The sequence below is a fragment of the Microcebus murinus genome, chromosome 22 (genome assembly GCF_040939455.1).
Source record: "Microcebus murinus isolate Inina chromosome 22, M.murinus_Inina_mat1.0, whole genome shotgun sequence".
Classification (NCBI taxonomy): domain Eukaryota; kingdom Metazoa; phylum Chordata; class Mammalia; order Primates; family Cheirogaleidae; genus Microcebus; species Microcebus murinus.
The window spans coordinates 6,751,298-6,976,788 of record NC_134125.1 but is presented as its reverse complement, the minus strand read 5'-3'; the positions used below and the strand labels follow the sequence as shown (position 1 = coordinate 6,976,788).

The window sequence follows — 225,491 nt, the reverse complement described above, 5'->3', positions numbered from 1 at the left end:
TCCTATACATTGCTTCTTGTTAGTCCTCTGGAACCACTCTGGACAAGGTTAATCCGTCATCTGTGTGAGATCCCTTTGAGTGTTTCAAGATATCTATTGTGCTAAAAGTCTCTTTTCTCAGTTAAAAAAGAACAGCTCAGGCCGGGCGCGGTGGCTCACGCCTGTAATCCTAGCACTTTGGGAGGCCGAGGCGGGCGGATCGCTCAAGGTCAGGAGTTCGAAACCAGCCTGAGTGAGACCCCGTCTCTACCAAAAATAGAAAGAAACTAATTGACCAACTAAAAATATATATACAAAAAATTAGCCGGGCATGGTGGCGCATGCCTGTAGTCCCAGCTACTCGGGAGGCTGAGGCAGTAGGATTGCTGAGCCCAGGAGTTTGAGGTTGCTGTGAGCCAGGCTGACGCCACGGCACTCACTCTAGCCTGGGCAACAAAGTGAGACTCTGTCTCAAAAAAAAAAAAAAAAAAAAAAAAAAAAAAAAAAAGAACAGCTCAGTCCCTGAGCTGTTCTCCCCATGGCATGAGTCTGCAATCTCTCAGTACCTTTGTTGTTCAATTCTAGAGGTGCCCGATACTAAGCACCAAAGTCTGAGCATGGTCTTGCAGTGAAATTTTTCACTGTCCACCTTTGTTCTGGATCCTTTCCCCTGCATGTTGCTGCTTTATGTTAACAATCAACTTAAAACTGAGTCCTTTAAATATAAACTGCAGTCATGTTAAATCTTCTCATCATGTACTTGCACTGTTGATTTTTTTTTTTTAACCCAGGGACCAAACTCTGCCTATAATTGAATGTTCTTGTACTCATTTTTGAGAGTCTATTCTGGTCTTTTGGAGTCTTCATCTTCAAGCATTTTAGCCATGCATCCCAGCTTTGGGTTACATACAAATTTGATAAATGTGACTTCTATATCTCTATCCAATAGAACTTCTAGACATTCATTTCAGATTGAAAATAACCAATAAACTGTATTTAATTGTTCAACTGTTATAAATCAACTCGACTACAAGTCCCAAAGTCAGTAAAGTGAAAATCTTATAAGGTACTTCCTGCCTCCTTATTTCCCATAATACTTTATTATATAGTGTTGGAATAGATCATTCTTCCTTTGGTTGAGCAACTGATGTAGTCAATTTGACTTAAGGGTCATGCTATATGAAAAATACCTGTTTATGTACTACAATCAGAAATGGCACAGTAAGATGTGTACACTGAGATAGTGGTGAGAACTAAGGCTGTCCAACCAAGTCACATCTGTCATCTCTGGGACACATATTTGTTGAGTAGAATGATGGGCAGGATTGTCTGTACTATTTAAATTCTTTGTCATTTAAAGTCACCTAAGGTCATTCTGCAGACATTAGTCTACTGCACTATTATGTAGCCCACATTTCTCTACTTTGTCCTTAAGAACTTACTGAGAGGACTACAGTTCCAATACATTGTCTACAACAGTCTCCAAATCCACATTCTAGTGATCTTTTCATGGAAATGTGTTCACTTGGGCATGGCTTGTGTTACTGAACACACACTAGCCCCTAGTGACCACCAATTTTCTACATGCCCACAAACCATAACTTATGAGACTTTGCCAAAATTAACAGAACATCTTTTCTAGAATCTGCTTTCCCCCTTGTGCATTAAATAAACATTCTTTTGATAGTTGAGTATTAAAAACCCAATTTCCTTTTTTATTTTATTTTATTTTTTTTGAGATAGGGTCTTGTTCTGTTGCCCAGGCTAGAGTGCAGTGGCATCATCATGGCTCACTGCAGCCTTGAACTCCTGGGCTCAAGCGATCCTTCTGCCAAGTAGCTGGAACTACAGGTGTGCGCCACCACACCTAGCTAATTTTTCTATTTTTTGTAGAGACAGGGTCTCGATACATTGCTCAGGCTAGTCTTAAACTCCTGGGCTCATCAATTTACTATCTAATGCTTATAAAAAGAGACTTATTAGAAGTATACTCCAAATTCAGAATAGCTAGATGCAGGCGCTCAAAGTCACTGGGCATCTCTTGGCACTGTCTCTTTCCTTTGCTTTTTATTCTCAGGCAAGCTCTGTCCAGGCAGCAGACACGGCTCCCAGCATCTCCAGTTTACAATTCACTAGTTTAGCACTTTCGATGGAGAGAAAGACCTTAGATTTTCTCCGGGTCGTGTGCCCCTCTCTGGAAGCAGAGACTGTGGTCAGTCCCATCTAAATTGCATGCATCCAGAGTGGGGAAGTTGCTCCCTACAGTAATGTTTTTGATTGACATGTCCCAGCATCACCCAGAGGGCTTCTGAAAACACCTATTGATGGGCAAGAATTCTCACTCAGTAGGTCTGGGGTGGGCCTACTGGATTTGCATTTGCATTTCTTTTTTTTTTGAGACAGTGACTCGCTTTGTTGCCCAGGCTGGAGTGAGTGCTGTGGCGTCAGCCTAGTTCACAGCAACCTCAAACTCCTGGGCTCAAGCGATCCTCCTGGCTCAGCCTCCCAAGTAACTGGGACTACAGGCATGCGCAACCATGCCTGGCTAGTTTTTTCTCTATATATTAGTTGACCAATTAATTTATTTCTATTTATAGTACAGATGGGGTCTTGCTCTTGTTTAGGCCGGTTTCGAACTCCTGACCGAGCAATCCACCTGCCTTGGTCTCCCAGAATGCTAGGATTATAGGCATGAGCCACTGCACCTGGCCTGCATTTGCATTTCTAACAAGTTCCAAGGTCATGTTGATGCTGCTAGTTCAGGACCTGCACCCTGGAAAATAAGGCCCCAGATGAAAATCCTGGTGCTGTTATCAGAAGGGTCTGCTAATGTAAAATCTTCCAAATAGAAGATATTCACTTCAGAGGAAAGTCAAAGATATAGCCACTTTGCAAGAAGCAGAAATAACTAGCACAGAACACTGGAAACCTTGGTTGAAGGTGCTCTAGATTCTTCCATTGCGGTTTTCAGTTTCATCTGCCATATATCCGCACAACCTCCCCTTCGATCCTAAGCTCCTACCACAATGAACCCTTCTCTGTTCTTCTGAGCCTCTGCTCAGGCTGTTCCTTCTGCCTGAATCTGCCTGGTGAACCCCTGTCATCCTTTGAGATGAAGGCTCAAATTGCACCTCTTCCTGGAAGCCTTCCTTGATAGTGGCCTTCTCCATCACTTCCATCCTCACCACTCCAGAAATCAGTTGCCATTGGTTCTGTGTCTCACATGGCACTTTGTATATTATACAACTCTAGTATAGTAACTTCAGTTTTCCTCCTTCTTCTCTGGCTGGTCCTTTTCAACCTTCTTTTCATGTACCTCTTCTATTTAACTTTAAATGTGAAGTGTCCTGAGGCTCAGGACATGGTAGTCTTCCCTACCTACAGTCTTTCCCTGGGCCTATTGCTTTATACCCCAGCTACATATTGATGACATGCACATTTGTGTGTCCAGACTCACATATCCAGCTGTAGACCTGCCATCTCCACTCGACTGGCTCATGGATTCACATGCGAGGGTGACAGGAGGGGGCCAGTATTGGTGATCACCTCCCTCTGAGAAGTGAGCCAAGGATAAAATGGAACCATGTGAATATTCAGAGCCAAGAAGAGCAGCATTTGGGGCAGAGGGAATAGAAAATGGGCAAACACACATATGAATAATACTTTCTTTCTTTCATAGCACTTATCTCCCTAAATCACTTGCTTATTGTCTGTTTTCTTCCCCCAGATTACAAACTCCAAGAGAACAGAGATCACAGGCACTTAGAAGGCGCACAGTAAAAAGTTCTTGAATAAATGCATGATGATTATTTGCATTGAGGACCTTGAGTGCTCCCTTATTTGCTTTGCGTACTCAGAGCCTAGCTCAGTGCCAGGCATGCAGCATATGCTCAGTCAATATCTACCAAATTAATCAGTGAAGCCCAGTACTTCCTTTGCAATTACTGCTCTGAAAAAAAAAAAAATGGTTGCCATCTTAAAAAAAAAAAAAAAGAAATAAAGATGAGAAACCCATATAGCATTGCCAAGCAAAGTACTGTGGAATGGTTCTCAAAACCATAGCTCCCTGATGGGATAATGTAGTTTAAATATAGCAGCTATTTTTCCCTCCAGTCGGTTTGTTCTTTGATTTTTGTGGAAAGATTTCAAAAGTTGTTCTCAGCTGCCCTTCTTCCTCACCCCCCAAGGTGCTTAGACCTTAAACAGTGAAATACTTAAAATGCAGAGATGACATGGTCTCCTGAGCCTGCTAGAAAAATGAAGAGTGATTAAATGCAATTTGAATTTTAAATGATGAGATTTTCTGATTCTCCCATCCCTGCTTGGTGCCAGGGTGTTGCTCTGCAGTAGTGGCAGCAGCCTTGAGCAGGTCGAGTTTCAGTCTGGCAGAAATCCAAGGACGGTGCATGCAGCGGATAGGGTTGCTGTGGACAAATTCCTAGAATAGGATCTTTGTTCCCAAGCTGACCAGCTCGCTCCCTTGATGTCCCACAATAGAAAATAAAGGGGGGGTGGTGGAGGCATGTTTAGGTCTCTGATTGTGATCCTGCTGTAGTTACCTGATAGTTCACAAAAGATCCCAGGAGGTTGGCTGCCCTCCCAAGTCACCTTGTGATTCTCTCCTGATTTCGGACCGAGAGAGCGAGGGGGACACTGTGTATCCTAAGAGAAGCATGTCTGACATGCCCGATCCGTTCCATCTGGGAGGACGCATCACGAGCCCCATCTGGCTCCAGCGTTCTGCTGAGGCTGAGGCTGGTGGTCCATGGCAGCACACCCGCGCCTGCTCCGTCCCTCCAAGCCCGCTCATCTTTCATCTTCCCCTGAAAGAAACAGTTCATAGCTTCCCCCAGTTGCAAGACTTCCCCTCACTCCCTAGCCCTTGCCTTCTTCTTTGCAATCTCCTCTGCTCTTTCCCCAACCATGGCTTCTCTCCCAGCCTTTTGCAGATGTCAGATCCCTTGTGAAAGTCCAGTTCTTTCACCTGATCTTCCTGCACCGCCCACAGCATGTCCTGATTTGGAGACAGATACACCCATTGTAAGGTCCTGTCCTGTGTCTCACATGCTGGAGTCCAGAGATACAAGACCACTCTTCCCCTTCTCTTAGCTGCTCCCCATCTCAAATTGTGGTAGAGCCATGGCCTCTTCCTTGGCCTTGGAGCTTAACATTTAAATCTTCTCAGGTGGGTCCAATGTGCATGGGTGGGGGATGGGTGGAGTACAAGAAAGCAGAGGCTTGGCTGGGGACGTTTGCAAACACTAGACGTTTCTCTTCCATGACTCATCAGAGGAGAGCAGTCCTCCCTCTTCCTGGAATGCAGCAAACCCACGGCCAACTCCTACCCCCACCCAATCCCCAAAAATAAAACAACCCACACCTAGAGCTTTGTCCTCAGAAATCAGATTTCCCCAAAGATCTAACATGGCAACTTGGGGAGGGGAGTTAGATTCTCTAACCTGAGGAGAGAGAAGGGGCTGCAGTCACAGCACATGTGTCCCTAGGGTGGGTCTTTTCCACAAAGTGCCTTCATCCCCTTCCCTCTTCCTAACCTTTCTGTTATACTTAGTAGCTTCCTAATATAAAACCTGGGAGATAGACAACCTTTGGACCATTCCAGCAACGTTGGATTTCATTGGTACATAAAAGCGTTCTAGAAAAAAATAGGCTGATGCAGATAAAAAGAAAGGAAAAGAGATAAAACAGAAGATGCCATTTATTAGACATACACTTGCCATGCATACATTTGCCAGGAACTTGTCACATGTTGTCTCATTTTATCCTTAGGACAAGGTAGGTGTTGTTATCATTCCTATTTTTCCAGATACTGAAAGCTGATTCTCAAAGAGGTTAAACCATTTGCTGAAGTCACACAATTAGAAATCACTATTCAGTAAACATTGTTGGGGATAGAAGATTATTTGTATGGAGAAGAATTAGCTTGGATCCATTCCTTACACCATGAAATGCAATAAATTTCCTATGGGAAAGAGAGTTAAACATTAGGGAAAAAAATCTGTAAAGCAATTAAAAGAAGCAACAAAAGCATATAGGTGTGGAGGAGAGAGAAATTTCTCAGTAGTTCAGATATAGAAACACTTTAAATCTGCATAATAAAATGTTATAAAACAAATGGAGAGAATATATACATGAAGTTTTAGAAATAAACTAGATGTTTCCTGAAAAATCTTTTAATGCTAGGAATCTGTGATTCTGGAGAAGCACTCAAAGAGAGACACATACACACAAAGATTTTGATTGCAGCAAATATCTCCTTGGCTGGTCCTTGGACCAGTTTAATTTTCTGATCCCAGGAGAATGAGTTCAAAGAGCACACAGGAACTCCTGTTCTACCAATAATGTTTTATTTCTAAATGGTAGGTATATGGGTGTTTATTATAACATCATTGTACTTTTTTTCTGTGCCTGAATTATATCTGAATTTTAAAAAGAGAGAAAATTATGAAACCTCTATATACTCAATAATGCTAATGGATGTGTTTTTTGTTGCGACATTAAACCAAGTGGTTATGTTTTGGGAGGGCTGGGCCTACTCCCCACTGTGGTAAGGAGAGAGGATATTTCTGAGTCCCACTGAAGTGTAGCCTTCTAGAGGGTGGGGAAGGGACAGCTGTTTCATTCCCAGGATGTGTCCCCGAGAAAGAGAGGCAAAGCAAGGTTATGGCCACTGAAAGCTGCACGAGGAGGCTTCCACCACCAGCAGTGACCTGAGCTGGAATTCTGCCAGGACAGTGGGATTAACTTCCCAAGTGCTGGCCAAAAAGGGCCCCGGGATTTTTATTTTTATTCGTTTTCCATTACAACTGCACAGCAACGCAAACAAGCCCCACAACAATGTGAGCCACCAAGAGTCATTTTCCTTTGCTGGGTGCCATCTCAATGCCCACACATCTTGCTGACCTCATTTTACAGAACTTTTAAAATTGAAAGTTTGATTACCTACTGCCCTACCAACAATGGGAGAAAGGCATTATGATTGCCCAATTAAAGCAGGGTGCTTTAAAGGGGAAATAAAACAAGATGTGCACACAGAGCCCAGTGTACCCAGGAATAATTTAATGAGAAGTCAGAGGAAATCCAAGAAAAGATGGGTCTAGGTTCCCTAGTCCCCCAAATTAGGGGCCCAAAGGCACAGAGATTGGACAAAATCTGACTGCAAGCAACTAAATGTCAATTAAAAAGAGTCAGGTGGGGAGGGAAGGGAAAGGGCTTAGTATTATACTTTCGAGCCAAACTTCAGGCTCATGATAATCCTCAGAGAGGATTTTCCACATGTCCCACAGTAGGTGGGATTTGTCCTGTTCTTCCAGCTACATGATTCAATGTCATCACAGTCTTCAAAACATCTCTTGGAAATTGTGCAAAAATAAATTCAGAGAATTGTAGCCACGAGGTAATGGCTGTATGATCTTAGGTTAGCTACTTAACCTGTGACCCTATTTTCTCATTTATCAAAAGTGGATAGTAGTAGAGTCTACCTCATGTAGTTTTCATGTAGGTTACATGACAGATTACGAGTGTGAGGTGGCTAGCACACACCTGGTAGAAGCTGCAGAGAGACGTCATGGACACCTTTACCTTAGGCTGATCTTAAGGCCCAGCCTTCCTAAAACATAATCCACTGGGTTTAATCTCACAACAACAAACACATCCATTAACATTATTGAGGATATAGAGGCTTCATATCTTCCCTCTTTTTTTTTAGTGAGATATATTTCAGGCATAGAAAAAAAGCACAATAATATTATTATGCAATAAATAACCATATACCCATCATTCAGAAATAATTGGTGTACATTATGGGTACACCAGGGTTCCTTGTGTGCTCCGTGAACTCATTCTCCTCTTTTCTTCTCCACTGGTAACCTCCATCCTGAACTTGGGGTTTATCATTCTCATGAATATTTATTTATTTATTTTTTTTTTTTTGAGACAGAGTCTCGCTTTGTTGCCCAGGCTAGAGTGAGTGCCGTGGCGTCAGCCTAGCTCACAGCAACCTCAGACTCCTGGGCTTGAGTGATCCTTCTGCCTCAGCCTCCCGAGTAGCTGGGACTACAGGCATGCGCCACCATGCCCGGCTAATTTTTTATATATATATCAGTTGGCCAATTAATTTCTTTCTATTTATAGTAGAGACGGGGTCTCGCTCTTGCTCAGGCTGGTTTTGAACTCCTGACCTTGAGCAATCCGCCCGCCTCGGCCTCCCAAGAGCTAGGATTACAGGCGTGAGCCACAGCGCCCGGCCTGAATATTTTTATAGTTTTACTACATCTGTATAGATCCATAAACAATTACAAAACTGTATTGTTTTGTATTTTTCAAATTTTGCACAGACCTCACTGATTCTGTACCTATCCTGCATCTTGCTCTTTTTACTCACCTTTATGGGGTTTTTTAGGTTTATTCACATAGATACATGTATGTAGCTCCAGTGACTTCCTTTTTGTTGCTTTATAGTTATATACATATTTAAAATAAACAAGTAAAACATCACAGAAAAAGCTGAAATTCTCATTGTTCCCTTCCCTTGTGTCTCTTTTGTAAGTAGTTTACAATGTTAGGTTTCCCATATAAAATCAAAGTTGAAATTTCCCTTTATCTTTCATCCCCAGAAGACTTTATTCAGCTCTGTTTGGTTTTCTCCTGCTTCCGAAATTGATGAGACTTCTTTTAGGGCTGCCAAATTTTACATCACAGGAGCCTGTGAATAGTGTGTCCTGTGATAATAAGGTCCCACCCTCTCTGTCTCCCCACCTGTGAAGGCTGCCCCTACCTTAAAGACAGGGGAGGCCACTTTGCCACGGGTCTGGCACTGTGGGGGTATTGGCGGATGACCATTTCTCAATTGTCAGACTTTTGATAGAGCTTTAATATTTAAAAAGAATCAAGCAAAACCTGCAGGTCAGCAAGAATATTTCCTGCACCCACCTTTCTCTCCCATTTTCCATTAGGAATGTTGTAGTTATACTGTTCGTAAAGACACAATGGTGTGAATGCCCAGACATCTGCATATCACCCTTCCTTTTGGCCCTTCCCCTGAGCTACCTCAATCATTCCAAAACTTTAGTTTGCCTGAGCGTTACTGTATAAGGTGATTGTTTATACTAAATCACATATAATGTATATCGTTGGCAATCTAAGGGACTTTCAAGGGTTGTGTTGTGGACATTTTTGAGATGAGCTTTTGCTTTATCACCCATTCTAGTCTCAAACTTCTGGGATCCCAGTGGCTGGGACTACAGGCACAAGCCATTGTGCCCAGCTAATTTTTAAAGTTTTTTTACAGACAAGGTTCAAGGGTTGTTTTGACTGTAGTTAATTTTCACCTTAGTCATCATATATGAGGCTTCCACCCCAAGATTTTCTTTTTTTTTCTTGAAAACAGTCTCACTCTGTCACCCTGGCTAGAGTGCAGTGGTGTCATCATAGCTCACAGCAACCTCAAAGTGCTGGGCTCAAGCAATCCTCCTACCTCAGCCTCTCAAGTAGCTGGGACTTCAGATGCACACCACTATGCCTGGCTAATTTTTTTTTTTTTTTTTTTGAGACAGAGTCTCGCTTTGTTGCCCAGGCTAGAGTGAGTGCCGTGGCGTCAGCCTAGCTCACAGCAACCTCAAACTCCTGGGCTCAAGTGATCCTTCTGCCTCAGCCTCCCGGGTAGCTGGGACTACAGGCATGCGCCACCATGCCCGGCTAATTTTTTTTATATATGTATCAGTTGGCCAATTAATTTCTTTCTATTTATAGTAGAGACGGGGTCTCGCTCTTGCTCAGGCTGGTTTTGAACTCCTGACCTTGAGCAATCCGCCCGCCTCGGCCTCCCAAGAGCTAGGATTACAGGCGTGAGCCACAGCGCCCGGCCCTGGCTAATTTTTTTATTTTTTGTAGAGACGGGATCTTGTTCTTGCTCAGGCTGGTCTCTAACGCCTGATCTCAAGTGATCCTCCTGCCTTGGCCTCCTAGTGGCTCACAGGTGTGAGCCACTGCACCTGGCCTCACCCCAAGATTCATTGCTGAGGCAATCCATGCATAATTAGATTCAGTTCCTTTTTTTGTGCTCAAAAATGCATAATATAAAATTTATCATCTTAACCTTTTTGTTTTTTTTTTTTTTTTTTTTTCCAAGACAGGGTCTCACTCTGTTGTCTGGGCTACAGTGCAGTGGAATCATCACAGCTCACTGCAACCTCCAACTCTTGGGCTCAAGTAATCCTCTGGCATTGACCACCCAAAGTGGTAGGATTACAGGCATGAACCACCCTACCCAGCCTTAACCATTTTTAAATTTATAGTATAGTAGTATCAATTATATACACATTGTTGTGCAACTGATCTCTTGAACTTTTTCATCTTGCAAAAGTGAAACTGTATATTTACTGAACAACTCCTCTTTTCTCTCTCCCTTCAGCCCCTGGCAACCACCATTCCACTTTGTTTCTAAGAGGTGACTACTTTAGATACATCATGTAAGTATAATCATGCATGTATTTGTCTTTTTGTGATTGTCTTATTTTACTTAGCAAAATATCCTTAAGTTTCAACCATGTTGTAGCATATGACAGGATTCCCTTCATTAAGTGTGAATAATATTTCATTGTGTGTATATATCACATTTTCTTTATCCATTCATCTGTTGATGAACATTTAGGTTGCTTCCATCTCTCAGCTACTATGAATAGTTCTGCAGTGAACATAGGGGTGCATATATTTCTTTGATATATTGATTTCATTTCCTTTGGAAATATACTCAGTAGTGGGATTGCTGGATGATATGGTAATTCTATTTTTAATTTTAATTTTTTTTTAGAGATGGAGTCTCATTCTGTCACCCAGGCTGGAGTGCAGTGGTGTAATCATAGCTCACCCCAAACTCCAGGACTCAAGTGATCCTACCACCTCAGTCTCCTGAATAGCTGGGACTACAGACATGAGCTACTATGCCTGGCTAATTTTTGAATTTTTGTAGAGACAGAGTTTTGCTATATTGTCCAGGGCTGGTCTTAAGCTCTTGACCTCAAGTGATCCTCCTGCCTCGTCCTCCCAAAGTGCTGGATTTACAGGCATGAGCCACCACACTCAGTTTATTTTTAACTTTTTGAGGAACCTCCATATTGTTTTACATTCCCACCAACAGTGGTGCCCACCTCCTTTGCTACACTGTCTTGCCCCTAAGTTTTGCCCCCTCACCCCAGTTTGGCAAGCCCACCTTTCACCTTTGCTCTGTCCTGTGATTCAACTCTGGTTACACTAGGCGCTCGGGGCTCTGGCAGCTCCACCCTGCCCAGCCCCCATGATCAGGCCTCCAAGGGTGATTCCAGATGAGGTAGGCCTCCGGCACAGGACCCAAGTTCCCAGTGACAGAACCAACCAATTCCATACCAGCTATTTTTCACTTTCTAAAACTGGGAAGCATTACCACTTGTTTCTTATTTTCCTCCTCTTTCTTCTAAGGAGGGAGATGTAACTGTCAGGTGGAGTCTGTCGACCTCATTCTGTCATTCTGTTCTTGAGTCCACTGAAAAGGGTAAAACTGGTGCTCAGAGGCCCAAGTGCACAGAATCTAAACTGTTTGTAGAAACTTCTCGGTTCTCTTGCTCCTCAGGGTTACCTGTGGCTCCAAGGTTCAACAGCATTGAGCTCTTAAAGGGGAAGGCACAGAGTCATGCACAATTCAGTTCCCAAGACACAGAAGATGCAGCGCTTGCTCAAATCTTCCCTTTACACGCCACGTTAGACTAGAAAGTTAGAGTCTATTTCTTTTCTGTACAGCAAACGAGCTGGCTCACTGCCAGTCCTGAGCTGGCGAATCCTGAATCATCTTCTACCCAGGGTCAGTCCTGCACCTGCAGCTTCCGTCCCACCTGTGCCTGTCTCGTTCTGCTTCAGCCAGAGATTTGATCCATTAGTGTCCAGAGGTCCTCCTTAGGCTTGTGGGGGAGGGTGGCAGGTATGGAGGGAGGCGCAAAGACCTTCAAACATTCTTGCCTGCTGGAAGCTGACTTTCTAGTTTCAGTGAAGGATAGAGTTGAAGACATAGGAGAATGAAAAGGTTCTAAAAATTCTGATTTACCTCTCAGCCCAAGAATTCTTGAGCCAAGTACTTACTAAGGCTATGTCTGCTGGAAACATGGGCAGGCTGAAACCTGTATCAGTGAACTGACCTATTCTCAGTCAACCCCAGAAAAATAAGGTGTCATCCCTAACGGCGGTTCATTAACCTAATTTACCTCCATGTATCCTAAGTTTCTACCAAAAAGACATCCAGCAGGAGAACTGGGAATAGAGAAAGATAATGGGATAATTGCCTCCATTGATCTTTACCTCCATAAGAAGGTAATAATATATTTACTGAGTCCCTTTCCTCTGAATCTCTCCCCATCTTGGTTTACCCTATACACATCCTGGTAGCTTAATATTTTTTAATGGCTTTTATTATAGGCCGGGCGCAGTGGCTCATGCCTATAATCCTAACACTCTGGGAGGCTGAGGTGGGCTCAGAAGTTCAAGACCAGCCTGAGCAAGAGTAAGACCTCATCTCTACTAAAAAAAAAAAAAAAAAAATAGAAAGAAATTAGCTGGACAACTAAAAATATATACAGAAAACATTAGCTGGGCATGGTGGCATATGCCTGTAGTCCCAGCTACTTAGGAGGCTGAAGCAAGAGGATCAGTTGAGCCCAAGAGTTTGAGGTTGCTGTGAGCTAGGCTGATGCCACAGCACCCTAGCCTGGGCAACGTGAGAGTCTGTCTCAAAAAAAAAAAAAAAAAAAAAGCTTTTATTACAGAAATCCTCAAAGATGACAAAAGTGGGGAAAATAGTATAATACCCCCCTACCTACCATTACCTGACTTCTAAGAACCCTGCCTGAAGCAGTACCCTATACATATGTTCTGTAGCAGCTAGAATGATCTGGGAATTCCTAAATGTACCAGCTGCATTTCCATGTCTGTGCTTTTGCTTGTTCCTTACCCCCTGCAGGAAAGTCTCCTTCCAAGAGGTCATTGTTGAAGTCTTACATCTTCCCTTCATGGTCCACCTTGAGTAGCTGTCTCCAGAAAGACTTCCTGGCTGCCTTGGAAACCCTCCCCTGAATTCACATCATGCTGTGGGTGACCACTTACTTGGCCTTCAGCCACCTTTATCTTGCTGACCCCTTAAGAGTCAGAGTCATGGCTGCTCCATCTTTACTTCCTTAATTATTATTATTATTATTTTTTGAGACAGACCCTCACTCTGTTGCCCGGGCTAGCGTACCGTGGAGTCAGCCTAGCTCACAGCAACCTCAAACTCCTGGGCTCAGGCAATCCTCCTGCCTCAGCATCCCAAGTAGCTGGGACTACAGGCATGTGCCACCATGCCCAGCTAATTTTTTTTTTTTACATATATATTTTTTTTAGTTGTACAGCTAATTTCTTTCTATTTTTTTAGTAGAGATGTGGTCTTGCTCTTCCTCAGGCTAGTCTCGAACTCTTGAGCTCAAACAATCCTCCCACCTGGGCCTCCCAGAGTACTAGGATTACAGGCGTGAGCCACCACACCCAGCTTATTTCTTTAATTCTAACTTCTGCTCTACTCAGAGAACACAGTCTTGTTGATGACACTACTGAAGCTCTCCTAGCATAGGCATAAGTGGAGTGCCATCTTTAGTTCTCTGATGCATTTCATAATTCCTGTCCCTTCACAAGCACCAACATTTTCATGGTGTAGAACACACTTCCACACCCCTGGTGGGCTGGGACACGAGACATGCCAGAATAACAGAAGGGGGACTTTTGAAATGGGACTCATAACAGGGAATAGAGTTGAAGACACTATCTTGACGTAAAAACACACAGGAGTTATGCACATCAGGAGTCTGAGTGGTTAATGTACTTTGTCCACTATATTGCCAGAAAAGTGGGTGTTCTCAAAGGACTCTGTTGATCATTAAATGATAGCATATTTAAAGTCATTTAGTACAATGCTTAGCACAGAGTAAGTACTCAGTAACAAAGGGAAAAGGAGGGAAAAGAATGCCCAGATGAGCAAGTAGGCATGTCATTCATCTTGCTATACTATAAATACTACAAGCTTTTAAAAAGCTGTAATATTATTTTTCCTCTTACTGGTCAGGTTGCATCCTGAAGAAACAAACAAACAAAACAAAAAATCCAAAGCCTAAAGGGCTAAATATTGAGAAGAAACTTTGCATCTGTATTAATTAGCTGGAGAGATAGTAGGTGATATTTAGATCAACAAGTGAGATTGAGGGGCTTAAGAGGCCTTTGAACCAGCATTGAGGGAATTTGCCAAATTGCTAAACTTGAACATATCTTCTCACAGCTCCTTAGGGCTCAGAGTACTGGGCTCAAAGTCCAAGGCCTGCACACACACGCAAGGGTGGAGTCTAGCAGGAGACCCTAAATAAACCTGAGATCTAAACAGGTTAAACCCTCAGTGCACGGTTAAGCTGTAAAACCATGTTTCCCACAATGTACACTGGGAACTGTGAGGAAAGTGTCTCTGAACTTGGCATTTTGTGAAGGAGGGTGAAAAATCTCCCCAGAGGATTTGTAATTACATGATATTCTTCGTTTTGGTTTGTAGCTTCAAATCCTATAAACTAAGCAGATCAGAAAACCCTCTTAGACCCAGTCAGTGCTCTTTGATCTCCTGTATCTTTGGGGAGATTTTTCCTCCCTACTTCTTTGTCTCTTCCAAATGTTTTGAGACAAGGAGAAATTCACTGGGGCAGTACTACAAATTAAAATCCCAAAATAAAAAATACAAAACATAAAAAAAGAGTCTGAAGAAAGGTCTTACTGTCCAGTCCTGAAGCCACTTCCCTAACCTGCAGGGCTCTGAAGTCCTCTCTGCTTCCATCTAGGGAAAACCTGATGAAACTGAATGTCCAACACCCGGACCAAAGATGGAAGAGGAAGAAAGATCCTAAGTGGAGGGGTAGGGTAAATGGGGGCTAGTGTGGCTTAGGAAAGACCATAGAGTTTAGGAAGAGCACACTGGGAGGTATGGCCTGATCTGAAGCCTGGGAAGGAGGCATTAGGGGGTCCTGGAGCAGCAGGTGGGGCAGGTGATTGCAGGGTGGGAGCCCCCCACAAGGGGAACGCAGGCTGTGCATCCAGGTAGGCAGCTGGAGCCAGATGTGAGTGCAGTGACTAACCAGCTGGCACCTGACTCCCCTCCGCACTGGGCTGCACCTTCTGCCTTTCCACAGCCCCAGGCAGAGGATGGGGATCACACACCCTGTTGGAGATGACAGTGCATTCCTCCCTGGCTCAGCGGATCACAGGGCTCTTCAAAGATGGGACCCCTGTCAGAAACCCAGCAGGCAGGGCCCCTGCCACCTCAGCCATGGGGCTCATGAGAAAGCGACTTTCTTTTTCTGGCCTCCGTCGCATTCTCACCTCCCCTGAGAAACAAAAGGAATTTAAGTTTTCTGGGAAGGGAAAGCAGAGGGCATGGGCCTGTTGGCTCTAGCTTGGTTACTTCCAGAATAAAACTATATGAACTCCAGAAAGGCCTGAGATTACAGGTTGGAGCTTCAGTTTCGACAGAGGGAAATCTTGAGCTCTGACCTTTCCTCTGAGGTGGGGCAACTGTGCCCAAGCCTCACAGAATGGCTGGGGGGAGCGGGAGGAAGGAGGGCCCAGAGCAGGGACACGGGTCCTCGTGAAGATTGAGGCTCTGTGGGATATATTGAATCCGAAACATTCTTCCCCTCACCGAGGAAGCCCTAAAATAGCTAGATCCAGACTGAAACACAAAATCAACAGAGAGAGAGAGAGAACCTGCAGGAATGACAAAGTTATTCTCTGTGATCTCTGTGATAGTCACTCACAGATCTACAACTGACTAATTAACACATGAAAGAAAAATTCAATCTCACTAGTCATCAAGGAAATGTAAACCAAATCAAAGAGATGGAATTTGCTACTAAACAGAATTGCTTTTAAAGAGGATCTTCTTTTGCACATGCTGGTGGGAGTGCAGTTGGCTTTCAGGAAAGTCACTTGATAACATGTAAAAAGACTTTTAACACATTAATTGCCATGTGAGTTGTATTTAACTCATGCTAGTTTTGAGTCTGAGGCCTTGTGAAGCAAAACCCTGCAGTTGGTTAGTGAAAATCTTACTTGTTGATGTTCTTATTGTTACAATTAATATTGACAATCTAATTCTAAAAATGTGGATTGCATTGCATATAATTAACGTACAGAAAACAACAAAAAATAACATTTTCATTAAATTAGAAAGGATCATTTTTTTGAAGTTTTTATTCTATTTTCATAATAAAACACTGTGGCCCCAGGGAAGAAAATGTTTTTCTAGTGTGGCAGTCAATGTGTTAAAAAGGATGACTCATAACTTCATTTCAAGGAATGATGCTAAAGAAATCACAAGAGATATAAACAAAGATGATTTTATGCAAAGATGCTAATTGCTTCATTATAGTAGAAAAAAAAAAACCCAAAGGAAACAAATATCCAAAAAAAGACAATGGTTCATTATGATAAATCCATACTGGAGAATATTATGTAGTCATTAAAAATGGCCATTGGTATACACAATATGATCTAAAAATGTACATGCCCATGTTGTGAAATCATGTAGGAATTTTATTTTAGTTTATTTTTTGAGACAGGGTTTCACTCTGTCACCTAGGCTGGAGTGCAGTAGCAAAATCATAACTTACTGTAACCTTGAACTCCTGAGCTCAAGTGATGTTCCTGCCTCAGCCTCCTAGCAGCTAGGACTACAGGTGTGTATCCCCACGCCCTGCTAATTTTTAAGTACTTTTTTGTAAAAACAGAGTTTTGCTATGTTGCCCAGGCTGGTCTCAAACTCCTGGCTTCAAACCATCCTCCTGCATCTGCCTCCCAAAGTGCTGGGATTATAGGAGTGAGCTACCATGCCCTGCCCATTTTAAACTCTTGGGGACTTAGGACAAGTTCTTTCTCATTCTGGGCTTCACTATCCTTATCTGTAAATGAGTATCAGTATTGAGCTTGGGGAGTTGCTGTGATAATGTGATAATGCAATAATGTATGTAAAGTGCTTAGCAGAGCTCCCCGCTTATTATAAGACTAGATAAATGTAAGCAGTGATTATTTCATAATGGACATGCATAATTTTCTAGTAAGGGAAAAACTCCAATTCATGCTATTGTAAAATAATATTTCAGCAGAAGTTTTGATGAACTGAAACACAAAAATAATAAATATAAAAGCAAAACATAAACAATGAATTTGTATATAATCCTACTTTGCAATGTATACATAAATGTACAAATAGAGGCAAGCATTTCAATCACAGCTAAAGGATGTGCCCTTAAATACTACCAGTAGTTAAATTGTAGGTTATGGATGATTTTTGTTTTCTCATTTATACTTTAGTGTATTTTCAAATGTTTCTACAATAAACACTTTCATAGTTTTTAAAAATAAAACTTTTGAAAAGATCTGGAATCCAGTACAGGGAGAACACAGAAAGGGAACCTGTGACCTCCAGACGTAAGTGGCCGCTCTGCTGGTGTCATGCTCTGCAGAAAGCCGAGTCACCTGTTTGGACCAGGGTGTCCTGTTAAATATATAGACCAGGGTCAAACCAGCTCACGAGGCCCGATGGCCTTGGCAGACCTTTCCGGGGAGTGGGCACTCTGCCACCACAGTCTGTATCTTCATGAGATAATGCATGTGAAAGCACTTTGCCAAAGAGAAAAGTCTATCCAGATAGGTCTGGGGCTTATTCTGGAGAAAGGAGGCTCTCAGGGCACATTCCATTAAGGAAGTTCACATTCCACCTCCCCCTCCAAACTCTTCTCGTTGACTCTCTCCCCTAAACAGGAATATATTTAGCAACCCTATCTAAATCCTCTTCTTTCCCTTAATTTAATTAAGGAGCTAGGGGAACAAGGGATGGAGTGGGGAGTGAAGAGAGAGGGTGGTCGGGCTGTGGAGAAGATTAGAGGAGCTGAATGTGTATCTCGGGCCGGGTGATGACTGAGTGTGGACAGGACAAGGGCCTCCTGGTACTTAGTGCAGAGGCACAGAGGACAGAGGGAGGGAACACAGTTTATCACAGAACACGCTTCTCTGGGAGCATGAGAATTAAATCAGGGAAAGTCAAGCTTCCCGGATTAACCAAGAGGATTGGGGACATTTCTTAACAGAGGTGCTGGCTTCTTTCTGAGTCTCTTCCACCTCCCCTGAGCTTTAGGGTCTTTGGAACCTTCAGAAGTTCCAAGAGGCTACATGTGTTGAACACTTGCTGTGTGTTAGGTACTTTCATTCCACATGTATCAATGAATTTGTTCTTATGAAGTAATTTATTTTTATACATGAAGCTGATGCTCAAAGAGATGATTTTGCCCAAGAGAAATAGTGCCTGGGGAAACTGGGGTCTCAATCCAGTTCTGCCTGATTCCACTGTTCTCCCTGGCAAATATTATCCTCAAGAGAAAAATAAGAACAGCCAATATTGATTGAGTCCTATGTGCCAGGCACTGCTATGTGTCTTACAAATAATGTTATTTCATTTTTCCCCCCCACAGAATATCAATCTGTTGCCCAGGATGGAGTGCAGTGGCATGATCATAGCTTGTTGCAGCCTCAAATTCCTAGGCTCAAGTGATCCTCCTGCCTCAGCCTCCCAAGTAGCTGGGACTACAGGAACATACTACCATGCCTGGCTAATTAAAAAAAAATTTTTTTTTGTGGCTGGGTGCTGTGGCTCTCACCTGTAATCCTAGCACTCTGGGAGGCTGAGGCCAGAGGATCACTGAGGTTGGGAGTTCAAGACCAGCCTGAGCAAGAATGAGACCCCGTTTCTACTAAAAATAGAAAAAATTAGCTGGACGTGGTGGCACACGCCTGTAGCCTCTGCTACTTTGGAGGCTGAGGCAGGAGGATTGCTTGAGTCCAGGAGTTTGAGGTTGCAGTGAGCAACTGCACTTTAACCAGGGTGACAGAGTGAGACCCTATCTCCAAAATTTTTTTTAGAGACAGTGTCTTGCTATATTGTCCATGCTGGTCTTAAACTCCTGGCCTCAAGGGATCCTCCACTCTCAGCCTCCCAAAGTCCTAGAATTACAGGTGTTAGCCAACATGCCTGGCCCATTATTTCATTTAATCTTCAAAATGTCCCTATGAGGTAGATACTACTAATAACCCCATTTTACAGATGAAAAATCTGAGTCTTAAACAGCTGAAGTTATAGAGCTGGTAAATGGCAAGGAAGTAGGGACCTGGAGAGCCTGGGAGAGCAAAGAGACATAGGGTATGAAGCATTCAAAACAAGTAGGGCCCCTCTGTTTCACTCTTCTTTCGGAAGAGTGTCTCTTCTGATACTCTGGTTGCTCCACAAGGACAGGAACTTTATCTTGTTTATCCTGTATTCTCAGCCCTGAACACAATGCCTGGAACAAAGGGAATGTTTACTGCAGGAACTAGTGGTACCTGACAGATTTGGCTAGGCAAGTGTCTCTGCTGGGGGCCAACTTGGTGAGGATTAAGTGAGACATATTTCTCTAGGGATTTCCAAGTCCAAAATGTCACACTACTGGGCTTCAGAAAAGGCTCTATTGGCAGTGAGGATACCTGCAGGAGGCTTCAAAGGTGACTAGGACCTTGACGTTAGGCAGACCCAGGGAGAGGGATCCAGCTCCCCACGTAGGCATGGATTCAGAGCAAGGTGACAATGGGGGGTGTCTGGTACATATTCCCCACTGTTTCCTTCCACAGGGACATCTCAAGGACATCTCCAAACCATGGGAGATAAGACATATTATGGGAGATGGAGAATGAGAGGGTGGGTAGGTAGTGAGTATCACCTGGGTAGCTCATAAGACAGGAGAGAGGAAAAGTGGGAGATTAGTGCTTGAATTAACAGGGACCTAAGATTCTTCTAGAACTATACTTGAAAGATTAAAGGGCAGAAATTTGGTCTCTTTTAGAGAAAAGGACTAATATTCCTCCAGGAAGAGAGATCAGGCTTCATAAGAGTCGCTGATTAATAAATACCTGACTGCCTTACAGTCTACTACAGCTTTAGACTGAGTATTCGGGCTTCTCTTCCCTCTATAACCAGTGAGGAAGGCTTCCAAAGGGCAGAGAACAGAAACCACCACCGAGTCCCTGGGCCAAGTCCAGAGTTTTTCGGACTGTATTCGGAGAGCTGCAGCCTTTCTCTGCTTCCTGCAGCAGTTCTTGGTGTCTTTATGTGAGCTGCTTATTAACCAGGGCTATCAGGACACTGGGAGGGGAGAGCTGGTGCCGGTTGCCAGTGAGTATAATTTGGAAACACAGAATAGGGCAAACCCATTGTGCGTAGCCTATGTGACACAGAGGGGCAGCCTGGCAGGATGGAACTAGACTCTGGGCACCAGGCTGGAGCAATAGACTGGAGGGTCCTGTGGCCTGCGGGGGTAGCCAGGAGAGCCAGGGGTCTACTGCCAGCACTGCAAGCCCTTAGAGGAGTTCCATGCCCAGGGGGAGGGCACAGTGAATGGCTCTGGGGACAACCAGAGGCATTCTGGTTAGGTTGGGACAAGGTATTGGATTGACATTGCCTTCTAGAACAAACGTAGGGAGATCTTTCCATTCTGTAGAAACTCCTCTACCACCCTCCTTTTCCAAAAAGACTACTTTTCCAGAAAAGGCTCCAAATAAAATACCCCAATCCCAGGCTTCCTCTTCCCTCTTCTGTACGTTGCGGATGGCAGTCCCAATCTACAGAATAAGTATTGATAGATTCACCCACCACCTGACCCTGACCCCTCAGGGTCAAACCAAGCAGAGCACACATGGGCCCTGAGAGGGTACCTGACACCAGGCCATGGAGTGGCTTCCTGCTGCCTCTAAAGAAATCTAGATTAGCTGGGCTTCAGCTGGACTGCCGTGTTCTATGTCTTAGGTTTCCAGTTGGTACCAGCTGCACTGAGGGGAAATGGTTGAGGAAGATCTCCTGTTTGGCCTCTTTCCACATGGAGGATGGCTAAAGGAAGAGAGGGCTTAGAGCTGCTATGCTAGTACTGATGTCTTAAAAATGATGGTATAAACACAGCCACAGAAGTCAGCCGAGGAGCCCCTGATGGGGACCAGAGAAGAAATGTCCTGACTTACCCTTCAGCCCACGCTCTGCAAACAGAAGTGACCTAGCCCTCATCTATCACCTCAGAAGCTAAACAACTTCCTCAGATGGCCCCATGGGACATAAATCAAGAGGGCCCTAGCTTCTGAGAAACCTGTACACAACCACAGCCCTCAGAAATACTTGTCCTCATAGTCTTTCTTCCTCTCCTTTAAGAACAGGGTGCTAGCAAGTCATAATTGCAGAGGAACATAGCAGATCACCTTAAGTATGTCACTCCACTTCTCTGAGCCTTGGTCCTCACCTACAAATGGGGACAGTGAATAAAATAAAAAAAAAAAAAAACAAATGGGGACAGTGCTCTCTCTACTTCATGGGTTTGAGGTGGAAAGTGAATGATATAATTCACGTAGTGCTTAGTATAGTAGCACGATGAATGTTAGCTGCTACAATATCATCATTTTGGTGGCTGAAGGCTATTCTAAGGTATAAAGAAGAAAAAACGACACCACTTCTGATACTGCTCCCAAACAAGAAGGCTGTGGGCTGGAGCCTCAATGATTCATAATGTCCAAGCCGTCTTCCTCCTGCTCTCTCACGCCAAGTGTATGCCAGACCTGGTTACACTCGGCAACCTCAGCGGCCTCCAACTTGTCTGAATTCTCCCAGAGAATCCCAATGGCTACTTAGATCTGCTGTGACAGTGACAAATTCAAACACACTGGGGTGGCAGTGAAATGCAGTATAAGAAATAATCACAAAGAAAGTTTGTTCAAATTCTAAGAATGCCCAAAGAGCTGTGGTTTACACAGAGCTCGCTTTTTCAGACAGACAGGAGGGCTAGCTTAAAAATTCTTTCCTTTCATACATATTTCTGTGATAGCATCATAACATTCATCAGAAACACGTTTGGCTCCCCGCTGAACAGGTAAAGACAAGACAGCTTCTCTGTTTTAAAGCTATGCCGAAGCTTTCGTTGCCACTCTGATGTGCAAACCTTCCCTGCCTGGGAATCAGATCTGGGGTAATGGGTGACCCAGCAGGCACAGAGATGACAGATTCCTGCCTAATGTAGCAACGCCAGGACAACCTGGGGCATGTGGCGTGGCAGGCGCCCAGGCACAGGCAGCCGTAAGTACACCAACCTTTGTCCCTGTTTGCTCTTGGAGAGGGCAGGCCGTGCCAACACTGCACTCCCCTTGTGGTGCCTCTGCCTGGAGCTCCTGGCTAGGCCAACATTCTCGGGGACCTGAGGTGACCTGCCCTGGGTGGGTGGCAAGCAGAGACCTCTTCAGATAGTCAAAGGGGGTGCCCTGGAAACTCTGGCACGATACAGCAGGCGCGGGGCTTAGAGACGTGTGTGTGCTCCCACCCCAAAGGAAATCTCTTCCCTTCTGGCTCCTTCCCAGCTGAAGGCTTATCATTAACTAGCCATCTAGAAAACTACTACCTACTCAGGCATCCTTCATTCAAACCACTAAGGGGCCCAAGGACAGCACCCCCAAACGTGAGCAGGGTTGCTTTCTTTCCTCTTTCCAGCCTTTGTTCTCTGGGGCAGGGAAGCGCTCTGTTTTCAGCCTTGCTCACTGTCAAGTAAGTGGTTGTCTTGAGGAACCTGTGTGTTCGCTCTTCTGGCAAGGTTACCCAGTTCTCTGGTTCCCTGGGTGGGGCAAAAATAGGGTAACAGAGGTGGTAAATTCTCTTGCTTGTTTTTTCTTTTGTTCTTAATTTCCCAGAATGCGCTGCTGGGGCTTGAAGCAAGTTGAGCCTGAAAAGCAACTTTTCTTGGGAAAAGTTTCAGGGTTTTCTTTTTTCCTAGGAAGCTAGGCCATCGTTCCCTGTCCCCTTCACCTTATGGAGGGCACCGCTCTGCCGCTTCCCTCCCAGCTGGCAGGAGAGCTCACGGAGGTCAGAGAAAAGCATCCTTCCCTTTCACAAATAAACAAATCCAATCCATGTGCTAGAGGACTTAGGGTATATTAATAGCCAGATATTTTGTTTTCCTATTCTGGTGCTTATCCTCTTCCACTAGTATGAAAGATAAGAGAACACAAAATGTTCTCCACCAGCCACCCTTCTCCCCTCCCCCAGGGAGAGGCAAGCTGGGGGCGTGAGCTCTTCTGTTTAAAGCCATCGCTGATGTACAAACTCTGAGAAAATAGACTTAAAAGTTTATATTCAGTCTCTCTTGGCTACTGTTGCTGCTCAGCAAAGAAACTCTATATTGTTTAAATCCTCCAGGCAAACGGGTTGCAAGGCAACCTTCAAACAATAGAAAATACCCAAAACTAAAAATAAAGGCAGTAAGAGATGGAAGGCATAGTGGTGCTTTGGTGAAGTAATTCCAAAATTGGCGCAACAGACAAGGCTGTTAACTAGGCTGCGGTGATGTCACACAGGCCCTACTGCCTGCTTTCACCCTTATCAATGGAATTTCTTATAATCCAGGTATTTGAGTTCCTCTTCTTTTTATTCCTGGACTCTTTTCAGCAGTCATCATCCCCTTTTGGAGGTCAAAAGGCCTGTAATTTTGGGCCACCTCCTGACCTAAGGCAAGTTCCAAACACCAATCAATGTACTTACCCAACTGGCTCCTAGCTGACAATGACTAGAACTCCTATTCTTGAGAAATCTTTAGAAAACCAAGAAAGGACAGGGCTGGAGCCCAATTAATCATAGGGTCCTTACATGAGGAAGACAGGAGGGCCAGAGTTAGGGAGGAGATTTGATGATGAAGATAGGTTGGAGTGACGGGCTTTGAGGATGGAGGAAGGGGTCACAAGCCAAGGGAGTGCAGGTGGCCGCTAGAAGCTAGAAAAGGAAAGGAAATGGATCCTCCCCTAGAGACTCCAGAAAGAATGCAGCCTTGACTTTAGCCTTGTAAGACCCACTTTGGACTTCTGACCTCCAGGCATGTAAGATAATACATTTGTGTTGTTTAAGCTACTAAGTTCATGGTAATTTGTTGCAACAGCAACAGGAGACTAATACAATAGTAAACAGGAGAACCTGAGGCACTTCCAAAAGGATAAGAAACCTACAGTTAGCCCTTGGGCACCCGGTACTCCAGCACTGCCAGGAGATGACTGGGAAGCCACAGCCTTTCCCACTGCCCTCCAGATATGTGATATGCTTTATCGCAGACAGCAGGGGGCTCTGAACCAGCTCTCACAGACCATGGCTTCCTTTAACAACAAACACTAATCAATAAAAAGGCTGGGGTTTTCTGGTTCACAGAGGGGCAGGCCGATCATGTATTATCCAAGAGGCAGCCTTGAGCGGCTGGGACCTTGTTTTCTCCCATAACCCGTGGCCCATCCCAACTAGCATCACTCCATGAGAGAGCAGACTGGAAAGGAAAACTAGAAGAAAGAAAAATAAATCACCTCCACCCCCTACTCCAGGTTGCTGGCCAGAAATTACTAAAGATTCTTTTGAACATCTCTGGAAGGAAAGACGTAAGGCATTTCAAGGTTCCCTTCTTTTGTGAGCAGGTTTCCTTTCTGTCACTCTATTCTCTGTTCAAAGGTTTTCTAAGGACTTATATAAGACAGACTAGGAAACCCTATCTCAACCAAAAAAAAGAGAAAAACACAGGATTTGCCTATTTCCTTGCCTCTAGAAGCATAAACACTTGAAGATCATAATTTACTCTGTTCTCAAGACATTTCCGACACAAGAACCATCAGTCCCATTTTATAGTTTGGGACCCTGAATTACAGAGAGGGCAAGCACTACGGACACAGAAACCCCGCAAATCAGAGTGATTCACCCAAAGCAGAAAGCTGCTCTTCTGACTCCTAGAGTGGTAGTGACCTGTGTTCTCCTGCTTAATCTCAGGCTCCTGAGAACCAGGTCAGTAGGGCGTGGCCTCTAGGTTGGTGGTCTCAGAGGAATGCAGGGATATAACACCATTAAACCTGTCATCACAAGACAAGCTACTGACGCCCTAGTGGAAAGATTTTCCAGATCAGAGCTTTCTTTTTTTCTTTTTTTTTTTTTTTTGAGACAGAGTCTCACTCTGTTGCCCAGGCTAGAGTGAGTGTCGTGGTGTCAGCCTAGCTCACAGCAACCTCAAACTCCTGGGCTCAAGCAATCCTTCTGACTCAGCCTCCCGAGTAGCTGGGACTACAGGCATGTACCACCGTGCCCAGCTAATTTTTTCTACATATGTTAGTTGGTCAATTAATTTCTTTCTATTTATAGTAGAGACAGGGTCTTGCTCTTGCTCAGGCTGGTTTCGAACTCCTGACCTCGAGCAATCCGCCTGCCTCAGCCTCCCAGAGTGCTAGGATTACAGGCGTGAGCCACCGCACCCGGCCAGATCAGAGCTTTAAATTGCTCTGTGTATCTGCGTGTGTGTGTGTGAGAGAGAAAAAGAGAGAGAGAGTTTGGAAGGGACTTAGGGAGGAGAGAACTAAGCATTGGCCTGGTCAAGGTATCTGCACTCTACTTTACATTAAAAAACCCACAAGGAGCTTATATTTCTTTTCTAGCATCAATACAAATCTTTTTCTTGCTTCTCTCTCATTCATCTCCACTGCTCTTCCCTCCCCTTACTATTCTTCTAAGAGAGCCTGGAATCTAACTTTAGGGAGCAAAGCTAATAGACTCCCCAAAGTCACTGCCAGGGGATGGAAGTGGCTTATATGGAATAGCTGCTGAGCCTTTAGAACCAACAGGGCCCACAGCTCTGCATGAATGCCAGTAGCTAGCTCCATACTGTCTACCATCGCTGCTGCCCTTTCACACAGAGGGGGCTCTGTAGGGCCAACTTATTTCTGGCCACCCAGATTTTTGACTCTTAAAGACTAAAAGGATGCCTTCCTGTTTTCTTCGAGGTATAAAGAGAGGGGAATGGATTGATCTGGTTGCAAATGATATTGTGGGGTCTTAAGTATTTAAAAAATATAACAGACTCCTAATAGGGTTGTGTACCAGTGGATGTAGAAATTAACTGACATTGTCAGGGAACTCCCTTAAGGGCCAAGAGTGGGCAGAGCTGCATTATAGACCCTGCATCTCATCAGGCAGAGGGCAGAAAACAGCAGCTGACAAAGGCAAATGCAATGGCCCTCAAAAGCTGAATGGAGGAATGTGATAAAACACCACTACAGGGGTCCAAAGATGCCAAGACAAGGTGAAAGGAGGGACTGATGGGACATGGCATTGGAAGACTGGTTAATGCTTTTTAACATTAACATTAGTGCTGCCAATGCACTCAGGCTTGGGTTTGGTTGACTATCCCTACACTTTATACTAGTCTTAAACTAAAAATGATCTATGCCCTGGAATGCCCTTCCCTTACACCATATATCTATGCACGCACAGGTGTAATAGATAAGATAGGAGAAAAGGGGTGTTTATTATTGGTAAGAAGTGGGAAAGGAAGACTGGGACCCAGGGCAAAAGATCAGATGGAAGAGTTGCCCCAAACCTCTTTATAAGGTCAAATTCTGAGAAGAAACTACTAAGAATCCAAAAATAATAAGGTCAGCCACCTAAAGGCAGACACATCATAAAAGATGTGTAGCTGAGGTGACTGTGACCTTTCAATTATGGGGCTACCTTCTACCCACCCTTCAGGTCTTTGTACACATGACAGCTAGTGCTACTGCAATCCCGCAGGCGGTGCACCTCTACCATGGGTGACCTGAGAAAACTGCACATTAATTACTCTACTACCCTCTAATTAGACTAAAGAATGTGTATCAACAAATGGAGAAATGGCCTGTGAGATACTGACAAAAGGAGAACCTCCCCCAAGAATTTGGCAGTTTATATAGCTTTACACAAAGACAGAGACATAATTTTCCTGGTCAGGTTGCCAGCCACAGCAGAAACATACTTACATACTTAGAAATAAAAATACCTTAAGAGTCTGCAAGCCGGGCGCGGTGGCTCACGCCTGTAATCCTAGCTCTCTGGGAGGCTGAGGCGGGCGGATTGCTCGAGGTCAGGAGTTCGAAACCAGCCTGAGCAAGTGCGAGACCCCGTCTCTACTATAAATAGAAAGAAATTAATTGGCCAACTAATATATATAGAAAAAATTAGCCGGGTATGGTGGCGCATGCCTGTAGTCCCAGCTACTCGGGAGGCTGAGGCAGGAGGATTGCTTGAGCCCAGGAGTTTGAGGTTGCTGTGAGCTAGGCTGACGCCACGGCACTCACTCTAGCCTGGGCAACAAAGCGAGACTCTGTCTCAAAAAAAAAAAAAAAAAAAAAAGAGTCTGCAGCTACTTTCCAGGCTCCCTGTAAGAGCTTTTGATTACCAACTGGGTGTCTTAGATCCTTTGGTAACAGAAAAAGAGATAGCTTGGGAGCCAGATAGAAATATTCTAGGTCCTAGGATCTAGATTTACGAAATTATTTAATATTTTTTATTGCAGTAAAATATGCATAATATAAAATTACCAGTTTAAGTGTAAGCTCAGTGGCATTAAGTACATTCACACTGTTGTGCAACCATCACCACCACCCTAGATGTGCAAGATTTTCAGTTAGACTTTGTAAAGCAATGATCACAGCAAGGTGTTTCCCTAGGAAGATTCTGCCTGCACTTCCTTCATGACATCTCTCTCAAATTGTAATACCCACTAAAAAGGTACCAAAAGGCCCTCTGAGCTCAGAGTAGTACCACGCTGGCTCACCTACTATGCCAACTCTGCACTGCACTTTCTTTTCAGGCCCCACCGTCCCTACCACTTAGCAACCATTTCAGGGCCAATCCAAATCTGAACCAGCTTCATCAACTCCTCTAATGTTTCCAAAAGTCCCTCTCCCTCAAACATACTTGTCCCTTTTAGTTTCCCTGGGTAATTGCACATTTTAATATGTAAGTGAAAAGGAACAATCCCGAGGTTGAGGGTAAAGGTTTTTAACCTTGGTGTGTGCTGGTTCCACAATGGAAAGGTTTCCAGAGGATGACCCCCTGGGGGGGGTACTCCCTGGTCTGGAGGAAATAGGAAGCTAGGAGAAAGATTGTTGGGGGAGGGGGAACTGAAGGGAGCACAGAGGGGTGGAGGAGTGAAAAGACCTACATGTTCCTGATTCCCAGATCTTTATCTCTATCTCTGACCTTTCCCTGGAATGCCAGGCTCCTAGATGTAGCTCCTACCTGGCAATTCCTCTCAGACGTCCAATAGGGCCTTCAAACTTAGCATGAACAAAGCAGAACCCTTCCTTTGACCCACCTCACCTAAATCTGCTTCTCCCTTAATCTTTTCTAACTCAATATGTGATAACATCTGAAAGTCATCCTTGATTCCTTTCCCTGACCTCCTACTTCCAGAAAATCTTATTGACTCTACTTCAAATACATCCTGAACCTGTCCGATTTTCTTTATTTCTACTGCTATTGTCCCAGTCTAAGCCATCATCTCTCACCTCTCTGTAAAGACCTCCTCCACTGAGTTCCCTTCTTCCATTTTACAACCCCTACACAATCCATTGTCATGTAAATAGTGTTTGATAAGGGACTTGTATACAGACTAAAGAATTCTTTCAATTCAATAATAAAAAGATAAGTAATTCAATGAAAAAGTGGGCACATGCCAGGTGCAATGGCTTACACCTGTAATCCCAGCACTTTTGGAGGCTGAGGCAAGAGGATCACTTGAGGCCAGGAGTTTGAGACCAGCATGGGCAACACAGCAAGACCCTGTCCCTCCAAAAAATTTTTTAAAAATAAAAAAAAGTTGGCCACGTGTAGTGACATGCACCTGTAGTCCTAGCTACTCGGGAGGCTGAGGCAGGAGGGTTGATTGAGCCCAGAAGTTTGAGGCTACAGTGAACTACAACTGCTCAATTACACTCCAGCCTGGGTGACAGAGATCCTGTCTCACACCAAAAAAACAAACAAACAAAAAAAACAAGGTGGAAATTAAAAAAATGGGTAAAGAATTTGAATAGACATTTCTCCAAGTAAGATACAAAAATGGCCAATAAGCACATGAAAATGAGCTACTGGGGAAATGCAAATCAAAACTACAATGAGATACTACTCCACACCTATTAGGGTGGCTATAATAAAAAAGGAGGACAATAACAAGTGTTGTTGGCAATGTGGAGAATTTGCAACCTTCACACTTTGCTGGTGGGAATATAAAATGGTACAATTGCTTCGAAAAAGTTTTGCAGCTCCTTAAAAAGTTAAACATGGAGTTACCAGATGAGCCAGTAATTCCACTCCTAGGTACATACCCAAGAGAACTGAAAGCATGTCCACACAAAAACTTGTACATAAATATTCATAGCAGCATTATTCATAATCGTCAAAAAGTAGAAACCACCCAAAATGTCTGTCACCTGGTCAATGCATAAACAAAATGTGGCCTATCTATACTTTGGAATATTATTTATCCATAAAATAAATGAAGTGGGAAGGAAAACCTGACACACTCTACAACACAAATGATATGGATGACAAGGTTCTTGAGGACATTATGCTAATGTTAAATAAGCTAGTCACAAAAAGACAAATACTGAATGATTTCACATACATGAGGTACCTAGAGTAGTCAAATTCATAGAAACAGAAAGTAGAACGGTGGGTGGCAGAGGATGCAAGGAGTGGGAAATGGGGAGTTGTTTTTTAATGGGTATACAGTTTCAATTTTGCAAGATTAAGAGTTATAGAGATTGGTTCCAAAACAATATGAAAGTACTTAACACTACTGAATTGTACACTTAAAAATGGTTAAGATTGTACATTTTATGTGTATTTCACCATAGTTCTTTTTTAAAAAAAATGAAGTAATTATACATGATACGATAGGGATGATCTTGGAAACAGTATGCTAAGTGAGAGAAGCCAGACACAAAAGCCTATATATGATATACTTCCATCTACATGAAATTTCAGAGGAGATAGATCTATAGGGACAGAAAGTAGGTTAGTGGCTGCCTAAGGCTGGGGGACTTGGGGAATGGAGAGTGACTGCTAATAGGTTTTTTTGGGGGATGGTGAAATGTTCTAAAAGTGAAGGTAGTGGTGGTTGCACAACACTGGAAATATATCAAAAACCACTGAACTGTATACTTTAAATGGTTGAATTATATGGTATGTGAATTAGCTCAATAAAATTGTTAAAAAATTAAGGTAGGAAGACTGAAAATGAACTTTGATTCTTCTTTAAAAATACCATTGCTAGGTTCTGTGACCTAACAATATCTACAGCTGCCCCTTGCATTCTTTTAATGAGCTGTGGAACCTGAGGCTGTTGCTATGACAGAATAGGAGACAAGTGTTATTCACAGACAGGAATACAGCTAACTCAAACTAAATCGGTTAGGAAGACCACTGGCTTGAAGGAAAAAAATAACTCAGCATCAAAGATATATTACAAAGTATTTCAAAAGCAGTTATAATAGGTCAAACACATTTCTAGAAAAACAACTAAAAACCTTCAATACACAGGACTTGCCAAAAGCCTTTAAGGCCTTGGCATCATATAGTTTTTCTTACACCAAAAAGTCCTACATTGTTTAATCACTTTATAAATCTCTCTAGAGTTTTTTTTTTTTTTTTTGAGACAGAGTCTCACTTTATTGCCCAGGCTAGAGTGAGTGCCGTGGCATCAGTCTAGCTCACAGCAACCTCAAACTCCTGGCTCAAGCAATCCTCCTGCCTCAGCCTCCCAAGTAGCTGGGACTACAGGCATTCGCCACCATGCCCGGCTAATTTTTTGTATATATATATTAGTTGGCCAATTAATTTCTTTCTATTTATAGTAGAGACGGGGTCTTGCTCTTGCTCAGGCTGGTTTTGAACTCCTGACCTCGAGCAATCCGCCTGCCTCGGCCTCCCAGAGAGCTAGGATTACAGGCGTGAGCCATCTCGCCCAGCCTCTCTAGAGTTTTTGACAAAAGAATTTGGAAAATGAAATGTGCATTTCAATTTGTTTCTCATCATTCTTTATTTGATCATGCTTTGGGGCATTAAAATAGACAGTATCTGCAAAGGTGATTAAGAGTAGAACAGGCTAACACCTGTAATCCCAGCACTTTGGGAGGCCAAAGGGGGAGGATCACTAGAGGTCAAGAGTTTGAGAACCACATAGTGAGACCCTGTCTCTACAAAAAAATAAAAATAAATTAGCTGGGTGTGGTGGCACATGCCTATAGTCCCAGCTATTTGGGAGGCTGAGGCAGGAGGATTACTTGAGCCAGGAGTTCAAGGCTGCAGGAGTTTAAGTGTCACCAATACACTCCAGCCTGGGCAACAGAGTGAGACCCTGTCGAAAGAAAGGAAAAAGGAAAGGAGAAAGGAGAGGAGAGGAGAGGAGAGGAGAGGAGAGGAGAGGAGAGGAGAGGAGAGGAGAGGAGAGGAGAGGAGAGGAGAGGAGAGGAGAAAGGAGAGGAGAAAGGAGAGGAGAAAGGAGAGGAGAAAGGAGAGGAGAAAGGAGAGGAGAAAGGAGAGGAGAGGAGAGGAGAGGAGAGGAGAGGAGAGGAGAGAAAGGAGAGGGGAGGGGAGGGGAGGGGAGGGGAGGGGAGGAGAGGAGAGGAGAGGAGAGGAGAGGAGAGGAGAGGAGAGGAGAGGAGAGGAGAGGAGAGGAGAGGAGAGGAGAGGAGAGGAGAGGAGAGGAGAGGAGAGGAGGAGGAGAGGAGAGGAGAGGAGAGGAGAGGAAGCAAGAAAGAAACCAATCCTGTATTCCATGCTCTGACTGTCTAAAGGAGAATCAGATAAGGAGGCATACCAGGCTTGTGTCTTTGAATGACTGACTGACCCTATGTGCTAATCATTTTACTGTTCCCTCAGTGTTTATCACACCTTCTCCATATTTCTGTTCTGGCTCACTAATCTCATCTCCTGTTTTACATATGTGTATGTGCATATAATAATTATATACAGATACATATATACACATGTAGGTATATATATGTAAATACATACACACAAATGTATTTAAGAGAATGTGTGTGCGCTTCTTTTTTAAGGTAGAGGATCCCTCTATCTTCCATGCCATTAAGAGATCACAGAGCTTCCCACTAAAAGACCTATTGGCTCATAGGAAATCTCATCCAGTTTGAGACCTGGTAGCGACAGGGCAGTGTCAAGGAAAGAATGTTAATGATTTTTCCACTAGCTGATCCGTGGCAGAGGGGAGTTCAGTCCACTGAATATTTATATAGCACCTTGATTAAAAGAGCTCAAAGCAGTACTCTAGGTAGCTAAATTATAACTTCATTTTTATAAACTGCATATTTTAAACAGAAAAATCTCCTTTACCAACCTTCATTATTTGTTAAAAACAATCACAGGATAAATATCACAGAAAGAAGATAAGAAATAAAACTGTAAATGGTGATAATCTCTGGGTGATACTATAGGTAACTTTATTTTCAGTATCATTCAAAATTTCTAAAATAATTTTTATGGACTTCTTTTAAATAGAGAAAAATATACATAAGAAACTAAAAATGGGGCCAGTTGAGGTGGTTCATGCCTGTAATCCTAGCTCTCTGGGAGGCCGAGGCGGGAGGATTGCTCGAGGTCAGGAGTTCAAAACCAGCCTGAGCAAGAGCAAGACCCCGTCTCTACTATAAATAGAAAAGAAATTAATTGGCCAACTAATATATATAGAGAGAAAATTAGCCGGTCATGGTGGCGCATGCCTGTAGTCCCAGCTACTCAGGAGGCTGAGGCAGGAAGATTGCTTGCACCCAGGAGTTTGAGGTTGCTGTGAGCTAGGCTGACGCCAGGGCACTCACTCTAGCTTGGGCAACAAAACGAGACTCTGTCTCAAAAAAAAAAAAAAAAAAAAAGAAACTAAAAATGGGCCATAAAAACTCAACCTCACTCATAATTTTAAAAATAGAAATTAATTATTTAAATCTATCATATTGGCAAGGTTACTATAAAGCCAGTTTACCTAGTATAGGCAAGGGGACAGCAAACTAGGTGTCATATTCTGCTGATGCCAATACAAATTGTTACCAGCTTTTTGGAGGGCAATTTGGCAATCTATTACAGTTTTTAATGAACATACTTTTAAACCCAATAATTCTACTTCTATAATTTTTTTCTTAGAGATATATTTGCATAAGGGTATAAAGATATATGTAGAAGAATGTTCAATAAGAAACTTGTTAATTAAATTGTGCTATATGCTTACAGTCCAATACTCTGCAACTATTAATGCTATATGTACTTATTAGACTTAGAATTAAAAAAGATGCAAAACAGTGAATATAACTCCTTTTGTCTAAAATTTAGAAAGGATATAAATGTTTATTTGTGCTTGTTATACAATTATAGCATTTGGAAGAATATTCCAAAACCTAATTAAGAAATATCTCTGAGAAGTGAGAAGACCGTGGTAGGTGAGGTCTTTTTATTTTTCTTTTTTTTTTTTCCTTTTATTTCATCATATTATGGAAGTACAAATATTGTTAGGGTTACAAATATTGTATTTTTCTGATGTAATATTCTTTTTTTTTTTTTTTAAGTTGTTCTCTTTAGGGTAGTATAATATTCTTTGAATTGAAAATATATTGAGCATGTATTTTTGACAGGTTTTTTTGGACATAATTCACTTAACACACAATTCACCCATTTAAAATGTTTTTGTACATTTATACATTCAGTGGTTTTTAGTACAGTCAGAGTTGTGCAATCATGCCCACAGCATGTATTTTTTAAAAAATAATATTTTGAAAGATGCTCCAAAAGTGAACTCACTGGTAAGAGAATGTGTGAGAGAAGATCAGAATAAAGTTTGAATAGTAAAGTGATAAAACATATAACCAGGAAGGAAAAACCATAAACAGAAAGAACAAAAAATGATAGGGTAAGAGACAGAAAAAAACCCGATTTTTAAAATGAATTTTTTTTTTTTTTTTTTTTAAGGCTGGTCAAGTGGAGCAGTGGGAATGGAGAAGGAACAAAGGAATCTGTAACTGGTTGTGATCAATTAGTTGTAAACACCACTGCACTCGGACCAACCTTTAAAATGAATTTTAACTAGGAACATATTAGATATGTCTCCGTTAAATAAATATGTCTGGATTTTGTAACAAAAAGATCAAGGTAAGATATATGGGCATGATAAGAAAAAGAAAACTCTTGATTTGATGGGACTGCAAATATACTATCTGGATAAACCACATTCTATGTAAATTTGGAGATAGTTGGATATGAATTTCATCTATGGAAGACACAGATAACAAGTGTTTAGAGAACCATGTTATTCTATAATTGCTAGAAATCTCTCCTGTCTTAAGAAGGTTGACAGAGAGGTACTTACTCACAAGCAAAGAATACTTATTAAATATTTATAAGAGTACCTGAAAACATAAGGAGAGCTGTATAGAGAGAAAGGGCTCCTGGAACATACTTACAAACTTAACAAGCACAAACCATGCAGGAATAGTCTTGATTCTTTGGCTCAGAGTTTTGTATATGTTTTTAGAAGAAGGATGAGAAAACATACTTTGGAAAACAAATGTTTTATGAAAACACTCAGCAAGACTCACATTTAATCCATTACTTAAAATAAAATTACCTTTCCTCTGAGAAATTTTCCGCATTAAAATTGTCCTTGAGTACCAGAGATCTTAGGAACATTTTGTAGAACATCATCTTATTTTTCTTTTTTTGTATATATATATTTTTTGAGACAGACTGTCACTCTGTTGCCCAGGCTAGAGTGCCATGGCGTCAGCCTAGCTCACAGGAACCTCAAACTCCTGGGCTCAAGCAATCCTTCTGCCTCAGCCTCCCAAATAGCTGGGACTACAGGCATGCGCCACCATGCCCGGCTAATTTTTTCTATATATATTAGTTGGCCAATTACTTTCTTTCTATTTTTAGTAGAGATGGGGTCTCACTCTTGCTCAGGCTGGTTTTGAACTCCTGACCTTGAGCAATCCGCCTGCCTTGGCCTCCCAGAGTGCTAGGATTACAGGCATGAGCCACTGTGCCCGGCCTATATACATGTTCATATTTTCATATACATATGCTTTCATATACATTTTCATATACATACGTTTCATATTTTTTTTTTTTTTGAGACAGAGTCTCGCTTTCTTGCCTAGGCTAGAGTGAGTGCCCTGGCGTCAGCCTAGCTCACAGCAACCTCAAACTCCTGGGCTCAAGCAATCCTCCTGCTTCAGCCTCCCGAGTAGCTGGGACTACAGGCATGCGCCACCATGCCCGGCTGATTTTTATATTATATATATTAGTTGGCCAATTAATTTCTTTCTATTTTTATGGTAGAGACGGGGTCTCGCTCAGGCTGGTTTTGAACTCCTGACCTTGAGCAATCCGCTCGCCTCGGCCTCCCAGAGTGCTAGGATTACAGGCGTGAGCCACCGCGCCCGGCCTACGTTTCATATTTTTAAAAAACACAGTTCAAAAGTTGTATAGTTGGAAGAGTCTGACACCAGGAAAAGCAAATTTTGCTGCTTATCCGGTAAAATCTATTAGCTTGGACAGTACATGATCTTATTTACTTAATTAGGGCAGTTGGTAACTTTAGCAATTGTTCTAGTTCAACATCATTACAATAATGGAAATGTACACAGGATAGCCACGCCCATGCAAAATCTGTTTTTATAAAGGAATAAATGTCAGATTAAAAATAAAGGTCATCAGTTTTTGAGTTAGGAAACTACAAAGTAATGCTGGTGCAATAATTTATAACAATTAAAAAGTTAAGATCTGTCTATCATCTGATAGGACAGGCCATCTTTAAAAGTATGTTAAGTGGTAACAGTTTTAAAATCTGTTGACTATCTGGTCAAAAATCACTCACCTTGTGGCTAATAATTGAAGTAATACTTGGTACCAAATCAAACAACAAGGAATTCTCAAGAACAAGCTATCCTTTAAAGGATTATAACATGGTGTGTTTATTTATTTCCAACATGTGTATGTTTGCATGTGCATGTGTGTAACACACCATTTTATTGGGAATTAATGAATTGCATAGGCTGGAGACTATTGCTAACAACATAATAATATCTATAAATGCTCTGATTGCCTATAACATTTTAGGAAAACATATGAAAATAGAAAACATTACTATCCCTGTTAATATGCCACATCGACAATCATCAGACTATAATTCTTGTGTATTTGCTTAATAATAAAACTGTCCTATCAAAAAGGTTACCTAAGTCTTGTCCTGTGACCATGACAACAAATTAAAAATGGAACTGCTTACACCTCCAAAATATGCAAAATGGTAAATGAAAGGATGCCACTTTAAAGACAGTTAAAACATCCGTCTCCATGAGCTAAATGTAGATACAGCTGGAAGCTAACCTTGGCATTCAGGCTGATGTTAGACTAGCAGGACTTCTATTGTCATCTAGACAGGTGGCAATAACCTTAGAAGGGGATAGCTGAGCCTCCAAAGTCTTCTTTTAGATCTTACATCAAGCTACAATGAACTCTGGCTTCAAATGAAATTCTGAATGCCAGAAAGAAAAAGCTGAGTTAACTGCTGGTTGTTTTTTATTTCTTAGATAATAAAATATTTTAAAAAGCAAGGATAGCTCAATTTAGATTACAAAAAGGCATTCTGATGAAAAGCAAATGTGTTTCTAAATGTATTTTGAAGTAGATGGTTAGAAAGCTAATATAGAGTTTGTGGGCTAAATATATCATTTCTTTCAGAGGCAGAACATATTGCTGGGAGAAAAAGTCCTCTATCATAGGACTTATGGCACATAGTAACTAAAATGTTTTTCCATTTGTTGAATTTTCAATGTTGGGGAATATTATTATTCAGTAGACCCAAGAGAAGTCCTAAATTGGAAAAGCAGCTGAATCCAAGGTCATCTCTCTTGTTTCCAAATATATCTTGAAACAAATGCAAGAAGGGCACTTTGCTGAGTGTTATCTGGACATATATAGTTTCAATCAAATTCTTCAAGAAGTGTCAGAATAAAAGTTGAACATTTGTTTGACACTGCCAAGTCACTAGCAAGTGGGTATCTTCAAGGGTTGAGGCTCTTCTTAGCAACTTGGCAATTATTACAATAAGTTTTTTCCTACTCTCAAGAAAAAAAATCATGCACAGTGAAAGACCAGCTTTGAATTTTTTCTCACATTTTTTAAAATATAGGAAATCATATAAACTTATAAAAAGTCTCCCAATAAAATATAACTTTTAAATATTCTGTTTCTCAGCTAAATTCCTTATCCTCATTATCAAATCTTTTTCACAAATATGAAAATGTTACATGTAACAAAAAAGTGATGGTATAGATTATACAGTTATAAACTGAATCAAAGAATAAAATGTTAACTCTTTGAATTAGTGTGAAAAATATCCCCCAAACTACAATGAAACAAATAACTGGTTTACTGCCTATACTGCTCTTCTCTGTCACACACAAAATAAACCAAACTTAGTCCATCATAGCAGTCTTCCATGAGATGATCATTTGTCATTCTCTACAAAATAGTGACTCTCTCTCTCATTTCCTCAATAGTCCAAAGGGCTATTTAGAATAAGTCCAATTATTACATACCAACAGACAATGATTCACAATTGTACCAACTCAAAACCTTCAGCAATTTTGTCTCCAACTCCCTTACTCCCTCCAGCCTGGCCTGGCTTGTACCCTAGGTTACTCCCTCTCGGGGCTTCCTCTTCTCCAGGAGCTCTTGCTCCCTCTCTGAGCCAATTTCTACTCAGGCTTCTATAAGAGGTTTAACTTGAATCTTTCTTCCTCTACCCGGCTCTAATAGCTCTAACCTAATGTGTTTTTTTCCATTTGAATTCCATTAGGATTATTAACTCTACCACCCATTTGGCCTTTATTGCATTCCAGACAACTGAATTGAAACTTTTAGAGACGCTAGACCCCAAAAAGATTACAGTGCTACTCCACACGGTATGTAATGAAAAGAAACAAAAACTCAGCCATAAAATGAGTTTAGGGAAGTCTAGTAGAGTTCTGCTTTTTCTAATGGAAACTTCTTTTGATTTTTAAAATACTTTCAGAAAATCTGAAATGCACCTGCTTGCTTACTGGCTAACCTAGCACTTATATAAATTGCTTTAATTGCCGGTTACATTTCTCACCTTGATAACTGAATTTTTTTTTTTTTGAGACAGAGTCTCACTCTGTTGCCTAGGCTAGAGTGCCATGGTGTCAGCCCAGCTCACAGCAACCTCAAACTCCTGGCCTCAAGCAATCCTTCTGCCTCAGCCTCTCAAGTAGCTGGGACTACAGGCATGTGCCACATGCCCAGCTAATTTTTTCTATATATTTATAGTTGGCCAATTAATTTCTTTCTGTTTTTAGTAGAGACGGGGTCTTGCTCTTGCTCAGGCTGGTTTCAAACTCCTGACCTTGAGCGATCCTCCCATCTCAGCCTCCCAGAGTGCTAGGATTACAGGCATGAGCCACCTCACCTGGCAGATAACTGGACTTTAAACTCCTTAAAAGTGGCAGCCATGCCTTCTTCTGCTCAATATGTTTGCTACAGAGCTGAAAACAAGAAAAGGAGGCAGTGAATCCTGCTGGTTTTACTCTTCCTCTCTCATGCTCTTCCATTCACCTACCCATATCTTACCTATCCTTCCACAGCCAGATCAATTCCCATCTCTTTGATGAAGCCTCCTTGACGCTTCTTTGACCTTCTAGTCTTCCCTAGATCTCTGAGGGAACTTCTATGGCACCATAAAATTTAGCATTTGGTTATTAGTTTTTGATATGTTTACTGCTGTTTAATGTATTGCTAGTCCTGTTAACAACAGGGGTCTTATCTTACACTTTCACTATACCTTTCATACAGTCTGACTGTCCAGCACATTCAGAGCACAAAATCTTGGCACACAGTAGGAACTCCTTCTCCACCTCCCCCACACCCGTGTAACTTACTGAGCCATACTAGACTTGTCATTTCCTTAACATGCCACAACCTTAAATGCCTTTATGTCTTTACCTTCCCCTAGCCTATCAAAATCTGAACTTACCCTTACAAATCTAGCTCAAGTCCCACATTTTCCATTAATCTTTCCTCAATGCCCCTGTCAGAATTATTTGCTTCATCTTCTAAGCTCACTGTTCTTTATATACATAGCAATTATTTATTTTTGTGGTAAAACATTTGAGTCTTAGACTATAAAGTCTTTAAGAGCAAAAACCAGGTCATGTTCACTTTATATTTCAGCACTTAGCACAATATCAGACACACAGAAGGTAATAAATATTTGCATACAAAGAAATAAATGGATTTCTAATTTTATTCTCTGTAATTAATAAAGTATTATCTTGCTAATTTCTTTGATTTAGAGAGAAACTGCCTCTTACCAAGAAGAAGAAGCCTGGAGAAAAAAAAAAGAGAGAAAGAAATTGCCTCTTGGCATTTTCATAGAGAAAAGCAAGAAATATCTATAAAATTGTTCAAAAGATTCTGGATTTAACTAAATTAAATAAATTTTATAGTTTTACCTAATATTTTATTGTATTTCAACCTTAACCCTTTGCACTCACTTGCTTTTTTCTCGATTCCTTTATTTTAGTCGGGATTTAATTTTTTAAATACCCCAGATTTTACAAAGTGCGGCAGTAGAATAAAAAACTGGAGTTTCTTTTCATACAAACTTATTTATTTGGATTTTTTTATATTTCAAATTATTGATACATTCAAAGAGTAATTTTAATCTCTATAATTTCTGCTGTGTAGAGTCACACTTGACATCTGAGTGCAAAGGGTTAACGTTTCATTGCAGCATTGTTCATAAAGTAAAAACTGGACTCAATCTAAATATCTGGCAATAGGAGACATGCATGATTTTAACACTTTCACAAAAAGAGATTTAAATTATCACCTATAAAGCTTCAGTTTTTTCTGTATATAAAACTATTTACTTAACATTTACTTTCAGTATAATTCTATCATTTGGTTGGTCGAGCTTACTTTTTTTTTTTTTTGAGACGGAGTCTCGCTTTGTTGCCCAGGCTAGAGTGAGTGCCCTGGCGTCAGCCTAGTTCACAGCAACCTCAAACTCCTGGGCTCAAGCAAACCTTCTGCCTCAGCCTCCCAAATAGCTGGGACTACAGGCATCCGCCACCATGCCCGGCTAATTTTTTCTATATATATTAGTTGGCCAATTAATTTCTTTCTATTTATAGTAGAGACGGGGTCTCGCTCTTGCTCAGGCTCGTTTCGAACTCTTGACCTCGAGCAATCCGCCCGCCTCGGCCTCCCAGAGTGCTAGGATTACAGGCGTGAGAGCCTGGCCAGAGCTTACTTTTAATCATTTAGTAAAGTTTGTTCTTCAGGTATAGCAAGCAAACACATTTTTTAAAAAGGTACTACAAGTTTATAATAAGCACTAAAAATAATTTCACACCATATTATAGTTCATAAATGAACAACCACCTGTTTGTATAGATACAACTGGCACATATATGAGTCATACCGCAATATGGCATAGTAGTTAAGAGCAGAGGGTTTGGATTCTGGGTGTGCCATAATCATTAGCTGTGCAATATGATAGAAGTCTCTCTGTGCTTGCTTCCTCATCTATAGTGTAGGTTTAGTTAATAGTAGCTAGTTCGTAGGATTATTGTGATAGTTATGTTAGTTCATATACATAAAGCACTTCAGACTGCCTAGAACAACTGGAGTGATTGAACCATCAACATCATCATCATCATCATCATCATCATTACTGAGTTTCAGGGAAGAAAATTTGTTAAATTCTGCTTTGCAGAATTAATGTTTACAAAAAGTCCTTTCTGTAAGTTTGCTTTGCTTTCAGAACCAACAACTAATCAGGCTGTGCTCTGATAATGGAATAGGCTCCCTCACGAGGAGTGAGCTGCATTGTGGGTACACTACTGAAGCTGGAAAGTGATTTCCTACAAGCCCTACAGAACTGATTTCTGCACCATAGAGAGATCGAAAGAGATCCCTCAAAGGTCCCAATCTAATAAATGATTATATGCATCACTCTGAGGTTCCTTTCAAGCTCCAAAATTCTATGACTATTTAGCAGATTACCATATACAGAGTTAAGAAGATGACTGGCCAGGAACCTGCTATTAATATTATACTCTGAACTGATAATATGGAAACTTATACTTCCACTGAAAACCAGAAATCTTTAATTTATTCCTGTGCTCTGAATAGTGAATTTCCATAGCAGTAAACCAAGTTTGGTGACTCAAGCCTCTCAGCAATTCTAGAAAGGAAATTGTGAAATTATTGGTGTTTGCCAAGAAAGTAATTCCAGTTTGCCAAAAGAGGGAGCATGGGAGCAAAGAGCATATGTTTGTCCAAGTATCTAAAAAAATACTTGGATTCTGTATTTTTTTTTTTTTTTTTTTTGAGACAGAGTCTCACTTTGTTGCCCAGGCTAGAGTGAGTGCCGTGGCGTCAGCCTAGCTCACAGCAACCTCAGACTCCTGGGCTCAAGCGATCCTTCTGTCTCAGCCTCCCAAGTAGCTGGGACTACAGGCATGCGCCACCATGCCCGGCTAATTTTTTCTATATATATTAGTTGGCCAATTAGTTTCTTTCTATTTATAGTAGAGACGGGGTCTCGCTCTTGCTCAGGCTGGTTTGAACTCCCGACCTCGAGCAATCCGCCCGCCTCGGCCTCCCAGAGAGCTAGGATTACAGGCGTGAGCCACCGCGCCCGGCCTGGATTCTGTATTTTACTTTCTAGTTTCTTTTGCACGGATAGGGTAGGACTACATAATAGTTACAGTTAACTTTTCTCTTTTTAAGATTATGTTAAGGCCAGGAGCGGTGGCTCTCGCCTGTAATCCTAGCTCTCTTGGAGGCCAAAGTGGGCGGACTGCTTGAGGTCAGGAGTTTGAAACCAGCCTGAGCAAGAGTGAGAGCCCGTCTCTACTATAAATAGAAAGAAATTAATTGGCCAACTAATATATATATATAATTAGCCAGGCATGGTGGCACATGCCTGTAGTCCCAGCTACTCCGAATGCTGAGGCAGCAGGATTGCTTGAACCCAGGAGTTTGAGGTTGCTGTGAGCTAGGCTGACGCCATGGCACTCACTGTAGCCTGGGCAACAAAGCAAGACTGTCTCAAAAAGAAAAAAAAAAAAAATTGTTAAGACCGTAGGGTCAAAGATCAAAATTACACAGAGAAACTGGATGTGGTGGCGCACACCTATAATCCTAGCATTCTGGGAGGCCAAGGTGGGAGGATCACTTAAACTCAGGAGTTAGAGATCAAGCAGAACAAGAGCAAGAACCCATCTCTACAAAATATAGAAAAATTAGCCGGGCCTGGTGGTATGTGCCTATAGTTCCAACTAATTGGAGGCTGAGGCAGGAACCCAGAAGTTTGAGGTTGTAGTCAACTATGATGATAAGACTGCACTCCACATGGGGAGACAGAGCCAGACTCTGTCTCAAAAAGAAAAAAAAAAACACAGATAACTTTTAATGATCCCATTCTCTCCTCCCCAGACAAAACATTCACCTCATGCCTGGCTGCCACACACCAAGCAGCTATAATTAAATTGCTCTCATTAAAAGGAAGGGAAGTGGGAGCTAAGCCAGTATGAGTACAGAAATAATTGCATATTTATGGATAATGGCTATAAATTCTCTCCTGGCTATAATGGATTGTCTAAAAAAGAAGGATTTGTTGAACATAAATACTTCTCACTTCACTACTACAATGAAGTTACTGATAACCAAGCTTAAGGAAAGGTAATCATCAGGGTGCTATCTTACCCACTCCCTAGGGCCAAACACTCCTTCATGCAAAGCAAGAGGAATGATGTAAGCACCTAGAACCCTTTGTAGAAACAAGTCCTTTACTCACACTCATTAGTCACTAAGATGTATGCTTATGCAAGACAAGGTATCTATCAGACACACATCTGCATACAAAAGTCATTTTTTCAATACAAACTTTGCCTCTTTGTAAAGGCAGCTATGGCAGGTTACCCATTTGTGCATATTTTTAAATTCAATTCAGAAGAATTCTGTAAATTTATACATATTTAGTATGAGCAACATATTCAGCCTCTTATTTATTCAAATGACCAGAAAGTACTCTGTACTATATTAGCTTAAAAACTTAAGAAACATGCATGGAAAATACAGAGCTTAAAACTTTCCAAAAAATTTATAAATTATATATACTAATAATTATATTAATAAATATGACATTTATATTTATTTGATAGTTTAATGAAATGGCTTCTATTATTATTCATGTCTGCTGAATTAAAGCAAAATGATAGAAAATATTAATCTAAAGAAAAAAGTAGGTGTTCTGTAATTTCTGGTTTGATTTCCATATGTCTTTGAACAATGTTCTAAGACCCTTCTGGTATGTTCTCCATACCTGGAAAATACATAGTCTTGGATTCACTTGTTAATAGATTTATAAAAGAAAATTTCTTGTCCTATTATAAAATTCTTCTTAAAGGACAACCTTTAAAGTTGGATTGTTTCCTGAACAAATAAAGAAAACAAGATAAGCAGTGGCTTTTTGAAATTTACAATTTGTACAGTCAGTCCCATGCAACAGCTGGCAACACCAAGTCCTTAGAAGAAGGAAATCTGTGAACACAGAGACTGGTTTTACAGGCTACATTTTTCTCCTTTATTTGGGCCATCACATGAAAGACAAATTATTTTCCAAAATGATTAAGTACTCTCATCATCAATTAGCCAGCAAGAGAATAAATCCTGAAGGAAAAATGTAATAAGCTCTTCTTCTGTAAGTGCCAGCTGCCAAAAACTGTCATGGTTGGTCAAAGCTTTTTAATGTTCCAATCAAATCACAAAATGAGTGGAAAGTCACTGCACAAAACCCATTAAGCTGCATTACTAAATGTCCAATGTTATATAAAAACTATAAATAACTTTGTACTTTTAGGGGTTTTTTTAAATTTGCTTTCCTTGAAGTAATAATGATGTTCTGCTTCAGTTAATAAACTAATTTTGAAGCTGCCTTTGTATTTAATACACATATTCTTTCTGTATGGAATAAAGACGGCAAGCAATAATTAAATCAGTAGAATTATAAGTATTCCTTGGCATATATGTCATTAACAATTTAAAAAATTTAGAGGAGCACCAAAAATAATGAAGGGCTAAAAAAAAAAAAAAAAAAATGATCACCAGGCTTAATAATCGTGTGAGTTGACTTTCTGCTGGGAAAATAAAATGCTGTTTCTTAAAAGGGCTCTAGTCTTTTTCAAATATTTGCAAAGGAATTCATATTCTGGTTAAAGGAGCATCACCTACTACTGGCTTAAAAATAAACCAGTAGCCAAAACCACACAAATATATCTATCTCAATGTCTAAAAATACTGAATTAACATGGGTTTGTTTCTACATACTAAAACACAGCTTTTTCTTTTAGTGCATAGTCAATCTACTAGTTGATCTAAAGGCACAAATGAGAATGCTAGTAGCTGATACTTGCCCAAATAAGAGGATAAAATAGGCAGATCAGATTCAAATCACTTGCTAACACTGAAATTCTTTTTTTCTTAAAAAAATTTTAAAGACGTTTCTTTATCCACTTTTCTGGTAAGTCCACTTCTTCCTTGGTCCAATGGATCCCATCTCTTTTTGCTATAGCTGCTAGATTTACCAATAATCTCTAGCCAGTCCTAGGTTCTTTGATCACAAAAAAACTTTATAAAACAAGTTTTCAAATAAAAATTAACAGTAGAAAACACATGGGATCAAAGAGATCCACGTTTGCATATTTTGCACAGGGTAGAAACAAATTTCTTCTTTAAAAAAAAAAAAATTTTTTTTTTTTTGAGACTCACTCTGTTCCCCAGGCTAGAGTGTCATGGCGGCAGCCTAGCTCACAGCAACCTCAAACTCCTGGGCTCAAGCAATCCTACTGCCTCAGCCTCCCGAGTAGCTGCTGGGACTACAGGCATGTGCCACCACACCCGGCTAATGTTTTCTATATATTTTTAGTTGGCCAATTAATTTCTTTCTATTTTTAGTAGAGACAGGGTCTTGCTCTTGCTCAAGTTGGTTTCGAACTCCTGACCTTGAGCAATCCACCCGCCTCGGCCTCCCAGAGAGCTAGGATTACAGGCGTGAGCCACCACGGCCGGCCTAAAAAAATTTTTTTATGATAACTAAAAAGAGCTAGCCTAAGACTGACACGCTAACAATTTGAAATTTGAGTTTCAAGTATAAAGACAAGATATTTTGAATAATATACTGAAACTAAAATTAAGCAAAGCATAGTATATGAATATGAATTTAGTATCTTTAAAGAAAAACAATGAACTCCTCAAGTACCCTGTCAAAATAAAGGAGAGGCCGGGCGCGGTGGCTCACGCCTGTAATCCTAGCACTTTGGGAGGCCGAGGCGGGCGCATCGCTCAAGGTCAGGAGTTCAAAACCAGCCTGAGCGAGACCCCGTCTCTACCAAAAATAGAAATAAATTAATTGACCAACTAAAAATATATATACAAAAAATTAGCCGGGCATGGTGGCGCATGCCTGTAGTCCCAGCTACTCGGGAGGCTGAGGCAGTAGGATCACTGAGCCCAGGAGATTGAGGTTGCTGTGAGCCAGGCTGACGCCACGGCACTCACTCTAGCCTGGGCAATAAAGTGAGACTCTGTCTCAAAAAAAAAAAAAAAAAAAAAAAAAGAACAAAATAAAGGAGAGATTGGAAGCACTTTGAACTCCTGAATTTTATTTGGAATCTTGTGTTAACTTTTTAGTATATGATAACATCTATTTTCTATGAAAATTTTTTATTTAAAATTAGTCCCCAAGACTGTATTATTCAATTTATTTTATTTTTTTTTTCTTTTGGCCAACTAATTTCTTTCTATGTATTATTCAATTTATAATAAATTTTTGGTTAAAATAAGCAATAATCCTTCAATTTAATGTAATACTAGAATATATTTACTTTATAAAGAATAAATTTTTGACATAAAACAACTATACAAATTTTAAATAAACAGCCATGATATATGTACCAAGTTTTATTTGCCTTTAAATTATACAAATAGAACAAATTTGTTATTCAAAATATTAATTTTTTTTTTTTGCATTTTACAGAAGAAAAAGAAACTGAAGTGAAACTGTAGGAATTGCTGAACTTCAGATAAATGTTTCTTCAAAACAAGAGATATTAGTTCCTAAAAGATTCCTCTAAAGTTAAAAAAACATTAAGAAAAACATTAAGCCATTGGGTTATTACATTTTTAAAAACTACATGCTTCTTAATGGACATATGTTTACATTTACAGATAGTAAACTTAGCCTCCTGTCTTGTAAAACTCAGAAGACACCACTGAAGTCTAAACTAAGCAAAACAATGAAAGCCTTATTTTAAATGAAAAAACTTTAAACTCTAAATCTACCTTAACATTATTTTCCAAGAAGTCTTAATAAAGAATACCTAATCTGAAAGCAAAATGTTTTACAAATCACTTTCAAGAAAAGAAATATATAATAGGATCATGCTTATAGTTAGTAGTATCAACTAAAATTCTAAACAATGACATAAGAATTCAGAGTATCAGCCGGTCCTCTCCTCCCTCCTGAATTACCTGACCAATGGAAGTTTGGCTTTGTTGTTTCAGAAAGCACTGTTTCTTACATTCCATCAATTGTTCAAAATCACGCCACATTTTTGCTTGTTTCATATTTGGACCATGACTTTCTCGTACAGCTTTTTGTTTTTCCCGAAGCGTCTATCATAAAAAAATTAAGAATAATTAAATCTCAGTTACAGGGATTTATTTCTATTGCTAGAGTCAGAGGAATATGGTATATTTTATACATTTGATGGATAATAGTTAAATAAACTAGATTCTCCTACAATGTATCAAAACTAAGATTATAAAAGTTAATTAAATTTAAGTAAGATGTAGAACAGCTTGAAGTTTAAGAGAAGAGAAAAATATGAAGGAAAGGAACAGGAAAAGATAACGGGAATCAGAAAAGTAGAACAGTATCATATTGTAGAAAAAAGAATGTAGATTTTGGAATTCAGAACTCAAGTTTTTGTTGTATTTTTTTATTTTTATTTTGAGACAGGGTCTCGCTCTGTTGCCTGGGCTAGAGTGCAGTAGCATCATCATAGTTCACTGCAACCTCAAACCCCTGGGCTCAAGCGATCCTCCTGCCTCAGCCTCCCGAGTAGCTGGGACTAAAGGCATGCACCACCCTGCCCGGATAATTTATTCTATATATATTTTTAGTTGGCCAATCAATTTGTTCTATATATATTTTTAGTTGGCCAATTAATTTGTTTCTATTTTTAGTAGAGACGGTGTCTCGCTCTTGATCAGGCTGGTCTCAAACTCCTGACCTTCAGTGACCTTGAGTGACACACTCCTGACCTTGAGCCTCCCAGAGTGCTAGGATTACAGGCGTGAGCCACCAAGCCCAGCCAGAACACCAAGTTTTAACCTTGGTTTTGTCACTAGCTGTAAGCCAGGCACCTAATTTCTCTGGACCTCAGTTTTCTCAAGTGTCAATTAAGGCTAATAATAGGGGAAAATAAAAGTATCTACTTGATAAGATTATTTTTTCACATGATAGATACTAAAATACTTGATAAGCTATCATTTGTGATGCATGCTATTAGTATTATTAAATATTATATTCTATCCTGAAGCAGTGCATACTCTATGTATTTCTAAATAAATCAAATTATAAGCGTATATTCTTCAGGGAGAAGGCTCAGTGATTTAAAAAAAAAAAAAGGCTCATCTATCAGTCAGTCCATTGCCAGAGGAGTAAAACATAGTTTAAAGTTATAAGAAATCAATAAAATTTAAAAAAAAAAGTTCACTATTTTTTTTTTTTTTTTATGTTCACTTAGGTGTTGAAAAAAGTTCACTATTAAGTAGGCCAAAATCCTTAACAGAATTGTTTTTATTAGCAGGGTGCGGGGGCTCACGCCTATAATCCTAGGACTCTGGGAGACTGAGGCAGGAGGGTCGCTCAAGGTCAGGAGTTTGAAACCAGCCTGAGCAAAAGTGAGATCCTGTCTCTACTAAAAATAGAAAGAAATTAGCCAGACAACTAAGAAATATATAGAAAGGCTTAGCCAGGCATGGTGGTGCATGCCTGTAGTCCCAGCTACTTAGGAGGCTGAGGCAGGAGGATTACTTGAGCCCAGGAGTTTGAGGTTGCTGTGAGCTAGGCTGACGCCACGGCACTCTAGCCCAGGCAAGAGAATGAGACTCTGTCTCAAAAACAAAAAACAAAAATGTTACACTGGAAGGGGGAAAGAATTATCTTTAAACTGATTTAGCAATTAAGCTTGGGTCTTTGAAAGGATTCAAAGTTTGATTAGTATTCCCATACATACAGCATCCATCTAGATACCTTTAAAAATAAAAGAAAAAGAGAAATGTTTTTATATGAAAAAAGTACAACACTTAATATGAAATCTTTGGATGAAAGTCAATTACTGACACTCATACCAAGTCCTAAAACTCTAAACATCTCTAGTTAACATATTATACAAATGAATGTTTACAACTTGATTCAAATATAGGCTTTCAAACATGAAAATTATTTTTTTTCTTTTGAGTATGGTGTGTCATCCCATACACGGAATAAGGTACACAGAATTCACAATTTCTCTGATAAATGGAGAAATCACCTTTGAGATGTTTTCTTTTGATTTTTTAATTTACTCTTATTAATATAATGTTCATTTGTTCACAATGACAAAGAAGGAAGAGATGAAGAATTTTTAGAGAAATGTCTGATTCCAGGTTTGGGATAGGAAATGTTCAATATGAGCCCAGAATTTTGTTACACTAGAAAATAAAGAAGCCATAGAAGTCTACTAGGGTTGTTTCAAAAGGATTCAAGAGCTGACTTCAAGAGGCTTCCACTTGCCAAAGATAGGTCAATTTGAGCACTAATGGAAATAATAATCACAATAGATTGAAACGCATAAGATCTGTTCAAGCCTGCAGTCATAAGATACTTTAGAAGGATGACAAAGAATCAACTTATTATTTTGAAAACCAGTAAATAAGTGAATCAAGCAATTATTCTTCCTTTCTTATATGAACTATACCTCAAGGTAACTATTTGAGAAGAAGTTGCTCTTTATAGAATTATGGTAGCCAATAAATGAAGAAGTGAGTATCAATGACTATCTACATCACAAAAAGAGAGCCTCCTGATAGAAGCACGTACTGCTACCCATGAAGCATTTTTGCCAAATATCAAAACATATTTATTTAAGCTTCTAGATCTAACTATCAATTCATAGGATATACTGGGGACAGAAGAACAGCTAATTGACACCACAGGGATGCCATCAGGAAAGTTCAGAATGTTGAAAACCCAACAGAACAAATGAACAGGTTTTTTTCTTCCAACAAATTGTAAGGAAAAAAGATGGAGGAATAATCTAGAGAAAATGAGACTTAAGAGATGTATAGATTAATAACAATGTAGGGATTCTTACAAGGATTCTGATTCAAACAAAGAAACCATTAAAAAAATCACAAGACAATTGGTGAAGTTTGAACATGGACTGGATATTGAATATTCTGCAATTATTGTTAAATTATTTTTGGTATGATAATAGTATTACGGTTTTGTTCAAAAAAGTCTTTGTGATACATACTGAAATAGGATCAGATAAAATAATAAGATCCGCTTAAAAATAATTTGAAGTAGGTAATGAGACTGGTCACAAGTTTAATTATTCAAGTTAGTGATGTGTACAGATGGATTAAGTTACTTTCTCTAATTTTTTTCCTCTATTTTTTATCTAGTTTTGAAAATTTCCATAATAAAAAGCTTTTTAAAAAAGTCTACAATAGCCAAGCATGGTGGCTCATGCCTGTAATCCTAGCACTCTGGGAGGTCAAGAAGGGAGGATCATTTGAGGCCAGGAGTTGGAGACCAGCCTGAGCAAGAGCTAGACAGTCTTTGCTAAAAATAGAAAAAATTAGCTGAGTGTGCTGATGTGCACCAGTGGTCTTAGCTATTTAGGAGGTTGAAGCAGAAGGATTGCTTGAGTCTGGGAGTTTGAGGTTGCAGTGAGCTGTGGTGATGCCACTGCACTCTAGCTAGGACAACAGAGAGAGACTGTCTCCAAAAAGAAAAAATACAAATAGTGGAGAATATATTAATATCTATTTTATTTACCAATTACTCCATTGTTTTTTATAGCATTTGTTTTCCTGGAGATCACTTTTAGAATATTATTTACAGATTTCTAGGAGGCTAAGCTAATTCAGCTTCTGTATAAAAACACAGACATATGTATATTTTTTATAATGATTCAAACCAGAAAATGTAAATAAAGATAAAAAATTTTACCATCACCAATTTTTTGAGTCAGACCAATAGCTAAACTGTACGAATGCATTAAGATGGAAACAAAGCCATATTTTTTCATTTCCATTAATAATGGACAAGTTTTAATAAGTATATAATCATTTCTAGGTTGCAGACTCAAGAATATTTGAACACTGAAATTAGACACCCATTTATAGATAGGTTTTTTTATTTTTGTTTTTTCAGGCAGGGTCCTGCTCTGTTGCCCAAACGAGAGCGCAGTGGCACCATCATAGCTCACTGTTACCTCAGACTCCTGGGCTCAGGTGACTCTCCTGCTTTAGCCTCTTGAGTAAGCTGGGACTACAGGCACATGCTACCACATCTGGCTAATTTTTCCTTCTGTTTTTTTTTTTTTTTTTTCTCTTCTTGCTCTTGTAGGGATAATACTTCTTCTATTTTTTGTAGAGATGGGGTCTCACTCGTGCTCAGGCTGGTCCTGAACTTCTGGCCTCAAGTAATTCTCCTGCTTTGGCCTCCAAAGTGCCAGGGTTACAGGCATGAGCCACTGTACCTGGCTACATAGGCAATATTTTAAAAGAAAAATTGCAGCTAAACAATCCCTAACTATGATGCTACAGACTTAGCCCTCCCATTAGATAACCTAATAAGTAGGCTGGGCGCGGTGGCTCATGGCTGTAATCCTAGCACTCTGGGAAGCCAAGGTGGGGCGGACTGCTCAAGGTCAGGAGTTTGAAACCAGCCTGAGCAGAGCAAGACCCTGTCTCTACCAAATATAGAAAGAAATTAGCTGGACAACTAAAAATATATATAAAAAATTAGCTGGGCATGGTGGCGCATGCCTGTAGTCCCAGCAATTCAGGAGGCTGAGGCAGTAGGATTGCTTGAGCCCAGGAGTTTGAGGTTGCTGTGAGCTAGGCTGACGCCACGGCACTTTAGCCTGGGCAACAAAATGAGACTCTGTCTCAAAAAAAGAAAAAGAAAAAGAAAACCTAGTAAGTAAACTCAATTTTCTTTCTTTTTTTTTTTTTTTGAGACAAAGTCTCACTCTGTTGCCCTGGCTAGAGTGCCGTGGCATCAGCCTAGCTCACAGCAACCTCAAACTCCTGCGATCCTCCTGCCTCAGCCTCCTGAGTAGCTGGGACTATAGGCATGCGCCACCATGCCTGGCTAATTTTTTCTATATATATTAGCTGGCCAATTTATTTCTTTCTATTTATAGTAGAGACAGGGTCTCACTCTTGCTCAAGCTGGTTTCGAACTCCTGACCTCGAACAATCCACCCGCCTCAGCCTCCCAGAGTGCTAGGATTACAGGCGTGAGCCACCGTGCCTGGCCAGTAAACTCAATTTGCAATCGTGAACCTAAATAAGAAACAGAAAAATATGGTGTATATTAAAGCATGGTTAGGCTTCACTATGTAATATGTACTTAAAATCACTGAAAATGATCTTAGAACTCATTTAGGAAATTTAATTTTTAAATTTTTTGTCTACCTATTTCAGTTTAAATTTGAGGAAAAGAACTCTAAAGAAGTTAAGGGGCTTGTTCAGAATTATAGGCCTAGGACTGAAGCCAGGCCTGTAAGACTGGTCATCTTTCTTTTACTGATAGAGGTCTTTTTTTTTCCTTCTAAGAATGACAAAGCTGGTGTCTTTAAAATGACTGTCAAAATGTGTTGTTTTATGAAGTCTATTAGCATAATTAATTAGTTGGTCATTTAAGTCCTGATGTTGTCAAGGCCCTTACTACACCATTTCTTCCACAAGTGGCTCAAAGAACTGAGAAAATAATACTCAGTCATACTCTCCTGTTTCAGTAGCTCTCAGACAGCTCTGGCAGGGAGTGAGCTAAGTATCACAAGTAAGGTTTTTCAATTGTTTATATTAAATGAATCAATGGTTGGAAAGGGCTTAGATCACTGCCTGGATCATAGTAAGAGCTTTGTGTTTATTAAATAAATGAATAAATTTATAAATATCTCATAAACAGAGATATCCAAGAATCATCTGAAAACTACAGTACAGAACATTATCATAAACTGTTATTTAAAACTAGCTGATTTTGTTTTCCTTTCAAAAATCCATTGTACCTTTATTTCTATAAAACTAAATTACTAAAAAAAGGTCTTCATCTTTGAAAAGAATTAACCATTTCCCCTGTAAAACCTTCTGAAAAGAATGACAATGTCATTACCATGTGCAGTACGGAAAATATGAATTAGTTACACATTTAAAAAAATAAGTAATAATTCTTACCTTTCCAAGGTTTTCTTGTTCAGCAATATTTTTGGTATACTGTTCCCTAGGGAGTCAACATAATGATTTACTTTCAATTTATTTCAGTTGATTTGATCATACAACTAAATTATAAATCAATATACCTATCTAAATATATTAGGCAATGTAGTTTAGGTTACTGGAGTCAGAATGAAACCCATTATCAAATACTTTGTCTTTCCCTATCTGTCAGTTCTTCTAGTAAATAGTAATTTAAGGGAAAAAAAGAAGCCAAAACATTGCATAGGAAATTAAGAGAATTAAAAAGTTAAGCACTATTTCTGGTTAATTTACCCTTAAAACAATGGCAACCCATTTGCTTAAATTACACTTTGTTTTTGAAGAAGTTTACAGAAAGGGGAAAGGATAAATTTTTTAAAAAAACATTAAATAACATCTAACCTTGCAATTCATTTTAGAAAGTCATTCTATAGAAAAACGCCCAAAATTTAAACATAAAAGCAAAGACTATTTACTTCATCAATGCTTATAATAGTGAAAATCTACAAATAAACTAAATGTCTATAGATGGGAAATGTTTAAGTAAATCATGGTATATTCATTCAAAGGAATAATATAGAGTTGTACAAAAAGTGCGGTGAGGCCAGGCGCAGTGGCTCACGCCTGTAATCCTAGCAGTCTGGGAGGCCGAGGTGGGCGGATTGCTCGAGGTCAGGAGTTTGAAACCAGCCTGAGCAAGAGCGAGACCCTGTCTCTACTGTAAATAGAAAGAAATTAATTGGCCAACTAATATATATAGAAAAAATTAGCCAGGCATGGTGGTGCATGCCTGTAATCCCAGCTACTCGGGAGGCTGAGGCAGCAGGATTGTTTGAGCCCAGGAGTTTGAGGTTGCTATGAGCTAGGCTGATGCCACGGCATTTACTCCAGCCTGGGCAACAGAGTGAGACTCTGTCTCAAAAAAAAAAAAACAAAAAAAAAAAACGTGCGGTGAATCTATAAATACTGAAGTAGAAAGAATTCTAGATAAATTATTAAGAGAAAAACTGCATATGTAGTTTAATCTTACTTCTGTATACACATATACACGTATATACACACATATGAAAATTTCCCATGCATTGGCTAACACACACATGTATACATACACAGATATGTTAGCCAATGCATGGGGAAAGAATATAGCATAATGTACAACAAAGTATTAATAGTAGATGTTTTTTTGGCCGGGCGCGGTGGCTCACGCCTGTAATCCTAGCACTCTGGGAGGCCGAGGCGGGCGGATTGCTCAAGGTCAGGAGTTCAAAACCAGCCTGAGCAAGACCCCGTCTCTACCATAAAAATAGAAAGAAATTAATTGGCCAACTAATATATATAATATAAAAATCAGCTGGGCATGGTGGCTCGTGCCTGTAGTCCCAGCTACTCGGGAGGCTGAGGCAGGAGGATCGCTTGAGCCCAGGAGTTTGAGGTTGCTGTGAGCTAGGCTGACGCCACGGCACTCACTCTAGCCTGGGCAAGAAAGCGAGACTCTGTCTCAAAAAAAAAAAAAAAAAAAAATAGTAGATGTTTTTGAGTCATGACAATATGGACAGCATTCAATCTCTGTGCACACTACTTCGTAATGGTTACTTTTTGTTTTAGGAAGTATTTCTTTTGTAAGCTAAAAAACAAAGCAAAACAAAAATTTTAATGTAGAAATAAAAAATACAAATAATATTGTATTTTATCTTTAAACAAAATTATAACTATATTTTAATACAAGACAAAAAGTGAGATTTAGAGTGGGTGACATGTTAAGGACAAAGAGTGAAGAATGAGGACAAAGAAACAAATGACAAAGAAGGTAAGAGAGACTTTAGACCTTATATTTGGGTGGAAATAGACTGTTTTATCTGTATAAAGCTACATTTTAGCATTTAAGAAGAAATCAAACAATACAAAATCAGGAATCTAAGAAACCATAAATCACAAAAGAGAAAGTATAGCTGCCTGAGTGAAAGAAAATGAGGAAATTATACAGAAAAGGGAGGTAAAGGATTAGAATAGAGAAAATGGCAATCAAAAGTATCTGAAGTCCTTACAGAGCTGAAGTGAGGGTAGAATCTGTGCACAGGAATGAGAGTGAAGGGGAATAAACATAATCCTGATGAACCTTTGTTTTGCCTTTTTAAAACTTATAACACTAAGTCAAACTGCTTGCCCTTCCAGTTGTCCAGTGAAAAACACCTAGGAGGATGTAAATTATATTTTTACTCAAGAAGAATATATAGTTATTATAGCTTAGATAGCCTTAAATAATTCATTTATTAACTCACATCTGAGAAAAGTCCAAATTGTTTTAGAATTTCCATTTATATAAAAATTTCTCAAGAAACCAACAGGGTCAATATATATATATATATATATTTTTTTTTTGAGACAGTCTCACTCTGTTGTCCAGCCTAGAGTGCTGTGGCGTAAGCTTAGCTCACAGCAACCTCAAACTCCTGGACTCAAGCAATCCTACTGCCTCAGCTTCCCAAGTTGCTGGGACTACAGGCACGTACCACCATGCCTGGCTAATTTTTTATATATATATTTTTAGTTGTCCAGCTAATTTCTTTCTATTTTTTAAGGAGAGACGGTCTCACTCTTGCTCAGGTTGGTCTCAAACTCCTGACCTTGAGTGATCCGCCCGCCTCAGCCTCCCAGAATGCTAGGATTACAGGCGTAAGCCACCATGCCCAGCCAGGCTCAGTATATTATATATACTAAACCCTAATTTTGGGGGGGAAGGCAGGGCAAAAATAAATAAATAAATAATTAATCCTAATTTTTATTTATTCAACAGATTTATTCAAGGTATAATTATAAAGCACCTGTTATGTACCCCCTAGGAACTCATGCTACAAAATCTCCAAAACACTGCTGCATATGTTATATTGAACTTGATCTTATATGTATTATTCTCCTTATTCTATAGATGAGGAAGTGATTTGCCCAAAACTAGGAATTAGAAAAATTAGGTTATAACAAAATTTTATTAGTCTCTTTCTGGTATTTTGAACTAAATATGATGCCTCTTACAATAAAATTGAAATTTCTAGATAATCTTTCAAAACCAAACTAATTTCTTATATCTTTGGACTTACCAGGAAGTACCATAAATATTGAAAATGGAATAACAACATTTTAAGCATGTTTCAGTGAGTTTAGAATGTAATTAATTCTATTTTATTCATAATATTCTTATCATGTACTACTATAACCATGACACAATATGTTTCTAAAGGAAAATATTGGAATGATAAAGATTTATAATGATTTTTAAAATTTTAAAGAATATCTGGCTAGAAAAGAGATCAGAAAATCAACAGTTTAGTTGTAATTATTTCCTTTACTAGTCATATGGATAACTCTGGATGAAATGAAACTTAATTTCTGAAGTTTCTTTATTTTTCATTTATTTATTTATTTATTTTTTTGATACAGGGTCTCCCTCTGTTGCCTGGGCTAGAGTGCAGTGGTGTCATCATAGCTCACTGCAACCTCAAACTCATCGGTCTCTGATCCTCTGTCTCAGCCTCCCAAGTAGCTGAGACTATAGGCCCAAGCTACCATGCATGGCTACTTATTTATTTATTTATTTATGACCAATTTTTAAAATATTTTTTTGCTCAGGCTGGTCTTAGACTCCTGGCCTCAAGTGATCTTCCCAAAGTGTTGGGATTACAGGCATGAGGCACCACACCCAGCCCAAACTTTTTCTTTTTCAAGAAAAAAATTAACTTTTCTCATTTCTTAGCATTGACCACACAGAATGATTTGAGCAGAGTTTACATTCAATGAAAGAATATGAATAAGTACATTTTTAGTTTAATATGTTAGAGTATTAGAAAAAACACTTCTATTTATAGAATATTTTCAGTCTGGGTTGCATTCTAGTACATTACATTAAAAAAATTCACAATCTGCAAGACACTCTATTTCTTAGATTTCTTTTGTAACATAAATGTATATGCCACTCAAAGTCTCATCTGCAATCTAGAATAAATGTGAAATCTACATTTTTTCTGAGTTCTTACTGCATGGTAAAAAGCGTAACATTTGAATTATGATGGGAGAAAAGAAAGCTTGTCTTGTTCAATTACTGCATTTTATCACAGCTAGCAATAGAAATGCTTTGGTTTTTTTTTCTTTTTCTTGCTCGGTTGCCAGGGCTGGAATGCAGTGGTGTCATCATAGCTTACTGCAACCTCAAACTCCTGGGTTCAAGCAATTCTCCTGCCTCAGCCTCTGAGTAGATGGGACTTCAGGTACACGCTACCATACCCAGCTAATTTTTTTATTTTCTCATAGAGATGGAGTCTCGCGTGCTATGTTGCTCAGGTTGGTCTCGAACTCCTGGCCTCAAGCAGGCCTCCCACCTCAGCCTCTCAAAGTGCCAGGATTATAGGCATGAGCCACTGTGCCTGACCTATAAGTGTATTTTTTTAAGGCAGGATTTGATTTACTACATTATGCCACATGCTAGAATTACAAAAAAAAACCCCAAAATCACCACACACATACCAAACATTATTTACATACCCTTCTCATTTTGAAGGCTGAACACTACAATCACACAGTTTCTAGATAAAATGCAGTCATGACAGTGTACAATTAACAGGAAGATTACTAGAGTTGAAGCCATGTGGGACTTTAAAAAGGGATCAACTCCTGTAATCCTAGCACTGTGGGAGGCCAAGGCGGGTGGATTGCTCAAGGTCAGGAGTTCGAGACCAGCCTGAACAAGAGCGAGACCCCGTCTCTACTAAAAATAGAAGGAAATTAACTGGCTAACTAAAAAAAAAACCATATATATATAAATTAGCCAAGCATGGTGGCACATGCTTATAGTCCCAGCTACTCAGGAGGCTGAGGCAGGAGGATCGCTTGAGCCCAGGAGTTTGAGGTTGCTGTGAGCTAAGCTGACGCCACGGCACTCTAGCCCAGGCAACAGAAGTGAGACTCTGTCTTAAAAAAAAAAAAAAGGATCAACTCTTAATGCTTATAACAAAGTAACTATGAAATTATATGTATTCCCAGGGGTAGAGGGAATGAAGAGTTATTGCTTAATGGTTTTAAGAGTTTCTATTTGTGGTGATGAAAAAGTTTTGTAAATATATAGTGGTTATGGTTGTATATTATAAATGTATTCAGTGCCACAGAGTTGTATACTTAAAAATGGTAAAAGTTATTAAGCCAGTCTGTTGCAAAAACAAACAAACAAACAAAAAAAAAACAAAAAATGGTAAAAGTGACAAGTTATATATATAAATATATATAATTTATATATATTATATATAATAAATATATATTTATATATAATTTATATATAATAAATATATAATTATATAAATATATAATTATAATATAATATATAATTATATATATTATTAATTATATATTTGTGTATATATATAAAATATATATATAATTTGTCAGTTATATATATTATATATATTATCACAATAAAAAAAGCAAGCAAGAATTAAAACTATAAGTATTCTTACTTAGCACAGCCGGAATATCTAGAAGATGTTTAGTAAGATTTAATAAGATTTAGTCCTAAATAATATCTTAGTGTCTGCTTTTTAAATACTCTAAATAATTCTATCTTATTTATAAGATTTCTATAGGTAAAAACATTAAGTGACTCAATATTAAAACAATGAAATTACTTGCCTAATTGCCTTTCTTTTTTCTTGCTGATCGGAAGAGACATATACCTTCATCTCATCAATAGCACGACGAAGTTGAACTTCTAGGTTCTGAATGGAAAGACTTAAGTTTTAAGGAAGTATTTGATACAGAAAAATCTCAGAAAAATTTTTGATCCACTTTGTCTTACCTTAATCATACAATTTGTATAATGGTATCTACTTTCTTCTTGAAGACATTCTTCACGAAGTCCTCTAACTTCCTATAATATATAATTTTAAATGAATAATATTATTGAAAGATTAAGACAGATGCAGAGAGAATGACCTTTAATGTACATCAGAGTCATTTCCTCTTCTGTAATTTTAACCTTGTTTTACTCTGGCAGATAGGTTATAATCTTTTCCAGAGAATACTCATATTACCCTAAAGCCTGCAGATTTAATTATCTATTTATTAAATACCTACCGTGTGCCAGCACCGTCCTCAGTGTTGGGGACATAATAGTGGACAGGTCTCTACTCTCATTCAATTAGAGTAAACAGACATAAACAAATAATGAAGGTTATTTTAGATGGGCATAAGTGCAATGAAGAAAATTCAGCATAATATGATAGAGAGACTGGGTGGGCCAGGTTGGGGAAGAGAATGGAGAAACATGAGATATGGTGATCAGGGAAGACCTCAAAAAGGTGGTGACATTTAGGCTGAGATCTGAATGATGAAAAAGAGAAGGCAAGGCAAACAGTTAGGGGCAGAGTGTCCCAGGCTGAGGGAAGAATATCTGCAAATGCCTGGAAGTGAAAACAAGCTGGGTCTGTTTGAAGTTCAGGAAGAAGATCAGTATGGCTGGGATGAGGAGTGGAACACATGAATATGAAGTTAACGAGGCAGGTGGGGCCTTTAGACCATAAGTTGGAGGTTAGATTTTTATTTTAAGTGCAATGCTGCTCTATGGAGAATAAACTTAGGGAGGGCAAGAGTAGAAGCAGGAGAGCAGGGAGAAGGTTACTATGGAAGTCCAGGCAAGAGATGATGGGACTTGGACTTTGGCAGTAGTGATATGGATGGAAAATTCAGTGTGTATACATTAAGTTTCAAGAGATAAAGATCTCTGGAGCTTAGGAGACAGGTTTGGGAGATGATAATAAAGATTTAGGAATCTTCTGACGCTAGTGTAGTGAAAATGTATATACATATGCCGCTTTTGCTAATTTTTTTTTTTTTTTTTTTTTTGAGACAGGGTCTCACTATTTCATCCTGGCTAGAGTACAGTGGCATCATCAGAGCTCACTGCAACCTCAAACTTTTGGGCTCGAGTGATGCTCCTGCCTCAGATTCCCAAGCAGCTGGGACTACAGGCATGCATCACCATGCTTAGCTAATTTTTTAATTTTTTGTAGAGACAGGGTCTTGCTCTTGATCAGGCTGGTCTCAAACTGTTGACCTCAAGTGATCCTCCCGCCTCAGTCTCCCAGAGTGCTAGGATTACAGGCATGAGCCACCACACCCAGCTGCTAAATTGTCAAAATAAAAACTTCCTTCTTACCTGTTCTAATTTGGATCGATTGCTTTCGAGGCCCGCTGCACAGCTATCATACTGGGATTTCTTTTCATCACACTCCTGGGTTAATTCCTAGCATGAAAAGGGCAAATGACAGAATAAGTGAAAAACAAAGGCCTAAAGTGTGGCTCTGAAACAATGTACGCCCTCGTCAGACTTGTAACTTAACTCTAAGCTTCTTGGCATACTTAAGAGTTATTTATACAACAATCAGACATTTGAGAATTATGACAGATGAAGGTGCTGATAATAATAATAGCTACCATGTATTGAACTGTGTGCCAGCCTCTTTGTTAGGAGCTGGGGATACAGCAGTAAACAAAACAGCCAAAAATTCTTCTCCTCAAGTAACATTCAGATAGGTAAACAGGCTACTGAGAGCTATTACGGGCAAACGCAAGGTGTTATAGGAACACATAGGACTCTCATGAACGTAACCCAGGCTTGGGGATCAGTGAGGACAACTTCCTGGAGAAATTGATATCTAAGGCTAAGCATGAAAGATTAGTAAGAATAAGAATAGTTAGGGGAAAGGTGAACAAAGGAAGAGAGTGGGAACACCATGTAAAAAGGATTGGAAGCTAGAAAGAACAATTAAGATTTGCTCTGATTTGGCTTAAAAAAAAAAGAGAAGAAGAAAGAAGAAAGAAGAAGAAGAAAAAGAACAATTAACTTACAAGTAGTTTATTATGCTGCAGTATGTCTGGGAAGTGGTGAGAGAGACAGCTGAAGGCTTAGGCAGAGGCCTAATAAGAACAACTCATAAACCATACTAGGATGTTTGAACTAGACCCTTGACAATAACTAAATCTCACAACAGCCCCTTGAAGGAGGTATTAATGATCCCATATAATGCTTTGAGAAAGTTCAAGGAGGCCAAGTACCTTGTCAAAGATGATTCTGCTGGAAAAGGGCAGAGTCAGAATCTGAGTTCAGGCTGTTTACGTACTAACATACTAACTTCTAATGTAATGTTTTAAATGAGATAATCTGAAAATCTCTTGCTACAAACAGCTAGAAATGCTAAAAGTACAGTCACGCGCCACACAATGACATTTTGGTTAACGACAGACTGCATATATGATGGTGATCCCGTATGATTAAAATAGAGCTGAGGCCAGGTATGGTGGCTCACGCCTGTAATTCTAGCACTCTGGGAGGCCGAGGCGGGCAGACTGCTCGAGGTCAGGAGTTCAAAACCAGCCTGAGCGAGACCCCGTCTCTACTAAAAATAGAAATAAATTAATTGACCAACTAAAAATATACATACAAAAAATAAGCCGGGCATGGTGGCACATGCCTGTAGTCCCAGCTACTCGGGAGACTGAGGCAGTAGGATTGCTTGAGCCCAGGAGATTGAGGTTGCTGTGAGCTAGGCTGATGCCATGGCACTCACTCTAGTTTGGGCAACAAAGTAAGACTCTGTCTCTAAAAACAATAAAATAAAGTAAAATAAAATAAAATAAAGCTGAAAAATTCCTATCACATAGTGACATTATAGGCATCATAATGATATAGCACAACACATAATTCATGTGTTCGTGGTGATGGTATAAATAAACCAACAGTGTTGCTGTTTATATACATGTACAGCAATACAATTATGTACAGTACATGATAATGAAAATAAACAACTATGTTACATTTATATACTTACTATACTATACTTTTTATTGTTATTTTAAGGTGTACTGCTTCCAATTGTAATAAAAAAATTAACTGTAAAACAGCCTCTGGCAGATCCTTCAGAAAGTATTCCAGAAGAAGGTATTGTTATCAAAGGAGATAACATCTTTGTGTGTGTTACTGCCCCTGAAGATCTTCCAGTGGAACAAGATGTGGAAGTGGAAGCCAGTGATATTGATGATCCTGATCTTGTATAGACCTAGGCTAATGTGTGTGTTTATGTCTTAGTTTTTAATAAAAAAGTTTAAAAAGTAAAAATAAAAAAAAATTTTAATAGCAAAAAGCTTATAGAATAAGGATATGGAGAAAGAAAATATTTTTGTACAGCTGTACAATGTGTTTATGTTTTAAGCTAAATATTATTATAAGAGTCAAAAAGTTAAAAAATTACAGTAAATTATGTTAATTAAAGAAAAAAATTTTAATAAATTTAGTGTAGTCTAAGTGCACAATGTTTATAAAGTCTACAATAGTGTACAGTAATGTTCCAGGCCTTCATATTAACTCACTACTCACTCACTGACTCACCCAGAGCAACCTCTAGTCCTGCAAGCTCCATTCATGGTAAGTGCCCTATACAGGTGTACCATACTAATACTTACTATTGTGTTATAATTGCCTACAGTATTCAGTACAGTGACATGCTGTACAGGTTTGTAACCTAAGAGCAATAGGCCTTACCATATAGCTTAGGTTAGTAGTCAGCTATACCATCTAGATTTGTGTAAATACACTCTATGTTGTTTGCACAATGATGAAATCACCTAATGACACATTTCTCAGAACATATCCCAAAATTAAATGATGCATGACTGTATCTATAAATGATTAGTAAGGTAGAGCAAAGATTCTTTCAAATCCAGAGCTAAACTGAACTCTCAAGGAAATAAGAGAAGTTACCAGGACCGAAAACAAAGGATGACATTGTGGCTACTATTGATAAAAGGAGTTGAGAGTGGTCAGTCTTGATAACAGAGTGATTTTAACGTCCAGGCAGAGCTGCCGAAAAGTCTTAGCCTGTGCAGAGTAGGAAGTTAGAACTGAGGATCCTGCGATAAATCCAAGCTCAGTTCAACTTGGGAATTAATGAGTAAAGGGTTAACACCAGCCTGAGAATGACCTTGGTTGCACACAGCAGTTTCCTTGGTAACAGGAGGGTTAACAGAGATGAGTAATGTATGTGCTGTCTTTGTTGTGTGGGACTACATCTAGGTTGGAATGACTAGGATAGCATAAAAGATTTCTGGAAAAAAAAAAAAAAAAAGATTTCTGGGAAAAAGGGGCCACGGCTTTTATGTATCAAAGTGACCTACAGACACCCAAGGCTCTCAAGGGTGACAGTTATATGCACCCTAAGTGGGAGAAGGGGCAGCAGAGGCTATGTACTTAGGTAGCTACTGGGCCTGTCAATGACATGAAGATGCTATAGTTGATAAAAGCCATTTTTGGCCTGGAGTCTGTTGGCCAAATTGATCAGTATGCAGTATGCAGTATTACTGCAGAGGTAAATGGAAAAAAGAGGCTTATTGCCAGGCAAGTTTGGAGCTTGAATTTATCCTACCTACATGGTATAGGAACTCCCAAGCTAAGACAGTAACTTAACATTAGCTCCAAGCTTGTGATAGTTCTAAAACACCTGGCATGGCAGAACAACTGCAAAACCACTTTGGAGGGAAATACCCTCTATCCTGACTGACAAGATTCAAGAGACAAAACCCTATTGGTGCAAACGCAATTGCGGTTTTAGCACTATGGACAATGCCATCTGATATTGGAATATATTCTTAAATAAATATGGTTACATTATATATCATTTTAATGCGAATTTCTCTTTTGTTTTTTTGCTAATGACTGATTACTTGATGTTTATTTTATATTTATTTTATTCTTTTCTCGTTTTTTTGAGACAGAGTCTTGCTCTGTTGCCCGGGCTAGAGTGCTGTGATGTCACCCTAGCTCACAGCAACCTCAAACTCCTGGGCTCAGGCAATCCTCCTGCCTCAGCTTCCCCAGTAGCTGGGACTACAAGCATTCACCCCCATGCCTGGCTAATTTTTTTCTACTTTTAGTTGCCGAGCTAATTTTTTTCTAACTTTAGTAGAGACAGGGTCTTCCTCTTGCTCAGGATGGTCTTGAACTCCTGAGCGTAAGCAATCCTCTGTCTCCACCTCCCAGAGTGCTAGGATTACAGGCATGAGCCACCATGCCTGTAATGTATTGTATTGCAGTGTATTTTATATTTATTTTACACCATGGAAATTATGTTAGACAAAAAGCAATTCGAGTGATTTTCTTATTTGAGTTCAAAATGGGTCGTGAAGCAGCAGAGACATTTGCAACATCAACATTGGAGTTGGTCCAGAACTGCTAATGAACGTACAGTGCAGTGGTAGTTCAAAAAGGAGTACAAAGGAGTAGTTCAAAAAGTAGTACAAAGGAGACAAGAGCCTTGATGATGATGACTGCAGTGGCCAATCATCGGAAGGTGACAATGACCAATTGAGAGCAATCATTGAAGCTGATCCTCTTACATTTAGAGAAGAAGTTGCAGAAGAACTCAATGTCGACCATTCTAGGGTAATTTGAAGCAAATTGGAAAGGTGAAAAAGCTCAATAAGTGGACACCCTAATGAGCTGAGCAAAAATAAAAAAAATCGGCCGGGTGTGGTGGCTCACGCCTGTAATTCTAGCACTCTGGAAGGCCGAGGCGGGTGGATTGCTCCAGGTTGGGAGTTCAAAACCAGCTTGAGCAAGAGTGAGACCCCGTCTCTACTATAAATAGAAAGAAATTAATTGGCCAACTAATATATATAGAAAAAATTAGCCGGGCATGGTGGCGCATGCCTGTAGTCCCAGCTACTGGGGAGGCTGAGGCAGCGGGATTCCTTGAGCCCAGGAGTTTGAGGTTGCTGTGAGCTAGGCTGATGCCACGGCACTCACTGTAGCCTGGGCAAAAAAGCGAGACTCTGTCTCAAAAAATAAATAAATAAAAATAAAAATAAATCGTTGTTTTGAAGTGTCATCCTTTCTTCTTCCTTTTTTTTTTTTTTTGAGACAGAGTCTCACTCTGTTGTCTGGGCTAGACTGCTGTGGTGTCAGCCTAGCTCACAGCAACCTCGAACTCCTGGGGTCAAGCAATCCTACTGCCTCAGCCTCCCGAGTAGCTGGGACTATAGGCATGTGCCACCATGCCTGGCTAATTTTTTTTTCTATATATTTTTAGTTGGCCAATTCATTTCTTTCTATTTTTAGTAGAGACGGGGTCTCACTCTTGCTCAGGCTGGTTTCGAACTCCTTACCCTAGGTGATCCATCTGCCTCGACCTCCCAGAGTGCTAGGATTACAGGTGTGAGCCACCACACCCAGCCCATCTTTTCTTCTTGTATGAAACAAAGAACCATTTCTCGATCAGATTGTGACATACAATGAAAAGTAGATTTTATATGACAATTGGCAACAACCAGCTAGCTCAGTGGCTGGACCAAGAAGAAGCTCCAAAGCACTTCCCCCACAGCCAAACTTGAACCTCAAAAAGGTCACGGTCACTGTTTGGTGGTCTCCTGCCAATCTGATCCACTACAGCTTTCTGAATCGGGCGAAACCATTACATCTGAGAAGTATGCTCAGCAAATCGATGAGAGGCACAGAAAACTGCAATGTCTGCAGCTGGCATTGGTCAACAGAAAGGGTCCAATTCTTCTCCATGACAACACCCAACAGTATGTCCCACAACCAACACTTCAAAAGTTGAATGAATTGGGTTACAAAGTTTTGCCTCATCCGCCACATTTACCTGACCTCTCGCCAACTGACTACTACTTCTTCAAGCATCTTGCCAACTTTTGCAGGGAAAATGCTTCCATAAGCAGCAGGATGCAGAAAATGCTGTTCAAGAGTTTATCAAATCTTGAAGCATGGATTTTTACACTGCAGGAATAAACAAACTTATTTCTCATTGGCAAAAATGTGTTGATTATAATGGTTCCTATTTTATTAATAAAGATGTGTTTGAGCCTAGTTATAATGATTTAAAATTCATGGTCCATGCTGGGGGATATGGCTCACACCTGTAATCCTAGCACTCTAGGAGGCTGAGGTGGGAGGATCACTTGAGATCAGGAGTTTGAGACCAGCCTGAGCAAGAAGGAGACCCCGTCTCTACTAAAAATAGAAAAATTAGGCCGGGCGCGGTGGCTCACGCCTGTAATCCTAGCACTTTGGGAGGCCGAGGCGGGCGGATTGCTCAAGGTCAGGAGTTCGAAACCAGCCTGAGCGAGACCCCGTCTCTACCAAAAATAGAAATAAATTAATTGACCAACTAAAAATATATATACAAAAAATTAGCCGGGCATGGTGGCGCATGCCTGTAGTCCCAGCTACTCGGGAGGCTGAGGCAGTAGGATCACTGAGCCCCGGAGATTGAGGTTGCTGTGAGCCAGGCTGACGCCACGGCACTCACTCTAGCCTGGGCAACAAAGTGAGACTCTGTCTCAAAAAAAAAAAAAAAAAAGAAGGAATTGAAAAGACATAGTGAGAAAAAACAGAAATGAAAAAGTCACTGAAATTAAAAATTAAGTGGATGGAATAAACATATGGTTAGACACCACTGAGGAGATAAAATAATGAACAAGAAAATACAGCTGAATAAATTGCCCAAAATTCAACAAAGAGAGACAAAAAGATGAAAATATGAAAGTGGGGTTAAGCAATAATGAAACAGAATAAATATGTCTAATATATATCTAATAGGAGTAGCTGGAAAACAGACTGGAAAAAATGGGGGAGGGAATATATTATGTAGAATTTTCCCAGAATTCATGGAAGACACAAAACACAAATTCTAGCACACACAATCTAAATCTGTGTGCTAAAACTAAATCTACACTTAGATCACAGTAATGAAATTTGGACAACACCAAAGAAAAGGTAAAAAAAATTAAAACCAATTATACAGAAGATATTACCTAAAAAGAAATGATAATTAAACTAACAGTAGGTCTTTCAACACAGTAGGAGAAAGCAGTGAAAATAGTTTTTCCAACTAAACTATTATTTAAGAAAGAAATAAAACGATGGTTTACTTATTGTTAACAATTCTTTACTGAGAAAACTATTTTTAGAAACCACACAAAACAAGAAAATTGAATTTCAGGAAAAAAGGAAACTGAATCCAGAAGTAAGAAGTTAAAATACAAGCAGCAACGGTGAGAACTGCTAAAAATATCGGTAAATCTAAACAGGAAATGATTATACAAAATAGTAATCAGAATAGCAACAGCCACCATGACAACTACTTTTTGAGATGTAGCAATAATGAAATAAAATGCCAGAGGATAACATACATGTAAGGCAGGAGAATTAAATTATTCTAAGGTCCCTGTATTGTTGGGCAGATGCTGATTAACTTTAGATTTTGTTAAGTCAGGAATATATTAATATGTATGTGAAACCTCAAGAGTAAATCATATCATAATAGAAGTAGAAGATAGAAAAGGAAACAAAGAAGAGAAAGTAAACAGGACTAGTACAAGTGATGGTAAAAAAGAAAGAAAAAGCACAGTAAATATTATGTACAAAATAGAAAAAAATCCAAACGTATCAATCATCAGAGTTGACAAAGCTCACCAATTAAAAGATAGATTCTAAATCTAGATATAAGAAACCAGACCCACACAAAGTCCAGCTATATGCTATTTATGAGACATATATAAGACATAAGTACATAGAAAGTTGAAAGTAAACAGAAATAAAAAGATATACCAAGCAACACTAATCATAAGAAAGTTGGCATATCCACTGTAAGAGTACACAAAATAAGACTCCTAGGCAAAAAGCATTCTATATTAGGAATAAAGAAAAATTTTTTAAAAAAGATAAAACATATAAATTCACCAGAAAGGGTTTTTTTTAAACGAGGAAGATTTTTTTCCTTTTGATGTTATAAAATACATATAACAAAATTTATCATTTTAACCATTTTTAAGTTTACAATTCAGTGGCATTAAGCACACTGACAAGGTTGAGCAACCATCACTACCATCCATCCACAGAAATCTTTTCATCTGAAAAAGTTTTACTGAAACTTTCTACCCATTGACAACAACTCCCCATTCATTAGGAAGTTCAGAACAACACATTTAAGAAGCCTGATCTGATGAACACATGAAGAACCCTGTACTCAACAACTAGAAAACACACATTCTTTTCAAGATCAAAATCACTAAAAATATTAGGGTGGCCTCAGATCTCCCCTACACGTAACTCTAAAAGACTGTGGAGCTATACTTAAAAAAATCCTCAAGGAAAGAATGCATGACCTGACAGTCAAGCTGTCACTGAAATATTTAAACTGTAGAACATTTAAGAACTCATCAGAGAATATTGTTTTTATGAGCTTTTTTTTGAGGACTCAACTAGAGAACAAATTACAGACAACCCAAAGAGAAGTGAGACAAAGGGCAGTGAACTGAGTGGTAATGAGCACTGGACCTAATAATTACAGGTCTAGTGCTGAAAACAAAAGTGGGAAATAGTGTAGCCGGGCATGGTGGCGCATGCCTGTAGTCCCAGCTACTCGGGAGGCTGAGGCAGGAGGATCGCTTGAGCCCAGGAGTTTGAGGTTGCTGTGAGCTAGGCTGACGCCACGGCACTCACTCTAGCCTGGACAACAAAGTGAGACTCTGTCTCCAAAAAAAAAAAAAAAAAAAAAAGTGGGAAATAGTGTAATAGAACAGAATCTAAATGTTACACACCCTAACAAGGTAGAAATGATACAACAAAGCCTGCAGGAAGGAGAAGAAGAAAAGAAGGCGGAATGTAGAATAAGTAAGCTGGTTTCCTCATTTTTTTAATTGCTAGAGGTGGATGGGGAGAACATCAAAGAATATCATTTAAAGCTAACAAATCAAGTCATGGTATAGGCATATTCAAAGTATAAAGGCAAACACTAAGAAAGACAATACTATCAACTAAAATCAGGTGCTAGAAGGAGAGGGAAGGGAGGGAGAAAGAAAAAGAAATATACAAATTTTCATTCTAGCGGGGGTGACAGAGTGAGACTCTGTCTCAAAACACAAAACAAAAGCAACAATAACAACCCCTACCCCCAAAAATCTCCAACTAATTTCATCACTTTGGGAATTCACAGTGGGAATTAATAGAACAGATACTATCGAAAGAAACAGATGATTAATGATAGACTTAAAATGGCTAGAACAAAACCACATGTCAGAACACACACAAGTACGAAGAAGGAGAAGAAGATGGAGAAGATTTCTTACAGGCTTTAAAATCAAAAGCCAAACATAAAATGATATCACTAAAATCAAATATGTCTACATATCAATAAATATAAACAGGCTACACTTATCTACTAAAATAAGTCTTTCAGATGATATCACATTGGAAAACCTAATGCAAGATCTATTCAAGAGACAAAATATTTTTTTTAAAGTATAAGATGGGCAAAAAAATGTACAACAGGAATATGTAAATAAAAGAAGCAAATATTTTGATCTCAGTATCAGTCAGGGTTGGTTCTAGCTGCACCCTGCCCACCATAGTTCCCCCAAAGCCAAAAAGTCTCTGTTAGAAAGTGAAGCAAAGATGTGGAGAACAAATTTAAGGTAGCTACTAAATAATTATCTGTTCATTAATTCCCAGGAAACTTCTAGAGGATACAGAAGGAACTATTAATAGTCATTACTTCTAGGGAATGTGCTGGGGATGCAGAAAGAGGAAGAATTTCTCCTCTTTCCCTTAAACAATTCTGTACAGTTTTAATTCTTGCTAAGAACATGGTTTTCTATTATAAGAAAAAGTGATCAATAAATAAGAAATATTTCAGTGAAACTAATAATTATCAGACTGTATATTCTAAAATATAAGTATTTTAATTTTTATATAATTAGCAATTATATAACTGTTCCATTTAATTACATATAATTTATAGAACCACTAAGAAAATAAATATGAAACTTTTCAAGATGCTATTCAAATTCTAGATGATTGTAAAAGATTTAGATAAATCTAAATTATACATCTTGAGTTGTGATGCTCTAATTTTCAAACAGCTGTTAATATTCAAATTTAGAAAAACATGCCTGTACAATACAAAGGAAATATACTAACACGTTACGATAAAATTTCCTAAACATTTAAAGGTTATCAATTAAAGTAAGAAATGAAAAGTATTTTTTTTTGAAACAGAGTCTCACTTTGTTGCCTGGGCTAGATTGCCGTGATGTCAACCTAGCTCACAGCAACCTCAAACTCCTGGACTCAAGCGATCCTTCTGCCTCAGCCTCCCAAGTAGCTGGGACTACAGGCATGCGCCACCACACATGGTTAATTTTTTCTATACATATTTTTAGTTTGCCAATGAATTTCTTTCTATTTATAGTAGAGATGGGGTCTCACTCTTGCTCAGGTTGGTTTTGAACTTCTGACCTTGAGCGATCCACCCGCCTTGGCCTCCCAGAGGGCTAGGATTACAGGTGTGATCCACTGCACCCGGCCTAAAGTATTTTTAAATACTCCTGCTCTTTAAAAATAAGATAATGCATTTTGGTAGTTTCTTTTTTTTTTTAATTTTTAAATTTTTTTTCACACATCACACCTGGGAACATTTTGGTAGTTTCAAGTGTTAAATACAGTTAAACAAATTAAAAAATTAGTAGTATTGAAAATAGAGAACTGCTAATGTCAAATGGTAGAGGCTACCTAATCTGGATTTGTGGAAGGCACTTACCTTCCAACAGTTTATCTTTAAAACAGTGGTTAGAATTAGCTTCCAAGTAATAGTATTTCATCACTTCTCATAAGCTATCGTAGTTTTCCCCACACTATGCCTCTCAGCAAAGCAAGTTCATTAATCTAAAGTTAACTTGTCACCACTCGTGGGCAGACTTTGAGCTTTTACCTGGCCACAGAAGAATGTGACTTCATATTTATAGCTCTAACATGCATATGATTGATTTAAAATAAAAATCTTATCTGGTTATACTTGAGATTTCAGCTTAAACTGCTTTTTCTCCTTCTCTCTCCTCTCCAATAATTTACAACAAAATAAGTAACACAAATTAAACAAAAACACTTATAGGTCACATTATTACTCTCTTTTGCAGAATTAAATCAATAATAATGATAATAATTTGTTTTCTATAATAACCCAAATAAAATATTCAGGATTCTAACTAGTACATCTGAACAAGATAGAATACTAAAAGTATCATAAAATCAAATGCACTTACTTGACATTTCTGACGCAACTGTCGTAGTTCTTTTAAAACTGGAGCTAGAGCTGACTTCTTCTCAGATACCAGTGAATTCAGTTTTTTTACCTGTCATTTAAACAAAAAACATTAATGCCTACAAAAAGAATTCAAAAGAATAAAAATACTACATGCATGAAGATATTTACTGCAGTGTCAAATATAAGAGTAAAAAACTATAAATTAGCTGGGTGTGGTGGTGTGCATCTGTAGTTCCAGTTACTCCAAAGGCCAAGGTGGGAGGACTGCTTGAGCCCAGGAGTTTGAGGCCAGCTTAGGCAACAGAGTGAGATCCCTGTCTCAAAACAAAACCAAAACCAAAACCAACTATAAATTATTTCAGTGCCAAACAATAGGGAAGTGATTTAGTAAATCTTGATTCCTCAGCAAGATGGAATACCATACCATTTAACCATTCAAAATGTCAATTATCAAGACTAAAACATTATGGGAAAATATTTATAAGCAAACATCAAATTAATAAAATAAATTATAAAGTTGCCTGTATACAACTATAATGTTGTATTATATTAATATAAAAATAGATAATTATGTAAATTATAAAAATATACATAAATATGGATACAGTGATATTCAAAATATTAATACTTAATAATCCAAATGGCATAAATAGTGACAAATCAGAATGGACAACTGTCAAAGAGATGAATAGGGTCTTAGAGGCCTTTTCTATATAATACATGCTAATCTTTTTAGGAGTTAGACTGTGGTGAGATCTAGAGAGTTCTGGGAAAATGGCCAATATGGATAAGGCAGTGGAAGGGGGTACTCTCTGAGGGTCTGGGGCAACAACTATATACTAACAAGTAAAGAAAGATTTCAATATTTTAATACCTGGTGAAAATGTACCAGTGTATTCTGGCCTTGAATATGGAAAGATATTAAGGACATACACAAAAATGAAATAATTTTATTAGAGTGGTATGACTTGGGAAAATTTATTTTTTATCATAAATATTTCTTCAATGTTATATAACTTTTACATATTAAAAAAACACAAATACATAAACTATTAGAAGTTGACAACAACCTTATTAGAAGGGAAAAATTCAAGAGACTGATAAAGACAGATGAAAGATTATAAAGTAAATAATGTGCAGAAATGAAAATTTGAATGTTTCACTGAAAATAAAACACATAAACCACTTGTCTTCTAGCTACACAATAAAAGAAAACTTTAAAAAAATGTGTAATCACCATTTCAGACATGTCATCCAGTGTTCGTCCTTTCATTTCATCAACTTCACTCTTCAGTGCAGACACTCTTTCTAGCTCTTCTTGGGTGTAACTATATCCAGATATACCCTTTTTCTCCTCAATAGTTTGCTATAAGTAAAGAATAAAAAGCTCACAAAGTGTGCATCAAAATCTTGCTGGTTTCCATAAGAAGTATATAAATTTCATATACAACAAAAAAGTTGTAAATAAAATAAATTAGTTTAGAAATCTAAAGGACAATCTTCATTGATTTCAATTATTATTTCATTCAATTACACGTCTTTATTTATTTTTTAAATTAATTAATTAATTTTTTTATTTCGGCATATTATAGGGGTACAAATTTTAAGGTTTCAAAAAATGCCTTTCCCCCCTCCCCTACACGTCTTTATGTTATAAAACTATACTAAATTTTACTATGGTATTTTCAGATGCATAAGAAATATTTCTAATTTAAATTTTTTTTCCTGAATTTTCATTTTTAACATTTTCCCCCCCACTGGCCAGGAAACAAACCTGGGCCTCCCACATGAAAGGACCTAAAGAACTAATTATAGACTTTATAATAATGCCAAGTACTTAGTACAGAACCTAAAACACAGGACACACTCAATAAATATTTGGTAAATGAATGAATTCTCAAGTGATCATTGTACTTGCATTTGCACTCATCTAATATTTATTATATACTTAAATGTGCCAAGCACAATTCTAGGCACCAGGTATACAACAGTGAACAAAACAAGGGAAAAAAATCCTTTCCCTCACAGAGCTTAGGTCTAGTGGGAGTAAATAAGCAATATGTAAATAAATAAATTAATTAAATACATGTAGTGTGAGGAGAGAATGGATGGAGTTGGACTCTTAAATCAGAAGGTGGTTAGAGGTGATTCTGAGAAGACAACATCTGAGCAAAGCCCTGAAGGAAGTGAGGGAGTGTTCCATACAGATGCCTAGGGCATCAGCAAGTACAAAACTATTACCTGTCTGGCCTGCTCAAGAAACAGCAGGGAAGCCAGCGCAGCTGAAAATGCAGTGAGAATGAGGTGGGGTGAGGGAGAGATCATATAAGGCTCAGCTGGTTTGCTAGGATAGTCTCAGTGTACATCTATTGTCTTTTGTGCTCTCAAAAGTGTCCTCATTTAGATGATAAATTTTATTTTATTTTATTTTGAGGCAGAGTCTCACTCTGTTGCCTCAGCTAGAGTGCCGTGGCATCAGCCCAGCCCAGCTCATGGCAACTTCAAATTCCTGGACTCAAGTGATCCTTCTGCCTCAGCCTCTCGAGTAGCTGGGACTACAGGCATGTGCCACCATGCCTGGCTAATTTTTTACTATTTTTGGTAGAGGGGGGGGTCTTGCTCTTATTCAGGCTGGTCTCGAACTTCTGAGCTCAAACAATCTGCCTGCCTCGGCCTCCCAGAGTGCTAAGATTACAGGTGTGAGCCACTGCTCCTGGCCTACATTTGCCTTTCTTATCCATTGCTTTAGCCAGCACTATCCAAGGTCTCAGAGTGCCTATTTACTGATGTGGAATCCCACATATCACCTCAGACCAAGGGACCTTCATTTTACCACATACCACACCATTAGGAAAGCTGACAACCTGATAGAATAGTGGAACAGCCTTTTGAAGGTATAGCTAAGGTCCCAGCTTGGAAATAAGGGCCTGTGAAAATGGGCTCTATTCTTTAGGATAGAGTATATAACTTAAACCAATGCCCATTATATGGTGCTGTGTTCCCAACAGAATGCCTGGGTCTTGAAACCATGAGATGAAAGTATAAACGTTACGACTCACCATGATCACCGCTGATCCACTTAGGGAATTATGCTTCCCTTCTAGACAACTTTAGGCTCTGTGGGTGTTTATGTTCTGGTTCACAGAGTGGGCATGCTTCCATCAGAAGACACATTAAGAGGGTCTCTAAATTTAATGTTCTGACTACCATCTGGTCACTTGGGTTCCTCATGCCAAAAGACCAGAAGGCAAAGAGAAGAGTCATATTGGTAGGAAATCATAAGGCTATATAGATGCTTCTATATAATGGGGGCAGAAAAAAATATATTGAGCACTCATATGATCCATTAGGGCATATATTGGTACTCCCATGCCCAGTTTTAGCTATAAATAGGTAAGTATAGCAACCACAGCCTGAAAAGGGTGTGGTTACTAGAGTCTCACATCTCTCAAGGACGAGGAACTGGGTCATCCCACCAGTAAGTCATCTAGACAAGAGGAGGTACTAGCTGAAGGTGGGGGAAATCTAGACTAGATAGCACACGAAGGAGACACTGTCAGTTATATCCTTGGGACAAAATATGGCAGTGAGTTTCAATTTGTCTCAGGTTACTGGTAGCTGGTAAACCAGCATCCTGATGATTTCCCCATGGGTGAAAGAAAAATAAAAGCCAAACCAAAAAAACTCAGAGGAACTGGCATCCACAATGAGAACAACTCTGCTCTTGGACCACTCTGGGTTTAACACATTTCTAACAACCAAGGCACAAACACATAAGGAACAAGCCTGGAGGCAAACTTCTACACAGCACCTTCCCTGGATATTTCTTTCCAAAGCTCCATGGAAGTGGCTGACTAGAGTTCTGCCCAGGCTGGGGGCGGAGGCTCACACCTGTAATCCCAACATTTTGGGAGGCCCAGGGGAGAAGAATGCCTGAGCCCAGAAGTTCAAGATGAACCTGAGCAACATAGTGAGATCTCATCTCTACAAAAATAGAAAACTTAGCTGGGCATGGTGGTGCATACCCTTAGTTCCAGCTACTTGGGAGGCTGAGGCAGAAGGAGCACTTGAGCCCAGGAGTTTGAGGTTGCAGTGGGCTATGATGATGCTATGCTACTGCACTCTAGTAGCCTGGGCAACAGAGCAAAACCTTGCCTCCAAAAAAAAAGAAAAAATTTAATTAAATTAAAAAATTTTAAATAAATAAATAAATAGAAATTTCTGCTCAGCAGGCCATGATAAATAAACATTTTACAGTCACTCTCTTGGTATGATAATTTTACTCATATTAAGTAGCTAACCAAAAGAAAAACCTACTTGGAATTCAACTTCTATTAATAACCACAAAGTAAACACACATAAAAAAGTCAGTGCTTACTGCTACATTAAAAATAAATGAATCAGTTTACATGATATCTCTGTAATTAATCAGAGCAAATTAATAATTTTATGATTTTTCCAGTAAAAACAATGACCTCAGTATAAAGCTGTAACCCATAAACCTCTTGGCATTTGTATTTATAGCAGCCCAAATAATACCGTATTACCAGTTGATGTTGAATATTCTTATGACGTTGCTTAAGAAGTTCTTCAGTCCTCTGCAAGAGACCGAATTCAGCTTTAAATTCAGCTATTATTTGATGCTTCTTTTTGAAAACTGTACTCTTGCTTCGAAGTTTACTGACATAACGTTTGAACTGTAAAAAAACACAATATGTAATCTAATAAGTAGAAAAATAGTAGCTAAATAACATATACCTGTATAACCTCAATGCATCATTCATCTTTATTTCTGGAAAATGTGATAAATTTAAAATAGTTGACACATAAGATGCTTATTATCATAAGCATCTTTGAATAATTGAAGATGCTTTGGTATAACTGACGATGATTAAGATTGGAAGGGCAAGCTTGGCCTTAGATATTCTTTTTTTTTAAATTTATTTCAAAATATTAAGGGGGTACAAATGTTTTAGGTTATGTGGATCATTTTTGTAATGCTTGAGTCCTAGCTATAGGTGTGCCCATCACCCAAATAGTGTTCACAGTACCCATTAGGTTGGTTTAGTCCCCTCTCCTCCCCCCTACACTCTGGTTGCTTTTCACTGAGTTTTACTTCCTCTCTGTGCACATGTGCGCTCATTGGTTAGTTCCAATTTAATAGTGAGTTCACGTGGTGTTTGTTTCTCCATTCTTGAAATACTTCATTAGGAGAATGATCTCCAGTTCCATCCAAATTGTTGCAAAAGGTATTAATTCGTCTTTTCTTTTAGGCTGAGTAGTATTACATGGTGTACATATACCACATTTTATTAATCCACTCATGAATTGATGGGTACTTGGGTTGATTCCACATCTTTGCAGTTGTGAATTGTGCTGGAATAAACATTCGAGTACACGTGTCTTCTTGATAAAATGACTTTTTTTCCTTTGGTTATATACCCAGTAATGGGATTGCTGGATCAAATGGTAGGTCTACTAATCTTAGTCTTTTTGATGCCCAGTGTTTCTTAAAGCTAATTTAGGGGAGAAGGTTAATAAACAATTTTATAAATAATAAACGTCATGAACATATTACTGAAATTTTAGGAAACAAAAAAGTAAAAATACACTCAAAGCTTCTATCTTGACACAAGCTCTATTACCACGTTAGTATTTTCCCTTCTAAATTTTAAGGCTAATTCTAAGGTCAGTAATCTTAAATTGTAAGGTAGTAAAATGGGGAGTACAGCATTTTTAAAATCTAATTTTTTTTCTTAAAAACTTGATGGATTCCTGAGTATACAAAGAAATTCATTTAAAATATTAAGAGTAAAAATTCTTCACATAAAAATAATATTCCAATTCCTAGTTTAGACTATCCTTCAAAACTTGACTTAACCTTTGAAAGAACTGAAGAACACATTGTTTTATTTATTTATTTTTTTTCGTGGACGAGGTTCTGGGGCCCCAAGAGAGGGGGCCCCAGAAGTCGCCCTACACATTGTTTTAGAGGAAGGAAATGTAAGACATTTTTCTATTCATGATTAAGTTAGTTTTAATGTTAAGGAATCTAGCCCCTACACTGCAAATTTTTAATGGCTGGATTACAGAAACTGTTTCAAAAATTTAAGTCATACCAATGTATCTACATCTCTAGCAACTTCCAAATTTTCCTTTTAAAGAATAAATGTGTAAACTTGACATAACCACAGACTAAGAATCCCTAGAGTAACTATTAAAAGTGTCCTGGGCAAAGTGCCCAAAATGAATTCAACCCTGCTTATTTGCTATCCTCTATAATACTGAAGCAAATTTCCCCCCCCTCTCTATCTTGCTGTGCTCAGAACTATTTTTAAAAGCTAAATGCTATAGATGTTTTTGGTGAAAGAACAAACCTTCAAATTACTCAATGTGCTCTATGCTGATTGGTTATTATTTGATATTCATTGTGCATATTACTTAAAAGGAAGGGGTAGTTAGGGTAAGATTAATCACAGTTCCATACAATTAAGCAATAGGTGGCCACCAAAGCACTAAGGGCTCTACTACCCCAGAATTAATTAGAAAAAGACAACACGTTATTAATGTTTTTCTTCTACTGGAAGTTTCTTCTACATATCCTTTTGCTTTTAGGTTATTTCTGTAATATACAAACAACAAAACAAGATGAACACTTTGAAGCTAAATCTTCTGACACATTTTCCCCCTCCCCCCACCACTTCTCCCCCATTCTGACACATTCTTAATCACTTCCATAGGACGTATTTCCAGAAATGGTCAAAAGAAACATAGGCATCTGATACATTCTGTCAAACTGCCTTTCAAAAGGCTATTTATAATACTTTCATAACTATCAATTTGATAAACAAGCAAAATAGTATCTTACTTTTTATTTGTATTTTTTATTAGGAAACATCACTTTTTCATCATGTTTACTGTGCATCTATTGGCAATTAAATAAAATGATTTGCCTATCTTTGGCCCGCCTTTTACTGGGGTATTTGTCTTTTTCTTGTGCTAACTTTCTGCTCTTAGGAATCCTTTATATACTCAAAATTACTTTTGTATCTCAAAGAGATCTCAAAGAGATTTTATGTTGACTATATCTGTTAATATTTATTGTATTAGACAATAAAACTGAGGAAGTTTTAAAATACAAGGAAACACAAATGCACATTCCATTAGCTGCCAGAGCAATGGTATGATCACTAATGAAGCCTCTGGTAACCTCTGTTGTACACTCACATGAGAATAAGAGTAAAAACTGCCCTCCCCTTCTCTTCTCTTCCTGGTTCAGAGGGGTCCAGAATGGTGGTTCCAAAGGCAGGCAGTAAGGAGGATCGGGAGCTGTATGGAGGTGCCTGCCAGTAAGGTTTGGGAACTGCATAGAGGAATGGGACAGAGGGGCCAGAAGTCTTCTAATAGATTTTGCAAAACTATCCTTCAAAAGGCTATTTATTATACTTTTATAACCATCAATTTGATAAGCAAGCAAAATAAATAGTATCTTACTTTTGCATCATGCAGAGAGGTCGAGGATGTAGGGTAATGAGGGGGCTTGGGGAGTCAAGCTGAGGTGTGGACCAGTAGGCTGGTGACTGTGGACACAAGGCAGTAGCGGAGTTATGGAAGTGCAGATCAGTGGACTGAATGGCTAAGGATGTGGAATGATGGGGTTGGGGGCTGAGGAACCACATGGAGGCACAGGCTAGCAGGCCTGGCAGTTGAAGACACGGATGGGTGAGGCCGGAGTGGGGAGCCATAGGCACAGAGGGTGAAGATGTGAGTTGGTTGGGCAGGAGCACAGAGTTGGTATGGAGAGGAAGAAACCAGAGTAGTTGATAGATTGGTTAAACTGAGCAAGTAAGCTAATTGAGCAAATAAATAAATACAATATAGAAAAAGGGAGCCAAATTTCTCAATGCCAAAGAAGATATTTTAAAACAAGCAAAGGGGTTAAGCCAGAAAGAATCTTGAGGTATGAGGTACTGGTTAGAACCCATAGTTTTATAATATATGTACACAGATAGATACAGAAATAGTTACAGATCCATATGTGAATGCAAATACATAATACACACACACATACTCACACATATATACACATATGTCTATCCATTTTTATACTGAAGGAACTAGCCAAAATACTAAGAAAAGAAAAATAAATTAAAGATATAAAGATTAGAAAGAAAGAAAATTCTTCTTATTCCCATTTAATACTATAATCTTTATGGAAAAATTAAAAAGAATTTAAAGATAAATTATAATTAAGAGAATTTAGCAAAGTTAACAGCAAAAATCAATTGTATTTCTATATGCACACAATAATTAAAAGATATAATTTTATAATTATATGAAAAAAATATGACCCTAGCCAGGTGTGGTAGAGCATGCCTGTAGTCCCAGCTACTTTGGAGGCTAAGGTGAGTGAGATCATTTGAGCCCAGAAGTTGGAGACCAGCCTGGACAACACAGCAAGATCCTATCTCCATAAAAAAAAAAAAAAAAAAGTGAGCCTGAAATAAATCCAACAAAAGATATATAAAACAGAGAAAATTATAAAACTTTCCTAAAAGACCATCTAATAAATGGAGAGCTATTACATTCATGGATTGGACAACTCTATGTCATACAGATGCCCATTCTCCTCAAATTGGTCATAGATTCAATTTTATCAGAATTTATGCAATTCTGATAAAAATTCCAACAGAGTTTTGAGTAGAACTTGTTCAACTGATTCCAAAATTTATATGCAAGGGCAAAAGACAAGAATAGCCAAGCTACTCCCTAAAAAAGAAGAACAAGGTAGGGACAGGGTGGCTGTAACTTAGCAGATATCACAACTTATTATAAAGCTGTATTAGGAGAGCACAGCCATCAGATAAACAAATTGACCAATGGAACAAGATGGCAGGTATCAATCAGCCATATATCCAGGAAACATGATTTTTGATAGAGATGGTGCTACAAATTTGAGGGAAAAGAATGGGACTTTTCAATTGATGGACCCCTTACTTCATAACATATAAAAATCAATTCTAAGTGGATTATAGACTTGTTGAAATGTGAAAGACACAACTACAACTTTTTTAGAAGCCGGGCGTGGTGGCTCACGCCTGTAATCCTAGCACTCTGGGAGGCTGAGGCGGGCGGATTGCTCGAGGTCAGGAGTTCGAAACCAGCCTGAGCAAGAGCAAGACCCCGTCTCTACTATAAAAAAATAGAAAGAAATTAATTGGCCAACTAATATATATAGAAAATTAGCTGGGCATGGTGGCACATGTCTGTAGTCCCAGCTACTCGGGAGGCTGAGGCAGAAGGATTGCTTGAGCCCAGGAGTTTGAGGTTGCTGTGAGCTAGGCTGACGCCACGGCACTCACTCTAGCCTGGTCAACAAGCGAGACTCTGTCTCAAAAAAAAATAAAACTTTTTTAGAATATGGGAAAGTATCATTATGATCTGAGGATAGCAAAAGATTTCTTAAGAAGAAAAGGCCATCTATAATAAAGATGTTTGAAAAAAAAATAGAAGAAAAGGACAAACTGAAAAAGAGATGACTTAGAAATTGGACTATAATTAGAACTTTTGTTCATCAAAATATATATTAAGATAGCCAGGGATGGTGGCACATACCTATAGTCCCAGCTACTCGGGAGGCTGAAGCAATAGGATTGCTTAAGCCCAGGAGTTTGAGGCTGCTGTGAGCTAGGCTGAATGCCACGGCACTCTAGCCCGGACAACAGAGTAAGACTCTGTCTCAAAAAAAAAAAAAAAAAAAAAAAAAAATATATATATATATATATAAAGAGATTACAAATATAAGTCTCACAAGTTGGGAGGATTTATTTGCAACACATTAAACTAATATAGGATTTATATCCAAAATATATAAATTAAACTTATAAATTAATGACAGAAAGGCAAACAATCCAACAGAAAAACAAATAAAATACTTGAAAGAATACTTCATAAAACAGACAACCGAAAATGGCTAATAAACAAATTAAAAGAAGCTCAATCTCATTAATAATCAAAGTATTGGTTAAGACATAGAGGAAGTAGAATACCTATATACCATTGGGAAAAGGAGATATATAATTTAGAGCAACAGTATGGAAAATAACTTGGCATATATACTAAAGATGACATTATACATACTCTGTTCCATCAACTCCACACACACGAATAGCAGGGCTCCTCAAATTATCTGTGGTAAAAGACCAGTTTTTATAAAAATTTTCTAATCATTTGTGGATTGGATACTTTTGTAAAGTAATGAAAATACTAAGATTTAGCAAATGATTATATATGTTTTTATTTTTATTTTATTTTTATTTATTTTATTTTTTTTTGAGACAGAGTCTTGCTTTGTTGCCCAGGCTAGAGTGAGTGCCATGGCATCAGCCTAGCTCACAGCAACCTCAAACTCCTGGGCTCAAGCGATCCTCCTGCCTCAGCCTCCCCAAGTAGCTGGGACTACAGGCATGCGCCACCATGCCTGGCTAATTTTTTCTATATATATTAGTTGGCCAATTAATTTCTTTCTATTTATAGTAGAGACAGGGTCTCGCTCTTGCTCAGGCTGGTTTCGAACTCCTGACCTCAAGCAATCCACCCGCCTCAGCCTCCCAGAGAGCTAGGATTACAGGTGTGAGCCACCGCGCCTGGCTAAATATGTTTTTAAATGCTTTCTCTCAACTTATATGGTTGCAGATCAGTAACCAACAGTTTGTGGACTGTAACTAGTCTTCAGGCCACACTTTGAGTAGCACTGCTCCAGGGGAGAGCTTTTTAAATGCAGTACACCATGTGCCATTATATTATGGGTGTTCCAAGACATTAAGATATTAATCCACCCAGCTGTTGCAGTAAGTAGCTGGACAAGATATTATAAAGAACTCCTGGCCAGTCACCCTTAGTTATAAGCAACTTTGTTCTTTTCCCCCAATATGCTGAACAACTATCACTTTCTTTAAGTGTTCTGTTGTGAAAAAAGTTAGGAAACACAGCCCTGGAGAAACTCTTGTTCATGGTCACTGGGAGACATGTATAGGAATGTTGACAGAGCAGTACAATAGCAAAAAACTGGAAGACAAGTCAGTAGTAGAAAAGAAAAGCAAACTGTTGTATACTCATACTATATATGTATGTATATATATATACACACACACATATATGTATATATACATGTATATATAGTGAAAACGAATAATTATAGGTTCAAGAAATAAAGTAGACCAAAAAAAAGCAACAGAAGAACACAACACACAGGATATACTTCCTATTGTTTTTTTTTTGTTTTTTTGTTTTTGAGACAGAGTCTCACTTTGTTTCCCAGGTTAGAGTGAGTCCCATGGTGTCAGCCTAGCTCACAGCAACCTCAAACTCCTGGGCTCAAGCAATCCTTCTGCCTCAGCCTCCCGAGTAGCTGGGACTACAGGCATGCGCCACCATGCCCGGCTAATTTTTTCTATATATATTAGTTGGCCAATTAATTTCTTTCTATTTTATAGTAGATACGGGGTCTCGCTGTTGCTCAGGCTGGTTTCGAACTCCTGACCTCGAGCAATCCGCCCGTCTCGGCCTCCCAGAGTGCTAGGATTACAGGCATGAGCCACCATGCCTGGCCTTCCTATTGTTTAGGAAAACAAAATAACATATTGTTTAGGGATAGAAATGTGTGGCCCAACAATAAGAATGATAAATACAAAGCTCAGGATGGCAGTTACCTCTGAGAGGAGTGGAAAGAGGATAGAATGGAGAGGGGCACAAAGGCAACTTCAAAGGTTCTTTTTCTTAAGCTGGTTGATAAATGTATACATGTTCATAATATCCTTATTCTTTGCTTTTCACATATGACACACCAACATACACACACACACATACATATATATAAAAACACATTTTCATCTACTAAGAATACATTCAAAAAAATCAAACATTTTGAAAAGTAAATAGACATTAAATAATTAAAGAACCAATCTACAAGGTCCTAAATCTAATAAGAGCTCCAGAAGAAAACAGTAAAAAAAAAAAAAAAAAACAAAAAGGGGAAATAATACAAGAAAATTTCCCAGAACTGAAGGACATAACATAAAGTTCTAAATTAAAAAGCCCAATAGAATGTTCAGCTCAATGAAAAAAAAAAAAAGAGTTATACTTTAGGCTCATAAATCTTACAAATTTAGAAAGTCAGAGATAGAGGATTTCCCCCAAAAAAAGTTTCAAGAAGAGGTTAAATAACAATAATAACAATAAAAGATCATATCCAATGACTGGGAATCACAACAGCCTCACATAGCTACATACTAGAAGAAATATAGAAACATACTAAAAGAAAACAGGATAATACCTTCAAAATTCTTAAGGAGAAAGAATTCTTTCTCCTTAAGAATTGATTACCCTAACTACCAATGATGTATAAGGGTAGAATAAAGACAATTTTAAATATGTAAGATCCTCAAAAATTTATCTCTCAAGCCCCCTATTTCTCAGGAACATTCTCTATTAAAACAGGGAAATAAAGCAATAATATTTTTTAAATAGTTAAAGGAAAAATACTTTTTAAAATAGTATTTTAAAGGTATATCTAAAAATGTAAAGAAATATTTTAAAACTGAAATTTAAAGGAATTAAAAATAATTTTAAAGGAACTTTAAAAGAATTTTTAAAGAAAAACAAATTTCAAAATATATATTTAAAAGAATTTTTTTTTTTTTTTTTTTTTTTTTTTTAGACAGAGTTGCCCGGGCTAGAGTGCCATGGTGTCAGCCTAGCTCACAGCAACCTCAAACTCCTGGGCTCAAGCAATCCTTCTGCCTCAGCCTCCTGAGTAGCTGGGACAGGCATGTGCCACCATGCCAGGCTAATTTTTTCTACATATTTTTAGTTGGCCAATTAATTTCTTTCTATTTATAGTAGAGACGGGGTCTCGCTCTTGCTCAGGCTGGTTTCGAACTCCTGACCTTGAGTGATCCTCCAGCCCTGGCCTCCCAGAGTGCTAGGATTACTGGCGTGCGCCACTGTGCCTGGCCTAAAAGAATAATTTTTAAAGGACTAATTTAAAAAATATTTCTAAAGAAATTAAAGTATAATTAGATAATAATTTTGAAGGCAAAATAATTTTTAAAGGCACAGGGGATAAACAACAAATCCTTAGAACATTAAGGAAAAAGTTTCTCATAGTGAAATCAAACAATTTTGTCATTAAAGTTAACTACAAAGGCTTGCCACTCAGCAATGATTACTAATCATTTATACCAATATACATTTGTAATCTAAATTTGTCATTTATGAAACAGCAACCATCATTTTAGATCTGAGATCAAAAAAGATTAATGCTTTATGGTTTGTGCCAGTTGGTGCTGAGTGAGTACTCAACTGTGTGAAGCTCTAATCTTTATCTCTGCCAGCATTTGGTTTTGGTAATGGACTAATGCTTTATAGTGCTAGCTTCCAGCTTCAGGGCCAATTTTAAAGATTCAGCTCCTTTGTGATGAAAATGGAATTTGACAGATGTTCTTCCTCTTTTTATCTACTTAATATGTTTAAAACTTTAAATAGTAATGATCAAAACCTGAGCTAGTTTTTTCAAGGGATGGGGAAGTTTATTTCCCTAAGGATATAACCATTTATGAATTCTTTTCAAGCTTATCTGGAACACAAAAGAAATACTGAATTCCAGACATCATTCTTGCTATTTACATGAAAACAAGAATCTCTACTCCTGCTCCAAATTTTCTACCTCAACATGTGGCATGAAAATTATTTTCAGAGGAATTAGCAGTAAGGACTTAACAAGATTACCATATAATAAGTACTTCACATATTTTAAAAATCACAAAGAACTTCTTTTCAAAGCATTAGGAAATCTATAGAGAAATGAATACAACTCACCAAAGTTCAGCAAGTTACAAAAACTAGACTAGAATGAACACTTTTGTCCTTGAATCCTGTTACTCAAACATCCATGCTATTTTCCATTTTTTAATTGAATATCTTTGCAATCAATCATTTCATCAAATGATTTATAAGCATAAAAAACTACAGGAATAGGCTAGGGAAGTGAATCATGAGATGAGATACCACCAATTGTTTAAGAGAAGTATGAATATGCCCAAAAGCTACATTTTTTTTTTTTGCCAATTTTTCAGTGTCTTGTATTCTAGACAGAACTTCAGACTTGCAGAAAACCTGAAAAGGCCATCTTTTCATGTCATGCCCCAATAAATCATTTGGATTCCCTGAAGACTGGTCTAGAACTGCTCTTTGTTTTAAGGCAAGAAAAAGTGTTTCAAAGCAACTTTTGCTATTTGCTAAAATACAGTCTTTTCAAATCACCTGTCATAATTAGTGCCACATAAATATACATACAAATACTATTCTAACCTTTTCCAGCCTGTTAGTGTTACATTTTCAACTTTAAATTAGAAAATCTCACCAAGCCAAGCATAAACAACGTAATTACCTACATATGGTAGTGACTAGTTAACTACTTATTCTTTTAAGGGAGTCTATAATAAGCAATATGATATATACTGGTAGAAATCTGTCTTAAATGAAACTTGTGGCACAGGAACATCCATCTGTGAAACACAGTTAATCATACCATCCAAGGTCTCTGTGCTTCTATTATAAATCAAATCACCACCACACAGCTGTTACTATCTCTAATGGGTGTTTCAACTGCTGTCCAAGCAGTTAACTTTTCAGGAAGGAAAAAAAAATCTATGAAAAGTTTTAAAATTTGGGGTTAAAATCGTGGCATTACCTATATATATTACATACAGTATACACTACTTCTATTACAGTGAACTGAGCCAAATTTATTTAATTCTGTTTTGTTCCATCTCTTGGGAAATTTTGGGGGCCTCAGGTCCTGCTATGAACTCTAAAGGGTACAATGTGATTTGAAAGATTCTAAAAATATCACAGGTTTGCCTGGGCTCACTTAGAAGGGTGGATGATTCAATTACAAGTGTCAAAACTTGATTCCTAATTTTTCGGGACCTGACAGCTGCAGCAAATCTTGCCAGGATTCCCTTATCTTCATTGTGCTTCTCTTTGAAGTATTTAAAGACGATTTCATAATCTTTGCAATTTAGCTCTAGGGTTTCTATCGGTAACTGTAGAATGAATTGGTTCGCCGTTTTTAAAGCTGTTTATAAATGTTATTTCACCATGCACATTTTTAAAGTAGCTATAACTGCAAAACAGCTGAGCTTCTTGTAATACGGAAGAAAACAAAATGGACTATATACACCCCATAAACCAGGGGTGACCTTTCAATGCATGAAGTGCCAATGGAACCTTAACCAGAGGTTCATCTGTTGCTATAAAAAAGCTCCTACCCAAAAGGCATGCACTCATTTGAATGACAGCTCTGGGAAGGGTACTAGCACTGCATCATTGGAGATGATTTTTTTGTTTGCTTTTTCCAATTATGGAAGCAGCCTACTAAGAAGTGCCAAGATATTTTTAATATTACCACTTTTCTCATGATAAAAACATATCTAGATTAGATAATACACTTTCATTCAAGTTTTCTATACTTTTACCAAGTGCCTGGTACTAAGTAAACAGTGGTGAACAAGAGATACCCATGCTACCACGGAGCTTACTGGTTTCTTAGGGGAGGGAGAAACTGAAAAAGTGATCCTTAATGTGCAGTTTGTTACAATACAGAAGAAAACTGCGCTATGTGATACATTTCAGGACTAGGGTCATGGGTGTGGGCTGGGTATGCTTTCTGGAGGAGATGTTACTTAAGCTGACATCTTTCTGTTATCTTTTAAAATGCATACTGCTTTCGGCGTCTGCAAAGGCTGGGAGGTCCCAGCCCGGCCGAAGACGTTGATCTCCCCGTTCTACGACCTTCATTGTTCCCTGTCCCCAGTTCCCCTCAATAAAGTGTTTTAACCCCCCCCCAAAAAAAATAAAATGCATACTGATCACAGCAACCTTTCATTGATAACCCAGAGTCATATTTGTGATCACTAACTATTATACTATGCCATAATAATATGTTTTTCTGTCTCTTCTCACACTAAATTCTGCATAATGTATATTGGGTCATTAAATATGAAATGTCCGATTTCTCATCAAAAGTGTAGTTTATTATAATCTCAAACAAGAAGCAGCACAATTAATTAAAGTCTTAACATGAACCTAAACTATTGACACAGTTTTGCCATCTTAACAGTAGCTTGTTTATACCAGCAGCAAAGAAGCCTGGAGAGCAAGTGGGGATGAAATCACAAAAGGCGTTTTCCACAGCTTGTTGAGAATTGAATATTTCCTTGCAAGAAGTGGTCCAAAGTCTGGAAAAAGTGGTAGTCAGTTGATGCAAGGTCTGGTGAATAGGGTAGATGACAACAAGAAATTCCAAGTTCAGCCTCTGTAGTTTGAGCAGCATTGTTTGTGCAACTTGTGGTCAAACCTTGCAGAGGACTGGCCTGTCTCTGTTGACCAATCTCAGTTGCTTAATCACAAATATCGTCATCATTTCATCCAATTGGTTGCATCCACTATAATCATATGACTAGGTTTCATGAAGCTGTAGTGGATAATATCAGTGCTGGACCACCAAACAGATACTATTAGCTTTTTTTGATAAATATTTGGTTTTGGACTGTGTTTCGGTATTTCATCTTTATCCAACCATTGTGCCAAATGCTTGTGATTGTCAAACAGAATCCATTTTTCATCACACAACAATATGATGTAGAATTGGTTTACCTTTATGTCATGACAGCAAAGAAAGGCAAGCTTTGAGACGATTTCTGATACTCATTTAATTCATGTGGAACCCATTTATCTAGCTTCTTTACCTTGCTAATTTGTTTCAAATGGTCCAATATTTTGGAATAGTAACGTCAAATCTTGCTAATTCACGCATAGGTTGAGATGGATTGACTTCCACTACAGCTGTCAGCTCATTATCTACCTTGGTGTCAGGTTGTCCTAGTGGCTCATTTTCAAGATTAAAATCACTAGAATGTAACTTCTTGAACCATCGACAGACTTCCTATGCACTCATTAGCTACATTCTTCCCAAACACTTTGTTGATATTTTGAGCTGTCTGTGCTGCATTGGTTCCACAATGGAACTCATATTCAAAAATAACACGAAATTTTAACTTATCCATGGTTTCACAAAAATTGCCCTAATAAAAATTTGAAAGAAAACCACAAGCCAAAACATGCATTTGAAAGACTGAGGATGTACCTTTATGGTAAACATAAAACAAGAAGTGTCAAAGTGAAATAAATGTCAGAGATATCAACTGTCAAACCTAGCACTTAAGAAAATCGGACATTTCATTCTTAACCTAATATTTCTATGTAAAAAATTTTTAAATTCTCCATAATATGGAAAAATTAGATTACTTAACATTAAAATCCTACTCAATATTTGGAGTTATCATAGCTTAGAATAACAGCAATAATTTGCACTTATAAAGTCCTAAGAAACATCCACATGAGGATTCTAACTAGACTCTACCATCAAATCCAGTTAAAAATTAAAATTTGGTTTCTTGGCTGGGCGTGGTGGCTCACGCCTGTAATCCTAGCACTCTGGGAGGCCGAGGCGGGCGGATTGCTCGAGGTCAGGAGTTCAAAACCAACCTGAGCAAGAACCAGTCTCTACTAAAAATAGAAAGAAATTAATTGACCAACTAAAAATATATATACAAAAAATTGGCCGGGCGCGGTGGCTCACGCCTGTAACCCTAGCACTTTGGGAGGCCGAGGCGGGCGGATTGCTCAAGGTCAGGAGTTCGAAACCAGCCCAAGCGAGACCCCGTCTCTACCAAAAATAGAAATAAATTAATTGACCAACTAAAAATATATATACAAAAAATTAGCCGGGCATGGTGGCGCATGCCTGTAGTCCCAGCTACTCGGGAGGCTGAGGCAGTAGGATCGCTGAGCCCCGGAGATTGAGGTTGCTGTGAGCCAGGCTGACGCCACGGCACTCACTCTAGCCTGGGCAACAAAGTGAGACTCTGTCTCAAAAAAAAAAAAAAAAATTTTGGTTTCTCTTGTAGGTGACAAAATATATAGAAAAATCATAGAGGGAGATTCATATTCACTCACATTTTAAGCCAGTGATTCATAATAAGTACTCAGAAATTATTATGGTAGAAGAGACTCTAGATTGATCATTTAGTTCAGTGCCTTTCAACCCTTTTTTTAAACAGTGGAACTTTATTTTCAAGCAAATTCTTATGTGGAACCTCAATATATTATTCAGATAAAGGAGAACTAATGTGGTTGAAGTCAGAAGAGGGGCCTACAACACTTCCCAATTGTCCACTGGCGCATGTCTTCAGACCCCAAGTGCTCCTCTAACATAGTGTAGAAACCAGTGGTAAGAATTTCAAGCTTGATGGTAGATTGAAACACACATCCCAGGATCTCCCTCCTATTCAAAAATCCTTCAAAGTAATAGAAAGAAATGTACATACCACCCCAAATCATCAAATATTTGAAGAAGAGCAATACCATGAAGAAAGTTTAAACTCAAAGAACTAGCAGTTATTAGCTATAACTGTTTCTGTTATCAAAGCAAGTATAACTACATTAGAATATGTTAAAATATCTTTAATTATTATTTTTAGAAATAAGTAAAAGCATAATATATCTAGAAACTATTAGATGTACAACTGGAAATTAAAATTTTTACCATTGAAATAAAATGACTGATGACAACATAACAGCTAAAAATGTAAATGAGGAAGGTGGAAGATTATGCCAAAGAATTTATCCTTATTGGAATGCAAAAGAACAATGAGATGGAAAATATGAAAAATTAAAAGAAACAGAGACTACTCAACAACAAAAGACAAACCAATTAAAAAATGGGCAAAGAACTTAAATAGACATTTCCCCAAAGATATACAAATGGCCAAAAAGCACATGAAAACAGCATTAGTCATTAGGGAAATATAAAATCAAAACTACAACGATACCATTACACACTCATAAGGATGACTATAACAAAAAAGAAAAAGGAAAATACGTGTTGGCAAATATGTGGAAAAATCAAAACCCTTACTCACTGCCGGTGAGAGTGTAAAATGGTATATAGCTGCAGTGGAAAACAGTATGACAGTTCTTCAAAAAGTTGAACATGAAATTATCATACGACCCAACATTATTCTCCTAGGTATATACCCAAAATAACTGAAAACAGGTACTCAAACAGATACTTGTATGCCAATGTTTACAGCAGCATTATTGACAATAACCCAAAGATGGAAACAACCCAAGTGTCTATCAACAGATGAATGAATAAACAAAATGGGGCATATAAATATACTGGAATATGATTCAGCCATAAAAAGGGATGAATTCTGATAACATGCTTCAACAAGGATGAAACTTGTGCACATTATACTAAGTGAAATAAGCTGAGACAAAAGGATAACTATTGTATGATACTACTTATATGAGTTATCTAAAATATTCAAATTCATACAGACAGAAGTAGAAGTTACCAGTAGCTAGGGGAAAGAGGAAATGAGAAGTTACTGCTTAATGGGTAAAGAGTTTCTTTTTAAGTTTTGGAAACAGTGGTGATAACTATACAACAACATTGTGAATGTAATTAATGTTACTAAATTATGCACTTATAAATGGTAAACTTTATGTTACATATATTTTACTACTACACACACAAAAAGTTAAATATATACCTATGCTATAATAGTCATTACACTACTATTTACCTAAGAGGAAAGAAAACATATGTCCACGCAAAGACTTGCACACAAAGGTTTACAGCTTTTTTATTTGTAATAGACAAAAATTGGAAACAGCCCAAACACTCATTAGTAGATAAATAGGTGAATGGATAAACAAACTGATAGTTCCATATGATAGAATATTAGTCTGCAATAAAAAAGCATGAACTACTGATATACACACAACATGAATAAATCTCAATTATTCTGAGTGAAAGAAGCCCTACCAAAAATGAGTATATATTATGTGATCCCATTTGTGTAATATTCTAGAAAATGCAGTAGTTGTTTTGAGGGAGCATAGAGGAGTGGGAGAAAATGGCATTAAAAAAACTTTTGAGGTTGATAGGTATGTTCACTATCTTGATTATGGTGAGAGTTTCATGGCTATATTACCAAATTGTACACTTTAACCATATCCAGTTTATTGTATATTAATTATATTTCAATAAAGTTGTCTGAGAAAAAGTGGGGGAAACCTTCTGTGTGACTAAGACACCATATACAAAGAGACAAATGACAGACTAGAAGAAAACAATTGCCCCGATTAATATCTAGAATATATGTAAAAATAGGATAAATTGATAAGAAAAACAAACATTCAATGCAGTAGGGAAAAAAATGAAGAAAAAATCAACAGGCAAATGATATAAGAAATAAATATAAATGACCAAATATAAATCTCACTAGTAATTAGGAAAAATTAACATTAAATATTGTGAGAATGGCAAAATTGAGAAGTTTGAGAGGATTAAGTGCTAGTGAAGAGTTTTTTTTTTTTTTCACTTTTTTTTTTAATTTTTTTTTTCACTTCTGGCGTATTTGGCTATAGTGAAGAGTTTTAAGTAAAAGGAAACATACTCTTGTATACTCTTGGTTGGAATAAATAAGGTATATCCATTCTATGGAATACCATGTAGCAGTTAAATGAAAAGAAGTACATGATAATTATTATTATAACTAAATGTGATAGTATTGTTTCCTGTAAGCCAGGATTATCCCACTTTATAGACAAGGAAACTGAGGCAAACAGGAGGTAGATAACATGTTAATATTGCACAGTTAACAGGTGGCAGAGCAGGGATCTACACCTGGGTCTTCTGGCTCCAAAGCTGATGCTCTTAACCTCTACAGAAGAGCCTCTTTATTTACTGACATAGAAAAAATCCCCAAGACATGTTATTAAGAGCAAGGTGCATAATACACACAGTATTATACCATTCATATTTTCTAAAAGTCACAAAACAATATTATCTATATTTGTATCTATCTCCAGAGAAAGGAATGAAAGAATATATAAAACTGGTAGCAATGGTTTTCTCTCTGAAAGGAACCCAGGGACTAGGATGGGAGGTAGGAAGTAGTCAAGGGGAACTTTTGTCTTATGTGCATTGTTTGACTTGTATACCATGAGAATGCATACAGATATTACTTGTATAATCAGATTTTTTTAAGATTAAAAAACCCACAGCATTGATCCAACGTTCTTCTACTCAATGTACACATTAGTTCTAAAATGTCCCTCATCCAGCTTGTTAGAATATTTTAACACATTAATTGCCATGTGAGTTGTATTTAACTCATGCTAGTTTTGAGCCTATGGCCTAATGATGCATATGAAGACTCAATTCCCTCAAAAAAAATTCAATAACTATGTTCTGAGTCACATACAACTCAACTGGAGTGCAATTTCAAAATTGATTCTAGTGCAACGTGAGTTGCATATAACTCATGTACAGAAAACAATAAAAAATAATAAATTTTTCATTAAATTAGAAAGGATCATTTTGTTTTTGAAGTTTTTATTCTATATTCATCATTAAACACTGTGGCCCCAGGGAAAAAAATTTTTTTTCAAGTGTGGCAGTCAATGCGTTAAATTGGTATAGTACCATACTTCATCAAAGCAGCCTACTCCTTTACTGAAGAAAGCTTAAGTGGTAGAAATTTTTCCTTATTTTTTCTTTTTTTGAGACAGTCTTGCTTTGTTGCCCGGGCTAGAGAGAGTGCCGTGGCGTCAGCCTAGCTCACAGCAACCTCAAAATCCTGGGTTCAAGCAATCCTGCTGCCTCAGCCTCCCGAGTAGCTGGGACTACAGGCATGCGCCACCATGCCCGGCTAATTTTTTCTATATATATATTAGTTGGCCAATTAATTTATTTCTATTTATAGTAGACAGTGGGTCTCACTCTTGCTCAGGCTGGTTTCAAACTCCTGACCTCGAGCAATCCGCCCACCTCGGCCTCTCAGAGCGCTAGGATTACAGACGTGAACCACCGCACCCGGCCAAATTTTTCCTTATTAGCAAACAAATATTTCTTTCTAACCACCATCCATTGGGCCTAATTCTGGCTTCTTGCAAACAAACAATAACAACACTAATCCATCTGTGTTGGGGGTCCCAAAGACCAACCTGTAGGCTCAAGGATTCACTAGGAGGACTCAGCCAACTCAGCATATAATCATACTCTTGGCTATGACTTACTACCCTGAAAGGATACAAAATAAAATCAGCAAAGGGAAAAGACGCAAAGGGTGAAATCTGAAGGAAACCAAATGCAAGCTTCCAAAAGTTCTCTCCTGTGCTATCACACAGAACACACTTAATTACTCCAGCAATGAGTTGTAACAATACATTTGAAATGCTGCCAATCAGGGACACTCATCAGAGACTTAGTGCCCAGGGTTTTTACTGGGAGCTGATCTTGCAGGCACATTCCACCTAGCCTATACCAAAATTCCAGACTCTTAGAAAGAAAGCATGTGCTCTACATAAACCATACTCTCCATACACTTCAGGCACAGAGAGCCATTCTTATCAGGTAATGGTGGGAATCCTTCCAAAATTCAAGTTCCCAGCTGCCAGCCAAAGGCCAACCCTGCAAGCAGGCCTTTCTAGGGACAGCAATCTCAGGCCTCCTATATTAACTCTTTTCTGTACACTACCCTTTCTATAAATAAGCCTTTAAACATTTATTGTATCTTCGTTTGGTCTTTTCTTCCTCAGTTAATACATAATCAATTCTTGCTATGACAGTTTCCACACTTTTCATCCATTTTAGTCACCCTTATCTGTGACTCTGGCATGACTATATCTCTCTTAAAACATGAAGCCAAAATGTAAAATAATATCCAGGCATAATTTGACCATAAAAAGGATATTACATTTTTATTAATGTAGCATATTTTATTTGTTTTCTAAAACTGCATTACTCATAGGTGATGTGTTGAGTTGGCGGACAAAACTTGAATTCTACCATATTATATTTATAATCTCATTAATGTCATTTTCTTTGTTTAAGCACAGTGCTCCTGCCTACAAGATGATTTTGAATTGTAATTCTATCATCTGTTTCAGGCTGACTAGTTTTTCTAGTTTTCTGTCAAGGGCAAATTATTGAGGTTTCTAGAGCCCGACTGCCTCAATTAAATCCTGGTACTACTACATACAAGCAATGTGATCTCAGGTAACTCAGGTTAAACCTTTTATGTGCCTCAGTTCCTTAATTTATAAAAACTTATGAGTACATTGTATTTATGAGTATAATAAAATAAATGAGATAATGTATATAAGAAGCCTAGTAGGGTGTCTGGCACACTATAATTGCATAATAAACTTTCATTATTATTAATCTTAATTATTGATAAGAATAATAAATAAACCAGGATCAAGGGCAAAGCTCCATGATACTTTTTTGTGCATATTTCCTCCCAGAGATGACATCAATCAAAGTTTTTTGAGACTGTCGACTCAACCAGCTTTATACTTAATTAGGATATACTTAAAATCTAATATAATAACTTTTAAGATATAAAAAACAGTTAGATATTCATTATTATCAACTTTTAGTTATGTTAACAAGGTGTAGTCTCTAAACTCAGCCTTTCTATCACCTACCAAATACTGGTATGAAAAGAAAGAAATCAAGATAGACTAAATTGGCAAGAAAATGTATCTCTATCACTGAGAAGATAATTTCCACTGTTCAAGAAATTCGTACCTATGTCAGTACTTTTGCAGGATAACAGATAAACACATGCCTGGATTATTCCTGTTAATAAAATGTTAAAATTATAACCAAAATATAATGAGGGGGAAATAAGCATTTTTAGATACTTCGTCTTTTACTAATAAGGAAAATCAAGGAAATACTAATTTAAAAAGCCTAACAAAGAACAAATGCCTAGAGCACCTGTTATCTGCAATCAGAAGACATAAAATTCTTAGACAAAATAAAACATCTAAAATAATGTTACTGGCAACAGGAAGCATCCAAATACATATTTCATTATCAAACTTTAAAAAATGCTAACAAGCCGGGCGCGGTGGCTCACGCCTGTAATCCTAGCTCTTGGGAGGCCGAGGCGGGCGGATTGCTCAAGGTCAGGAGTTCAAAACCAGCCTGAGTAAGAGCGAGACCCCGTCTCTACTATAAATAGAAAGAAATTAATTGGCCAACTGATATATATATAAAAAAAAAAAATTAGCCGGGCATGGTGGCGCATGCCTGTAGTCCCAGCTACTCGGGAGGCTGAGGCAGAAGGATCGCTCGAGCCCAGGAGTTTGAGGTTGCTGTGAGCTAGGCTGACGCCACGGCACTCACTCTAGCCTGGACAACAAACCGAGACTCTGTCTCAAAAAAAAAAAAAATAAAAATAAAAAAATAAAAAATGCTAACAAGACCTCTAAAAAGAAAATGACAACGGAATATAAATCAATATATATATCTAGAACTTGTTACATTTATCCTCATCAACAACACAGTCATGTTCCCAAATTTTTCCAAGAAAATACTGAGCAAACAACTACATATAGAATGAAGTTTTACATCCAAAGAAATGGCTATCATACAGTTTCTAGCAAACTCACATTTCTAATTAATGACTGCTCATAGTGTAGTCCTATTTAGAGTCAAATATGAATACTAAAATTTATCCATTCCAATAGCACCTTGGAGTTGTCAGAGTAACACAGTTTTCTCTTAGGACCACAGCTATAGAAGTATTCATATTTTGGTTCAAATTCTTGCTCTGCAACATACTGTGTGACTTTGGGTAAGTTACTTAAATTTCTTGTTTCCTTAGTTACAAAATGAAGATAATATTTACCTCATAGGCTTTCTGAGAGGATGAATTAGGATCGACTGTGTGATAACAATATAAAATTTACCATATTAACCATTTTTAAGTATATACTTCTGTGGCATAAAGTACATTCACATTATTGTACAACTATCACCAAGCGTATATTTTTAAAGTGCTCAGATTGAGCATGTAGTAACTGCTCAGTGAATGACAGCTAAAATAACTCTCATTAATACTATCTTATTCCATCATAAATCTGTATAAATTATTTATCCTGAGCAGAAATGATTTTATATTTATTTTTACTAAATTGCTCCCAGTCTTGGAGATGCTGGTTTCAATTCTCAAACTCTTCATTCAACTGAATGACAAAAATATATAAATATTAAGAACTAGGGCCAGGCTCGGTGGCCCATGCCTGTAATCCTAGCACTCTGGAAGGCCGAGGCAGGTGGATCGCTCAAGGTCAGGAGTTCAAAACGAGCCTGAGCAAGAGTGAGACCCACTCTCTACTAAAAATAGAAAGAAATTAATTGGCCAACTAAAATACATAGAAAAAATTAGCCAGGCATGGTGGTGCATGCCTGTAGTCCCAGCTACTTGGGAGGCTGAGGCAGAAGGATCACTTGAGCCCAGGAGTTTGAGGTTGCTGTGAGCGAGGCTCACACCACAGCACTCTAGCCTGGGCAACAGAGTGAGACTCTGTCTCAAAAAAATAAAAATAAAAAAATAAATAAAAATAAAAGAACTAATACACTGAGCACTTACTATGTGCCTAGTGCTATTCTAAGCAAATTACAGGTACTAACTCAATTAATCCTCAAAATAATTCTAGGTAGTAAATAACTAGTAACATTCACATTTTACAACTTAGTACAAAGAGGTTAAGGAACTTGCCAATGCCACCAAGCTAATAAATGGCAACATCAGGATCTGCACTCAAACGACCAGGTTCTAAAGCCTACACTCTCAACTACCCCACCATACTGCCTCTTACACACAAAGTGACATACCACTCATAGGAATGGCTACTTTATATGCCAGATGTTATATGTTCACTGAGCCTTTGAGTTTCTCAGAAGCTTTTACATCCATTATTTCATGTGTTTTTCCTAGAGACAATGAAGAGCAATCCACCCCAGACAAACCTCAGAAAGGTTAAGAATTTGTTCAAGGCCAATAGACCTTGGAGAGGTCCTGGATACCCACCTGGCCACTTATTAGCTGGGTGAATCTATAATCTCCCTGAGTGTCACTCAATTGTAAAATGGAAATGATAATAATACCTCTTGCAAAAAGTAAATAAGTATATTTGTAAAGCATCTGGTACAGAACTTTGCATAAAAATTGCTCAAAAAATGTTATCCCCCTTTCTTCATTCTACATGCGATTCCTGGAGTAGTATTCTTTCCAAACACCATGCCATTACCTCTCAATACCTTCCCATCAACTGTGCTAACACATGGGGAGCAAAGGACATGATTTTCTGGTGTTTACCATGTGATACCGAATCAGAAACCCCAGTGAAGTCCAGCGATATTATGTAATTTTAAATATAACAAACTTACTCCCTTTTGTCCATATGGCTGATCACTTTATCAAATAAAAAATTAAATTGGTCCACCAAGATTTGTTCTTTATAAAATTATGCTTAATGTTCCCCAATACCTTCTGTTCTTCTAGGAAACTGCCAAATAATTTACCAAATGATTTGTTCTAGCTGCCAACCAGACATTGTTCAAAAATCAAGTTGATCTTATCATTTCCAAAGTTATCTTTTTCCCCTTAAAAAAAAAAGTATGCTTTGTTCTGTCATTGGATACTTCCCCTATTCACCATGATTTCTCACTAGGTTCTTTTCCCTCACATATGCATAGAGGGAACATCTAATACTGACTTAATAAGCCTATTCATGCCAAATGTGGCCTAACAATGAGTATTTCCTGACAATTAGGCAGTGTTTTCTTAAGAAAAGATAAAAATACTAGGAGATAGTATGGTCTCTTTTTTTTTTTTTTTTTTTTTGGCTTATGTCCATGTCTTTAGATTTTTTTTTTTTTTTTTTTTGGCTTAAGCATGGTCTCTGATAAAGCAAAATTGCTATATAATTAATCTTTTTCCCCCTGGATAGCATGCATGTCACAAAGCACACACTGTTGACTTCCAAGTTTAATTTAAAACACACTCATGTCTTAAAGCAATCTGGAAGTGATTGTTGAAAGCCAAAGGAATTTTTCAATCAAGTGCTGACTTCCTAATATCTACTACTTCTCCAACAAGCTAAAAGGCACATTGGGAGGCTACAATCCGAAGCACCATGGAGAAAAGTGGTACTGAGGTAATAATTCATTTGTATTTGGCTCAGTGAAGGTTCACTGCCAATTTGTAACAGTAGGGATTCAATAACCTTTCAAAGCCAAAAATGAGGATTGGACAAGAACAGCTCTTCAGAATAGCTTTTGCTGAGGTCTAGCAGTTAACATAAAATTTTAAAAACCTGTACGAATTGGTAAATTACAGGCAATGTTTAGGAACGAAAATATGACCTATCACTTGATTTGCTAAAAAAGCACTGAGCTAAAACAAGAAATTTTTCTTCATTCATTCACTCTCTGTTGAGCTAATTCTATGAAAAAAAGATGGGGAATTATATTTCTGGTACTTGAGTTTAGCTATCTATAAACAACATTATTTGTTTTATTAATCTTATGAGTCTGAAAGCAGGATAAATGATACAAAAGCCATTAAAGCATTGTTCAAAATTTAAAGTATGTAACAATGCAAAACATAATTGTATTCTTTTAACTTGTAAGCATTTATGATAAGGTCATTTTAATCATGTCAGACCCACTGGCCAAATATATACTACTGACAAAGTAACTTCATGATGGTATTTTCTTAGTTCTCTATGGAAATAGATTTATCAACAAATATAAATCTTTGTATTATCTGTTAGTTCCTACTAATTTTATTTCTTGTTTCTTTCCTTTTTTTTCCTGAGACAGAGTCTTGCTCTGTTGCCTGGACTAGAGTGCAGTGGCGTCATCATAGCTCACTGCAACCTCAAACTCCTGGGCTCAAGCAAGCTTCCTGCCTCAGCCTCCCGAGTGGCTGGAACACAGGTGTGTACCACTGCATCCAGCTAATTTTTCAATTTTTAGTCGAGATAGGGTCTTGCGCTTACTTAGGCTGGTCTCAAATTCCTGACCTCAAGTGATTCTCCCCACTCGACCTCCCAAAGTGCTAGGATTAACTGGCGTGAGCCACTGCACCCAGCCTGTTTCATTTTTATAATTTAATACTCATAATAAATAAATCCAATATAAATTCACTTAATTAAATAGTGAAAATTTAGAATATAACATCTCATAAAAATCACTAAGATATCTGCCATTTTATATTAAAAATATCTCAGTATAATTGCAAAAGATCTTTCTTTTCAGTTTTATATATATTTACAAATCTATATAAATAAGTTTTTAAAAATAAGATTAACTTCCCATTATTCAAACTAAGCAAGTCAAACACATTAATGGTTTCAAACAAAAACAACACTCACACACTTGTCCTATGAGATACCTCAACTTACCTCATCTCCCTTCAAAACTTCAGTACCACCAAATTCACGGGTCTGATTTGTCTTTAATGACACTTCTCTCTCTAGGCTGGTTAACTTCTCCTTGGCCTCCTGAAGTTCCTCAGCTTTTGCTTCTTTTTTACGAGAAATGATTGATGCCTAAATGAGCATTAAATATGAATGTAAAATAAGGCACACAATCAACTTTCTATTATCTTGTGAAGTTATCTATAATATAGATTTTACTGAGTTAAATTTTCAATATCAGCTTGGCTTCTCCTAACCAATTCCTACTGCCCACCATCACCAATTATGTATTTAATATGAGCATACAATATATATTAAATATTCACCTAAAAATATTTTGGAAGACAAAAGCCCTGAAAATGTAGAACATATAAGCAGAAAAACAAAAATGTGCTAATAATGAAAATATTAAAGTCTTCTTAAGTAACACTCAAATACTAATGAAAATACATTCTAAGTAAGTAAATAGAAGCTAACACTAAGTCTATTGTTTTTTTGCATGGTGAGTTTCCTTTCATTGGAAAAAAATAAGACTGCTTTTTTTTTTTTTTAGCCTTTTAATTTTTATTCCTCAAAAAAGGTTCATTTTCTTTTCTTTTTTTGTTTGTTTTTTTTTGAGACAGAGTCTCACTTTGTTGCCCAGGCTAGAGTGAGTGCCGTGGCGTCAACCTAGCTCACAGCAACCTCAATCTCCTGGGCTCAGCAATCCTTCTGCCTTAGCCTCCCGAGTAGCTGGGACTACAGGCATGTGCCACCATGCCCGGCTAATTTTTTGTATATATATTTTTAGTTGGCCAATTAATTTCTTTCTATTTTTGAGACGGGGTCTCGCTCTTGCTCAGGCTGGTTTCGAACTCCTGACCTTGAGCAATCCAAAGTGCTAGGATTATAGGCGTGAGCCACCACGCCCAGCCAAGGTTCATTTTCTTATTTAGCTTTCTGGCTTTGTGCTTGTGCCTTCAACACCTTCACAACGATTTTCTGTTCCTCGATAAGGAAAGCATACTTGATCCTGTCACGAACACATTTAGCACACATGGAACCACCATAGGCCCTGCTGACACGTTTTTTTGTTTTAGACAACCTCATAATTACTTTAGGTCTCATAGCACGAACCCCTTGAAGTCTACCTGGGCACACACCACATGCAGATTTTGGTGCTTTCCCAACCTTCTTGGTATAAAGGTAAACAATTCTATTACCTGGGTGTCGGGACTGCCTAGTTTTGTTAGAGGCTGTATTGTAGAAAAGCCTATGGCGATATGTCAAATGTTGGACCATTTTGAGTGCAACTTCGGAGGAGCAGCCAGAATCTGGGAGTTTCCAAAGCTAAAAGAAGGGAACCTGATCACCACCAGCCTCCCTCTTGCTCCTCTTACCCCTATGCTAGCTCAAAGTACTGTTCTAAGAGCTCTCGGCTCCTGCAACACCTCGGATGACAACCAATTGTAAAGAGACTAAAGATGAGGGGAAAAAAATAGTTCCAAGACTGCTCTATTGTCAAAACAACAACATAGGTCGTCTTACTGAATCCAATATATATATTTCTAAAGTGAAATGTTATTACATCTATTATATTTGTGGCACTCTAATAAATAAAATGCAAGTTCAAATCAAACATCTGAATCACCAGAATCACACAAATGTTTACATAGTTCACATGGTTCTTAGCCATGAATACAGCATTTTATATTAGAACTCGCAACTCTTGGGAGATTTCTTTTAATGAACTATGGCTGCACTGGTTTAAGAAAAACATCAGCCAAACTGCTTTCCTAAGCAAAATGCTATAAATATTTTTTTCAGGTTGGGTGGAGTGGCTCATGCCTGTAATCTTAGCACTTCAGGAGACCGAGGTGGGAGTGTTGCTTGAGCTCAGGAGTTTGAGACCAGCCTGAGCAACATAGCAAGACCAAGTCTCTACAAAAAATACACAAATTAGCTGGGCACTGTTGTATATGCCTGTAGTCCCAGCTACTGGGAAGGCTGAGGCAGGAGAATCGGCTTGAACCCAGGAGTTGGAGGTTGCAGTGAGCTATGATGATGCCACTGCACTCTAGTCTAGGCAACAGAGTGAGACTCTGTCTCAAAAAGCATTATTTTTTCTTCAAACAAATTTGATAGGAGAGGAGGAATATCTACTGCAAACCCTTAAAAAAATTCTATTGTCCTTCCTGTTTAAAAAAATGAAAAGATAAGTGATGATAAAGAAATGTTTCACTCTATAGCTCCAGCTTAAAAAATGAAGAAGGAAAAATAGAGAACCAGAATTATACAGGACTTAATGGTATACTTCAATCATAAAATAAGTAACATGATAAAAATAAATAAATATAAACCTCAGCCCAAAACTAGGATCTTATTTAATAGAGAAACATGACGGTATTTCTCACTAAAGTCAGGAACATAATAAAAATGCCCACTATGGCCACTACAATTTAATATTATATTGATGGTATTAGCTAGTATCATTAGACATATGAGAGCAATTAGAAGCATAAGAATTTGAAAGGGAAAATTGGAATTTTCATGTTATATAGTCATGTACCTAAAAAACCCAACAGTATCAATGGAAAAACTATAGAAAACAAATTAATAGCTTTCATAAATAAAATAAGTCAGAAGACATAAAGAAAGAAAAGGCTCTCATAAAAGCAAAATAGAAAGCAAAATATGTAAGCATAAATTTTACATGAAGAGTTCCTAAATTTATAAGAAGATGACATTCTAGGAAGATGGTGGAGTAAGAAGTACCAGGAATTGTGTCTCCACATAATTAACAATTATACTTGGCAGAATCTGTGATGTAACTATTTTGGAATTCTGGAGTCTACTGAATGCTTGCAACTTCCAGTGGAAGGCTTAGACAGTAAAGGGAGGTAAATTTCAATCAATTTCAGCCCTTAGCACAATAACAAGTATCCATCCTGCATCCCAAACCCATGCATGTGTTCCTGCAACAGCTTGCACATGGGTTTTTAGAACAAAAGTAGGCAGAAAGGACCTCGTCCTTCAAATACTGGGAATCTGTCAGGATTGCTGCTTCTGATCACAGAGGCACAAAGAGGGAAGGCCATTGTTGCTGCATCTCCTGGAAGTGACTTCCAGGGGATTTAAAGATCCAGTGTTGTTTCTTTCTTCTCTTCATTTTTCTCAATTTCCCTTTTCAGAAGTTAGACATTAAAGATCAAGACATTAAAAAACACTGCATGTGGTGGCTTATGCCTGTAATTCTACCACTCTGGGAGGCCAAGGCAGACAGATTGCTTGAGCTCAGGAGTTCGAGACCAGCCTGAGCAAGAGAGAGAGACCCTGTCTCTACTAAAAAAATAGAAAAAAATTAGCTAGACAACTAAAAACATACAGAAAAAATTAGCCGGGCATGGTGGCGCATACCTGTAGTCCCAGCTACTTGGGAGGCTGAGACAGGAGGATTGCCTCAGTCCAGGAGTTTGAGGTTGCTGTGAGCTAGGCTGATGCCAGTGTACTCTAGCCTGAGCAACAAAGTGAGACTCTGTCTCAAAAAAAAGAAAAAACAACTGCATTTATGGGGAAAATTAGAAAGTATCTACACATGTGTAGGGAAAGGTGCAGGTTCAGAAAGGACCTGAAATGGCTTTAAGTGTACACTTCAGGTTGATCCTTGGCACAGTCTCTAATAATAATCAAAAAACAAAAACAAAAATAAAAAATACCCAACTCCAGGAAAGAGAAAGAATCTGATTTCCAGAGTTACCATATTATTAGATTCAAATGTCTATAACAACAACAAAAAGTCACAAAGCACACAAATAAACAGGAAAATATAGCACAGTCAAAGGAAAAAATAAATCAACAGAAACTGTTCTTGAAAAAGATCTGATGGCAGATCTACTAGACAAAGACTTTAAAACAACTGCCTTAAAGATGGTCAAACAACTAAAGGAAGATGTGAAAGAATTTAAGAAAACAATGTATGAACAAAATGAAAATACTAATAGAGAAAACCTAAAAAGAAAACAAAAAGAAATTACGGAGCTAAAAAGTATAATAGTGAAATAAAAATTCACAAGATGGATTCAAAGGCAGATTTGAATAGGCAGAAGAATCAGTGAACTTGAAGATAGGAAAAGGGAAATTATTGAGTCTGAGGAACAGAAAAAAAAATACTGAAGGGCTGGGCACTGTGGCTCGTGCCTATAATCCCTGTGACTGCAGACGCTGAGGCAGAAAGATTCCACAAAGCCAGGAGTTCAAGGCCAGTCTGGGCAACATAGTGAAACCTTGTCCCTAATAAAATGAAAAAAATTACCTGGGCACAATGGCTCACACCTATAGTTCTGGCTACTTGAGAGGTTGAGGCGCAAGGATCCCTTGAGCCCAAGTGTTCGAGGCTGCAGTGAGCTATGATTACATCACTGCACTCCAGCCTGGGTGACAGAACAAGATTCCATCTCTAAATATACATACACACACACACACATATATATATGTACATATGTATATAAAAAGTGAACAGAGAAGAAAGGACATGTGGTATACCATCAGCCAACCAGCATATGCATTGTGGAAATTCCAGAAGGAAAAAAGAAAGGCAGACAGAATATCTGAAAAAATAATGTCTTAAAATTTTTCTATTTTTAGTTGTTTGGCTAATTTCTTTCGATTTATAGTAGAGATGGGGTCTTGCTCTTGCTCAGGCTGGTCTTTTTTTTTTTTTTTGAGACAGAGTCTCACTCTGTTGCCCAGGCTAGAGTGAGTGCCATGGCATCAGCCTAGCTCACAGCAACCTCAAACTCCTGGGCTCAAGCGATCCTCCTGTCTCAGCCTCCTGAGTAGCTGGGACTATAGGCATGTGCCACCATGCCTGGCTAATTTTTTTAATATATATATATATTTTTAGCTAGCCAATTAATTTCTTTCTATTTATAGTAGAGATGGATCTCGTTCTTGCTCAGGCTGGTTTCGAACTCCTGACCTTGAGCAATCCGCCTGCCTCGGCCTCCCAGAGTACTACGATTACAGGCGTGAGTCACCGCACCCGGCAAAGCATATTATTTTTAACTCTAAAGATTATAAGCATTTTTATTTATACCACCGATGGTAAGCTTTCACTTAAAAATAAAATTCCACTGTAATCCTAGCACTATGGGAGGCCGAGGCGGGAGGATCACTCAAGGTCAGGAGTTCAAGACCAGCCTGAGCAAGAGTGAGGCACCGTTTCTAATAAAAATAGAAAGAAATTAATTGGCCAACTAAAAATATACAGAAAAAATTAGCCGGGCATGGTGGCACATGCCTCTAGTCCCAGCTACTTGGGAGGCTGAGACAGAAGGATCGCTTGAGCCCAGGAGTTTGAGGTTGCTGTGAGCTAGACTGACACCATGGCACTCTAGTCCGGGCAACAGAGTGAGACTGTCTCAAAAAAAATAAAATAAAATAAAAATAAAATTCCACACTGATAAACACAAAAAGCTCTATCATAAGTTGACTATGTTAAGGAAACTAAGCACCATCAGGTATATTGCATTTCAAACTTGAACATGTGCCTTTTGTGGCTTTACCACTAATTCTCTGTTATAATCTTAACAATGACAGAGCATTTACTCTGTACTTTCTTCTTACTTTAAGACTATAGATAACACATTGGTGGTTCACCAATGAGCTAACAGATCTAAATGTGTGGGCCAAAAGAATGTTCTTACCTGTTGCCTATATAGTGAGAGTTTGCTTTCAATTGGCTCGTTTCTCATCATTTTCTTTTCAATCAGCTGATTGATCTGTGTGTTTATTTCATTTATCTAAAACCGTATGAAAGTAAAAAATGTTAAAACTCTCATTATGATTACACAAACTGAGTGACATCTGGCCAAACCCAGCTTTTTTTTTTTTTGGCATATTATGGGGGTACAGATTTTAAGGTTTCAATAAATGCCCATTTCCCCCCCTCCCCCCACAAGTCTGAGTCTCCATCATGACCATCCCCAGATGGTGCACATCTCACTCATTATGTATGTATATACCCGCCCCCCTCCCCCCTCCCACCTGCCCAATACCCTATTACTGTAGTACCTATGTGACCACTTAGGTGCTGTTCAGTTAATACCAATTTGCTGGTGAGTATATGTGGTGCTTGTTTTTCCATTCTTGGGAAACTTCATTTAATAGTATGGGTTCCAGCTCTAACCAGGAAAATATAAGATGTGCTATGTCACCATTGTTTCTTAGAGCTGAATAGTACTCCATGGCATACATATACCACATTTTATTAATCCATTCTTGGATTGATGGACACTTGGGCTGTTTCTACAGCCTTGCAATTATGAATTGTGCTGCTATAAACATTCGAGTGCAGGTGTCTTTTTTGTAGAGTGTCATTGGATCTTTTGGGTAGATGCCCAGCAATGGGATTGCTGGATCAAATGGTAGAATCACTTATATCGCTTTAAGATATCTCCATATTGCTTTCCACAGAGGCTGAACTAGTTTGCAGTCCCACCAGCAGTGTAGGAGTGTTCCTCTCTCTCCACAACCATGCCAGCATTTATTGTTTGGAGATTTTTTGATAAAGACCATTCTCACTGGGGTTAAGTGATATCTCATTGTGGTTTTGATTTGCATTTCCCTGATGATTAGAGATGTTGAGCATTTTTTCATATGTTTGTTGGCCATTCTTCTGTCTTCTTTAGAAAAGTTTCTGTTCAAGTCCTTTGCCCACTTTTTAATGGGGTTATTTGATTTTTTCTTCCTGATTTTCGTGAGTTCTAAGTATATTCTAGTTATCAGTCCCTTATCGGATGCATAGGATGCAAAAATTTTCTCCCATTCTGTAGGTTGTCTGTTTACTTTCATGACTATTTTTTTGGCTGTGCAAACCCAGCTTTGAATTTACAGTTCTTACCATCAATGTTTTGATGGGAAAACCATTTGCTTTAATGTTATGGATTGTCATGATTACTTTTAGAAAAAATCTATATTTCATGATACAATTTGATTACTGATATGAATTTTACCACCCATGTCTAAATTATCCTCAAGTATTTTACATGAAATATTTATACATTATTATCACAAAGATGCTTTTCAAAATTCTGAAGTTATCCCCTCACCCAGGTCATAACTTTCAAGTCACCACAAGTGATAAAGTGAATCTGCACAAACATTCCAAGGAATTTAGTACAAGGTATTCATGAACCCAGCTGAGAGTAGACATGGATGACATCTAAAAAGCCTTCCTATGCTAATGATCTGTGATTATTTGATAGCTATCAATTATCCTGATCATTAATCTAAACTTCTCCAAAATGTAATAAAACTGAATAGATCCAACAGAAACATACAGTCCCTTAACAAATAATTCTATGACATTAAATTTGAGCCAATTATGACTTGGATATCTAATTTTTCTAAGTAAATTAAAAGACTAAAATGGTCAGAATTATATAATTAAATGTAGTGGCTATTAAGCACATATTAAATACATTAAAGAATTAGCAAGTCAAAATTTTCAATCAATTTTCGTGATAGCTGTTATTTTTAAAAATATATACATCTGGGCCAAGCGCAATGTCTCCTGCCTATAATCCTAGCACTCTGGGAGGTGCACGCAAGAGGATCACTTGAGCTCAGGAGTTTGAGACCAGTCTGAGTAAGACTGAGACTTTGTCTCTACTAAAAATAGAAAAATTAGCCAGGTATGGTGACCTGTGCCGATAGTTCCAGCTACTCAGGAGGTTGAGGCAGGAACATTGCTTGAGCCCGGGAGTTTGAGTCTGTAGTGAGCTAATGATGATGCCACTGCATTCTAGCCTGGGCAACAGAGCAAGACTGTCTCAAAAAAATAATAAAAAATAAAAAAATATATATATATCTGATTAGGATTTTAATTCTAGGGAACAAATTATTATAATATGATACCAGGTTTTAGTGAGCATTACAATTAAGTTTAGTAATTCCAAAGACTAATAAAAAATATTAGCTTTAAATATAAAATTGTTGGCCAGGCACAGTGGCTCACGCCTGTAATCCTAGCATTCCGGGATGCTGAGGCGGGAGGATCGTTTGAGCTCAGGAATTTGAGACTAGCCTGAGCAAGAGTAAAACCCTGTCTCTACTAAAAAATAGAAAGAAATTAGCTGGACAACTAAAAATATACAGAAAAAATTAGCCAGGCATGGTGGCGCATGCCTGTAGTCCCAGGTACTCGGGAGGCTAAGGCAGGAGGATTGCTTGAGCCCAGGAGTTTGAGGTTGCTGTGAGCTAGGCTGACACCACGGCACTCTAGCCAGGGCAACAGAGTGACTCTGTCTCAAAAAAAAAAAAAAAATATATATATATATATATAATTGTCATAATATTATACTTAGAAATAAAAATTAAAGACATTTAAAATATTTAAAAATTTTTTCCTTCATCAGACCAGGCCTCTAAAAACATAAAAATATTTTAAAATTTGCCATCTAAATGATTATATTAGGAAGACATAAACTTATGAGTCAATTATATGCATTAATTTATATATTCAAGTTACTAGGCTTTCATAACATCATGTGGATTAGGTATAACATAACATTCTGTAACTCCTCATAAAGGATAACTCCTTATAAGAGTTGTCAATTCTTAGCACAGGTTAACTTAAGAGTCAAGAGTGGGACACTATAGAAAGCAGTTTACATAATTTTTACAGGACTGGGGGTGAGATAAAATTGGGAGCTATAAAAAGATGATTGTCACTTACTTTAGATTCAAGTTCAAGAAGATCAGAATGGCCCATAGCTGGTTCTGAAACCACTTTTTGTAAAAAATGCAATTCCTTTTTCTTGTTCTCTAATTCTTTAGGAAATTTTTCAGTTACCATATATGAATTAAATTTTATCTCCTCCTCTAGCCTCTTCATTAGACCTTTAAAAATAAAATAAATATTCAGCCCAAAAGAGTATGTACAGTTATATTCTATATGCTATTTTAAATATAAGACCTGGATAGTAGTAGGGCCTATCTGCCAAACATTCTTTATAGTATCTAGCATAGTACAATAAAAGATTGGCCATTAAAATCTTTTGATGTTAGGATGATAATGAAGCACAATTTGCATGGAATAATATTTAAATAATTATAGAAAAAGTGATATTATGACCTTTCCAAATTACAACCTAATTCTTTTATATCCCACAATATTCAAAAATAACATTTGTAGGCCAGGCGTGGTGGCTCACACTTGTAATCCTAGCACTTTGGGAGGCTGAGGCGGGAGGATTGCTTGAGCTCAGGAGTTCGAGACCAGCCTGAACAAGAGCGAGACCCCGTCTCTATTATAAATCAAAAGAAATTAGCCAAACAACTAAAAATAGAAAATATTAGCCCAACTAATAACAAAAAATTAGCTCCTAACTACTTGGGAGGCTGTGGCAGGAGGATTGCTTGAGCCCAGGAGTTTGAGCTAGGCTCTGAGCTAGGCTGACGCCATGGCACTCTAGCCCAGGCAACAGAGTGAGACTCTGTCTCAAAAATAAAATAAAATAAAATAACATTCGTAGAGCCAGATACATTGTTGGGTCATATTTTGCCTTCTAAGTATTTAAAGAAATCCATGAACCAAATAACAACACTTAAATGAAATCTAAAAATCTAAGCACTTTTATACAAATGGTCACTTATTCTTTTTCTTTTGTGATACTTTGATGCAATTTATATATCTGTTCTAACACTTCACAAATGGTAATTCATTATCATTTGTCAACTTCAAACCAACAAAGACATCACTAAACGTACAATCAAATTTTAAAAAAGACAAAGTATCCATATTCATAAATGTTTTAAGTTCTCCAAGTTTTTGTATTTTTTATTTTGTAAAGTATTAATTTATAGTTAAGGGGCAACTTAAATTATACTTTTTAAATTATTATTTTCTTATTTTTTCAGATGCATTATACACACACAGATTTTCAGTGAATAATGGTTTTGTTATAAATTCCAAGAGCTTTACAAAGTTTATTTCAGATCTTTCCATTACACACTTACAAATTCTGGCATGACTTTTTAAAACTCTGGGTTTCCGGTTTAAGTAATCTATGCACATAGATTGCATAATAAATCTGGCCCAAAGCCTCAAAATTATTTTTAGTTCCATTGTGCTAACCATATATTAACATGTAAAATTTTATCAATTACAAATTCATAAGTTTTTTGTTCATTCCTTCAATATTTCTACTTTTTTCAGGATTGGAGAAAGGAAGAGAAGGCAAAGTGTTGAATGAATCACACTATAATTAGACAGTCATTCCTATGTGGTTTCTGATTAAATCTACATCTTGGCTTCTTTGGCTATTAGATAACTAGCTTTTTCATCTTCGGGTTCTCAAATATACCTCATGTAATTAGAGATACATGGAATCAAAGATTAAAATGTTTTTTAAAGATTTTAAGTTCTTAAATAATATTTTCTCTATTTTAAAAAATGTTTATAACTCTAGAAAATACAAACTGATACACAGTGACAGCATGACCATGGTTGCCTGGGAAGGGAGAGAGGGGCAAAGAAGGCAGGAGTGAGATGTTACAGAAAGGCACATGGAAATGTCTGGGGCTGATGGATATGTTCATTATCACTGGTTTTGCCATTGTATATGTATGTCAAAACTAATCAAGAATATACTTTAGGCCGGGCGTGGTGGCTCATGCCTGTAATCCTAGCACTCTGGGAGGCTGAGGCGGGCGGATTGCTTCAGGTCAGGAGTTCGAAACCGGCCTGAGTGAGACCCTGTCTCTACTAAAAATAGAAAGAAATTAATTGACCAACTAAAAATGTATATACAAAAAATTAGCTGGGCATCGTGGCGCATACCTGTAGTCCCAGCTATTCAAGAGGCTGAGGCAGTAGAATTGCTTGAGCCCAGGAGTTTGAAGTTGATGTGAGCTAGGCTGATGCCATGGCACTCACTGTAGCCTGGGCAACAAAGTGAGACTCTGTCTCAAAAAAAAAAAAAAAAAAGACTATACTTTAAATATGTGCAGTTTATTACATGTCAATTTTATCTTGATAAAGTGGTTAAAAACAGAGTTTCCATCAAATTTTAAATTCCCTTAAAATATTAACTTAGACTTTGAAAATTAGTCATGTATTTCTATGCAAAGTTTTTAAAACATTTATCTTTCAAAATCCTGGAGAAATTAAATATGAGGTCACTAAGATGAAAACTTTTTTACTAAAAACGCTTTGAAAACATTTCACCGATCCTAATCAAATGAGTGGCTTCTTTTATGTAATAAATCTCATGAATGTGTATAATACAAAAATAAATTAACCAGTGAATGTTTTATAATGCTATTACTCTGCAAAAACACAAATTACACTGTAAAACTTTTTTATTTAAGTAAATAAGCTTTTTCATAAGCCTTTTTGTTAATAAAAAAACTTAGACCCCATTAAACTAAATACCTAGATCAATTAAACATCTGTTTAATTTACTCTTTTCATAGCATGCTGAATACAACCCTTATGACTTTTCCACTTCCCAGAAAGATGTCAACAAAGCAGGAACACTTTAACCTCCTGTTCCTGTCCACCCACAAAATACACGTATCACAGAATATCTTATGTTTGTCTATACTTTCAGCCATTTTTTCCTATTTTCCCCTTCTACCTGTAGAAAAAGATAATTTTCTTCCCATCAGGGCTTAAGCTCTCTACTCCCCCCTTCCAACTACTTAACTGAATATTTATTAAATGCCTGCTATGTATAATTTAGTGTTTTTTAGTGCCTGGAAATACAAAGACCAATGATGACTTGCTGACTAGCCTGGAGTTTAGTTGAGTAGAGTTAGACATGTCAACAATTGACATATTGTGGTAATTGTCACAGAACATTCACAGCAATGTATGCAGAATAATGGAAGCACAAAGAAATCTTCTCCTCCTGAATCTTCAATCTCCATTTGTCTTACTCTTTCCTCCAGCATATAAATACCACTGCACCACCACCCTCCCTCAATCTAGACATGGTAATGTCTTTCTCATTCATACCCACATTCCCTCTCTTGTCTTCCTTTCAAAGACAAGGGGTCTAAGGGGTCAAAAGAAGCCTATCCTTTTAACTCAACTTCTCACCTATCATTTGCTCAGCCCACTACAATCAAATTCTTTCAGGTCGCTGTACCTTGGCATGGAATGCCTGCCATTCCTTTACCTTTCCAACTTTAACTCAACTCAGTTGCCACTATGTCCAGGAAGCCATCTGCTCTGTGTTAGAGTTTTGTGCTTTGCCTCTTTGTTCTCATAGAAGCCTATGCTGGGCTCCATCAGCATATTCATCCCCCTGTATTATAACTGTCCACTGCTTGTCATTGTTCCATTACACTGTGAATACTTTAAATTATTAGGTTATTAAGTATGAAATGTCCAATTTCCCTAAGTACTAAGACAGTTGATATCGCTGACATTTCACTTTGACACTTCTTGTTTTATGTTTATTGTGAAGGTACAACCTCGTTCTTTCAAACGCAGAGTTTGGCTTGTGATTATCTTTCAAAGTTTTTTTTTGAGCAACTTTTGTAAAACCATGGATAAGTAATAAATTCATGTTATTTTTGTATATGCGTTCCATCATGGAACCGATGCTGCGCAGATAGCTTGAAATACCAACCAAGTGTCTGGGAAGGATGTAGCTAATGAATGCACAGTATGTCAATGGTTTGAGAAGTTCTGTTCTGGTGATTTTATCTTGAAAATGAGCCACGTGGGCAACCTGACGTCAAGGTAGATAATGATGAGCTGAAAGCTGTAGTGGAAGCAAATCCATCTCAACCTACGGTGTGAATTGGCAAGATTTGACGTTATTATTCCAACAACATTGGACCATTTGAAACTAATCGGCAAGGTAAAGAAGCTGGATAGATGGGTTCCACATGAATTAAATGAGCATCAGGAGAAAAATCATCTCAAAGCTTGCCTTTCTTTGCTGTCAAGACATAAAGGCGAATCATTTCTTCACTACATTGTTACATGTGATGAAAGATGGATTCTTTTTGACAAATCACAGCATTCAGCACGATGGTTGGATAAAGATGAAGTGCCAAATCACAGTCCCAAACCAAAAATTCATCAAAACAGTTAATGGTGTGGGGCAAAAGAAATATATGTAACCTAAACATTTGTACCCCCATAATATGCTAAAATAAAAAAAAATTTAAAACAAAGTTAATAGTGTCGGTTTGGTGGTCCAGCCTGGTATTATTCACTACAGCTTCATGAAACCTTGTCATTCAATTATATCGGATGTCTAGTGCAACCAACTGGATGAAATGATGAGGATATCTGTGATTAAGCAGCTGAGATTGCTCAATAGAGACAGGCCAATCCTCTTGCAAGATTCGACCACAAGTTGCACAAACAATGTTGCTCAAACTACAGAGTTTGGACTTGGAATTTCTTGTTGTCATCTACCCTATTCACAAGACCTTGCATCAACTGACTACCACTTTTTCCAGACTTTGGACCACTTCTTGCAAGGAAAAATACTTAATTCTCAACAAGCCATGGAAAACGCCTTTTGTGATTTCATCCCCACTGGCTCTCCAGGCTTCTTTGCTTCTGGTATAAGCAAGTTACTGTTAAGACGGCAAAACTTGGGCACATATTAAGACTTTGATTAATTGTACTGTTTCTTGTTTGAGTTACTACAATAAACTATATTTTTTATTAGAAATCGGACATTTCATATTTAATGACCTAATTAAATACCTAATTAAATGAAAGATACAGCCCAACAGCAAAAACAATTAAAATGGGAAAAAATTAGTGTTTAGAATTAAGGAAATGCTGTATTATCGGTCTTTTTTGTTTTTGAAATGGGGTGTCACTATGTTGCCCAGGCTGGCCTTAAAGTCATAGACTCAAGCAATCTTCCCACCTTAGCCTCCTGAGTAGCTAGGATTATGGGCTCATGCCACACTGTACCCCATTATCTCTTTTAACAGCTTTACTGAGATACAATTTACATGCCATAAAACTTATCCATTTAAAGTGTATAATTCAATGTTTTTTAGTATATTCACAGAGTCGTGCACCATCAGCACATTCAATTTGGGAACATTTTTGTCAGCCCCAAAAGAAACCTTCAGGCTAATTAGCAGTTACTTCCTGTCCCTCATTCTTCCTTCCCACAACATCCCAGCCCAAGGCAACCACTAATTTGATTTCTATCTCTATGGATTCACTTATTCTGGACATTTTATATAAATAGTATTATACAATATGTGGTCTTCTGCGACTATGTAGTTTCTTTCACTTAGCATGTTTCTGAGGTTCATTCATGTCATACCATGCATCAGTACTTCATTCCTTTGTTGTGGCAGAATAATATTTCATTGTATGGAAAGACCACATTTTGTTAATCCATTCATCAGTTCAGGGACATCTGGATTATTTCCATTTGGGGGCTGTTATGAATAATGCTGCTATGAACATTTGTGCTCAAGTTTTTATGTGGACATATGTCTTCCATACTCTTGGGTATATACCTAGGAATGGAAATGCTGGTTCATATGGTTATTCCATGTTTAACATGTTGAGGACTTACCAAACTGTTTTCCAAAGCAGCTGCATCATTTCACATTCCCACAAGGTAAGAGGGTTCTAATTTCTACACATTTCCATCAACACTTATAATTGTCTGTCGTTTTTGTTATAGTCATTCTAAGTATTATATCTTATAGAACTTCACAGATTACTTATATAAAGATGAATTAACCCTCTATCAGCTGAATATTTACAGTGAAATATTTTTCCAGTACAAATGAGAGTTTTGCACTCTCCTTCAGTTTGCATGGACTCCCTTCTGATGACCAAAAATACTTTTTAAATGCCTAGGATGGGTTTCGTGGTGTAATCTGGGCTTCTAGAACAGATTATCCTCTGCGTAAAACTAATGTAAGAACAGAGCCAGGGATACACACGTCCTTTGCACTATTATTCTACAAACCAAAATATCAAAAACACTCAGTTTTAAAGGTTCAGCATTTTATTATTTTTCTTTAAAGCCCTGGCTTTAAAACAATGATTCACTTTTTCTCCATTCATCTTCACTACATCCATGTGAAGTACTTTATACACACACACCATAGAGCCTCCCTGCATAATTGTTATCACTACCTTCAAATTCTAACTGAATAACTGGACAGGAATTTTTTAAAACCGCAAGTGAAGGCTGGATGTGGTGGCTGATGCCTGTGAGCACTCTGGGAAGCCGAGGCAGGAGGATCGTTTGAGCTCAGGAGTTCAAGACCAGCCTGAGCAAGAGCGAGACCCCGTCTCCACTAAAAATAAATTGGCCAACCAAAAATATGTAGAAAAAATTAGCCAGGCATGGCGGTGCATGCCTGTAGTCCCAGCTACTCAGGAGGCTGAGGCAGAAGGATCGCTTGAGCCCAGGAATTTCAGGTTGCCGTGAGCTAGGCTGACACCACGGCACTCTAGTCTGGGCAACAGAGTGAGACTCTGACTCAAAAAAAAAAAACTCCAAGTGAAAACCCAAAGACATCTTCATCAGGGCTCTCCTCCAGTTAGGAAATGATGTGCCAAAATGGTGAGATATCACTTGATGATAATTTATTCCCATTAAATGATTGCTTTTAGGAAGATTCTGATTTAAATTAATATTTTCTAATCATCAAATCTTATAATAATTTCCACTTACTTTCAGGCTTTGCATCTGCTGCAGCATGGCGCATACTTTTCAGCTGGTTTTGTACCCTTTGCAATCTCTGCACTGCATGAAATAGCTTTAAGATACAAATAGATCCATCACTTGTTTAGTCTATTAAAGCTTACCTCTCACGTAGGCAAGCAACAGAAAATATAAGTTCCATATAATTCTTATGACATAAAAGGAACACATAATAAGAGCCAAGAAAATTACTATATTAAACCCAAAATGTAACTGGTTCTCTCAGTATATCTTTTCGTGTAAATGTTTTTAAAAAGCTTTCAGATATTTTTTCTTTAGTTATTTATTGAATTTGGTGATTAAGAAAAGTACTTGTTAAAGAAATATACAAACCAGGCTTTTCTTGTTATAACATAGTTTTCTTAATGCTAAGGAATGTTAACATTCTCACAGTGAAGTCTCAGAATCAGAAATTGATACTAAGTAACCATTCAGGGCATAAGCAATGCAGCTTACTTTTAACAGTGAAACTACTACAATATCAAGTCAAATTCCAATAGAGGCAAACATCTAAACTGCCAATTTAGAAGAAAATGAAGCTATTGAAATATATATATATATATATATAATTATTTTTTTTTTTATAGAGACAGGCTCTGTCACCCAGGCTGGAGTACAGTGGCATGCTCTCAGCTCACTAAAACCTTGAACCCCTGGGCTCAAGTGATCATCCTGCTTCAGCCTCCTGAGTAGCTAGAACTGAAGGCACATGCTAGCATGCCCAGCTAATTTTTTTATTTTTGTAGAGATGGGGTCTTGCTATGTTGCCCAGGCTGGTCTCTAACTCCTGGCCTCAAACAATCCTCCCGCCTTGGCCTCCCAAACCATTGTGATTACAGACATTGGCCATCACACCTGGCCTAAAAAAATAAATAAATAATAATATATATATATATATTATTATTATTATTATTATTGGAGATAGGGCCTTGGTCTGTTGCCTGGGCTATAGTATAATGGCATCATCATAGCTCATCACAACTTCAAACTCCTGGGCTCAAGTGATCCTCCTGCCTTAGCCTCCCAAAGTGCTGGGATTATAGGCATTAACCAATGCATCTGGTCTGAAATATATATTTAATGTATAAGTCTACCTAGATTTTTAATAAAAGTAATACTTTCTGACCAAATTTTGTTTCTTTAAGGCAAAGTTTTAAAATGTGAAGTGTGGGCCAAGCACAGTGGTTCATGCCTGTAATCCTAGCACTTTGGGAGGCCAAGGTGTGAGGATTTGCTTGAGGCCAGGAGTTCGAGACCAGCCTGAGCAAGCAAGATTCTGCCTCTACAAAAAATAGAAAAATCAGCCAGATGTGGCAGCATGTGCCTGTAGTCCCAGCTACTCAGGAGGCTGCAGCAGGAGGATCTCTTGAGCCCAGGAGTTTGAAGTTGCAGTGAGCTATAATAACACCACTGTACTCTAGCCCTGGCAACTGAGCAAGACCCTCGCTCAAAAAATAAAAAAAAAAGAAATAAAAAACAAACAAACAAAAAAACATGGAGTATGGGTGATTTTAAGCTTTTTCATGAATTTTTATTTGCCACTGCAATAAAGAGCACTACAATTAGTAAAATAAAAAGGATGTTCTTATAGCCCCCAAATCTATGGACATCTTTTAGAGATTCTAGAAATTTTATTAGCAGTTAATAATCTTACTGCTTAACACTATAATGAATCTTCTGTAATGTTGGAACATGAGCTAAGATAGGCCAAAAGACAGTGTGTAGATACATATAGAGTATAAACCCAAAAGGTTACGGTATTGTTGCATTGGTGCCACAAAATACTTCTCTTAATTAAAATAATATTCCATCATGTCAACAAAGGGAAACATTTCTACAATTCTAAAACTCTTCTTTCTTTACATCTGAATTATCAGAAGGAATTATTTCTTTCATTCTAAGAATATAAACTTTTATGTGGATACCTGATTCTTTTGTTCCTGTTTCTGTTGTACAAGAAATTCTTCTCTCTCTTTCTCAACTCGAAGTTGCCTTGCTATTTTAAGCATCCGTTGATGATTCTGAACTGTCTCCACCTACGGTAAGCGTATAAGTAGTACATGTTACTGTCAGGTTTGAGAAAAAAATTAGTATGTCACATGACTCAGACATCCACTTATCATTTCCTTTTGGTAAACAGTACTTCCTAGAAATGACAGTAAAGCTCTAGACTCCAGGTCCTTAAAAGTTTTGGGCTACTTGCTAGGGAGATTCCCTTTCTGTCAGTGTTATTTGAGTCCATTCTCGGATGTACACTCATGCCTAGCTTAATCTTTATTTGCATTCCTAAATCTCTGCAAATCCTTGGGACACGAGGCCAAAGTCTTACAGTGTTAATTCTTGCCTTACCCTTTTCTTCAAACGTTCAACTCTCTTAATGAGCTGATCCTTTTCTTCTTCCATTGCACTGATATCCTAAAAAGTAGTAAAGAGGACATTATAAGAAAAAGTATTCTTAGTCTGTAGGATTCTTATTTTGATTATGAATCTACCAGAGAATATAACCAGAACATTAAGGAACAAAGATCCTCTTTTGGATGAAGGTCATTTCTATTTTTCTCCCAGGGCTCTTTATGCTGGGTAATTTTTTTTGCAGCTTAAAGTTCATCTAGAAAAGCAACTAAAACAGGTTATAACGCAGCAAGGTAAAGCTGCCAGCCAGCACATTTGCGTTTTGATTCCAAATATGGGCACATGATTTTTCAAAATCTTCTATAATGGAAAGAGTGCAGGTTTAAATACATGAACAACAGCTGCTGACATCCCATCTGCTCTGTTAAATACCAAACCACATATTCTGCCAATTTTCCATCAAAATTATTTTTAAGACTATGGTGTTTTCAAGACAGAAATTTGTGTCTGGTTTTGCCACAATTAACCAATTCCTCTCTGAAAATAAAGACTTCAAAAATAAATTACCTTCCTTTTAACCAGCTCCATAATATTTTGTAATGAAAACAGACAAACTTTAAAAATCCTTCCTAAACCGAAAAAACTAATAGCCTAACTACCAAAAGTGATATTAAAGGTAAAATATACATGGTAGTCAGTATTGATAGAATTTTGGACAATGGGCACTCTCACTCACTACTGGTAGCAATGTATTTAAGAACAATATTGGTCGGGCGCAGTGGCTCAAACCTGTAATCTTAGCACTCTGGGAGGCCGAGATGGGAGAATTGCTCAAGGTCAGGAGTTTGAAACCATCCTGAGCAAGAGCGTGACTCCGTCTCTACTAAAAATAGAAAGAAATTGGCCAACTAAAAATATATAGAAAAAATTAGCTGGGCATGATGGCACAAGCCTGTAGTCCCAGCTATTTGGGAGGCTGAGGCAAGGAGGATAGCTTGAGCTCAGGAGTTTGAGGTTGCTGTGAGCTAGGCTGATGCCACGGCATTTACTCCAGCCTGGGCAACAGAGTGAGACTCTGTCTCAAAAAAAAAAAAAGAACAATATCAAAAGTCTTAAAATAAATGTTCATCCCTTCTAGCCCAGTAATTCCACACTTGGGAATGTGTCCTAATAAAATATTCATGAAAAGTCACAGACTTCTCCATAAGGATTCTTATTTGATGCTAATTATATCTAAAATCTGGAAACGACCTAAATGTCTGAGAATTTAAAAAACTACAATACATAATACAATGAGAGTCATTAAAAATTATGCAGAAGAATGTTTAATGACATGAGAAAAAGTCATGATATGACATTACTTGAAAGAAGCAGATTATAATACAAAGAAAAATATTTAAATATGTTTACCAAATGTCAACAGTAGTTATCTCTAGAGCATGAGATTATGAATGAATTCTTTTCTATTTCTTGTTTAATCATGTTTTCTAAATTTTCTGCAAAGAATATGTTTAAGAAAACTCTGGGCCGGGCGCTGTGGCTCACGCCTGTAATCCTAGCTCTTGGGAGGCTGAGGCGGGCGGATTGCTCAAGGTCAGGAGTTCAAAACCAGCCTGAGCAAGAGCGAGACCCCGTCTCTACTATAAATAGAAAGAAATTAATTGGCCAACTGATATATATATAAAAAATTAGCCGGGCATGGTGGCGAATGCCTGTAGTCCCAGCTACTCGGGAGGCTGAGGCAGGAGGATCGCTTGAGCCCAGGAGTTTGAGGTTGCTGTGAGCTAGGCTGACGCCTGGACAACAAAGTGAGACTCTGTCTCAAAAAAAAAAAAAAAAAGAAAACTCTGGTAATAATGAATGAAATTATAATACAAATTTTAGGTTCTTTTATCATTTTTGTTTACTCACAGGACATACTGGAGGAACACTAGATGGACATCTATCATTCTTCTTCCATAGTATCTTATAAGTATTTATTTATGGGTCTTTCTCCTCTACTAGATCTGAGAGTTCACCTTTCATTTCTAATATTCAACAAACTTACTGAGAGCCTACCATGTGACAGGCACTGGGAATATAGTGGTGAAGAAGATATATAGACATAATCCTTGTCTTCATGGGGCTTAAAGGTATTTGTGAAGACAGACATTAAATTAGAGTTATTATAATGAATGTTATAAAACAAAAAGAATTGGGGGAACTAAATCTATCTAGGGAATTGGGAAAGGCTTCCCTAAAGAAGCAACTTCTAATGTTCCTGACTGGTAAGAAGATAAAGATGGCATTGATAATTCAGGAATTCTAAAAATTAAAAATCCACACAAGTCAGTATCAGCAAGTGTTTGGGAAAATAATTTAAATGCCTGGTAAGAATGTAAAAATATTTTCTGGCCTGGGCGCAGTGGCTCATGCCTATAATCCTAGCTAGCTCTCTGGGAGGCCAAGGCAAGAGGATAGCTCAAGGTCAGGAGTTCGAAACCAGCATGACCAAGAGCGAGACGCCCCCCCCATCTCTACTAAAATTAGATAGAAATTAATTGGCCAACTAAAAATATATAGAAAAATTAGCCAGGCATGGTGGTGCATGCCTGTAGTCCCAGCTACTCGGGAGGCTGAGGCAGAAGGATTGCTTGAGCCCAGGAGTTTGAGGTTGCTGTGAGCTAGGCTGACGCCACGGCACTATAACCTGGGCAACAGAGTGAGACTCTGTCTCAAAAAAAAAAGAAAAAAAAATACTTTCTGGAGAATGTTAAGTTTAAGTAATAATACACATCACAAGTCCTAAACATTTTCATATAATTTAATAAGCAATTCCATTTCTAGAAATTTATTCCAAGGAAATAATCACAGATAGGCAAAAAATTACATAGAATTTATATACAGCATTATCTATAATAAAAAATGAAAACAAAAAACCAAAAATGACTATATTATGGAATATTATTTGGTCATTTAAAGTCAATTAAAGTCATATCATAAAAAGATAGCAATGCAAATGTACTCACAATAATTAAAAAAGCAAGACACAAATAATTAAGAATAGTGTGAACCCAAGTATATATACAAAATGTTAATTAGATAATTTTTTTCTTCTTTGTTCTTTTCTGTATTTTCTACATCTGATATATCTATGTCAGATAAGGACTCAAAATGTAACCTTTTAAAATCTATGCTAGTAGTCTACATAGTACGTAAGAACTCACTATGAATGTACCATGGCTTCATTAATTTCCTCAGTAAACAACTACCAAATGTTCAACAAAAGAAAGTCTGCCATTTGCTATCACTACTCTCTACGCAGTCTTAATACTCATACTGAATTAACTAAAAACAAAGATATATTATTATTCTAATCCAAAAAAATTATTTTCTTCATTACCCTTCTTATTTCTGCTGTAGAAAATCCAGATGTCTTGAGCTGTTCACATTCTTTATGCAAAGTTTTGAAGGCCTCCATCAACTCTTCATACTAAAAGAATTAAGTTAACAAATTATAAACTAATGTCTAGAGCCAGTAGGGTTTTCTTGATCAGGTTATCTATTAACTTACATGATTACTTAAGTCATTGTTAGAACAGCATTAAGAACACATCCTTAGCCGGGCGTGGTGGCTCACTCCTGTAATCCTAGCACTCTGGGAGGCCAGGGCTGGAGGATCACTCAAGGTCAGGAGTTCGAAACCAGCCTGAGCAAGAGCAAGACTTCATCTCTACTAAAAATAGAAAGAAATTAATTGGCCAACTAAAAATACGTAGAAAAAATTAGCCAGGCATGGTGGCGCATGCCTGTAGTTCCAGCTACTCGGGAGGCTGAGGCAGGAGGATCGCTTGAGTCCAGGAGTTTGAGATTGCTGTGAGCTAGGCTGATGCCACTGCACTTTAGCCCAGGCAACAGAGTGAGACTCTGTCTAAAAAAAAAAAAAAAAAACAATATGCATATTTATTGGGTCTCTGCTAAATGACTGGTTAAATGTATAAGTCATTTTATATATATATACACATATATATATATATATACACACACACACACCTCAGATAGGCTTCAAGAACAAATATGTCTTCATTGCCATTAATTCTTTAATTAGATGAGCATATTTAGTAAAAAAAAAACTTCCTCCAGATAAATTAGTTTTTATCAAACTTATTGATGGAGTAGGGTAGGGAGGAAAAAATATTTCACTTTTTTTTTTTTTTGAGACAGTTTTGCTCTGTCCCCTGAGCTAGAGTACCATGATGTCAACCTAGTTCACAGCAACCTCAAACACCTAGGCTCAAGCAATCCTTCTGCCTCAGCCTCTCAAGCAGCTGGGACTACAGGCACATACCACCATGCCTGGCTAATTGTTTTCTATTTTTGTTAGAGATGAGGTCTCACTCTTGCTCAGGGCTCAGGCTGGTCTGGAACTCCTGAGCTCAAGCTACCCTCCCACTTCGGCCTCCTGGAGTGCTAGGATTATAGGTGTAAGCCACCGTGCCCGGCCTAATATTGTCTTAAGATATCAATATTGATTTTATTTTCCATGACTGCCATGTCCAGCCAAAACAACAAAATACATGGATAAATAATAAAAGGATACAACTAATTGTTGTGATTCAATCCAAATATTGAGCAACATATAGAAGCGACTATACAAAATTCTGGAGGAAAACAAAGATGGGTAAGACATGACACCTGTCTGTATGGACCTCACTATTTATTGGGAAACACAGATCAATAAAGTATACATGGCAAACTGGCACAAATCAGTCTATGTAAGTACAATTAAATAAAAGCACAAAATGCTAAACAGAGGCACTTTTTTTTTTTTTAATCAAAGTCCTTTGAAATCTAAGCCTGATTTCCCTCTTTCTACAGTATTTGACTAGCAATATGCTTTGGGATTCCAGGACCAGGAACTATATCAGCCAGAATCCTCAGTAGTCAACACCTTTAAGACCTTACACCATTTTCCTCTCCCAAAAATGGAAAAAAATAAATAAATAAATAAAAATAAAGAGAAAAAAAAAAAAAGACCTTACACCAGAACCCAATGTTACTGCAAAATTCTAGTGAGAAAAGTGTGCTGGATTTCAAACTCCCAAACTTCTTTCTACTCTCTGCCTGACTAGAAAATCCTTTGAGATTGCAAGCCTAGTTTCTTTGCCTACTTCCTTGCAGGTACTCACATATCTGGACTTGTCTGGAATAAACAATGTCAATTTATATCATTTGTCCTGGGGTAATTTTTATGACAGTCTGTTTCTCTCTAACTGGATGACAAATTATATAGTCACCATATTGATCAGCAAAGTGCTCTGCAGACTCAAGCCCAGGAATCCTACTTACCCACAACTACTAAGTAATAAATTCTTCTTTTTTTTTTTTTTTTTTTTTGAGACAGATTGTCACTCTGTTGCCCTGGGTAGAGAGCAGGGGCATTATCATAGCTCACTGGAACCTCCAATTCCTGGGCTCAAGCAATCTTCCTGCCTTAGCCTCCTGAGTAGCTGGGACTACAGGCATGCACCATGATGTCTGGATAATTTTTTCTATTTTTAGCAGAGACTGAGTCTCTCTCTTGCCCAGGCTGGTCTCAAACCCTTGATCTCAAGCAATCCTTCTGCCTCAGCCTCGCACAGTGCTAGGATTATAGGCGTGAGCCACTGCGCCCAGCCAAACTATTCTTAATATGGGTGGGGGTGGGGGGGTTCTATTCACACACTCCTATCACTAAAATGGTATTTGTAAGTAAAAGTTATTATTTTAAGATATGACTACAGTTGAACATTAATTGATACTGTTTTACCTTCTGGTGCCACCCAAAACTACAGAGATATCAAATAAAGAGAGATTAACATGTATTTGAATATGTGTACCTTGAAATCTGTTACAGATACTTTCAATATACCATTTATGTATTTGTACCTGTTTATTGGTGTCTGCTACTGTTTCATCCTGAAGAAACTCACTTGGTACCTCAAGTTTTATTAAAAAACGAGCTAAATATGCTCTTTTCTTCAGTTCAGTAGTCCTCTGAAGAAGCCAGTGGAGCACTGGGTAAATTACAGGTTTGCTTCCAATCACCAAACCCTGACGAAAGGTACTCCTAGAAAATGAAGATACATACACACACTTATCGGTAAACCTTGAAAAGAAATAATAGTTACCCAAAATCTGATTTACAATGTCCTGATTGCCTTCTATAACTATTTAAAAAAGATAAGCCCAAGGCTTTTCTAAAGTCAATCTGTATATTAATTAGAAAATTAAGGCCAGGCGCGGTGGCTAACACCTGTAATCCTAGCACTCTGGGAGGCCAAGGCGGATGGATCATTTGAGTTCAGGAGTTCGAGACCAGCCTGAGCAACCTATAGTGAGACCCTATCTCTACTAAAAAAAATAGAAAGAAATTAGCTGGACAACTAAAAAAAAAAAATATATATATATATATATATATATAAATATATATATATATATATATATAAATAAGCCAGGCATGGTGGCCCATGCTTGTAGTCTCAGCTTCTTGAGAAGCTGAGGGAGGAGGATTGCTTCAGCTCAGGAGTTTGAGGTTGCTGTGAGCTAGGCTGACGCCACGGCACTCCAGCCAGGGACAACAGAGTGAAATCTGTCTCAAAAAAAAAAATTAGGAAAATTAGGTCCTAAAATATCACTGAAGTATCTAAGGAAGTTGTGTTGGAACCATTAATTAGTATAGTCGGTCTTAATACTTCATTTCATTGACTGGGCATTGTTTAAGTTGTTTTCATCTATGATGGCAAATAAATGATAAAATGGGCCAGGCGTGTTATCTCAAGCCTGTAATCCTAGTACTCTGGCAGGCCAAGGCAGGAGGATGGCTCAAAGTCAGGAGTTCGAAACTAGCCTGAGCAAGAGCGAGACCCTGTCTCTACTAAAAATAGAAAGAAATTAATTGACCAACTAAAAATACATAGAATAAAACAGCCAGGCATGGTGGCGCATGCCTATAGTCCCAGCTACTCAGGAGGCTGAGGCAGCAGGATTGCTTGAGCCCAGGAGTTTGAGGCTGCTGTGAGCTAGGCTGCCGCCATGGCACTCTAGCCTGGGCAACAGAGTGAGACTCTGTCTCAAAAAAAAAAAGAAAAGAAAAAAATAAATAAAATTTTTAAAAAAATGGTATAGTGGATCTGCCTGAATTTTTTTGATTGGGGAAAGAACTGACCCATTTAAGACTTCTGCATGACAAAATAATATTACAAGGTTTAAGATTTTCAAATTCAGTGATATTCTCAGGACATCAAATTAGGGAGATCAAGTATTACCCAAAAAGTTTGATTGTAGAATATGAAGGTTTGGATATTAAAGCACAGTTAAAAGAGCAATACACAATCAGATTCTTACATGTCTGTGGCATTTCCTGGAGGTTTGTATTTAAGGATACCAAGAAGGCTCAACATCCGTTTGGCTGTCTGCTCTGGCATCTCCTCTCTGATATCAACAACTTGCTAACAAAGAAATTTTAAAAATATGTTATTGTTGTATATCTAACAAAGAACAATATTTAAACTCACTGACAAAATTGTTCTGCTAGAGCATTAATAGGCACAATGGTCTCTTCATAAAACAGATTAAATAAGGAGGCCCCAAGATTCCACATGAGGGTGCATACAAGTCCGATCAGGATTCATTTTAAGAATGTTAAGCTTAAAAAAAAGTCTCCAGTGGAAAAGACCAGTGTATAAGAGACATGAGCTAACTTGCAATACAATAAAATCTTTTGTAAAAGCATTTTCCTTCTAGGACCAAATCTATTTATGTCTGGAGGTAATGCAATAACTTCTAAATAAGGTATAAGTAGATAATTTAAATTTTGAGTTAGCAGAGAAACTTTAAAGATCATTTATCATTACTTTACAGTCATGGAAAATAAGGCCCAGAGAGGTTAAGTAATTTGCCCAAGACTCACAGCTATTTAGAGGCAGAAACTGCCTTTTCTGTCACCCTTTCAACAAAGAGAAAGAGAAGACTCTTACCTTTGGGTCAATCTCAGCCAGAATATCATTGAGAACTTGTAATAGTTGCATTGGCTCCAGGGAATCAAATGTGATTAAATTATAGTTCTTCCTAAAAGGCTCCTTATTGAGATTGTCCACAATGAATTTGATTTGATCACTCATAATTAGGTCTTGCAAGTTAAACTAAAGAGTAAAAATAGAGAAAAATTCTCTTCAATATTGGTAACAAAAGTTCTGATAAAAAAATCAGAATTAAGTTCATAGGAAGTAGGCATGAAAAATATAATTCTGACCAAGCACAGTGGCTAATGCCTGCAACCCCAGCACTTTTGGAAGCCAAGGTGGGAGGACTGCTTGAAGCCAAGAGTTTGAGACCAGCCTGGGCAACAAAGTAAGATCCTGTTTCTACAAAAAAATTAAAAATTAGCTGGGCATGGTGGTGCACACCTGTAGTCCCAGCTACTTGAAAGGCCAAGGCAGAAGGATTGCTTAAGCCCTGGAGTTCAAGGTTACAATGAGCCATAATCATGCCATTGCACTACAGGCTGGGTGACAGAGCAAGACTTTGTCTCTAAAAACAATAAAACTAAATTTTAAAAATGTGTAAAGTATAATTATACATGGCATGCAAAATGCTGTGAAAAGGTCATGAAGACTTTATTATGAAAGCTGTATTCAGTGACAATCCAAGAAAAAAAAGAAGAAAAAAAAGAAAGCTGCAGTATATACTGCTAATATTTAACATGAAATATTTTTGTATATGAATCTGGTATAATACCAATCATCTGACTCAGCATGGACAAATGAATAATAAATTCTACTTACATTAACATCTTTCCCATACAGCTGTACAAGTTCTACTCAAGGATTAAACACTCATTAGGCTGCAGACATGCTTCTATTTTTTTTTTTTTTTTTTAACTAGCAGCCCACATTTAAAACATTAGGAGATTTTTACATTATAATCCGGATTTATAGTTTTTCTTGAAAGTCAAATCTGGTAACCCTGGGCCCACATTTCGGGCTGGGCCATAATTACTTGAAGCTGAGTAGAGGCCTCACACTTCAGCGTGATTTGGTCTCCCTTCCTTTCTCTTATAGGCTTTGCCCTGTGGGCATCTAGTCTGCCTCTCCTGAGTAATTCAGGCCTTGGCTTCCTTTTCCCTTCCATGTGGCACCAGTCTCCTATTTTCTGGCCTCCACCTCTCCCCACTCCAAATCATCTGTAGGCTTCTCATTGTGTACAAAATAGAGTCCAAACGTCTTAAATTTCAAGATTCTTTATGATCTAGCTCAACCTGATCTTTCCCAAATTTCTTTCTAAATCGTGACCTTTCACCCTTTCAAACTTCAGCCCATTGAGACAGCCACAGAGCCTTAAATAGTTTTCACCTCTCTGCCTTCAGTTAATGCTGTTTTCTCCACCTAGAAAGATTGCTTCCCTTTCCTCCATCTCCAAAGGTGCAAATCCCAACCCTCTTTCAAGCCCTGCCCACCAAATGCCAGTTCCTCCAGGAAATCAGTCTCAAGCTATGCCCCAGGTTCTGCAGCACCTGCCCTCCAAGTTGACCACACTTTCTCTGCACTTCTCTCCTAGTGCTACTTTTTATCTTGTACTAGTTCTTTATGTACACATTTTCTCTTCTCTGCTAAACTGTAAATTCCATGAGGACAGTATCTGTGTCCAATTCCATTTTTGAACACCCACTGCGTCTAAAACAGTGACTTCTTCCACTAGATTGAATGAACTTATTCTCAGGCCCACCGCCAGAAAAAACATAAGCCTAAATCTAAAGGAAGTCAGGCTGGCAGTGAGAAAGAGCCTAACTTTAAAAATAAATTGAATGTCTAATTTCTTAATTGCTGAAACAGCTTTACCAAGGTAAATTGCTTGAATTTTAGTGATAAAAAAATGAATTGGTTAAAAAAAAAAATAGAAAGAAGAAATTAAAAATTACTTCAGTGCTCCCTAATAACAAAAACCATGAAATGGATAAATGCTGTTTAAGTGGCAAGTATCCTGCTCTGAAACGGGTTTTTAAAATTGGGTGTGTGGAGTTGGATATTTAGAAAACATCAAAATGTAAACATTATCATGATAATAATTATTTTTATCATTATTATAAGGGTAACGATAAAATTATGAGTAATTATTGCTAAGAAATAAGTCCAAAGAGGACAAAAAGGATAAGCAGTGTGGTTTATAAATTTGAGGCTTTCTTTAAGCTATAAAAGGAAAACCTTTACATAAGTTTTAAAAAAATCCACATTGGATGTGCAAGTTTTCCACTGCTCAAGTATTTTAAGTAAAAGTCCACGTCATAACCTTCGCACACATATATATTTCACTTTAAATGATTTAGAAATTAGCTATAGGTCTATTCTTTTTTCCCTTCCAAAAAAACCAAACCAAACCAAAAATCTGAATAAACAAGTAAAACGTTACCAAGAAGGGAAAAGGAACTAGTTGAGTTTTCCCCCCTAGTCGCCCACCAGCTTTCACATGGTCACTCTTAAGGACAAAGATGTACCGAACAGGTAGGTTGTCTGTGCCCAGTGGACTCTGCGCTCTAAAATTAGCAAAAGCAATTACTCTCCCTCTTCCAGCGCAAAGTCGCCACGCCAATTCACAAGCACTCACCCACATAAGAACAGGAAGGGGTGGGGGAAGAATTAAAACCAGGACAAGCGTTTTATCTGGCACAATTAAGGGACAGAAACCGCGCTGCCATGGTCTCAGGCTCGCATCAGCGCTGACCCGCAGCCTCTTCCTGGGAGTCGCATAAATAGTGTTCCCCGCCCCTCAGGCTCGGGAGAGGGGACAGGGGAGCCCACATCCGACCATGCTCCTCGTGGGGACTCCTGTGAGCTCCCAGATGATTCATCCCGCAGGGGAGCGGGCTGGATCCAGACAAAGGCCCACCAGGGGCCCGACCCCCGATGTGGGGGACTTAACCGCGATGACCCCTCCACTTGCGAGGTGCTGCACCAGGACAGAGAGAGGGCGGGACTTCTCTCCTATTTCGGGGCTCGGGGGAGTTTCCGACCGCAAGTTGGCAAGGTTACCTCAAATTCTCCTCACGAAACCACTTCCCCACCCCCTAAGAGGCGCCCGGGCTCCAGTGGGCTCCTGGAGACGAGCTCCTTGGCAACGGTTGCTAGGCCGTGGCGTTGCGTCACTTCCGGCGGGGCCAGGCGCGTTTCCGCGCGGTCCCCAAGAGTTCGCCCTGGGGGCGGGGCCTCGGGTGAGGAGGGGCGGGGCCTCGGGTGAGGAGGGGCGGGCCTGCGCTGGGGCCACGTGCGGAGAGGGTTAGCAGGTCTGAGCCACTGCGGAGAGCCAAGCGCGTCTGGTCTGTTACCGCGACTTAAACGAGGGGCGGTAACCTTCCTGCATGTTCTGCGGCTAGCAGTTTACAAAGTACGCTCTGCGGGATTAACCTATGGTAAATGCGCGTGTTGTTTCATTCATTCATTCATTCACCAAACACAGGTGCTGATTTCTTTGTTTGAGACAGGGCCTGGGTGGAGAGCATTGGGCTGAGGAAGCATTTGGCCTGGGCTTCAATTTTAGGTTTTTCACATAAGTATTTCCAACTTAGGTTATATTAATACGTAGGAGCCATTGTGGCAGAGAGCCTCTGGCAGAATTAAGAGAAGACACATTCGTCAGAGATTTCAGCTTCTGCCTCACATTCTTGGGCCACATTGCCTGTACTGGGAATTAATTATTTTTAAATCCCGTAATTTTTTAATATGCTGAGAGCCTGAAAAGAAAAAGAAAAGAGAAAAAGTAAATGTGCTAAGGCTCTTTTTGGCTTCTGGGAGGCTCTGTTTAGGCACATAGAGAAATAAATTAAGCCCTCCTTGTAGTCTATTCATAGAATTTACATCCTATGTGGTAGGCAGGGAGATCTTTGAGCCCAGATCACAAGGCTTAGAAGTCTACTGGAAATGCACTGGCTGGTTTGGAGGAGACCTTAGGTGGTAAGTGCTATTTTGAACCCACCCCTATTAGACTGGAGACCACTGTACTTTGTGTCATCAGTTGGCACTTAAAAACAGAGAAGAAAAAATCAAAATACTTCATACCCTGAAAATGTAGTTGCCTGCTTCGATATCTTAGGCCATTTTTTAATCAACTGCTATGCCTCTGAATACCACAGTAATAGACTGGGTGAGGGTGGCTCCCCAAAAGAAAGGGCTGGATTCTGTTGCTGGATGTAGAGATGCTATGCAGAAAAGAACCGCAGATGCTCCACACAGGCGGTCAGGGAAGGCTGTTAAATCTTAAAATCTCTGTAAGAAAAACCAGGAAAGGAAGAAATGAGCCTGTACTTATTGTGGGGAATATCTGTAGCACTGAGAACCTTCTCCCTGATTTCCTTCCAGCAAATTATCTTTCTTCAACACAGACTTCCATCGTAGGCCAAAGGAGGTCTTGGAATAACAGAAGACTCTCTAGATTGCCACAAAAATCTGAGAATGCCATGAGCATAATGTCTCCAGCCCCTTCTCATTTCATAGCTTCCAAACAAAAACTTTCCTGTGCAGAGTACAGGAAAGCCAAGCCAATTTTCTGTTTTTGGTATTAAATTTAGACCTTTCATCCTGACCATGAGATATTTCTGGATTCTGCACGAGTATTCAGCGAATGCCAGGATTCAAGATGCTATCCCATCTGGGGCTACTCTGCAGGCTACCCACTTTATCTCATTCTTCTAAAACCAAGAAAAATGACCCAGACACAGGAAAAAATTCAGAAGTGGGTTATTCTGTTATCCATTAATTGTCATTTAATGCCTTTGCGATCTAGGTTACTTGGAGATGAAAGAAATTAAATTTGAATGGAAACCTGAGTTGAGTTGTATGGATATCCTAAATTGTCTCTGTTCTGGCTATTTAATCTTGTGGGTATGTTTAGTAGCAGAATGTGCTTTCTTAAAAGGTAAAAATAAATAATATGTGAAACACTCAACTAAATGGATGCGATTTCAGAGGTCTTATTAAAAGCTTGCCTGGTACTACATTTTTGTCAAGTCAATTTTTTTTAATGGGTTCTGTATCTGCAAATGTGCTGTGGTTCACAAAGTCTGGAAATCACTGATGAGATTAATGGGTAATGTAGAATAGCCAAAATAATATGCAATTCATATTAAGTCGTTGGATTTAAATATAGGATGCATTTAACCTTCTTTCTTACTGGGCTCAAATAATAATCAGGTCATCACCGAGTGCTTCCTATATGTCAGGAACTTTGCTAAATACTTCATGTATGTGTCAGAATTTATTTAAATATTAATTTATGTGTGTACTCTTTCTATTTCCACTTCTCTTGAAACAATTTGCATTGTTTTGACTTTTGCAGGTTGAAAATCAGAAGCTGTACTTCTCTCGGTACATCTATACCTCCTACAGAAACTGTAGGCCTATACATGCAGACCTAAAGTCTTTGGGGGAGGTTGTCTGGTTGTCCTCAAGAGGGAAGTAGAGAGGGCAGAACCTTCACAAGTGAGAAAAGAGAGATGTTGATAAGAGTGGGGAAGGGTCACAGGTTGATAAGCCCAGAGCAGCTTCTGAGAAAAGAGAAATACCCTGAGGAGGCCACACTGTGCTCCAGAGGCTTCCAGTCTGGCCAAACCTTTCCTTGTCCCAGGCTTGACATGGAAACCTCAATGCCATTAGACTTGAAAGGACCTGCAGCCTGGGAGGGTGAGTGACCAAGCAGTCACTAGGGTAGGCCAATGACAGAAGACTGCAGGTGGTGCTCCAAAGCTTTGTCACTGCAAAAGAGCCCAGGGACTTGGCATCCCACAGGATGTGGGGTGGGAATGCTCAATAATGAGATTACATTTCTTGCCAACCTAGCAGAACGGAGGCTTAGAGCTGGATTTCAGTTGATTATAAAATAATGTCGAAAGGCACAGCCCCAAGTTGCAGGAGTGTGGGGGTCGTAAAGTCTCTCTGCCTTATATCCACCAAAGGCAGCCTCCTTTGAGGCTCGGCCCTGCCCAGGCGAACTCCGTCTTCTGCCTCTTTAATTACACAGACGGAGGCTTTAGACTGTCTTATCCCTTCCTTTCCCGGTGGATGCCTGCAGGCTTGCGAAGCTGGTCCTGTGGAAGTGCAGATTGCTCTCCTGTGGTTGTCGCCCTCTTCACTTTTCGCTCTGGGAGCAGAGAGCCAGGAGGGCACCCCTACCCTGCCATTTTTCACAATCCTCGAACTTGAGATTTTCAACGTTGGAGAATGAGAAATTAAGAATGAGTAATAGGAAGTAAAAAGGCACAAATCAAAATAAGCAATGGGAGATTGAGATGGGACTTTCTTACTGCTGATATTGAATCTTATGCTCTCATCAAATGTAAAGGAGTTTCATTAAACTAAAATTTCCTCCTCCAAATTAAATTTCTATTTCTGGCTTGTAAAAAAAAATAATAATGTTTCCTGGATTCAGGAGGTAAAACTAAACTAAACTAAAAATAATAAATGTTCTTCCTCTTGCAAATATGAGTGGTGGACTAAATTTGATAACCTCTGTATCAGTCAGCATCCTAGCAGGATAAAGAAGGCACATTCTGGGCAATTAAGGAGAGCTTAATAAAGGACTATTTATTTATTTATTTAATTTAGAGACAGGGTCTCACTCTGTCACCCAGGCTGGAGTGCAGTGGAGTGATCATAATGGCTCATTGTAACCTCCAACTCCTGGGCTCAAGCGATTCTTCTGCCTCGACCTCCCACAGTGCCAGGATTACAGGCATGAGCAACCATGCCTGGCCTTAAAACTCTGTGTATAAAGGTACAAGCAGAGTTTAGGGAAACCAGTAATGAAGGCAGCCACTGCTGCCCTTGAGCCTGAAGCAGGAAGAGAAGAGAATAAGCACCAAAAGCCCAACAGAGTAGCCATATGGAGAGGCCACCTAACAGGAGCCTTTAGGTACAGTCAGTCCTGACCACCCTCTCTTCACACCCTCTGATCTCTTGTGCCTGCCCCCCATCAGCTACACCCAACAGGAAGCCACAGGGGAAGGGAGCTTCCTTGAGGTCGTCCATGCAGATCTGCCTCCCTGGACAAGGAGCAGGGAAGAAAGAAGGTGGCGGGGTGGGGACCTGGAGGGGCAGATTGATTCTTCTCTTTTTAATAATGCTATTCTTCATAAATGATAGATTGATGCTTTATAGATTGAGTTATACAATCAAAGTGATAGGCAGTGAGGCCTTGGGAGGTCAACAGATCCACCCCACATCTTCCAAGCTGCCCTTGCTCTCTTGTAGCTGAAGTTCCAGGCATTACATGGAGTTAGGCCTAATTACATTTCAGCACACTGCCTGCACCCACATCATCTCATTTAATCTTCACAAGTCTGCAAGGACAGTACTATTTTTCCCCATTTTATGATCAAGATAATTGAGGCCTAGAGAGTTAATAGTGGGCCCAAGATCACATAGCTAGCAGCTGGCTGAGCAAAGATTCAAACATAAGTCTACCTGATTCCAGAGCCATTTTCACCCACCCACTAAACTGGCTCAAAACTGGCCAAGCAGAGTCTGAAAGAAGGACCATAAATCAGGGTGCTGAGATGGGAGGCAAAGGGATTTTCTGCATGGAAGGGCCAGTATGAACACGGTGTCTGGCTTTCTCTGCCTACAACAGCTTTGCCAAGGATCATCTTATCTTACCCAGGTAGGGCTAATGGTCCAAAATCCAAGCACTTACCCTAGGAGAGGGGGAAGATGAAAACACTTGGTTGATGATGGGGAAAGAGTGTATTTTCATTGCAGATGCCTTTTAAGTTCTTTTTTTCCCAGCTGAATGTTTGGTGTATTTATAGAATTCAGGGGGAGTATTTAAGGGTAACCGGCAGTGAAGCTGCATTTTGGGCTATCAGGAAGCTCAGAATCATGCAGGAAAAGGTTGGTAGGAGGGGACAAGAGCAGCAGGGCACAAACCGGCTTTTGTCCTTCACATTGCCAAGACCTCACCATCCTAGGCTGATGACGTCAACTCAAGGTCTATGATATTGCTATAAATGGAATTATAGAATCAAAATGATGGACAAATGGATGATTGGATAAACGAATTGTATAAACATACAGTAGAATATTATTCAGCCATAAAAAGAAATGAAGGACTGATACATGTTACAACACAGATGAATCTTGAAAACGAGATACTGAGTGAAAGAAGCCAGACACAAAAGGCTACCTATTGTAGGATTCCATTTGTAAGAAATATCCAGAACAGGCAAATCCATAGGGACAGAATGCAGATTGGTGGTTGCCAGGGGCTGGGAGGAGGGGAGAAAGCAAAGCAGGTGCGTAATGGGTACAGAATTTCCTACTGGGGTGATAAAAATGTTCTGGAAGTAAACAAAGGTAGTGGTTGCATGACACTGTTAATGTACTAAAGACCACTGAATTATTCCCTTTCAAATGACTGGTTTTATCTTATGTGAATCTCACCTTAACTTAAAAAAAAAAGACAGGCACTCAGGCCTCGGGTGGTCAAGAGTCCACCCCAACTGTTCCAAGCAGTCTTCGGATGCTACAGCTGAAGTCCCAGGTACCGAGAGGCATAGGCCTAATTTCACCACGGTCTTTCCTTCTCTCCTGGCTCCCATCCACTGGCTTCCCAGCCTCTCGACCTTTGCCCTGCCCTGTCTTCTGCCCAGCTGTTCTTTCCCCAGATCTGCATGAGCCTGGTTCCTCCTCTTCACTCAGGTCTCAGCTCAAATGTTTCTTTCTCAACAAGTTCTTTTTTGACTCTCTTACTCAAAGTGACCAACCCACCAGTCACTCTCCATCACTGTCAGTCACAGCCTCTTAAAGGGTAATGACATCAATTTAGTGAGTCTTGATTAACATTTTAAAAATTGAAATGAGCTGAGTACAGTGGTTCATGCCTGTAATCCTAGCACTTTGGGAGGCTGAGGCGGGAGGATCGCTTGAGGCCAGGAGTTTGAGACCAGCCTAAGAAAGAGACCCTGTCTCTACAAAAACATTAGCTGGATGTGGTGGCATGCGCCTGCAGCCCTAGCTACTCAGGAGCCTGAGGCAGGAGAATTACTTGAGCCCAGGAGTTTGAGGTTACAGTGAGGTAAGATGATGCCACTGTACACTAGCCTGGGTGACAGAGTGAGACCCTATCTCAAAAATAAATAAATAAATACACAAATAAAAATTGAAATGGAATGGAACAGAAAATATTACACAAGAATAACAGTAAGTATTACTGTGTCAGAAATGTTTTTTGCTTCCTTAAAAACCACTTCAAATTTATTGACTTACAACAATTTTTCCCCCTATGTCTGTGAGTTAGCTGGGCTCTGCTGGGCAGTTCTTCTGCTCCATGTGGTAACCACTTGGATCACTTATGTGACTGAATTAGTGTTGGCTGCCATTTCTCTTTCATGTGCTCTCTCTCTCATCATTCTGTTGCCTGACCTGAGCTGCTTCTTACAACAGTGCCAGGCACCAAGAGCACAAAAGTGGAAGCAGTCAATCCTCTTAAAGCTGAGGCCCAGGACAGTCACAAAATTGCTTCTATTGCAGTCTATTGGTCAAAGCAAGTCACAAGACCCACCCAGATTCAAGGGAAGGAGGAACAGTCTCCATCTCTTGGTGGAGGAGCAACATGTGCATTCCAGGAATGGGAAAAACTGTTGGCAGACATCACTGCTATAACTGTTTTGTGAAAGTTTTATTTCAGTTTAGTAAACATCCATATGTGTGCATGGGGGTCACATGATAAACATTCCTTCCTGTGAGTCACAGCTGGAAAAACACATTTCTTCCATGTCCTTAAAAAATTTCTTTCACAGCATTTAGTACTCACTAAACTTAGCATACTTTACTGTAGATCTTGCCCACTAAAATATAAGTTCCCTGAAGGCAAGTACTTTGTCTTGTTTGCTGCTATATCCTCAGCACCTAATAGGGTCTGGTGTATAATAAGTGTTTAATAAATATCTGTTGTCATTGAGTATGTTGTTGAATCAGCTACCATTTCTTAGGTGCTGAATACTCAAAAGCATTATCTCATTTAATTCACTCAACACATACATGAGCACCACTACGTGCCATGCACTATTTGAGGTGCTAAAGCAACAAAGGGAACAAAATAGACAACAATACCTGCCCTCACAGGGTTTATTTTCACTATGATACCAGAACAGTATAGAATAGATTCATTGACACTATTTTGACAGAGAAGGAAACTCAGAGTCAGAAAGGTCAGGCAACTTGTCCAAGGTCACACAGCTAATAATTTCACCCTGACACCTGGCTTTTATCCACTGTGCTGTAGATATTAGGTTTTTCCCAAAGATGGGCCTAGATGGTTACATATCTCCATTCCTGCAACTGCTTCTCTGAAAGATCAAACTTGTCTTTCTGGGAGTCAGATACACATAGGGCAGTGGGAATAGGTGAGTCCCATGACCTCAGAGTCCCTGCCTCCCCCCCACACTTGGTGACGACAGCTCACACCTGGGGTGTTGCAGATTTGAGTCACAGATCTCAGTCAGTCACCCCCATTGTCTTATCGGCATGTGACAACCCCAAGTGGCTGGGGCCTGCAGGCCAGGCAAAGAATGCAACCCGAACAAAAATAAACCTGCCACATTCTTTGGCAGCCCCCTGCCCCTTCCCGCTCTCCAGCCGTCCATCCTCGCAGCAGACTCTGCCAGGGAAGGCAGAGACGGGGGAACAGGGTGGGGAAAGCCAGCGCTGCTGCTGCGGTCCAACCAACCAGAGAAAGAGAGGGAGAGGGGAAGAGAAGGGGAGAGAGAGAGAGAAAGAGGAAGAGAGAGAGAGAGAGAGACATCACCTTATATGGGAACATGCGCAGACAATATGTGGCAATGGCTTAGAGGGCAGCAGAGGTCAGATACCAGACAGATGGAAGAAATTAAACATGGGACAGAGCGTGTTCCTGGGCTCTGAAAACAGCTCTTGTTTCACAGCAAGTTCGCACAAAGCCTGGCCCGTATTCCTTTTTTGCCTAAGCCAGGCAAGATGTGCGTCCTAACCTCTCCATGACTTCAACTCAGGGCCCCCAACTCTGTGGCTTGGCAGAGGTCCCAATCCTTTAAAGTCATTTCTTTGACGAACAAAATTCCTCTTTGCAAATAAAAAGAAAAAGACTGGGCCTCTTTCTCAAGAGTTTCCAATATCTCTCCAAAGCACATAAATTAGTATTTAATGAGTTAATAATCCTTCATTTCTCATTCATTCATTCAACAAATATTGAGGATGAGTTAATGCCTCAGGCACTGAGCCAGCAGCTGGAAAGATGGTGATGATGATGGTGGCTGTGATAATGATGATGATGATGAGATAGCTACTATTTGTTGATTTGTACCCATTTGATGAATAGTTCTATAATTAATAATAATTTACTTAGCATCTTCTATCAGCTCTTTGAGTTAACTACTATTATGATTTCCATTTAATACAAGATTTTTCAGCCTCGGCACTATGGACATTTTAGGCTGGATAATTCTTTGTCACGGAGGGGTCTGCTCTGCCACCTCTCATCCTCCCAACTAACAGTCATCTCTGCACCTACACAGGAGACCACAATTGAATATCCCCATGGGCTAAATTAGACAGATATATTGTACTTGACTCACAGAGTGTTAAGAAAAAAAAGAGCCAACATTTAAAAATTGAAATATTTCACATAAAAATCTGGATTTCTGGGCTGCCTTAAAAAATTAAAGAATCTGGCAATACTGTGTGGTATGGATTGCTGGAGCTGAGAAGAGGCTGCCTGCTTACAAGGTGGCACATACCATCCAGTTTCCCACAGTCCTCACCATTCCCTATTGTCTCTGATCCTAAAGCCAGTGTCAGGTGATGGTTATCACCATGTTTGTACTACCATTTATACTGTCTTAATGTAATCTTCCTTTGTTTCACATATTTACCAAAGAGGAAAGGAAAGCATAGACCAGAAGGGTCCATGACCTTTTTATATACCTGGCCCCACTTGACTCACTTCTATCACTGCTAGCTCCTACAGCACCAGACTTTACCTCTGAGCTTGCCATCCTTTTAAGCCCTTCTGAAATTTCTTTCTTAAAACTCTCTGCCATTTTATAAGAATCCTTTATATTTTCATTTCCCTTCTTTATCACAAAGCACTGTCAGCTACAGGAGGTCATTCACTTCTCCCAGCCACCCAAGAGGAACATATCGTTTCCTCCACTTTAGAGAGTTGAGTTCGGAGAGATGAAGCGATTTACCCAAGGACACAGATGGTTAGCAGCAAAGCAAAGTCCTTCTAAGTCCAATACTTTTTCCATTACTCTAGATGACAAAGCATGTTAGCACTTTCAGTTGCAAAAGACAGAAAGTAAACTGAAAATGGCTTCAGCTGAAAGGGGCAATCCATTAGTTCATGTGCCTGGAAATCCATAGAACCCATGGACTTTAGGCACAACTGGATGGAGGAGCTCCAAGGTTGTCCTCAGGGCTCTGTCACTCCTCCTCCATCTCTTAGCTCTACTCTTTACTGCTGTGGCTTTATTTCCAAGCAGCCCCTCTGCTCGTGATGGCAGACAATCCAATGGAAAGGAGACTTCTCTTTCCAGACAATCCCAACAGATGGAATTGAGTCTCATTGGTCTTGATTGGCCTGATCTAATCCTGTGCCCACCCGAGAACCAATCACTGGCCAGAGAGATTTCCGGAGCTGGGTCACGTGACGAGGTGGGGTTAACTACACCCAAACCTGAGCTGAGGGCTGATGTGACAATGGAGTGACTCCTCTGAAGGCAAGTTGGGTGCTGTTATCAGAAGGGGGGAATGAATGCTGGAGGAGTCCAAAAACCAGATATCTTCTAAACCTAGAATCTTCTTGAAGCATGTCCTTCCTGTCTTTGGAGGATCATCCTTATTCCCCTCTCCATTCAAATTGACTTCAAGGCCCCTGTCAGGCCTCCAGGAGCCAACTGCTCTGGGTACAGTGCAATTGTTTTTCTGGGAACTCCCAGTGCAGTGAGAATCTGAACCATGTACACAAGCACTCAGCTCTATAGCTGTGGACTGAATGAAAGAGTGAGGAGATAATTTATGTGGATTGCAATTAGAAAACAATGTCAAGTTTGGAAGGAAATAAACAAAAAATGTTAGTGATGGCTGTCTCTGAGCCATAGGGTTCTGGGTAATTCTGGCTTTGCTTCTTTATTCCATTCTATATTTTCTAGCATGAAGAAAAAATACAAATAATAGTAAAAAGGGAGTAATGCCAGTGAGTTGAAGCAATGTAAGGGCAAGGGCAGACAGTATTGATTCTGTCCTGTCCCCCTAACTCCCAGTGGCAGGACATACACAGTGTCAGAGTGTGGAGTTAATTGGACAGAGTGGAGTCTCAAATTTGAGATTCCTCATTCCTTGCTCTTTAGAGTTAGAACTTGCTGGAAGCTCTAAATTAATAGCATCAGAGCATAATTATAACAGAGACTGTTGATTCCCTTCCCAAAAGCCAGTGTTCCTTTTCTCTTTCAAATTCTCCAAACCCGAGTTTTGTGTGGTGTCTTCCCTTCTGCTTATGGCCATGTGCTTCATGGAGGCAGATCCCAGCCCCAACGCCTGCATGAGAGGGGGACTCTGCTAGGGAATCAGTCTATGCCCCAGTTTCTCAACCCCAGCACTATAGACATCTTAGGCTAGATAATTCTTTGTTGCTGTCCTGTGCATTGTAAGATGTTTAGCAGCATCCCTGGCCTCCTCCCAGTAGATGCCAGTAGAACACTAACCCCCAGTTGGGACAACCAAAAATGTGACCAAACATTAACACACATCCTCTATAGGACAAGATTGTCCCTGGTTGAGACCCAGGGACACAAACCTTCATGTCAATCTCATTCCCCTTGCTAGTGATTGGTTTAGGCAGGGCCATGTGACCCACTTCTAGCCAATGAAATGTAAGAGCAAATAGGCCGGGGAGAGTAGTTCCTTTTATAAAGAAACAGTATGTCTCTTCCTCAGGATGTCACCTTACTTGGATGTGGTGTCTGGGAATGCAGTTGCCATCTTGCAGCCATGAGGGGAACTCACTCAAGGGTGAAAGCATCATGATGAAGTTGAAAAAATGGAGAGAATCTGTTGACATTGACCTGCCACATTAGTCAATTTGCAGATTACTTGTTATGTGAAGTAAAATTGTCCTAATGTTTAAGTGTTTAAGCTAATCTGAGTTGCACTTTTCTGTTACAGTATCTTATCCAACTCAGGAGTCTGTTGAAGACACTGCACACACAGACACATTTTTGTTGTCGTTGTTAAAAAGGCCAACAAAAACAGTGATTGGGTGGCTGGGGTGTGGCTATCAGAATCTGGAGTTGGGGACAGGCATTTCATCTGATGGTCTCTTTCAAGAACTACTGGTGATCTAAAGCTATTGCAGTTCCCTAGGGAATTGGTAATAACTGGTGCAGATACTGAGACAGAGAAGGGGATTAATTCCTTTTGCAAAATAAAGAGCAACATTTGGACTAGAACTCACTACATGTCATCACATCAAAACTGCTGCAAAACACCAAGTTCTGTTGTTGTAAAGCTAATATTTCTGGGAGTCCACCAAAGAGCCTCTGAGATGGAGCTGATTAAGAAAATGCTAAGCCAAATGCCATAACCTCCAGAAGCCTTGGTTTGCTCATCTGTAAACTGGAGAGACTAAGATGAGAATTCTTTGATATTGAGGATCAGAAAATGCTTCATGAACCATGAAGCAGGTAATGGATTATTGATGCTTGGCAGCCCAGACATACAGCAGTGTGTCCATATCATTCAGATAGTCTAAATGCAGGATGTGGCTGGGCACAGTGGCTCATGCCTGTAATCCTAGCGCTCTGGGAGGCCCAGGCGGAAGGATCACTTGAGCTCGAGAGACCAGCCTGAGTAAGAGTGAGACCCCGTTTCTACAAAGAAATAAAATACTCTCTAGTCCAGGACACAGAGTGAGACCCTATCTCAAAAACAAACAAACAAAATAACAACAACAAAAAAGTAGGATGTGATGTGAGTCAATTGTTTATATGTAGCCTTGTTAAGTTTCTTAGGCTTCTGAGGCTCTGCTTCTTCATGTGCACATTGTTGCAAAACCTTGTTCTGACTGTGCACTGAGGTTAAAATAAGGCTCTTTGAAAAAGAGTGACATAGGCCACTATCATTTCACAATTGTCTTGTCCCTGGTCAGACAATAGCAACGCAGGCGCCATCGTGAATGTTGGTGCATCACTGCCCTCTGCTGGTAAGTAGCGGTACCACAGATGGTTACAGAGAGAAAATGGTTCTCCTAGAGGGATTTCTGGGAAACTGAGACACAGAGAGGAGAAGGGATTTGCTCAAGGGTGTGGAGTTAATTTGGACAGAGCGGAGTCTCGAATTTGAGATTCCTCATTCCTTGCTCTTTCTAAAGGAAGAAAAATAAGGGCTGCAAACTCATTGATTATGGTTTCACTCTCGCCAGGCTCTGCCAGGTTTTTCTAAATAACCTGATTGGGATTTTTCTCTCCTGCCCTTCCCTCACCACCCAAACTGCTTGGGCTTCTTGTCCTTTTCTTCATACCAGCGTTACTACCTGTGGCCCTTTTAGGCCCAAAGTCCTGTTGGGTGCTGAATGCTTCACAAGAATTATCTAGAGGCTGGGCACACACGGTGGCTCATGCCTGTAATCCTAGCACTCTGGGAGGCCAAGGTGGGAGGATCGCTTGAACTCAGGAGTTTGAGACCAGCATGAGCAAGAGCGAGACCTATTTCTACTATAAATAGAAAGAAATTAGCCAAACAATTAAAAATGGAAAAAATTAGCCGGGCATGGTGGCACGTGCCTGTAGTCCCAGATACCTGTGAGGCTGAGGCAGAAAGATTGCTTGAGCCCAGGAGTTTGAGGTTGCTGTGAGCTAGGCTGATACCACGGCACTCTAGCCCAGAGCAAGACAGTGAGACTCTGTCTCAAAAAAAAAAAAAAAAAAATTATCTTGGATCCTTACAACTACTTTATAAAGTAGGCCAGGAAACAAAACCTCAGAGAGGTTAAGACACTTCCCAGTAAGCACAGGACCTGGGATCTGAACACTCGCTTGAGACCCCAAAGCCCACATTTATTTGCCACCAAAAAAAAAGCAAAAGCATCATGGCAACTTGTGTTGAAGATAGATTTAAAGTAATCTTGTGTTTTTTGATTGCCCCAAATGGTATTTTCTGGGCAGTAAAAGGGTGAGACAATAGTGCAGGGAAGATCATTTGAGCACCTGCCACGAGCTGGTGACATTCACATACATTATCTCTGTTAATTCTCCTACTGACACATATGTGATCTTGAATTCTGTCCACAATGTTGAGGCACAGATGAGGTTAAGAAATTTGCCCAAGGTCACTTGATGAAGGCTGGGATTCAGACTCTTACCCCACCTGCTTGGTGCTAAAACCTAAGTAAATATGCTTTTAAAAACATAAATAGGGGAAACTATGTGGTATCAGGCTCAGGCTGGACCACAAGCCTCCCCACCATGAAAATCTTCATTTTCTTCCTTGAGGCCTCAGGATTGGAAGGCCTCCTGATTTGGCTGCATGTCCTACATCTCTGAGCACTACTGTGTGCCAGGCCCTGGCAAGATATATTGTTACTGTTAATTCTCCTGACAACACTGTGAGGTAGATATGATTATTATCCCTGTTTTCCAGATGAACTAACTGAAGCGCTAAGAAGTTAAGTATCTTAAGAGCAGTGGGCCAGCCCAGGTGTTGATAGTTTGCCAAATTCTACCTGATTCCATTGTCCTGGACTTACTCTTTCCCATTTGCAGACAGAACGGAGTTACAGCCAAATTAAAGTGACTTGATGACCTCAGGGCCTTTGCACTTGCTATACCCTCTCTGCCTGCGATGCTCTTCCCAGGCACCCAAGTCTTGCTCCCTCACTCTCTCAGTGTCTTCACTTAAAAGTCATCATCTTAGGGAAGCCTTTTCTTATTACCCTATTTAAAAGTTCAACCCCCACGATTACAACTGAATGACAGAAACCAAACAACCCAATTCAACAGTAGGTAAAGGACTTGAATAGACATTTCTCTAAGAAGATATACAAATGGTCAATGAGCACATGAAAAGGTGCTCAACACCTAATGATTTGCATTAAGGAAATGAGATACTACTTCATCCCACTCGGATGACTATTATTTAAAAAATAGAAAATAACAAGTGTTGGCAAGGATCTAGAGAAATCTAACTTTTGTACATCACTGATAGTATTGTTAAATGGTGCAGCTGCTGTGGAAAATAGTTCGGGCATTCCTCAAAAAGTTAAACGCAGAATTACCATATGACCCAGCAGTTCCACTTTTAGGATTTTGCTCAAAAGAACTGAAAACAGGGACTCAAATAATTGTAACCCAAATGTTACAATAGCAACACTAAGTAGCCAAAGGTGGAAACAATGCAAATGTCCCTACACAGATGAATGAATTAACAAATTGTATATTCATACAATTCGATATTATTCAGCCATAAAAAAGAATGACGTATCGACACATGCTACAATGTGGATTAGCCCTGAAAACATTATACTACGTGAAAGAAGCCGGTCACAAAAGGTCACATAGAGTCTGATTCCATTTATGTGAAAATCCAAAACAGACAAATCCATACATACAGAAAACTGGTGTTTACCAGAGGCTGGAGGAGAAGAAAATGGAGAGTGACTACTTAATGGGTATGGGGTGTCCTTTGGGGTGATGAAAATGTTCTGGAACCAGATAGAGGTGGTGGTTGCAAGGCATTGTGAATGTACTAAATGCCACTAAATAATTCAGTTTAAAGTAATCAATTTCATGTTAAATGAATTTCACCTCGATGGAAAAGTTCAGTCCCAAACATGCTTTGCCTTCCTTCCCTGCCTGTCTCACATACTATATATCTGACTTGTGTATCTACTGTGCATCCTGCTTCTCTAGATACAAATTCCAAGAGGGTAGGGATTTAAGTGTTTTGTTAACTCACATGTCCCCCAGAGGGTCCCTGGCATGCAATAAATATTTGCTGAAAGGGTGCGTGAGTCTGCCCCCTCCCCGCCCCATCTCTAATCCTAATGGGCTCGTGTCCCTTGAGCCCATAACAATAGTCCTCAGTCTGGGATCCTTTTCTGCTCTTTTTCCTGAGGAGCTGCAGCCACAGGCTCTCTCGCTCAGCTCAGCCCCTTTAAACCCTTCTCTGCTGAGAGTTGGAGATAAGTAAGGCCCCCAGAGAAAACAATGAATCCATCACAGTGTGAAAAAGCTGCCACTCTGTGGCCTCCCACAGCAATTTCTCTTAACCCCAAAGGCAGCTGTGAGGCCAGCCTGCCCCAACCTAGCCAGGCTCTCGCTCCCCAGCTGCTTCGGAGGGGGATGTTTACAGGAACCTCTAGATGACCACTTTCTGAACTGCTGCTCAGACACAGCCCTGTACCAGGCACTCAGCCAAATGACAAATAAAATATATAATCAATCATTCACTCGATGATTCATTCATTTGTTGATTCCTTCGTTCATTCATTCCGGTGGTTATCAAATATTCGTTGAGCACCTATTATGTGCCAGACACTGTATGTTGCCCTGTGGTCCTTGATTTCAGAGATGTCAACATGTTAAAGACCAGGATTTCTCAGCCCCAGCACTGTTGACAATTTGGACCAGACATTTTTTTTTTTGTCATGGGGCTTGTCCTGTGTATTAGCAGCATCCCTGGCCATTGGATGCCAGTGGCACTCCCACAGTCATAACAACTAAAACTGTCTCCAGACATTGCCAGAAGTCCTCAGGGGCACACAGTCACCGCTGGTTGAGAACCACTAGACAAGTATATTTTCCCCAAATTATCAGAGAGAGGAAAAAAATGCTTTCAAGTTGTTTTTGCTATTTGATCTTTCCTCTTTCTCCCTATCTATCTACCTCCCTACCCACCTACCTATCTTGCTAGTTAAGTCAGAAGGCAAAACCGTAACAACAGCTAACATTTGTAAAGGGCACATAGTAAGTGTAGATTCTAGTTACAATGATCATTACTAGTAGACAGTCCCATGTTCAGCACTTCAAGTCCCTTATCTCATTTACTCTCACAGCCACCCTATGGAGGAAATGCTGCTAATGCTTATTTTACAGATACAGAAATCAAAGTGCAGAGATGTTAAGCAACTTGTCCAAGGCCACACTGAGAGTAAGGGGCAGAGCTGGGGTTCAAATCCAGGTCCATAGGTGCCAGAGCATGAGCTCTTCAGCATTACGCCACCTGTTCCCTAGCACAGAGCCTTGCACATCGTAGTGATCCAAAGACATTTGTTGCCAGGATGAATGAACACTGTATGGAGAAAGGACTCTGAGAAAGGCCTACAGAAGCAGAGGCTGCTATCTGGGGGGCTTGATATTCAGGAGGGACATATATTGTTTGACTTATTTCCATTCATTAATCCAGTGATCCATCCATTGATCCATTCATTCATTCACCAAGCATTCCCCAAATACGGAGTTATACCTGGAACCTAGGAGGAATTCTGGTTTCAAGATCTCATAGTCGAGCAGGAGACATAAGATGTGTTCAGGAATAATTGTACTGTGAGATACAAAGTGAGAAGCCACACTGTGAAGGGACACATAGATGCTGAATTAGTCAAGAGCTTTTGATTGAAAGTGATAGGAATGCCTGTCCCAATTGGCTTAAGTGAAAAGGGGAAGTTATTGGCTTCTAAACCCAGTCCAAGGCTTCAGGTATGGCTTGATCAAGATGTTCAAATGATGTCATCAGGAATCCCTCCATCATTTCTCTGGTTTCCTCTGAGTTGACTTCATTTCCTGCCGGCAAAATGGCCACCAACAGCTTTAGGCCTATATCCTGCCAGCTTAGTAACTCTATCTCAAAGAGGACACCACTGTTTCAATAATTTCAGCCAAAGGCTCTTATTGGACCAACCTGACTCATATGCTCACTCTTGAACACAGCACAGTAGCCATGGGGAAATGGTGCTTTGATTGTCTAGGACGGGGTCCTGGACCCACCCCTGGGGCCTGTGGATGGGGACGGTTCAGCCTGAACCAAATCAGCTGAGAATATAGTAGGCCTGGTTCTGCCAAAAGCAAATCAGGAGAGAAAAGAGTGCCAGACAGTCAAAACCAACAGATGTCTACTGCAGGTATAATGGAGTTTCAGAGGAGACAGTGACCCTCTTTCAGCTAGTAGACCAAAAGGCTTTGTGGATCTTATGAAATCAGTGACCTTTGAGGTCACCTAGGGACCCAGCACATTCCCACAGGACACAGCCTAAGTGCCGATCAGAGAAATATCTCACACTTGAGACCAGATCTCCCCACTCTGCCCCATCATTGCCAAACTAAACAGACCAAATTATATGAGGTTGGTTGGGCCTCTCCCCTCAGGAAAAACAGGATTATGAAAAAAAGAATATGAAATAAGTACCCAGCTCTTAATTCATATTCTTAATGGAGGGGTCCCAACTGGCCACTAGCCAGCAATAGTCTGGATCTCCTGGGCAGATGTCCACCCAGGTCTAATGAGCCACAGCTAGGGCTCAAAGGTCTGCTGATTTCAGGTAGAACTAGAAGGGGAAGTTGGGCATGGCAGAAAAACCTATTAACCCCTGCTACAGTTAAATATTTGAATATTGGATTATTGAACCTAGGCATAGAGCAGCCACTGTCCTTGTACTCTAAGATCTATTATAATTAGTAATCTCTCTGAATTCTCCTAATGCAAACTAGGCAGTCAGAGACCTTTCTCTACACATGGCAACCCCAGGGACATTTGGGATTTAAGAGCTGTGCTTTGGGGAAAGAAGTCTATTATTCAATGTTCACTTAATCAGAGGAGCTAAGTGGTAGGTGGAGTCATAAAGGAAGGCAAAGAGCCGGGCAGGCAGATGCTAAGTGGGAGACTGTTCCAGGCATAAGGGAAATGGGGGTGGGTATGAAAAAAAGCAAGAGAGAGAGAGTGCCAAGGGAAATTTGGTTTGACTGGATAAAAAGGACCGTGGGAATAAGGAGTTTTGGTAAGAGCTATGAAATGAGCAGGGAGAAGCAGAGATCTTCAAATCATGGACTCTTCCGCACCCCTCCCCTCCTCCAGCAGGTGAGTGGATCCGAGGTGCCCTCCCCAACCCTCCTTCCTGAGGCCTCCACAGACCCTGGGCTCAGCCTCCTGACCTGGCCCCCGGCTCTGGGCCTCATGTCCTGCCAGCTGTACTTGCTTTGTCCTGTGTCATCATCTCCATGCCCAGCCTGGTGACTGGAGCCTGGTTCCCACCCATGCCATTGGCTTCTCCATTTGGCGTGGAGCTCCTTAGCTGGATGAGACTACTACAGTCATGAAGGCCATGTCACTGGCTCAACACATGGGCCCAAGTGAGTCAATGTCATTGGCATGAGGTGCTGTCAGTTCTGTGGGGCCAAGGGAACAAGATTGTTTCAGATAAGTTCGTTTGATTGTGAGGAACGCACAGTCACAAAATGGGGGCTTATTATTCAGATGCTCAGAGAGAAATATGGAAGATGGGATCTTACAGGAAGCAAGAAGAGATGTTGTAATCGGGTCAGGCTTCTTGCAGTCCAGAACTAGGGAGGAATTCTCCATTGAGGTCCACTGTGGGCACCTTGGAGCTGGGGCCCTTCATGTTGAAGCCCCACTCTCAGCTCCTCTCTGACTTCTCTCTACATCTGCTTTGTGGTTCACATCCTAAATTTCCATATATTCAGCATAACTTTTTTCTGCTTTCCCTCTCTATTCTGTGGAAGAAGGCACTGTTGGAATTAAACTAGTAGTTTTTATCTCTGCTTTAATGAAAGAGGTGGCAACTTACTGATGCAAGGAAGGTATTTCCCTTCCCAAGGGTGATGTATTCAGCTTTGGGTTAAAAGGAGATGCTATTGGGCACATGTGGATATCCTTGTAGATTAAATAAAAAAGAAACAGCCTGAGTAACATAGCAAGACCCCGTTTCCACCAAAATAAATAAATAATAAAAAGAAAGAACAGAACTTGTTTCCTTAAAAACTTAAATATAGAATTACCATACGACCTAGCAATTCCACTACTGGCTAGATAAATACCCAAAATAACTGAAAGCAAGGACATGAACGTGAATCTGTACACCCATGTTCATTCGTATCAGCATTATTCACATAAGCCAAAAAGGAGGAAGCAGCTTAAATGGCCATCAGTGGATGAATGAATGAACAAAACTTGGAATATACATACAATAGAATATTATTCGGCCTTTATAAAAGGTGAAATTCTGTCTGGGCACAGTGGCTCACACCTGTAATCCCAGCACTTTGGGAGGCCAAGGTGGTAGGATCACTTGAGGCCAGGAGTCTGAGACCAGCCAGACAACATAGTGAGACCCCCATCTCTACAAAAAATTTAAAAATCAGCTGGGCATGGTGGTGCACACCTGTAGTCCTAGCTACTCAGGAGGCTGAGTTGGGAGGATTGCTTGAGCCCAGGAGTCCAAGGTTGCAATGATCTATGATGATGCCATTGCACTCTAGCCTGGGTGAGAAAGTGAGACCCTGTCTCTAAAAAAAAAAAAAAGAAGAAGAAAGAAGAAAAAAAAAAGGAAATTCTGGCATATGCTTCAACATAGATGAATCTGGAAGACATTATGCTGAGTGAAATAAATCACACACAAAAGGACAAATATTGTACAATTCCAATTATATGAGGCACCTAGATTAGTCAAATCAATAGAGATGAAAAGTAAAATGGTGGATATCAGGAGCTTGGATAGGGGAGGGAAAATGAGTTATTATTTACTGGGTACTAAGTTTCAGTTTGAAGTGATGAAAAAGTTCCGGAGATGAATGGTGGTGATAGTTACACAACAATGTGAATGTATTTAACGACTTAGAACTGTACACATAAAAATAATAAAAATAGTAACATTTATGTTATGTATATTTTACTATAATTTCAAAAGAAAAGTTTTTGGGTTTTGCCAAATTAGAGGTAGTCAACCCATCCATTATTCGAGTGAAAGCATCTCTTCTGTGTTAGGTGGACTAAGGCAGAAGCTGGCAGAACTCTCATGGGGAATGAGGAGAAGGAAGAGAATTGAGGCTTTGCGTTTACAAGGTAGCTGACACCTGCGATGCATTTCAACACCGTATGCCACAGCCCTTCTATGACCAGGAGATGGCTGGGCAATGGCACCAAGGGAAAATGACAGAGGGGTGACCTGCCGTGTGCTGGACCTAAGACTCATCTCAGCACCCAGGCAGGCTGCCTCTCCGCCCTTAGGTCCTGGCCTAAGCTTGAGCTAGGCATTCTGCTACTTTAGATAAAAGCTCCCTAAATAACATAATTTTCAACTTGTGGCAAAAGCCTAGTCCTAGATCAATGTAAATTTCTTTCTATTCTGTTTTGATACCTGTTCTGTTTAGACTGGTGGAGAAAACAACAGGTCCTCCATCCTGTAGAAATCTCAAACACCTCTCTACGATCCACCATTAGAAGGAGTCTCAGTTTCCCCACCCATCTCCCGCCTTTGTGTTCAGGATTGCAGAAGACCTTGGTTCTTAGGTGAAGTGACCAGCTCTCTTGACTAGGAAATAGATTTTTTTCCAAGTCCCCAGGGAGAGCACATGTATTTGGCTTGGGTGGAGAAGAACGGAGGGGAGGTCTTAGGGTTAAAAGAAATCCATCATTCAAAAAGATAGAGCATGGCCAGGCACAGTCATGCCTGTAATCCTAGCACTCTGGGAGGCTGAGGCAGGAGGATCGCTCAAGGTCAGGAGTTCGAAACCAGCCTGAGCAACAGCAAGACCCCGTCTCTACTAAAAATAGAAATAAATTAATTGGCCAACTAAAAATATATAGAAAAAAATTAGCCGGGCATGGTGGCGCATACCCATAGTCCCAGCTACCATACTTGTAGTCCCAGCTACTAGGGAGGCTGAGGCAGTAGGATTGCTTGAGCCCAGGAGTTTGAGGTTGCTGTGAGCTAGGCTGATGCCATGGCACTGTACCCCAGGCAACAGAGTGGGACTCTGTCTGAAAAAAAAAAAAAAAAGGATAGAGCAGTTATGCCCAGAAAAAGGTGAGTGAAGCATCATTCCCAGTGGTTAGGTTGAGTTAGAGGGCAAAGAGAAGCTTTCTGCCCTGCAGGGGATGCAAGCCCCAGGGAAGGGCGACCTTGGGGGAAGGACAGGCAGAGAAATATAATCAGCCTTCTGCTCCTGTATCTTGGGCCTGGCTAGTAACACAGGTAGAAGACCATAACAAACACAGCACATACCAGTGATTACAAATCCTAAAACTATCTGAACCTCTTGGCAAGTCCTGGTGGGTCGTTGGGTGTGGAGGTGGGAGGCGGATCCTGTAGGTGGGAGGGCCTCAGGCCCCTATCATAATCTCAGTCAGACTGTTGCAATAACAAACTTGTATTTGCTAATTCTGAATGCCACTGGAATTCCTGTCTTCCCTTTCTCTTTCTCTTCTCCTGCTCCCCACAGCAACTATTTTGAATCTTTTTCACTCTCATCCCTCCTCCTACCCCGCTGCCTTCCCCTTCTCTCACATCAGGCAACTCTGCCTCCCATTTCACACAAAAAAATAGATGCCATCTGATTGGGACCATCCTTACCTTGCTCACTTACCTGCAACTGAACTTACCTTTTCTTCTATCCCACACATGCAGTAGTGCAGTCTACTAGAACTTTCTGCAACAGTGGGAATGTTCTATATCTTTGCTGTCCAATACAGCAGCCACTAGCTACATGCAGCTACTGAAATATGGTTTGTGCAACCATATTTTAGTTGTGAAGAACTAAATCGTAAATTTCATTTCCTTTTAGTTAACTTAAATGTAAACAGCCACATGTGACAATGAGTGGCTACTCTATAGGACAACACTGGCTTGGTGTAACTCAAAGAAAAACATTTTTGATTCCTAGCCCACCCTCTGACATCACTAAGCAGTAGACTCTTGACCAACCTATAAGAATTCTGAATTAGGTGATGAGGAGGAAGGAAGAGAGGGTTAGAAAGGCACAGTCCCAGAGAAATTGCCCTGGAGAAACAGAGGGAACAATATTGCTTTGACATGTTATTTTAGTCATTGCAGTGAGGGAGAAGGAAACCACAGTGAACCCTGGCTGAAACACTGACATCACTCTTAACACCTCCTTGGCCACTGGCTTATTTAGGAGGTGCTGTCCGCACCTTCTGGACACGCACTCGCTCCTGGTTTTCCTCTCTTCCCCGAGGCCTCTGCTTTGACCCCTTAGTTTTGGTGTCCTTCAAGAGTCCGTCCTCAGCCCCATGCCATGTCACTGTACTTCTCTCCGAGCAGACCCTGCCTCCACTCTTGCCTCTTTGGACCATTTTCCAAGGTGCAGCCAGAGCTTCCACAGAAGTGCCAGTGAGATCACGCCACACCCCTGTTTACAAACCCTCTGTTGCCCTCAGGGTAAACAGACTCCTTTGCTGAGATCCTGAGATCTGGTTCAAGTAGTTGAGAGGTGAGGCCAGGAAGGGGAGCAGGGAAGTGAGAGAGGGAAGGGAAGGCAGCCAGTAGTGGAAGCACCCCTGTGTGCATCTGGGCTCAATCCCACTAGAGACATCTGGGAGACAGCCTAGACGGGCCTCAGAGCTGTCCCACCTGAGAGAGAAGAATTGGGGCACTTAATAGGCGATCCCCCAAGCCTCTATTCTCTGAGAGCCACCTTTCTCTCTCCTTCCTTCTTTTCCTCCCCTCCCCATCCTCTCTCCTTCTCCTTCCTCCCCTCAAGAAGGTGGGTACCTGTAGAAATCTCAAACACCTCTCTACCATCCACCATCAACCTCTGCCATGTGTGTTATGTGGCCACACCCATGGTCACAGCTGATTGGACCGGGGGTAAATAGCTAGAACAATCAGATTCACTGTCCTTGGATTCTGGAACTGGGCAGCAAATCTGGGCTTGCACCTAAGCTGGGGACACCTAACCTTGAGAGCGTCGCTGGACCACATGCCCTTGGAGAAGTAGAGGAAGCCAACGTTTGGAGAGAGACCCAGTGGGCACACACTGCCCACACAGGACCTCGCAGCTTCGGACAGACTGGAAGAGCAACATCGGGGCAGGACAGTTTAGTTTCTGATTCTGTTAGTAGGTTCTCATGAAGTTGGGCCACATTGCCTGCACTTGGGTTCTGTGAAATGTGCTTCCTCAAAAAACCTCCCTTTTCCTGTGAAAAAAAGTAACTCAACTTGTAACCAGAAACACACACACGCCCATGCATGCACACAGGACCCTGACTGAGAAACTCACCATTCCCGCCCCATCCCCTTTCCGTTCGGGACCTGGCTTCTTGCTTCACAACGAAGCAGAGACCACCATTCTCAACATCCCACTCAGGCTATCATTGTCTTCGAATGGCTCCAATGCTTCTATTTTAACTACCCCCCACCAACACATACCAATTTTCTCCCAACTCCATTAAAAATCACTTTCCCCTCATAGCCAAGCACACAGGAAAAGTAGTCCATGCCTCTGTCTCCTCTCTTCTCATTAGCCCTCACTTGCACTACTATTAATATTTTGTGATAAGGTGTTTCATTTTGATGTGATGTGATGTGTCTGTGTGAAGGACAGGTGCAGGTTGGCACAGCAAACCACAGGGAAAGAGGAAGGGGGCAAAATTGAGGAGCCCCATAAGCATTTAGAGGCAAACCTGCAACAGCAGGAACTTGAAGTTAGAGACTGTTCCTGGCCAGGAGCATGCGCAGAAACTTGAAGCTTAGGTCCAAAGGTAACTGTTTTGCTATTAATATATATTAGCATAGTAAAAATCACACCCACCAGCGCCATGACAGTTCACAAATGTCATGGCAACCCTTGGAAGTTACCCTATAAGGATAAAATAGGGGAGAACCTTTAGCTCTAAGAACTCTCCACCCTTTTCCCAGGAAAATAATGACTATTCCACCTACCATTTAGCATATCATAAGGTATAGACATAAAACTAGGAGTGTGGCAAAACCCCAGGGTCTTCTCCACTTGCAGAGACAGACCCATCTCCCCCCAGGAAATGTACTTCTGCTTTGTATGCTGAAAGCCTGCAATAAAAGCTGCTTGTGTGGAAGTGCTAAGTGTCTGTCATCACTCTGTCACACCAGCCCTGCTTGCTAATTTTTCAAGCAAGGAGCTAAAGAACCAGGACAACAACCCTCAAAAATCAACCCTGACATGTGGGATTTAGGTATAGAGGTTCATGGACTGTATGGGTGTGGAGCTCAGAGTGCAGGTTAGTCTGGAGATACAGATTTAGCATTCAATGATTTTTTTTTTTTTCTTCTTTTTTTTTTTCAAGAACTTATTCACTGAGGAGAATGATTTTTTTTTTTAAAGTAATGCATGCATATGGTAGAAAAAAATTCAGACACAAGAGAGTGATAAAGAAGTCTTCTGTCAAACACTGACTGATTACCCTAGTTTCTTTCCCAAAGACCACTTTGTATTTCCTTCCAGATGTGCCAGCTTCATGGGCATGGGAACTATATGGTCATATAGGGGCCCACACTTAGAAGACCCGTAAATTAGGTTAATACTTTGCTATTACTACCTTGAAATTCTTTTTTTTTTTTTGAGACAGAGTCTCACTTTGTTGCCCAGGCTAGAGTGAGTGCCGTGGCATCAGCCTAGCTCACAGCAACCTCAAACTCCTGGGCTCAAGCAATCCTTCTGCCTTAGCCTCCCGAGTAGCTGGGACTACAGGCATGCGCCACCATGCCCGGCTAATTTTTTCTATATATATTAGTTGGCCAATTAATTTCTTTTCTATTTATAGTAGAGACGGGGTCTCACTCTTGCTCAGGCTGGTTTCGAGCTCCTGACCTTGAGCAATCTGCCCACCTCGGCCTCCCAGAGAGCTAGGATTACAGGCGTGAGCCACCACGCCCGACCTGAAATTTTTAATTTTTCAATAAGGAACCCCACATTTTCATTTTGCACTGGGCCTCAGAAATTATGTTGTAGGTCCTATTTTCAGCTATAATATCCCATGCATAATTAAACATATAATATGCATATATGTCACCTCTTCCCACTCCCTTTTCTTTTAACATTTGCTTATTCTTAGAAAAATGTGTGCAGATGAAATTTTCCAGGAAGAAAGTGTAATAGTCATTAGTGCTGTTCACTAAATATTTCTGCTTCTTCTGTTTCTGGATACATGGGGGATATAAGGTGGGATTGCATTTTTTGGTTTCTAGTGGTTGGGCAGGACCAAGTGCCTAGTTTTGATCAATGAGTAGTGAGCAGAAGTAAGTGCATTTCTAGGTCAGAACATTTAAGAGCTGTTGTGAGACTCTCCAGAGTTCTCATTAAAGAGTTCAAGACAGTGGCTGTTCCATTAGCTTTGATCTCTAAGTGACTACAGAGGGCAGAGCCTTCTGGGTGAGCCATGATGGATGGACATGAAGTGCGGATAAGAAATAAATCATCAAGCCGGGTGTGGTGGCTCACGCCTGTAATCCTAGCACTTTGGGAGGCTAAGGCGGGTGGATTGCTCAAGGTCAGGAGTTCGAAACCAGCCTGAGCGAGACCCCGTCTCTACCAAAAATAGAAATAAATTAATTGACCAACTAAAAATATATATACAAAAAATTAGCTGGGCATGGTGGCGCATGCCTGTAGTCCCAGCTACTCGGGAGGCTGAGGCAGTAGGATTGCTGAGCCCCGGAGATTGAGGTTGCTGTGAGCCAGGCTGACGCCACGGCACTCACTCTAGCCTGGGCAACAAAGTGAGACTCTGTCTCAAAAAAAAACCAAACAAACAAAAAAACTAAAATCAGATATAAATCATCATTGTTTCAAGCCATAAGATTTTGAGGGTTCTCTGTTATTGCAGCAAAACCTGTCTTATCCTGACTGACAGAAACAAAAAAATGCTAAGAGAGAATTTTCTGGAACTGATATTTACAGGCAGAAGAAAGAAGAGAGCCATAGAAAGATAAGACAAAGAGTCATAGAGGTAAAAATGGGAAACCAGAACAGAAGAGTTGTGGAAATCAAGGCAAGAAATTTCTCTAGGAAGTAGAAAGTGGTCGGTGATGTTGAATGTGTCGAAGAGGTCAAGTAAAATAAGGAATACAATATGTCAACCAAATCTGGCAACTGAGAAGTCCTTGGGAACCTTATTGAGAACAGTAGCCATGGAGTGGTGGTGGTGGTGGTGGTGCAATAGTGGACAGGGGCTGAAGATGAAGAGAGGGAGGGACACAAGGGATCAGTGTAAGAGTCCAGCAGAAAGACAAGGAAATAGATGTCTTTGGGTGGTAGCAAGAGCAATACTGAAGTGACTTGCCTATCATTTCCTATAAATGGAAGCATAAAAGACATGTCCTTTTGTGACTGGTTTTTGTCACTTAGTGGAAGGTTTTCAAGGTTCATCATGTTATAGCATATATCAGTGTTTCCTTCCTTTTTATGGCTGAATAATATTCCACTGTATGGACAGACAGTCTTTTGTTAATCCATTATTCAGTGGATGGACGTTTGACTTGTCTGCCTGTTTGCTGCTATATCTGCTAGTTCCTGGAGCTCTTGGGAATGAATGAATGAATAACATGAACAGAGCTGTCCAAAGTCACAGAGGTGTAAGATGTGACCTGGGGCCTATGTTCTAACCCTCAGGCTTTACCTGTCAATCTCTTCTTTTTATAGATGAAGATTATTGTATGGTTCAGAGTCCCAGCAGGAGAGCAATGGCACACTCAGGTAGGGTAGCTAGTGAAGGGACCACTTATAAAAGTGTGGGCAGAGGTCAGAAAAAGCAGCAAGGGACAGTGAGCTGCTTGGGGCTGGCAACAGTGTGGAGCCCTTACCCCTTCATCCCCAGGCCTGAAGAAGGCAGTGCAGCCCAGAAGCCTCCCCAATATGCAACTGAGAAGGGAGGGACCAGGGGGTTCATACCGATCCTCAGGTCTCCCCAGTCTCCTAGACTGGAAGCTGGCAGGTAAGGGGGCCTCATGCAGCTCATATGGGTGCGGAAGTACAAATTCCCTCAGACTGGAATAATAGAAATTGATAAAGTCAGCTGCAAAGATGACAGGGAGTAATAATTCTCTGTATCCAGAAAGTGATAATACTTCCCCCATCTTTGAGGGACTGCTGCTGCTTACTCACTGAGAAACAACATCTTTTAAAATCACAGACTATCAGAAACTTTGCCATTTGGAAGGACATGACTAAGAATGAAATATTCCACTTTTGCCTAGAGGATTTAAGTCATCCTGACACAGAGAAGCCGCCTCAATGTTGCAACTCACGTGCAGAGCTTCAGAAAAAGGATTTCTGGACACAACATTCGACATTTATCTTAGCTTTGTCGCTTCCAAAGAAACAGGGCCCTGGGTCCCCTTTGCAATGCAGATTTGAAGTTGACTGCTTCATACAAACCTGCTTTGCATTGAGCCTAACGAAACATGATTTCATTTAGATTTCATCTAAACTCCACTTTTCTCAGAATTCTGTAACAACTCTATCTCTTCATTTGTTTTGTGATTCATCAAGTCAATAAACCTAACTTTGTTGGACTGCAACTTTGTTCCTGGTAGTCTTAGGCTGATTGGACTAGGTCATGGGTTGACCTCCAGAGGGTCAAGCAGGAAAGGTCCAGCTTAGAAATAAAGTCCTTTCTACAGATGTAGCCAAAAAAAAAAAAAAAAAAAAAAAAGAAATAAAGTCCTTCCCCTGACTCCCACCCCCAGCCCCCGCTCTCCACCAAATCTGATTTCCTCCACCATCTGCAGATCGGAGTAGTGTAGTGGGCAGGGGAAGAAAAGGGGAAGACCTTCAATGACCCAGGGCTCCTATACATCTGGGGCTGAATAAAGGGTTGTAGAAATGAATGAATCGACCTCTGAGTGGGGCTTGAGGCAATGGAAAGATCTAGGCTTTTGGAAACTCTGGGTCTCATGACATTTGAAGGGCTGTCCCTTTCTCCCAACCGAAATGAGTCTAAGAAAGTGAAAGGAAAAACAGGAAAGGGAGAATTCTAAAAATGTCTATCTTCTGAACACCATCTTTGTGTAGGCATCTGGGGGAGGACAGCTGGAGCGAAGGCCTCTGCCAGCCAGGCCTGTAGGACTTTGCTTTTGTTTATCTCAGCCACATCTGGGGCAGCTGCCAGGACCCGCCCCCACCATGCAGTCATTGGAGGAGCTCAATGTTAAAGGCTCCTGCTAAGAATCAGTGAGTTTCATTTTGCTGTTCCTGGGGGGGGCGGGTTGCAGTGGCCTCGTCTGAGAGGGTTGAGCCCCGGTCCAGCCCCAGGCAGGGAGCGCACCTCTCACCATGCCGGACTGCTGCAGCTGCAGGGATGTGTTCCAGTATGAGACAAACAAAGTCACTCGGATCCAGAGCATGAATTATGGCACCATTAAATGGGTCTTCCACGTGATCGTCTTTTCCTATGCTAGGTAAGTGGGGTGTGGGGAGGACTCCAAATCTCTGCGGTCGCTGACAGCACAGAAAACCCCAAGGTGTAGGTTCAGGTGCACATCCTGAGTCCCACATGGTTTTCAAATGTGAGACGTGCTCTCACAGCAAGCTGGGCAGGCGGCAGGAAGCAGCAGGCAGGAGGAAGCAGCGCCAGCCTGCAGCAGAAAGAAACCATGGGAGGTGAGCGAGACTCCTTTTGGCTCTACCCCAGGCCTGCCAGGATGAGCAGGGCAGGGTGTGCCAGGGGAAAGAAGGAAAACACAGGGCAACACACCCTGGATTCCCAGGGAGGAGGCATGGATCTGAGGACACACCTTGCTTACGGGGAGGAATGGGACCAGGCATGTAAATGTAACTTTAGGTCCTGTCCAATGTCAGGAAGGCCCCCTAGTTATTTTTGGTTTTGTTTTCCTAAAATAACTTATCGAGGTATAATTCATATCCCATACAATTCACCCATTTAAAGTGTACAATTCAAGGGTTTTTAGCACATTCACAGAGTCGCACAGAATTTTAGCATCACCATAGTCAATTTTAGAACATTTTTCATCAGTGCAGAAAGAAACCTCACACCCCTTTAGCTGTCATTCTCAACCCTCCCCACCACACTCCCTCAGCTCCAGGCACCCCCTAACCTACGTTCTGCCTCTATGGATTTGCCCATTCTGGATATTACATATAAAAGGAATCACACAATATGTGGTCCTTTGTGACTGGCTATTTCTACTTAGCATGTTTCAATGTGCTGATGCTTCACTCTTTTCTATGGCTGAGTAGTATTCCATTATATGGGCAGATCAGTTTTATTTATCCATTCATCTGTTGATGGACATTTGAGTTGTTTCTCTTTTTTGGTTATCATGAATAATGCTGCCATGAACACTTGCATACAAGGTTTTGTGTGGGCACATGTCCTCATTTCTCTTGCTTGTCTACCTGGGACTGGAATTGCTGGCTCATGGGGTAACTCTGTTTCGCCGCTGGAGGGGCTGTCACAGCTGCCGCAGCTTTGTACATTCCCACCAGCAGACTGTGAGGGCTCCAGTTTCTCCACATCCTCACCGACACTTGTTATGGTCTGTCTTTTTGATTATAGCCAACCGAGTTGTTATGAAGTGGTATCTTATCTCATTGTCATTTTGATTTGCATTTCCCTGATGGCACATGCCCCTTATTCTCTCTGATGATGTGATGATAACTTATATTTATCTACACAGGGTGACAGTGTAGTTTACTAAGATTTAGAGCTACCCATTTTATAATTCTGAGTATGTCTCCTTGCCCAAGTCACTTAACTTCTCTGAGCTTCAATTTTTGTATCTGTTTATAAAGTAGTTTCAACAATTAAACAAGAAAAGGCATGAAAAGCCTTATCATGATGTCTGACTTAGGATAAGAGCTTCATACTGGTATCTATTTTTTAAAAATAATCTTTTTGAATATAATAGATATATTTATATATATCCTCTCCTTTTGAACCTCAAAGTAACCACATCTAAGCTTGGGATTTGAAATCTGGAAATGTGGATTCAAAAATCCTTCACCTCTTTGAAACTTGGTTTCCTCATCTGTAAAATGGGGATAATTGTTGTTGGGAATATTAAACGAGTTAATAAATGCAGAGCTCTTAGAGAAACATATGGTACCTAGCAAGCCCTTATTAAGTGTTAGTTATTAACAATGTTATTATTAGGATTGTCATTATTTGATTCATGTTTACTATTAAACAAATATTGAATAATAAATATATGTGCTGAAGTTCTAAAATAAGACATTACTTAGACCAGCTACCATAGGACCAAAAAAACAGTGAGACAGTGAAAAAACAAATAACTGTTACGAGTTATTTGTAACAAGTTATTTGTTATTTTACAAGGTCTTTCCAAATGCCAGAAATTCCAGGGACTTCTGAAGGCTACTTCTCTAGCCTTGGTTTGTCTCAGCTCTGTAACTAGGCTATGGAGACTCTCCCTGGGTTGTCATCTAGGAGTCCTCGTATTCTTACCTCAGCCCCTTCCCTGGTCCCACCAGGTGCCCTGCTCCTCATTGGGTACATGCTGCTTGGCCCACGGAGGCTGCCGATTCGCCCTGGCACTTTGCTATCATGTGGTTTGCTCGTGACCACCAAGCTGTTGCCTAAACCAAGCGCCCTGTGATGATACCACCTTGGAGAATTCTTTGAGTTTTATTCCAAGTGAGTTGAGAAGCCATAGAAAGATTTTAAGCAGAGAAGTAAAAGACGGTTGTATTCTTTTGGGAAATTTCCCTCTTCCCCGGAGAGCAGTCCTCTTGGAAGCTTTTCCAGTGACCACAGAAGACCAGAGAAGGTTGAGAGAGAGACAGGAGAACAAGCTCCACTCCCAGCTGCTGCTTCTGTCCCGCCCAGCGGCCTCCATTGGGGCCAACAGTGAGCAGGGCCAGTGTTATCCTTCTCAGCCCCAGGGTGGCGTTGCCATGGAGATGGCACTGCTGTGTTAGTTTGCGACTCTTAAAATGTAGCTCCTGGCTAGCCACCTGTGAGCCGGGGCCTCCTCCATTTGAGTAGACAGGAGCCCACCATGAAGGAGGCACCAGAGGCCAGGAGGAGCAAATCCAAGCCAGGCACGGCCCCTGTGGCCCCCGCCATCTTCAGGGGCACAGAAACATGAGAAGATTCGCCATGTTCTCTTCCTACCCTTGACACCTGAGTGATGTGATAGAACTTGGAGGGGGGAGGGCAGAGAAGACCCACTTCAGGAGGTGACCCCTGCAGGAAGAGAAGAATCTAGCTACACAACACATGGAGGCAAGAGAACAGTACATGCAAAGATCTGGGAGCAACAGAGGAACAGAAAGGACAGCATGTCCAGAACCTGGAGAGAGAGGAGGGAGGAGCAGGAGCCGATGGCAGGCCAGGGTAAGGGCTGGAATTTGATTCTCAATGCTGCGGGAAACCACTGAAAAGTTTTACACAGAGGGGTGCAACTATCTGACTCATGTTTCTAGAAGCTCTCACAGGCCCCTGTGCAGAGCAGAGATTGTGGTGGGGCAGGAATGACAGTGAGGGGCCAGTGAGAAGGTTACTAGAGTCATCAGAAGTGAGAAGATGGCAAACTTGGGCTAGAATGGGATGGTGGAGCTGGAGAGATGTGGACAAAGCTGGGATATGCTTTGGAGGTGGAACCGAGAGATTTGCAAGGAGGGGAAGGATGACTCCGGGTTTCTGGAGAAGCATGATAGTTTTTACTGATGCGAGGAGAGGCAAGCTTGCCGACTAACACAGCATTGTTAAGATGAGCAGTTAAAGCACCCCGACTGCTACCATCTATCCGCAGCCCTTTGTTATAATCATAGTCTAGCGCCAAACGTTACAAGAGGCTGGAAGCATATAATCTCAAAAAAATAAGCACGGTCCTTTCAAATGGATGGCTCTGGCTTTACGAAAAGCTGCCGCAGTGTTCTTGTTTCAAGGTGCAATGGCAAAGGCTTCTCGCCCGCACCCATGGGCTTCTGGGGACATTGCCCCAGCCCTCCTGGGCTGTTAACACAGCGCTAGGAAGAGGAAGGAGAAGATCCACAGGACTTATGCACAGGACTGCATGCCTGCTGGCAGGCTGGGTGTACAATGGCCAAGAAGGCAAGGCCAAGGCGGGGCTGGAGAAGCCAGCAAGGCTCGGATTGTGGAGCACCCTGAGCGTCAGCCTGAGGGCACTGACAAAGCATGGGGAGTTGTCTCCCTAGCCCCCAGCATTTATTAGAACATTTTAAAACATACAAAACATTAAGAGTTTTATGCTCATATATTCATTTTAGAGAGATCATTCGGCTTGAAATATAATAAATAAGATGCCTCCTGAGTATTGCTGAGGTCTTAGCATGTGCCACATTCTGTTCTTAGCATGTGACATGTATTAGCCTACTTGATCCTCATAAATAATCCTATAAGATAGGTTCTTGGCCAGGCTTTGTGGCACCTGTAATTCCAGCACTTTGGGAGGCCAAGATGGGGCTCCCCTTGAGCCCAGGAGTTTGAGACAAGCTGAGGCAACATAGCAAGACATCATCTCTACAAAAAAATCAAAAACTTAGCTGGGTGTGGTGTTGCATGCCTATAGTCCCAGCTACTCAGGAGGCTGAGGCAGGAGGATTGCTTGAGCTCAGGAGTTTGAGGTTACAGGGAGCTATGACTGAGCCACTGCACTCCAGCCTGGGTGAGAGAGCAAGACCCTGTCTGTAAAAAGAATAAAAAATTAAAAGATTCATTCTTGTAGTGGGTGATTATGATCTGAACAGCCTAACCATGTTTGGAGAAATCCCTGTGTTATGAGCTCCACCTCACTAACACATGTCACAAGTTAATTTCCCAGCTTCCCTTGCAGCTAGGACATTACCTGAGACCCCACACTTTCCAACAAGACCCAAGCTTTTCCAAGGAAGGACTCTGACACACAGGGAACAACATGGGGAGGTAGGTGTGAGCAGAACTCAAATTCAGGAATAGGGGAACAGTATTGTCCTTTGTCCTGGGCCCTAGAGTCTCCACTATCTCTCTGGACTTTGAGCTTCCCTATGGAATAATGGGTCTGTGGAGCTGTTTTAAATTCTATTCACTAAACAGCAATAGAAACTAATACAGCCCCACAGGCCTAAGTCAAGGTGTTAGTGGGCTGAGTTCTTATCTAGAGACTCTGGGAGAAAATTCACTTCCAAGCTCATTCTTTTCGTTGGCAGAATTTAATCCCTGAGGCTATAGACTATAAGCTCTGTTTACTCGCTAGCTGTCAGCCAGGGGCCACTCTCAGATCCTGAAGTCCACCCACACTTCTTGCCACGTGGGCCTCTCTCTCTTCAAGCCAGCAAATGACACAATGAATTGTTCTCATGCTTCAAATCTCTGACTTCTGTCCTGGGACCAGTAGAAGAAAACTCTGCTTTGAAAGAGTTCATGTGATTGGGTCAAGCCCACATTATTAAGATAATCTTCCTGTTTTAAGATCAACTGTACCAAATAACATAACCTAATCATGGAAGTAAAATATCCATCATACTCAAAGTCCGAGGGATTACGTGGGGTGTGTATACCAGGATGCGGGAAGTCCTGAGTCATCTTTGAATTCTGACTGTCACAGAGGCAGAATGTCCCCACCTAGGTCTGTACTCCCACCCAACTATGCTCTGGGTACCCAGGACCCTAGAATTCTCTTCCCAACAGCCGGAACCTCTTTCCAGATTGGTCCTCTTGGAAGCAGACCATAGCACCCATAGGCACGCTCTTAGGCCCAAGGGGTGACCAAGGGGCAGCTGTTTGCAGAGGAGGGTGTGGAGGGAGCTTGGGCATGGGCTTGGGGCACCCATGCACACGTGTGTGGAAGGATCTGGGAGTGAGATGAGAAGCGGGTGGGCTGTGTGCCAGGAGCCCCTTCAACTAGCACCTCTGTGTTTGGCACAGAATTCTGGGGCATCCAAGAATTCTGAATTTGAATCTGGCCTTCTGGGGTATAATGGATTTAGATAGATATGAGAACACATTTTAAAGTTCGTTATGATGTTTAAATACTTTAAACATGCAGTATATGGGCCTCCACTTGTTCTCTTGTTATTAGATATTGGGTATTAATTTCCTAGGACTGTTGTCACAAATAACCATGAACTTGATGGCTTAAAGCCACAGAAATTTATCCTCTCCCGTTCTGAAAGCCAGACGTCCAAAGGCAGTATCACTGAGCTGAAATCGAATTGTTGACAGGACCATAATCCCCCCAGAGGCTCCAGGGGACACTCCGTTCTTTGCCTTTTCCAGCTTCTGGGTGCTACTGGTGTTCCTTGGCTGTGGCTGCATCACTCCTGTCTTCAAAGCCAGAATCTTCAAATCTCTCTCTGTTTCATCCTCACATGGCCTTTTCCTCTGTGTGTTACATCTCCTTCTGCTGCTCTCTTGTTAAATTTAATTTTATTTTATCATATTTATTTTATTTTTTAGAGATGGGGTCTTGCTATATTGCCCAGGCTGGTCTTGAACTCCTAGTCTCAAGTGATCCTCCTTTCTCAGCCTCCAGAGTAGCTGGGATTACAGGTGAGAGCCACTGCACCCGGCTGCTTCTCTCTTACAAGGACACATGTAATTGTAATTTAGGACCCAACTGGATAATCTCACCATCAAAATCCTTAACTTTATCACATCTGCAAAAACTCTTCCTCCCCACCCCCTGAATAACATCCTGGGGATTAGGACCTGATATTGTTGGAGACATTATTCAGCCTAGTGCAGGAGGCATGGCCCTGACAGCATCCAGCTCACTGAAGAAGGGCAGCGACTGAGATCCTGGCACCCAGTCCCAAACGCATTGGCAGGGGCTGCTCCTTGTTTATGAATTCCCACATTAGGGCAGGGCAGTGGCTGGCAGAGATCTTTCTCTAGAACAGTCCCTGCTCCCTGGCTGCATAGTGTTCAAGTAAACCTGGTTGTTGGTCCTCTGAGAGATTGTATGAACTGCCTATCATGCCTTAAAAATCAAATTTTTCCACAACTTTATTCCATATAATTTAAATATCATAAAATCACCCATTTTTTAGGTATACATTTCAATGAGTTTCAGTAAATTTATCAAGTTGTGCAGCCATCACTACAGTCCAGTTTCAGAACATTTCACGCCAGTAAGACCCCTCAGACCCATTAGCAGTCACTCCCCATTCCCACGCCCAGTGGCTGCTCAGCCCAGGCAGCCACTCATCTACTCCCTGCCTCTCGGATTTGTCTTTTCTAGACAATCTTTCTTCTTAAGCTTGGCAGAGTGGATTCTGTTGTTTAGAACTAGAAAACCCTCCCCAATATAATACTAATAATCCCCTTATTATAGAGGAAGAAATGATGACTCAGAAAGGGTAAGTAACTTGCCCAAGGCCATGGAGTGTACCATGTTTCTGGCTTGGGCAACTCATGGGTGGTGGAACAACTGACTAGGATAGGAAATGCAAGAGAAAAATCCAATTTGGGGTGGAAGATGAGTTCATAACTGAAGGCATTGAGTTGGAGGTGTCTATGTGACACATAAACGTCAATGTCGAATGGGTAGTTGGGGAGATAAATCAGGAGCTGGAGATATCGATAGATTTATATATCATCAGTATATAGATGGTAACGAGAACCATGGAAGTAGCTGCAACTGACCAGAAACAGAGGACATAGATGAGAAAGCTAGAGGGCCTAGACCAGACCCCTGAGGATCACTAACCTTTAAGGAGTCAGGATGCAGAAGTCCCCAAAGGATTCTGAGAAGGAGTAGCCACAGAGATCCAAAGAAAGTGACAATGTGGGCCGGGCGTGGTGGTTCACACCTGTAATCGCAGCACTTTGGGAGGCCAATACAGGAGGATTGCTTGAGGCTCAGAGTTCAAGAGCAGCCTGGGCAACATAGCAAGACTCCATCTCTAAAAAAACAAATAGCCGGGCATGATGGGGCATACCTATAGTCCCAGCTACTTGGGAGGCTGAGGCAGGACGATCATTGGAGCCCAGGAGTTCCAGGCTGAGCTATGATGACACCACTGTACTCTGGCCCAGACAACATAGTGAGACCCTGTCTCAACAAAGAAAGAAAGAATGTGGATTTCCAGAAGCTAAGGGAAGTAGAGGGAAGTGGTATGTGGTCAACAGTGTCAACTACTGCTGACAGTTCCAGGAAGATCAGGTCTGTGCCATGTCTGTTGGATTTAGTGACAATGACGTTATTATTTACTTGGCAGGAGAGGCTTTAGAGAAGTGGTGGGGGTGGGAGCCAGACTGGAGTGGGTGGAGGAGTGAATGGAGATGCAGAAATGGATGTGATGACTCACTCTTTCAAGGGATTTGGCTACGAGAACAGAGGCATGGAGTGGTGGTAGGAGAAGGTGGAATCGAGGGGGGCTTATTTTTAAGATGAGAAATGATGTTTAAGTGCATGTGGAGAGGAGACAGAAGAGAGGGAGATGTTGATGGGATAAATGGAAATTATCATCATCATCACCATCATCATCACCTTCACCATCACCAGCTAGCAACCACAAGAAAAGCTTGCTGTGTGCTGGGACTGCTCTAATTGTTAGACATTTCTTCCTTGTATTGAGCCCAAATCTATTTCCCTATAACTTTGACCTTCTGTTAGAGTTCTGCCCTGTGTTCCCTCTTCTAGGTGATACTCTTCAAATGGCTGCATACTGCTATTATGTCTCTCCTCTTCCTCTAACTAATATCCCCAATCCCTCTGGCCATGTGCTCCCAACATGTTGCCCTACCAAGTCCATATAACCACCCTCTTGTTTGTCAAGCCCCTCTTAAAAGGTGGCGCACACACTCTTGTTTTGCTGGTGGTAAAATGCAATGGTTCAAATTTTCGTGGTTTGGCAAAATGAGTTGAGATATAAAATGTGCATATCGTTCGACCCAGAAGTTTATCCTGAGCACTTAACATCTCAGGTGTGAGAAGATGCTTATGCGAGTGTTCCAGGAAACATGAATGCAGGTGGACAGACAGTAAGCATAGTGGGTAGGAGCATAGACTGAGCACATTTAATGGTGAAAAATTGAAAGCTTTCTCCTTGAGGTCAGGAAGAAGACAAGGATGCCTTCACTGCTGCCGTTCGACATTGTACTAGAAGTTCTAGCCAGAGCAATTAGTCAAGAAAAAGCAATAAAAGGCATCCAAATGGCAAAGGATGAAGTAAAAGTATCTTCACTTATAGACTGTATGACCCCATATATGGAAAATCCCAAAGAATTCACAAAAAAACTATTAGAGCTAATAAACCAATTCAGTAAAGTTGCAAGGAACAAGATCAACACACAAAAATCAACTGTGTTTTTATACACCGGCAATGAACATTTGAAAAGGAAATTTAAAAAAAGAATTCAATTTACCATAGTATTTGAAAGAGCTGAGTCTGTGGTGCCACATGGCTGTGTTCAAATTGGGTGCTGGTGTTCAACATGTGACCTTAGACAAGTTTCTCCCTTTGTTCCCGCCAAAGTTTGCTCAGCTATTAGGTGGGAGTAACAGTACCTTCTTTACAGGGTTGTTGTTTGTTTGTTTGGTGGGGGGAATGAAGATTGAAAGAGTTAATATGTGTTTGTAAAACATTAGAAGAGTGGTTGGCACAGAGTAAGGACTATATTAACGTTACCAAAAAAATGTTTGTAATTGGGAAATTTGAACAAAGCTTCTGGTTAAATATCTATCCATAAGAAACTGGTTGGAAAATTATCATAATGTACCCCTTAGGTTGAAGCATATGGAATTGCCTGTATTCTACAGTTATGGTCTACAAAATGGGCAGTTTCATATGTTCAGTCTGAACACTAGAATACTCTTTAGTCATTAAAATGACTGTGTATCATAGGTCTATCTTTATCATAGATAATATATTCATAATAATTATCCATAGTGGCGTCAGTGTCTTCCCAGCCAGGGAGGCCCCCTAACATATCAAAACATCATAAATTATAAAAAACACAGCTGGGCACAGTGGCTCACGCCTGTAATCCTAGCACTTTGGGAAGCCAAAGGTGGGAGGATTGCTTGAGGCCAGGAGTTCAAGACTAGCCTCAGCAATAGTGAGACCCCGTCTCTACTAAAAATAGAAAAAATTAGCCAGTCAATTAAAAATAGAAACAAAAAATTAGCCAGGTGAAGTGGCTCACACCTGTCCCAGTTACTCAAGAGGCTGAGGCAAGAGGATCACTTGAGCCCAGGAGTTTGAGGTTGCTGTGAGCTAGGCTGACACAACAGCACTCAGAGTCTGTCTCAAAAAACAAACAGGCCTGGGCGCAGTGGCTCACACCTGTAATCCTAGCACTCTGGGAGGCTGAGGCGAGAGGATCGCTCAAGGTCAGGAGCTCAAAACCAGCCTGAGCAAGAGCGAGACCCTGTCTCTACTAAAAATAGAAAGAAATTAATTGGCCAACTAAAAATATATAGAAAAAATTAGCCGGGCATGGTGGCACATGCTTGTAGTCCCAGCTACTCGGGAGGCTGAGGCAGAGGTATTGCTTGAGCCCAGGAGTTTGAGGTTGCTGTGAGCTAGGCTGATGCCACGGCTGATGCCATGGCACTCTAGCCTGGGCAACAGAGTGAGACTCTGTTTCAAAAAAAATTAAAAAATTAAAAATAAATAAAAATACTAAATAAAAAGAAAAAATTAGCTGGGCATGGTGGTGCATTCCTGTAGTCCTAGCTACTTGGGAGGCTGAGGCAGAAGGATTGCTTGAGCCCAGGAGTTTGAAGTTGCTGTGAGCTAGGCTGACGCCACAGCATTGTAGCCTGGACAACAGAGTGAGACTGTGTCCCCCCCCAAACAAAACAGTTAATAAACTGACCAAATGGCAGGAAACCAGAGGCAGAGCCACGTCATTTATGAAAAAGTCTAGCACGTGGTTAAGAGAACCACTGGCTCTGGGCTATAAGGTACACCATTCATGAACCTAGGTTCTGTCACTGTGTCTCTGCGTGACCTTGGGCAAGTTCCTTCACCTCTCTGAGCCCATTCCCTCATCTACAAAAGGGTAATGATCATAGTAACCATCTCATACTATTGTTGAGGATTAAAGGAGAAGATGCAGGTAGAGGACTTGGTATGTATTAAGTGCTCAATAAAGAGTAGGTGCTATTATCAATATTATTTATAAAGCAGTGGGTATTTCTGAAAAGCAGGTGGCTGACTCACAAGACACAGCTTTAGACTGGAAGGTGCTGATGTATTCCTGAGCCTCAGGACAAAGCTGGTGGCCCCACCTGGAGCTGGATCTTATTACTTTGAGAAGCTGCCCTATACATTAGGTTCGTATTAGGCAATGTTAAAGAATAGGATCAGGGGCAGTAGTTTTCCTGCAGTGAGTGCTCCCTGTGTGCCGGTTACTGTGCTGAGGAGTCTGCATGCATACCTCATTTAATCCTCACAGCAACCCCATGGGGTTGGTATGATATTCTTCCCGTTTTGCAGAGAGGGAACATGAGTCACAGAGAAGTAAGTCACAGCAGAGTTGAATGGAAGTGGCCTTCAGAGCCTTTATTCCAAACCACTGCACCGTGCCTCCCTCAAGACCACTGATGCTTTTCTGTATCTGCCACTTAGCTTTGCTTTGGTGAGTGACAAGCTGTACCAGCAGAAAGAGCCTGTCATCAGTTCTGTGCACACCAAGGTCAAAGGGATAGCGGAGGTGAAAGAGGAGATCGTGGAGAATGGAGTGAAGAAGTCGGTGCAGCACGTCTTTGACACTGCGGATTATACCTTCCCTTTGCAGGTGAGCACCTGGCAGCACTCTCCCAGGACTCGCCCCTGGCCACTGTCACCAGGGCCTTACTCCCTTCCCCTGGGACCTAGGCCTCATTCCAGAAAAACATCGGCCCTATTTTTAAAGCTCTGTAAAAATCCCAACTGAGAAAACCTAAAAATTGCAGAACTGGGTCAGATCCAGCAGCTTAAAGGAGATGATTCTTTGCTTTATCAAGTCCTACAGGGTTTCTCAAAATAGAAGCGTGTCCTGGTGCATTTAAAACATGATTTGATTCACTCACACTCCATTTATACACAGCTTTTTAGAAGCAGAGCCCCCAAATAAGTCAGCAAGGTCTGCCTAGATTCAAAAGGGCAAGGAATTTTCTACCCAGAAGGCACCTTTGTTTGTGTGGCATTTCATCAACAAAAAACGTCTCCAGGAGCCCATTCTTGTGCACATTTTTGCACAAAGAAAGGATGTAATTGGTAATGACAGGAAAGGTGTGGGTCACAGAGAAAAGGCATGTGACTGTCTAAATTTGCAAGCAGAGAAAATGAAAGCAGAATTGCCAAATCAGAGAAATTAAAGTGGGGTTGAGGATTGCAAAATACAGATGGGGGGGTGGGTGGGCGGACAGTAGGGACAAAAGGGCACGCACGTTTGCAGTCCCAGGGAGATGGAAAGCTTTGCAAAAACCCATAAAGCCAAAGCTGCTGTTTGTTTCTAACAGTGGCTCATTAAAATCCTGCCATTGCTCAGGTGGTGGGCTGCCTTATCGCCCTTTAATTAAAGTCTTGGAAAATGTGAACAGTGTTCGATGAAGTCTACTCCCCTACTCCCACCTCCACAGGTCTCTTGCATTTCAATTTAATGGGATTTGATTGTGTCCAAAAAGCCCCAAAAAGGCTGCTTTTGAGGCTAGATGGAAAATGACTCCTCCACCATTTGAATTGTTCCTTCATTCCCCTCGGCTCAGCAGGGAGGCTCATCAGGCTTTGATATTAAGCCCTCGGCCTATTGCAAGTTGCCCACAGACTCTGGTTTCTAGAAGCTAAGAAGACTGGAAAGGTTCGCCCCCAGGTACTTAGCAAGCTAGATTATTATAATTAAGGATTTTTCTTCTCAAAGGCCTCACATTTTCCTTCCCTCTCCTTTTTCTCTGCAGGGGAACTCCTTCTTTGTGATGACAAACTTTCTCAAGACAGAAGGCCAAGAGCAGCGGTTGTGTCCTGAGGTAAGGAAGGGACTGAGACTGGCTGGATGGGTGGGTGATAAGAGTCCCTAGAGGAGGTGCAGGTAGGAGGTTCTCTTTTGCCCCATGCTCTGGTCATCTCTATGCCACATTCCATCCCTGCGTACACACAAAGATACTTTTCAAGGTATTGAGACTCATAAGGAAGAGGGTAGGATAGCCAGAGATTAAGAGCCTGGGCTTGCAAACAAGATTGCTAATGGTTCCAAACTTGACTTCTTAGCTCTGTGACCTTGGGCAGGTGACTTCACCTCTCTGTGCCTTGATGTGTTCATCTGTAAAATGGGGCTAATAACAAAACCTAGCTCTTAGGACTATTGAAACAAATGAGTGAATACTTGTGACACACTTAAGGCATGGTACATTGTAAGCACTCAATAAATGTGAGCTGTTATGATTGAAATGACATGTTACTCCTCCTCAGACAGGATGTCACCTAGAGTGGTTGGAACCCAAAGGGCTCTGTGGGTACACTGCTAGCCCAGAGAATAACATGTAACTCTCTGGGATTTTAACCTATCCCCCAAGCTGGTTTGAGTTGGTCTAATTGGACATTCCCCTCCTCTCTTTGCATAGCAACATCTACTGTATCTCACCAGCCTAGCTTCAGAAAGAGGGGGAAACACTTCACATCTCAACTGGGAGAGTGACCGAGAATTTGTGGCCATATTTATTTATTTTTGTTTATTTATTTTTTGAGACAGAGTCTCGCTTTGTTGCCCAGGCTAGAGTGAGTGCCGTGGCGTCAGCCTAGCTCACAGCAAACCCAATCTCCTGGGCTCAAGCAATTCTGCTGCCTCAGCCTTCTGAGTAGCTGGGACTACAGGCATGTGCCACCATGCCCGGCTAATTTTTTTTCTATGTATATTAGTTGGCCAATTAACTTCTTTCCATTTATAGTAGAGATGGGGTCTCGCTCTTGCTCAGGCTGGTTTCGAACTCCTGACCTCGAGTAATCCGCCTGCCTCAGCCTCCCAGAGTGCTAGGATTACAGGCGTGAGCCACCGTGCCTGGCCTGTGGCCATATTTAATTGGTGCAACAATCACAGAAGAGATTAGAACAAAACTAATGGATTTTTTTAATTTTAGAATTTCTTTTGGAGAGCAAAATAAAATTGGTTTCCTTCTTTCTTGAGATTTATTTCCAGTTGATAATGAAAATAACATAACTTTCCATGAGCCACAGTGAATGATCACTCATTCATGTATTCATTCATTCCATATTTATGAAGACCTATTAGGTGTTGGGCACTTGGGCTACAAAGATATGACTCAGGTTTTGTTCAAAGGGTTCATAGTCTAATTTGGATGGTCACAGGGGAGGAGGCCAGGGACATGCTGGGTAATATGAGGAAGGTAGCTTGGGAAGAAAAGAGATCATAAGAGAGTTTGAAAACTATGAGAAACATTCATTGAGCAAATATTATGTGCTAAACCCCTTTTTTCATAATTCATTTAACCTTCACAACAACCATACAAGACAAATCTGTTCACCCTCCTTTTACAGATGAGGAAACTGAGGCTCACAGAGGTGAAGTGACTTGACTGAGGTCACTCAGCTAGAAAATGGTGCAGTTATCACAAAACTCAGGTGTACTGGGTCCAAGACCTAGGTCCTTGCTCTGAATCACTGTAAAAGCCACAAACTGCAGAGAGGACAAGAAGCAGAGGCTATTTTTATACTCATGCCATGTTCTGGCTTCTCTAAGACTGGCCATTAAGCCTAGAAAATGGAAGTCAAATATGCATAAACCAAATCATCTCATTTCTCTTTTCCTTACCCTGTCCTTCAGCCCTGAAACTGGGCTGGCCTCGTTTTCTCAGGCCAGGAGAGTGTGCTGGCTGACGTCCCTCAGTTCCACATGTCCTGCTGAGTCTCTGCACCTGTTTGCACTGCTCAGTAATGCAATCATAGGGCCACTTGGACCAGGCCACCTGTCCTCTACCCTAAGGGCCATCCCTAAAAGTGGTCCCTGGCTACCCAGACATCTGCTTTTCAAATTTTATTTTATTTTATTTTATTTTTGAGATAGAGTCTCGCTCTCTTGCCTGGGCTAGTGTGTTGTAGCATCATCCTAGCTTACAGCAATCTCAAACTCCTGGGCTCAAGGAATCCTCCTGCCTCAACCTCCTGGGTAGCTGGGACTACAGGCATGCGCCACCATGCCCAGCTAATTTTTCTACTTTTAGTTATTTGGCTAATTTCTTCCTATTTTTAGTAGAGACAAGGTCTTACTGTTGCTCAGGCTGGTTTCAAACTCGTGAGCTCAAGCAATCCTCCCGCCTCGGCCTCCCAGAGTGCTAGGATTACAGGCGTGAGCCACCACGCTCAGCCTCAAATTTTTATTTATTTTTGTTCTTTATTGGGATATAATTCATATATTATAAAATCTACCATTTTAAAGTGTACAATTTGGTGGTTTTTAGTTTATTCACCGAGTTATACAACCATCATCACCACCATCTAATTCCAGAACATTTCCATCACCCCCAAAGGAGATCCCATCCCCATTAGCAGTCACACCCCCATTAGCACTCCCCCAACCCCAGCCCTTGGCAACCACCAATCTGGTTTCTGTCTCTATGGATTTGCCTATTCTGGACATTTCATATAGATGAAATCACATAATATGTGGCCTATTCTGACCAGCTTCTTTCATTTAACATTTTCAAGATTCATCCATGTTGTAGCACGTATAAGTCTTTCATCCTTTTTACGGCTGAATAAGATTCCATGTATGAATGTACTACACTTATTTTTCCATTCATCCATCAATGGACATGTGGGTTGTTTCCACTTTCTGGCTGTTGTGAGCAGTGCTGCTGTGAACATTCGCGTACAAGTTTTTGTGTGGACGTGGACATCCACTTCTTGGTATCTTAGTAGCACACGCCACTTACTGCCCACTATCTCATCCTTCTTCCTGCAGTATCCCACCCGCAGGACGCTCTGTTCCTCTGACCGGGGCTGTAAAAAGGGATGGATGGACCCAAAGAGCAAAGGTACCTTCTGTTTCTTTTCCAGAGCCCCTGGGGGTGGATGGTCTGGCATCTTGGTGACATTTGCGATGCAAAGTTCAGGTCTTTAGCCTTTGGCTCTCAGCTGCCTTTTTCCACCGTCATCATATGCTAGCCAGTGTCTGCCCCATGCCTTGGCTCTGTCCCCTGCAGACCAGCTGCTGACTGTGAATGTGACTCCAATTTCCCAGTGAGAAAAGCTCCTGAAAACCTAGCAGGTTCAGGGTTCTAATGGATAGAAAAATCACATGGCCCATAGCGTCATCTGCATATTTTAAACTTTTCCCCTGAACTTCCCTAAGGGTTGAGGAGCATGAACCCAGGGAACCCGGAAGCAATACTCACATTAATCTGCAGAATTTCCTTATCTCATGTTTTAACTTAAAAAGGAAACTGACAATAAAAAAAGGCATAAAAAAGAAAAAAACATCAGTGGTTATAAAACACACACACAGGCCGGGCGCTGTGGCTCACGCCTGTAATCCTAGCTCTTGGGAGGCCGAGGCGGGCGGATTGCTCAAGGTCAGGAGTTCAAAACCAGCCGGAGCAAGAGCGAGACCCCGTCTCTACTATAAATAGAAAGAAATTAATTGGCCAACTGATATATATATATATATATAAAAAAGTAGCCGGGCATGGTGGCGCATGCCTGTAGTCCCAGCTACTCGGGAGGCTGAGGCAGGAGGATCGCTTGAGCCCAGGAGATTGAGGTTGCTGTGAGCTAGGCTGACGCCACGGCACTCACTCTAGCCTGGACAACAAAGTGAGACTCTGTCTCAAAAAAAAAACAAAAAAAAACACACACACAGAGGCATATGAACATTATATACTATTCTATAGCGCATGTGTATTTGAGCTGGCATGGAGATCATTTTAACATTACTCGCTATTTAATTAATTCTCCCTTGGAAATCTGTTAATCTTCCTGACACTCCAGGAAGATGTGCCATGCTTATTCCGTAGCTTCGCACATCCCTAGACAGGCTGTGTACCCTTTGAGGGACTCAGCTGCCTCTTTGAGAAGCCAGATTCTAGCCCATTTATACCAGGTGAGAGAATACACTCTGTTTTTAGCTGCTCTGTCAGGCACCTTTTATTATAAAGAAACCAAGAGAGCCAACAGAGTCCAGTCTTTCTGTGCTTTCCCTGGGCCTTTTAAAAAAAAGCTTACTCTTTAGTGTTTTGCTTGTTTGCCTTGCCCTGTGTACATTTGTGGTCAGGATGGGGTTTCATGGAAGCTGAAGCTGCTTGGTTGAAAAGCATAAACAGTCTCTTGCTTGGGCTAAGTTAATGCCACCCCTCCCGGATAACTTCCTCACTGCAGTTCTTTCACATCTGTGCTTCTGCGACCCCTCAACTCCCATAGGAATCCAGACCGGAAGGTGTATAGTATATAAAGGGAACCAGAAGACCTGCGAAGTCGCTGCCTGGTGTCCCATTGAGGCAGTAGAGGAGGCCCCCCGGTGAGTTGCATGGTGGAGACAGATATGGTGGCCTTCAGAAGTGACTAGATGAAGCCCTGCTGGGGATTTCCCTTCTCCGCACAGCCCCACAAAGCCCTGGGTCTTATTTGCTTGGGGATCCCTGTAAGTAAGGGGGACTGCTTGGCACAAAGCAGTGTCTTTGGGAGGGCCATGCCAGTTGTTAAAATACCGAAATAATTCTGAACCAGCTAGTAAGTAGCTACTACCCTTAGCACCCTTGGGTGCCCCCATCCTCCTGGCTGTCTTAGCAGGGCACTTCCAGACCCCTCCTTTAGTGCCACAGGAGGGTCCACTTGATTGGTCAATGTCCTTACTGAATGATTAAAGACAGGAAGGAAGAAGGAAGATGGAAAGGAAGGATGAAGAAGGGAAAGAAGAGGAGAGAGGGAGGAGAGGGAAAGCTTTCTTAAATTAAATGTTCACAGTGACATACAGATTTGGCAACCACCTGTATTGATTCTTCCCTTCAACACACAAAGTCACGATGTTAAATCTCAGAAGCTACAAAGGCCAATGCTTTTCAGCAGAGAATAGTTAACCCCTCTGAGCTTCAGGGTCCTCATTGGTAAAATGAGGATAATTTCACCTACCTCATGGGGCTGTTGTAAGCAACGAATGAGATGATATTTGTATAATTATTGTAAAGTGAGTCCCATGCGTGGCTTATACACACACACACACACACACACACACGCACATGTGCGCATGTGCACATGTGCTCATATACACAATCTGCCCTTAGAAGTGTGGTGGTTCTAGATCAACACTGCCCAATAGAACTTTCTGCAATGATGGAAATGTTCTATACCTGCACTGTCCCAACAGTAGCCCCTAAGTACACGTGGCTATTGAGCAATTGAAATGTGGCTACTGCAATTGAGCAACTGAATTTTTAATTTAATTTAATTCAAATTTAAATAGCCACATGTGCCTGGTGGGTACCATAGTGGACAGCATAGTTCTAGACCAATGAGACTTAGGACCACTACCTCAGCATTCATGGGGCAAAGAGAAAACTGTCCCAAGCTGGCGGGTGGAAGGCTCAGGCAGAGGTTCCCTATGGAAGGGTGGGTGTGCCAGGCAGCGTCACCCTCTCTGGCCCCCAATCATTAATGGCTCCACCCAGGTTCATTTCTAGGTCAGGAAACATTTTTTGTCACAGAAGGAATTTCCCAGATCAGGGTGCCCAGCAGCCTACACTCACATAGTCCTTGGTTCAAGACAAGGGGCCCTCTGATTGACTATGGTTTTCAGTTCCAGCTCTGCCATCAACTCATTAGATAAGTGTGCCTGTCCCTGGGCTGCATTTTGATGTGACCTTGGGCAAGCAACTCCCTAAACTTCAGTTTCTTCTATGTCATATGATTTAGCTAAGATGGCTCATTTAACCATTCATTCAACACATCCATTACCACATAGTAGGTGTCAGATATTTATTTTACTGTGCACGAGAGACTGCGCTACATTTTATGTAACATACAAGAAGTCCCAGATATGGAGCAGGTCCCAACCATTGCACATACCTAAACGTGTAATTATATCAGAGGGTCAAAAGTGTCACAGTAAATACCACTGGGTCTCAAGAAGGCAGAAATTTTTCTTGGAGAAGCTGGAGAGGCTTTATGCAGAATTTTGGAAGGCTTGGCCCACTGGGTTACTGTATCCATGTCTCTTCACTCATCCCAAAGACCAAAAGCAAGAAATCAGAAGCCTCTGGTCCTCTTGGCCCACGGACTCCCTTGTCCCTTATAGTCACTGCATTCTGCATTTCTCTCTCCCAGACCTGCACTCTTGAACAGCGCTGAAAACTTCACAGTGCTCATCAAGAACAATATTGACTTCCCTGGCCATAACTACACCACGTAAGTGCCCAGGATGCCTGGCTGTGTTAGTTATCTACTGCTGTGTAACAAATTACTCCACACCTCAGAAGTCCCAAAACAACAAACGTTTATTGTCTCCAAGGAATCTGGGAATGACTTTTCTGGGTGGATCTGTTTTCAGTAGAGATGTTTATGTGTGTGTTTGCTTTGAATTATGCACAGGAGAAACATCTTGCATGGTTTAAACATTACTTGTACCTTTCACAAGACTCAGAATCCACAGTGTCCCATTTTCCGACTAGGAGATATCTTCCGAGAAACAGGAGATAATTTTTCAGAGGTGGCAATTCAGGTTAGTGGTGTCTTTGTACAGTGGGGTATGGAGGGGTGTGTGGCAGGAGATGGAGGACGTCAACTGGCCAAAACACCAGGCCATCAGGTCTTCATAATACGGCTTTCATTTCCTGAGCGTTTAGTAAATCCAGGCACCACGGAGAGGGCTTTACCTACATTACCTCATCTAACCCCACAACTGCCCTGTGAGTGAGCTACTTGGTGTATTAGTTCCCTGTAGCTGCTGTAACAAATTAACACAAGCTTCATGGTTTTAAAATAACACTTCTTTTTTTTTTTTTTTCACATTTCTGGAAGTCAGAAGTCTGAATTTAGTTTCATTGAGCAGAAATCAAGGTGTCGGCATGGCCATGCTTCCTCTACAGCTCTAGGGGAGAACGCATTTCCTTGCCTTTTCTACCTTCTAGAGCTGCATTCCTTCCATTTCTTGGTTCATAGGCCCTTCCTCCATCTTCAAAGCCAGCAGTGTAGCACTTCGCTTCAGTGGTCACAGTGACTCCTTATCTGTGTCAAACCTCCCTCTTATAAAGACACCTGTAAAGGCATTTATGAGAGGGGACATTTACGGACCACCTAGATAATCCAGGATAATCCCCCATCTCAAACTCTTGATTTAATCATGCCTGCAAAGAGCTTTCCCTAGGGGAATATGGGAGGTAAAGCAGAAAAGACATTTCACGGGGTACCCTAACAAGTTTTGACTTCATTTTCGATAAGGGGGCCATTAAAGGTGTTTGAATACAGGAGTGGTTTGTTGAAAGTTGTATTTTAGGAAAATAAGTCCAATGGTGGTGTGTCCCAGATGGGAGGAGATGCATTGCAGCTGCCATGGTAATGCTTGTGCGAGTTGCATAGGGCTGCCCTTGTGGCTCTGAAGCCTTTAAGCAGCATTTTTCCTCAACAAAAGAAACCCTTTCCTTCAGTGATCACTGCTATGCACGTCCAGCAGACATGGAGACTGTCTCTTATTGACTTCCCCAGGGTGGAATAATGGGCATTGAGATCTACTGGGACTGTGACCTGGACAGTTGGTTCCACCACTGCCGTCCCAAATACAGTTTCCGTCGCCTGGACGACAAGACCACCAATGAGTCCTTGTACCCTGGCTACAACTTCAGGTAACTCCGGGTCAGACTAACCCAGTGGTCAGCCATTGGCTTCACAGGAAGCCTCAGGCCAGGCTGTACTGCAGCCCCAACAATCAGTAAGACTAGTGTTGGTTCCCAAGGCAACAAGACAATGAAGAAAGCCTTCCTCTAAGAGCTAGGCAGTGACTGCATTTTTGCATGACTTTCTCTCTCTTTTTTTTTCCTTGAGGCAGGATCTCACTCTGTTGTCCAGGTAAGAGTGGGTATCATCATAGCTTACTGCACCCTCAAACTCCTGGGCTCAAGTGATCCTCCTGCCTCAGCCTCCTGAGTAGCTGGCACTATAGGCACGTGCCACCACTCCTGGCTAATTTTTCTATTTTTCGTAGAAATGGGGTCTCACTATATTGCTCAGGTTGGTCTCGAACTCCTGGCCTTAAGCGATCCTCCCACCTCGGCTTCCCAAAGTGCTAGGATTATAGGTGTGAACCTCTGGCCTTTTTCTCTTTTTAATCATCAAAGATTTGTACACTCTTTGTAAAACAAAAAGAAAACTTGGGAAACAGAAAAGCATTGAGGGGCATGAAAATCATCCATAATTCCTCTAACCTGAGACAATCAAGGGAATTTCCCTTGTCTATACCAATTCTTTCATGAGGCTCATATGAGATACATTTTATATATGTCATTTGGTATTTTGTGGGGTTTTTTTTAATACCCTGGTCATTCAAAATTCTTTGTGATTATGACATTAATATAACATTCCATCATGTGGGTGTACTGATAACTATTGTTACAATTTAGGAGGGCCTTCTATATACCAGGCAGTTGCTATCACCATCTCTAAGCCTCCCAACAACCCTGGAAGGTAGATATTAGTGTTCCTTGAAGGTGATTTGCCCAAGGCCCACAGCTTATAATAGACACTCCATAATTCTCCCATCTAACTACTAACCAGGCCCGACCCTGTTTAGCTTCCAAAATCAGACAAGAAACACTCCATAATTCTACCCTCCATCACTCTGGCCCCAAAACTCACACTCTTCCCCTTCTATCTCATAATTTTTCTCACTCATGCCTCCATTATGGGACATTTTGGGTTGTTTCCAGTTTTCCTATCATATATAACTCTGCACTGTACACATAAATCTTTTTTTGAATTCAGGTTATTTCCTTAGGACGAATTTCTAGACTTATTGAATCAAAGGTTAGGAACATTTTATCATCTGCTTTCAGATTTTTAAAATTTTCCATGGCTATATTTTTCAGTTCTAGGATTTTTATTTGGTTCTTTTTCAAAGCCATCTATTATTGTTCCAGTGAGTGCCATTCTTGCCTTATGGATCCTACTCCTTTTGTCCATTTTACTGTATAATTCCTTTGATATTGACCTATTATCTGAGGTATCTTGGGTGGGATTTCTCCATGTAGGCTTTGGGATATTGTCTTCTGTAGAAATAATCTTATGTAAAATTCCGTGTGTGCTGTGCAACATGGAAACATTCTTCTGAGATAATTATGTAATTTTGTAGTTGTTCCTGCCAGGACCGTATGGTGTCTATCGATCATGAATCGGTATTCAGTTTAATTTCTGGGCTCTGGATTTCCACTAAAAGAATCTAGTTCCTGCTCCCTTGCTATGTGGAGCTTCTGCAGCCCCAGTCCCCTTCCCCATAAGCGTGTTGAAACTCTAGCTCCTCAGGTATAGACCAGATTCAGGTAATTTTAAGGGTCACATGGCTACTATCCAACTCACTACATATGTCTAGCACCTAGAAAAAAATGTCCTTTCTTGTTTTTTTTTTTTTTTTTTTGAGACAGAGTCTCGCTTTCTTGCCTAGGCTAGAGTGAGTGCCGTGGCGTCAGCTTAGCTCACAGCAACCTCAAACTCCTGGGCTCGAGTGATCCTTCTGCCTCAGCCTCCCGGGTAGCTGGGACTACAGGCATGCACCACCATGCCCGGCTAATTTTTTATATATATATCAGTTGGCCAATTAATTTCTTTCTATTTATAGTAGAGACGGGGTCTCGCTCTTGCTCAGGCTGGTTTTGAACTCCTGACCTTGAGCAATCCGCCCGCCTCGGCCTCCCAAGAGCTAGGATTACAGGCGTGAGCCACAGCGCCCGGCCTCCTTTCTTGTTTTGAGCTCAGTACTGTATTGATATGACCTTTCAGAAATATTTTATCTTGCTCTTCTGTGTGTATGAGGTGGGAGAGGGGTGGAGGTGGTAGGGCTTCTTGCTCTAGCTCAGGCTGCCATCTTGATGGGAGTCCCTTTGGGAAGAACATTTCAAAGACTCTCAATGCCCTGGGCCACACTGCTTCCTCCCCTGCAGTGCTGTCTTACTTTTTTCTTTTCTTTTCTTCTTTTTTTTTTTTCTTTCTCACTCTGTTGCCTGGGCTAGAGTGCAGTGGCATCATCATAGTTCACAGCAACCTCAAACTCCTGGGCTCAAGCGATCCTACTGCCTCAGCCTCCCAAGTAGCTGGGACTACAGGCATGAGCCACCATGCCCGGCTAATTTTTTTTTTTTGTATATATATTTTTAGTTGGCCAATTAATTTCTTTCAATTTTTAGTAGAGATGGGGTCTCACTCTTGCTCAGGCTGGTTTCGAACTCCTGACCTTGAGCGATCGCCCACCTTGGCCTCCCAGAGTACTAGGATTACAGGCGTGAGCCACCTCACCAGGCCGGAAGGAGTTGTTTTTCTTTTGAAGTTTCTTTGTAGCTCATCATGCATCCTTCTGGGTTCGGGTCTTCAACCTCATGAATTCACTAGGGTTCTGGTTCATTTGCACTCTTACGCTCCTCCCTGCTGACTGGTGCTGACTCATTCTTGTTTTGACCCTCTGCACGGCTAGCTCCTTTGCTCCTGACTTTTGCCTATGCCATACTAACCTAGTTTCCACCATACCTCCTATGTCTGGATCATTTTTCAGCCTGTTCCTACAACTCTGTCCCAGTAGCTAGTTGGCCCTAACACAGTCTCTATGACCTATCATTGTCTGTGGGGTGCCAGGCATGTTTCTGTTACTGTGATTGTAGCTGGTCATTTTGTGCCTTGGTTCTAGACACAAAATAAGTGTATGCTGTTCCCTTTTCAGAGAAAGTTGCCAAGTACACCACTAGACTACTGAAGGTGGTAGGAAATTGATATTGGCATTCCTCACGCATGCAGTCATCAAATGTACATTGCATAAAAAATACTTCTTGTGCCAATGGGTATATATTGGTAAAGAAAATAGACAAGGTCACTACTTTCATGGTGCTTATATTCTAGTAAGGAGTAAATGGACAAAATACAAGTAAATCAAAAGTTCCAGCAACTCAATATCACTAGTCATCAGGAAAATATAAATTAAAACCACAATAAAATACAACTACACACCAACTAGAAAGGCTAAAATTAAAAAAGACTGGCAATCCCTTATGTTGGCAAGGAGAAGAGCAACCAGAACTCTCCTACTTTCCTGGTGGAAATATAAAATGGTACGACCACATTAGGGAATTGTTGGGAAGTTTCTTACCAAGTTAAGCATACATGTACCCTATAATCCAGAAATCCCACAATCCCATTCTTAGATATTTATCCAAGAGAAGTGAAATTATATATCCACACAAAGATTTGTCTATGGTGTTCATAGCAGCCTTATTCATAATAGCCAAAAACCCCAAAACAACCAAATGTCCAACAACAGGTGAATGCATAAACAAACTCTGGTATATCTATACAATAAAACACTACTCAGAATAAATAAAACAGGAACTAACTACTGCTACATTCAACAACATAGATGAATCAATCCCACTGACATTATGTAGAGTAAAAAAAAAACCATACTTTAATGAGTACATAATGCTTGATGCCATTTATATGAAGTTCGAGTTCTATCACCTATGATGATGGAAGACAGAACAGTGGTTGCTGAATTGGGAGTGGGGTGGAGGAGGCAAAACTTGACTGGAAAGAAGTACAGGAGAGTTTTCTGGGATGATGCAATGTTCTAGATTTTGAGAGAGGTATAGGTTATACAAGGTATTCATTTGCCTTAGGACTTACGTACTTTATTATATGTAAATTATTCTTCAATAGGACAAATTCAAACGGTCCAACAGGACCGTTTCAGATGATGATAAATCCTGCAAAGGAAATCAAACACGATAGTGTGATGGGACAGACATGGCCAAGGAAGGCCTCTCCAAGCACAGGCATAGGAACTGGTGGTTCTAGGACCCCATATTGAGTGTTGAGGGTCTAATTCGTGGTTCTTAAACTTGAGTGAGCATCACACTGCCCTGGAGGCTTATGAAAACACAGATTGCTGAGGCCCGCCTCGCCTCCACCGTGGATGGAGGGTGGGCCTGAGAATGTGCATTTCTAACACATTCCCACATGATGCTGATGCCGGGGTCCACACTTTGAGAACCACTTAGTCTATACCACAAACACTAAGGGATTCAGAGAAGTTAAAGTTTTTTCTAAATTGATTCCTATAATGTGGGTTCCTGTGTGTGCAGTTTCTTCTTCTTAACTAGGAAAGCACTGTCCTCAGGAAAGCTAAGGATGCCCTGGGTCCGCAGCCTCCGTGCCAGCCTCGGCTGAAGCCGAGTACCAGTGGTCCCCTTTAGCAAGGGCATGTAGATTTTTGGTTTGTCACTGTCCCCATCACTCCTTGTTGCCTTATACCTGGCCAGCGTCACTCAGTTCTGTTCCCTGCCTGGCCACTGTAGGCAACTGAGTTTGAACGCTTGACGTCAAGGCTGGCCGATGTCTTTTTGTCTCCTCGGGTCAATGGAGTTTCATCAGGGCCCTGAAAGCAGCTGCTCACTGAGGCAACTTTTTGATCATCCCCTGCTGCCCGGCTAAATAGAGAACAGAGCAAGAGGCCATTAGCAAGAAGAGAGCACAGGATCAGTGGTCCCCTGACTGCCTTTCCAGGCCGTTGCTTTTAGCAGTCAGTAGAAGCACGCATGGCAATGTACCGATCAGATGTCAACAAATGTCCTCCGAGTGGCTGAGCTAAGCCTAAGAACGTTAGCTCCTGGAGAGATCTGAGCTTTCTGAAGACCTGAGATGCTTATGATGTTAATATTCTTTTAGAACAAAGTATTGGAGCATTTGTTGTCTAGAATGAGCACCAGAAGAAATCTTTGGCCAAAAATAAATTGTCAAGATCTGACGGGCAAATGGACAAGTTATTTTCAAATAGTCACACAAAAGAGAAGAAAATTACAGGTTATGTGAGGTATATGAGAGAATCTAACTTTCTAAAACACAGGAAGTTGAAGAAGTTGATCACATTATAGAATTCTGTCCTTTGCAAAATGTCCTTATTCAGTGAAATGTCCTTATTCAGTTTATTTACAACACATGTAAAGCAGGGCAGGCCGGAACAGAATGTATGAGGGGCTTCTCAGGTCCAGAATGAGTATGCGCCTGTACTAGTTTCCTAGTTTCCAGAAATGTATTCTCTCACAGTTCCAGAGGCCAGCAGTCCAAGGTCATGGTGTTAGCAGGGCCGTGTTCCCCCTGGAGCTCTAGGGGAGGATCCTCTCTTGCCTCTTCCAGTTGTGGTAGCTGCAGGTGTTCCTCAACTTGTGGCTGTACCATGCTAGTCTCTGCCTCCGTCTTCAAATGGCTTCTCCTTTGAACCTGTGTGTCTTAAATCTCCCTTTCCTTTATCTCATAGGGACATCACTCTTTGGATTTAGAGCCTACCCTAAATCCAGGATGATCTCATCTTGAGCTCCTTAACTTAATAACATCTGCAAAACTCTATTTCCAAATAAGCTCATAATTAGCTAGAAGAATCATAATGTTAAAAAAAATAAATAAATAAACAAATAAGCTCATATTCACAGGCACTAAGGGGTTGTTAGGTACTTGAACATATATCTTCTTTGGGGGCCACTGTACAAATCCTTACAGCGGAAAACATTCTTGTTCAGGGTCCAGTGTTTCTCAGAGTGTGGCCCACTGACCACCTCCATCAGAATCACCTGGTACCTTTACTAGAAATACAGATTTTTAGAAACCTCTCGGACTTTCTGAAACCACTCTTTGGGAGTGGGGCTCAGGAGTCTGCCTTTTGAACACACTCCTCCCACCCCCAGTGATTCTTGCTTCAGTTTACAGAACCACTGTAATAAGACCCTGAAAGCAGAAATTCAAGTATTTACTGTACCATGTTAACCTTCCCAGGCAAACCAAATTGCACTTGGCGATAGCGCCTAGCCTGGGGCATACAGTGGTGATGCATGCTTGCTTGTGTATTAAAAAACAAATCACTCAACACAGCAGCAGAAGAAAGAACTGTCTTGGAACGGGAATATCAGATGCCAAGATGGCCGGGCGTGGTGGCTCACGCCTGTAATCCTAGCTCTCTGGGAGGCTGAGGTGGGCGGATTGCTCAAAGTCAGGAGTTTGAAACCAGCCTGAGCAAGAGCGAGACCCCGTCTCTACTATAAATAGAAAGAAATTAATTGGCCAACTAATATATATATATAATTATCCAGGCATGGTGGCGCATGCCTGTAGTCCCAGCTACTCAGGAGGCTGAGGCAGAAGGATTGCTTGAGCCCAGGAGTTTGAGGTTGCTGTGAGCTAGGCTGACGCCATGGCACTCACTCTAGCCTGGGCAACAAAGTGAGACTCTGTCTCAAAAAAAAAAAAAAAAAAAAGCAAATAAATTGAAACCTGTCTGGCCAGAAACAGGCATTGAAGTGCCTGATAATATCTAACTCATCTCAATGTCAGATTTTGACAGTTTTTTTTTAAAAAAAGCGTTTCAGATGTTCTATATTGTATTTTGGCAGAGCATCTGTCTTCTGTTTTCTTCTCTCCCCATACCTGTAAATAGATGGTGAGTTAATAACTCAGAAAAAAATATATATACCCTTATCTAAAAATAACACTAAAAGGTGGTGAGAGGGAAGGACAGATTTAAAAGTTTCATGAAGGCCGGGTGTGGTGGCTCACACCTGTAATCCTAGCACTCTGGGAGGCCAAGACAGGCAGATTGCTTAAGGTCAGGAGTTCGAAACCAGCCTGAGCAAGAGCGAGACTCCATCTCTACTATAAAAATAGAAAGAAATTAATTGGGCAACTAATACATATAGAAAAAATTAGCCGAGCATGGTGGCACATGCCTGTAGTCCCAGCTACTTGGGAGGCTGAGGCAGAAGAAGGATCGCTTGAGCCCAGGAGTTTGAGGTTGCTGTGAGCTAGGCTGACGCCATGGCACTCACTCTAGCCTGGGTGACAAAGCCAGACTCTGTCTCAAAAATAAAATAAAATAAAATAAAATAAAATAAAATAAAATAAAAGTTTCATGAAACATGTGGTTTAAGTCTTCCTAATTATTCATGGAAAATATAATGCACCACTTTTCCTGACTCTGGCACTTGTGAGAGTTGCATATTTGGGGTGACTGTGATTTGTGCCTGGGTCTTCCTTTATAAAGGTGATTGATGACATAGATAGGTCAATGCCATTGAAAGAAGTTATCATGTACATTTGCCAAGAGATGGGGCCATACCATGCCACGGCACACCAGGCAGGGACACGGGGAAAGCACTGGGTTTAACCAAGAAGCAGAATCAAGGGGACAGAATGGCCCAGAAACTTTACTGTGTCTTCCATGGGAAGGACCAGGAAGGGCTGAGGGAACAGCTTGGAGTTGGCTGGTTTGAATAATGCTGGTGTGCTGTGGGTTGCAGGGGTGGTCTCTAGCTGTCTGATCCGGGCCCTACCTGGTCCTGAGGAGAAATCCTGGCTTCCTAGGTTGAGAGTTAGATAAAGAAGGTGGTTGGGGGTATGAATTCAGGATTGTTTGGAGGGTCTGTCATATTATTTACACACACTTGCAAAAGCTATATTGCAGGGGAGATGGAAACAACTTTGGAGATGTAAACAACTAACAACTCGTTAGTTTTTGGCCCTGTGATTAATGGTTGTCAAATAGACAAATACAGAACGTAAGAAAATACAGTTAGAACACACAGCTGAGGCGCACCTGTCCCCGATCCAGCAATTAGTACCTAACATTCATCGTCACTTCCGCTCCCACCATCTTTGTTCTAGAAGCCAAATCTATTTTCCCCCCTTAAGGAATAATCAGATTGCTTGAAATTATTTTTTAAAATTTCTCTGCTTATTGTTAATTCTGTATTGGTTAAAAATTGTTCATTTTAATCTTAAGCTAAAAGTTGATTTCCCATCAATCTGTGATGATGCATATAGAGCAGGGGACACAGGTGGAAGCTTCCTGGTTCCAAGTGGTCAGAGAGAATTATCCAGGGGTTCGGCTTGTGTTCTTCCCTCTGCCATGCAGCAGAGCTGGAAGACAGACCAGGAGAATGAGGTCAGCTAATGATTTGGCTTTTTCTTTCATAAAATACCAGCACATTCAAAGAGAGCTTTATAAATATGGATCCTTTTCTTCCTACAGATATGCCAAGTACTATAAGGAAAACAATGTCGAAAAACGGACTCTGATAAAAGTCTTTGGGATCCGTTTTGACATCCTGGTATTTGGAACTGTAAGTCTCTGCTCCCAGCCCCAGGCACCTCCTTCCTATGTGTCCTAACTATGGCTCTAGTGCCTTCAAGGAGCGAATGCTTTTGATCATTAGCTAGCACTGTGCATTTCACATGTGGCATAAAAGAGGAAGAAGAAATGTCCCTGGAGTCCTGTCCAAGAATAGGTCACAAGACGAGTACAAGAGTGGCACTGGAAAAAATTCTAATATTCAACTTTAAAAATACTCTGATGCTTAAAAAGAAAGAGAAAGAAAACCCTCTGCAAAATAGTGTGTAAGTAACAGAATCCAACTCAAATTGACTTAGAAAAAGAGTCCTTTTTTGTTTGTTTTTTGGTTCACATAACTGAAAAAAATCCAGAGGTAACTTCTAAGCTTCAGGTATGGCAAGATCTAGGTGTTCAAACAACATCCTCAGGAATATGCTCCCCTCCATTTCTTATATATGTTCTCTGTCTTCATATCATCCTTAGACTGGCCATCTCTATATGGTAGTATCACACAACTCCTTATATCTGACCAGTTCAGCAACCCCAATTTTTATTTAGCAACTCCAATTTTTATTTAGAGATAGGATCTTGCTATTTCCAGGCTGGAGTACAGTGGCACAATCATAGCTCACTACAACCTTAAACTCCTGGGCTCTAGTGACCCTCCTGCCTCAGCCTCTGGAGTAGCTAAGACTACAGGCGCATGCCTCTACACTCAGCTAATTTTTATTTTTTGTAGAGACAGGGTCTTGCTATATTGCCCAGGCTTGTCTCAAATTCCTAGCCTCAAGCAATCCTCCCACCTCAGCCTCCCAAAGTGCTGGTATTACAGGTACGAGCCACTGCATCCAAAAAAGTTTGAGCAAAGGCCTCAGGCAGATGCCCTTGGCCCTGATTGGCCTGATTTGGGTCACATGTCCACTGCTGAAGTAATCACTGTAATCAGAGTCACATCAGACTCTCAATGGCTGGTCTTCAACCAGCCCTGATCCAGCCCAGGGGCCAGAGGAGAGAGCCAAGGCACCTCCTACCCCCCACCAAACTACATGGAATGAATATAAAGAGAGATGGTTTCCCTCCCCCCAAAAATTGTGGTGCTGTCTTCAGAAGAAGGAAGGAAGGGTATGCAAAAAAAATCAACAGATCTGTAACACCGTGCCTCACAGCACGTCATTTATATAACATGCTGATAAACAGCACAAGAACCAACAAACTACAACTGAGAGAATGGAAAGACCATTGAGAATAAAATCCACAAGGCCACCCAAGGGAAGAGTCTGTGCAGACGTTCCTTCCCTCTGCTTCTGAAGTAATCTCAAACCTCTTCTAGGGAAAGCTTGTCTGAAACCCTCACCTTGAATGGAAAAATAACAAATCTTCAGTGGTTCTCCCCTTAATGTGCAGGTTTCAATACTTGTTTGCTTAAAACATTGATGGTCCAAGCCCACCCTGGACAGCAGAAACAGGGCAATTGAGAGTCATGGTTGCAGTCTGCGCCTCAGTGAGCACCTGAACCCATCTATCAAAGTCATGGCACTAGGCTCCACTCCCTACTACACCAGCAACTGCGTATGTGAAAGCAAAGAGCGCTGCTCTGAATTTCAACCAAGTAAACTAACTTACTCTGTTTTCAGGGAGGAAAATTTGACATTATCCGACTGATCGTGTACATTGGCTCTACCCTTTCCTACTTTGGTTTGGTAAGAGATTCTCTTTCTCATGCTTTCTGAAAATGATTTGGCAAAAAGAAGTTCCACTAACTTGGTGCCTGTCTGGGTTTTCTCGAGGCCACTGTGTTCATTGACTTTCTCATCAACACGTACTCCAGTAGCTGCTGTCGATCCCATGTTTATCCCTGTTGCAAGTGCTGTGAACCCTGCGTGGTCAATGAATACTACTACAGGAAGAAGTGTGAGTCCATTGTGGAGCCAAAGCCGGTAAGGCATGCCATGCTTATAGGGTACCCAAACACTCCAGGTTCCATTCGATCACTGAGAAATGCACAAAAATTAGGCCAAAATCACAGGTTTAATCCTGTAGTAGATAAGTCTCCAGACTCCACCCCAATCGACCATTTCCCAGATGAATCCTTTGGTCTTAGAGAAGAATAGAAACAAAAATAGAGAGGCAAGACGTGGGGAAGGCAAATTTTTATGTTCCAGGACTTATCAATGTTGTCATTTGTTAAATTGGTACAGGCAAAAAAAAAAAAAATGGTACAATGACTTTGGAGAACAATTTGGCAGTGACTAATAACATTTAAATGGGACATACTTTACAGTCTGGCATTTCCACTTCTCCATATGTGCCCTAGAGACACTCTCAGATTAGTACCCAAGCAGTACATGTGTACAAGACGTTCACTGCAGCACTGATTATTAAGTTATTAATAAATGATTGTTAACAGTGAAGAAATAGCATCTACCCAAACATCCAATAGGTGAATGATGAAAGAAACTATGATAAACCCCTAGTAAGGAATACCAGGCACCAGTTTAAAAGAGTGAGGTAGATAATAATAGCCAACACTTACATAGCACTTCTAAATGCTCTGTATATATTAACTCACTGAATCCTCACAATAACCTGCTGCTATTCTCTCTTTCTATAGAAGAGAAAATGAGACACGGGAAGGTTAAATAATTTGCCCCAAGTCATACAGCTAATAAGTCACAGAGCTGAAACTCCAAGATGGGATCTATAACCACTGAGTTATAGGTACTTGCATGAGTAAATATCCAAGACATTTTGTAAAAAAACAAACTGTAGAACAATATGTATGGTATGATATATAGGTTTAAAAAGCTATACATATAAACTAATTCTATATATTTTCTACATGTATAGTTTATATACACATGAATATGTATACACATATATATGTGTGTGTGTGGGTATACATATCCATGCAAAAGGTGTTGAACACACACAAAACTGGTAACAGGGTTGCTTTTGGAAAGGTGCCTAGGGTGGGGGAGTAGTCAAAGGGAATTTTAGCCTTATCTCTATTGTTTTGATTAATCTGGACTTTACTAAGCAGGTCCGCTGCACTCAATACCATGATTCCCCCCAAAGACAAATCCCTGGTACCTAAAAACAAAGAGAGTTTCTTTGTCTTTCCCTCATCCAAGAACATCACTGTCCTTTTCCAACAGCTGAATACACAATTCATTGTCCATTATACATGTTTTCACATTTTGAAATAAAAGTTCATCTTTCCAACTAAAAACAATCACCTAAGATGGGATGAAATCTAATGAACATATAAATAATTTAAGTTGCAATAGTGTCACTGTCTGGAGACATTTAACCTAGAGTACCTAAAATTGAGAGACCATAGCAAAGGAATTTTACATAGTGCTTGGGGGACCTAAAAACATTAGGCAGTAATCTGTGGATGGACTGAACCTACAAGTTAAGGTGCATGAGGTTCTATTTCTGATTTACATTTAGACTCAGAAGTTATTCAATCTTGGCTAGCAAGAGTTTTTAGTTAGCTGGTTCAATAGTTTGTCTTTGGGTATTATAAATGGAAATAACAGTTGCCTTTAGATATGGTTAGATAGGAATTGTATGGAATTGTATGGAATTATTATTCTTAATAATTCCATACAAAAGTGGGTAAATGTGTTAACCTTCCTTTCCTAGACATTAAAGTATGTATCCTTTGTGGATGAATCCCACATTAGGATGGTGGACCAGCAGCTACTTGGGAAAAGTCTGCAAGATGTCAAGGGCCAAGAAGTCCCAGTAAGTTAAAACATTATCTTTTTTTCTTTAAAGAAAATGTACTATTACATATAAATACATCTGGAAATTTATACCAGTCATAACTGATGAATTTTAACAAAGTAAACATACTCATGTAACCAGCACCCAGATTAAAAAATTGAATATTACTAGTAGAAGTCTCTTTTATGTTCCCATCAGTCACTACAATTCCTTAAAAGTAGTCATTATCGGCCGGGCATGGTGGCTCACGCCTGTAATCCTAGCACTCTGGGAGGCCGAGGCGGGTGGATCATTTGAGCTCAGGAGTCCGAGACCAGCCTGAGCAAGAGCGAGATCCCGTCTTTATCAACAATAGAAAGAAGTTAATTGGACAGCTAAAAATATACAAAAAAAATTAGCTGGACATGGTGGCACATGCCTGTAGTCCCAGCTACCCGAGAGGCTGAGGCAGAAGGATTGCTGAGCCCAGGAGTTTGAGGTTGCTGTGAGCTAGGCTGACACCATGGCACTCTAGCCAGGGCAACAAAGTGAGACTCTGTCTCAAAAAAAAAAAAAAAAAAAAAAAAAAAAAAAAATATATATATATATATATATATATATATATATAATAAAAGTAGTCATTATCCTGTATCCAAAAATTAATTGTACTTCCTCTAGAATCTTACAGAAATTGAATCATATAGTATACTAGTATACTATATATGAAGATACTCAGTATATACTCTGCTGACTATCTGGTTTCTTTCACTCAACATTATTTTTGTGAGAGTAATTCATGAAGTTGCATATAGCAACAGTTCATTCTCACTGTTGAATAATTTCCATTTTATAAACATTTATTAACATTATCTAATCCATGCTACTGCTGATGGACACTTGGGTAGTTTCCAGTTTGGAGCTAATGCCAGTAATGCTGCTATGGTAAACATATGGCACTCCACTGGGTAACTACCTAACAGTGGAACTGCTGAGTCATAAGGCAGGCATATGTTCAGTTTCAGAAGATACTAACAAACAGTGCTCCAAAGCTGTTGTTCTAACTCACACTCTTCCCAGCAGCTCTGGATGCTGCATATCTTCACTAACTATATTCGTTTCCCAGGGCTGCCCTAATGAATTGCCACAAACTAGGTGGCTTAAAACAACAGAAATTTATATCTTCACAGTTCTGGAAGCTAGAAGTCGAAATCAAGGTGTTGGCAGGGCCTCGCTCCCTCTGAAGGCTCTGGGAAAAAATCCTTCCTTGCCTCTTCCTAACGTCTGGTGTTTATGACACTGGCTAGGACCTCCAGTACAATACTGAACAGAAGTGACAATAGCAGGCATTTTTATCATGTTCCTTATCTGAGGGAGAAAGCTTTTTATATTTCATTATTCTTTGTGGCAAGTTTTTAAGAATGCTCTATCAGGCTGGGTGCAGTGGCTCACACCTGTAATCCTAGCACTCTGGGAGGCCAAGGTGGGAGGATTGCAGAGCTCAGGAGTTCTAGACCAGCCTAAGCAAGAGCAAGACCCCATCTCTACTATAAATAGAAAGAAATTAGCCAAACAACTAAAAAATAGAAAAAATTAGCTGGGCATGGTGATGAGTGCCTGTAGTCCCAGCTACCGGGGAGGCTGAGGCAGGAGGATCACTTGAGCCCAGAAGTTTGAGGTTGCTGTGAGCTAGGCTGATGCTACAGCACTCTAGCCCAGGCAAGAGAGTGAGAGTCCATCTCAAAAAACAAACAAACAAAAAAAAAACAACAACAAAAAGAATGCTGTATCAGATTAAGAATATTCTCTTCTGCTCCTAGCTTGCTAAAAATTTTATCATGACTAGATATTAAATTTAAAATTTTTTCTGCTTCTTTTGAAATGATCAATGAGTTTTCTTCTTTTATTCTGTTACATGGTGAATTACACTGATTGGCTTTCAAGTATTAAGCCAACCTTGCATTCTTGAAATAAACTCAATTCAAATGTATTTATTGCTGGATCCAAATTCACTAATATTTAGGATTTTTACATCTCTTCTTGAAAGAGAATAGCCATAATTTTTCCATTCTTGTAATGTCCTTTTTGGGAGTGTGTATAAAGTAAACTACAGCTATGTATCACTTAACAATTAGGATAAGTTATGAGAAAGACATCATTAGGCAATTCTGTCATACTAACATCACAGAGCATGCTTACACAAACCTAGGTGGTATAGCTACACACCTCGGCTATATGGTATAGTCTATTGCTCCTAAGCTACAAACCTATACAACATGTTTCTGTAGTGACTACTGTAGGCAAATAAAACATAATGGTATTTGTGTATCTAAACATTTCCAAACATAGAAAAGGTACAGTAAAAATATGGTATAAAAGATAAAAAACAGTACACCTGTATAGGGCACTTAAATATAAATGGAGCTTGCAGGACTAGAAGTTGCTCTGGGTGAGTTAGTGAGTGAATGGTAAGTGAATGTGAAGGCCTAGAACATTATGTTTACTACTGCAGACTTTATAAAACACTATACACTTAGGCTATTATAATTTATAAAAATATAGTTTTCTTTTATCAATAATAAATTAACCTTAAGTTACTGTAACTTTTTTACTTTATAAACTTTTTAGTTTTTTGAAACTTTTCAACTCTTGTAATAACACTTGGCTTAAAACACAAACATATACAGCTGTACAAAAATATTTTTTCTTTATATCTTTATTCTATAAGCTTTTTTCTGTTTTTAATTTTTTTTTTTTTTTGAGACAGAGTCTCGCTTTGTTGCCCAGGCTAGAGTGAGTGCCGTGGCGTCAGCCTGGCTCACAGCAACCTCAATCTCCTGGGCTCAGCGATCCTACTGCCTCAGCCTCCCGAGTAGCTGGGACTACAGGCATGCGCCACCATGCCCGGCTAATTTTTTATATATATATCAGTTGGCCAATTAATTTATTTCTATTTATAGTAGAGACGGGGTCTCGCTCTTGCTCAGGCTGGTTTTGAACTCCTGACCTTGAGCAATCCGCCCGCCTCGGCCTCCCAAGAGCTAGGATTACAGGCGTGAGCCACAGCGCCCGGCCTGTTTTTAATTTTTTTAAACTTTTTTTAACTTTTTTATTAAAAACTAAGACACACACACATTAGCCTAGGCCTACACAGGGTCAAGGTCAGGATCATCAATATCACTGTCTTCCATCTCTACATCTTGTCCTACCAACAGGGGTCCTCAAACTTTTTAAACAGGGGCCAGTTCACTGTCCCTCAGACCATTGGAGGGCCAGACTATAAAAAAAACTATGAACAAATTCCTATGCACATGGCACATACCTTATTTTGAAGTAAAAAAACAAACGAGCAAAAATACCTGCATGTGGCCCACAGGCCGTAGTTTGAGGACGCCTGTACTAGAATGTCTTCAGGGGCAATAACATGCATGGAGCTTTCGTCTCCTATGTCAGGAATACCTCTTGAAGGACCTGCCTGAGGCTGTTTTACAGTTAACTTTTTTTATATTAGAGAAGCAGTATACTCTAAAATAACAATAAAAAGTATAGTAAATATATAAACCAATAACATACTTGTTTATTATCATTATCAAGTATTATGTACTGTAAATAATTGTATGTACTATATTTTTGTTTTAGAGACCGGGCCTAGCTCTGTCACCCAGGCTGAGGGCAGTGGTGTAATCATAGGTCACTGCAACCTAGAACTACAGGGCTCAAGAGATCCTCTTGCCTCAGCCTCTGGAGTAGCTGGGACTTCAGGCATATGCCACTATGCCTGGCTACTTTTTTAAAATATTTTGTAGATATAGGGTCTCACTATGTTGCCCAGGCTACATGCTATACTTTTACACAACTGGAAGCACAGTATGTCTGTTTACACCAGCATCATCACTAGCACACAAGAAATGCATCCTTGCCTCTCCCTATGTGACTAAATGTTTGTCATTCCCCACCTGCCACCCATGCAGTTTCTCCATGCACCTCTGTTCACATTTTCCCCTTGCCTAAACCCTCTGTGACAGTGACGAAAACCCCAGTAGTAGGCCCCATGTGGCCTGCCTACTTGCCAGCATTTCAAATGTACCCAGATGATAACATGTGAGGAGGTGAAAACCAGTGCCAAGCTCCTTAATGAAATTTTTCCCTATCAAAAAAGTGGGTATTCTGGTTATAATATATTATGTTTTTCACAGGGATTAATAAATGTATTTTCATTTTGAAAAAAAAAACGATGCACTATGATGTTTTAAAACCTGTGATGTCAGGCCGGGCGCTGTGGCTCACGCCTGTAATCCTAGCTCTTGGGAGGCCGAGGTGGGCGGATTGCTCAAGGTCAGGAGTTCGAAACCAGCCTGAGCAAGAGCGAGACCCCGTCTCTACTATAAATAGAAATAAATTAATTGGCCAACTGATATATATATAAAAAATTAGCCGGGCATGGTGGCACATGCCTGTAGTCCCAGCTACCCGGGAGGCTGAGGCAGAAGGATCACTTGAGCCCAGGAGTTTGAGGTTGCTGTGAGCTAGGCTGACGCCACGGCACTCACTCTAGCCTGGGCAACAAAGCGAGACTCTGTCTCAAAAAAAAAAAAAAAAAAAAAACCTGTGATGTCACTAGGTGACAGGAATTTTTCAGCTCCATTATAATCTTATGGGAACATCATTGTATATGGATCCATTACTGACCAAAACTTCATTATGTAGCATGTGACTGTATTTAGTTTGTGTGCATGTGTGCATTTGTGTATGGTGGAATACACATAATATAAAATTTATAATTTTAACCACTTTAAACAATTCAGTGACATTTTAGTACATTTACAATGCCATGCAACCATCACCACTATCTAGTACCAGTGCTTTTTCATCACTCCAAAAGGAAACCCCATATCCATTAAGCAGCCACTCCCCACACTGAATTCCCCCCGTTCCCTGGCAACCACTAATCTACTTTCTGTCTCTATGGATTTGCCTATACTGGACATTTCCTATAAATGGAATCATGCAATGTGTGGCCTTTTGTGTCTGGCTTCTTTCACTCAGCTTCATGTTTTCAAGGTGCATCTATGTTGGAGCATGGATCAGTAATTCCGTCCTTTTTAGGGCCAAATAATATTCCATCATATGGACATAACACATTGTTTATCCATTCATCAGTTGAGGGACACGTGGGTTCTTCCCGCTTTTGTACAAGAACTATCCAGTCCAATGTCCTTGATTTGGGCCATCTTTACCCAGTGAAGGAAGGTGTATGTCACAAAGAATAGGTGTGGCAATTATGGCTACTTCCTTTGGAAGATAATAAATAGGTTTGCCAGTAGAGGAGCCTGGAGGGAAAGGAGAGAGTGGAGATAAGTCAACAAATATTTACTGTCTCTCCTGTGCTGGGTATTGGGGATACAGCAACAAACAAAGCAGACAGGGTCCCTGCTTTCATATGGAAGAATTATCACCATGAAGTAAATGTATAAATTAATAAGATCATTTTTGATGATGATAGGTCCTACGAAGAATGTAGAATATCGTGATATGACAAGAGAATCACGTGGGAGGAAAGTGACTTGACAGGGTGGTCAGGACAAGACGTGATACCTCAGTGCAGGTGATACCTGCACCGAGGCCTAGCTTTTCTGAACTTCACTTTCCAAATCTGTAAAGTGGAGACAAGGATACATATCTCACGAGGTTCTTCAAAGGCTTAAGTGAGGCAATGCTTACAAAACACAAGCATGGTCCTGATCCACACATTTAATCAATGATAGCTACTACAATTAATGTAATATTAAATGTAATTTTATAAGTTAATGATAAAATTAAAGAACCTAGAGCCTGGAGGGTCATCATTGCTGATGGATTTGGACACTTGACTTTTTCAGAGACCCCCACTGGACTTCACGGACTTGTCCAAGCTCCCCCTGACTCTCCACGACCCACCCTCCATTCCTAGAGAACCAGAGGAGATGCAGCTGCTTAATGAACAGGCGACTCCTAGATCCAGGGACAGCCCGGAGTGGTGCCAGTGTGGAAGTTGCCTCCCGTCCCAACTCCCCGAGAGCCACAGGTGCCTGGAGGAGCTATGCTGCCGGAAAAAGCCAGGGGTTTGCATCACCACCTCACAGCCATTCAGGAAGCTCGTCCTGTCCAGACATGTCCTGCAGTTCCTCCTGCTCTACCAGGAGCCCTTGTTGGAGCTAGAGGAGGATCCCACCAATAGCCGGCTGAGGCACTGTGCCTACAGGTGCTATACCACCTGGCGCTTCGGCTCCCAGGACATGGCTGATTTTGCCATCCTACCCAGCTGCTGCCGCTGGAGGATTCGGAAGGAGTTTCCCAAGAGCAAAGGGAAGTACAGTGGCTTCAAGAGTCCCTACTGACAGCATGGGGCTGCAGCAGGCATATTAGGGTTACATTTGCCATCACCTTGAACTTCACTTGCAAAGATCTGTGGCCAAATTTTCAGCCACAGGAAAATGTGCTTTCATCTCATATAGCTCTATATGTGTCTGAGAGCAGAGTGACCTGGTTAAACAAACAAACCAGAATTCCTTTGCATGGACTGACAGTGAAGAGATTCAGATATAAGTCTCAATTCTGTCCCTAGGAAGTTGTGTAACCCTAGGCCTTTAACCTTTGTACCTCTGTCTCCTCATTACCCAACCTATCATCTCAGAGATATTGTAAGGACAAACTGAGACAGTAATCATGCACTGTCTTGTTAAAGTGTAAAGAGCTACATGGATGCAAAACATCTCAGTATAGGTCAGACTAGGATAATGTCCAACTGAGGACAAATCCTTTGGTCCTGGCTGGAGAATGTGAAAGATTAAAAGTGGCCACAAATTATTTGACACTCATCCCTCAAGACCCAAGGGTTTTATTTCCTTCCCTTAAGTATGGGCAGCTCTGGCTGTTCTGCCCAATAGTGGAAATGATGCTGTGTCAGTGGCAGGATCTTTGTTTTAAGAGGCTGGCAGCGTCCACTTCCTGTGCCTTGGAACTCTTGCTGTTGGGGAAAACATCCCCCGTGTAAAAGTCTGCCTATCCTGAGACCGCCCTGCTGTGAGGAAGCTCAAACAGCCATGTGGAGAGGAGAGTGTCTGACCAGCCAGCCCCAGCTTTCAAGCCACCCAAGCCTAGTCACCCAACATGGGCGAGAAGTCTTCAGGTAATTCTGGGCCCTACTAACATATGACTGAAACTGCATGAGACACACCAAGTGAGAACTGTCCTGTCAATTCAGAAAGCCAAATTGCTGACTTAAGTCACTAAACTTTGAGGTTGTTTGTTACACAGCAACAGATAACTGGGACAAAGAACAAGCCTTATGAATGGGGACATAGACTCAGCCCACACCTTCCCTGGTTTCAAGGTTCTTTGGGAGCCCAGACCCATGTTGGAGCCCCTCAGGAACTTAGGTTTCTACTAGATAGTTCTAGAAGGGCTGCAGACCAAATCAGGTAACTCACCAAACCAGACCAAATCAGGTAACTCACCAAACCAGAATCTATCAAATCTAACTGCCAAGCTACCTAGTACATTCCAATCCTCATCACAATTTTATGACTGGAAATGACCAAAAAGCTGCCTTTCTGCCTTCAACATCCTGTATTTTTCAGCCAATTAGAATTGATATAGTCTGGATGCTGCTTCAAAAGCAACCTACACCCAAACCTTCACCATTTCTATATACCAACGACTAAGAATATGAAAATCAATAGTCACGGGTTTTAGGATTCTACCTTAGGATTTCCTTTTCATGGTTTTGCCACTAGAGTTGGCTATTTATCTGTTTCTAAACAACAACTAGGAGTGATTTATAGACCACTATTAAATACTGTGATTGATGAACGATCTGTGAGTTTTTAACACATAACTCTAAGAGTTACCATTTTTATACTTTTTAAAAACCAGCAGCTTTCTACTGCATTAATGTAAAATAGCATGAATAAAAATTTTTTGTAGAGACAGGGTCTCCCTCTGTCTCCCAGGCTAGAGTGCAGCAGTGTCATTATAGCTCACTGCAACCTTAGACTCCTGGGCTCCAGCGATCCTCCTGCCTCAGCCTCCCGAGTAGGTGGGACTACAGGTGTGTGCCACCACGGCTGGATAATTTTTATTTTTATTGTAGAGATGGGTCTTGCTCTTTTTCAGGCTGGTCTTGAACTCCTGGGCTCAAGCAATCCTCCTGCTTGAGCCCTAGGATTACTGGCATGAGCCACTGTATCTGGCCAAAACCCTTTTTTTGATAAAGGATTTTATCTGGCTTTATACTCAGGAATCAAGTTAATTATGCCAGATTGAGCTTTCATTTTTACTACCTTTTTAGAGATATTTTTGAAAAGTATGATGTATGATTTTTTTGGAATTGAAGGGTTTCTACTCCAAGAATTCGATGTAACTGTTATAGGTTTCCATTCTGATGGCCTCTGGGCTTTTATACCTTCAGTTTTGGTGCCTTATTCCTAGTGTTTCTGTCACCTCAGTGAGGCCCCAGATGGAGTCAGAACTTGGAATGACAAATAATCACTGGATCCATCTACTGTTTCCCGTCACCTTCTCCACTGATGCTCTGGGCAAGAGGGTAATGTGTTACTTCAACTGTGTGTGTAAAATGCCTGACACTTCCTACAATAACAGGGACCGTGTTCGTATTCTTATTTTTAGTCTACTGCATAAAATAATGTCATCGCTATAAACAATGAGAGTCGCATTTTGTAGGATCTGTTTTCTCATACTTCAGCACATTCTTCTGATATGGTAATTGCACAGTATTCACGGCTTTGTCTCCATGGCAGAAGAGATCTATTAATACTTTCTTGCTATAGATGGCTGAGTGCATGTAGAATTGGTAATGGGCTTGCATTTCTCTTTTTAAAAGGGAACAAGTTTTTGAACGCTTCCTGATTCTAGCTTGGCAATGTAGATGTTCTTAACGTAACTGTTTTGATAATAAAAAGATGATGTACAATTTAAGTCTTCTCTTTACTTCCTTTTTTCAGAAGGTCCCCAAATCATAGTTAACTTGTTCATTGACACATTCATGCAACAACAGTCATTGAGCCACTCACTGGAGATCAATCATAGATAAGGTTGCTGTCCTCATGGAAGAGGAGATAGACATTAATCAAATAATTCAAGCAAATGTAATTTTGCAACTTGTGATGAATATTCACAGGGAAGAAGGCAAATGATGCTCTGAGAGCTTATAATAGGGGAGTTTGACCTATTTGGAAAGATCAGAGAAGTCCTACCTGAGTAAAGAATGTTTTAGCTGAAATCTGAAGGATAATTACTATTTAAATAGGTGAGTAGGGGAGGGAAGAGCATTTTAGGTGAGAGAATAGCATGTGCAAAGGTCTTGGGGCAGAAAAAACATAGCAGGTTTCCAGACCTTAAAGAAGATCTGTGTGACTGTACCATAAATAGTATAGGGAAGTAAGGCATGAGTCAAGGCTGGACAGGCAGGCAGGGGCTAAGCTGCATAGAGCCTTGCAGGCCATGGCAAAGGGCTTGTCTTTATCCTAACACAAATGGGGAGCCATTAGAGGGTTTTAAGCAAGAGCCTGATAGGATCATCTTTGGTTTTTTAAAGATGATTCTGATTGCTGTGTGGAAAATGAACTGGGAGTGGTGGCAGATATGGTTTTAATTTTAATTTCATGAAAATATGCAGCCAAATGGAATGGTTCTGTTTTCTTCCCTCGGTTTCCTCTTGGAAAGTCATGAAAAGACTTGTAGCAAGAAAAAAAGGAGGAAAAGCTTCGGTGCACCTTGAATTTTAGAATAGCTCCTGTCCCAAGTTGGTAGGGGTGAGACTGCTTGTTGAGTTCAGATCCAGGGCAGGAGTGTACTAAATTGAGAGATGAGGGGCACTCAACAGGAACCACCGAGGTGGGATAAGGCCTAAAATTTAAGGTCAATATTATGTGCTGCCTTGACATCTGTTGAAATCAGGAGTGCCTGGAATGGCCTGACCACATGTTCCTCTCTCAAGTCCTCCCTTCGAAAAGATCATCCAAACAACCTTCCTTATCAAACAGACCAGATGCAGTTCCTGCTTATTGCTGAGTAGCGAGTTTGAGTTTCCTGCCAGCCCATGGAATTGTCCAAATGAGCCAATCACATCCTCCTATGGGCACCTCACCCTCTTGAAGCAACAAAGCCTGCCTCCCACCAGCTCTGGCTGTTCATTCTGCTCCTGAGCACAACTCTCGCATGGCCCTGTATGACACGTAGTGTCTTTCTCCTCTGAGCTGTTAGTATACGTGATAATAAATTGCTGCCAATCTCATCTGACCAGCATTGGGTGTCATGTGTTCAGCCATCCCTTTAACCCTGGGGTGGGAACTAGAATCCCTTCCTCACCAATGAGGTGAAGAGGGGGCGATTAAAACATCTCTAACCAGCAGCCCTCAAAGAGTAGAGGCTTGGCTTGGCTTCTGCCCAAAGTCACAGTCTGCACAAAGCCCTGCCTGCTAGAGCCCATAACGAACTGTGACCACCACCGCTCCTTATTCACATTATCCACTTCAGTGCACTAGGTGGGTTTTTACCCTCTGCTGCTTGTGTATTTCTCAACCCATGTTCTAATCCCCTGCAGTCATCATTCTGGGAATCCCGTGGCATCCCCACCTGGATGACTCCTCTTTTTTGAACAGATTTAGAAATCACCTTCTCCTTTCACTTTTACTGTGATCTTTCAGCTTCCTGTTTTCCAGTCCCAGAGGGTTATGAATCATATTTCCAAAAAAAATGATGACCTAGGAGAGGGTTTTGCATTTCCAACATCCTTAGCTCCTTTTAATGAATTATCAAGGTCACATGAGCCTTAGTCTTCTGGAATCAAAGGAGGAGGTGGCTAACACTGACTTGCCATTTTAACCAAATAACTGCCATACTTGATGAGCTTGGATAAGGGCCAACTGAAACTAACAGGGGCCAAGCCTGTAGAGTATGGTAAATTATGAGTGTTTATATTTTATTTCCCATAGTAAACAATAAGCTCCTCAAAGGCAGGAAGCTTATCTTGGGTTTTGTCCCTACATGCCTTTCTCAGGACAGTCATGGAAACAGACTGCCTGGGTTCAAATCCTGGCTTGGCCACTTATTGGCCAAATGGCCCCAGGCAACTTATTGCATATCTAACCATGCTAACTATTCTTATTTGGATGATGCCCAAGCATCACTCCTGACCTCCAGGCCCATGTATTTAAATACCTCCAGACAGTCTATACCTCAACAGCTTAGAAGCAACTCAAACAGTTACAAAAGAGAAATCATTCTGTCTGTTCCCCCTACCCCACCCACACATGCTGTTCCGGAGCTCTCAAGCTTAGCAAGTAGCACTACCTGCCATCACCTCAAGTCCCCAAGCCAGATCCAAAGGACACCTGTGACGTCTTCCTTCTCCTTCTCCATTTTGTCCTAGCTCATCAGTTCCTTCAGCAAACATTTACGGAGAACCCTAGTCCTCTGCAGGTGCCAGGGATAAACAGGTGAACAAGACAGGCTCTTCTGGAGGTTAGATGCAGTGAGGAAGACAGACAATCAATGTCTAATGAAAGGAGGTGACAGCAGCTTGGGATAAAGGGTTTGAAAGAAACAAGCAGGACGCTGTGACAGAAGCAAGCGAGTTATTTCTGATAGGAGTCAGGGATGGTCTCTCCGAAGAAGTGACATTGACACTAGATCGGAATATCAAGAAGGAGCCAGCTGTGATGAGCTGGAGGAAGGGCCTTCCAGGAAGAGGGATAGCAGGCACAAAACAAAGAGGTGGGATAGAAATGAGTGTGTTCCAGAGCAGGGCCTGGTGGTGTGTGCCTGTAGTCCCAGCTACACAGGAGGATCCCTTGAGCTCAGATCCCAGGGGTTTGAGGCCAGCCTGGACAACATAGCAAGATACCTCATCTACTCACCTTAATAAAAAAAAAAAAAGAGTGTGTTCCAGGAGCTGTCAGATGGCCAGTGCAACTAGGATGTTCCAGACACGGTCCATAGCTTGGTTGTTTACTTACTGCCTCATAAAATGTGTGGTCCAATCTCACTGAAGCAGAAGCTCAAAGAAAGGCAAAAGCCACCAGGTAGGCATAACCATAACTGTGGGAGCCTTGTGAAGTGTGTGAGACGTAAGCAGGCCCTCATTGGAGGAAGAGCCTGGAAACACTCCACACGATGAGAAGAGGCATTCCCAGCAGGACCAGCGGCACAAGTCAGGCCCGGAAACAAAGAAGCTTACATGCTGACGGTACAAGTAGATTTGACTAGCTCCGCACTTGGGGAAGAAAGTGTATGAAGATTAAATAGGGACTGATTTGGGAAAGCCTCCAAAGTGGAATCATTCTTGGGACTGACAGGGGACATAAGGAAAGCAGTGTTTTAAGAACATCATCCAGACAGATGAGGACCTTGGGTAGAAGAGGAAGCCCTGGGGAAGGGACTTCATTTAGGAATCTGCTGTGATCACGTAGAAGTGACTCAATAAGACACCTGTAGTACTGAATTAGTGGTGGTGATAGAAAAGGGAGAAATCATTAAAAGAATTTTTAAAGATTCCTTTAAGTCCAACAGTAGAAGGCTGGTTAAATAAATTATGGCACACTCGTTACAGAATGTGCAGCTATATGAAATGACACCATAGAAAGACAGCCAATGACAGGGGCAGATGTTCAAGGCAGAACACAATACACATGACATTTCTTGTTTAAAGAGAATCTGAGCCTTTAATTAGACTTCATTTTTTTTCTCGAAAAGATAGTATTTATTAAAAACCTTTAACTCTGGCCGGTCGCGGTGGCTCACGCCTGTAATCCTAGCACTCTGGGAGGCCGAGGCGGGTGGATTGGCTCAAGGTCAGGAGTTTGAAAACAGCCTGAGCAAGAGCGAGACCTCGTCTCTACTATAAACAGAAAGAAATTAATTGGCCAACTAATATATATAGAAAAAATTAGCCGGGCATGGTGGCACATGCCTGTAGTCCCAGCTACTCGGGAGGCTGAGGCAGCAGGATTGCTTGAGCCCAGGAGTTTGAGGTTGCCATGAGCTAGGCTGACGCCATGGCACTCATTCTAGCCTGGGTAACAAAGTGAGACTCTGCCTCAAAAACAAAAACAGGCCGGGCGCGGTGGCTCACGCCTGTCGTCCTAGCTTTCTGGGAGGCTGAGACGGGCGGATAGCTGTTGCTTCAGGGGTTCGACACCAGCCTGAACACTGCCTGAGCACAGTCAGACCCCGTCTCTAATCTAAAAAAAAAAAGTAAAAAAGGCAAAAAAAAAAAAATACACAAAACAGCCGGGCGCTCTGGCAAGCGCCTGTAGTCCCAGCTACCTGGGAGGCTGAGGCAGAAGGATCGCTCACAGCCCAGGACCTGGAGCTTGTGGTGACCCGCCCTCACTGCACTCTGCCCAGGACGCCGAGTGACACTCTGTCTCCACAAAAAAAAAAAAAAAAAAAAAAAAAAACCTTTAACTCTGAATGCACATTTAAGGAGACAAAGGAGAACTGTCTCATTTCCCTCATTGAAAAACGTCATACATAATGACAAAGTCAATCATTCAGAGACATCAGAAAAGGTTAGTGGCATTTCCTGAAATCCAGAAATCAAGCTTAAAAACCATCTTTTAGGTTTTCCTCTACCATGGTTTGTTTTGAGTAACTCAATTAAGATTTGGCATATGGCTAGCACTATACATTTCTTCCTTCCGTTTAGTTGTGACAAATATATATATATATATTTTTTTTTTATTTATTTTCTTGGGATAAAATGAAGGCAGGGAGACAAATATATTTTGAATACGAAATCTAATGCTGGTGTTTGGCGGTTCCTCAAAAGTTAAGCATGGAATTACTATATGATCCATCAATTCCACTTCTAGATAAATGCCCAAAATAATTGAAAGTAGGTGCACAAATAGATACATGTACATGAATGTTCACAGCAGCTGTTAGGCTTTAAGAACTCACTATCCCCAAACTTCCATCCAAACCTCCTATAAAACCCACCCCTCTCCCCTTCCTAGGGGTGTATTAGGCATGTAGCCTTTGCCAGATCCTTAGGGAGATAAAGGAATGGAACATAAAAGGGGAACTTACTTTCCTTATCCTTCCTGGTTGTTCGAAAAGAATTTGTTTACTCCTCCCAGAAAAACTTGCTATAAAACCTAAGGCTCTTCCCTCTTCTCTCATGGAAGGCTTTTCCAGCCCTTCATCTACACCCAGATGCTCAAAATAAATAGCATTTTGCTACACATGAGGCTTCCTGTGTCTCTCTCTCTGCTCGGGACCTAACAGCAGCATTATTGACAAAAGGCAAACAATGGAAACAACCCAACAGATGAATGAATAAACGAAATGTGGTCTATACATACAATAAAATATTATTTGGCAATAAAAAGGAATAAAGTTCCGATACATACTACAACACGAATGAATCTTGAAAACATTGTGCTAAGTGAATAAGCAGGATACAATAGGACAAATATTGTATGATTTCATTTATGTGAACTGCCCAGAATAGGGAAATTATAGAGGCAGAAAGTAAGACAAAGGTGACCAAAGGTGTGAGGGAAGGAGGATGGGAGTTATTGTTTAATGGGTACGACACTTCTGTTTGGGATGATGAAAAATTCTGGAAATGGACAGTGGTGATGGTTGCGCAACACTGTGAATGTACTTAATGCCACTAAATTGTACACTTCAAAATGGATAAAAATTGTAAATTTTGTTATATATATTTATAACTTTTTATTTTTTTAAATTTTTTAATTTTTATTTATTTTTTAGACAGAGTCTCACTTTGTTGCCAAAGCTACAGTGAGTGCCATGGTGTCAGCCTAGCTCACAGCAACCTCAAACTCCTGGGCTCAAGCAATCCTACTTGAGGCTGAGGGCTCAGCCTCCCGAGTAGCTGGGACTACAGGCATGCGCCACCATGCCCAGCTAATTTTTTCTATATATATTAGTTGGCCAATTAATTTATTTCTATTTATAGTAGAGATGGGGTCTCGCTCTTGCTCAGGCTGTTTTCGAACTCCTGACCTGGAGCAATCCGCCCGCCTCAGCCTCCCAGAGTGCTAGGATTACAGGCGTGAGCCACCACACCCAGCCTATCATAACTTTTTAAACCACAGAAAAAGAAAACCACTAATGCTTTGACAACTGTGAGATTTTGAGGAAATTTCTTTATGTGATTAAAAAAAAGGTCCTTTTTTTTATAGAGTCTTGTCATTCTTTTGGCCTGAGTGTCAACTGGAGGCTTAGGTCTTGCTGATCATATTTCCTTGTGCCCTGCAAATGCCTATAAATGTATCTTGCTAAGAAAATATTCCACTTGAGAGGGCCAGCATGGTCAGAAAGCCAGGAAAAAGAGTGAGCAGAACATTTTAGGGGAGAACAATGAATTTGCAAGGAAGAAGGAGTAAGCCAGTGATTGGTAGATATCAATTTTTTTTCTTTTTAACAGACAGGGTCTCACTCTGTCACCCAAGCTAGAGTGCAGTGGGATCATCATAGCTCACTGCAACCTCAAACTCCTGGGCTCCAGCAATCCTGCTTCAGCTTCCTGAGTAGCTGGGACTTACGTATGCTGCCACGCCCAGCTAATTTTTTTATTTTTTGTAGAGACAGGGTCTCACTATGTTGCTCAGCCTGGTCTCAAACTCCTGGTCTCAAATGATCCTCCCGCCTTGGCCTTCCCAAAGTACTGGGGATATCAATCTTATCTTTGCCTTTCTCAGGGTGGAATTCAAGGCCTCACTTTACCTGAGGTATTGACTTTATCATCATCATATAATTTCTACTGTCCCGATGAGAATAAATCTGCCTTCAACTTCAGAAAAAGCACTAAGGGATGAGGTCCACAGAGTGACTTGCAGATCCCTGAGTCTGAGCCAGGCTTATCTGCAGGGAGGCCTCGAACATGCCCTGTGCCCATTTGGAGTTTGAGGACTGGCTGGCGCAGCACCTGGAATCAGTTCTTGCTTGCTCAGGTGTGTCTGCACTAGCTCCCATGTCACTGAGCAACATGGCTCAGCCTCCAAGGATGGTAAAGGGCAAAACCTGCAAGCAGCCAGGCAATGGCAATGGGTAATCATAATGTTTTATCAGGTGGAAGGTTTTAAATGTGCCACAGAGGCCCCATAAAAAAATGGCTGGGACAGGTTATCCTGGAAATGAAGGTGGCACTGAGGAGAATGTAGGGCAGGCTGAAGCTGCTGCCTCCCAGAAACAGATCCAAATGTCAAAGCAAAGCAGAAAGCAGTAAAATTAGAGCATGCAGAGCATTTTAGGAAAGAAGGGAGTCTCTGTGGAAACTCACTTTAAGTAAACCTGATCTATAAAAATCTAGAAATAAGTAGAATGGGATGGGTGAGAGTGGTTTTTGCTTTACAAAGAGGTTTGTAACAAGAAAAGATTTCTTTAATAACATTTGAATGAAATTGTAAAAATTAAGTCTTCCCTTTTTGGAGGTCATCCATCAGAGAGGCAGGAGGATGTCCAGAGCCTATCTATGCGACCTAACACCCATCTTCACTTTCCTATTTGCCAAAGGAAAGGACTGGGCTAAATATGATTTCCAAGGTACTTTTCATCTCAAAATGCTCTCTCCATTGCATAAAATGAGATCAATTTGTACATGACATTAAGCTTATATAAAGTGCTTAGTGAACCACCTAGTAAGCAGTCAGTGAATGTACTATGTGAGCTAAAATTAAAGTCCATACTATAGCCCCGAAGGCCCTACCTGATCTGGCCTCTGCTACCTCTCAGGACCTTAGCTCACCTCTCTACTCCTCACCCACTATGCTCCAGTTTTATTGGCCTTCTTTCTGTTCTTGGAACACACCAAGCTTATTTCTACCTCAGGGCCTTTGCATTTACTATTTCCTCTGCCTGGAATACTTTCCCCAGATTTTCAGAAGCTGGCTCCTTCCTAACATTAGACCTCAGCTTAAATGTACTTCCTTAGAGAGGGCCTCCCTCGAGCTAATAGATATTAATATAGAGAGAATTCAACAGCCAGGTAAGAATGCACATTCTTTTGTAGTGGATACAAGGACATTTATAAAAACAGATATGCATTAGACCATGTATTTTCCTCAATACATTCCCAAAGATCAGTATGATACAGACAAGGTTCTCCAACCATATTTCAATGAAATTAGAAATTAATTTGTAAAAGGTAGATTTTTTAAATATTTGGAAACTGAAAATGACTCTTAGAAATATTTAGAACTGGATGATAATAAAAACACTACATATCAAAATTGATGGCACACAGCTAAAGCAGCACTTTAAAGGGAAATTTATAGCTTTATATACATTTATCAGGAAATAAGAAAGGTTAAAAAAAATAAGCTAAGTATACAGCTTAACATTAGAAAAAGGACAATAGAACCAACTGAAAGAAACAAGAAGGAAATAATAACTATTAGGGCAGAAATCAATAAACTGCAGAGTAACTGAAGCAACTAACAAAACTAAAACCTGGTCCTATAAAAAGATTAATAAGGCGCCACTGGCCGCTGCTGCAGTGGCCTTCGCTGCCGCGCCTGCCTCTGCCGTCCGAGCACAGGACGGACAAGCAGCCCCGGCTCTCGCCACTGAAGGGGCTCAGCCTGGCCGACAAGGAGAACACGCCCCTGAGCCTGAACGGAACGCACGTCCTGGCCAGCAAGACAGCGAGGAGGATCTTCCAGGAGCCCGAAGAGCCGAAAACTAAAGTACCCGTCCGGAGGATAAACCACTGCTGAGAGAAAACCCCCACCGCTTTGCTATCTTTCCTATCGAATACCATGATATTTGGCAAATGTATAAGAAAGCTGAGGCTTCCTTTTGGACGGCCAAGGAGGTGGATCTTTCCAAGGACATTCAGCACTGGGAAGCTCTGAAGCCTGATGAGAAATATTTCATATCGCATGTTCTGGCTTTCTTTGCAGCTAGTGATGGCATAGTAAATGAAAACTTGGTGGAGCGATTTAGCCAAGAAGTTCAGATTACAGAGGCTCGCTGTTTCTATGGCTTCCAAATTGCCATGGAAAACATACATTCTGAAATGTATAGTCTCCTCATTGATACTTACATTAAAGATTCCAAAGAAAGGGAATATCTCTTCAATGCCATTTAAACGATGCCTTGTGTCAAGAAGAAGGCAGATTGGGCCTTGCGTTAGATTGGGGACAAAGAGGCTACCTATGGAGAACGTGTTGTAGCCTTTGCTGCAGTGGAAGGCATCTTCTTTTCTGGTTCTTTTGCATCAATATTCTGGCTCAAGAAACGAGGACTGATGCCTGGCCTCACATTTTCCAATGAACTTATTAGCAGAGATGAGGGTTTACACTGTGACTTTGCCTGCCTGATGTTCAAACACCTGGTACATAAACCGTCGGAGCAGAGAGTAAAAGAAATAATTATCAATGCTGTTAGGATAGAGGAGGAGTTCCTCACTGACGCCTTGCCTGTGAAGCTCATTGGGATGAATTGCATATTAATGAAGCAGTACATTGAATTTGTGGCTGACAGACTTATGCTGGAACTGGGTTTTAGCAAGGTGTTCAGAGTAGAAAATCCATTTGACTTTATGGAGAATATTGCACTGGAAGGAAAGACTAACTTCTTTGAGAAGAGAGTAGGCGAATATCAGAGAATGGGAGTGATGTCAAGTCCAATAGAGAATTCTTTTACCTTGGATGCTGGCTTCTAAATGAACTGGAGATGTGCCCTTAATTTTGCTTATTTTTCTTTGTCATAAAGAAAAAAAATCAGCTGAAGTGTATTAACCAGCTACAGTCTGAATTATCCAAAATATTCATTAACACCATCTTTAAAACTGTGTAGCTACCTCAAAATCCGTCCTAGTAGCACCTAGAAGGAAAGAGTGTTATAAGATAAAAACAATTATCTGCTTTCACAGGCTACAACTTCACTGTAACAGTAAGAGTGGCAACCTTGTCCTTACATTGTGGAGACCCTAGTGAGTGTGGCCCAGCAGGATTAAACATTCACTTATGCCACAAAGCAGTTGTAAGATGCAGCCTCCCTGCTTCAGAGCATATTTAAAAGTTTACGTTCTCAAAGAATAGCATTGTTCGTACTGTCAGGTCTAGCCTGATTTATTTGGTTTTTACACCAAATACAAAGTAGTCTGTTTACTACTACTAAGCCGATTTGAAATTTACCAAGTTACTATTAGAAAACAAGTTAAACCTGTGTAGACTAAGGACGTCATTTCTAACTTTATTTTCTTTAATGAATCGAAATACTCTTTAATCGACGTTAAAGGCAATCCTAGATTGTCTTTAATTTTATTGGCATACCTAGATATTAGTTTCTTGGTGCTACATAGAAGACAAGGTTGTGTTTTGTTATCCTGTAGCCTGGGTGGAGTGTTGTGGGTAAGAGATAAAGGGTCATCTTTCAGGGAAAGGGCCTTCTAACCCAAATCATTAGGAATGATGGTCTGGGTTGACTGCTAGGGGCCTGGGTTTTAATGTGTATGAGGGCTAGAAAATACAATTTTTTTTTTAAATTGAATTTTTCCCAACTTCTATCTGACGAAATCCTTGAAGAGTTTTCTTAGGTGGAGTCTAAGGTAGTATTGTAAATTTTCTAGTCATCCTCGAATGGAATGACCTAAGATCTTGCTCTTGTTAAGTGATAAAATCGGGATTGAAGTTGGCTCTCCTAAGAGTTGTTTATTCTGCTTTTCTTTAATTTGTATGTAAGTATGTACTGTTGAGACTTAATTCATTTATATTTAATACATATTATAAATTAATTGGAAAATATTTTTTAGTATGTATATCCTTTTAGATTTTACCTGTAGTTCATACTTGGAAATAAAAGACCCAGTAGTGTCTTTAAAAAATAAAAATTAATAAGATAGAAGTCTTACCAGAGGTGTGTCTAAGAAAAATAGTAAATAAACTGCAGCACAAGAAATAGGGTATAACTACAGTCACAATAGAGATATTTAAAACACTAACACTATTACAATCATGTGCTAATAAATTTGAACAGCCTTCCCTGACTGCCCTCACTCATTTTCATTGTCTGTTGTCTGTCTCTTGGACTTGGAATATGAGGTCCTTCAGACAAGGATTTTTGTCTGTTTGGTTCACAGATAAACACCAAGCACCAAGAACAGTGGTGAGCACAGTGTTAGCACTGAATAACTACTTGTCCAATGCACAGATGAATGTCCCCAGTAAGCCAACACAATGAGGTCGGGTAAGTTCTTCCCAACACAGGTGTTTTGGTTTGTCTTCAGCGGATTTACCCAGGGAGCAGGACAGCTGAAGCTAATCCCAGTAAAGGTCAAGGGATGTGACCGTATCAATGGCACAGTGCTACCGCACCTGGTTACTTCTGGAGCCACTCAAAGAACTATGAATTTCTGATTTTGAACTCATATTTGAATTTCTGGCTCATCAGGCCACAACTGTGTGTACATCCTGAGTATGAAAAGTAAAGGAGGAAAACAGCTTGGCAGTTCCTCAAAAAGTTAAACACAGAATTGCCATGTGACCCGGCAATTCCACTCTTACATACCCAGAAGAATTGAAAACAGGAACTCAAACAGACACTTGTATGCCAAAAGTCATTGCAGCAGTATTCACAATAGCCAAAAGGTGGAAACAACCCAATGTCCATCAGTAGATAAATGGATAAACAAAATGTGATCTATTCATAAAATGGAATATTACCCAGCCATAAAAGAAATGAAGTACTGATATATGCTACAACATGGATGAAACTTGAAAACATTATGCTAAATCAAAGAAGCCTGACACAAAGGTCACATATTGTATGATTCCATTTATATGAAATATCCAGAAAAGATAAATCCATAGAAACAGAACTCAAATTGGTGGTTGCCAGGGGCGCAGGAGAAGAAAAAATGAGTGACTACTTAATGGGGGTACAGTTTCCTTTTGGGGTGATGAAAATGTTTTGGAACTAGAAAGAGGTAGTGGCTGCGCAACATTGTGAATGTACTAAATGCTACTGAATTGTTGCTTTAAAATGGTTAATTTTTAATTGGGCATCTAAAAATTTGTTAAGAGAACAGATCTCATGTTGTTGTTACCACAGTAACATTTTTATAAAAAATGGGGAAAAGGTTAATTTTTTAAAAATTTTTAAATGTATATTGTAGGAGGATTTTCTGAACCATATCTCTGTCCCGTTGGTTTTCAAACTTTACTCAAATAATTCTTCTGATATGTTGATATACAAGACAGAACCTATGTTCAAGCCATGAAATAAAACTAACCAACTTATAGAAGTTTTTAGAAAAGTAAAAAATATTAGAAGATTATTGTAATTTTCAAAGTACAAGTATTTACTTGAAAATAGACTAGGAATTTTTATCACATTTTTGTTCAAATAATTTAAAAATAGTTTAAGACTTGTTTCAAGGCCAAACTATAAAAGAAGGATATCAGTCCTTGTTGCTTATTATATTGACCCTATTAATAATAAATACAGTTTACAAAATATTTGAGGTTCTTTAAGAAAGTATGATAAATGCACCAAACATTAATACATGAAATATAAATAGTGTAAGACATTACCAGAATATTCATGTTTGGGAATTCAAGGAACAATTAGGATTCATACATGAAAGTTTATCAATTCCTCACTGAAGACCTGAGTCTCAAAGAATTTTTAGTGGAAAAACTTAAATTTCTGTCATGAATATGGCTTGTTTCTGGAGAACTAAAAGTGAGTCCCTAAGGTTAATTTTATGGTATGTAAATTTCACCTCAATTTAAAAGAAATAAATTAATGAAAAGGAGTAAAGGAGCACCAAATACACATTTGGCCAAATGACTTAAAATCAATAACCAAAGCCCAATATTACCATCTAAAATAAATTGCCATGGTATAAGAATAAATCTGAAAATTTTCCAAGAGTTAAATTATTAACTGTAGTTTTATTATTATATTTTACACATCAAATTTTAAAGTTGGATTTTTATCATGGAGGAGCATTAATTCCTTCACACTATTGCCCGCTGGACTGCTCTTGTGGTGACTCTATTGAACATCTGGATGCGGATTAAATGCTTACTTTCAAATGTTTGAAGGTGGAGCTAAGATATTTTTTGGCTGGCTCTGCCAGTAAGGGACATGTATATAGTGATGTTGCTACAAACCATTAGGTTTTTCTTCCTCCTAGATACTATTTGACTATGGCAAAGACTCAGCTCCTCTTCAACTTCTGTACTTGAAAATTGAGTTGATGGCAGTGATGTAATTTCATTGAAACAGGCCCACAAACTGAAGCTTTGTGCCCTGCTTGAAGATACTATTTTCAAAAGCAAGTTCAAGATTTTTTCTTCACTCACATTTTAAATGTCTAATATCTGTACATACATTGATTGTATTATTTAAATTATTATCTAGTCAACAAAATCTCTCCTAACAGTCTGTCAATAACTGATTTTTCTACTAAACTGAAAATTCTAACTATTATTTTTGAAAATAAAATTGTTTCCAATCAATTCATGCTTTGTTTTATTTTAGCAATAATAAATCTAAATGTATACTTGGACTATTGATAGAATTTCAACATATAGAGTATTAATACTTAAGAAGATTTTTTTTACTCCATTACAGCTAGAAGCTCACCTACATTTGAAAGTGAATATTCACATATTAACAAATCCCAGTGACAGGCCTCATTCCTATCATTGACATTGACACCCTGATTAGAAATGATAGGTATTTATGTGATGCTACAATCATAGACAGCCCCTACAAGTTTAAAAATGGCAGAGTATTTGACTACTTGACCTTCAGAAGGTGGAGGCCAAAACCAAAGCCAAATGGCAGATTTTGTCCAAATGAAAGGCTGAGGATGATTGTGTTTCGCCAGAGATGAGCATTCTGGACAATTCTCAGAGCAGGAAAGAGGCAACATTTGCCCTCAACTGACCCAAAGAAAGTGAAGGCACTTTGTCGTCTACTTCCCGCTGAATTTCCTACTGCCCAGAGAGTGGAACTCAGGGGATGGGAAAACCAGGGAAAGGGAAGCAACTGAAGAGGGATAGGCTGTTACTTTCCACAAACACTTTCTGTTGGCTGCACTAGCGTAACTGCACAACACACATCTCACAAATCTCAGCACAGTTCGCATCACATATGCCTAACACTTCAGAGTTATAAAACTACTCCGATGTTCTCTGATTTTTCCAGTGGCCACACTTAAGGATAGAAAAGAAATGGGAAAATCCCAAGAGAATGCTTTGCGATTGCTTATTTGGACTTAGAGGTTATTCTCACCTACATCCAAACAACAGAAAATGCAAAATTTTATAACACCATTGGTGGTTTTCAAATCTGAGGAGTCCTGCTTTCCTTCTCTCTTAGCCACCAACTATTTTCAACTATTATCTTATGACAGACAGAGGGAGGCACAAATGAACCAGAGAAAGCACGGAGACCACTAGAATGATTTAACAGACACTATGGAGTTTGAGCTTTTATTCATCTGTAAAATGGGATTCTGAGTATCGCTCGTATGAAGGTGGTTTTCAAAGCAGAAAGTACTGTTCAGAGCAGAAGATACCTGGATTCCCACTGTGCTGGATTTAGGTCTGCCCAAGACTGTTTATTTGGTTAATAGTCTAGTCATTATTGAGAGATGGGAAAGATGAACATGGTCTGTGTATGTCAGAAAACCCCGTCTTCACAACAGAAAAAAGCAGACTTGTCCTGAGACAAGTCACATGAAAGGTACAACTTTGACATTTTTTGTTGTTGTCGTTGTGTTTTGATTCAAACTTGCAAGTAAATTTGAAGATATCTGATACAAGATCACAGGAGGCTCAGTTTTAGAGGCTACATTTCTTGGAAAGCCTCCCTGACTCTTCCAACAGCCCTTTCTTTTCTAACAGATCTGGTTCAAGTTTAGTACAGATTTAGCTACTGTCTCCAGAGTGAAGGGTGGGAACACAGAAGCTTGGGGTGTGAAGTGGATATCAGTGGTCTACAGGGTCCTGGCTCAAAACATGCCCTATCACGAGGCTTCCTGAAGTCAGTCGACTTTGTATGTCCAGGGATGAGGGTGACCAACTCATCTCGTTTGCCCCCACGTCCCAGGAAATCTCAGTCCCAGGCAAACCACATGGTTGATCTTCTGAGAATTTATCTCCCTTGCTTAAAGCTATACCATAGACAAACAAGACAGCCTGAGTGGGATTCAAATCACTGAAAGCTTTTCCAGTTAAATCTACGTACTTTGTGGCCTTTGCTTCTTTGGTCTATCACCTATCACAGCATCAGTTTCTACCATTGAAGAGGATTCCTACCTCCAGTTATTGCAAAACATCACTAAGAACATTAAATGAGACAAATGTTTCTACATTGTGTTAAAAATCTTGGTTTATCTGTTTTTTAAAAGGAACAATCTAAATTCACACAAGTGGTCTTAAATTTCTTTTTCAAGCTTTTATTTTGAAATTTATCTTCTGTGCTTATAAAATTACTTTGTGGGGGAATAATCATTTACCTAATTGAGTTATAGCTTTGCACTCCTCCCTCAAGCCCTGGCCCCTTGCCATGTATTTGAGTGTACACAGAAAACGTACACCAAGGTCTTCGCAAGAGAAAACAGAATGTCCCAAGATTAAAGACTAAAGATAGTAAATGAAATTCTTTGTGGCTTAATCTAAGAATCTTATGTTTATGTTTCTATGGAGTTAGTAACTATGCTGGTTTCCTATTGCTGCTATAACAAATTACCACAAAGTTATCAGCTTAAAACAACACAAACTTATGCTTTTATAGGTCTGGAGGTCAGAAGTCCAAAATGGGTCTTACAGGCTAACGTCAGGGCGCTGGCAGCGCTGCATTTCTTCTGGGGCCTCAGGGCGATCCCTCTCCTTGCCTTTTCCAGGTCATTCCCTGGCTCACAGTCCCCAGCTAGCACTTCCTTCACTCTGTCGTCACATCTCCTTCCCTGACGCTGACTTCTCAGCCTCTCCTTTCCATTTTTAAAGACCCTTGTAATTAAACTGGGCTCACCTAAATAACCCACGACAATCTCCCAATCTCAAAATCCTTAATTTCGTCACATCTGCAAAATCCCTTTTGCCATATAAAGTAACCTATTCACAGGTTCCAGGAATGAGGACATAGATATCCTTGGGGGTCATTATTCTGCCTACTATAGTAATTAAGACACCAGTGATCTTAGAAAGTCAGAGGATTTGACACTAATGGGACTGTATCTTTAGGTCGTATTTTGCTGCATCTATTGGGTAATCCTTTTAAATATTTGGGCATCTAATATTTTCTAAACAAATGTGAATTGATTACACTATACGTTAAAGTGTTCCTGTCTCTGTCATCAAAGAATATAATGAAATGTATGGGTCTTCCATGAACTGCCATCTCCACAAGCAGAATTTCTCAAGGCGTCTCAAGGTGACCCTCACAATCCTCTTATCCCTTACCTTGGTACACACCAAGCAATGAAACCAGGTCTGATCATAAAAATTGCCCTGCACAATACTGCACAATGTTTTAGAGTAGACAAACTGGTTTCATAGCATTTTAAGGCTACACAAGGAAATAATTAAAAGCAAAGATCCTGGAATCAGACAGACATGGATTCAAATCCCAATTCAACCACTTACCTATATGGCCTCACTAAGTCTCAGTTTTGCTTCTCAGAATCTACTTCATGGTTCATATGAAATTGGATTAAATGAAGCCTATAAAGCATTAGGCAGGGTCTTAGCTGTTGTTATTATCATCATAAAGACAATACTATACTTGACACAATGACACTGATCCCTAGTTTACATATAAATACACAGCTAGTAGATAATCTCACATAAACGCCAATGCCTAGCACCCCTGGTATTTACTCCTGAAATATCTTTGTTGACAATCCTCTTAGAGCAGAGGTCCTTTTTAAAATTTCTTCTCTCAGGATTTGAAGAATCTGTTTCTAGCCAAGGTTTCCCTATACAACTTGTAAACTTGGGAATTCAGGGATGTATTGATTAAGGAATAAGATGGCTCAATTTAGTTTTTTTTTTTTTTTTTTTTTTGAGACAGAGTCTCGCTTTGTTGCCCAGGCTAGAGTGAGTGCCGTGGCGTCAGCCTAGCTCACAGCAACCTCAAACTCCTGGGCTCGAGTGATCCTTCTGCCTCAGCCTCCCGGGTAGCTGGGACTACAGGCATGCGCCACCATGCCCGGCTAATTTTTTTTTATATATATATCAGTTGACCAATTAATTTCTTTCTATTTATAGTAGAGACGGGGTCTCACTCTTGCTCAGGCTGGTTTTGAACTCCTGACCTTGAGCAATCCGCCCGCCTCGGCCTCCCAAGAGCTAGGATTACAGGCGTGAGCCACAGCGCCCGGCCTCAATTTAGTTTTGTTTCACAAATAACTATATAAAAATTTATTAGCAGATCTCTAGATTTTTAGTCTAGTATTTTAAGGGAAATAATAGGGAAGCAAACAGATTACTGGAAATAACTATTCCCCTGGATAGGGCAAGATGTCTCTTCTCTCCTGATGGGTATAATTTAGATTCTACTGCTTAGCTCGTTTTGGGTCTTGCTTTTTTTCCTCCCTTAACATTATATCATTGCATTATTTCAGAAAAAGAAAAAAAAAACATTATATCATAAGCATTTTCTCCACATAATTAAATATACTTAATAAACATTTTTAGGAGTAGCTTTAAAATTGTTTTTCTCTTAACAAAAATAATCAAGTTCATTGTAGAAATTTCAGAAAATGTAAATAATCATGAAAAGAATAAAAATCATCTATACTTTCACCCCTCCCAGAATAACCATTGTTAATATTTCAATTTATGGCCAGGTGTGGTGGCTCACTCATGTAATCCTAGCACTCTGGGAGGCTGAGGCGGGCGGATTGCTCCAGGTCAGGAGTTCAAAACCAGCCTGAGCAAGAGCGAGACTCCGTCTCTACTATAAATAGAAAGAAATTAATTGGCCAACTAATATATATAGAAAAAATGAGCTGGGCATGGTGACGCATGCCTGTAGTCCCAGCTACTCGGGAGGCTGAGGCAGCAGGATTGCTTGAGCCCAGGAGATTGAGGTTGCTGTGAGCTAGGCTGATGCCACAGCACTCACTCTAGCCTAGGCAACAAAGTGAGACTCTGTCTCAAAAAAAAAAAAAAAAAAAAAGATTTCAATTTGTAATTTTCCATACTTTTTTCCATAAACACAAAGTTGTGCACCCAGTGTACATATTGCTCTGTAATCTTTTTCCATTTAATTATCTCAAACATCTTCCCACAGCATAGTATTATCTTCACAGTTTGTTGAATACATATTATAGCATTTATCTTATTATACTTTTATTTACAAGTATACCTGCCATACGGCATTATAAACTTCTTCAGGACAAGGACTGTTGTCTTACTTATCTTCCTCTGCCTGGTAACAGCTCTCATGGCATATGGCACATGCACAATAAATTCTACACGTCTGAATTTCCTCAACTTCTCTTCTAGTTAAAACTTCTCCTCCTTTTCAAAATATGCCTGAAGGTCTACTTCCATAAAATAGAAATAAGATGGAAATGCACACTTGTCTTTTCAACAGTAACCTATATCACAAACTCTGTAGCTCCAGAGGCCTGGGTTTGAATCTTGACTCCATTACTTAACAAACCAATGACCTTGAGCAAATTAATGAATCTCTTTAAGCCTCAATAGTCTCTTAGCTGTAAAAGGAGTACCTTATAGGCCGGGCGCGGTGGCTCACGCCTGTAATCCTAGCTCTCTGGGAGGCCGAGGCGGGTGGATTGCTCAAGGTCAGGAGTTCAAAACCAGCCTGAGCAAGAGCGAGACCCCGTCTCTACTATAAATAGAAAGAAATTAATTGGCCAACTGATATATATATAAAAAAATTAGCCGGGCATGGTGGCGCATGCCTGTAGTCCCAGCTACAGAGAAAGAAATTAATTGGCCAACTGATATATATATAAAAAAATTAGCCGGGCATGGTGGCGCATGCCTGTAGTCCCAGCTACTCGGGAGGCTGAGGCAGAAGGATCGCTTGAGCCCAGGAGTTTGAGGTTGCTGTGAGCTAGGCTGACGCCACGGCACTCACTCTAGCCTGGACAACAAAGCAAGACTCTGTCTCAAAAAAAAAAAAAAAGGAGTACCTTAGAAAGCAGAATAACTATCATTAAGCCTGCACATTTATTCATTCAAAAATAGCTATTGAACACCTGTTATGTACTATATACTATGAGAAACACCCTATGCTGGTCTCTGGGGATTGCTAAAGAACAAACCAGACAACATTCCTGTACTTATGGAGCTTATAGCCTAGGGCAGAGTGTTTTGAGACATGGTTCTCAGGTCCTACATTAGAATCATCTGAATTTTTTTTTTTTTTTTTTTTTTTTTGAGACAGGACCTTACTCTGTCATCTAGAGTAAGGCTAGAGTGGAGCGGCACTGCAGCCTCAAATTCCTGGGCTCAAGCAATTGCCCTGCCTTAGCATCTTGAGTAGCTAGGACTACAGGTGTGCACCACCATACCCAGCTAAAACTTCTCTTATTTTTGTAGAGATGGTGTCTCATTACATTGCCCAGGCTAGTCTTTAACTCCTGAACTCAAGTGATCCTCCTACCTCAGCTGTTTTGGTAAAGAATAATTCAATTAAAATTGAATAAAATCAATGGAAAACACTTAATAAAGAACTGTTCCCTCATTTCAGAAAATCACATTACCAGCAGCAATGTGACTTATGATATTTGAGTTGCCCCCCCCCAAAAAAAAAAACTTACATGAGTTGTACCTATAGCTATTAATTGCAAATATGTAACAGAGATTTGGAACTCTTTTTAACTAACTTAGACCCAAATACTTTCAAAGGATGAGAGACAAGTGAAATGTAGAGATGTCCCTAAATTTCATTATAAGATTATTTTTTAAATGTTATATCATTATTAAGTTTAAAAAGCAAAATAGAATAACATAGTATACCCAGTATGCTACATTTTCTATAAGAACAGGGATAATGCATACACACATATACACACTTGCTATATTTGCAAAAACAAACTCTGGAAGGACCAAAACAAAACTAATAAAAATGATAATCATTGGGTAGAGGGAGGGAACAGAATGGAGAAGAGGTAGGGATAGCAAGGAGACTCCCTGAATATATATTTTAAATTGTTTTAAATAAAATAAAAATAGTTTTAAATTAAAAATAGCTTTTCAATAGTTTTGCCTTTGGAATTATAAATATTATATATACATGCTCAGCAAACTAAATCAAATATAAAATATATAGATGTCATATTATTGTTATCTTATATATTAAAATTTTTTCTTTGTAGCATGGTGATAAGAAATCTGTTGTGAAAATCACATATGGGATTGATTAGTTTGGGGGCTGCCTCTTGTTCTCAGTAATATCACACACAGTCCACACAGGTCTACTTCACAACCTTCCCCCCACATTGTCTCTTGTATTCATAGCTCTTCCCCCATCCACCCTCTATTCTACACCATGTATCTAAGGATATGATCTCTGAGGTCTTTTTATCTCCTAGAGACTGAATGTCAAATGCACTGCGCTCTCAAGACACAGTTATTAAAATAGGTCCAGCTCACCTTCAAGAACATCATATTATACTTCCCCATTTTCTCCATTTCAATAATCTGTAACCCACACCAAATGAGAGGAAACATTTGTCGATCATATATCTAATAAAGGACATATCTAGAATACATAAAGAACTCTTATAATTTAAAAAGACAAATAGCCCAATTAAAAAATGAGCTAAGGACATTTCTCCAAAGATATACAAATAGCCAATAAGCACACGAAAACAAGTTCAACATCATTAACCATTATGAAAGTGTAAACCAAACATATATATACAATGCATATCTATACATATATATTTATATTTAATTGAGTATAGATAGATTACATTCTGTATTAATTTATTCCAGGGCAACTAAAGGGATATTGGAAAATATTTATTTTCAAAGGGATATTGGGTCTGATAGGGTTGAGATCCACTATCTAGCAGGTAGCACAAAGAAGATTATCTGTGATCAGCACATGGCCTATTAGATAAGAGTCAGGTTTTTCCTTTTTTTTTCTAAAAAAATAAAGATGTAATTCAACAACAGATTCAGTCTCAAGGACTGCACAGAGAAAGCAACAGCAAAATTATAATTTATTCTTCACTTTTGCTATCAACTTGCTCTTGATTTAGATGTTCTGTTTCTGGAAGTATACATAATTATACATTTGTGCCACATGTATCTGTCATTATGTTCTACAATGACGTATTTCACAATGTCTATGTGCCAGATAAGTTAATCTTACATCTTTAAGCCTAAACATTGAATTTAAACATTTTTCATTGAAGATACTCCTGAACAAACGATGCTGCCTCATTTGACTGGCTTTTTGTGGCTCTAGGACATTGTGGCAAATGTCAGTTTTATCATGCTATGACCAAATGATGCCCTCAGGCATACCGTGGTCTCTCATTGTGGGCCTCTCAACTAAATGGTCCCAGACTGATGAGCTTTTTGGAGTTTTTAGCTCTGCTTTTTATAGAAACTTATTTCTTTTTATGGGCTAGTTATTGCTGCTCTTAGTATTAGTGGCCTCAGGCAGTGCCTCCTGCCTCTTTCTAATCTGCTGCATTCATACAAATGTTTAACACCTACATTACTAGACATTTTTCATCTGTTGGGTCCTCAGTCCATAGCCATGGTCTTTTCAATTCCAAGTTTCAGAAGGCTATCTGCCTTCTGAAAGAAATGAACCTTTATCATAAGGTTACAGGGGTATCTCAAGAGTAAGGGGGGGGGTGGCAGAACCAGGAAGCTCAGCAGAAACCAAAGCGGCCATTCTCTTAGTCTCTCTCACCTCTGCATCTCTTCCTCTGGCTGTTTCCTTCTGTAGCCTACCCTCCTTCAGTTCTCCATGAATGCAATGGTTATGTCAATTCAGTTCCAGTTACCTGCAGAGAACAAAGAGCTGCCTCTGTCCCAATGCCAAAGCCAAAGGGGAGAACCAGTCTGGCCAGGTTCAGGTCAGGTTCCCACCTGTGGTCCAGTTCCCACCTGTGGTCCAGTCAACTATGGCCAAGAGGATATAGTCACATAGTATAAAAATGGCTGCTGCACCACCTCTAGGAAGAAAGACTCAAGGAAGAAGGTAATGATGAACTGGCTTAATAAGCAACAAAGAAACCAGATAATCAAAACTGTTCAAACTGTATCTAAAATAAAAATATATCGAGGGGGGAGGGGGGCATGGGCAATATACATAACCTTAACATTTGTACCCCCATAATATGCTGAAATTAAAAAAAATTTTTTAATTAAAAAACAAAATAAAAAAATACATAAGCTCTGCCGAGGGCCTAAGATACTCCTTTATGAAGAAAGAACATGATGTTTGGCCCCATTGTTTCGTGGCATATACTTTGATCTTGCTGAGGCCTCTGTTGTTTTCTCCCTGTTTTTTACTATTGAAATATAATTCAAACACCATAAAATTTGCCCTTTTAAAATGTACAATTCAATGGCTTTTATTATATTCACAGGTTCTGCAACTGTCACCATTATTTCATTTCCAGAACATTTTCATCATCCCAGATGGAAATCTCATACTCATTAGCAGTCACTTTCCATACCTCCTTTTTTCCAGCCCCTGGCAACCACTAATCTACTTTCAGTTTTATGGATTTACCTATTCTGGACATTTCCTATAAATGGAGTCATACAATATGTGACCTGTGTCTAGCTTCTTTCAGCATAGCATTTTCAAGGTTCATCCATGGTGTCACATGTATCAGTATTTTGTTTCCTTTTATGGCTGAATAAAATTCCATCATATGGATAGATCACATTTTATTTATTCATTAGCTGATGGACATTTTGATTATTTTCACTTCTTGGCTATTACAAATGCTGCTATGAACATTCATGTATAAGCTTTTGCATGTTAATTCTCTTGGTTTATACCTAAGAGTGGAATTGCTGGGTCATACGGTAACTCTATGTTTAACATTTTGAGGAACTGCCAAACTGTTTTCCAAAGTGGCTGTGCCGTTTTACATTCTCACCAGTACTGTGTTAGGGTTTCAGTTTCTCCACATCCTTAACATCTTTTTGACTGTCCATCTTTTTTATTATAGCCAAGCTATCGGGGATGAAATGGTATCTCATTGTGATTCTGATTTGCATTTCCCTAACAACTAATGATATTGAGCATCTTTTCATTTGCTTAGTGATCACGTGTGTATCTTCTTGGAGAAGTGTTTATTCAAATATTTTTGCCCATTTTTAAATTGGGTTGTCATTTTATTTATTTATTTATTTTTGAGACAGAGTCTCACTCTGTTGGCCGGACTAGAGTGCGGTGGTGTCAGCCTAGCTCACAGCAACCTCAAACTACTGGGCTCAAGCAATCTTTCTGCTTCAGCCTCCCGAGTAGCTGGGACTACAGGCATGCACCACCATGCCCGGCTATGTTTTTCTATATTTTTAGTTGGCCAATTCATTTCTTTCTATTTTTAGTAGAGACGGGGGGGGGGGGGTTCTCGCTCTTCCTCAAGCTGGTTTCGAACTCCTGACCTTGAGTGATCTGCCCGCCTCGGCCTCCCAGAGTGCCAGGATTATAGGTGTGAGCCACTGCACCCGGCCGGGTTGTCATTTTATTGATGAATTTTAAGATTTGTTAAGATAGTCAAGATACTAGACCCTTATCAGATAAATAATTTTTGAATATTTTTCCCATTCTATGGGTTCTTTTCATTGCCTTCGTGATTCTTTTGAAGCACAAAAGTTTTAAATTTTGATGAGGTAGTTCAATTTATCTATATTTTCTTTTACTGCCTGTGCTTTAGGTTGTCATAACTAAAAACCATTGCCTAATCCAAGGTCACAAGGATTTGGACCTATGTTTCCATCACAGAGATTTACAGTTTTAGCTCTTATATGTTGGTCTTTGATCCATTTTGAGTTTCTATACATGGCAGGAAGTGGGAGTTCAACTTTACTCTTTTGCACAGGGATATCCAGTTGTTCCAACACCATTGTTTTTTTTTTTTTTCTTTTTCTTTTTTGAGATAGAGTCTCACTCTTTGCCCAGGCTAGAGTGCTATGGTATCAGCCTAGCCCACATCAACCTCAAACTCCTGGGCTCAAGCAATCCTTCTGCCTCAGCCTCCTGAGTAGCTAGAACTACAGGCATGTGCCACTATGTCCAGCTAATTTTTTCTATTTTTGGCAGAGACGGGGTCTCGGTCTTGCTCAGGCTGGTCTTGCTCAGGCTGGTTTCGAACTCCTGAGCTCAAGTGATCCACCCGCCTCGGCCTCCCAGAGTGCTAGGATTACAGGCATGAGCCACGATGCCTGGCCCCAACACCATTTGTTGAATATTATTCTTTCCTCACTGAATCCTATTTCTTTTAAAACTACATTCCCAAGATTGCTCAATAACTGACCACACTCAGGCAAGCACACAACAAAAAAGTAACTGAATATGATTAAGACGTATTTGAAGGCCAGGCATGGTGACTCATGCCTGTAATCCTAGCACTCTGGGAGGCTGAGGCAGGTGGATCACTCAAGGTCAGGAGTTCGAAACCAGCCTGAGCAAATTGAGACCCCCGTCTCTACTAAAAATAGAAAGAAATTAATTGGCCAACTAAAAATACATAGGAAAAAAATATTAGCCAGGCATGGTGGCGCGTGTTTGTAGTCCCAGCTACTCAGGAGGCTGAGGCAGATGGATCGCTTGAGCCCAGAAGTTTGAGGTTGCTGTGAGCTAGGCTGAGGCTACAGCACTCTAGCCTGGGCAACAGAGTGAGACTCTGTCTCAAAAAAATAAATAAATAAATAAAATAGGTGTGTATTTGAAAAGTCAAACAAATCAGTAGTTACTTTTACTTTATATATACTAAGATTATCCTGATCTTACAACGGATATGTTTACTATCTTGATCATGGTGATGGTTTTGTGGATGTATACATATGCCAAATTTAACAAATTGTGTACTTCAAATACGTACAGCTTAGTCTATGTCAATTATGGCTCAATAAAGCTTTTTTTTTTTTTTAAGATAAAGCAACAAGGGCAAGAATATAAATGAAATAACTTCCTTTTCCTAATCATTTTGCAGAATCAGCTTCTCTGGTTGGGCCTAACAATTCTAACTAGCAATTTATAAAAATGTGTATTTCTACATTTTTCTTAATGGACCTCATTCCAAAACTCAGGTAAATCACTTAAATTAGGGATTTGTAAGGTTGGGACTAACTTGTTACTATGGGATAAGTATTAATGAGGACTGGAAATATGTTTTGATTTTTAAGGAAAAGCATTTTTAAGTCCCCTTCCAAGAAGATTTAGCAACTGAGTTTTCATTTTCTATACATAATTTAAGTCCTCCCAACTGCACCAAGCTCCATTTTGACAAAGACTTTGTCTGTTCACCTCCATATCTGCACAAGTACCTGACAGTGGACATCATCCACTTCAAGTACTTGCTGAAGGAGGTCCTGGCCATAGACATGTGTCATGGCTTCCTCACCAGACCTCTCAACTCCAAGGCCAAGGGAGCCACTGGCAGCTTCAAATTAGTTCCCAAGCACAAGAGGAAAATCCAGCCCAGGAGGACGGATGCCTCGTTGGCCCCCAGGAGAACTGGGGAGGCCAAGGAGAAGGGTCCCAAGAAACCAAGTGAGGCAAAGAGGAAGGAACCCTTCCAGCTTGGCAAGGTGGAAAAGCCAGCCAAGAAGCCTGGTGAGGTGAGGATGGCACCTCCCAAACCATGTACAGCCAAGCAGAAGTCCCCTGAGAAAGGCATCAGGCCAAGGACATCAGGGCAAAAGTGGGTGAGGCTAGGAAGGCTCCCTCAAAGCCAGACAAGACCACACAGGCCCATTCCAGTATCAGCGGGCTCAGCAGAAAGTCAAATGTCAAAGGCAGTAGGAATGGCCAAGGAGATGCCAGGGCCCACAGGAAAACCAACCAAAGCTTAGAGTAAGAGTTTAAAACCCACAGCCAAAAGGTCAAGAATGGGGCCATTTCCTCAACCAGAAAGATGGCAGCCAAAGCCCCTCAAGGGGCAGCTGCCCAGGAGTCTAGGGAGGGACCAAACACCAGGGCAGCTTCTTCTTAAGGGCAGTGGGTCCAAGACAGCACCTGCACACCTGGCCAGGAAGACAGAGGCCCCCATCAACCACAGAGCAGGTGAGTAAATTTTTGTCAAATGAATAAATTAAACCCCACCACCCTTTCCCAGGACCATTTTGGACTAGAGATGGTAGCAACTCTGTTCCTCCCTCTAAATTAACAATTCCATTTCTAGAAGCAGATGCCTGTTTTCTGCATATTTTATTATTCACCTTTTTATATTTGGAAAAATGAGTTGGTGTAACTTAGGGATCTCACATCCAGGAAATGAACTAAAAATGTATCAAAGATTATGCATAGGATACACAAACTAAGAAGCAATCAGATGAGAGCAGTTAGGGAAATCATGGTATATTCTCCAGAAGAAACAGTCCATGGACTAAAAATTATCATTATGAAGAGTGTGCAGTAACATGGAAAACAAGTAGTGAAGATCAGAAAATAAAAAGCACCACCATTGACTATAATTACAAACTAAAATGTTATGCCAATTACCTGCTAGAATTTAAACCACATGAAGACGGACTGTTTTGCTTATTCTGTTCAGTGGACAATACCTGGCATATGGACCATGCTTATTCATATGTTTGAATGGAACAGTGAAACTGTTAGGGTGGTGAGCTAGTGTAGTGCTGGTGCACACGGATTTGAGAAAAATTTCTTCAAAGAGCCTGCAATCATAGCACTCTGGGAGGCTGAGGGAGAGGACTGTTTGAGGTCAGCAGCTCGAGACCAGCCTGAGCAAGAGCAAGACTCGTCTCTACTAAAAATAGAAAAATTAGCCAGGCATGGTGGTGTGCACTTGTAGTCCTAGCTACTCGGGAGGCTGAGGCAGGAGGATCACTTGAGCCCAGAAGTTTGAGGTTGCAAGAGCCTGTCTCAAAAAAAAAAAAAAAAAAAAAAGATTACGATAGAAGGATGAAGTTTATTTTACTTTCCCAAGAGTGGGAAGGGGCTGAACACACGAAAGAAAATGGAAAAGTGTGTTGGCCTAGAAAACCCACTACTCAGCACTTTTATTTGGAGATGTAAAAATGAGGGTGAAAGATGACTTATGGTTCTAGTCAAATTAGAAGGGCATTGGGAATTGCTGTATCCACTCCTTCTCTTCTTCTTACCTAGAAGCAGATAA

The 225,491-nt window shown here is 40.1% G+C and overlaps 4 protein-coding genes and 1 long non-coding RNA gene across 8 annotated transcripts; 3 read left to right on the top strand and 2 right to left on the bottom strand.

Moving 5' to 3' along the window:
* Positions 1–5,683: 5,683 nt before the first annotated feature.
* On the bottom strand, positions 5,684–128,377 carry IFT81 (intraflagellar transport 81). 3 transcript variants are annotated; one of them, XM_075996539.1, is made up of 20 exons: positions 127,845–128,248; positions 125,222–125,386; positions 124,590–124,693; positions 123,132–123,312; positions 120,607–120,696; positions 117,222–117,287; positions 116,798–116,908; positions 114,843–114,927; positions 107,888–108,051; positions 104,856–104,951; positions 99,157–99,303; positions 75,300–75,449; positions 71,990–72,118; positions 70,751–70,840; positions 59,799–59,885; positions 58,440–58,511; positions 58,274–58,359; positions 52,583–52,628; positions 46,592–46,735; positions 5,684–5,959 (listed from the first exon to the last, which is right to left on the bottom strand). In XM_075996539.1, exons 1-20 carry the CDS (start codon positions 127,848–127,850, stop codon positions 5,897–5,899), a joined length of 2,082 nt encoding a protein of 693 aa, XP_075852654.1. In that variant the 5' UTR covers positions 127,851–128,248; the 3' UTR covers positions 5,684–5,896. The 3 variants fall into 3 exon arrangements, with proteins under 3 accessions (XP_075852654.1, XP_075852655.1, XP_075852656.1); XM_075996540.1 differs by lacking the exon at positions 127,845–128,248 and adding an exon at positions 128,270–128,377 and having other exon boundaries at positions 5,685–5,959; XM_075996541.1 differs by lacking the exons at positions 5,684–5,959; positions 127,845–128,248 and adding an exon at positions 128,270–128,377 and having other exon boundaries at positions 45,879–46,735.
* Positions 100,082–100,746, bottom strand: LOC105880918 (large ribosomal subunit protein eL34-like). Its single transcript, XM_075996838.1, has one exon. It carries the CDS (start codon positions 100,450–100,452, stop codon positions 100,099–100,101), a length of 354 nt encoding a protein of 117 aa, XP_075852953.1. The 5' UTR covers positions 100,453–100,746; the 3' UTR covers positions 100,082–100,098.
* A 98-nt stretch (positions 128,378–128,475) lies between the features above and the next one.
* On the top strand, positions 128,476–130,162 carry LOC142863517 (uncharacterized). The gene is made up of 2 exons (XR_012914295.1): positions 128,476–128,646; positions 129,593–130,162. It is a non-coding gene; the product is annotated as an uncharacterized LOC142863517 (long non-coding RNA).
* A 26,274-nt stretch (positions 130,163–156,436) lies between these two features.
* Positions 156,437–198,145, top strand: P2RX7 (purinergic receptor P2X 7). Of its 2 annotated transcripts, none has more exons than XM_012782311.3 (13): positions 156,437–156,659; positions 167,764–167,932; positions 169,074–169,142; positions 172,091–172,163; positions 173,545–173,641; positions 175,444–175,524; positions 175,708–175,837; positions 176,821–176,957; positions 185,381–185,471; positions 187,096–187,161; positions 187,249–187,398; positions 189,110–189,211; positions 195,049–198,145. In XM_012782311.3, exons 1-13 carry the CDS (start codon positions 156,535–156,537, stop codon positions 195,544–195,546), a joined length of 1,788 nt encoding a protein of 595 aa, XP_012637765.1. In that variant the 5' UTR covers positions 156,437–156,534; the 3' UTR covers positions 195,547–198,145. The 2 variants fall into 2 exon arrangements, with proteins under 2 accessions (XP_012637765.1, XP_075852653.1); XM_075996538.1 differs by lacking the exon at positions 156,437–156,659 and adding an exon at positions 162,627–162,733.
* An 8,782-nt stretch (positions 198,146–206,927) lies between these two features.
* On the top strand, positions 206,928–207,978 carry LOC105880916 (ribonucleoside-diphosphate reductase subunit M2-like). Its single transcript, XM_075996537.1, is given in 1 exon segment — positions 206,928–207,978. A coding segment is annotated over 1 exon segment (894 nt). The 5' UTR covers positions 206,928–206,975; the 3' UTR covers positions 207,870–207,978.
* The last annotated feature ends 17,513 nt before the right edge of the window (positions 207,979–225,491 follow it).

Excerpts from the sequence above, each read along its gene's own strand:
- LOC105880918 (XM_075996838.1), bottom strand. The coding sequence starts at position 100,452 with ATGGTCCAACATTTGACATATCGCCATAGGCTTTTCTACAATACAGCC.
- IFT81 (XM_075996539.1), bottom strand. Across the intron at positions 123,313-124,589 it reads CCAGGAAATGCCACAGACAT|GAGTACCTTTCGTCAGGGTT; the intron begins GTAAGAATCTGA and ends TTCATTTTCTAG. Across the intron at positions 104,952-107,887 it reads TTCTTGAACTTGAATCTAAA|ATAAATGAAATAAACACACA; the intron begins GTAAGTGACAAT and ends ATACGGTTTTAG.
- P2RX7 (XM_012782311.3), top strand. The coding sequence starts at position 156,535 with ATGCCGGACTGCTGCAGCTGCAGGGATGTGTTCCAGTATGAGACAAAC. Across the intron at positions 169,143-172,090 it reads AGCAGCGGTTGTGTCCTGAG|TATCCCACCCGCAGGACGCT; the intron begins GTAAGGAAGGGA and ends TTCTTCCTGCAG. Across the intron at positions 173,642-175,443 it reads GCAGTAGAGGAGGCCCCCCG|ACCTGCACTCTTGAACAGCG; the intron begins GTGAGTTGCATG and ends TCTCTCTCCCAG.